This window comes from Callithrix jacchus, chromosome 1 (assembly GCF_049354715.1).
Source record: "Callithrix jacchus isolate 240 chromosome 1, calJac240_pri, whole genome shotgun sequence".
In the NCBI taxonomy this organism is placed as follows: Eukaryota; Metazoa; Chordata; class Mammalia; order Primates; family Cebidae; genus Callithrix; species Callithrix jacchus.
This window is the reverse complement of record NC_133502.1, coordinates 121,585,455-121,829,247: the sequence shown is the minus strand read 5'-3', so window position 1 is coordinate 121,829,247 and position 243,793 is coordinate 121,585,455. Positions and strand designations below refer to the sequence as shown.

General features: G+C 40.3%; 1 protein-coding gene and 1 pseudogene across 1 annotated transcript; one reads left to right on the top strand and one right to left on the bottom strand.

Annotated features, from left to right (window-relative positions):
• The first annotated feature begins 5,229 nt into the window (after window positions 1–5,229).
• TTC39B (tetratricopeptide repeat domain 39B) lies at window positions 5,230–151,688 on the top strand. The gene is given in 22 exon segments (XM_017973671.4): window positions 5,230–5,352; window positions 5,354–5,390; window positions 5,392–5,535; window positions 46,908–46,942; window positions 88,203–88,295; window positions 100,342–100,452; window positions 103,198–103,329; window positions 104,427–104,503; window positions 109,947–110,014; window positions 113,657–113,721; window positions 120,917–121,022; window positions 122,988–123,053; window positions 125,187–125,295; window positions 126,043–126,110; window positions 126,202–126,261; window positions 128,006–128,167; window positions 129,088–129,179; window positions 130,691–130,817; window positions 133,330–133,438; window positions 137,835–137,952; window positions 140,510–140,626; window positions 144,035–151,688. Coding segments are annotated over 22 exon segments (2,043 nt in total). The 5' UTR covers window positions 5,230–5,296; the 3' UTR covers window positions 144,126–151,688.
• Window positions 7,126–7,676, bottom strand: LOC100400330 (large ribosomal subunit protein uL23 pseudogene; annotated as a pseudogene).
• Window positions 151,689–243,793: the final 92,105 nt, after the last annotated feature.

Here is a 243,793-nt window from a genome sequence, read left to right as displayed (position 1 = left end):
GCCCGGGCTGGACTTGAATGCTTGGGCTCAAGTGATCCTCCTCATGCCTTAGCCTCCAGAGTAGCTGGGACTACTGGCGTACCTTCATGTCTGCTTGGTCTTGTTTTTAAATCTTTGACTCTCTGCCCTGAGATTGTGTATTGCCAAAGTTACTCTTCCTGTTGTTGCTCTCTTCTTTGGGTTTTACTTTCTTTGTCTGAAGAAATGATATTAATTAAGTTTAAAGAGATGAAAATCAACAGGAAGGCAATTGGAAAGATTATATATATATATATATATATATACACACACATATATATTTTTTTGGTGTGTGTGTGTATATAAAAAAAGTGAACAAACAATAAGTAGGGCAAAATAAATGTTTGCCTAGCTTCGAGTGCCTGGAAAAAGGATATTCTGAAGGGAAGATTTCAGCTTCCATTAAGTGATGAGGTTTTTCCCCTTAGCATAGAAACCTCTCCCAGGGAGGTGACTTATTCCTCTTTAGGTCACTGAGGGACCTCTAAGTGCTTAACTCTTATGTAATTTTGAAAAACTGAGTATGTGTTAAAGATAATCCTCAAGCCTGTACATTACCCTAGGAAACAATTTATATTTTAGACTACACATGATTTTCATTCTTTAAGTCTCCCTCATTATTACTGGACTATGCTAAAACATTGGCTGCTAGGTCTAAACAATAATGCTTAATGTACTATGAACTTTTTATACTTTCATTCATTCACTCCATAGCCATTTATTAAGTAGTCATTATGTGTTGGGCATTGGGGTTTTTGCTTTAGACATAAAATACAAGATCCCTTTCCTCATGGAGCTTATATTATAGTGTGCTGTTGTTAAGGGACATAGACATAAACAAGCAAACAAACGAACAAGAGAGTTCCCGGTAGTGAACAGTGGTATACATACAGCAGGAGGATGTGGTAGAGTGTGACTGAGAGGGAGGGCTGTTTTAGAAGGGGAAGTTTTCCTTGAGGAGCTAAGACATGAATATGAGACATAGCCATTGACAAACACATGATTTACGACCAGCACTTATTTCATAGATTTGAGCTTCTCCTATGGCACAAATCATAAAGATTCAATTTTCTTTTTCTTTTATCTTTTTTTTTTTTTTTGAGATGGAGTTCTGCTCTTCTTTCCCAGGCTGGAGTACAATGATATAATCTTGGCTTACCTCAACCTCCGCCTCCTGGGTTCAAGTGATTCTCCTGCCTCAGCCTCCTGAGTAGCAGGGATTACAAGCATGTGCCACCACACCTGGCTAATTTTGTATTTTTAGTAGTCACAGGGTTTCTCCATGTTGGTCAGGCTGGTCTTGAACTCCCAACCTCAGGTGATCTGGCCCCCTCAGCCTCCCAAAGTGCTGGGATTACAGGCATAAGCTACCATGCCCAGCCGAAGATTCAATTTTTTATTAAAATCAAATACCAGCACAAAAAACTTTCAGTTAAAGGTAACATGTTCAGGAATACTAAAGATCAGATTGTCTGGGCCAGGTGTGTTGGCTCACGCTTGTAATCACAGCACTTTGGGAGGCTGAGGCTGGTGGATCACAAGGTCAGGAGTTTGAGACCAGCCTGACCAACATGGTGAAACCCTATCTCTATTAAAAATACAAAAATTAGCCTGGTGTGGTGGTGCATACCTGTAATCCCAGCTACATGGGAGGCTGAGGCAGGAGAATCGCTTGAACCCAGGAGGCGGAGGTTGTAGTGAGCTAAGATCGAGCCACTGCACTCCAGCTTGGGTGACAGAGTGAGACTCTTATCTCAAAAGAAAAAAAAAAAAAAAAGAAAAAATTTTAAAAGAAGATCAGATTGTCTGCAATATTAGATTTATTTTGAAGCCCAAACAGCTTCCAGTAGGTGTGGCTTCCAAATGAAATGATTCAGATACCCTCTTGCTTAATCTCTACGCTAATTACTTCTGGGATGTGGATTATCTGAGCAATCTTACTTCACTGCTACAGTGTAACTTTACCAGCAACCTGGCGAGGGGGATTCTGTGGAAAAACAAATCCATTCTAATTGTTCTTTGAAGAAAAAGTGTTTTATATTTGTGATTCATGATAAAATCACACATGCTAAAATCACATGTATGGGCAAAGAAAGTTGACAGTTGCCCTGAGCAAAGCAAATTTAATTAGAGGTTCCAGTGGCTAGAATACATTTCTTCATTCAGTGTTTATAATTGAAACATGAATGTTGCTTATCTTCTGATGTGAATTTAAAACATACAGGACTTCAGATTTGCTCCCTGATATCTAAAAAAATCAACAACAAAAACACCAGTCAAGCTTCATTTATAAGTATAGATTTTTAAATAATACACTTGATTCTCATTATAACATAATTCTGTCACTAATTAGAGCCAGGTTTGTTCGTATCTCTTCAAAATTTGAAGAGTTGATATTCCTAAGGCAGAATAACAGCATATGGGAGAGGAAGCTACCAACGAGATGGCTTCATGTCAGAAAGATGTGCTATCAATTTAGGAACCAATGAACTTTAAAAAACAGAATCATGCATGAGTAATACAGAGTAGAATCTGGACCTGGACAGGAATTCTAGCCTCAGAAAGTGAAACATAGGAGGAGGTCGGAGTGGGTTGGGGATCTGGGAAGGAATGGAAATTTTCAGGGGTATTGGAATTAAACAAACTCTAGGTCTCTTCTAGTCCATCTGACTCCATCTGTTCAGAAAGTGTATTCTAAATAATAAAATATTATTATTAGTGACGGAGTTTCACTCTTGTTGCCTAGGCTGGAGTGCAATGGTGTGATCTCGGCTCACTGCAACCTCTGCCTCATGGGTTAAAGAGATTCTCCTGTCTAAGCCTCCTTAGTAGCTGGGATTACAGGTGCCTGCCACCACGCCTGGCTAATTTTTTGCATTTTTAGTAGAGACAGGGTGTCACTGTGTTGGCCAGGCTGGTCTGGAACTCCTGACCTCAGGTAATCCACCTGCCTCGGCCTCCCAAAATGCTGGGATTACAGGCGTGAACCACTGTGCCTGGCCTTAAAAGTATTGTTATTTAGAAATGGGGTCTTGCTATGTTTCTCAGGCTAATTGTAGTTATTAGCCTCAGGCTAGTCTTGAACTCCTAAACTCAAGCTAGATTCCTGCCTCAGTCTCCCAGTGCTGTAATCCCATACAGGCGTGAGCCACCACACCTAGCCTGTGTCAACTAGTTTTTTTAAACCAGCTTTACTAAGATATAATTTATATGATCACAAATTTCACCCAGTGTAAGTATACAATTCAAGGATTTTTAGACAATTCAGAGAGGTGAGCAACCATCATGATCTAACCCATTTTTTCAATATTTCTGGTGCAGAAACCATTTTACTCTTCTAGTGTAAAAGTACTTACCAAACCATTAAGATCATACAGCAAGTATTAAGGATGCAAAGTGACTCAGCTGGATGTGGTAGCATATGCTTGTAGTCCCAGCTACTCAGGAAGCTGAGGCAAGAGAATCGCTTGAAATCGGGAGGCAGAGTTTGCAGTGAACCAAGATAACGCCATTGCACTCCAGCCTGAGTAACAGAGTGAGACTCTATCTCAAAAAAATAGAAGAAAGAAGAAAGAAAAATAGCTAATAGTTATTGAGTCCTTACTATGTGTCAGGACTCTACTGAAGCTCTTGCATATAGCATTTCATTTATTCTTCATAACCCCATAAAGCGGGGTGCTGTTCTCTTACGGATGAGTAAACTGATGAGGCTCAGAGAGTTCAAGTAATATGCCTGAGACCAGACAGCAGTTAAGTAAGTAGGAATGCCAGAATCTGAACCCCAGCAGGTTATCTAGGGCCTACCTGATAACCATTGCTTTGTACTGGCCCTAGCCACCCTTCCCTCTTTCTTTCTGTGTCAGTAAAGCAGTTGCCAGTACCACATCCAGCTAATTTTTGTATTTTTAGTAGAGACAGAGTTTCACCATGTTGGCTAGGATGGTCTCAATCATTTAACCTTGTGATCCGCCTACCTCGGCCTCCCAAAATGCTGGGATTACAGGCATGAGCCACCATGATTGGCCTAGCTGTTTTTACAATTATCACTGGATGACTATTAAATAGTCTTTCACGAGTCAAACATGAAAGACCACATGCTCTGATTAAATTTATATGAAATTCTAGAAAAGGCAAATCGGGCCGGGCGCGGTGGTTTATGCCTGTAATCTCAGCACTTTGGGAGGCCGAGGCTGGTGGATCACCTGAGGTCAGCAGTTCAAGACCAGCCTGGCCAACATGGTGAAACCCCGTCTTAAAAAAAAAAAAAAAAGGCAAATCGATGTTGATGGTAGATCAGTGATTGACAGAGGTCAGGGAGTGGAGGTAGGAAATTGACAGCAATGGGTCACAGAAAACTTTTCAGGATGTTCTATCTATATTATGACTGGGATGTTTTGTAAACACTTGTCATTGAATTACACATTTAATTTGGTGTATTTTTCTATATGTAAAGCTGACCTCTCTCCCCCAAACTCGTAAAGATCTAGCTTTTAATTTTCTATTTACATATGAGAAGTAAGTTTGAATTTTCAAATTCAGCCAACAAATATCTGTTGAGCACCTACTATATGCAAGACAGTGTTCTATCTAGGTGCTGGGGATACAGTCTTGAAGAAGACAGCAACCTACCCTCATGGAGTTTATAGTTCAAGCACGAATTACATACCTACGTTTGGAGTTACAAAAGGGGTCAATACAGGATGCTATGGGGAGATACACGGTCCGGGTAGGAGGCAGTAGAGGAGTTCCAAGATGTATAATTCTCTGTCCCGTATTTTTTCTATTTTTTGAACACAGAGGCAAACAGAGTCCTCCCACCTAGTGTCCAGGCGGGTGGTGTGTCAAAGACCTCTCGGGGACCAGTGACCATGACCCAGGGGTGCCCTCGGGCCACACCATCTGCGAGATGCAGTGCCCATCTGTCGAGGGAAAATGGCACCAGACCAAGGGCTAGGCGGATGCTTCCACGGGCCCCAGGTGGGGCGCTGCTTTGACCTTGGTTTTGTCATCCCCGCGCTCTCTAGCTTCTTTACAGGTGTACCCAGCCTCCGCAGAGCACATGCAGCAGGTAACCTTAGGGAACCCTCCGGAGGGGGCGTGCCAGACCAGGAAACTTTATCTGGGAGGTGACTTCGCCCACGTGGGCGGGGCGGCCGCCCGCTAGGGGCGGAGACGCACTGTGGGAGCCTGGTTGGCTGCTCCCCCGCGGCCACAGGCGGGGCGAGCCTACTGGGGGCCGGGCAAGTCGCTGGCCTCTAGCGCGGCGTTCGCGGAGAAAATGGAAGCTTTAGGGGTTTGCCGGCTCCAGGGGCGGGGAAACCGCGTAGCTGCATTGCCCCGCCCCGAGACCTGGAGGGTGCGCCGGGCAGTCCTCCTTTCTCTGTCTCTTGCGCTGGGCTGAGCCCGGAGCTGAGAGCGGGAGTCGGCTCCGAGTCCCCTGCTTGGTTTTTGGGTGGCAGCAGCCGGAGGAAGAACATGGCGCTCGTAGGCAGCCGAGCGGAGCTGGAAGCGGACGAGGTACGAGCCGATGGCGAGTGCGGGCACGACCCCTGGATCCCGGGACGGGAGTCCTGGACAGCAGAGCCAGCCGGGCAGGCTCGGCCGAGGCCCCGCCCCCTTGGTCCCCTCTCGGGGGTGGGCGGGCGCCGGGTGGGGGCGCCCGGCCTCAGCAGGTCTGTCCCCGCTGGAGCTAGGAGGGTGCCTGCGGCGCGCTGAGCGGACACGCTGCCGAGGTTCGGGCCGCCGGCCCCGTGGGTCGTGGGGATGGAGGACCCGTGTTCGGCAGGCACTTAGATGGGCGTGAGGGCGCGGGAGCGGAGGACCCGCAGCTCTGACCTGTTCGAGCGGGCCCAGCGACGCCTGGGCTTTATGAAGTCAGACCCTGACGTCCCAACACTGGCCCTGTGGGTTTTCTTGGAATCATCTCTCGACCTGGGAATCTGACCTTCTATGGAAGTTTCCTGGTGGCAGAACCGAAAGGTTTAAGATTGATGAAAAGAGGGGACTGCCGGAGGAAGTACGAGTCGAGGGGTACCTGCCGCGATAGTAGGGCAGGGCTGCCAGGGGTCGGGGTCGGAGGGCGGAAGCCGGAGCTCAGGCTGTGGCGCTTCCCCCTCCCTCCACGGGGCCCGGACACTTCCCCTAGCGGGTCCTCAGAGTCGGCGGTGGCTGGAGGGAAAGCACTTTGAGAACTGACTCCGGCCTCCTTTGGTCTCAGCTGTGTTTGACTAATCGGCCACTTCCTACAGTCGTGGCGCGCCCGGGCCTGAGCACGCAGGAGCGGGCGCGCCGGACCTGTTGATTTATTGACTGTTCTTTCAGCACCTGGCAGCTCCAGAGACAGCGCTCTCCCTGCGCTTGAAGTTGAGACCGAGGCTCCAGCAGCAGCCAGCACCCACAGTTGCTGTTGCTGCCATCTTACCTGACTTGAATTGTAGGAGTCGCTTCCTTTAGAAGGCTTTGGTTTCAAATGATGCAATAGTGGATGAGCTGGAGGAGGCGGTTGATTTCCGTCTATCTCTTTAATGCCAGGAATCCCCTGACACGGAATACAATAAATGTGGGCCGTAAAATAAACAAAAACAAAACAAGAACTGAACTGCCCCTCCTTCCATGACTGAGAGACATAGGGCAAACCGGCTGTCCAGACCCTTGGTTACAGCCTTTCCCTTGCGTTGAGGGTCCCAAGACTGTAGGGTGAAATATTTGAATCTTGGTGTGTTTGTGGGGAAAGATTTGCTGTACTTAGGGCTATATAATTCTCTAGATTAGGGCATTGTTGAGGCAGTGCTATTATTAATTAGCACTGGGATAATAGGTGTAAACTGGTACTGTTTCCAACATACTTTTTGACAAATGGTCACCCCAGCTATGCTCACTGCTTACAAGGTGAACGCTAGAGGTGCATTAGCTGATGAGAGGAGTTAGGTTTCTGTGGGTGAAACTGTGTGTGGGAAGTTATGTTTCAGAGTAGCAGAGAGCCTGGCACCTAGTACTTGGTAAATAAATATTTGTTGAATGAATGAAAGACTGCAGAAAAGATGTTGCTTAAAAGCTCTCAGTTTTTTGCTGTATCATTCATTTTTCTTCATTCATTAACTATTACGCTTCTTTTTTTTTTTTTTTTTTTAATGGTGAAAAGATATACATATATTTAGAATTAGCCAGCTGGACTGTTTAGATGATCCCAATTTTGTTTGCAACATCCAAAGCATCGTAATCAGGAGCCAGTCGAACATATGCCTTCTTCTCTCCATCAGGCCGAATCAGGGTGTTGACCTTGGCCACATCAATGTCATAGGGCTTCTTCACAGCCTGTTTGATCTGGTGCTTGTTGGCTTTAACATCCACAATGAACACAAGTGTGTTGTTGTCTTCTATCTTCTTCATGGCAGACTTAGTGGTCAGTGGAAACTTGATGATCGCATAGTGGTCAAGTTTGTTTCTCCTGGGGCGCTCTTCTGAGGATATTTGGGCTGCCTCTGGAGTCGCAGTGTCTTGGGCCGCCGGAAGGTGGGTGACGTGCGGATCTTCTTTTTTTTGTGGCTGTGGACACCTTTCAACACTGCCTTCTTGGCCTTTAAAGCCTTCGCTTTGGCTTCGGCTTTAGGAGGGGCAGGAGCTTCCTTCTTCGCTTTCGGCGCCATCTTGTGAAAAGCAACTATTACGCTTCTGTTACGTGCTACTATACTAGTCCTAGTTGATGAGCTAAATACAGACAATTCTTTGTTCATGCCAAATTTACTTTTGTCCCTCACAGCCTACCACTTCCATTGCTATAAACTAAGCAAGCATTTACTGAGCATTTACTTTGGGTTCCAACTTAGTAGGTGCCTTAGAGAAGACACAGTTTTGCCTTTTTAGGGTTCTCAGTCTGATGAGGGAGTTATGACCTGTGTACCAGAACTCTAGAAAGGAGATCAAGTAAGTGTGAGCAGATAAAGAAGTTGTGTGTTGTAGACTGGATACCCTTGACTTATTTGTAGAAAGTCCCATACTGTAAATGGGCTTGAAGAACTCTAACCTTGAGTTCATAAGACCCAGTTCTTCAATTTTACTAGGTGTGCAAATAGCTTGTTTTAGGTCACCTGGTTCTTACCTCTCTTTGCCCCATAGTTGTTAATCACTTATGTGTGTAAACAGCTATTTAGGTGCCAAGCCCTGTACTAGCCTGGAGGTACAACAGTGAACAAGACAGGCAAGGTCCTGCCCATGATGGTTGACCTTTATTGATCAAGTCTCTTAACCCCAGAGGGCTCTTTCAGCTTCCTTATCTGAAGAAAGAGGGGCTGGATGAGCCCTGAGTGTTCTTCTAGCTCAAAAGATTTAGGCTGTTTTTGAGGGGCCGTGGGGTGGGGGAAGGGAGTTTCTTTTGGGAGAAGCGCTAATGGTATGGAAATCTTTTTCTTTAAAAGTAGCCAAGGAATGATAATGGTAGAAAAGCTCTCATGATAGCTGTGGGATAGAGGTTTTCTTGGGTAAACTGATTTTTTAATTTGTGTTTTGTAGGTGCTGGTATGATAAATTTGGGAGCATTGAAGTTAGGCCTTGCATCCTCGTTGGAGGCAAAAATTGGTTATTGGGGAGCACAGCATCTTAGATATTATAATAGTTTGTGGCTCTTTAAAGCTCAGTCAACAAAAGTTTGTTTCTTAATATTTGAATTTCTCTCACTGGGTTTTCTTGGGTATTACACTAGCTGTGATTGGAAGACTGTCTCTCTTGTCAGTTGCCTGATCTTGAAGTCATCTTGGTTGGTTACCTTCACATACTTCTGAGGCACTTTTGGGTGCCTTGTGGCTTGCTTATATTTGGCCCTCAAATATAAGGATTTGAGAATTGAATGAAAATTGTTTATATTTTTTTATTTAATTCTATTAAAGTTATTCAGTTCACCAATAATTATCTCAAGTGCCAAAAAGGAAAACATCGACAGTATTTGGATCAATCTCTAACAGTTAAGTTAGAAATTCTCTCATATGAAACAGAAGTTAAGTTCACTAAAAATCACTTTTCAGCCTGTGTAACACAGTGAAACCCTGTCTCTGCAAAAATAAAAATGTAAATAGTTAGCTGGGCATGGTGGTGCCTGCCTGTAGTCTCAAGTTATTCTGGAGGCTGAGGTGGGAGGATTACTTGAGCCCAGGAGGTTGAGGCTGCAGTGAGCTGCGATCAGGCCACTGTGCTCTAGCCTGGGTGACAGTGAAACCCTGTTTCAAAAAAAAATCACTTTCAGAAAATAATTTTTTCAATAGTTTTACTTTTGCTATTGAAAATAATTTTTGCAATGGTTTTACTGTTACTGGAAAAATAACAGTTTTGAATGTTTTTTAAAAATTTGATTGCATTGCTATTATGTAGTTATATAAATTGATAATTTGCATATATTATTTGATGCATTATGTTTAATATTATATTAAAAGTCACTCAGCAAATACAGTTATAAGGTTAAATGTTCATAGCTGTTTAAAATGTTTATTTATTTATTTTTTTGGTGGGAGGATGGAGTTTTGTTCTTGTCGTCCAGGCTGGAGTGCAGTGGCATGATCTCGGCTCACTGCAACCTCTGCCTCTCAGGTTCAAGTGATTCTCCTGCTTCAGCCTCCTGAGTAGCTGGGATTATAGGTGCCTACCACCACGCCCAGCTAATTTTTTTTTTTTTTTAGACGAAGTTTCGCTGTTGTTACCCACACTGGAGTGCAATGGTACTATCTTAGCTGACCGCAACCTCCACCTTCTGGGTTCAAGCAATTCTCCTGCCTCAGCCTCCCGAGTAGCTGGGACTACAGGTGCGCACCACCATGCCCAGCTAATTTTTGTATTTTTAGTAGAGACGGGGTTTCACCATGTTGACCAGGATGGTCTTGATCTCTTGACCTTGTGATCCACCCGCCTCGGCCTCCCAAAGTGCTGGGATTATAGACGTGAGCCACTGCACCCGGCCAATTTTTGTATTTTTAATAGCGATAGGGTTTCTCCATGTTGGCTGGAATGGTCTCGATCTCTTGACCTGGTGATTGGCCCACTTCAGCTTCCCAAAGTGCTGGGATTACAGGTGTGAGCCACTGTGCCTGGCCCTGCCTTTTTTTTTTTTTTTAAAGACAGAATTTCACTTGGTCACCCAAACTGGAGTGCAGTGGCATGATCTCGGCTCACTGCAACCTCTGCCTCCCGGGCTCAAGTAACTCTCTTGCCTCAGCCTCCAGAGTAGCTGGAATTACAGGCGCCCACTGCCACACTCAGCTAATTTTTGTATTTTTTTCAGTAGAGGCGGGGTTTTACCATGTTGGCTAGGCTGGTCTCGAACTCCTGACCCCAAGTGATCCACCTACCTTAGCCTCACAAAGTGCTGGGATTACAGGTGTAAGCCACCATGCCCAACCTAACTTTAAAAATATTTATTGAGTCATTCTGAACCTATTATTGAATTTAAAAAGTAAGCTTTCTACTTAGGCTCCCTTGGGGGTTGACAGTGAAAAAAACTGAGACTCACTGACTAGGAAATAAATGGCTTATGTGACATGGTTTCACATCCTACTTTTTGGCCCAGGAATTGTTAGATCTAATTCTGATTTGGCAGATTTCTTCTTTGAAGTTTAGATAAAATTCATTACCACAATTTTCTTAGAATTGAGATTTATTCGTTTTTTTAAAATTTCTTTCTTTTTTTTTTTTTTTGAGACGTAGTTTCGCTGTTGTTACCCAGACTGGAGTGCATTGGTACGATCTCAGCTCACCGCAACATCCGCCTCCTGGGTTCAGGCAATTCTCCCACCTCAGCCTCCCGAGTAGCTGGGACTATAGGCGCGCACCACCATGCCCAGCTAATTTCTGTATTTTTAGTAGAGACGAGGTTTCACCTTGTTGACCAGGATGGTCTCAATCTCTTGACCTAGTGATCCACCTGCCTCAGCCTCCCAAAGTGCTGGGATTATAGGCTTGAGCCACCGCGCCCGGCTTTTTTTTGTTTTACATTTCTTTGTTGAAAATTTTATTTTTTGTTTGTTTGTTTTTTGAGATGGAGTTTTACTCTTGTTGTCCAGGCTGGAGTGCAATGGTGGGATCACGGCTCACTGCAACCTCTGCCTCATGGGTTCACGTGATTCTCCTGTCTCAGCCTCCTGAGTAGCTGGGATTATAGGCGCCTGCCAACACACCCAGCTAAATTTTGTATTTTTAATAGAAATGGAGTTTCACCATGTTGGCCAGGCTGGTCTTGAACTCCTGACCTCAGGTGATCCCTCCCAAAGTGCTAGGATTACAGGCATGAGCCACTGCAACTGGCCGAGATTTATTCTTTCATTTCACCCCTTTCAGGTGCTAACAGTCTTTAGATGCTGGAACAAGAACACACTAAAAGAAGACAGTTACTACCCTTGAGGAGCAGGCAAAACACTTGAGGTCAAGCAAAACATTTACACAAGTCACTCTAATATTTCTGTCTTTGGGTCAGGGTAGAAAGGAGGGCCATATAAAGTATCATTCAAAGCAGGGCACTCTGAGTAAATGAGTGCTTTCAGGAATTGCACTGAGACAACAGGTACAAACAGGGATGATTGGCTTCCCTAGTTTAGGGGCTGGCAAGGACTTGAAAGGAGAGATAGTACTTGAACCAGGTTTCAAAGGGCAAGCAGGATTGTGTTGGGCCCCCCTTGGGGAAGGGCTTGGGGGGAGTTGAGATGGGCAGAAGTAAGAGAGCACTTGGCACAGTGGGAAGGAGGGTGTCCAGGGCTGAAACCATAAAGGCTGCCTTGGATCATGAGTCATTGTGTCCTGAATGTCACGCTAAGGAATTTGGGTTGTATCTCCTAAAAAATGGGAACCTGGAAGGTTTTTTTGTTTTTGTTTTTGTTTTTTTGAGACAGAGTTTTAACTCTTTCGCCCAAGCTGGAGTGAAGTGGTGTAATCTCGGCTCATTGCAACCTCCGCCCCTACTGCCCAGGTTCAACTGATTCTCCTGCCTCAGCCTCCCAAGTAGCTGCGATTACAGGCACCCACTACCATGCCTGGCTAATTTTTGTATTTTTAGTAGAGACGGGGTTTTGCCATGTTGGCCAGGCTGGTCTTAAACTCCTGACCTCAGGTGATCCACCTGCCTCAGCCTCCCAAAGTGCTAGGATTATAGGTGTGTGTCACTGTGCGCAGCCACCTGAAGGTTTTTGACAAGGCAGTTGTGGTAAGATTGCTGATTTTAGGAAGATACATCTGGTGAAGTGGATGCAGCCAGGATGTGGAGGTGGTGGAAAGAAGGACAAAAGGCTGTTGCAACAGTTAGTGTGGAAAATGATTAGTAATGAAGTAGAGCAGAGGCTGTGGGATTGGAGAGAAGAGGCCAGAGTTGAAGGATTTCTCAGAACGTGAAAGAGGACTTGACTTGGTGTCCTGTCCCCCCGTTTGAGGATCAGTGGTATAGTGAGGGAGGAACCATTGAATAATAATTCTGGGTTCCTGGGTGGGTGTGCTGTCACCTAAGAAGGAGGAGGAGGAGGAGAGCTCATTGCTGTCTCCTTTCAGGTGGGTAGAGGATGGGGAAGGACAACAAGCAGATGAAACTAACCCCTGTGGCCCACTGAATTTTCTGATCGTGGAGCGTGGGCCAGGGTTTGTTCCTGAGGGTATGCATTTGGGTAGAGTTAAGAAAGGGTGTTTGTAAATTGGTAATGCAAGTTAGTGGAAGGAAGCAGCATCACCACTTTACCGTCAGTCCCAACTCCAACTGAAATTAACAAAAAGGCATTTTCCTGAAATGTTTCTGAAGTGTTCAGTCTTGAGTCTCTTTTGAAATCCTATCTGTTTTTTGGCAGCTGTTTTTCTAGTGAAAGTTTTCCTCATTTTCTCCCCTCCTCCCCCTGTACCTTGATACCCACTTCCTTCCCTTCAAGTCTGGGTAACACATATGCTTCTGAAGGCAAGTATAAGTTTTTCCTGTGCTAGCTGCTTGCTTTCTTATCTCAGTTCCCTGCCCATGGGTCCGGTTACTAATCACCCAGTGTGAATCCAATACTGTGAGTTCAGTGAGGCTCAGGGTTTCCATCTAGCCATCTGTTGACAGCCCACCAATCCCCAGTCTTGTGTGGGGCATCTCAGGTGGGGTCTCCTGAAGTTACTTTGTATTCACTTCCCAAAGATGAGTACCTGGGGACTCCTGTGGGTGCTTTTGAGGCTTCTTTGGGTGAGGGATTTTCCTTTTTTGAGCCTCCTGTTGGCCATCACCTTAGTCAGCACTCTCCTCTTCTCTCCCTGTGCTTTGTGGATCTATGCTCCCTCCTGATGCACCAAGTCTGCTTATACCCAGAGCTACCATGGCCAGCTGCCATATTGGTGAGGTAATCACACCTCTCTAAAGGGACTAAAGTGGGGAGTGCCTGGCAGTTCCTAATGCCATCATGCATCTTAAGCTCTTTATTTAAAGACTGTGTATGTAGTAAATGCTTTTTGCTGTGATCTGTGGACATGTCCCTTTGCTGTTGCTGATCTTATGCTGTCATATACATAGGGCCTACATATTTTAAAATATTTTGGTGAAATGATACACTGTAAGTTTGTTGGATCTGAAGGTAACTAGTGAGTGACGATTTTTCAGTCTGACTTAATGTGTTGAGTATTGTGTTAGGTGCTGGAGAAGCAAATGCAGCTCCTGCCTCAGGTTATGGTCTAGTGGAGAGCGGGGACATGTGTGCTGAGAACCACTTGGTGGAGGAGGGATGCCAGGGTGCTTTGGGAGCACAGAGGAGGGCACCTCACCTGGGAGAGAGGGTAGTCAGGAATGGTTTCCTGGAGGAGGTCATTTCTTAAAATTCGGAGTCTTGAAGAATGGGTAGGGGTTAGCCATGGAGAAGTGATGTGGGGAGGGGAGCTTTTCAAGTATGTTCCAGGAGAAGGAATAGCAGGATAAGGTCAGAGGTGAGGAAGAGCCTGTGGTGCTCTGGACAGGTGGAGTGTCAGGAAACAAGGCGGGAGGGTTACTTTGTTAGAGTTCTCCAGACATAAATATATAGATAGATGAGAGGGATTTATTAGGGAGTTGTCTCACATGATTGTTGATATGGTTTGGCTGTGTCCCCACCCACATCTCATCTTGAATTGTAGCTCACATAATCCCCATGTGTCATGTGTGGGACCCAGTGGGAGGTAATTGAGTCATGGGGGCAGGTTTTTTTTTTTTTTTTCCATGCTCTTCTTGTGACAGTGAGTAAGTCTCATGACATCTGATGGTTTTATAAAGGGCAGTTCCTCTGCACATGCTCTCTTGTCTGCTGCCATGTAAGATGTGCCTTTGCTACTACTTTACCTTCCACCATGATTGTTAGGCCTCCCCAGCCACGTGGAACTGTGAGTCCATTAAACCTCTTTTTCTTTATAAATTACCCAGCCCTGGGGATTTCTTCATAGCAATGTGAAAATGGACGAATACAATTATTGGAACCTGAAAAGCCGTACCATATTCTGTCTGAAAGCTGGAGGGCCGCAGAAGCTGGTAGTATGGCTCAGTCCAAGTCCAGAGGCCTCAAAGCCATGGAAGCTGATGTTGTAACTTAGTCTGAGGATGAAGGCTTGAGAACCTGAGGGTCTGCAGGTGCAAGTTCTGGAGACCAGGGGCTGGTGAACCTCAAGTTCTGATGTCCAAGAGAATGAGAAAAAGGACTTCTCAGCTGTGAAAGAGAGAGCAAGCAGATTTGGCTTTCCTCTCTCTTCTTGTTCTATCTGGGTGCTCGGCTGAGTGGATGGTGCCCAACACTTTGGGTGAGGGTGGGTCTTCCTTACTCTGTTCATGGATTCAAATGCCAGTCTCTTCTGGAAACACTCTCCCAGACATACCCAGAAATAAAATCTTTACCTGTTCTATCTGGGTATTCCTTAATCCGGTCATCTTGACACCTACAATTAACCATCACAGGTAGGAAGGGCCATTCAGAGACTTGTATCAGATTGTGGAGATCATGGTGTATGTCTGCAGGTTTCAGTGAGGAGTGGTGGGGAGCGAGCAGTACTTTAGGTGGCTCCTGGCAAGGCATGGAAGCTGATTGGAGGTAGACATACCCAGAGTGGCAGAGGCTGGTGTTTTGTTTTGTTTGTTGAATGACTACTGGGACTCACTGAAGGCCCAAGGGAACCGAAGCATTGAGGTAACATGAGGGTAAGATACGGTTTGGACATCTGAAAAAGACAAGTCAGAAATGTGGACACAAACAGGAAGCTGTAACCTGGAGTGCAGGGCAGAGTCTAGAGAGAGTTCAAGTGGCCTGTGCTCCAAGGAGAAGAGAAGAGGGCTCTCATAGGGCGGTCAACCTGGACATTCTCCTGCCTGCTGCCCATCCCACCTGCTGACTTGGTTTCCAGATGAAGTCTTTACTGACTAGCTGTGTGACTTACAGCAAGTCCCATAATGTTTTTGAGCCTTGTTTTCCTCCCAGGCAATATGAGGGAGTTGAAACTGATGATCTGTCTGTAAAAGTTCAGAGAGAAGTTGAGCTTTTGACATGTGTCTTCTAGAATGTGACATTTGATCTGGGCTTTACGAGGTGGAATTTCAGCAGGCAGCAAGGGAGCAGATCACCCCTGATTCCTCCAAGCAGAGGGAACAGCAGGGGAACTGTGCTCCTCAGGCATGGTGAAGTGGAATGGAGGCCATGTAGTTGGAGCACTGTGTATGCCCACTTTAAGTGATTAAGGCAGGAGACCTGATGTGAGTTTGTTGCTGCTACATTGATCAGAATTGGGCCTTGAATGCTTAGCTATGTCTTTTCCTTTTTCTTTCTTTCTTTTTTTTCTTAAAGAGACAGAGTCTTGCTGTGTCATGCAGGCAAGATTAGAGTGGTGTGATCATGGCTTACTGCAGACTTGAACCCCTGGGCTCAAGGGATCCTCTTGTCTTAACATCGCCTGCCCCTGCTCCCCTCTACCTCAGGAGCTGGTACTACAGCACGTAACACCATGCCTAACCAGTTTTTTTCTATAGAGATGAGATCTCGCTGTGTTGCCCAGGTTGTAACATCTCCTGGGCTCAAGTGATCCCCCAGAGTTGGCCTCCCAAACTGCTGAGACTACAGGCATGAGCCACCATGCCTGGCCCTGCCTTTTAAAAAAATTAGCTTTTGGCTGGGCGCAGTGGCAATTATCATGCCTATAATCCCAGCACTTTGAGAGGCTGAGTTGCGGGGGATCATCTGAGGTCAGGAGTTCGAGACCAGCCTGGCCAACATGGTGAAACCCCATCTCTACTAAAAATATAAAAATTAGCTAGGTGTGGTGGCATATGCCTGTAATCCCAGCTACTCAGGAGGCTGAGGCAGGAGAATTGCTTGAACCTGGGAGGCGGAGGTTGCAGTGTGCTGAGATTGAGCCGTCACACTCCAGCCTGAGCAAAAAGAGTGAAATTCTGTCCCAAAAAAGAAAAAAATTTCCTTTTTTGACAGTGGAGACACACACGCACCCTTCTGTATTTGGGGAACATTTTTGCTTTTCTTCTTTTTGGGTAAAGGAAGCAACAATGATGATCCCCATCTGTTTGGTTTCACTTTCCCTTTCCCAACCCCATTTGTAAGGTACAGTTTTAAATGGATGCCTATAAACTGAAATGCAGTGGTTAGTTAAGGAGACAGACAAGGTCAGGCACACTTGGGTAATTTCACAGGTTTATGTTTCATCACATAGACTTTTACCTTCGGACTAAGTTCTGAGATACAAAACCGACTTGCCCTATGGTGCTGGTGTGGGCAGCAGGACCAGTCACAGCTTCTTTGGGGGAGTGCTTGGTCCTCCTGTTCTCCCTCCCTGCTTTCTCAGACCACTTTGTCCTGGCATTCTGGACAACCATGAGTCACAGTCCTTCCACCCAGAACCAAAGGAAACAAATCTCAGATTCTCACGTTGTTATTCAGGCCAAATGGAGTATGATCCTTTTGAGAGGAGGTGGACAAGACAGATGAGGACAGAGAGAAAGAGTCCTGAAGAGGGGGAGGTGAGGCCCGACTCCCAAATCCTCCCCCAGAAGTCCTCATATGTCATCCTCGGTGCAGAATCATCGATCAAGGGCTCGTTGACCCAGACTGGCTCCCCCTGTGCAGAGCAGCCCTGAGCTTCTGAGGGAGCGGCCAGCTGGGCTTAGATCCTGCTTCCCATTTGCTGTCTGACCTTGAACATGTGATTTCACTTCTCTGACATTCTTCATTTATGAAGGATGAAGTCAGATTATATTTTACAAAGCACCTGACACATAGAGGTACTATTAAAATGTGAATTTACTTTTTCTTTATGCTTTTACTTTAAAGTATTGCTGCTACTGGTTCATTATCCTTGGATTTGATGAAGAATCTGCAGCTAACATTTTGGTGTGTTAAAATATATTTTTACCTTATTTTTGCAGTCAGTTGAGAAGAGAATTCTATACAAGTGCACATCTTAGAAACAGAAGGGAAGTGATTGGCCCAAGGTCGCTCAGCTGGCTTAGGCACAGAATCAGGGTTAGAGGCTTGGTCCCCTAACTCTAAACTCATTGTCCTTTCCAGTAGGTCAGGCGGCCACAAACTTCTCAAACTTCACTAAGAGGTCAAATGCAACCTGCCCATCTCCTGCCTATTTTTGTAAATAAAGTTTTATTAAAACCCAGCCATGCCCATTTGTTTAGGTGTTGCCTGTGGCTGCTTTTGTGTGGCTTTTATGTGTGGCTCACACAGTCTAAATATTTATATGCCTTTTATAGAGGAAGTTTGCTGACCTCTGTACTAGGTGATTTCTAGGGGTGTTGTACGTTTGTTTGGAATATGTTGTAAGCCTTATGAATTAAGTGTGCTTATTTACTTCATGTACATGTAAGCATCAAAACATATGAAAAATAGAAAATTACTTGATACATCCCATTAATTGGTTTGGTTGTAAGTTCTCGAGTCAGTTGGACGTGGGTTTGAATCCCTGCTCCTCCATGTGTATAACCTGAGCTAAGTTACTCAATCTCTGTGTTCCATATTCACCAGAAAAATTGCGGAGAACCTGTCGTGAGGGTTAAAGGCCTATGTAGCGCTTAGTGTGGGGCTCAGAAGTTGGCTTGTAGCACTGTTGTCCAGGCTGCACTCTGTGGCTGCTCACAGGCATTGTGTCAAGATTGGCCCAGCCAGTCTTGCACAAAAACCTTCCTCTGTGATGGAGTCCTGTAGAATAAATAAGTCACCTTTCAGGCTCCAGCTGGAACACCCAGGACTCCAGCTGGTAAATTCTTCAAGTTTACATCCTCCCACCTTTCCTTTCCTGAGTGGGAGAGGAAACCACTTCACACAAAATAAAGTAGTAAACAGGGGCTCAAAGGGCCATCTGTTCCAGCTCTGTCTAAAACTGAAAAGTGTTAATATTTGTCAGCAAGGGAGGTGACAATGCCAGTAATATTTTGGAAACAGCATTTGGTCACTGACATATAAATGGTGTTGTAATTTTTGTTTTCTCCAAACGTTCTGATGAATGTCATAAAGTTCTTACAGCGTTTTTATGTAGCACCTAGATGTTAGTAGGAGACTATGGCCTGTAAAAGGTATGTTTGTGTTCAGTTATTGAATGTAAGAGGCTAAAGGTAAAGGAAGTAAGAATGTGCGAGCATTCCTGAGCCCTGGAGGGACTCTAGGGTTCTTACTCTGCCCTAAAGCAGTGTTCTGTGCTAGACTGCCCTTTTTTTTTTGAGCTGCTGGCAGCTGACAATACACTACGCTTTCTAAAATGCAAGCCCATTTTCATCTTGCCTTTTAAAACCTGTCCACAGCTTCTCATTGCCTTTAAGGTAACATGCAAACACCTTAGCGTGACATACGATAACACAGAAACTTCAGCAGATTTAAATTTAAAGGAGTTTAATTGAGCCATGAAAGATTCGTGCATCAGTCAGTCTCCAGAGCCAGAGTAGGCTCAGAGACTGCAGTGCAGCCATGTGGTAGAAGATAATTTATGGACAGAAAAAGGAAAGTGACGTGTAGAAAATGGGAAGTGAGGTATAGACAGACTGCAGGATTGGTTACGGCTCAGAGTTTGCCTTACTTGAATGCAGTTCCAACCGTTGGCTACGTTTGATGGGCCAAAACTCGGTGATTGGCACAAGTGTCGCTAAGGTCTGTGTATACCTCCATTGTAGCTCAGGATGTGCAGAGAAACTTTTAGGCCAAACTTAAAATATGTAAGGAGGCAGCTTTAGGCTAAACTTGATTGAACACATGTGAGGCCTTCCTTAGCATCTTGCTAAGTGGGTCTCATATTTTAGTGTGCATAGAAATCACCTGGCTGGGGTACAGGGAGCCTGTGACGATGCACATCCCTTTGTCTCACCGACAGCAATTCTTGCTCAGTATGTCTGGGGTGGGGCCTAGGATCTCGCATTTCTAACATGGACTTTTAATGTCAGCCGTTCTGATGTGCTTGTGGTTTCTTTTCTCATGACCAATTTCCCAAAAGGTGGTCATTTCTCCCCACCTTTATACACTGTTCCCTCACCTGTTTCTTTTTTAATCATTTCAGACCTCTCTCAGGCACCCCTCCTCCTCCAGGCTCAGTAACTACAGTCATGCATCATTAAATGAGGATATGTTCTCTGAGAAATGTGTTGTGAGGCAATGTCATCATGTGCCAGCATCGTAGAGTGCCCTTACACAACCTAGGTGATACAGCCTGCTATACACCTAGGCTCTCTGGCACAGCCTGTTGCTCCCAGGTTATAAGCCTGTACAACATGTTACTGTACTGAATACTGTAGGCCATTATAACACAGTGGTATTTGTGTATCTAAACATAGAAAAGGTATAGTAAAATATGGCACGCAATATAATAAACTGTATACCTGTATAGGGCACTTACCGTGGATGGAGCTTGCAGGACTGGAGGTTGCTCTGGGTGAGTCAGGGAGTGAGTGATGAGTGAATGTGAACACCTAGAACATCACTACACACTAGTATAGACTTTTTGAACACCGTACACTTAGGCTGTACACATTTATATTTTTTTCCTTAATAATAAACCTTTGCTTAATGTAACTTTCTTACTTAATAAACTTTTTAATTTTTTAAAACTTTCTGGTACTTTTACAGTAACACCTAGCTTAAAACACAAACTGCACAGCTGTACAAAATATTTTCTTAGTGTCCTTATTCAAGCTTTTTTTCTATTTTAAAAGTTTTTGACTTTTACTTTGTAAATTTTTTTTTAAGAACTAAGGTATAAACACACACATTAGCCTAGGCCTACATAGGGTAAGGATCACCATTGTCCCTGTCTTCAGGGCAGTAACTTGCCTGGAGCTGTCATCTCCTGTGATAACAATGCCTTCTTCTGGAATACCTCCTGAAGGACCTGCCTGAGGCTATTTTACAGTTAACTGTTCTTTTTTTAATAAGTAGAAGGAGAAGTATACACTCTAAAATCACGAATAAAAATATAGTATAATAAATACATCAACCAGTAACAGTCGCTTTTATTATTCTGTACTATACTTTATTATTCTGAACTATATGTAATTGTATGTGCTATACTTTTATATGACTGGCAGTGCAGTAGGTTTGGTTATACCTGCAGCACCACTGATGTGTAGGTAACTCATTGCACTATGTGTTATAATGGCTATGAATAGGCGATAAGAACTTTTCAGCTCCACTATAATTTTATGGGACCACCGTGGTGTATGTGGTCCATCACTGACTGTGTTGTAGTCACACAGCTCTTGTCTGTATTTAGCATTCCTAGATGCCTTGAGAAGAACAATTCCTTCTTTGGCATACATGCTGTTGCATCCAACGGGAATGGGATGTGGTCATTAACTATGAATCTTTCCTGCTCTGTAAAATTCTAGCCTTATGAATGTACTTAAAAAAGGTAAACTTTATACATAATTGCTAATTAACAGCTACAAATAAGTATTTAAAGTGTGCCAGTTACTGAGGCACCAGGCTGCACATGGCAACTCTGAAGTAGGCATTAGAATCTCCATCAGATTGATCAGGAGACTGATGGTCACAGAGAGAAGTTACTTGATCAAAGGCACATTGCCAGCAAGTGGCAGAACTCCACTGTGTCTGCTGCCTTGCAAGCCTGCTCATGTTCTTTCCTCTCTCCCACATGCCTTGCTAGGAACAGATACTACAAATCTGAAATTCAGGTGTGTCAGGAAAGAAGCTGATTTAAAAAAAAATTATTTGTCCTACTTGAGATTGGTCTCTTTTGTTCCACTGGTAATGGCTTAGAAATGCAACTGTTTGTGCATCCTTCCAGCAGGAACCTAACTAAACATGTTACATAAATAGCAGCTGCCTTAAGGAATGAATAGAAAATCAGGAGAAGTCATAATCCATGTGAACGCTGCATATCATCTGCTTTCCTGCAAATTGTATTAGTCTGTTCTCATGCTGCTGATACAGACATAACTGAAACTGGGCAGTTTACAAAAGAAAGAGGTTTAATGAACTTACAATTCCCCGTGGCTGGGGAGGCCTCACAATCATGGCAGAAGGCAAGGAGGAGCAAGTCACATCTTACATGTATGGCAGCAGGCAAAGAAAGGCAGCTTGTGCAGGGAAACTCCCCTTTTAAAAGCATGAGATCTTATGAGACTTACTCACCATCCTGAGAATAACACAGGAAAGACTTGCCCCTGTGATTCAATTACCTCCCACTGGGTCTCTCCCACAATATGTAGGAATTGTAGGAGGTACAATTCAAGATGAGATTTGGGTGGGGACACAGCCAAACCATAATCATGAATGGAACAAATTATTCCTGTGGACAGTGTATTCCCATAAGAGATGGTGGCTCTTTTCCATAAAAAGCAGCAAAGAAATTCCTTTAATGCTGTCTATCAATGTGAGAGTTCTATCCTCTCAGTCAGGAGGGAGACCGTACCTCCATAATCCATTAGCATTATCTCAATACACTTTAACTCACCCTGCTTTATTGAGGTGTGCTTTGCAGTACTCCTTTTAAGTTTAACCCAAAAAATGTCTGAGACAGATTTCTGTTTAGAGGATTATGTTGCCAGGGTTGAGGATGTGCCTGGGAAGGAGACAGTTACAGTAGGATCTGTGCCCTGTGCATTTTCCAAAGATGATTTTGAGGAGTTCAACATTTAAAGGAGAGAGTGGCAGAAGGGGAAAGGAGGAAAGAAAAAGGTAGGCAGGTAGTGAGGTAAGGGGTCACATTCTTATGTTATGCATTGTGAGCCTTTTGTTGTATCGGACAGAGCATAGAAAGTCAACACCAAGACAAAAGTATGCCAAATTGCAGGGTTTATTGCCGGCGACCACGGAGGACTCACGTCTCTCCAACCCGTGGCAGAGAAAGAAGGATGACAAGACTTTTTTATATCCGCAAAACCACCTTGGGAGTGGGGGTGAGGAGTGGAGATGGGAACGAAAGCTGTCAATCACCTCCTAGGCTGAGAGGAGGGTGAGGGGGCTCCGGACATTCCAAGGGCCAGGGGACTTTTGTCATTTTGATTGCCACTTAAGAGGTTTACAGAAGTTAAGATAAACATTAGTTTATACATTATTTGGACAGGTGTGGGGTCCACAGATTTTTTTAGTTGCTTGGCGCCAGGATGGAATTATCTGGGGGTGCTTACTCTGGTCAGTACCAGTAAACAGGCCAGCAATTCTGGCAGTTACAGATAAGAGAAGGTATGCAGCTTTACCTCTCTTTGCATTTTGCAAAGTAAACTTAGCAGTTTACAGAGGCCATGGCTAGCAGTCATTGTGAGGAGAATGGAAACAGTTTTCTCATTTTATAAAATGGCATTGTACCGGTTCTAACTCTAGGCCAGCTATATCACACTTTGATTAGCACTCACTGAATCTACCTCTTTGACGTGAAAGGAGGGAGTAGAGGAGCAGTCAGTTATGCATTCTGCATTTTAAATCTGCATTTTACCTAAGATAAAGTAATCGCAGAGTAGAGGAAGAGATGAAACATGCATTTGTCTCTGGGTGGGTGATAGGACGATTTCTAGTCTCATCTTTGTCCCAAACCTGTGAAGATAAGCTGTTAAGTTATATTTTCAGGGTGAGATTCAACAGAACTCTGTTTTTTGGTAAGGATTTTGGGGCCCACAAAGCCCCAAATTCCTTGTGAGCGATTTGTGAGGGAGACTGCCTTAGGAGATAGGTGAGCGTCTATCATTGCAGCTATCTGTTTAGGAACAGAAGAAAGGCGGTTTTTGCATGGCTCAGTTCCCAAGCTTAACTTTTCCCTTTGGCATACTGAGTTTAGGTCCCGAGATTTTATCTTCCTTTAACATAATGTTCAAGTCAGTGGATTTTTAGTAAATTTACAAAGTTGCATAGCCGTCCCCACAATCCAATTTAAGTTCACCCCATAAAGATTTCTCTAACCATTTCCTCTCACCTTAGTATACTTGTAATACTTAAAATTATTAAAAAATTAAAAATCATCAGGAGAAAGTAAAATTTCCCAGGTAGAAATAAAAGTGAGCAGTTGTTATATATGATGAGGCAAAAGCACAGGGGTTAGGCCTCACAAATCAACACTGGGAGAGCATGGGTGCTTTTGGGTCAGTTTTGGCTTTGGCTCTCACACTGGACATCATCAGGGGGTCAAGCGCTGTGTGAATTACGCCTGCCCACATGAATAATTTGTTCTGTTTGCAAGAGGGCAGATGATATGTAGATCATATAGATGATGACTTTTACTAATTTTCTATTCATTCCTTAAGGCAGCTGCTATTTATCCAAGGTGATTAGGTTCCTGCTGGAAGGATACACAAACAGTTGCATTTCTAAGCCATTACCAATTGAACCAAAAGGAATGTCACTGGATGGAAAGTCTCAAGTAGGACAAATAATTAAAAAAAAAATCTGCCTCTTTCCTGGCATACGTGAATTTCAGATTTGTGGTATCTGTTCCTAGCAAGGCATATGGGAGATAGGAAAGAACATGGGTAGGCTTGCAAGGCCTCAGACATGGTGGAGTTCTGCCACTTGCTGGCATTATGTCTTTGAGCAAGCAACTTAACTTCTCTGTAAGCTTCAGTCTCCAGATCAATCAAATGGGGATTCTAATGTCTGCCTCGTAGTGGCTGTGTGCAGCTCTGGTGCCTCAGTGCCTGGCACACTTTAAATACTTATTTGCAGCCATTAATTTAATTAGCATTTGTGTATAGTTTACTTTTTGTAAGTACATTCAAGTGACCAGAGTTTTACAGAGCAGGAAAGAATCATAAGATTATTTAAAATACTGCAACTAGCCATATTGAATATTTTGGTATTATATATTCATTTGCTGATAGTAATTTTATTTTTGGGAAGAAAGGTTTTGTTTTTATTTATTTTTTAAATGCAAAGAGTGGTAAATGTCCTCTTGGAGAACTGGCTCAAGCCAGGTAACCAAGGGCAAGGCACTTTGAGCCACAGTTTTCTCACTCATACAGTGGGGCTAGATCATATAATGTATGCAACTTGCTACCTGGGGTAGATAAGGAACATTCACAAAAATAAGGATAATTATAATTTAAAAGCCTGCAATTAAGTGCTCCTATAGGTCTGGGTTTTTCACATTTCTAACAACTTGCTTATTTAGTAATAATAGCCTATGAGAGTTCCCTGACTCCTCTCACAGGATGTGTGACTGGGTGTGGCTTGTCTGTTTGGCTGCCTAACATACTCAAACACTCAGATGGGAGCACACAGACGGGCAGGTGCAGAAGCTGGGGCAAGCACCCCTGGGCTCCAGCCCCACAGCAGTATCCAGGGGTGGTTGTCTGTGATTCCCAAAGCCCAAGTGGCATATGTTACATATTTTAACCTTGCCGTCCATGGATGGCTTAAGTGTTAACCAGCTCAATGCCCTCTTGGTACCCAAGTTCTTGTCCAATGTCCAGGAAGGATCAGGTCACACATGGACTTGAAGAATGAATGCAGGGGTTTTATTGTGTGGTGGAGATGGCTCTCAGTGGGATGAATGGGGAGCTGGAAGTGGGATGGAGTGGGAAGATGATCTTCCCCTGGAGTTTGGTTGTCCAGCAGTGGATTTCCTCTCTGACAATCCCCAGCTGAACTCCTCTCAATGTTCAGATGCTCCTTCTCTTCTCTTTGCTGTGCCATTATGCCATTTTTCTGTTCTGTTCATTTCCTTGTGGAGCTGGAGTTTTGGGGTTTATATGGTTATAGGATAGGAGAGATGTGGTGGGCCAAAAGGCAACTTTTGGGTGCAGAAACAGGAATGCTCATTCTCATTTAGGCCTGCGGGTTACCAGGCCTGAGGATGGGGCCTTTGCCAGGGAACCGCCCTCTTCTTCCCAGTATTTCCTTGTTTCCTGTTCGTATCATATGGATGTATTGGTATTTCTCCCAACTTTGATAGAAAACATTGAGATTCTTGGTATCCTTTTTCATCAGACATAACTCAAATGTAGTTTGATTTCATAAATGGTAGAAATGACTTTATTAAGGTGTGGGGCTCTATAAGCCTCACTGTATAATTAATTATATTTAAAATTTAAAAAGTAAAGCTGCTAGCTTAGAAAGAAACTTTTTCTAAAGGTTTTCTTGCTTTTATCTCTCTAGTTTATGGTGGAGGAGTTTACATTTTAACTTAAATGAGGGTGCCCCTGTTTGATAATTACAAGCCCAGTCCAAGAGGGTACTTTAGGTCTGTAAGCTTGGGGAAGCAGGTACCACATGACAATAGATTAGACTCTGACATTTTAAGACTGAGGGACATGTGACATGCTTAATGAACTCTTATCTCTTTTGTTAAAGACCACAAAGCATCCCATTTCAACTGTGGCAATTGTAGACAATCATCTCTTCCTTACGATTGACCTGTTCTGTTGTCTGTAGCCATTTCTCAGCTTTCTTAATTTTCACAGTTCTTTATTTTCAGATTGATCTCGCAGGTTTGTCAGATGTCACTATAGATTTCTCTCCCTCTCTCTTAATAAGAAATGTTTTTAAGAGATTGTGTTTTAGTGATCTACACTATTATTCTCATGTGAATACAGATGGACCTTTGGGCTCCCCTCCAAGCATTTACAGCAGAGTAAACAGAGCAGTTAAGATTTAGTAATGAAACTCAGCTTCAGACAATGGCAAATCAAGCAGACCCCCAATATCCTTATTTTAATAAAGTTCATTTTATAATGAACATTGGTGTGTCAAATATGTATGTCCATGGCGACATAACTCAGCTTTCCTTAGGAGAATTAGAAAAATAATTTAGTCTTATTGCTGAAGTTTAGCTATTTCTTAGCCTTGTAAGATTCCTTGACAAAACAGAATTCTCATAATCAGCTAGTTCTAGGTATTAGAATTTTCTGAGAGGGGATACATTTTGAGAAATTGAAAAGTTGCCCAGGCCAAATTTGGGACAATTTGGGTGACAAAATAATTAAGAACAGTAGAGTATTATGGACCATAGAAAGTAATAGGAATCCTTGAGTGCATATGGATGATAAAGAAATAACTAGATAGATAAATGAGGGAGACAGAAGGCTTTTGCTTTAGTAGAATGCTAGAGGCAGATTGACAGAAGTGGCGGGAGTGCTGACTTTGGGAGCTCAGTTCCAGCTGTCATTCATTGTAAAGATGCAGTCAAGTAGCACCACCCTAGGAGCTAAATCTAGGAGTACTTTGGGTGAGGAGCATGATGTTTACCCGATCTTACACTATCTCACCAGAGACTCCTTATTAATTGCAAGACAAATACAGTAACTATGCAGTGGAGAAATAGGACAACACCTTGACCAGGTGGCCAAAATTAACAACACAGGTGGAAGCAGATGAACATCTGTGCCTCTGGATATAAATGCCCTTAGAAGGACACTGTTTATTCCGCAGTAGTCTAACCTGACTCTAATCACAAGGAAACATCAGAGAAACTTTAAATGAGGAAGAGGAAGATACTACTGTTTAAAAGAGAGGAGGGCTGTAGTCTCCAAGACTGTTGATATTGTAAAATATAAGGGCTGTGAAAATGTTTCAGATTAAAGGAGGCTAAAGAATTGTGACAGCCAGAGGCGAAAGCTGAGCCTAGACTGATTCCCGTTCTGCAGGGGAGAAAATGCTGTGAGGGACATTGCTGCGTCTGTTGACAAAATTGGACTGTGGACAATAGTGTAGAATAGTTTAATTTGTGTAAGTAGATAACTCTGCTGTGGCGATGTAAGAGAATATCCTTATTTTTAGGAAACATGCACTGCACATCTGGCTTTTATTAAGTAAATGCAAATCCAGCTTTTAATAATATAATAAAATAAATGGGATTTTGGATTTTGTACCATACACCTTTCCCAGGATTACATTTTTCACTTAATATATCTTGAAGATATATTTACACTGTTTGCTTTATTCTTTATATAACATCTGAACAGAGTTGGGTAATTGTACCATAATTTATTTAATTACTTGTCTATTGAAGATCATTTGGGTCTAATTCTAATTTCTAATTTTTTTCACAACATATTGTGTATCATAATCTTGGTACATGAAACTGTAGTACATGAAAATTTTAATAATGCAGCATCCTGGACGTAGTATTCTGTGTCAATGTATGCCTGTTTACATTTTTTAATGGATCCTGCAAAACTGACTTCCAAACAGACTGTAACAATAGAATATGCTCATTTTCTAGCATTTCTGCCAACTGTGGTTATTATCAACCTTGTAAATTTTTGCCAATCACAGGGACAAAAATAATATGTCTTTTTAAGTACACATTTCCACATTTATTGGCTAATGGGTTTCTTTTTCAGCGCACTGTGAAGAGTGCACATCACAGCCTTTATCTGTTGTTCCTTTTGGTTGTCTATTTCTTATGACCTGTAGGAGTTCTTTATTTATTCCAAATAGTGATTTTTTTACCTGTTAAAGTGCCATAATTATTTTTTCTTGCCAGTTGCTTGTCTTAGAAGTTTTAAATTGTTATGTAGCCAGATCTTTTACTCTTTAAGCCTTCTTCTGGTCTTTGTGTTTTGCTTAGAAAGACTGGCCTGTCCCTGTTTCAAGGTTATTAGAAAATATACTCATACATTTTTTATTTTTATATTTATCTTTTTATATTGAAACTTGTATATGGGTTTAATTTTACTTTTGTCTCAATAATCAATATCCTTAGCATCAATTATTAAATATTTTCTCTCTAATATAAAATTTTTTTTTTTTGAACTGGAGTCTCGCTCTGTTGTCCAGGCTGGAGTGTACTGGTGCAGTCTCAGCTCACTGCAACCTCCACCTCCTGGGTTCAAGCAATTCTCCCTGCCTCAGCCTCCCGCGTAGTTGGGATTACAGGTGCCCACTACCACACCTGGCTACTTTTTGTATTTTTAGTAGAGACAGGTTTCGCCATGTTGGCCTGGCTGGTCTTGAACTCCCAACCTCAGGTATCCATCTGCCTCTGCCTCCCAAAGTACTGGGATTACAGGTGTGAGCCACCAGGCCCTAATGTAAAATTCCTGTACACAATTAACCGAATAGTAAAATTCAGTTAATTGTGTACGGGAATGCCTGTCTGTATTTTTTATTATGTTCTGTTGATCTCTCTATATATGTTCCTATGCCAATTTCATAGTTTTGATTTGTCAGGGCAAATCCTACACATTTTCTTCCTTCTCAATAACTTTAGAACTACTTGTCAGGTTCCATTGAGAGTTCTGCTGCGAATTTTATTGGCTGAGTTCTCGCTATGTAAAAAAGTTTTCATGGCATGAAAAGGAGCTCAGGCTATGATGTCAAATAGGCCTGTGTATACACCAGTTGTTAGTTGTGGGATTATAATTGCACCTATTTTAGAGAAATGTCAGGTTTAAATGAGACAGTGCATAAAAGTGCAAAAGCTAATGCTTTGTGTAGATGTGCTGAAAAATATCCCGATAGTGACAGAGAAATGATATGTTTTGTGACAGTGTTACAGCTTCTTAATCAGAATAGCCTTGTATTTAAGAAATACCATATTTATACACACATGTGAGTAAAGTTTCTGTCTTTAGTGATGTTACACTTAATATGTAAATAAATACATTAGTGTATTCCTGTACCTACTCATTTGTTTCTTTATTCTTTCCAGTAGTATCTTGGTGCAGCTGCTGTGGGTAGGCACTGTCCTTGCTGCTTGTGGATAGAGCTTGTAGATAGGCCTTATGGTACTTGCCACCTGGAGGGAGGACAGGCTTGGGAGGGTGCAAGTGTCCAGGAATTTATCCATTTCTTCCAGGTTTACAGGTTTATGTGCATAGAGTTGTTTGTAGTAATCTCTGATGATAGTTTGTATTTCTGTGGAATCAGTGGTGATATCCCCTTTATCGTTTTTTATTGCATCTATTTGATTATTCTCTCTTTTCTTTTTTATTAATCTGGCTAGTGGTCTATCTGTTTTGTTGATCTTTTCAAAAAACCAGCTCCTGGATTTATTGATTTTTTTTGAAGAGTTTTTTTGTGTCTATGTCTCCTTCAATTCTGCTCTTATCTTAGTTATTTGTCTCTGGCTAGCTTTTGAGTTTTTTGATCTTGCTCCTCTAGCTCTTTCAATTTTGACAATAGGGTGTCGAATTTAGATCTTTCCTTGCTTCTCATGTGGGCACTTATTCCTATAAATTTTTCTGTAAGGACTGCTTTAAATAGATCCTACGGATTCTGGTACGTTGTGTCTTCGTTCTTGTTGGTTTTGAAGAACATCTTTATTTCTGCCTTCATTACATTGTTTATCCAGTCAACATTCAAGAGCCAGTTGTTCAATTTCCATGAAGTTATGTGGTTCTGAGTTAGTTTGTGAATTCTCAGTTCTAATTTGATTGCACTGTGGTCTGAGAGACTGTTTATTGTGATTTCCATTCTTTTGCGTTTGCTGAGGAGTGATTTACTTCCAATTATGTGTTCAATTTTAGAGTAGGTGTGATGTGGTGCTGAGACGAATGTATATTCTGTGGATTTGGGGTGGAGAGTTCTGTAGAGGTCTGTTAGGTTTGTTTTGTCCAGATCTGAGTTCAGGTCCTGGATATCCTTATTAATTTTCTGTCTGGTTGATCTGTCTAATATTGACAGTGGAGTGTTAAAGCCTCCCACTATTATTGAGTGGGAGTCTAAGTCTCTTTGTAAGTCATTAAGAACTTGCTTTATATATCTGGGTGCTCCTGTATTGGGTGCGTATATATTTAGGATCGTTAGCGCTTCTTCTTGCATTGATCCTTTTACCATTATGTAATGCCCTTTGTCTCTTTTGATCTTTGTTGGTTTAATGTCTATTTTATTAGAGACTAGGATTGCAACTCCTGCTTTTTTTCCCATTTGCTTGGTAAATCTTCCTCCATCCCTTTATTTTGAGCCTATGTGTGTCCTTGCATGTGAGATGGGTTTCCTGGATACAGCGCACTGATGATTTTTGACTTTTTATCCAATTTGCCAGTCTGTGTCTTTTGATTGACACATTTAGCCCATTTACATTTAAGGTTAATATTGTTATGTGTGAATTTGATCCTGACATTTTGATACTAGCTGGCTGTTTTGCCCATTAGTTGATGCAGTTTTTTCATAGCATTTATTGTCATTACGGATTGGTATGTTTTTGCAGTGTCTGGTACTGGTTGTTTCTTTCCATGTTTAGTTCTTCCTCTAGGAGCTCTTGTAAGGCAGACCTGGTGGTGACAAAATCTCTCACCGAGCGATTGCTTGTTCGTAAAGGATTTTGTTTTTCCTTCACTTGGGAAGCTTAGTTTGGCTGGATGTGAAATTCTAGGTTGAAAGTTATTTTCTTTAAGGATGTTGAATATTGGCCACCACTCTCTTCTGGCTTGTAGGGTTTCTGCTGAGAGGATCCACTGTGAGTCTGATGGGCTTCCCTTTGTGAGTAACCTGACCTTTCTCTCTGGCTGCCCTTAGCATTTTTTCCTTCATTTCCACCACGGTGAATCTGATGATTATGTGCCTTGGGGTTGCTCTTCTTGAGGAATATCTTTGTCATGTTTTCTGTATTTCCTGGACTTGAATATTGGCCGGCCTTGCTAGGTTGGGGAAGTTCTCCTGGATAATATCCTGGATAGTGTTTTCCAGCTTGGATTCATTCTCTCCATCATATTCAGGCACACCTATCAAATGTAGGTTAGGTCTTTTCACATAATCCAATATTTCTTGTAGGCTTTGTTCATTTCTTTTCACTCTTTTTTCTCTAATCTTGCCTTCTTGTTTTATTTTATTGAGTTGATCTTCAATCTCTGATATCCTTTCTTCTGCTTGGTCGATTCGGCTATTGAAACTTGTGTATGCTTTGTGAAGTTATCATGTTGTGTTTTTCAGCTCCATCAAGTCATTTATATTCTTCTCTAAGCTGTTTATTCTCATTAGCATTTTGTCAAACCTTGTTTTTCAAGGTTCTTAGTTTCTTTGCATTGGGTTATAGCATGTTCTTTTAGCTCAGAGAAATTTCTTATTACCCACCTTCTGAAGCCTGTTCCTGTCAATTCATCAGACTCATTCTCCATCCAGCTTTGTTCTCTTGCTGGTGAGGAGTTGTGATCCCTTGGAGGAGAGGCATTCTGGTTTTGGGTATTTTCATCCTTTTTCACTGGTTTCTTACCATCTTTGTGGATTTATCTACCTGTGGTCTTTTTAGTTGGTGACTTTCAGATGGGGTCTCTGAGTGGACATCCTTTTTGTTGATGATGAAATTATTTCTTTCTGTTTTTTAGTTTTCCTTCTAATAGTCAGGCCACTCTGCTTTAGGACTGCTGGAGGTCCACTCCAGACTCAGCTTGCCTGGGGATCACCCACAGGGGCTGCAGAACAGTAAGGGTTGCTGCCAGTTTCTTATTTTGTTATCTTAGTCCCAGAAGGATACCGGCCAGATATCAGCCTGAGCTCTCCTTTATGAGGTGTCTCTTTGGATATACAGGGGTCTGGGAGCTGCCTGAGGAGACAGTCTGACCCTTATAGGAGCTCAAGTGCTGAGCTGTGAGCTCCATTGTTCCGTTCAGAGCTGCTGGGCAAGTACATTTAAGTCTGCTGCAGCAGAACTCATAACTGTCTTTTTTCCCAGGTACTCTGTCCTGGGAAGGTAGGGCTTTATTTATAAGTTCCTGATGTACTGCTATCTTTTTTCAGAGATGCCTTGCCCAGCGAGGAGGCAGCCTAGTCACAGTCTGCCAGCAGAGGCATTGCTGAGCTGCCGTGGGCTCTGCCCAGCTGATGTTTGAACTTCCTTGCAGTTTTGTTTATAGAGGTATAGTTAGAACTGCCTCGGTAGTGGTGGTCTCCCTCAATAATGGTGGACTGCCTCTGTAATGGCGGACTACCTCTGTAATGGCAGACTGTCTGTAATGGCGGACTGCCTTGGTAATGGCAGACTGCCTTGGTAATGGTAGACTGCCTCTGTAATGATAGACTGCCTCGGTAGTGGTAGACTGCCTTGGTAGTGGCAAACTCCCTTCCCCTCACAGAGCTGGACCATCCCAGGTCCAGCTGTGCTTGCTGTGAAACTCTCAATCCAGAGTGTTTCAGATTGATGGTCTTTGTGGATGTGAGACCCACTGAACCCGATCACCTGGCTCCTTGTTTCAGCCCTCTTTTTTTTTTCAGTTAAACGGGCGGCTCTATATCCTAGGCATTCCAGGCACCAGTTGAAACGGCCGCCCAGATTTGTGTGAGTTTTTGTGCAGAGACCTGTGCTGGCTGAAACAGCCGTGCTGGAAACTTGTGGCGCTTTTCAGCCTGGAATCTCCTGGTCTGTGGGCAGTAATAACTTGTTTGGAAATGCAGTGATTACTCTCCCTCTGTGTTTTTCTCACTGGGAACTGCAGTACAGAGCTGTTCCAATTTGGCCATCTTGGATCCCTATCCTTTTTTTTTTTGAGATGGAGTCTCGTTCTCTTGCCAGGCTGGGGTGCAGTGGTGCGATCTCAGCTTACTGCAACTGCCGACTTGCTGGTTCAAGTGATTCTCTTGCCTCAGCCTCCCAAGTAGCTGGGATTACTGGCACGTGCCAGCATGCCCAGCTAATTTTTGTATTTTTAGTAGAGACAAGGTTTCATCATGTTGGTCAGGCTGGTCCTAATCTTCTAACCTCGTGATCCACCCTCCTCTGCCTCCCAAAGTGCTAGGATTACAGGCAGGAGCCACTGAACCCAGCCATTTAATTGCTTCTTGTTTGAAACCAAAATGTCAGCATTTTACTTAGAATAGTATTGGTTCACCAAGCAATTTGGTGAACAAATTAATTTACAATCAAATTTATTTGGAATGTAAAACAAGTTAATTTGTTTTACAGTATAATTTAAAGTTCAAACATAATAAAATGTGTAGGTAAGTCTGGGTGTGGTGGCTTATGCCTGTAATTCTAGCACTTTGGGATGCTGAGGTAGTAGATCACTTGAGGTCAGGAGTTTGAGAACAGCCTGGCCAACATAGTCAAGCCCCGTCTCTATGAAAAAGTACAAAAAATTAGCCAGCCTTGTTGGTGTGTGCCCATAGGTCCAGCTACTCAGGGAAGCTGAAGTGGGAGAATTCCTTCAACCTGGGAGCAGAGGTTGCAGTGAGCCAAGATCATGCCACTGCACTCCAGCCTGAGTAACAGAGTAAGACCCTTTCTCAAAAAGGAAAAAAAAAATATGTAGAGAGGCATTTAGCTTCTTGCTAATTTTTTTTTTCCCCCTCTTGCAGGGGGAATGTTGGTAGGCGTGGAGGAAAATTTAATCTTAGCAGAAGTGAATATGTGGAAATCTTAAGTTTTTCTCCCTTAGATTGCCCCAAAAGAACAGATTTAAGTTCTCAGTATCTCTGCTTTGTTAATACAAAATTACCTATGAGGATAGATACTGAGAGAGAGGGCACTGTATGAGTGGTCCAGTATTTGGACACACAACTTTTCCCTGCAGCAACCACAATGAAAGTAATAATTTAATGGGAACTGACATTATTGCATACTTACTATGGATGGGCGTCATGTTAAACCCTGCATACATCTCATTTGATCCTTCAACCACATGATGAATATGAATCTTAGAGAAGTTAACTATCTTGCCCAAGACCATACATAGCGGATTTGTTTTGTTTTGTTTTTTTTAGATTTTTGTTCTTTTTAGTTCAGAGAGAGAGAGAGAAAAGGAAGAAAATTAAAAAAAATATTTGTTAAAATAACTATTGCAGAAAAGGACATCTGGGCTAAATGCTGGGATGTACCTCTTCCAGAATAGTGACCAATGATTTAAACCAAAAAGAAGAAAAAGAAAGAAAAAAGGAATAAATTATTCTACTCAATACTGTTTGGCATAATTGCATTGTTTTTCATCCTTTCAACACTCAAAACAGCCTCTTTGGGAAGCACTGTGATGAGACTGGCAAGAATGGATAGTGCCTCGACTCTAAAGGCTGCTAAAGGACCAGACTCAAGCTAAGTTCTCCATATATGAACTTTTAGGGATGCCCACTGCCCATCCTGATCCTCTTCTAGCAAACTCCCTTGCTGGCCCCTGTTCCACCAGCTAGCTGCAGCAACCATACCAAGGGCCAAGAGGCCGCTTGGTGGTGTCAGCTAAGCAGAAAGGGGGTATTTGTCATCCCTGTTGAGGCCACACATAGTTGATAAGTCATAAAGCTGATGGTGGGACTCTGCAACCTGTGTTCTTAGTGTTGCTTCTCCCTTGAATTTAAATCTTGAAGGCAGTGAGTGTTTTGGGCTAAATAAATTCTCATATTTACCAACCTTTAAACTTTATATATAGATTTTTCACATTTGTTTCTCACTCTGTCCTCAAAGCATCCACTGCGGTAGGGAAGGAAACAAAGTTTAATCCATTATGCAAAGGTTGGCAAACTTTCTGTAAAGGGACAGAGTAAATATTTTCGGCTTTGAGGACCCTGTGATCTCAGTTGCAGCTATTCAGCTTGCGATTGTTACGGGAAAGCAGCCTTTTACAATATGTCAGTTGATTGAGTTGTGGCTGTTCGATAGAACTTTACAGGCTGGGCGTGGTGGCTCATGCCTGTAATCTCAGCACTTTGGGAGGCTGAGGCGGCTGATTACTTGAGGCCAGGAGTTTGAGATCAGCCTGGCCAATGTGACAAAACCTTGTCTCTATTTAAAATAGAAAAAAATTAGCCTGTGTGGTGGCACACATCTGTAGTCCCAGCTACTCCGGAGGCTGAGACAGGAGAATCACTTGAACTCGGGAGACGGAAGTTGCAGAGAGCCAAGATCGCATCACTGAACTCCAGCCTGGGTGACAGAGTGAGACTATGTCTCAAAGCAAAAAAGGAACTTTATTTAAAAAAAAAAAAGAAAAGGCGGCAGGTGGGATTTGGCCCTGTTTGTAGATTCCTGACACCAACAGTAATAGACTGATCTATCTGGGGACATCAGGACATGTCAGCTGCAGAGAAGGTGACTTAGGATTCTTAGTGCCAAGCATTGTGCCTGGTCCACTTCCTAATCTTTTCCAAGCTGCAACACATAATGCCACTCAACAGTACCTTTAGGAGATTCGAGGCACAGTAATAGTGCTTATAACTAATCTTCCTACTAGATGCCTTTTTCTAAGTGCTTTTCACATCTGACATTAATCTGTGGACAGCTGAGTGAGATGGGAAATTGAGGCCCTAAGGAAAAGGGCTTGCTCAAGGTCACAGAGCTAGTGGGTGGTGAAACTAGGATTTGAACCCAGACAGAGTGGTTCGAAGCATTTGAGCTCACGTCCCTTTACCTTCTCTCTCCCACATTACAGGATTTCTCAGTTTGAGATCACCTTTGAAGGCTTACTCTTTGGGAACTGCCTCTTCCGAATACTCATATTCAGTGACAAGGTTCTGTGTTCTCTTTTTGAGACATTTACTTTGGAGCAGAGCTACAAGTAAGGGACTGCTAACTCTGCCAATTTTCTGTTATAGCTGGATAGTTCAAGGGTGGAGCAAGATCATGCAAGAGGTTTCTTTTTGTTCATCCCTGGGCTACACCAGAGACTTTCAACTGTAGAAACACTTTAATAACAGTAGCGATGATTTACTGAGTGTCTGTTTTGTCGATACTGTGCTAGGTGCATTAAATATATTATGTTGGTTAAAATCTCACAATGCTGGAAATTAAGCAGTATTATTCCCATTGCACAGATGATGAAAAATTGAGGTTCAGTTATGGATAAGTTAATGAAATCTCCGAGTCTCAGTTTCCTCATTTGGACATTATGATTGTCCTATCTTATAGGGTCATTATGAAGATTAGATGAGTTAACACATGTTAAGGATTTAGAGCAATGTGTGATCAACTCTATAATCAAGTGTTGCTGTTATTACCAGAATATAGTAGCAATTATAGAGGTGAAATCCTCACTTTTTATGAGTATTTGTGAATTAGTAATAAGCATATAAGAAGTATTCAGCATAGTGCCTAGGTGTTAATAGATAGAACTTATGATTATTTATAGGAAGAAGCTATGTATGATCCTTTTAATTTAAAAATATCTCCACTAGTGATGGTTTCAAAATTAAACATTAAAATGTTAAAACTCAGTCTTTTGGTTTTGTTTGTTGTTGTTTGTTTTGTATAAAATTGCTCCCTGCAAAAACAGCTCTAGATATTCCTTTGTTTACTGTAAATTAGGTAGATTACATTGGCATTAGAGGATAGGCATTAGGTATGCTTGACACAGTAAATGATTTCTAAGGTGCATTTTACAGCCATAAAAGCAGTAACTTAGAAATATGTACATGGGAGTAAAATCATTTGTCATTTATGTTAAATTTCAATGGTAACATAATTGTAAAAAATTATATTTTACATATGCATTCTATTATATACCATACATCACTGTGTATATTTTTTGTTATTGCATACTTATTTCTCTGTGGGGTTATGTCCAGAACTACGAGGATTCTATGATAATGGCAATTTAAAGTATTTGTTCAGTGTTAACATTGACTATATATACATGACTTTTCTTTAAGTACTGACCTTAGGCCTTAACCCCTGCCTTAAGCTGCAACTCAACTCTGTAATGAAATGCAGAAAAGGAATATTCCCCCCACAAATTAAATAACTAATAATTAACCTTTTTATTTTATTTTTAGCTCACTAATCTATGTGTTAGTAGAAACTAAACCAGTGTTATCCAATTCAAATTTTTTTTGTGACAGTGACATCTGGTGGTTCCTTTTTAATTTTCATGATTTCCCTGTGCTTAGCGGGTTGTTAGAAATTCCAAAGAATCAGTGTGTGAACTGCTTTGCTTGGCATTTAACACTACTAGCTATTGAGGATCAAGTTAGTCTCTGATGTGGCTTGAACTTTGAAAAGCTCAGGGTTCTATTTGGATGCAGCCCTTCTCTGAAGGGAACAACAGCCTTCCATGGATGAATGAACATTTTAGTATGTGTGATGGGCAAACAGCTGTCTTGGAAAGGATTTTTCTTTAATTCAGAGAACTTAGGATTTTGAATAAGGGATGGTATCTATGCCAACCTCTTTGCTTTACTCCTGAGGAGGCTGGAGCACTGAGAAGCAGAGTATGTCGGCCAAGGTCTCACCGTGTTGGCCAAGGTCTCCCCATATTGGCCAAAGTCTCCCCGAGTTGGCCAAGGTCTCCCTGTGTTGGCCAAGGTCTCCCCGTGTTGGCCGGGGTCTCACCATGTTAGGCAAGGTCTCCCATGTTAGGCAAGGTCTCCCCATGTTAGGCAAGGTCTCCCCAAGCTGGGCAAGGTCTCTCTGTATTGGCCAAGGTCTCCCTGTGTTGGCCAAGGTCTCACTGTATTGGCCAAGGTCTTACCATGTTAGCAAAGGTCTTACCATGTTAGCCAAGGTCTCACCATGTTGGCCAGGGTCTCACTGTATTGGCCAAGTCTTACTATGTTAGCCAGGATCTCACCATGTTGGCCAAGTTCTCACTGTGTTGGCCAAGGTCGCCTGCTCCTTGGTGAGAAGAACTCCATGATTTATGGGTTTTGTGCCACCGGGGAGAAGTGTGACATTGGGCTCTGTGCTCAGAAATTATGTTTTTTATGCTGGGCAGCCCACTGAGTAAGAAACGCCTGAGAGTGAAAGGCTAGAGGGCAAAGGCAGTTAACATTTTTCACTACCTATTTGCTATACATATTTCCACACCTGGCTTTTCTCTCATTCAAAAGAAGCTCAGCATCTTTGATGTGAAAAAAATTGTTGAGGAATTACAGTTAGGGATCTCAGCCCCGTCTCCCGAGTCTACTGATTGGTCCGGTATCTGAGAATTTAATATCCTATGAAGTTCTATTTATTGAGTCTGTTTTAAGCTGGATCTGTTCTATGCGTCATCTCACATCCTTTCAATCCCAGGGGGTGGTTGGAATCTTTATTGTACACAACAGGAGGTAGAGGATTGAAAGGGCTAGACTCACCTAGGGTCAGAAGTGGAGCCAGAATTTAGTCCCAGATAGGTCTAACCTCCAAACCTAAATTGATGCTTTCCACACCACTACACAGGCTGTTAATTAAAATCACACGTGTATTTATTTATAGTGGGTAGTACTTAGGGAGTAGAGGCAAACTTGCTTCCTAGACACTTGAGCACATGACATGGACTTTATATAGTGACTATGTGGACACATCCAGGAGTGTTTTGTGCTTGTGAGAGGAGGGAGGGCTCATGTCGTCAAGTCGTGACTACCTTGATGGGCGCTGGCTCTGTGCCAGGCACATTCCCCTCTGATCTCCTTCGGTCCTCCCAGCAGCTTCCTAGGGTAGGTACTATGGGCATCTCCAGTTTACAGAAGATGACACCAGAATGGAAGGGAAAAAGGGTTTTCTATAGGGATACTAGGGAAGAAAAAGGAGGAGACAGTGGATGAACAGCAGGTCTGAAGCACACTTGTGTTGTATCTGGCCCTCCTGTGCTGAACTTGATAAACTGAATAGTGAGCCAGGCAGGTGCACTTTACCCCTTCCTTTCTTCCAGTTCATTATAACTCTGCTGCCAAATCCAAAGGACCTTTGTAGACAAAGTGAGATGTCCTACTAATAACTTCTTAAATTTCTTAAACTTTTCCACATAGTAACAGTTGAAGTCAAGTCACAGGTCCCCTGATACCAGCAAACTACCTGCTTCGGAGGGCACCTTGCTGAGTCAGTCATGGTTTCATGGTATTTATATAACAGCATTTGTTTCTTACAAATGTGACATTAAACACTCTTCTTTATTCCTGAGATCTTTTAAAATTTTTTTAAAAAAAGATCTTCAAAGCATTGCGTGTAGATCACTTTTAGGCTGCTTTATTACTAGCACTTTATAAACACGGCGAAGATGGACCATCTTCCATTTCTCCTCTGCTCCCTTAATCCATAATAGTGAGCTCTGTGGGCATTATTGTTCTTACAACTGTAGACAACATGACTGTAGTAAACTCTTTTTCTGCTTTGGGGCCTTACCTTACACATTTCCCCCTGCCTAATTCCTTCCCCACCAAGCTCCTCATGTCCTCCCTGCCTCTATCTCCTGATAAAGTAAGGTCCCTTTACTTGGTGGTTTCATCATTATTCTCCTTCTCCCAGGAGACTGTAAGTTCCTTAAAGTAAGGACTCTTTTGTTGCAGTTTCACTAGCGCTTGGCATATTGATGCTGGTAGTTCCCAAATGTGTAGAAAGTGATCTTTCCCTTCAAGTTCCTTTACTTCACATTCCCAGTTTCTACTATTAGATCTGTGATTTTTGGTAAAAATGAAGCTTTAAAAAACAGAACCTTACTTGATCAGTTCTAAAGGTCTAGAGAAGCAAAGCAAAACAAAAGGACACAGAACCGGCCAGGCGCGGTGGGTCATACCTGTAATCCACCACTTTGGGAGGCCGAGGCAGGCAGATCTCCTGAGGTCAGGAGTTCGAGACCAGCCTGACCAACATGGAAAAACCCTGACTGTACTCAAAATACAAAATTAGCTGGCATGGTGGTGCATCCCTGTAATCGCAGCTACTCGGGAGGCTGAGGCAGGAGAATCACTTGAACCCGGGAGGTGGAGGTTGCAGTGAGCCAAGATTATGCCATTGCACTCCAGCCTGGGCAACAAGAGTGAAACTCTGTTTTGGAAAAAAATAATAAATGCACACAGAACTTACTTGGAATTATATGAGACCACTTACCTGGCACAAGAGCAGCTAGACAGCTATATTAATCCTACAGCTGGAGAAATGGAAAATCATTTTTAATCTCAAGTGATGAGTGTTTCAAAATTTCTAAAGCATGAACTTTTTATGTTTTGGCAGATGATTTTACTGCTATATTATTTTTTAAAAAATCCCTATTTCTGAAAAAATATTTGAAAACCTCCAGTTTTTTCTAAGTCTGTACAAAAAAAAAAAAAATCTAAAAAAATTTCTTGCCTGGAATTTAACAAACCTGGACAAATTAAGAAGATAAATTTGGGATTAGTTTTGTTTTCCTGTTTTGTGTTGGTCTGCCATATTTCAGAATTGCCTTAGTGTGATATTTGAAATTTGAGAAGGTCATGTTTTGTTTCCTGCAAGGACCAACAACAGTTGTTACAGGCAGGGACTTGGAATGTGAGTGTGTCTGTTGTGTGGGCCCCTCTTGCTTTCTTTCCCTTTGATTGCGGTAGGTCAGTTAAGGTTTCACAAAGGACTTGCTCTGAGGCTAATCCTTTAAGGAGGGCGTGAGGGGTGCTTATCCCTGCAAACCCAGTTATGAGGGAGCTGAAGCTGATTTTTACATTTGCCTTCAAAGAATATTGATGCTTTCTCATGCAATACGCAATTTTTAAAAAATGTGCCACTGCAGATAAGATGCAGCTGGTTGGTAGCCTTTGGGATTTAGTTGGAGAGTTTAAATGCTGTAGAAGCCTACTTTTTGAGCTTGACAAATAGATTACAGAGAATTGAATGATAGATGTAAGCAGAATGAAAAATTATTCCTGACAGATGAGCTCAGGGTACATATATATTTTTTAAAATGATTTTTGCACAGTAATAAAGGTATATTTTAAATTAATTTTGACTTAGAAAAACCAATACTTTATTGAGGTTTTAATAAGGAATAATGTGACGTAGGTTTATGCATTTCTCATGATTCCTTTAACTAGCAATGTGCTGTTTATGAGAGAAATTCAGTATCTGAGGAATCCTTCCAGGTGTGTTAGTCACCGTGATAATGCTTCTGATGTCAGTCTAGTTTCATTTTGGACATCTTGATTTACAGGGGTAGATGCCACAGACATGTGTTTGTATTCCTTAGAACCCCAATACCCGTGGCTCTAATCCCTGCCTCAGTCCTGGGGCAAGTTGGGGCATCTTCTTCATGTCTCATCTCCATGGGAATCGTCCAGATGTGCCCCAAAATAATTCTTGACTTGCCAGAGTTCTCAACAGTTCTAGCACTGAGTCTGTGATATCAAACACACAACTTCATTGGTCAGTGGAATGGAATGTTGGGTGGGAAATCTCCAGTCAGGAGGGCCTGGTTCCGTGAGGGTGGGCAGGTGGTCTTCATTGAGGAGGAAGGAATCTGCAAGCCCTCTCAAACCTTGTCATCTTTGCTAAAGTGCAGTGGTTAAACGAGAGCATGGTAGCATCTGTTCTTAGGCCTGTGAAGTCATCCCGATTAGAAAGAGGGTAAAATAGAGGACAGGGCTGAGGGTGAGGAGGAGGCATGGGGAGGAGGGAAGGGGAGAGAGGAACAGGGAGTTCTAGAGAAGCGATTCAACTTCGTGGATTTACAGTAGCTGGTGTTAATTTTTGTCATGTTGCTTCCTACTTTCCTTTACTTCTTGGAGTAATATTTGCCACATATTCCTTTTCAGACCACAAAGTGAATTAAAAATCAGATGGGGAGGCCTGAAGAATTTGTAAATCTCTTTGGTCTCTTTGGAAATTAATACAGAGTATTGAAACTACTACTGTTAATAGCATATTTGTCTTCTTTACTCTTTGCTCTTTAGAGATAAAAATAATATAAACGCTTTTGTCATAATATCTCATTAAGATCCTTAAATGAACTTCAAGAACCTGCCCTGTCACTCACATGTACTTTGATGCATTTTTTCTACTCAGAATATGTCAAAGTTAACGGGTTAAGATGGAAACTGTTTGGAAAAGCCTTAGTAGGTGATGTAGCACCCATCAACTTTCCTCACTCTGTGTCAGTTCTGTGCTCAGAGTGGCAGTTTCTATGATCTGGAGGCAGAGGTAGGTTTCAGGCTGATCTCCCAGCAGGGAGCAGGCCCTGGGTGCTGGCCTTACATCTGTCGGCTCACCTAGGAAATCCTTCACCTAACAGATGAGCCCGTTTTCTAATGTGCAAAATGGAACTGCTCAAGGTAAGAACCTTCCACCTCAAGACAAGGGTGCTCAGCCAGCCAGTTAGCTAACCATGATTTGCCAAGAGTCCATGAAGTACAGAGTACTGTGCTGGGCTAGAAAATAGATTCATAAAGAGTGGAATGGCCCTTGACTCCAACTAGAGTCAAGATAGGCTTTTGGGAAACTTAGATACTGTTTTGAGGCAGTGTATGATTAGGAGCCAGGTGTGGTTCAAGGAAAACATTTGTCACACCAGACCCTAGAGTTGTAGCACTTCAAGGCTACCCCTGGCATGGGAGTGGGGCAGGCAAATGCAGCTGCCTTCAAGGAGGGAACTAAACAGCAGGACGTTCCTGTGAACACGTTATATTTGTCAGCAGTGTGAGCTCTCCTGTCTTACTTTCCTTACATCAGAAGGAGTCTGGATGCTCCTCTGACTGTGCCTGTTGTAACTGGAGAGCACATGGTGAGCCTGCCAGTTCTGGGAGCTAAGGGAAGTACCGAGGAGCACTGGGAAATTGATGGTGAGTATGAAGAAGCAAAGAGGCTTTGGTGGAAATACCTAGTCATGCTGCATGGAGAATATATGTATGTGTCTACCGAGGGCCAGGTGGGAGACTGTGGAATAGCAGCCAGTGCCAAACCTGAGGGCCCTGATAGAAATCTTACACAAGGAAAAGGAGCTCCCTGAGGCAGCAGCAGAAAAGGGATAGAATTTGAGCGGAGTGTGGGGACCTAGACAGACAGGAGGAAAAAGAAGCACGGTCTATAGGGATATGGAACAGAGGCATGAGCAGTCTCGGCCTTTTGGTGTTTTTGTCCTCCACGTGGACCCCACATCACTTTTCCCAAGGAGGCAGGAAATTGTATTTGCAGGCCCTGTATTTACAGGGAGGGAGTGGTTAGTGATATCCATTGTCCAAGTATAATTTCCCAGAATTGGAAATATGACTCTCATAAAGATATAAAATGAACATCTCAAAAATTTTATGTCATTCACCAAGTAGGAAACCAGTGAAAGGGTAAATTGATCCAAACAGTATTTGAGGAACTAGTATTTATAGGTTTAAGGAACAACGTTAAATTAAGATTGCTAGGTTATGCATAAAGGTGGGTAATACCTTAAAGCAGGGGTCCCCCGTGCCTGGGCTGTGGACTGGTGCTAGTCTGTAGCCTGTGAGGAACCGGGCTGTACAGCAGGAGGTGAGTGGCTGGTGGGTGGGCGAACATTACCACCTCAGCTCCACCTCCTGTCAGATCAGCGGTGGCATTAGACTCTCACAGGAGTGCGAACCCTACTGGGAACTGCTCATGTGAAGGATCTAGTTTGCACACTCCTTATGATAATCTAATGCCTGATGATCTGAGGTGGAACAGTTTCATCCTGAAACCATTTCCCCACTGCCCTCTCCCATCTGTGGAAAAACTGTCTTCCACGAAACCAGTCCCTGGTACCAAAAAGGTTGGGAACGCTCTCTCACAGAGCAACAAAATCATCATCTTTGAGGTAATTTTTTTCACCACTAAGAAACCTGTAAGTTTTTTAGTGGTGAAAAAGTTAACATGTAACATGTTAGTTATGTATAAGTTAACATGTAACTTCACAGTGTGCAGACTCCAGACAGCAGATGGCAAAATTAAACACAAGTATACCCTTCTAGAGGGTTCAATCATTCTTGGGAGGCTTGTAAAGCAATGCTATCACATGACATTGAGAGGATATGCCCCCTGCTTCATCTCCCACCCCCTCCCCATCCTGCCCAACTGTCTGAATTTCCAAGTTTTGGATAGTTATTATTAACATTAATGAAATGCTTTGGAATTAAACCTGAGACTGAAGCCCAGTTTCTTCAGTTACCAGCTGTGTGATAATGGGCAGGTGATTAAACTACAACTGGATTAACTTGCTGTGTGTTGGGAGGAACAAATGAGGTGGATTTTGTAAGGTTATAAGGTGCCTGGCATGTGATAGATACTCAGCAAATCTTAGTTTTTCTCTTCACCTTTCCTCTTTTTAAAATTAAGAAACTTCCACCTTTTGTCTGGCCCTTGTAGACCAAGTATGCTTTATTTAGAGAACTCTCTCCATGTGATTACTGTTTCAACAAAATGGAGAGTTTTGATATTGTTGATGTTTTTTAAAATAAAAAAGTTATTAGATACAGGGTTTCACTATATTGTCCAGGCTGAACTCCTGGGCTCAAGCCATCTCTCTACCTCAGCCTCCCGAGTAGCTGGGACTATGGGTGTACACCACCATACCTGGCTTGATATTCTTTTATTTCTTTTTCTTTTTTTTGATGGAGGGGTGGGACTACTTTTTGTTGAGATGAAAATATTAGTCTTGTCTCCTTTACATGGAGGGTTGGTTTCCCAGGTTATCCTTTGTGGAGCTCACTCAGTAAGTATTTTAGTGTCCACGTTGAGGTTTGTGAGGAGAAGAAGGCGCAGAAGGCTTTTGGGAGTGGACTGTCCATGTACCCCTTTATTGTTAAAGGTAAGTGCAGAGGGCATCAGCAGAGCTGCCAGAGGGACTGTCAGCTGGGCTTATTCATAGTGAGATTTGGGTTACTGGAGAACACATTTTCCTCCCTTCTCTGTAACTACTCACGTGATAACCTGTGCGCCAGCCCTTGATTTTACCTTCCTTACAGCGTGTGATATTAATGTAGATTAATATAGGTCAGGGTCCCAAATTCAAACTCAGTTCTGCCACTGTTTACAGTGTCGGTTCTTTGTCTTTGACATGGAGTCTCACTCTGTCGTCCAGGTTGGAGTGCAGTGGCATGATCTTGACTCACTGCAACCTCCGCCTCTTGGGTTCAAGTGATTCTTGTGCCTTAGCGTCCCCAAGTAGCTGGGGTTACAGGCATGCACCACCACACCTGGCTAATTTTTGTATTTTTAGTAGGAACAGGGTTTCACCATATTGGCCAGGCTGGTCTTGAACTTCTGACCTCAGGTGATCCACCAGCCTTGGCCTCCCAAAGTGCTGGGATTACAGGCATGAGCCACCTTGCCCAGCCTTCTTTTAATGTTTATACTTCTGTTTTTTCGGCCTCAATGCAAAATCCAGTATGGTCTAAACACCGTTCAGTCTTAATGGCCACACAAAGGAAAAGATCTCTAGCCCCCTTTCTTTATTTCTGTGCATAACTTTAAAAGAGGTGTGATATGGCAAGTCCCTTGGCAATCCAGTTTCCATTCATACATTCCATTCATACATATTCATTCATTCATGAGGTAACAACTATTTACTGAGCAAACCTTGATGTCAAGCCCTGTTTGTTGTGTGTGTGTGTGTGTGTGTGTGTGTGTAAGAGCCTGCTCTGATGAAGACAGAGGGTAACCAAGTAAACAAGGAAGATCGTTAGAGATTATGATAAGTGCTATGAATGAAACAAAGAGATGATAAGGAACTGTAAGCTGCTATTCTTAGTAATTTTAATTAGGGTGATCAGAGATGGTCTTCTTGAGGAGGTAGATTTCTAAGCTGAAAACCAAAGGATGATAAGGAGTCAGCCATGGGAATAATTGAGCAAAGGACATTGTAAGAAAGGGGACAGTGCAGAGAGCTGTGGGATGTTTGACTTGTCCAAGGAACAGAAAGACAGATCTGTGGCTGGAGTGGAGTGAGTAAGGGGAAGATGGGCGAGGATGTGGTCAGAGGCTGGCGGGGCTGTTTTAGGGCTCTCTAGACAGGGAGAATGAGTTTGGGATTTTTCTAAGGGCAATGGAAAGCTCTCAAAGAGGTCTAGAAAACTGGAATGGTGTATGCTTATTTGAAGACAAGAAGTAAAAGAATGATATGGTTGCCATGTAAAGAATTGAATGGAGGGAGTCAAGCACAGGAGTAGGGACAACAGTGAGGTGACCCTTGTGGAGTCCCCAGGGTTCGGGCTATGGCGAGAGTGGTAGGGATATTGGAGAAGGATGCTTGGAAGAGTAGGCTGGGTTATGGTGGCCCCCAGATACTGGGATGAGGCGCTTAGGGTTGATTTTTGCAGCTATGAGGAAGCTGTTGTGTATGTGTGAGTTTTTGAGTGAGTGCATGTGTGTTTGTGCATGTGACTGTGAGATTGTGTGTGAGACACTGTGTCTGAATGTGGAGTGCGTGTGTGGACTTCTGAGTGCGTACAAGTGTGTGTGTGTGTGTTTCTCTCCTGTTGCAGCTGTGATCAGGCCAGTGTGGCATGAAGCAAAGGGCTGTTCTGTGTGGCACTGAGTAAACTGGGGAAAGGCTGGTGACAGAGAGACAAGCTGAGAGGGTGGTGCAATGAGATGTGAAATGAAGGCCCAGAGGATGCTCACTTGGCTAGCCATGGAGAAAGAAACGTCTGCATTGGGCAAGTCCTGTTATTTATTGTACTCTATGATTGGGATGAATGAGCTCTAGGAAATGAAAGGTAACTTTGTAAAAGATGTCATATTCTCTGTAAATTAGCCCAGTTTCATCACTTGCTGAGTAGTTTACCGGTATTACTTAAAAAAAAATTAAACCTCATTGAAATTCATGTGCTTGATTTCTGTAAACAGAATTCCATGAACATTATGTTGATTGATTCTACTGTCTGCTGTACCTTCCCATCAGGACCACCCTTCCCGTTGTGTGTATTCACTTTCTCTTCTCCATTTAGAATTCTTGAGAAACTCATTGTATTTTTTGTTTCCCCCAGGACATTTTTGAAGATGCCTTGGAAACCATCTCAATGTAAGTAATAACATAATAATAACATAATAGAAAGTATGTAGTAAAGAAAAATGATAGTTGTCTTACATGAAAAGTACATATTTCATTCTCATTTTTTTTCTTTGAGATGGAGTTTTGCTCTTGTTGCCTAGGCTGGAGTGCATGGCACAATCTCAGCTCACTGCAACCTCCGCCTCCCTGCTTCAAGTGATTCTTCTGCCTCAGCTTCCCAAGTAGCTGGGATTACAGGCACCTGCCATACCCGGCTAATTTATGTATTTTTAGTAGAGACAGAGTTTCGCCATGTTGGCCAGGCTGGTCTCAAACTCCTGACCTCAGGTGATCCACCTGCCTCAGCCTCCCAGTGTGCTGGGATTATAAGTGTGAGCTACTGCACCTGGCTCATTCTCATTTTTTGGAGAGTACTGCAGTGGCTACTTTCAGAAAAAAAATCACTTTTCTATAATTAAAGAGGGCTGTGATTACGTTTAAGAAAACATCTTATCTAATAATACTCTCAAATAGGTTTCTGAGTATGATTTCTTGTAACAAAATTTCCCAACAAATTATTTGTTTATAGCTAACTCTCTTAATACTTGTTCATATTTATATCATTAGTCTCATTTTGTAGACTTTCGTGTTTAGTTTGCACTTAATTTTATTAAAAGCATTCACTGTAAGCCTATATAGTTTTTGCAATAATTGTAAATGACTAAATCATATTAGATGAAATGGAATATTACAATTTACTTACCTGCTTCTCCATTGTTAGACATTTAGCATGTCACTGGCTTAAAAACATAAAACTAAGTTTTTACATGTGTATAGCTTTGTCACATTTTGAATTATTTCCAAAGGTTATCATTACAAATGTAGGATTACTGAATTAAAAGAGATAAATATGTTTATTGTTCTGTATATGCCTCTAATTGCCTTTCTTTATTAATAAACTTCAGTGAGTATAACAAAAGACAACAGCCTGGGTGGTCTAACCAACAACAATTTATTTTCTCACCATTTTGGAGGCTAGAAGTCTGAGATAAGGGTTCCAGCATGGTTGGGGTTCTGGGGGGAGCTCTCCTCTTGGCTTATAGACTGCCTCCTTCTTGAGATGTCTTTACATGGTCGAGAGAGTGAGAGCGAAAGCTCTCTGATGTCCTTTCTTATAAGGGTGTTAATCCCATCCTGAGGACCCCACTCTCCTGAACTCATTTAAATCTGATTGTCTCGCAAAGGCCCCATCTTTAAACTCCATCACATTGGGAGTTTGAGCTTTAACATGTGCATGTACAGGTGGGAGCTGGGAGTACAGTTTGTTTTACAGTACTTCCACAAGAGTATTATCAATTTACTTGGCTACCAATGCTGTGTTAAGTAAAGTGGTTTGAACTATCGCATTATCATCACTGGGTATTATTTGAAAAACAGTTTTGTATCCAGGCATGGTGGCTCACACGTTAATCCCAGTGCTTTGGGAGACTGAGGCGGGTGGATCATGAGGTCAAGAGATCGAGACCATCCTGACCAACATGTTGAAACCCGTCTCTACTAAAAATACAAAAATTAGCTGGGAATGGTTGCGCACGCCTGTAGTCCCACCTATTTGGGAAGTTGAGGCAGGAGAATCACTTGAATCCAGGAGGCAGAGGTTGCAGTGGGCTGAGATCGCGCCACTGCATTCCAGCCTGGCAACAGAGTGAGACCCTGTCTCAAAAAAAAAGTACTTTAAAAAAAGAAAAGAAAAAGAAAAACAGTTTTGCAACTTAAATGATACCTGTTTTAGTATTTTAAAAAATTATTTAAAAAGTGCATTGCATCTTTTGTATGACTTCTAGTTTTCGTCTCATAGCTTTTCTCTGAATGTTTCTCTTGGCATACTTATGGACTTTAAATTATATATACACTAATCTTTTGTTATGTTTCATATAGATACTTTCCCCAGACCACAATTTTTCTTTATGTTAGAGTTATACATTTTTATTTTGTCCAAAAGTTTAATGTTTATATGATTTTTTAAAAAAAAGTAATTGTGATTGGGATTAACCGATTAGTCAGGAGCAGTTTCAGTCCTACAGAATTATTGAGGAGGTAGTAGAGAGTGTTCCTGGGTACTGCACACCTGGTTTTCCCTATTATTAATATTCTAAGTTAGCATGGCACATTTGTCACAATTCATGATCCAATATGGCTACATTATTGTTAACTACAGTTCATACGTTATCCAGATTTATTTAGTTTTTCTGTCTCCGTAGAGTCCTCTTGGCTGTGACAGTCTCTCAGACCCTCCTTGTTTTTGGTGACCTTGATAGTTTTGATGAGTACTATCTGTTACTTTGTAGAATGGCCCTCGGTTGAGATTGGTCTGTTTTTCCCCCCTCATGATTTGACTGTGGTCATGTGTTTTTGGGTGGAAGACCTCAGATGGAAAGGGCCATGCTTGTCACATCATAGCAAAGGTCTACTATATCAGTGTGACTTAGCACTACCGATGTTGAACGTGGTCACGTGGCACAAGGTAGCATTTGTTGGGTTTTTCCACTGTAAAGTTACCCTTCTCCCCCTCCCTTTTCGTACAGTACTCGTTGGAAGATAGCTGTTTATGTGATTTTTTAAAAAAATCACTTTTATGTTGGGCAAGTTATTGCCATTATTATTCAACCCTCCTCCTCCCTGGGTGTTAGCAGGAACTGAGCTTGGGCTGTAGTAGGAGACCATAGTCCAGGGGATGGAAAAGGACTGGGCCATGGGGCTGGAGATTGGAGTTGACCAGAGGAGACACTGCTTTTCCCATTGAGAGCTAGCATGCCACACACACCACAGAGGGGTGCAGGCCTCACAGAGGAGGACAGGTCTCACTGACCAATGGGACTAGTATGACCCATGAAGAGTGCACACTGACGCCTGTGCTTCTCTGAGCTCTCAATGGCTTTAGTAGGCTGGTAGTGGCTTTACCTTTGGGATGTCATGAAGGCATTGCAAATAGTTTTTAACATCTATTAGTTTTTTAAAAATCAAATCACAGAAATAAACAAAAGCCCTGAATTCAACCCAGATGAAGTTAATTTAGATTCCTATCTCACACCAGCCCTAAAATTGCTAGCCCATTATTCCAACTCCATTTGCTAGGTCCATGCGGGAAGGAATTTATATATGATACCTCCTTTATCAAATAAGTTCATTAAAATAACAACACTGTTTTTGGACTTTCCATTCAGTTCCTTTGATCTAGGATGCCTGTGTTTGCACGAAAACAACTCTTTCGTTCAACCGCATTAGATGGTTTAATATTAACATTATCTGGTTCTCAGAACATCATCCAAAAATGACTCCTGTAATGGAGATGCTTTTGATTAGTGACTATCAGAAACTCCTTTGTGTACTTTTGTTTTTGTTTTAAAGTATTTTATTGTGTATATATAACGTATACAACATGATGTTATAAGATAGTAAAATTGTTACTAGAGAAGAACAAATGAAGATATGTATCATCTCACATAGTTATCCATTTTTTTTTCTTATATGGCAACAAGTAGCTATAACTTATCAAAAATCTTGAATACAGTGTACTATTTATTAACTATAGTCCTCTTGTTGTACATTAGATTTTTTTAGCTTGTTCATCCTACATATTTGCTAGAGAACCTCCTTCATGTACTTTTAAAGTGGGGAATTCGAGAAGCATTGTGTGTGTTGGTGTCTTTTGTTTTACTGTCAGCTGTGTTATAGTTTTTCTCATCCTGAAGACTGTGGCCCATTAACACTGCCTCAGTTTCTAACAATCACACATTCTCCCTTCATTGTCTCTGGAACTTTTCTGTGGCTGTGTTTACCTGCCAGCAGTTTCTTTCTCTTTTCTAATTTTAACTTCCCTGTCTCGCTCAGTGTAAGAAATCCAGAGGTTTACCCATTTTATAATTCATCTTGCTCTTTTCGGTTCCTGCTGTGGAGTATTTCTCGTGTCCTTTAGACTATCACTCCAATGTCTGTGTTTCCTTTTCAGTGCTGCTGAAATGTTCCACTCCTCTCGTCTTGGTCACAGCAACACATTATGGGAACCCTTCTCCCATAGAGAGAAATGGAGCCCAAAGCCAGAAGGGGTAGCCAGATTAGATGCTGGAGTCTATACTCGAAGAATCTTGTAGCAGAGGCCTCCATTCAGAGTCTACAGTTGATTTTGATCTGATTTTATTTTATTTGCTTAATTAATATTATTTTTGAGATGGAGTCTCGCTCTGTTGCCCAGGCTGGAGTACAATGGCATGATGCTGGCTCACTGCAACCTCTACTTCCCGGGTTCAAGCGATTCTCCTGCCTCAGTCTCCCAAGTAGCTGGGATTACAGGTGTCCGCCACCATGCCTAATTTTTGTATTTTTAGTAGAGATGGGATTTTGCCATATTGGCCAGGCTGGTCTTGAACTCCTGACCTCATGATCCGCCTGCCATGGACTCCCAAAATGCTAGGATTATAGGCGTGAGCCACTGCACTCGGCCGTATTTATTTTTTAAGACTCAGTCTCACAGTTATCCACCAGGCTGGAATGCAGTGGCACAATCTTGGCTCACTGCAACCTCTGCCTCTGGGGTTCAAGCGATTCTCCTGCCTCAGCCTCCCAAGTAGCTGGGATTATAGGTATCTGCCACCACACCCAGCTAATTTTTGTGTTTTTAGTAGAGATGGAGTTATACTATGTTGGCCAGGCTGGTCTAGAACTCCTGACCTTAGGTGGTCCACCCACCTTGGCCTCCCAAAGTGCTGGGATTACACGCATGAGCCAGTGCACCTGGCTGATTTTGATCAGATTTTAATAAACTTTGCCTTTTGGTCTTGTGCATACTTTTGCCTTACAGTGTTCTGAGAGGTATTGTGAGGGGTAGTTTTGTTGGAGTTCTGGGGCTCAGGGGAGCCCTCAGCATCCCTGAGAGGATGTTTCTTCAGGTTCTTGGTCTAGCACTCTCTCAAGAATGGGAGAGGAGACCACGGGCACTCGTAAAGTAAATACTGGAACCTAAACAGTTTGCAGAAAGTGATTTATTTAGATAGAGAAAGAGAAAAAGGAGAGGAAGAGAGAAAGCTTCCACACTGGGTGGAAGAGGACCCCAGAGGGGAAATCCAGGAGAGAGAAAGACAACTTCCACGAGAGACTTTGTGGAAGGGGATCCAAACATGGAGTTCAAAGGGGTGACGAAGAAGGGGACTTTTAACCTGGGAGGAACCCAGGAACCTTCTCTAAGTCCCCAGGCCAATGAAAGGAGTTCCTTAGAACTTCCTCTGGAGTGATTGACTTTTGACCCTTGCCCCTGCCCGCAAAAATGAAAACAGAGGCCATTAAATCTCCTGGTTGGAGAGGCATGGCAGAGGGACATGGCGCTGGGAAGTTCTTATCCTTAAAACTACGCCCCCTTGTGGATGCAGAAAGAGAACACATTCCCTCATTTTCTGAAGTGGAGCTTGTTGGTGATGACAAAAATGGCAGTGAGAGAACAAAGAAAATATTACACACAACCATAATACCCCAAAGCACAGCAGTGTGGTTTCATTTTGCCTTCGTGCACACAACTACATGTACCTTCTTGGGGAGTTGGGACCACAGACATCACAGTCAGAGTTGAACTCTAGTCCCAGTTTGCCATTTACTGGCCGGGAGGCCTGGGACCAATTTCTCTGAGCTTGTTTTTTCCTCATAGATTTATTAAGAGGATTAAATGAAATTTAAGTTAAATATGGTAGTGGGAGCAAAGCACGTAGTAGGTACTCAGTGAATCTCGGTACTTTTCTGCTCTCCCTTGTAAGAGTCTGGGTTCCCCAGAAAAGTAGAACTAATAGGAGAGATTTATGTCTATATGTGAAGAGATTTGCTGTAAGGAATTGGCTCCTGTGATTATGGAGGCTGAGAAGTCCCCAGTTCCGCCTCAGCAAGCTGGAGACACAGGAGTCCAATTCGGAGGCCTCTGATTATAAATACACGTTCATTGTAAAAAATTTCTTCAGTTGTTTTTATGTGAACTTTTTGTTTGTCCTAATTTCAGAGTTTGTCAATATTTCTCTCATTTCCTCTTAAATTTGTGATGCAGTAACATTCCCCTTGTGAATTCTGCAAAATTTACTAGAGCTCTTTTTCCTTACACTTATTGAACTACATTTTAATCTTATGTTTCTAGTGCAGAGAGCAAATGCTTCAATCTCTCTGTATCAAGATGCAGTCCTCTTGCCAACCTGATGATTAATTTCTTGTAGGTAAAATTTTCTCTTGAATGCCTAATGAAAGGATTCACACTGAAAGATGAAGGAGGCCTTAAATTGTTTCCACAAAGGCAATTGTTTCTTATTTTTCTTCTTCTGCCTAATGGATTTACCACTCCCAACAAAGATTTTTCCTACCTCTGGATCTTTGTGGTAACAATTGTGTTATTTTAACTATTTTGAGAAATTGCTAGTTTTGTAAACTGGTAGGTCATATAAGAATCTCCACAATTGGCCGAGCATGGCCGCTTATGCCTGTAATCCCAGCGCTTTGGGAGGTCGAGTCAGGTGGATCACGAGGTCAGTATCCATTTGACCAATATGGTGAAACCCTGTCTCTACTAAAAATATAAAAATTAGCTGGGCGTGGTAGCATGTACCTGTAATCCCAGCTACTCAGGAAGCTGAGGCAGGAGAATTACTTGAACCTGGGAGGTAGAGTAGAGGTTATAATGAGCTGAGATTGAGCCACTGCATTCCAGCCTGGGTGACAGAGTGAGACTCCATCTCAAAAAAAAAAAAAAAAAAAAAAAAATCTCCATTTAGAATTGAAGGAAAAATTAGAGATATATATAAAAAAAAAAGTTAGTGGTACATTGAACATGTTCTTTTTAAAAATTAAAATAGGCCAGGCGTGGTAGTTCACACCTGTGATCCCAGCACTTTGGGAGGCTGAGGTGGGCGGATCACCTGAGGTCAGGAGTTCAAGACCAACCTGGCCAACATGGCAAAACTCCATCTCAACTAAAAATACAAAAATTAGCTTGGCTTTATGGTGCACACCTGTAATCAATCCCAGCTACTTGGGAGGCTAAGGCAGAAGAATCGCTTAAACCCAGGAGACAGAGGTTGCAGTGAGCTGAGTTCTTGCCACTGCACTCCACCCTGGGTGACAGAGTGAGACTCTGTCTCAAAAAAACAAAAGAAGATTAAAAAAAAATTAAAACAGTTTGTGAACTTTATGACCTGTTTGGCATAAATAGGAGAACTCTTAAGGAGGAATTGTAAATTAGACCCATCACATGATATAGAGAAATTTGTCACAAATAATATGCAGTTCCAGATTAGCGGTGGTCTCTTGCTTCCTGATTAACAGGTCCATGCTGGTTTGCACTTCTAGTGCTCTGATGATCGAGTGTCCTCTTTTCTCAGTGTTAGTGTCCAGTTGCCATCTTTGACAATGTAATGGTGGGTGTAATAAATATGTTGATAATTTAACTGTGACATGGCATGTGAAGAGTAAATATAGTGTTTTGGGAACTCCAAAAGTAAGCTGTCTTTTGGTTGGGAGATGGGGCTGCTAGCATTTGCTTTGGATTTTGAGGGGTGGGTGGCATTTCAGTTGGTGAAGCCAATGCAGAGGCTCAGAGGTAGGGACATGCCAGGTGAACAGCTCTGAGGACAGTGGCCAGAGCACAGAGCAGTTGGTTTGAAACACCATTGGGGCCCTGGACAAATGAAGTTGGGTCATGGAGGACTCCTGGCTTTGTCTAGTGGGGAGAGTGGACTAACACAGTCATAGTGATTTGGTGTTTTTTGGTTTTATTTCATTTTTGTTTTTTTGACAGGATCTCACTCTCTCTCTCAGGCTAGAGTGCAGTGGAGCATTCTCAACTCACTGCCACCCCAAATTCCTGGGTTCAAGCGCTCCTCCAACCTCAGCCTCCCAAATAGCTGGGACTACAGGCAGGTGCCATCACACCTGGCTAATTTTATTTTTTGTAGAGATAGGGTCTCCCTATGTTGCCCAGGCTGGTCCTTAACTCTTGGACTCAATTGATCCTCCCATCTTGGCCCTCCCAAAGTGTTGGGATTACAGATGTGAGTCACTATACCTGGCTGGGGGTGTTTTTGATTAACCTCTTTCTTATAAAAACCGCAGGGGGCAATGGGGCAAATATCTAACCAGGAGGCCTGGTCAGGCACTGATAAATTAAGGTTTTCTTTTCATGGTAGTTTAGAGAAGTCAGGGAAGACAGATCAAACATGTGCAAAGACTGTTAGAACAGATGCAGGTTTGACATATTCTCAGCAGTGGTCTTTCATATTCCAGAGTATCTTATGAAAATTTTGAATTTATCCTTACATAGAAATCCATATATGTTCAATGGAGTCCCAAGGTGGTGTGAATACAATGGGAATGAACATGTTTATTTTCAAGAACTGCTCTGAATTTGTACTTACCTGTAGAAGGTGAAATAGGCAGGTATTTTTAGCCAGGTAATTAGAAGCTTACAATGGAAATAAAAAAATTTTGATCACTTCTTGGCCTTTTGTCTAAGATCAAGTGTGATATAAAAATATTTTGATTGTAACATTTCTAACAAAGTTTTTCCTTCTCCACATCGTCTCTTTTGAACTATAAATTGTAGATTAGAGTGAGGTAAGGCTTTTAGAGCCATTTTTTTCTCCTCATTAGGTTAGATCAATTGGTGATACAATAGTTTTGTCTGTTTTAATTAAGGGTGAATACTGGTGAATGATAGTGGAAAACATCTGATATTTTTCTTCAGAGTGGTTAAATTGTAAATAGTAACTACAGGCAGAGTTAGATTTGTTTTCATTTTTCTCTGCTTTTTTTTGGCCCCTGTTTTCCCCTGTAGGTAATGTTAAGTGTTACTCAGGTCTGGAAAGGGAGTTTTTGTCCTCTCTTAATTTGATTTTCTTAACCAAGTTGATGGTTATTTTATTGGCCTTAAGATACTGTAGGTATTGTTATCTTATATATTCCTAAGAAAGGAAGAAAACACAATGAGGAGTTTTCTAGGAGACCTTGCATAAAGAAAAGGAAAAATAAAATCCTCATGCAGAAAGGTACAGTAAGGAAATGTGTGTGTTTCAACCTTGGTATTAGGTAGGGAGGGAAAAAAAAAACCCTTTAATGAGATTCTTCACCCAGATAATTTTTTAAAACAGCACTATTACAATATTAATTTATATCTCCTATATATTCCAATTTAAATGTACAATTTAATGCATTTTAATATATTTACAGAATTATACAACCATCACCACAATCTAACTTCAAAACATTTTTATCATCTGAAAAAGAGATCTGTGCCCTTTTATAGCATTCTCTATTCCCGCCCTTAGCTGGGGCATCCACTAATCTAATTTCTGTCACCTTTAGATAGTGCAACCACTAATTTAATTTTTGTAGATATTTTATGTAAATATAATAATCTAATAATATTTATATAAATAGAATAATCGTAATCTAATGTGTAGACACAAAAGTATTATTTTATTAATAATCTAATGTGTAGACACAAAATGTAGAATGTGTTAGTACAGATAGATACTCCTCGACTCCTGTTGCGGTTACATCCTGATAACTTCATCATAAATGAAAAATATAGCAAGTGTGGCCGGGTGTGGTGGCTCACGCCTGTAATCCCAGCACTTTGGGAGGCCGAGGCGGGTGGATCACGAGGTCAAGAGATCGAGACCATCCTGGTCAAGAAGGTGAAACCCCGTCTCTACTAAAAATACAAAAACAATTAGCTGGGCATGGTGGTGAGTGCCTGTAATCCCAGCTACTCAGGAGGCTGAGGCAGGAGAATTGCTTGAACCCAGAAGGCGGAGGTTGCGGTGAGCCGAGATTGCGCCATTGCACTCCAGTCTGGGTAACAAGAGCGAAACTCCGTCTTAAAAAAAAAAAAAAAATATATATATATATATATATATATATGTAGTATATGTGTATCCATATATATTATATTATATGTAATATAATAGGATGTACTATATATATGCTGTGTATATATATATACACTGTATAGTATATATATAGTATATATATACACTGTATAGTATATATATAGTATGTATATATACTGTATAGTATATATATAGTATATATATATTTATATAGTAAGTGAAAATGCATTTGATACCCTCACAAACCCATCATAATGTTGAAAAATTCTAAGTTGAACCATCCTAAGTCGGGGACCATCTGCACTTCATTCCTTTTTATGGCTGAATAATATTCATTTGTATAAATAATCACATTTTATATATATCTGTTCATCAGTTGATGGGCATTTGAATCATTTCCAATTTTTGGCTATTGTGAATAATGCTGCTATAACAATTGTGTACAGTCTTTGTATGAACGTGTTTTAAATTATCTGTCATACAGACATAGAAGAGGAATTGGTGGGTTGTATGGTGAACCTGTGTTCAATGTTTTAATGCTCTTTAGAATTTGAATCCTAAGCTAGTTTAGAGTCTGGATATATATAAATGGTGTGACCCCCAACAACTTCAAGCAGGTTATTTAAGTTTAAGTGGATCAGGTTGGTGGTGTCCTCGGGTAATTGGCAGAGGCAAATGCAGATCCTCTTCCTAAGAACTTAACTTTGATTTAGGGTAGTCAAAGCTGCTGTCAGTTTTAAGATGTATCTTGGGCTTAAGGATATTTCATGATGAAAAATCGTATGTCATAGATCAATGATATAGTAAATGGAAATAAAAGTTCTTTAAAAAGCTCAAGGTAAACAGCATTCCTGGTATTTTTTCCTTGTTTTTGTTACTATTTGGTTTGTTTCTCTTTGTATTTTCTTTTGTGCTATCAGATCTACCGTTACGACCTGCTGTTGTGTCTAGACCTGTCACTGTGAAGTTCTTCATGTAAGTTCATAGCGGGACGGAGAATGTGTGGTGTACATGTTCTAAGATATAGCTCCTATAAATGCTTCTTTTCACTACAAAGAGTGACAAGATTTCATAACTCTAAGGAAAGCCTCTGAAGAATAGCTCCTCAGGAAGACATGGGTCCAATTATCTCATCTTACCAAGGAAGGGCCAGCAGAGATGAAAGGCTGAGTTGTGGTCGGGGTGTTACTGGTGGCAAAGTGAATGACCTTTGAACCCCTGTAGTGATTGTGGTTGCCTTTCTGCAGGCTCAGTATCCTCTCTGACCCTCTCAGCCCTGGTAGCGATGCTCAGCTTTGTCTGAAAGCCAGGACTTTGCTCTTACACTGAGTTTCTTGCCTCTTCCGTAAGGAACAGTCTTGACATGGCTGCTGCTCTGTGCTGCTGTCTTGGGCTATTTTGGTAGTTGTAATGGGAAAGAGGTCCAATCATTGCTTCTTTGATCACTCACTAGGATGTTTCACAAACACATTAATTTTTATGTCCCAAACTGAACTCTTGGTATTCACCCGCTTTGTTTATCTGAAATCTTTTCCTTTTCTGTAAATGTCCCCACCCACCATCCACCCATTTGTTCAAGTGAGAAACTTGGGAGACATCCTTGATTCCTTTCTTTTCTTTTAATTTCCACATTACCAAGTCTGATGATTTCTACCTCCAAAATATATTTCCCATCTGTTCACTTTTCTCTCTCTCCACTCTGTTACATTAGCTTAAGTGACTATATGATTTTACTTGGACTACTTTAAGAGCGAGCTAATGGCTAATGTGTGTTCCTGCTTCTTTTGTTCTCTCCCTCCACTTTTCCAACTGTACCCCACTTATTCTCCATACAGCAGCCCAAGTTATCTTATTTTTAAAAAGAATTTTAGGCTGGGCACAGTGGTTCATGCCTGTAATCCCGGCACTTTGGGAGGCAGATGCAAGTAGATTGCTTGAGCCCAGAAGTTTGAGACCAGCCTGAGCAACATGGCAAAACCCTTTCTCTACAAAAAATACAAAAAATTATCCAGGTGTGATGACACATGCCTATAGTTCCAGCTACTTGGGAGGCTGAGATGAGAGGATCATCTGAGACTCAGAAGTCAAGGCTGTGGTGAGCTGTGATCACTCCACTGCACTCCAGCCTGGGTGATAGAATAAAACCCTGTCTTAAAAAAAAAAGGAATTTTAACATGAACAATTTTGAACATCTACAGAAAGTAAAGAGGATTGTAAACCAAACCTTATATACCAATTGCTTAGTTCTATAGTTGTCAGCTCAAGGCCAATCTTATTTTATCCATATCCCACCTCCAGATTATTGGTAATCAAATCCTAGATATGGTAATTTATTTCTACCTCTAAATATATTAAAATATATTTCCTGCAAACAAAGACAGTCTCTTTCATAACTACCATTCAGATACCAAGATCAGGAAATTAGCATTGATATAGAGCTATAATTTAATTTAATCTATATGCTTTATGTGACATTATTTTATCTGTATTTTAGCTTGCAAAGGTCACTTTTTAAAGGTATCACAAGACTGTTATTGCACCTAAAACGTAGTACTATTCCTCCGATAACTTGTCAGTGTTCAAGTTTCTCCGGCTGTCTCATTTATTTTTTGACAGTATGTTCGTGTGAATCAGGGTAAGAGTGACCCTTTTAGATATTAAATGGGATGACATCACTTCCTTGCTTAAAAATCCATCCGTGAGTTTACATGTCTGTAAAGTTGAAGGCCCAGTCTACCTTTGTTCATAAGGCTTCAGGTATGGTTGGGCTCCCATATACTGCTTCAGCCTCATCAAGGGCAGCTCTTGCCGTCATTTGTGACCCTCCAGCCACAAGCCTTATCCATTGTTTTGTCTGAGTAAACCCTCTGCTCCTCCGGGTTTCAGCATATTTGCTCTCTCTTTTGTGGACTTCTTGCTGGCCATCCTCCACTCTCGGCTGGTGTATCCTCCCACTTTCTCAATGACTCCACCAAAATAATTACCCTTCCCCCATTTCTCTGTCTTGGCATCTTGTTTGTGTGTGTCACTCCATTTCTCATTTTGCAGTTAATTGCTACTTGTTTTTTGATCATCTGTTTTTTTGAGCTCTAAGTTCTATAACGATGGGTCTGATCTACTTTGCTTGTCATGGTGTACTGGGCACCTAGGCACCATGCTTGTCACATAGTAGATGCTCAGTATATATTTGTTGAAAAAGAATGTGTGAAATTAATATACTATCTTAGTCCATTTGGGCTGCTGTAACAAAATCCATTAGACTGGGTAATTTATAAAAGATGGAAATTTATTTCCTCACAATTCCGTAGGCAGATTAATCTTTAATCTTCCGTCCAAGATTAAAATGGCAGCAGATTCAGTGTCTGGTGAGGACCTACTCCTCATAGATGGTGACTTCTTTGTTTTCTTACATGACAAAAGGAGGCAAAAAAGAGTGGAGAGAGTTAAAAAAAAAAAAAGGAAGAAGGAAAAAGGGGCAAAGAGACTCCCTCAAACCTTTCTCAGGTCTTTTTGTTAGGGCACTAATCCCATTTACAAGGGTGAAACCCTTATGACCTAATCACCTCCCAAAGTCCCCACCTCTTAATACCATCACCTTGGAGTTAGGTTTTGACATAAACTTTGGAAGGACACAAACATTAGACCCTAGCATGTACTGTTAAGACGATATAGATGGATCCTGAGAGTAGACTGCTAGGATTTGCAGTACATTAAAGAAAAAAAAAATCTAGCCATCACTGAGTTCTGAATGAGGATAGGGCACAATGATAATTGCTGTGATTATTCAAATGGTTAATTAATGGATCTTTTGGAATGAGCATTTAAAAAAAGGATTGTGGCTGATTGTGTTCATAAACTCAAATGCATGCATGAATGAAGTCCAAATGTTTGGGCATAGTAAACACTATCCATAATTGTTGGTGTCTGTATTGCTATTTTTCTGTGATGGGCCGACCCACTTTTCACTTGAAGTTTGTATAAATGAGCCATCAGAATCTTAAAGGATACAATGAGCTCATCGCCTTTTGTTAACTTTTTACTCTCTTTTATCTGACATCTTTTTTTTTTCTGATTCCTTCATCCATTCCCTTTTCATCTGCCTCATGATAAAAACAGGAATCTAAGGTGACTAATAAAACACCCAAAAGCAGGCACTTGGGAGCTTTGTCTTTTGAAATGTGCCAAACTTCTTCATTGTTTGTGTTCTGAAAATTCATCAGTCTCTCTGGTTCCCTTTCTTTTTCCTTCTTTCCTCTTTCCCCCTTTTGTCTCTGGTCGTAGAACATTATTCTAAGACCAGAGAATAGAACTCCTCAGAGGCATAGTGATATTTGGTTTAGTTGCATTTTTGTACCTAAACCAATCATGCATGATATACATTTAATAAACAGTCTGAAGACTTTGTGGCCACCAACAAATTGGAAGAAACCTGAAATTGCCTAAAACTGAAGAGATATTTGGGGATTTACATATAACTTCTGTTATTATATAAAGTAATTTCTATATTACTTTATTAATTTATATTGTCTAGAATGAAAATATTCATACCAGCAGGGGTCTTTTAAAATTGCCTATAAGCAGAATGTTATAGTTAGAATGAAAAATGTTAAAACACCATGTAGCTCTGATGAATTAGCCTTTTCAAAGGTGCAGGCATAGTTTTTAGTCTCCCCAGTAGGCAATACAGCTATAAGCTTTTGTTTCTTACTTATTTTAGTAGTTAAGAAAGTTTTCTGCAAGGGTAACTTGACTTTTATGCAAAAAAAAAAAAAAAAAAAAGGTCAGTGTGTATATGTGTGTGTGTGTGTATAAAGTTCTGTGTGTCAGATCTATCATTGGTTTAAGGGATTCTTTGCCATTTAAAAATTTCAGCCTAATTTAAAAGAAGTTATACCCATAACATGTAGTTTGCTTTGATTCTGAGGATGTTTAATTTAGGTTGGAGATACTAAGAAACCTGCGGTAACCGACCATTTAAGGAATATCTACATCATGTGGGCGGCCCACCTTTTGTAATTTCTTAAAGGCTATTTTGTAATTGATTAAATACTTAAGATCTGCACACATTAGATCAGTTATTCTCTTGCATATAACATATTATTCACAAAAATGTAGTTGGAAACTGGACTTAAAATTAATTTTGAAAGAGAAAAAAGAAAAATGAGATGAGAGATTTTTATACTAAAGGGAAGTTAGGGTGTGAGATGCACTATACTAATAATTTTGCAGTTGGGCTTACAGTTCTCTTTTCCTTCCTCGAAAAAGCCTCACCTTCACAACACCAGGTCTTTTCATGTTTCTAAAGAATCTATAGTTTTCTTTTATAGTATAGCACACGTGATATTTGCTGTCGTTTGGTGAATATCTGGCTTCCCAACTGGACCAGAGCTCCAGGGGAGCAGGGACATGTGTGCTGTGCTCACTGCTATCTATATCCCCTGTGCCTGGCACATAGTAGGCATGCAGATATAAATGGACTGTCATTGCATATGATAACTCTTTTGAACAGTTTTAGAAATATGGGTGGTTAACTATAGGTTACCTTTTTGGGTAAATAATTGTAACATAATTATGTGTGAAAAGGGTAATTTAAAACAATAGTATCAAAAATACATTTAGCTGTCTTGTCCCCTCTGTATGAGGTGTATGTTTGCATGTGGAGGGGTGTGTGTGCATGTGTATGTGTGCATGTGTATATATAGAGAAGAAGAAGACTAGAAGTATATTATTGCAAACATTAAGAATGATTATCTCTGGATTATGAGATTATGGCTGGCTTTCATTTTCTTCTTTGTTTTTAAGCTCTTTCCAAGGAGTTTATTGTTGAGAAAATGCGTGCTTTGAATGAAGAGACCTTCCAAACAGGCTTTGTGTGAGCAACATGGCTGTTTATTCACCTGGGTGCAGGTGGGCTAAGGCTGAGAAGGGCATTAGCAAAGGGCAGTGGGATAGGAGTTGGTTTTATAGGTTTGGGTAGTTTTTTGGGGGGCGGGGGTGTTACAGAGTAAGTTCAGTTACAGTGGTGGGGGGTAGGGGGCAAGGAGTATACCTGACTGACAAGTTCAGTTACAATGGCAGGGTTGGGTGAGAGGCATTTACATTATCATAAGGATAGTTAAGATGGCAGGATTGGGTGAGGGGCTTGCCGGGAAGGCGATCAGAGGCAATGGCAAATGCAGGCAGCGGGTGGGAGATATCAGTCAAGGCAAGCAGCACTTGAGACTTTCAGGCTCCAGGCTCGCATATTGGAGACCTGACATTTACTATTTTATAATTTGTAGATACCAGAATATTTTTCCTGGTATTACTTTTTTTTTTGAGACAAAGTCTCGCTCTGTCACCCAGGCTGGAGTGCAGTGGCACAATCTTGGCTCACTGCAACCTCTGCCTCCTGGGTTCAAGCAATTCTCTTGCCTCAGCCTCCCAAGTAGCTGGGATTACAGGCATGCACCACCATGCCTGGCTAGTTTTTATATTTTTAGTAGAGACATTGGCCAGGCTGGTCTCGAGCTCCTGAACTCATGATCCACCTGCCTTGGCCTCCCAAAGTGTTGGGATTATAGGCATGAGCCACTGTGCCTGGCCCTGGTATTACTTTTATAATCAGAAAAATTAGTGAATCCTATACTAAAAACGTTTCAATTTTAGCATGTGCAAGAGCCCTTGAGGCAAGATAAGAAATTTGCGAAGTCAGGCCGGGCGCGGTGGCTCAAGCCTGTAATCCCAGCACTTTGGAAGGCCGAGGCGGGTGGATCACGAGGTCAAGAGATCGAGACCATCCTGGTCAACGTGGTGAAACCCCGTCTCTACTAAAAAAATACAAAAAATTAGCTGGGCATGGTGGCGCACGCCTATAATCCCAGCTACTCGGGAGGCTGAGGCAGGACAATTGCCTGAACCCAGGAGGCAGAGGTTGCGGTGAGCCGAGATCACGCCATTGCACTCCAGCATGGGTAACAGCAGCAAAACTCTGTCTCAAAAAAAAAAAAAAAAGAAAAGAAATTTGTGAAGTCACTGACCACCTTGTTCCCCAGGAGAGCTTTTATTTATTTAAACCAAAAAAGTACAGCTGAACTTAAGCACTGTGTTCTTAGACTCTTTGAACTAATATTTCCTATGCCTCCTATCTTCTAGTTTCATCAGAACCACTTCAAATACTGTTGATCAATTATTAATTTAAAAGTAGAGTTTTCCAACTATGTTGGTATGACTGTCATGTCATATGTGTGTTTAATTCCCTTTGCTAATTTAACTTTTGGGGAAAATTTGATTTTCTCTTATTTAGTATTTTATAAAATCTAAGTTGTGAATAACAGCCTACATTTTCCTTAAAACCAGAGATCATTCATTTTCTTTTTTCTCAATTGGCCCTTTTTAGATAGGAGACGAATCCCTGGATTAGATGCAAAATCATTAAAAGATTCTGTGGTTTTTATAAATCTAGGCCATTTGTATTTTCCTTGCCTGTTTCTCTAGGTAATCAAACAGTGATGGATTAGAATTCGGCTGCAGCAGAGATTGGGGGAAAAAAATCTCCCGGCATCCCTTCCTGCTGAAGCACCGCTACAGCAGTGAGTGTAGCTGCCACTTTAACTGACATGTCTTAAAATCTGCCCTGGAAAACCCTGGGATGCTGTCAGCTGCCTCGGCAACTACTTTGCTTGTGCCTGAGAATTGAGAGTCTCATTGGAGACCAAGGAATAAAATAGAAATTGAGGATTTTTGTTGGCTTTAAAATTAAGGATTGTCTCTTCTTTTTCTTGGCTTTAAAAAAAAAATCTGGTAGAAGAGAGGGAAAGACATCTTCATAGTGGGACTGTATTCATTCCTTCAAAGTTACAGCTGCTCTAAATCTGTGAGTATGTTGTATTTATTTAGCAGTTCCTGGGGGTATGATTCGAATGTTCTCTTTAAATCTATGAGGATTTAATTTAAGGAAGGCTATGTAAATTTTTAAATCACAGTTAAATTTCACCGGAGCCTGCAGTTTTTGTTAGATAACATTGTCTTCATTAAGAGCTTCATGTCAAGCCTGCTTGGCTTCCCCTCTAAGCCTCCCCTGCACCTTTTTAAAAGTTCCTAAGGTGAGTGCTGAAATTGGAGAAAATAGTGTGACTGGCTGCTGCCGAGGATCTGGGCTTCCCGGATGCCATGGCTGGTTTATTGCTGCTGCTAGGTGTGTGCGCGTCCGTCCGGGTGGCTGAGCCTCCTGCTGCAGAACAATGGCAGGATGATGCTGCCTCTCTTACTATTTACTGTTTGTCTTGTGTCCTCTGCTGTCTTCATTATAGGATTTTGTTGTGTTTTGTTAGGATAATTAGAACCTTAAAGATTAGTAAAGTGTCTTGTCCTCAGAAACAGCATGTGTTGATTGTCCTAGACCCTCACCTCTGACCTTGTTGTGCTGGCTTCAGTGATCTCTTTGTAGCAGATTACAGTAAATGTGAGCCACCAAAAAGTGACCTTTGTACGGCCACCTTTTAAAATTGTGCCCTCAGAATCAATGCTGGTTTTTTTTTTGTGACGCAGAACCTGAAGTCTTAACATCTGTCCTTAGTCATCGTGTCCCACTTTCCCCCTTTGGAATTTCCTGGACACTAGAATTGTATCCTTGCTGAATTAGTGAGTGAGTTTTAAGCATTCTCTAAAGATAGGTTAATTTTTCATTCTCACCATAACCCCCATATATTCCTGATTTGTCTTTGTTAAATAAAAGTAGTATTATTTTAGTGAATTGATTCATATAATTTGGTTTCTGATCTTGTTCCTTCATCTTAAAATTACACTAGCTGAAATGATTTTTAAAAGTTGATATGTTCAGAGATCAGTAGTCAAAATACTTTTAAACACCAACTGGTAACAGTCATCTTTGTAGATGCAGAATCTGTTTGACTTAGGCTGACATATTATATGAGCTTTTTGGGTGCCAGTATTTTGGTTGACTTCCTGCAGGGTAAAATAAATCAAGGATTTAAAAAAAGAATTTTTCTCCACCACCCAGAGTTCAAACATCTGCTGTTTTTATTTTTAGACATTTTGTCATACCTAAATGCAGCAACTTTGAATTTAATTAGGAAGGATTGCTAACATTAGGAAATTCTGCCTTACTTAGACTTGCAAAGATCTTATATTCATTCAGTTATTTCATTCATCCATCCATCCATCCATCCATCCATCCATCCATTCATTCATTCAACAAATGTTTACATCTGTTACAAAGCTCTTCCTGGGCTCCGGGGATATGATGCCCTCATGGAGCAGATATTTTTAGCAGATGAAGAAGGCATTCAAAAACTGATTACCTAATTTCGTTAAAATTGTGGTAATTTTTCACCTATAGAAGTATAAGTATTTTGCGGCCAAACATGTAAGACACATAAATACTTGCAATTAATTCTGCCCCAGATCTGAAGCCACAGATCCCTAGAATGCTTAAGCTGGAAAGAGATGTTGGAAATAAGTTAATTGGTTCAAGAAGCATGTGGTCAGCACTATAGTAAGTGCTGGGTTTAGGTCAGTAAGTAAGAAATGGTTCTGCTCTGGAGGAGCTCATAGTCTTAGTGGAAGAGGAAGGGAAATTGGCTGTGTTAGAATGTTCTGTCATCAATTTCCTGTTTTACTGGAGAAGAAACAAACTAGATTCTTTTTTAATTCTCTTCTGTGTCAGGCCCAGTACCTATGATAAATCTATTTTTGTCTTTAAAGAAAAATCTTCAACTTGACCTTGATAGTCCCACTTTACAAAATGAGGAAAATGAGGTTCACAAAGGCTAACTCAGTTGCCCAGGGTCACTCAAAATGCTGATTGTAACTCCGTCGTGCTAAAAGTTGGCAAGTCTGTGCTTCTTGAAGCTGTTGGATTATGTCTCTTCATCCCAGGTTGGTTGGGGGAACCCTCTCCTTTTTTCTTTTTTTAACTTTTTCTCCTAAAGCCACAGTGTACTCCTAAGTATCATGCTATTATGAAACATAAAAAATGCTTAGTTTTTTGCCTCATGCCCAGAGGTCTTCTAACATTTTTCACTCGCTTTCTACTTGTTAACAGCACATTTACACTTATGTCTTTGGTTCACTTTCAAAAGGACAGGACTGCACATATGGGCAGATTTTGCTTCAGTGGCAGGCCCGTTAAGGAACATGGAAAACATACATCTTAGAAGAGGAATATTAATGGAAAAATCAAGGGTTTCTTGAATTTTAGGTCCAGAATACTGTCCGCCAACATCAGCAATTCCCTATAGGGCTGGAATGTTCAGAGTTGTACACAGGACTTGTCTCCCATAATGAGTTGGAATTCTTGCAAATTTGAAAATTGAGGGTAGGGAGTAACTTCAGGAGAGATATTCTAGCACATGTTGATTCTGAAGGCCATTTGTCCATTTCCTTTCTGAAAGACTGTTAGAATGTTCTTCCTTAGAATGAAGTCTTCCTTATCGAAGATGAACTTTTCCTCTCTACAGCCTCCCACCCACTGATCTTAAGATAAAACCACTCTAGTGTTTTTACAAACTAGTCTTTCAAATATGTAAAATGTTCTCCCTGCTTCCCTGGTGCCTCTTTGTATACCCAAGCTACACGTTCTTAGTTGTCACTTCTTCCTCCTGCAACGTATTCCAGGCTTCTCTCCATTCTGATCTCTACATTTGACTGGTCATAGTTTCTAGATGGTTAAAATCCAAACTGGACACTATTTCTAGTTTAGCCTGGTCAGCCAAGAGTGCAAATGGGTCATTTTTTTCTCATGATGCAGTAATGTTCTTCTTCTGTTAATGTTTCCTGTGTTACATATAAATAGCTGTGTAACAACTCACCACAGAGCTTAGTAGACTTAAAACAAAAACAATCATTTATTTCCTTATGAATCTGCCGCTTAGGCAGGTCTCAGAGGAAATGGCCCATCTCTGCCCACTTGGAATCACCTGGGGTGGCTCAACTGGAGCTGGAGGAGCCATTGCTGTGATGGCTCACTTACCTGGCTGGCCAGTTAGTATTGGTTGTCAGCTGGGAATTTAGCTAGAACTGTTGGTCAGGGGCTTTGCTCTTCTCCGTGTTGTTGCTTGAGCTTCCTCACAGCATGGCAATGTAGTTCTAAGCTTTAGTATTTCAAATGACAAGAAGTGGAAACTGCTAGTCTTTAAGGCTTAGACTCCAAACTAACACAGTGTTGTATTGGTCAAGTAGTCACAGAGACCACCTCAATTCAAGGAGCAGGGCCATAGACCTCACTTCTGGACAGGAAGGATGACAAAGAATTTGTGGCCATTTGTAATCTACCATACTTGCCAAATTATTGGTCTCTGTCCCGCTCTCTATTTCCAGCTAAGTCACACACCTTAAACTCCTCAACTAAAATCCCAAGTGTTAGATTTGAATTTTTGTTAAGGCAAATCTCCTCATCTTGTACTTGTATAGTTGTTATTTTGCTTGTGACAATTTTGTTAAAATGTGCGCTTTGAATGGTGGGGGTGGGGGTGGAGTGGGGAGTTGGGGTGAGGGCGTCGGGGGCGGGGGAATCAGCAGAGGCAGGCAGGACTTTAGACTTTCTGGGTATGAGCTTGCACATGGAGGCCTGACAAATTTTATTCTCCTTGAGTTCTTCCTAGAATTACAGTCAGCCTCTGTATTGTGGGTTCCATATCTGAGAATTCAACTGACTGTGGATGGAGAATGTTTGAAAAAAATAACAGTACAACAATTAAAAATAATACATATAAAAACAATATAGTACAACAACTATTTACCTAGCATTTACATTGTGTTAGATAATTGTAAGTAATCTAGAGATGATTTAAAGAATATGGGAAGATGTGCATAGGTTACATGCAAATACTATGCCATTTTATATCAAGGATTGCGCATCTGTGGAATTTGGCATCCTCTGGGGTCTTGGAACCAATCTCTTGTTCCAAGTATATCAAGGGATGACTGTATTCTTTTCAAAATTATTTGAATCTCGACTCTGGTGTCCATCAGATGAATTATTCATTCCGTGGCTGTGTTGTCAACATATATAGTTAGAATATTGAGGATATCCTCACTGAAGGCATGATAAACATGTTAGATAAGACAGGGCTGTGGGTATTAGAGAGCCCTCTGCAGACTAACAGCAAGACATTAATCAAAATGGTATGTGAACCTGGTGATTCATTTGGGTAAGAAATGACTTAATAGTGCCATTCTTCCCAAGTTCACTGCCTTAGCCAGAGAGACTTAGGTGGTAATTGCAGAAGAGCAAACAGAACTTGGGTTTGATGTGAATTTCATGCATGGTTTACTTTTCTTTTGATGTTTCATGAGTCTACAGGTATGGAAAGTCTTTAGTGACCAAGTGGTATGAATGGATTTCTTTGGTGATCATTTTAGATTAATGGGTTATATAATATTTTATTTCAAGCCATTATAGGTGGCTGTAATTTAGAAAGCAAGGAAGCATGAAACCAAGACTTGAATTTCTCTTATGGTTTCGGACTGTAGTCATTGTTTTCTTAGTTATTAGTTGGGACAGAATTTGAGCCCTTCCATGTTCCAGCAAACCAGGACCCAATATATAGCATTTATTTGCTATCATCCCTCCTTAATATTAGCTTGGGTGGTTTTGTTTTTATTTTTTAAAGTAATAGCATCCCTGTATAGCAAAACCATTTAATATGCCTGCTCGATACCACAGGTTGAATAAATACAGCACATCAACTATGGAAACAGCCACATATTGAAGAGCTAAAGAAAAATTCTAGGGTTTAATTAGTTGAGTATTTATATGCTCCTTCTTCAGTTTTATTTGTTTTTCCTACTAATAGATGTTTGTCGGAGAGCCCTTATATTTACTGAAAGCTGCTTGTTTGTGAGTGAAGGTTTCTGTGATAAAATATTCATGGGTACTTTTCATGATCTACATATGCGACATGAAATGCAAAGTAGGAAGTCCGTATGTGATTCGGGGGGCTAACTGTGTCAGGAAGAATGTCATTGATTGATCAAGCAGTCTTTGGACATCTCTGGGCTAAGAAGACAGTTCCTATTTTTAAGACACCTCTAGACTACTCATTGTAACTGAAAAGTAGACCAATAATTATACTATGAGTTACAAACTCCATCCAAAGAACCCAGAGAAGAAACATACTAGTCTGAGAAAATGACTTTTCAAAAGCCTTTTTCTCCTCCCCCTCCTCCTCCCCCTCCCCTTCCCCCCCTCTCCCCCTCCTCCCCCTCCTCCCCCTCCTCCATGGTAAATAAAAGGAAAACTTGTTGTTAGAACTTTGTTGTCAGAACTGTCTTTAGAAAAACTTTGTTACTCTTTGTTTTAGGTGGTGATCTTTTTTTTTTTTTTTTTTTTTTTGAGACGGAGTTTCGTTACCCAGGCTGGAGTGCAATGGCACGATCTCGGCTCACCGCAACCTCCGCCCCCTGGGTTCAGGCAATTCTCCTGCCTCAGCCTCCTGAGTAGCAGGGATTACAGACACACGCCACTGTGCCCAGCTAATTTTTTGTAATTTTAAGTAGAGACGGGGTTTCACCATGTTGACCAGGTTGGTCTCGATCTGCCGACCTCGTGATCCACCCGCCTCGGCCTCCCAAAGTGCTGGGATTACAGGCTTGAGCCACCGCGCCCGGCCAGGTCGTGATCTTTTAAAAGAAAAGACTAACAACTTCCCTGCCATTCAGTTTCTCACTGAAAACCTGCATTTGCTCTACATCTGAAAGCATCTAAATGGCAAAGGCTGCCTCCTGGGCCTCTGCCCCATGACTGCAGGAAGCATTAAGCAGAACTGCTGAATAGCCAGAATGTAATGGTCCGTCTAATGGGAAGTTATTGGCTCCCATAACTCCACCAATAACACCAGCACCACTTAATTCCCTTACGTTTATGTTATGTTTCAGTTTAAAAAGTGGTTTTACCAATAACACCAGCACCACTTAATTCCCTTACGTTTATGTTATGTTTCAGTTTAAAAAGTGGTTTTACAAAATGGAGCATGCCCCTTCCTTGTGGTATCCCTGGGAGGGTGATAGGGCAGGTTGTTACTGCTGCTTTGCTTTTGTAGATGGGGACACTAAGGCCCACTGAGGTGAGGGAATTTCCCAAAGCCACACTGCCTGCCAGTGACTGGCATACCTGGACAGGACTGCAGTGGCCTGCTGCGTGTCCCAGCATGCTTTCTCCTAAGTCACCCGTGGTCAGAAAGGATAATGCATAGATTAGGTAAGAAGTTTTCTGTTAGAAATAAGAGAACCCTCCAACAGGGAAAGGATTTTTGTTTGTTTGTTTGTTTTTAATCAAAATATCAGCAAAGAAAACTAGCAAAATGAAACAGGAGCTGTACCTATCTCTTGCCAATCCAACATTCCACTGTTGTTTGTTTTAAATAGTGTGAAGGAGTATGATTTGCTTGCCTATGGCAAGAATTTGAAAAGACACAGGTTCTGGTTCTAAGTTTCCAATTTGGTCAGTAATTAGCTGTGACTATGGGCAAGGAAAACAGTATCTGTTGGGTAGTTTCTTTTGCTGGAAGAGATAGCAAGCACTACCTTCCATTTTCTTTCTAAGTGAAAAAACAATTTTTTTTTAGAGACTCCAGCATGGGCGACAGCCCGTGTTGCCCAGGCTGGAGTTTAGTGGTACTATTAAAGCTCACTGCAGCTTTGAACTCCTGGGCTTAGGCTGTTCTCTCACCTCAGCCCCCCAAGTAGCTAGGACTGTAGGTGTATGCCACTACATACGTCTAATTTTTTATTTTTTATTGTAGCCATGGGGTATTGCTGTGTTGCCCAGGCTGATCTGGAAATCTTGGGCACAAGTGATCCTCCTGCCTCAGCCTCCCGAAACACTGGGATTACAGATGTGAGGCACTGCACCCAGCCTGCTTCTGTTTTTCTTAGTGAGCAGTGTCTACGATATGAAGTTAGAGCCAGGAAACATGACTGCTCACCTGATTTTTGGTTCTTAGAAAGGTGCTTTTCTTCTGTAGACAGTTGTTAAATTGGTCTCTTTGCAGGGACGATGATCAGTGGAGCCTGATATTCTGCCATCTTGCTCTGCCCCTCAATGAGTAGGGTCTGAATCATACTTTGTATTTTATGAACTTTTATTCTTTTCAACTGTTCTCCTTTGCTCTGGATTTTTCATCTCCATTAAGGACAGAAAAGCATATTAAGTTGTCAATTAAAAGTTACATCATCTGTTCATATTTCTAGCAGTCTCTTTTGGAGTGACTCACATTTTCTGGGAGATGTGGGAGGGGTAAATGCCCAGTTAAGTCAAAACTTAAACTCTGTGTCAGGCCTATATCTTCCTTCTTTAAAGTTTTTCCTCTCCCTCCTCCTTCTGAGATGATGTTGGGTGCAGGAAAAGGTGGTGTAGGGATGGCCCCTGTCTAGGGACTGCTGCCTGGTAGAGGGTCTCATCCTGTTGTCCTTGCATTGGCCTCTCTTCTTGCTGCTTCTGTCACCAAAGGACTGCTGGACTGTTGGTGTGCCCATGGCCCAAGGGCTTGACATTCTCCACTGGCGCTGGTTGGCCCACAGGTTCCTGAGATCCAGTGGCCACTCACACTTGACCCCCGTCTCTGCCCTTTGCTACAGGATCCTCCATGCCAGTAAGCTGTCTTTTAAAAAAAAATTTAATTTTGTGGTAATTTCAAACTTACAGAAAAAGTGCAAGAATAATACAGATAATTTTTGAATGCCCTTAATTCAATTTTAACATTTTGCCATATTTGTTTTATTGCTCTACATATACACATTATTATGTATTTTTCAGAGTCATTTGAGAGTAGGATTTTGCTCCAGAGAAGGTGGTCTAGAAGGATGAACCAAAATATTTCCAGTGAAAAAAGGAGCCTCCTTATTCCGTTTTCTTGGTTTTCTTCCAATTCTTCTTTCTCTCTCTCCCCTCTTTCTTTCTCTCTCTCTTTCTTTTCTTTGCCTTTTCTTTCTTCTTTCATCTGTATTGCTCTGTCACCCAGGTTGGAGTGTAGTGACGGGATCACAGCTCACTACAACCTTCACTTCCTGGGCTCAAGTCATCTTCCCGCTTCAGCCACCCGAGTAGTGGAGACTACAGGCATATACTACCATGCCTACTAATTTGGGTTTGTTTTTTTTTTTTTTGTAGAGATGGGGGTCTCCCTATGTTGCCCAGGCTGGTCTCGAACTCCTGTACTCAAGTGATCCACCTGCCTTGGCCTCCCAATGTGCTGGGATTACAGGAATGAGCCACCGTGCCCGTCCTGCATTTCCCATTGTTGATATTCTTAAAAGAATATGTCTAGAACATCAGGTAAGCCAGGTGTGACTGGTCTGAGTAGAGGAGAATGATGTTATCCTTCATTTGCTCCTTTATTTATTTAATCAACCAGCAACAGTGTAATTAAAGATCATTACCTGGAAGACACGACTAGGTGCTGTGATACAATCCTGCCTTTATGAAGTTTGTACTCTGATTAAGAGATAACAATATTTTAAAGCCAGAGTTAATTAGGCTGGGCTCGGTGGCTCACGCCTGTAATCCCGGCATTTTGGGAGACTGAGGCAGGTGGATCACTTGAGGTCAGGAGTGGCATGTGTCTGTAGTCCCAGCTACTTGGGAGGTGGAGGCAGAAGAATCACTTGAATCTGGGAGTCAGAGATTACAGTGAGCCGAGATTGTGCCACTGCACTCCAGCCTGTGTGACAGAGTGAGACTCCATCTCAAAAAAAAAAAAAGTTAATTAAAAGAAACTTAGGAAAGATTATTGTTTTCCTCATTCTAGATGCTATACTTTTCTTAATACAGTTTAAGTTGTATCAGGGTTCACATTCTGTTGTGTTCATATGTTCATTTAAAATAATTCACAACTTTTTACCATGTTGTTAAGTCACGTTTTTTTTTTTTTTTGAGACAGAGTTTCGCTGTTGTTACCCAGACTGGAGTGCAATGGCACGAGCTCAGCTTACCGCAACCTCCGCCTCCTGGGTTCAGGCAATTCTCCTGCCTCAGCTTCCCGAGTAGCTGGGACTACAGGAGCGCACCACCATGCCCAGCTAATTTTTGTATTTTAGTAGAGACAGGGTTTCACCTTGTTGACCAGGATGGTCTCGATCTGTTGACCTTGTGATCCACCTGCCTCAGCCTCCCAAAGTGCTGGGATTATAGGTGTGAGCCACCACACCCGGCTAAGTCATATCTCTTTTATCCTGCTTTCATTGAGTTAGATTTTTTTGGATTCAGATTCAAAAATTTATAATTTATTCTCACTCAGGTATCATCTTTGAGAGTGGGCACTCTATTATTTTGTGTGTTTTAACATCTGATACCGTGTCTGGAATATGACATTCCTAAATGTTTATGGATAAAAATTAAATTTTCATTTACTAAATATAAGTCATCCACTTAGAGCATTATCTTTTTAAATTATGATCCATTCACTGCTATCTTTCCCAGTTTCAATTTTTTGCAGTGTTTTTTTACCTTGCATTCTCTATTTTAATCTGTTTCTTATACAAATGTAAAACACATGATAAAGGGACGTGCCTTTTGAGAGAAGCTGTTCAAACAGTTATGAATCCAACTATTTGAATGAACTTGCCATTCCCCATTTTCCATATAGAGCTAAGGGACACATGGCAAATATCACATTCACACGGCCTTCATGTGCTGCATTTTTCTCATCTGCCAAAGATGGGAAACAAGGCCGGTGTTAGAGGACTCGTGAAAGCGTCTCTTAGCTTCCTATGAGGGCCAGTTCTTTCAATAAGACATGAATCATCTTCCTTTGTTTTTAGCAAAGGTAGATGCATTAAGGGCCAGATTGAGATGGTAAATCTGCATGAAGTACGAAGTTTGAAAGCAATTCAGGAATATAATAGTAGACCTATTGAAGCATGTTATCAATGCAGGAAACAGAAGAGATGAAGTTAGAAAAACCACATTCAAGAACTGACTTTTTTAAAGGAGTGAAAGTTTGGAAGACTTCTAAAAGGTCTAAAATAACATGAGAAACACATTTAGTAGTGATGCATTTTGACTTCTTCATGTGGAGAGCGCTAAAAAGAATAAATTATACCGTTTTTGCATATTTCTTAGGAGAACTATTTTGAGTTACGTGTGATATAAAAGGGATGATCAGAGGGTGTTTCCATAAATGAATATTTGAATATTTCCTTCATGAATATAAACTTAAATTACTCAAAATATATGCTTAACATTTTTTCCTGACTGTTAAAATAGTGCATGAACGTTTTTGAAAAAAATTTTAAAAATACATGGAAAAGTGCAAAGAATCTAAAGATTGCCCAAACCCTGCAGATAATACTAAGGGTTACAGTTTTGATTGAGGAAGGCTTTGTAAGAAGTCTAAGCATAGATTATTTAGGGAGCAGATTATCTAGTTTATCAATTCACCAGTTTCTCATTTAATAGAACAGTTAAATCCTTTGTTGGTACTTGCCCTTTGGCCTTTTTCAGCTTAGTTTTTTCTAAAGGAACAGGGCCAGAGTGGAGAGAAAGAGTTGAAAGTATATTCCTTTGATTCTGAAAGCACTGGCGACAGGCCTGGCACAATGGGATTGGAGTTGGCAGTAAAATGATACTTGGGGAGTTTCTTTTATTTCTGGGTTCTTCTTGCTTTCTCATTGTCAGCAGCAGGACCTCCTCCTTCCTCTGATCACTGGCCATGAGAACAGCTCTTTGAAGAATCATCCTTGGGCAGAATTTGGTCTGGCAAGCAGTTTTCTTTAGTAAGAAAGACAAAGGCTGTTTATGTACTCAATAATATTAAGCAACAGATTTCCAGTGGCATGTCAGAGTCCTGCATTTCATGATGCTATTGGATGCCATTTTTTATTTTTAAAGTTTTAGATTTGAGGGTATATGTGCATGTCTGTTACATGAGTATATTGGGTAATGGTGGGGATTGAGCTTCTAGCGTACCCACCACCCAAATATTGAACATTGTATCTAAAAGGTAATTTTTCAACCTTCACCTCCTTTCTCCCACTCCTTTTGGAGTGCCAAAGACCTGTTATTTCCATCTTTATTTGCATATGTACCTATTGTTTAGCTCTCACAAGTGAGAACGTGTGATATTTGATTTTCCACTTCTGACTTAGTTCACCTAGAATAATGGCTTCTAGCTCCGTTCAAGTTGCTGCAAAGATGATTTCATTCCATTTTATGGCTACATACTATTCCATTGTGTATATATACCACATTTTCTTTATCCAGTCCACCATTGGTGGACACCTAGGTTGGTTCCATGACTTTGCTATTGTGAATAGTGCTGTGATAAACATATGAGTGAAGTTGTCTTTTTGATATAATGATGTCTTTTCCTTTGGGTAGATACCAGGTAGTGGGATTGCTGGGTTGAATGATAGTGCTATTTTTAGCTCCTTGAGATATCTTCATACCGTTTTCCCTAGAGGTTGACACAATGTCTGTTCCCACCAACAGTGTAAAAGTGTTCCCTTTTCTCCATAGCTAATCCAACATCTGTTGTTTTTGGTTTTTTAGTAACCCTTCTGACTGTGTAAGATGATATCTCATTGTGGTTTTAATTTGCATTTCTCTGATGATTAGTAATGTTGAGCATTTTTTCATGTGTTTGTTGGCCTTTTGTATTATTTTATTTGAGAAATATCTGTTCAGGCCTTTTGTCCAGTTTTTTTTTGTTTTGTTTTGTTTTGTTTTTGAGACAGAGTCTTGTTCTGTTGCCAGCCACCAGGCTGGAGTGCAGTGGCGCAATTTCCACTCACTGCAACCTCCGCCTCCAGGGTTCAAGCAATTCTCCTGCCTCAGCCTCCCAAGCAGCTGGGATTACAGACATGCGCCACCATGCCCAGCTAATTTTTTTTTTTTTTATATTTTAGTAGAGACGGGGTTTCACTATGTTGGCTAGGATGGTCTTGATCTCTTGACCTCATGATCCACCCGCCTTGGCCTCCCAAAGTGCTGGGATTACAGGTGTGAGCCACTGCGCCCGGCCTTGCCCAGTTTTTAATGGGGTTGTTTCTTTCTTGTTGAGTTGCTTGAGTTCCTTGTAAATTCTGGATGTTAGTTCTTTATTGGAGGCATAGTCTGCAAATACTTTCTTTTTTTTGAGACAGGGTCTCACTCTATCACCTGGGCTGGAGTGCAGTGGTGTGATCTTGACTCACTGCATCCTGTGCCTCCCAGACTCAAGTGATCCTTCCGCTTAAGCCTCCTCAGTTGCTAGGACTACAGGCGTATGCCACCATGCCTGGCTAATTTTCGTATTTTTTGTAGAGACAGGGTTTTGCCGTGGTGCCCAGGCTAGTCTTAAACTCCTGAGCTCAAGCGATCTGCCTGCCTCAGCCTCCCAAAGTGCTGGGATTATAGGCATGAGCCACTATACCCAGCCAATATCGTCATTTTAATGATACTGATTCTTCTAACTCTTGTGCATGGGATGTTTTTCGATTTGTTTGGGTGATCTACGTTACTTTCATCAGTGTTTTGTAGTTCTCCTTGTAGAGATTTTTCACCTCCTTGGTTAAATGTATTCCTAGGATTTTTGTTGTGGCTGTCATTAATGGGATTCAGTTCTTGATTGGGTTCTCAGCTTGAACATAATTGGTATATAGAAATGCTACTGATATTTGTACATTGATTTTGTATATTGACTTTACTGAAGTTATTTATCAAGTCTAGGAGTCTTTGGAGGAGTCTTGGGTTTTCTGTCTATTGGGAGGAGTCTTTGGGGGCTTTCTAGGTATACGATTATGTCTTCAGAGAACAGAGATAATGTGACTTTCTCTTTTCCAATTTGGATGCCTTTTATATCTTTCTCTTGCCCTATTTTTTTTGGCTAGAACTTCCAGTATATGTTGAATAGAAGTGGTGAAAGTGGGTGTCCTCATTTGTTTCAGTCCTTGGGAAATGCTTTCAAGTTTTCCCAATTCAATATGATATTGGCTGAGGATTTGTCACATACGGCTCTTACTATTTTGAGGTATGTCCCTTGGTTTGTTGAGGGTTTTTATCAGGAAGGAATGTTGAGTTTTATCAATTGTTTTTTCTGTATCTATTGAGATGATCATACGGTTTTCGTTTTTAGTTTATTGATTTGCATATGTTGAACCATTTTTGCATCCCTGGAATAAAGCTCACTTGATTGCGATGAACTGTATTTTTGATGTGTGTTGGATTCACTTTGCTAGTATTTTGTTGAGGATTTTTGCATCTGCAGATCATCAGGGATATTGGTTGGCTGTTTTCTCTTTTTGTGGTGTCCTTGTGTGATTTTAGTATCAGAGTGATACTGGATTCATAGAAGGTGTTACGGAGTGATTGCACGTTCTCAACTTTTATAATAGTTTCAGTAGGATTGGCAGTAGCTTGTGTTTATATATGTGGTAAAATTTGGCTATGAATGCATCTGGTCATGAGCTTTTTTCTTTGTCGGAAGATTTTTTATTTACTAGTTTAATTTCATTACTTATTATTGGTGTGCTTGGGATTTCTTTTTCTTTCTGTTTCAATCTTGGGAGGTTGTTTTCAGGAATTCATCCATTTCCTCTAGTTTTTCTAGTTTGCGTGCATAAAGGAAATCATAAGAGTCTCTTATGATTATTTCTATTTCTATGGTATTGGTTGTAATATCACCGTTATCATTTCTGATTGTGCTTATTTGAATCTTCTCTTTTTTTTCTTGATTAGTCTAGCTAATAGTCTGCCAATTAGTTTATCCTTTTGAAGAACCAACTTCTCAGATCATTGATTCTTTTTTTTTTCTTTTTTTATTTGAGATGGAGTTGTGCTTTGTCACCCAGGCTAGAGTACAGTGGCATGATCTTGGCTCTCTGCAACCTCTGCCTCCAGGGTTCAAATGATTCTCCTGCCTCAGCCTCCCAAGTAGCTGGGACTACACATATGCACCACCATGCCTTGCTAATTTTTGTGTTTTTGGTGGAGATAGGGTTTTGCCATGTTGGCCATGCGGGTCTCAAACTTCTGATATCACATGATCCACCCACCTGGGCCTCCCAAAGTGCTGGGATTACAGGCAGGAGCCACCATGCTCGGCCAGTTTGTTGATCCTTTTTTTTTTTTGGTCTCAATCTCATTTATTTCTGCTCTGATCTTTGTTATTTTTTTTTCTTCTGCTAGCTTTGGGTTGGTTTGTTCTTGTTTTTCTAGTTTCTTGATTTGTTATGTTAAGTTGTTAATTTGAGGTCTTTCTATCTTTTTGATGTAGGCATTTAATGCTATAAACTTCTTAGCATTGCTTTTGTTGTGTCCCAGAGGTTTTAGTATGTTGTATCTTTGTTTAGATTCATTTCAAAGAATTTTTAAATTTCTGCCTTAATTTCATTGTTTACCCAAGAGTTGTTCAGGAGCAAGTTGTTTAGGTTCCATGTACTTGTATAGTTTTGAGAGTTCTTCTTGGAATTAATTTCTAATTTTATCCCACTCTGGTCTGAGAAGATAGTTGATATGATTTTGATTGATTTGATTTTATTGAGACTTGCTTTATGGCTGAGTATATATGGTTGATTTTTGAGAATATTCCATGCACAAATGAGAAAAATGTGTATTCTGCGGTTGTTCAGTAGAATGTTCTATAAATGTCTATTAGGTCCATTTGGTCGGTGGTCCAGTTTAAGTCTCAAATTTCTTTGTTGATTTTCTGCCTCAATGATCTGTCTAGTGATGTCAGTGGAGGTGTTGAAGTCCCTCATTGTTGTATTGATATCATTCTGTTCTCTTAGGTCTAGTAAAATTTGTTTGATAAATCTGGGTACCCTAGTGTTGATTGTATGTATATTTAGATTAGTTAAATTTTCTTGTTGTATTGAATCCTTTATCATTATATATCATGTCCTTTGTCTTTTTTTTTTAACTGTTGTCGAAGTCTGTTTTACTTGATATGAGAATGGTGACTTCTGCTCACTTTTGTTTTCCATTCTCATTATATGTCTTTTTTCTCCCTTTTACTTTGAGTCTAAAGCTGTCTTTAGCCAGTAGGTGGGTCACTTGTAGGCAGCAGATGGTTGGGTTTTGTATTTTTTTAAAAACACTAGTTTGCTACTCTATATCTTTTAAGTGGGACATTTAGGTCATTTACATATAAGGTTAGTGTTGATTAATTAGTGAGGTTTTATTCCTGCATTGTGTTGTTAGCTAGTCGTTTTCAGTTTCTATTGTGTAATTGTTTTATAAGGTCTGTGAGCTTTGCACTTACATGTTCTTTTATGATGGTGAGTATTGTCCTTTCATTTCCATGTTTAGAATTCCCTTCAGCATTTCTTGTAGGACAGGTTTAGTGGTGACAGACGCTCTTAGTATTTGCTTGTCTAGAATTTTTTTTTTTTTTTTAATTTCTCCTTCATTGATGAAGCTTAGTTTGGCAGGATGTGAAATTCTTGGCTGGCATTTTTTTTTTCTTTAAGAAGGCTAAAAATAGGTCCCAATCTCTTCTGGTTTGTATGGTTTCTGCTGAGAAGTTTGCTGTTAGTCTGATGGGTTTTCCTTTATAGGTGATTTGACCCTTCTCTCTAGTTGCCTCTAAAATTGTTTTAATTTAGTGTTGACGTTGGATAGCCTTGGTGAAGTTCATCTTGCATAGCGTCTTGCAGGTGTTCTCTGAATGTCTTGTATCTGGATGTTCATATGTCTAGAAAGATTAGAGAGGTTCCTGAATTATTCCCTTAAATATATTTTCCAGGTTGCTAACTTTTTCTTCTTCCCTCTCAGAAATACCTGTTAAGTCATAGGTTTGGCAGCTTTACACAATCCTGTACATCTGAAATGCTTTGTTCATTTTTAAAAATTATTTTTTCTTTATTTTTGTCTAGGTTAATTTGAAAGATTGTTTTCAAGCTATTTTTTAAAAAAATTATTAGTTAGCAATATGGATTGGAGGTCTTTAAGCTCTGAAATTCTTTCTTCTGCCTGGTCCAGTCTATTGCTAAAACTTTCAACTATATTTTGAAATTTTCTAAGTGAATTTTTCATTTCTAGAAGTGGTGGGCTTTTTTCTCCCCATTTTTGTTTTTTTAAAGGAGATTAGTCTCTTTCTTTATTTCTTGGATTACATTCATGGTTTCAGCCTTCTCTTGGATCTCATTGAGCTTACTTGCAATCCATACTCTGAATTATTTATCTGCCATGTCTGAGTTTTCATTTGGTTAAGGTCTGTTGCTAGAGAGCTAGTGTAATCCTCTGGTGGTGTCACAACATTTAGATTTTTCATGGTGTCAGAATTTTTATGTTGGTTCCTTCTCATCTAGAGAGGCTACCACTTTTTTTTAAAAAAAATTATTTTCGGCTGGGAGTGGCGGCTCACGCCTGTAATCCAAGCAGTTTAAAGGCCAAGGTGGGTGGATCACCTGAGGTTGGGAGTTCAAGACCAGCCTGACCAACATAGTGAAACCCCATCTTTAAAAAAATTAATAAATAAAAATAAAATTATTTTCATTTAGATGGGGTTTTCTCCCCCCTTTCTGTTTCCACCTCTTCTAGTGGTGTAACTATAGAGTAAGTATGTTGTGTTGGGTCTTTTGGCTTCACTTTTATAGCCCTGCATACTTCTGTTTCCAGGTTTTATATTGGGCTGTACAGTGTGACCTTTAGGCCAGTAGGTGGCACTATGGGTCAGAGCCAGTGGCTGCACAAGCAAATGGGTATGTACTTGACTTTTATTTACTGTGACTTGCCCTATGTTGTTTCAGGTGATGAGCTGGACAGAGGAGTGCCTGATGCCTTGGGGTTCCTGTTCAGGTTGGGGAGGGGAGGCACAGCTGGGCAGAACTGGATTCCCTAGCCTGCCCATGAATATGAGCTCAAGCACCAGCCCTGGTGGGGGTGGCTGGGGGGAGCCCCTGGTGAGAGGTCTCTGCAGGAGTTAAGAGGTATGCATTGGCTTGGTGGATACCATTTGACTCTGGATTATAAATATGGTGACTTCCAGAGCACATCGGCTGGCCTATCAACACTCATTCCTTTTCTCTCCTAAGGAGAGATTTTAACATTGATGGAAAAGCTTGAAGGATATTATATTTTTATTCATTTTTGAAATTTTGTTTATTTTATTTCTAAATATGGACTAGCTTTGATCTCATTGTACAGGAACATAGCATATCGTGTTGGATTTATTGGGGAAGTTAAATTTAAATTGGCTCTGCTAAGATTTGATTGAGAGAAAAAGTGTAAACAAAGATAGCTGTAAACTTTTCACTTGAAAATAGTTCTACTTAGTGATTAAAAATTAGAGCAGTATTCAAATGAACAATAAAAAGATAAGTAACTCAATTAAAAATGGGAAAAGAATCTGAATAGATATTACTCCAAAGAAGATATACAATTTAAGTACCTAAAAAGATTTTCAGCATTATTATTAAGCAAATGCACACCGAAGACTACAGTGAGATACCACCATACCCACTAAAATAGACCAGAACAAGTATTGACTATGCTGTTGAGAAATTGGAACTCTCATACATTGTTGGTCACATAGCCGGCCAGGCATGGTGGTTCATGCTGGTAATCCCAAGTACTCTGGGAGGCTGGGGTGGGAGGATTGCTTGAGCCTAGGAGTTCAAGACTAGCCTGGGCAAGATGGCAAGACATCATTTCTATAAAAAATAAAAATGAAAAAAAAAAAAGAGAAAAATCACACAGCCACCTTGGAAAACAGTCTAGTAGTTCTTCAAAGTGTCAGACATAGAGTTACCAATAGCAATTCCACATACCATATATTTGGCACTCCATAGCAATGCTAGATATATAATTAAGAGAAATGAAAATCAATGTCCACACAAGAACTTGTTTTTTTTTTTTGGGTGGGGGGGATGGGGTCTTGTTCTGTTTCCCAGGCTAGAGTGTGGTGGTACAATCTTGGCTCACTGCAACCTCCGCCTTCTGTGTTAAAGCAATTCTCTTGCCTTGGCCTCCCAAGTAGCTGGGACTACAGGTGTGTGCCACCATGCCTAGCTAATTTTTGTATTTTTAGTAGAGATGGAGTTTTGCCATGTTGACCAGGCTGGTCTTGAACTCCTCACCTCAGGTGATCCACCTGCCTCGGCCTCCCAAAGTGCTGGGATTACAGGTGTGAGCCGCCATGCCCAACCAAGAACTTGTACATGGATGTTCATAACAGCATTATTTGTAATGACCACAAAATGCAAATAGCCCATATATTATCAACAAATGATTAACAATGTGGTATATTTATACAATGGAATAATATTAGGCAATAAAAAGGAATGAAGTATTGTTATATGCTACCATGTTAATGAATTTTGAAAACATGCTAACTGAAAAAGCCAAGCATAAAGACTATGTATTTTATGATTCCATTGATATGAAATGTCCAGAATAGGTAAATCCGTAGACACAGAAAGTAGATTAGTTGTTGTTTGGGACCAGAGGAGGAAGAGTGGGGAATGAGGAGTGACTGCTAATAGATGGATACATTTGGGTGACAAAATATTATAAAATTAGATTGTGGCAATAGTTGCACATCTCTGTGAATATACTAAAAATCATTGATTGTAAACATTAATTGGATTAATTTTATGGTTTGTGAATTATGTCTCAATAAAGCTGTTTAAAAACTTAAAAGTTGGCCGGGTGCAATGGCTCACACGTGTAATTCCAGCAGTTTGGGAGTCCGAGGTGGGTGGATCACGAGGTCAAAAGATCGAGACCATCCTGGCCAACATGGTGAAACCCCATCTCTACTAAAAGTACAAAAATTAGTTGGGCATGGTGGCGCATCCCTGTAATCCCAGCTACTCAGTAGCCTGAGGCAGGAGAATTGCTTGAACCCGGGAGGCAGAGGTTGCAGTGAGCCAAGATCGAGCCACTACACTCCAGCCTGGCGACAGAGCAGGACTCCATCTCAAAAAAAACCCAAAAGTTAGAGCAGTAAAAACAGGGCAAAATAAGGGCACATATTCCAATGTACTAGCTGTAATTGAAGTTCGGTGTGGTATTTTTCATAGCCTCCATCAACCAAATAACAATATTTTTCACTAGTTAAAAACACATTTCTTCTAACATCTGAGTATAACATTTAGGCTCTACTCAGGAGTGGAAGAAACACATCCTTTTATTCAGTGAGAGTTTTAATAACAATGCTTTCTTTGATGGTACGGGTTCTAAACTTGGAACAGTATGAAGATTTAGCATGACTCTTGCAAAGGTACATGTACATCAGTGCAGTGTTCATATATTAAAAAACCTTTATTGAAGGAAATAAGAGAAGACTTGAATAAATGTGATGTGACCATACAATAGTATAAAGACAACAATTCTCTGTAGATTTCCCTAATAATGTAATGAATTCACAGTCAAAACTCCAGCAGGACTTGCTTGTAATGTTATAATGACTAACTGAGATTCATAAACAAGAATGAAGATGTAATAACAGCAACCCCACAGAAAGAGTATTTAATAAAGTAGAGAACTTGCCTCCAGAAAGGCATGATAATAAAAACAGTGTGACTAGTGCAGAGAGGCAAATGTGTGCCCAGAAACAGACCTGTGCATGTGTGGAAAACCGCTATGTGTAAGAGATTGCAGGATCATCCAGTAAGTCAAACTATCATAATTGTGGAATCAACACATGTCAGTGAGGAAATCAGCAGGATGGTAAAGCTGGTAAGAGCATTTGGAGAACTGAGGAAAAAGTGTTGGGGAATAAGTTTTGTTATGCACAAAACTGGTGACCCTTTGAGAAATTATGCTAAAAAATCTATAAGTTAACATAATTTTACAGAGTATAGGTTTTACTGGTAAATAGGAAGCCAAATAAAGGTATATACTTCCTAGAGAAGTAAATGTTCCTTGGATGGGCCTGACAGAAAGTGCTCCAAGGTCTTCGATTTGCCTTGTTTCCAGGCTATTATAACAGGTAGTAGATGAGTTATTCCTTGCCGATCCATGCAGGAAAGAATTAAATTTAGCTCAGACTATACAGAAAGTGGATTCTAGATTATACTTGTGTGTTTGCAATATTATTTTCTCTACTTTATAAATCTGAAGCACTTCTTACTAAAAAAATGAGAAAATGGGTTCTTAAACACTAGACAGTACTTTCAATAAATGAGTTGGGTCTATATCTAAAAAAATCCTGTTGAATAAAAAAATCAGTTTGTAGCATGATGTGCTTATTGTGATATTAACATAAATCTAGACATACTATAGAATTTCTGTGACTTCATGTACATGTGTATACAAACATAAAGGACTAGAAGAATCTAAATCTAAACTTTTATACCTTAGAGAAGATGAATAAAATATTATTTTATTAATAATCCTTATATTCTGCTAAATTCAAGTATGTTGTACCAGGTAAAGATACAATAATTTTAGCTTTTATTAACAGATTAATTTAGTCACAGTAATATTTTAACTAGTTTGAGCATTGAGTGATTCCTGAATCGAATATTATTAGAACACGAGCAGTTCAGTGTTCTACCTAAGGAGTGGGAGGGGGAAACTTATGAAGTATTTGAAGAAGCAAGACAAAGAAAATATCTGAGTGGAACAAGTGGAAGTTCCTAGTTAGAGGTGAGTTGGCGGTTTCTGACGGGCTAAGTTTAAGTTTCATTTCCACTGTTTACATTGAGTTGAGTTTCCATTTGCTTATATAGGAACCATCTTTGCTGAATGGCCTCCCAATTCATCATCATTATTATTGTTGTTATTATTATTATTATTGTTGATATTTGAGATGGAGTTTCACTCTTGTGAAACATTGCTGGAATGCAGTGGGGTGATCTTGGCTCACTGCAACCTCTGCCTCCTGGGTTGAAGCGATTCTCCCGTCTTAGCCTCTCGAGTAACCGGGATTACAGGCAGCACTGCCACGTCTGGCTAGTTTTTGTATTTTTAGTAGAGACGGGGTTTCACCATGTTGGCCAGGGTGGTCTCAATCCTCTGGCCTCAAGTGAGCCTTCTGCCTCAGCCTCCCAAAGTGCTGGTATTACAGGCATGAGCCACTTCTCCCAGCCCCAATTATTTTAGCACTTTGAAACATATAATATTTACCTGGCACAGCAAATCTATGCTTATAGCTAATGTGTTATATATCTGACATTTCAAATCATTGGGGGAAAAGATGTGACATGGCAAAAGATTAGGGAAAAAATTACACAGCACTATCTTGTACCATCTATTCAAATTATAAATGAATAAACCAATTACATATTAAAAAGTAAAACACAGGTAAAACTGTTATATAATTTTTGTAGAGGGAAGGTTTTTCTAAGTATGCCCTCAAAATCAGAAATGTTAAAGAAAAAAATGATAGTTAGGACTAAGTAAAAATTTCAATATTGGGGAGACTTTTATTAAAGCTAAAGGCAAATGTGAAAAGGGGGATATTTTAACAGTGTATTTCAGAGACTGTGTGTTTCTAGTCCTTGAAAATGAGTCTGTAAGTGAACAGATGGGCAAGAATGGTCCAAATGGGTAGATAGCCTTTTCAGTCACTTCCTCTTTCCCTGCTTGTAGACAGAGCTGATGGTCACTGCCCAGAGTCTTATTTATGGAATTGGGACCTATATTCTCCAAATAAAAAGTTTTTTTGTGATGGAAATAACCTGCCTTCAAATGACATTTCCCCTTGCCTGTGGAGTTTTCTTCCCTCCTACCACCCACACCTAACCACCCTTGTAAGAACAACTTTAGTTTTACCCAATACAAATGTAAAATTTAGGAAACTTGATATGTCCAAGATAAAAATGAATGTCTAATGTCAAATATTACAGTGCATTGGAAAGTTTGAACTTTCAATGGGATAAAAACAAACTCTACTTAATTGAGGGCATTGTACATCTTTGCTTTTTTTTGTTTTTGTTGTTGTTTTGTTTTTTTTGAGACAGAGTTTTGCTCTTGTTGCCCAGGCTGGAGTACAGTGGCACGATCCTGCCTCACTGCAATCTCTGCCTTCCGGATTCAAGTGATTCTCCTGCTCAGCCTCTTGAGTATCTGGGATTGCAGGCATGAGCCACCACACCTGGCTAACTTTTGTATTTTTGGTAGAGATGGTGTTTGACCATGTTGGCCAGGCTGGTCTTGAACTCCTGACCTCAGGTGATCCACCCACCTCGGCCTCCCAAAGTGCTGAGATTACAGGAGTGAGCCACTGCACCCATTGTGTATCTTAGAAATAAAAGACAAAACAAACAAACAAAAAACTTCTCCAATTGGATAGTCAATAATCTTTCTTCTACCTCTTTTGTTAATGACTCAAGCTCTTCTTTGTTAGATGTGTACTGTTAAGGTGAGTGGAAGTGGAAGGAGATTGGCAATTGTATTATAATACAGGGCAGGACTTACTCTTTTTTTTTTTTGAGATGGAGTTTCGCTCTTGTTACCCGGGCTGGAGGGCAATGGAGCGATCTAGGCTCACCGCAACCTCCGCCTCCTGGGTTCAGGCAATTCTCCCGCCTCAGCCTCCTGAGTAGCTGGGATTACAGGCACGCGCCACCATGCCCAGCTAATTTTTTGTATTTTTAGTAGAGACGGGGTTTCACCATGTTGACCAGGATGGTCTCGATCTCTTGAGACCGCGTGATCCACCCGCCTCGGCCTCCCAAAGTGCTGGGAATACAGGCGTGAGCCACCACGCCCGGCAGGACTTACTCTTAAACTCTTTCTCGAAGTTTCCTTCTCTGAATGGACCTGCCCTTATGGTATGTCTGTTGAGATATCTTTGGCTCAATAAACTGGCCTAAGATTCTGCAAGGCAGATTGGTCTTCTCCTTCTTTATGTTACTTCAACTTTCTGTGGTGTATATTTAATGGGAAATTGCAAAATATGTACCCTTGCCTTCAGGTATGTATTTTTAGGAAATAATTAGGCAAGTGAGTAAAGGGGCTTATTATAGTAGTTTGTAATGCCAAAACTCTGGGAGCAACCTACATGCCTGAAAATGAAGGGCAGGTAACAAATTATGGTATTTCCTGTCAGTAGAATGCTGCAGATGCCATGATAAAGCAGCTCTGGATTTATTGAGAAGAAAAGATTCTGGATAATTCCTGTATATAATTAATTATACTGTATATCATAACCCATTATAATAAATATCTTTAATAAAGTTTCATTAAAATATGTATAGATTTACTTGGGGAAAAAACCTGGAAGGATATATACAAGGTACAATCCTATCTTTGGGTGGAGAGCTGTGTAGTAATTTCAGTTAACTTATTTGTTGTGTACTAGAATGAAAAAAAGGTTATTAGGGCTATATTTCAGGAATGTTTGACACATAACAGTAGATTTTTGTTGCTTAATTTTTTAAATTGATAAGAAATGGAGGTAAGATGTATAAAAATAATTGGAAGGCTTGTATTGTGTAATGGCACCGGTGTAGACTTTTCTCACAGGACAAAGAAATAAAAAACCTCACTCTGCCTTTTTAATTAACAGATCTTCTCACTCAGATATGGCGACAAGCAGCCTTCACTTTGCGTCATGTGATAAGCAGGCACCCAGACAGCGCGGAGCATCTACTGTGAGCAGGTCAGGAAGGGTTGGGGCATTCCTGGGGAAAGAGGGGAGAACAGTCCAACCCTTGAAGGAATATAATACTGATTTTTGCATAGTGCTTTGCATTTGACAAACCAGTGAGGTCAGGAGAGGCCTAGACAAGTAGAGTGCTCACTTTATAAATCAGGGAAGGAGACAAGGTGGTTGCTAAGGCACTCAGTGAACAGGTGGCACTGTTACATGAAAGCAAAACAAAATTCAGCCTTTGGGGCACAACTCCCTTTCAAGTCGTTTTTATCTTTAAATATTTTTAGCAGTTATTTTTATTATAAAATAATAAATCACATTGCCTAACATTGGGGAAGATGGAGAAAAGGAGAACCGTCAGCCATAATGATGACCACTTGAACACAAAATTTTGGTGTCTTTCCTTCCAGTCTTTTCCTAGGCATGTGCTTCCTGACACAGTTGTAGCCATAATAGAATTTTTCATCAAATATTATGTTATGATTCTTTCTCTTTCTTACATTTTTCTCATAATCTTGGCCTAAAAATACATTTTAAGAAGTATTCATTGTAGAAAATTCAGGAGCTATAGAAAGCACAAAGAGAATGAAATATGTATTACTATAATTCTAATTATTTTTATGTGTATTCTTTTTCTCTCATATTAAATATTATTCTTAATTGGAATCATATTAAATATACTGTTCAGTAATCTTTTTATAACTTAATATAGCATGATATTTCCCCCTTCCATTAGTTATTTTTCTGTGATATCATACTTGGTTAATGCTTGTTCCTTTCCAGATTATTTTAGAATTAATAGATTCTCTCTTTGAATATGAGAGTTGTTTTTTATGAGTTATTAAGGCAGCTCTGTTAAAGCTGTTTTAGTACATGAGAAAGCACTTTTCATCCATCCTTACAAGTTTATTAAACTTTTAAAATTATACAGCAGATCGTTAGCAATTCGGATTTTGCATTTGAAATTTCAGCTGTGCATATGTTCTTTATACTCATGGGTTTAACATTTTGTCTTAGGATTCTACCCTCACAATATACAGAAAAAGTTATAGAATGAAGATAAAGTTGAAAATAACTTCTAAGGATCTTAAGGCATTTGTTTTCCTATCCTTTTTTACTGTGTATGTCCCTGCTCATGGAATTTTGTGTTTTCTTCAAAAAGAAGTGCTCTTCCTTCACAGTTAGCCCCTAACTCATCCAATAGTTTCCTAAGTAACTATTGTATCAACATTTATAATGCTGAGTTTGAAAGCTGTAATAAAATAAATGAAGAGTACTGAAAGCAATTATAAATAAGGGTATGACATGCACAGACAGCAACGAGCTGCATCTGTAGACTGGAAGTCTTTCGCGTGCACGTAGTTGTTGAAGTGATGAACCACGCCTGTGTTTCCCAGATAGCCATAACAGAAGAGGATGGAGGAGGGAACCTTCGGGAACACAGAACACTGAAGGATGGCTGAGGCCATTATCAGTTCAAGCAAGAGCTACGTAGATGTGTGAGAGAGGAAGACTCTACGAGTTGGTAGCCACAGGACAGGCAAGGGACTTGGGGGAGGGGTGAGTTCTGGAATGCAGTCAGCAGAGCCAGATGTGGCAAAGGGGTCTTCAAGGATACAGGTGGAAAAGTATCCTTTGCATTTCATAGTTAGGTCATTAGAGACCTTTAGCTCATAAGGTTTCAGGGAAGTTGGGGAAGGAGTCAGGCTGCGTGGCTACAGGTGAATGGGAGCTGGGGAAGTAGGGAGAGTGAGCATCAGTTTCTTTTCTGAAGCTCTTGCCTATGAAGAGAAGGAGTGGGAGAAGGGTGTGTTGGCAGAGAAAGCAAGATTGAGGGAGTTATCTTTCTTGGTAGTTTTACTTTAAATAGAAATGAATGAGATTTGTGTATATTTCTGAATTGGGAAGGAGTCAAAGAGTGGAAGAGGTTATAGATATATAAAGGAGGAAATGGAGGTGAAATATAAGAAATAATTGAAGTGTTTTCATGGTAGCACAGGGTGAGCATTCCTAATCCAAAAATCCGAAATACTCCAGTGAGCAGATTTGTGTGTGTGTGTGTGTGTGTGTGTGTGTGTGTGTGTGTCTGTGTCTGTGTGTATGTATGTCGTGGGTGCTCAAAAAGTTTCAGATTTTGGAGCATTTCAGTTTTGGACTTTCAGTTTAGGGGTGCTCAACCTGTATTCACATATGCAATTTTCATAGTCTTTTTCTTTTTAAAAACTAAATAATAGACATTCTCACTCTGCCTTTTAATTAATAAGTCTTCTAATGCATGTGTCAAAGCAAGCCCTTAGAAATGTAATGTGGAGCAGCCTAAAAGAACAGTTGCAAAGTGGAGGAAGCTTGGATGTGGACAAGAAGTGTGGCTCTGACACGGTTAGTCTGAACAGAAAGTGATAGTGCCATACCTCATACGTTACTCCTCCTGGGACTCCTCACTCCACACATAGCCATTTGCTTCTCAACACAAGGTTGTGAGGCAGCCAGGGAGGGAATTTAGGTCACCATTTAACAAGTGAGACATGCTGGATGTCAAGTGACATAGCCGCTGCCACAGCCAGGCCGTGGTGGAATTGCAACTTGATGCTCCACCTTCTCATTTCCAGGCTAGTCACCTTTCATAAACCCATTTGCCTTCTTGCTTATAATTCCTTTCACTTGTTTAGCCTTACAAAGTGTTTTGAAAACCACAGTTTCTTTTGATTCTCCCTCCAACCTTGAAAGAGCCAAGAGAGAATCTTCACACAAAAGGATACTCATCCAGAGAAGTACATGATCCGCTAAAATGCCTTGTCACTCTGAAATTCTTGGAGTTAGAATTTCCTGCCAGTGTCCTTAAAGGGCACCAGTGATAAACCTGAAGACATTTGACAGTTTTGTGTTCATCACTTCACATCTGTTTACCATCTAGTTTTTGAAACAAATGTGTTAAGGTCACTTTGGAAAAATGAGGAAAGACTCTCCACCCTGGCCAGAGCTTTGTCATCACTTACTTTCTCCTCTTACCACATCTCTTCATTAGAGGTGGGAGAAATGGGCTGAACACAAGGTTGCTCAATTTACCATCTCTAAGATAAAATGTGTCTTTTTTATTTACTTGAGAAAGTCATCCAAGCAGAACAGGGGTCTAGGGCCTCAGAATGAAAGGAGCAGGGAGAAAACCGGGAGAAAACCTTTGATAGACTTCTTCATACTTCATTTACCAAGCCTAGCTATGTTAGCGCCGTGTAGGTACAGAGCATTGGTGGCTTTGGTTGGCATTAGGAAATCCCAGAATTATGCAGGGAGTTCAGGCTGCTCAGGAGACTGAGTTCCGGAGACTGTTAAGTGGGATGAGGTGTCCAAATGGCTCAGTCATGAAGGTTATGGCAAAATGTTGGCCAAGGGCTTGTGAGAGAAGAGGGTGACTCTACCTTGGATTGGTTAGTAAAGAATGCAGGATAGAGGGAGTTGTTTCATTAGTACAGGGTTTCAGTTTTGCAAGATGAAAACGTTCTAAAGATTGAAGTGATGAGCCACACCTGTGTGGTTCACACAGCGTGACTATACTTAACACTACTGAACTGTATGCTTGAAAATAGTTACGATGATAACTTTATGTAATGCGTATTTTACCACAATTTTTTTAAAAAAAAGAATGCAGGACAGATCACCCAGCTGTTATTACATAGAGTTAAGTCTGGCTTTTACCTCCTTTGTGTTAGAAGGGTGCCAGGTGTATTTTGCATGCCGTTACCATGTCTGTGCCGTACCCTCTTGGAATGATCCCTCTTGGTTTAACAGCTACAGCAACAGAAACCCTGACTGGGCTCAGGCATGCTGAGGCCGGTTCCTGGGAACACATCCACCTTCTCACTGTACTTATGTTACTCTTTCTTGCTTCTTGCTAATTCATTGAGCCTTCGCCTAATGAGCTGGCTTAGTTGCTTAACCAAAGTAGTTAACCAGTGTTTGCCAAGAAGCCATTTCACAATAAGTTATTTTTATTAGAGACATATTAGGCAATGTAAAAGCATTACCTTATATAACAACGAAAAGCAGCCTATTATAATAGTAACAAATTGGTGTAGGAAGAAGTGGCATTAAGGTACAATAAGTGAATTTATATATCATGTTTTGGTTATGGAGACTAAGTGCTTTTGTTTAAAAAAAAATGAACAAAACCCAACTCTTTCTGTTAATGAACAGATCTATTTAAGTAGACATAACTTGAGCACTGTGGTACCACAGCAGTGGCTCTGGATCAGAACTCTGCTCTCCTAGGGGCTAGATGCAGAGACCTGGTACCCAAGGCCTCTGTTCTGATGCCATTCTCTAACAAAGGAAACCAAGGCTCCTGGCTGATTGCCAGGGCAGGTAAAGTACACGATGAACCTAGAAGATCTTGTGCTAGAAAGTAAAGAATTGTGGAAAAAATGACAGGGCTTGTCGAAAGAACACGGGAGCAACATAAAGGGGCTTCCGGTTGCCAAATCCAGGTCAATTTGAGAAAGAAATAACGACTGTAATGCGTTATATAGCCCACAGAATCAATTAATATCTATGTGTTCATAGGATGTGAATAATTGGGTAAACATGTCAGTGGTGGGAGGGAGAGCTCTTCCCTACTCATTCTGACTAATGTAGAAGAAATGATGGGAACAGGAAATTGCTGTTTGACAAACCACAATGGTAATGGGTACAGACAAGAACCCTCAGTGGACACTGAAGTTAGGGACCGATGTGTGTTGTGAAGTGGGGTGTCTGCAGAGTCTTGAGAACCTCCCCTGAAGATGCTTAGTGACTCCCAAGGGAACAATAGTAACCTCACAGTAGACACCACCCTAGCTATGCCGTCATCACCAGAAACAAGCAGTGCACAAAGCTCATAGCCCTGGTATCACGCACTGAGCACACGGCATCACTGCTGTGGTTTTCTTGCTCCAAATGTCTCTCATCCAGGTACTAACCCGGCTTGAGCCTGCTTAGCTTCTGAGATCGGACAGCACAGGATGTGTTTAGGGTGATATGGCCGTAGACTCTTGCCCAAAATGTGTAACTTGAATCTGATTTTGAGGAAACAGCAGACAGACCCAAGGGACATGCTATAAAATAAATGCTAGCACCCTACAAAAATGTTATGTAAGAGGCTATCTGGGGGAACTGGGCATATAAACTCTGTCCTCTTTTTGCAACCTTTTGGAAGCCTGAAATTATTTGGAAATAAAAAAAAAAGAACTCTGCTTCTCCATTTGAGTCTGAAGGATGAACACACTATTCACACGAGGAGAGACCAGGCACTTTTATTCTTTCAAAGATCATAATGTTTACATCTTTCCTTTTAGTGCATAACATAGTTGCATTTTTACCTTTTACATGTACATTTTTATCTTTTCTGATGCTCACAGTGGCAATGTTAATAATACCCATGGGATGGATATTGTCATATCCTCATATCCCTTTCATAGCTGAGGAAACAGACTTGAGAGGTTAATGACTTGCCTGGAAATCTTACCATCTAACACAGCCCGCTACAGACTATGAGCTTACAGGGTCCCTGTTTTCCCTTGGATAATGAATGAGAAATGGCAACTGGAGTTTCTGTAGTCTGACTGTCTAGCCACAGTTGCTTCTGAGCTTCTGGACTCCACACGGTTGAATCAATAGACCTGAAGCTTCTTGCCCTGGAGCTCTTGAGGGCAGGGAGATCTGGAATCCACAGATGCAGGGGCTTGATTTGGATTTGCTTGCAAAAGAACCCTGGATACTTCCACACACATTAGTAAAAGTCTCTGAAGAGTAAACTTGTCCCCCCATCATTCTGTGCATACAGATTCTAAGGGTTTAGTTCTTGCTTTGGAAAAATGGTTCCTTTGTGGCCTAAGTTGAAATATTGATGCAAGAGTCAGACCTATGGAGATCAAATCTCAGCTTCATTGTTCACAAAGACTGTATTGGAGGATATATTACAGCTTAGTTGTGTGGAAAAATGGCTTCTTTTTGACATAGCCCTGAATAGAATTTCAGCCCCAAATTGCAGGCCTCCCTTGTGAGGGTCGTGGTTAAGGGGTAAGGGGTGGTAGAGCCTGCCCTACTAGCTCACTGCATCGCAGAGAAAGGGGCTGGGCCATTTATGCCCTGTGTTTCTTTCCAATTTACCAATTCATTCCTTTCCCAGAGGAGGAACAACGAGGGGAGGGGGGAGGGGGGAGGGGGGAGTCCAGGAGCATTCATCTAGTGAATATATACTTCCCTATTCAGGGAAGTCTGAGGCCTTGGAAATAAGGATGTTCCTTTCCTCAAGGTATAGAGAGGACACCTCTTGGATGAGGGTCTTGTGACCTGTTTCAGGGGAGAAGGGTGAGGGGATATGATTATTATACATTGGTTTTGTAGACTTTTATTTATTGTTACACAAGTAACAAAATCCCTTCTTTACCTTTAAATCAATAGATCTCAGTAATCAGATATGTTAATAGTAGGAAGTCATCAGATTATAAGCAAAGTGCAGAGAAACTCTGCCAGGTCACCACATATGTGCATCGTATGTGGTTCTTAGCAGAGGAGGCGGGGCAGTTTGATACTCCTGGAGCATTGTAGTAATGCCTCAATATATGTAAATGCTTATACTTTTAATCCAGAAGCTTCCTCCATCTTTGCAACTACCTTGTACAGCAGTAACTGCAGGCTTAATGATCCCCATCTTACAGATGAGGAAACTGAGACTTACAGAGGTAAAGTGAGTGGTTCAAGGTTACAGAACTGGGAAGTGGTGGAGAAGAGACTTTTTCCTTTGTTCTTATTTAAAATGTTACTTTTATGCTTTAAAATTTTTGTAAATCAGTTTTCATTATAAAAGTAATGTGAGCAGAGTTCAGATAATTTGGAAAGAGGAGAAAAAAGTCACCAGTTATCTCCCTGCCCAACATAAGTGAGTAAAAATTGTGATTTCTAGATGAAAGAGACAAACCTCCAGATCAACAATAGAAAATGGCCTTGGGAGGATGCAGCCTAGTTCCCTAGGGTCACAGTTTCAGTGGAATCAGTATATTGTGGGAAACCTTTGACTTCTCTTGAGGTAAAAGGGAGTTAGGAAATGAATAAAAGGTTCTGATTCCAGAGCCCACATGCTCATTTATTGTGTAGTTTTTTTTGTAACCAAGGGTATTAAGTAACTAATAAAGGAAGAATTGGAATGTAAGTGATAATGATACTAGCATAGTTCCAAATTTTTGTAAGTTATGTATTCATTTTGAATGTATATATTTTAAAATAGACAAAAAAACTCATCCTGCCTTAAATTAATCTTTTAGAGACACGAGGAGTTGTCACCTCACTGATGATATATATTATGGAAGGTACCCGGGCATGTCCCCAGCAGATCAGGAAGGTGACTCTGTGGGCTGAGCACCAGTTTTTTGAGAATTAGACATGGTTGCTAACTTGAATAGGGCTTGAAAGTTCATAAAACACACTCATAGTAACCATTCCTTGGCTTGTCTTGCAGACATTGTGAAATGAGAGCACTTTGAAGGTGAGGCTAGGGACTCAGGGACGTTAAGGGGCATGGTGAAGGTCACAAGGCTAGAGAATGACTTGGCTGACTTCTGATTTCCAGTCTAGGACTGTTTTCTTTTTCTTTTTCTTTTTTTTTTTTTTTGAGATGGAGTTTCGCTCTTGTTACCCTGGCTGGAGTGCAATGGCGCGATCTCGGCTCACCGCAACCTCTGCCCCCTGGGTTCAGGCAATTCTCCTGCCTCAGCCTCCTAAGTAGCTGGGATTACAGGCACGCGCCACCGTGCCCAGCTAATTTTTTGTAATTTTTAGTAGAGACGGGGTTTCACCATGTTGACCAGGATGGTCTTGATCTGTTGACCTTGTGATCCACCCGCCTCGGCCTCCCAAAGTGCTGTGATTACAGGCTTGAGCCACCTTGCCCGGCCGACTGTTTTCATTAATTACATCATGCCATACTTGAGGGGGATGCTGTGCTGATGAGCCTCTTGCAAAATACTAGACCATTTTAAAACAGCCTTGCTCATCATTCCAGCCTGGTTGGACAGGTCTGGGGAGCCGATTTCCACTTCACGGGGTAGGTGTGAGTAGCTACTTTAGGTTTTTAATCTAGGGAGGTAGAATGATGAGCATCTGTTTTAGGAAGAGAGCAGCCTGAGAGGGGAATCCCAGGGTGTCTGATGTGTGCTGGAGTTGGAGAACCGTGGAATCAAAGCAGTAATAGGAAGGCATTCTTGGAGAGTATTTCGGAATTCAGAACTGAAGTGATGAGTCTCAATTAATGTGATGGCAGTGGAAATGAAGAGGAACAACTGTGTCCTAGAGACACCTGACGGAAGTCTTGGCCCTGGTGAAAGCTGTGCTCCTGGTCATTCCTTACAGAACACATAGTAGCCCTTGTGTTCCGGAGAGGAGTGTTAATTCCAGGTGAACATCATGGTAAACCACTCAGAAGAGTTGAGTTTACCGTGTTCGCAGGTGCTGAGCTCCCACTTTTGTGTATGTAAGTGGGTGTGTGTATAGTGCATCCTCCCGGGTGACAGTGTGGCCAGCTGAGAAGCAGAGGTGGATGTTTGGCAAGAGGACTGGTATCTGTTCACAGTCTGTTTCCTGGTAATGAAGGATGAGCTGTAACCTTAGAGATAATTGGCAGGAGGTAAAATGGGAAAACCTAATATTTGACGGGAAGGGATGTTTAGAAAAAGAGTGACGGGCCGGGCGCGGTGTCTGACGCCTGTAATCCCAGCACTTTGGGAGGCCAAGGCAGGCAGATTGCTTGAGTTCAGGAGTTTGAGACCAGCCTGGCCAACATGGCAAAACCTTGTCTCTATTAAAATATATAAAAATTAGCTGGGCGTGGTGGCTCAAGCCTGTAATCCCAGCTACTCAGGAAGCCGAGGCAAGAGAATCACTTGAACCCAGGATACAGAGGTTGCAGTGAGCCAAGATTGCAGCATTGCACTGCAGCCTGGGTGACAGAGCGAGACTCCTCAAAAAAAAAAAAAAGAGTGAGAATTTCAGAGCTGATGTATTGCCTTTTGTTCAAAGAATAAAATTCATCCTCTCTGCCTCTTTGGTTTCTGGCTTTTGCCTGTTTTCTGTCCTCATTTTCTCCCATTCTCTGCCTTGCTCATCACATTCCCAATTTAGAATCCTCCCTCTGCCCTCAACCTAGACATTCCCATGGCTGGCTACATTGTACAGCAATTGGACGTCACATTTTTGGAGAGCTTTTCCTGACCGTCCTCATTAATGTTCTCCCCATCCCTGCCTCCTGGAAAAACTAGGTTCTGTCCCAGACCGCTTATCTCAATCAGGGAAGACCCTAGTCAGTTCTTGGTCTGCTGTGCAAATCTGCCCCCGCCTTCCCCAGTAGAATGAAAGCTCCTAGAGAGCCTGGAATCCTGTGTGTCTTGTTCATTGCGGTATTGCCAGCACCTAGAAGAGTACCTGGCACATATTTAGCATAAATATTGGTTGAATGGATTCTAGGCGAAGATTTGATGAGCGGGAGGAGAGGTAGGTGATGGGGAAAGAAATGGGTCTATAGACCCCAGGCAACACAAGATGACTAACCTGGACTGGCTGGTAGACATGAGACAGGATAAATTCAAGAGACGTTCAGGAGGTTACACTGGCAAAATTTGGTGATAAAATTTGGTGAATTAGGAGATATCAGGCAACTTTCTTGTGAAAAATTTTGCTGTGAGAGGTTAGTGACCTCCTAGCATACTTATTGGATCTCTTCACTGGACATTTAAGGACAAAACAATTCTTAGCCCTCCGTCAAGAGCTTGCCTCAGTTCTACTACTCCACCTAGAGGAGGTGCCTCAAACCCTAGGCATGAAGAAGTGTCTGTTTCTACCCAGAGCGGTTGTACCCACCCATCCACCCATTTACCACTCAACAGTATTTTTGAGCATGTAACGTTCTAGGTATTGTCGAAGGCACTGCTGCACAGGAATGACTAAAACAACCTCCTTTCATTTATGTCCTAGAGAGGGAAGACAGACAAGCATGTCTACAAATGCTACATGCACAAGATACTTTTGGATGGTAATAATGGAGAAAAAACACTAAGATAGGATGAAGTGGGGTCAGCCAGGCTGCTCTGCATTAGCTGAGATCTGGATAAGAAGAAGGAGCCGTGAGAAGACCTGAAGGAGAGTGGGCATTGCCTTTAGAACCCTTTCCCGCTAGAGAAGTCACTGAAGGGGCACTTTGCTTTCATGTTTTAAAGAGTGAATTTGAAGAGGTTGGTGGGTTGGAAACTCAACTTTAAATACTTATCAAGTACGTTTATTTATTTATATTTTATTTATTTATTTTTTGAGACGGCATCTTGCTCTGTAGCCCAGGCTGGAATGCAGCAGCATGGTCTTGGCTCAGTGCAACCTCTGCTTTCCAGGTTCAAGCAAGTCTCCTGCCTCAGCCTCCTGAGTAGCTGGGATTGTAGGAGTACACCACCACACCCAGATATTTTTTGTATTTGAGTAGAGATGGGGTTTTACCATGTTGGCAAGGCTAGTCTCAAACTCCTGACCTCAAATGATCCACCTGCCTTGACCTCCCAAAGTGCTGGGATTACAGGCCTGAGCCACTACGCCTGGCCCATTTTATTTATTTTTTTGAGATGGAGTTTTGCTCTTGTTGCCCAGGCTGGAGTTCAGTGGTGCAATCTCAGCTCGTTGCAACCTCTGGCTCCTGGGTTCAAGCGATTCTCCCACCCCAGCCTCCTGAATAGCTGGGATTACAGGCATGCAGCACTACGCCTGGCTAATTTTGTATTTTTAGTAGAGATGGGGTTTCACCATATTGGTCAGACTGGTCTCGAACTCCTGATCTCAAGTGATCCACCTGCCTTGACCCCCCAAAGTGCTGGGATTATAGGTGTGAGCCACCACGCCCAGCCCCATTTTATTTTTTTGAGACAAGGTCTCACTCTGTTGCTCAGACTGGAGTACTGTGGCATGATCATGGCTCACTACAGCCACAAACTCCTGAACTCAAGTGATCCTTTTACCCCAATGCCTGTGGCTGGCTATTTTTAAAAACTTTTTTATAGAAACGAGTGCCCACTCTGTTTCCTAGGCTGGTCTTGAACTCGTGGCCTCAAGCATTCCTCCTGTCTCAGTCTCCTAAAGTGCTGGGGTTACAGGCATCAGCCAACCATGCCTGCTGTTTATTTCTTATCAGCATTTTTGTTTGCCAAATCATTCTATTGCTCATTTACTTTCTGAAGTCATTAAAAGTCATTAAACAAAACATTTTAGAGATGGCTTTAAGGAACAAAATTTCTGTCAATCATAAGTGATTAATAGATAATTTTCAAAAAAGGATAAAATCATGACTCATAGATGCAAAAATGAACATGGTAAGTATTTTATTTAATCACCGATTAATTATTTATTATAGAAGAGGACATTGTAACAAATTTCTGTGAAGTAAAGTACTGTTGAAATTAATGTGCAAATTCAAGAAAACTAGCTTATTCCACAGTGGGGGAGGGAAGTTAGTTGCACCTCTAGCGGCCAGGATAAAATTAACATGTCTGTAGACAACAGTTGTTTTGCATTGCTGTTAGTTATCTACAATTTACAGACCTGGAAGCTCCCTGAGAATCAGAATCTAATCACCTGCGGAGGTTTCCTCTAGAGTCTCGATAGTGCTTGCTTCTTCAATGAAGTATGTTTTTTTCCTGTGTATAACCAAACTAAAACAAAGTAATCTCCCCTCCTCCATGTACTGAAGTATGGAATTCCTACACTTACGGTCTTTGAAGTAATGGGGAAGGGAACTATCATCTACATAGCACCTGCTATGAGCACTATTTGTCTGTTTACCTCATCCTCACAGCAGACTCACGAAGTAGGTGTTGGTCTTCCCATTTTACAGATAAGAAAATTTAGACTCGGGGATCTTATAGACAGTAAGTAGCAAAGTTAGAATTCCACCCTGTCCTGTCTCCAGAATTTACACACACACCCCCGCTAGGGACAACATGCTGATGGTAAAAGCTATAGAAATTCTCTGTGTTTTTTTCTTGATCTTTAGTTCATCATCAACCAAGGTGGATCTCAAAAGTGGCCTTGAAGAATGTGCTGTGGCATTGAACTTATTTCTAAGTAACAAATTTACAGATGCCTTAGAATTGCTTCGCCCCTGGTAATTTATTTTGTGTCTTTTAGATAAAATATTTTTCAGATGTTTCTGATGATGGCTTGATATCATGCTTGTAAATTAATTTATCTGTTCCATTTGAATATTTATTAGCTAAGTTAGTTGAGACCTCCTTACTTTAGTTGCTTTTAATAATCAGTTTAGAAATCTGAGTTTTCAAATATAATTAGTAGAAAATTTCTGATTGTTTCACATATTTTAATCTCCTTGTTCAGATTGTGTCGTCTTATGTAGTTTTATAAGGCTTCAATTTCGCTTTCTTCAGTAAAATATTTTTATGATTGTCCTTTTAAGTATTATTGAAAAAATTTTCCTTTGAAATGGGGAGGGGAAGAACCAGAATATACTGATCTCAATGCTAAAAATAAATTTAAGATAATAAGAGTATTATTGAGGTTCTCTATTTGTTCGACAAATAAGCAATTTTATCTCAGTAATACCTATTAAGTTTTCAAATGTGGCACCAAAACCTGTGCTTGCCTGTTTACTTGGCCTTTGTTTTGACGAGAATAATCTTGTATGCCCTCCAACACTTTCTTAAATGAAGCTTAGACCTCATATAATAATTTTCTAGAAGATTACTTGGGCACAAAAGTGGGCAATCTCATTCCTTACTTGGAGTGGTCACCAGGGTGGCTGGACTCTGGTCATTTGAATCTTAGAGATTAATTGACCTGCTGAGGAGCTGCTATGGTAATTCTGTTAAGATTTAAAATAGCTGTAATCAAGATGGGTCAGCTGTCATTTCACAGGTTAAGAACAAATGATGAAACCAATGGTGAAGCCCTGTAGTCTGAAGAGATTTTCTGGTGTGATCTTCAACGTTTGTCTCACAGTCTCCACCTTGCCTGTCCCCTGCCTTTCTCCCTGTCCTTCTCAGTCCCTCAGATTTCTCTGTCTTCTGTGTCTACCTACCTTTGTCTTCTCTGTCTGCTGGTCTTTCCCTCTCTCATCTCTCCTTCGGTCTCTTTTCTCCGGCTACCTGCCTGTCTTCTTTGGGTTTTTAATGTTTTTATTGATGAGTCATAGCCGTACCTGTTTTTGGGGTACATTTGATAATTCGATACCTGTATATAATGTGCAATGATCAATCAGGGTAACGGGGTTATCTATCACCTCAAACATTTATCTTTTCTTAGTGTCAGGAACATTTATAATTTTTCTCTTCTTGCTATTTTGAAATATACAATAAATTATTAACTAATTTCTCTATTATTAAATACTAAAAGTTATTTCTTCTATTTAACTGTATTTTTGTACCCATTATCTTCTTTGATTTTTATTCAAACAAGTCCTTCTCTGCCACTGACACCCAGCTGGTCATAATATGGAATGAAAATAAATGATTTAGTACTGTATTCAGTCAGTACTGAATGATTCTAGTCTCCGATTTTTGTACATGTTTTGCTGTTAAAATGGCTCATGCCTGTAATCCCAGCACTTTGGGAGGTCAAGGTGGGCAGATCACCTAAGGTTGAGAGTTTGAGACCCTGACCAACATGGAGAAATCCCATCTCTACTAAAAATACAAAATTAGCCGGGCATGGTGGCACATGCCTGTAATCCCAGCTACTCAGGAGGCTGAGGCAGGAGAATTGCTTGAATCCAGGAGGAGGAGGTTGCGGTGAGCTGAGGTTGTGTCATTGCACTCCAGCCTGGGCAATAAGAGTGAAACTCCATCTCAAAAAAAGCAAAACACCCAAAAACTTTTTCCTCACTTGAATCATTTTTTGGCTTCTTGAACAGGCTTTCAGTTAAAAATGTGAGGTTTGAAACCACAATTAATGATTAACTTTGGGCTGCTCTGATTCCTTGTGGTTCTTTTGAACAGATAGTGCCCTCAATATTCAGGACAAGCTGCAATTTACCAAAGGATGTTTAGACTATTTCCATGGGGGCAAAGAATAATGTGGCTTGCATTTGTTCTGCATGGTAGCAGGCTATTATGCATTAATATTGAAATTAAAAACAAAACCATGCATTACTATTTTAAACCTTATAAATAATGAATGCAGCTTAAGAAGGTTTGGAAAATAAATGATGATGTTCTCACAGCCAGAGAATCTGGATGTCTGCCGTCCTTTAGGGCTAATTAACATCCTTAAGTATCCTGAAGCAGTTCTCACTGTAACTTGATGATTTGAAGTATCAAGAACTTGATCAGGAATCTCAGATAATGGAGTTGGAGTTAGATACAAGGTCTGATATCTACTTTGGTCAGAGGCCTTGTGACCAGTCTAACTTATTCCAAAATCTTGTTTCATCTTGGCCTTTGGCTGGACAGGAGAGGGATGATTTTAAATTAGCCTTTATTTTTGATAAAATGTATCAGAATCTCTGTCAAAAAATTACATTTCCCAGCAGACTTTATTGTAGCCCTTATTTCAGAGCCGAAGGTGGTATGCTGCCCCTTTTTCAACAGAAAACAGTTGGTTTGTTTGCAATCTGCCTGCAGGCTGCCCTCTTGTGTTGAAATAGGGAAATGCATATTGTCCACTTCAATCTGAACATTTTGTTCTGCCTGAGTGGGTTTACATTGGAAAGTCCTTGGTACGTGAATTCTTTAGAGGTTTTCACTGCCCATATAATTTCTATGATTATGGCGAAGGAATAACAGTTACTGTGCAAGTCAGGACATGCATTTACTAGAATTTCTTATGATCAGTATCAGATAAAACGGGGTGTTTTTCCATTGAATTAAAATGTCTGAATTTCCTCTGTTCTCCCCAGGGCTAAGGAGAGTATGTACCATGCCTTGGGCTACAGTACCATTGTGGTGTTGCAGGCTGTCCTGACCTTCGAGCAACAGGACATCCAAAATGGCATTTCTGCCATGAAGGACGCTTTACAAACCTGCCAAAAGTATGATGAGTCATCAACTGCTTGAGATGGGACTGCAGACCTTTATGCCTGTGTGACAAAAATAATGTCATTTGCCTGACCAAGAGCTCTGTGTTTGAAATTGGCCATAGTTACAGAAAAGGACTTCAGCCTCGGAGCTGAAGGATTCCCGTTTGGCATCTATATTATTCCACTTTTCTTTTTGGTAGCCTGGGGTCTGAACTACAGAGCCCTGGGGTGGAGAGGGTGGAATTTCAGTGGGATTAGAAGCAAGCATCTGTCAAGGTGGATGACATTAGGTATTACTGCATGCCAAACCAAGCCACGCAAGGAGCATTCTTTTTTTAAGTGAGAGATGCAAATTCATGAGGGGATGTTTTATATGTTTAAGAAGAACCTCTTTTTGAACACTTCTGTTTGGGGAAAATGAGATAGGTTTTTAGTTTTATTTTAAGCTTTACTCTGTGTGTATAGGAAGACCCTATCAAAATTTTTTTTCAAGGTGGAAGTAATTTTGATATTTTTAAAAAATGATAAATGTATCACAGTATAGAAGATGCTTGGTTTGTGGACATTTAGGAATATTTGAGAATCCAGAAATGGCCAGCTGTGGCACCCTGATCAGATGGATGGGAGGAAATGACCCCACTTGCTATCAATTACTTGATGTGCCCCCTGGGATTGGGGCAGAAGGTTCATGATCAGAAGGTTAACATGGGTGAAATTACATCCTGATGTAATTGTGTTGTAAGCTCCTCAAATGAAGAGAGCTTCCAAATATTGCACTTTAACTTCATATTTAACCTGTGGAGAATTTTGCCACTAATACTGATTTAGTTACAGGGATAAGGGAAAGTACTTTGCAGGTTAGTTTTCACTGGTGTGTGAGGGTTTCCCCATGTGTGGTGTTTAGTAACAGACTGAGTTCCCACAAGTGGCTAGCCAGTGCTGAGAGGAGAGTGTTGGAAAAAGATGGTCTGTGTCCTACAGACTTCAGGGTTTAGGGTTTCAGCTTTTTGACTCTCTGGTCAAAAAGAAATGAATGTTAAATGAAAATGAGCTCAGCCTGATACTTTCTTTTTCCATTTTCTATCTCTCTTTCTGTTTATTCAATGTAGATACAGGAAAAAATACACAGTTGTAGACTCTTTCTCAAGTCTTCTTTCTAGAGGATCACTGGAGCAACTGAGTGAAGGTAAGAGTCATTTAAAAGATCACTTTTTCCCTTGATTTTAAAAATTAAAAAATGTTTATCTCATAGAATTCCATACTGAAGCGTATAAAGTAAATGGAATGCCTTGTTTTCTTCCTTATCATACTCACCCTCCAGAAGTATAAGCCTTGCAGACTTTTCTGTGTACATACTCAAATACATAAATAAGGTACACCTAGGGTTTTGGTTGTTGCTGATGGATTGTTTTTGTTTTTTGCAAGCATAGAATCACATAATAGGTGTTGCCCTACAGTGTGAATTTGACACTGACATTTTCTCAGGTCATTATGTTTGTGTGTTTAACAGCTGTGTGGTATTCCATAGGATTGGTGTATTGTACTTGGATTTTCTCTTTTGTTTTTATTTTTTCACTGTTATAAATAATGCTGTCCTAGAATCCTTTTGCATCTTAAAAAGTATTTCGTAAGCTGGATTCCTAAAAGTAGAATTACCAGGACTGACAGTTTGAAAATTTACAATATTTATAGATATTGTCACTTTTTTTTTCTCCAAAGATATAGGACAGTTTATATTCTTACCATTCATCTTTGAGAATTAATTTTCCACAAGCTATTACAATTTTTTTCAAGGTGAAAGTAATTTTGATATCTTTTTTAAAAAAGATAATGTTTCACAGTATAGAAGGCGTTTGGTTTGTGGACATTTAGGAATACTCGAGAATCCAGGAATGGCCAGCTGCAGCACCCTGATCAGATGGATGGCAGGAAATGACCACTGTTGTTGTCAATTGCTCGATGTGCCCCCTGGGACTAGGGCAGAAGGTTCAAGATTGCCTCTGTCTTTTCAGTGTTACACTCTAGTCAGAATAGTTAGAAAGAAAGGAACATCTAGATATTCCTGTAGAAGAAAAAAAAATGTCCTTCAAATGTGACCATTGTAGAATAAAGCTTTTGCCATCCCAGGAGAATCTGTGCCTGCATTATCATTGTCAAACGTGTTCTCTGAAGAGGTAACACAAAATACTAGAAGTAGCTTTGGCTGATGAGAGCAAGAGCAATTCTGGATACTGCTGTCAGAGTTGTTTCTAATTGTCAGGTGTATGGCAGACACATTTTTCAGTGTGTTTTATTAGGAAGTTTTGTTTATTTTGTTAGATGAGTATTATCAAAGTGTTATGTTGGGAACATTTGCATGATGTGAAGCTAGAGTACTGATTATAGGAGAGGAATTATGAGACAAATCACATCTTTGGGACTTGTTTCAAAGGGGCATGATGTTGACCCCAAAACCACGGTCAAACAGAATGGCATTTCATTGGTCACTCTAGGCAGCTGAAACCCATAATCTTTTTCTCTAGAAACTGACCTCCCACTATTTTTAAGAATTCGTTTATCCCTTTGACTTTGGATAGAATATGTCTACATATTTTACATCTTTGGGCCGCTTATGTAAATTGGTTCCATTAGACCTAATGTTCACCAATGTGGGTTAATGAGAAATCAAATAGGCCCAAAAGAAATTGAACTTTTTTGTTGTATTCTCCTTTCTGTTACCCTCCCTATGGCTTCCCTCCAGTGGGAAGCCTCCCTTTTTCCTTATAGTATGAAGGCAGATATTTGAGATTATTTTTACCTGAGTTTTGGCATGAGTGGCATGGTATTTTTTGTATGAGTATAAATAATAATAATTTGAAAAATAAGATGAGAATGCTCCATTATAAAAAAGCACCCTGTATGTGCCATATACTGTCCTTGATGCTTTTCTTAACATTAACTAATCTAACCTCCTCTTCATAGACTAGGAACTGATTGGAGATGTAAACAAATGGTCAGGGTTCCCCACCCAGCAAAGTAGGGTTAACTGATCATCTGCCTTTCCCTAAGCCACAACTCTTTCCACTGTAACCCACACTTTCTCCTGTAGGCGAGTAGAGAAGAGCACAAAATGTGTTATATATGGATGAAGGAAATACTGAATTATTTCTATGTTAGTCATCTTGAAAATAGATGATACTGTATTGTTATGTTTTTATAATGTCTTTGAACAATGACACTTTAGGAAATCTGGAATACAGTAGAAAATTACTTTTTACTAATTATAAAAAATAGGCTGGGCATGGTGGCTTGTGCCTGTAATTGCAGCTACTTGGGAGGCTGAGGTGGGAAGATCCCTTGAGCCCAGGAGGTGGAGTGTATTAATCCGTTTTCATACTGCTATAAAGAATTGCCCAGGACTTGGTAATTTATAAAGGAAAGAGGTTTAATTGACTCAACAGTTCTGCATGGCTGGGGAGACCTCAGGAAACTTATAATCATGCCAGAAGGCAAAGAGGAAGCAAGGCACCTTCTTTATGAGGCAGCAGGAGGAGAAGTGCATGTAGGAGGAACTGTCAGACACGTAAAACCATCAGATCTTTTGAGAACTCACTCACTGTCACACGAACAGCATGGGAGAAATCACCCCATGATCCAGTCATCTCGCACCAGGTCCCACCCTTGACATGCAGACATGGTGGGGATTAAAATTCAAGGTGAGATTTGGGTGGGGACACAAAGCCTAACCATATCACAGAGGTTGCAGTGAGCTGAGATCATGCCCCTGTACTCCACCCTGGGTGAGAGAGCAAGACCCTTTCTCTACATAAATAAAAATAAAATAAACTAGCTTGGGACTATAGCCTATTCTGAAATACAGGTTTATTTAGATTTTTATATCTAAAGGCTGTGCTTAGCTAACATTATTTCAGTGCATCATGAAGATATTTACTCCTGTGGACTAAGGAATTTATAATTAAGAGATATTCCTGGTAGTTACCTACTTATAAGTGCCTAATGGCTAATTTTGAGAACTAAAGAACTATGCGATGTAAATCAGCCACAGTGAAAGAATAAGACTTTTATAAATCAAGCTGTATTTTATTCTTAGGAGTTTGGCTGTCAACTGCAACCCAAACAGACTTTGTGTTCGAGGGAGCATGTCAAAACATTGTAGCTTTAGTGTGTGATTTGTTTTTCCTCTTTAATTTTAATGTAATTTTCATTTACATCCTTGAGTGTCTGGTTGTCTACAGGAGTGAGTATATTTCATTAAACTTTTCATGGGTTTAACATGGAACATACTAGTTCTTTTCTCTTGTGGCTGGTGGATTGCCCCAAATGGGTTTCAAATTGCCTTTACTAACAGATATTTAAGTGCAGTGAGTACCTAGCATGTGAAAGGGATTTAATATGAAGGGTGCTTATTTTCTGCCTTTTCTGTCTGCCTTCTCGTCACATCCCTTTTGCCACTCTTAGATTTGTTCATCTTTCACTTAACCCTGATCTGCCCACCTGTCTGCTCGGATCGCTGTAAGGACTGACTCACTGTTGCCTCCTGATCAAGTGTAGACTCTAACATTCAAGGCCATTTATAATTGAGCCTCAACTTACCCTTCCAGCCTCATTGCCCTCTGCTCCCTTGACTGGCTTTTTCTGAAGGTGCTCTGGGCTTTCCTTGCTTCTGTTACTGACACACTTCCCTCCACCGCCCCCTCCACTACCCCTCTCTCCCCGACTCTCCCTTCGCCATCAGCACCATGGACTTCATCCCCTCTGCATGTACCCCGAGCCAGCAGTCTGTATTCCTAAGCAGACTTTCAGAGCTAATAATTCCTGATTCTCACGCCGTTACAGAATTACCTAGGAAGAGGATATTCAGGTGACTGTGTAAAAGTAAATTACCGGTTGGTATCCCACTGATCACAGCTGGAAAATCAATGGGCACACTTTGAGGAGAGGTGTTCTGAAGGTGACTGTGGATGCTGCCAGAATGTGTAGGCTATAACTCCTCAAGTTTGGCCTGTCCTGGGTTTGGCCCCATCTCTCTGTGTGCTGTTGAAGACCTTAGCTGCAGAGGTGCTTTTTTTGTAAATTAAACATTTGGAATATGAGCATGGCAGGAACTTGAACCACTTTGTGAGAACCAGTGGGTTGTATGTGTGTAGGGTGAGGGTGGGATCTGTGTGTGTGAGTGCAAGAAAGCACTAGTCGTCATCTAAGTCTATTTAGCAGTAATCCCAATAATACAGAAATAACCTATTTTCAGTCACATTCCACATAAAAATGCTTTCTGCTTTCTGAGCTTTTACGTAAGAGCAGTGGTAGATCAAGGACAGTGATCTCAGTGATACAGTTACACTCTGTATCGTGAGCTCTACATGCAGCAACTCATTTGATCCTTCAGCTGTGAACTAGAGGTGGTATTAGTGGCCTTATAAATGTGTAAACCAATAGAGAGGGGACGAGGTCCTATAGCCAGTACATGGCAGAGCCTTTTTAGCAGCCCAGGCTATTGAATACCCCAGGCTCATTTGCTTAACTATCATGCCAATTTGCATCCTGTGGATAGAGCAAGAATCTGCTGACTTGTTTATGGAAAAAAGGAAAGACTTGTCTCTCCATTCTCTGCAAGTATAGTGGATTGTTGGGAAGCTAGGATGTGTGTTTTGGGGTACTCCACAGGTCCCTAGGATGCGCAGAGCTTCACCTAGCCCCTTTTTGTGAGTACCTTGTTTTTGTGCTAGACTTCTACATGATCAAAGTAGCCCAAAACTGGGATCGTGCTACCTCTTCTGATACCAGGTCTTCATGTGTGAGGAGACTTAACTTGGGCAGTCAGGGCATTTCTTCTTCATAGAAAGAACTCTAGAGAATTCCTGCTGTCTCTTCAGGTAGCTAATGTGTATGGTTAGCGTCATGGTTACCAAACCTTCATATTTTAGAAGCTAGCATTCATAATTCAGTTTGTTTTTCAATTTTTTTTTTAAGACAGAGTCTCACACTGTCACCTGGGCTGGAGTGCAGTGGTGTGATCTTGGCTCACTGCAACCTCCACATCCTGGGTTCAAGGGATTCTCCTGCCTTAGCCTCCCAAGTAGCTGGGACTACTGGCATGTACCACCATGCCTGGCTAATTTTTGTATTTTTAGTAGAGACAGGGTTTCACCATGTTGGCCAAGATGGTCTCTATCTCTTGACCTCGTGATCCGCCTGCCTCAGTCTCCCAAAGTGCTGGGATTACAGGAGTGAGCCACTGTGCCTGGCCAGTTTTTTTTTTATTTTTAAAACCATGTTAAAGTTTTATGTTACTATTAATTTAAACAATACATGGTTTCCCATTTTAAGAAAGTGCTTTTAAATGTTCATTTCCTCTTGTGAGCTGAGTTTGGGTCTCCAACACCAAGTGACTGACTCTTTGCAGTTATGTTTAAATGGGATGACTTCCCTGAACATTTCACACATTCCAGGAAAATCTTGCTGACAAGTGAAAACTGGGGTCATCATTCCACTTTTATGGATGTACAAGGTTGATCTAAGTTTTGGGGTCTCCCTTGGGTTCATTTATCTGCCAGTCTTTCCTGAACATCATAGAGCAATCACTTTGGATGTGGGATTTTACTTAATATAACTGTATTTGTTTTTAATAGAGGAAATGCATGCTGAAATCTGTTATGCCGAGTGTCTCCTACAGAAAGCAGCACTCACGTTTGTGCAGGTAATGAATATTTGGCTTAGAATACATATTGGCTGGGAAGACTGCCAGTGCTGCATAGAAATATGTGGCGCATTCTATGTCCAAGCTTCAATTTTTTTGACTTAGAATTGTAAAGAAAAATATTGTTATTCTGGTAAGCTTTGGCTGAAGAAAGATGCTAGAGAGCTTTGTTCCCCCTCTACTGCACTTAAGAATCTATTTCAAATCACTACACTGGGAATCATTGCCCTTTAAAGACTGTGTCTTTAAAGAAAGTTTAGGCTGAGCGTGGTGGCTCATGCCTTTAATCCCAGCACTTTGGGAGGCTGAGGCAGGAGGATGACCTGAGGTCAGGAGTTTGAGACCAGCCTGGCCAACATAATGAAACCCTATCACTACTAAAAATTAAAAAAATAAATAAAGTTAGCCAGGCATGGCGGTGCATGCCTGTGATCCCAGCTACTCAGGAGGCTGAGGCAGGAAAATCACTTGAACCTGGGAGGCAGAGATTGCAGTGAGCTGAGGTTGCACCACTGCCCTCCTGCTTGAGTGACAGATCAAGACTCGGTCTCAAAAAGAAACTTTAAAGAAATTGCTTTGCAGCTGACACATTTAATTTCAAGATGCATCTGTGTGAAAATAGAGAATATTCCCCTTTGCACTTTCTGCTGGGAGAGGCTGTGCCTGGGAGTGGCCCAGGCAGAGGAGGTGTCCCCTCTACACCACATGCCTCAGTCAAGTTCACTTGTACATGCATAGAAAGTTAATGTATACTTCAAATTTTATTTTTCCCCTTCTTTCTATTCTCATTCTCCTTTCTTTTATTTCTTCCTTTGGAAGAGTGGTTTTAAAAAGTCACTAAACAGTTAATCCTTTTCTTATGCGACATTTTAATTGCACCTCTGGGAACTGGTACAGTCAGTACTTCGCCTATTTCTGTATCTTCCAATGCTTCTGTAAAACATACCTTTTCACATTATGGCCTCATGGGTGATAGTGATAGCTACAGTAAGGGTGAAGTGGGGTAGAGAGTGTAAGAAATCAGAAAGAAATTCAACTGTAAAATGGAAAATCTTCCTCAATCACAATTGTCTCTTTTTGAGATGGAACCTCACTCTTTCCCCTAGCCTGGAGTGCAGTGGCGCGATCTTGACTCACTACAATGTCCACCTACCAGGTTCAAGTGGTTCTTCTGTCTCAGCCTCCCAAGTAGCTGGGATTACAGGCATGTGCCACTGTGCCGGCTAATTTTTGTATTTTCAGTAGAGACAGGGGTTCACCATATTAGTCAGGCTGTTCTCAAACTCCTGACCTCAGGTTCCACTTGCCTCAGCTTCCCAAAGTGCTGGGATTATAGGTGCGGGTCACTGCACCCAGCCACAGTTATTTGACAGTTGCTTCTTTCTTTTCCTGGAGGTTTACCTCTTAGGTTGGATTCTGGTTTAGTAAAACTAAATCAGTGTAGCCCATGACCCTGTTTTCTAAAGCCCACCCATTACAAAGGCTGGTTGATAGCAGCATTGCCTCAGTAAGCATCATAATGATAGTCATGGAGGCCCAAGTTTTTTTGTTTTCCAAACTGGGATTTGGCGATCAAATCTGGGATTTGAAGGCTTATTTTATATTTGGGGACTTGAAATTAAAGAGATAGCCATGATTGTCCCCTCTTCCTCATGCCTCCCACCCAATCATTTTTATATTCTTGCTGCTTTAGCCTTTTAAAGATTGTGCAGTTCCATCTCTTCCTATCATTGGTCTAGTAGAGGTGCTTATCCACTCTTTGCTTGACTGACATCAACCTAGTGAATCTCCCTTTCTAATTTCTTTTGCCTTCAGCTCATTCCCTATTCTGCAGTTGAGGGTTGAGTACCCTCTTAAAAAGGAAACTCTGACCTGGTCACTTGTCTGCTTCAGCATTCAGTAGCTCTTACTGACTATGGCAGTATTCTGTGTCAGAATATCACAAATGAGGGAGGTACTTTTTCAAACAAAACTAGTACCTCCTCTCCATATTCCCTACCCCACTACCTTACAGGTGTCCTTGGATGCCACTGATGGGGTTGCATACTTGAGTAGCATGGGTGGAGGTAACCGTCTTAACTCCGCGGTTGTTCTCTTTGCAATAGATTCTTCAGCAGTGCGGAATTGCATATGCACACATGGCCAAACCCAACATGATCCTTAATTGCACCCTGTCTTTCCACTTGAGTTTTACTTTGCTTACAAAGTTCATGTCTGCTTTGCCTTTCTACACCTGGTCAGTTTCTAATTATTTTTGTGTTTAAAGCACCAATGCTTCCAGGAGACATTTCTGGCCCCCTCCATGCCACTACTTTGTGTTCTCATGACGTCCTTTGCGTGACCCCGCCCCTGTGCATGACTCAGTCCCTGTGTGTGACCCGCCCCTGTGCATGACTCAGTCCCTGTGTGTGACCCCGCCCCTGTGCATGACCCCATCCCTGTGTGTGACCCCGCCCCTGTGCATGACCCTGCCCCTGTGCGTGACTCAGTCCCTGTGTGTGACCCTGCCCCTGTGCATGACGCTCTCCCTTAACATATTACATTACTTTCGTCTGTTTTTGCATGTGGGTGCCTGGTATAAAATAGGCATTAAGTTTACGTTTGATGAATCCTGAAATATGGGGGTTTTCTGAGGCATATTTAAAGCTAATTTAAGAAATTCTTTTCTGGTTGGTATTGGATCTTATGTAACCATAAGATTCTTTAAATTAAGATAAATGTTGAATTTTATATCTATTGATTCTTATAATAATTGGAACATTGCATATTTAAGTGATTAATGACATTAGTAAAATAAATTCAGTTTTTCTTTTGCTACATAAGGATGCTTAAGTACATGAGAAATACATATAAGAGCATCTTTCTGATCTCAATAGATTAAAAAAACTTTCTGGAAATGCAAAACGTAGGACTGTCTTCACTAGTACCATCTATTAGGGTAACTTCCTTCAAGTGGTTATTTGATGTAATTTATTGAGAGATTGTCTTAGGATCCTAGAATGCTGACCCAGAAAATGCCATTCATCGAGAACAGCTGCCTCAGTTTTGTGGTCGATGACCATCAGATAAAGAGAGCTGAAGTGGTTTTGTTTTCCTAAAGCAAAATTGCATAGTAGTGACAGCCACTTCAGAAGCCAGACCAGTTATTTTGGGCCTGGAAATGTGTATGAGTAAAATTCGCAACATTAAATAGACTCTGCTAAGGTACTGTGTGAAAGAAGAACCGTTGTTCTATTTACTGGGTATGATATACTGGAAGGGTTGACCTTAGAGCAGATTTTTAAAGTCATCCATTCTGGATTCTATTAAACCCAGAAGAAAATTGCTCAGTAGGTGTCAATGTTTATTAAAATAATTTGGACCACATATGGCCCCAATTGGTGAGGATTACCTCCTTAGTAATATAAAATAATCAAATAAATAAAATAATCAAATATTTTATGAATATTTTCTTTTTGTTGTCCTCTAACATGGAAGAAAAATTACCCTAAAACCTTTTAAATGTAAAACAAGCGTATGTGTTAATTTCAAAATTATGTTATCAAGATACTTTTTTTTTCCTAATCACACAAACACGCAACTGTGGGGGCAATTTAAAATTTTTTGCAAAATAATCTAATTTTTTAACTGAATTATTTTTAGGATGAAAATATGATCAACTTCATCAAAGGTGGACTCAAAATTAGAACAAGTTACCAAATATATAAGTAAGTCAAAAAGTAAGATGTGGCTTTTTAAATAATTTGGTGCTGTATACTCCTTTGTTCTTCACAGTTCTCATACATTAAGTTTGACTAGGATTTTTTATTTGGTGTTGGTAAAAATGAACTTGATTTTTTGCTAAGTGTATATTTAGTGTTGCAGGACAACAGAATTTAAGTTTAAATACAATTTTAAGAGCAAATTAGCTGAAAATAAAGCTACTGACATAATTTCTGATTAAATAATTTTAGTTTCTCTCTCCTTAGAACAATTTATAAATTTAAAATTACAGTAATATCTTTGATTCAGAGTCCAGAGCAGCACTACCCAGTAGACCTTTCTGCAGTGGATGGAAATGCTGGACTGATATGGCCATAGTGTTCTTCATATCCTTATTAATTTTTTTTTTTTTTTTTTTTTTGAGACGGAGTCTCAGCATTGTTGCCCAGGCTGGAATGCAATGGTGCAATCTCGGCTCACTGCAACCTACGCCTCCTGGGTTTACATGATTCTCCTACCTCAGCCTCCCGAGTACCTGAGATTACAGGTGCACACTATTAGACCTGGCTCATTTTTTGTATTTTTAGTAGAGATGGGGTTTCACTATGTTGGCCAGACTTGTCTTGAACTCCTGACCTCATGATCCGCCTGCCTCAGCCTCCCAAAGTGCTGTGGTTACAGGTGTGAGTCACCTTGCCTGGCCCCTTATTGATTTTTATCTAGTTGTCTGTTATTTACTCAGAGTGTTCAAGTCTCCAAGTTTGAATCTGGAGTCATCCTTTTTTTCCTTTAGTTCTGTCAGTGTTTGCCTCATATATTTAGGAGCTGTGTTGTTAGGCACATATCCTATGTATTTATAATTGTTCTGTCTTCCTAATTAATTAACCTTTTTATCGTCTTGAAATGTCTCTGCTTAACTCTGGTAATATTCCTTGTCTTGAAATCTATTTTGTCTGGTATTCATATAAGCCCTCATGCTTTTTATAATCAGTCTTTGTATGGTGTGTGTTCTTTTACTTTAAACCTTTCTTTGTTTTCATATTTAAATTGTGTCTTTAAATATTTAGATTGTATTTCCTGTAGATGCACGTAGTTGGACAATTGATGTGTTTGCACTTGTGACTACCATTTTGCTTTTTCTCTTTGCCTTATCTGTTGCCTCCCCCTTTCTTCCTGTCGTCTTTTGCTTTCATAACATTTGTAAAACTGTTGTTCTCTTAGTTGTACTCTCTAATTTTTTTGGGTTGCTCTAGTGTTTATAATATTCCTTTTAACTTACTATAGTCAACTTAGAGTTAATATTGTAGCACTGGACATAAATTGTAAACACTTTGAAAAAGTATTGCTTCATTTACCACATTTTGTCCTTTATGCTGTTTTTATGATGTTTAGCACACTTACAGATGTTATAAACCCTACAATACAGGGTCAGCAACAATACTGTTGCTGAAGGTTCATCAGGAAATGTTGTCGTCATCTCTCTCTTTATTCACGTTCTTACCATTTCTGGTTTTCCTATTCAAAATGGTAAATGTATTTCCTGTTTACTTTCAGACTGAAGAACTTCCTTCAGCATTTCTTATAGCGTGTCAGTTTTCAACAAATTCTGTTTCATTTATCTGAAAATATATTTACTTTTTACTTTTTCTTTTCAAGTTTATTTTTGCTAACTGTAGTATTCTGAGTCGATGGGTTTTTTTCCTTCTTTCAGCCCTTTAAAACTGCCTTCCTATTGTATTCAGTCCTCTGTTATTCATGATTAGAAGTCAGTTTTCATTTGTATTATTGTTCTCCTATATGTAATGTGTCTTTTCTTCTGGCCTTTTTGAAGACTGACTAGTTTGCACCTTTGGGTGTCAGCAGTTTGACTATGTTGTGCCTAAGTGTGATTTTGAGAAATTTCTGGTTGTAATTTTTCAAACTTTTTTTCTGCCCCTTTCTTACTTTCTTCTCTCCTGAGACTTGCCCCCTTTGTTTATAAACTTTGTAAAAATATATTTTAAATGTGTATTTTATATTTTTCCAGAATTTATAACATTTATTTGTGGGAAAGTTAATCTGACATAAGCGCTACCCTGCTGTTACTGGTAGTAGAACCAAAATTTAGTATTTTAAGAGGTACTTTCACTGAAAATCCTTTCACAAAATTGTGTTTTACTCAAAATCCTGGAAGCGGGTGGTAGATTTGGGATACCTGACATGCTGTTTATAGATTTCTTTGTGAAATATTTTTAGAAGATATAAGCAAATGTTAAATTCAATGTTAATTGCTGTTTTAGTCATCAAAACTTAAAAATACTAAAGGAATTAAAACAGGCCTATAGAGGCAAAGACATACAGGTATACCTCAGAGATAGTGTGGGTTCCAGACCACTACAATAAAGTGAATATTGCAATAAAGTGAGTCACACAAAGCGTTTGGTTTCCTAGTGCACATAAAAGTTACATTGCTACTGTACTGTATTCTATTAAGTCTGCCAATACCATAATATCTAAAAAATATACATACCTTAATTGAAAAATACTGTTTTGCTAAAAAAAAATGCTAACAATTATCCAAGCCTTCAGCAAGTCATAATCTTTTTGTTGGTAGAGGTCTTACCTCCTTGTTGATGGCTTCTGACATTCAGGGTAGTGGTTGCTGAAGGCTGGGGTGGCTATGGCAATTTTTTAAAAAAGGACAATGATGAAGTTTGCCATACCTATTGACTCTTCCTTTCATAAAAGATTTTTTTGTAGCATGAAATACTGCTTGATGGCATTTTACCCACAGGAGAATGTCTTTCAAAATTAGAGTCCATGCTCTTAAATCTTGCTGCTGCTTTATCAACTAAGTTTATCTAATATTCCAAGTCCTTTGTTGTCATTTCAACAATGTTTATGGCATCTTTACCAGGTGTAGATTTCATCTCAAGAATCTACTTTCTTGCTCATCCATAAATGGAAACTCCTCATCCATTAAAGTTTTATCATGAGATTGCAGCAGTCCGTCACATCTTCAGGCTCCACTTGTAATTCTAGTTCTCTTGCTGTTTCTAACACCTCTGAAGTTACTTTCTCCACCAAAGTTGAACCTCTCAAAATGTTCTGTGAGGGTTGAAATCAACTTCCAAACTCCTGTTAATGTGGACATTTTGATCTTCTTCCATGAATCATGAATGTTCTCCATGACATCTAGAATGATGAATTCTTTCCAGAAGGTTTTCAATTTCCTTTCCCTGGATCCATCAGAGGAATCACCATGGCAGCAATAGCCTTATAAAATATACTAATTAAATAAGACATGGAAGTCAGAATTACTCCTTGATCCCTGGGCTGCAAATGGATGTTGTGTTAGCAAGTGTGAAAACAACGTAATCCTCTCATACATCTCCTTCAGAACCCTTGGGATACTAGACACATTGTTAATGAGCAATAAGACTTTGAAATAAATCTTTTTTTTCTGAGCAGTGGATTTCAACAGTAGGCTTAAAGTATTTAGTAAACCATGCTGTAAACAGATGTGCTATCATCAGGATTTGTTGTTTTAGTTATGGAACACAGGCAGAGTAGATTTAGCACAATTATTAAGGGCCTTAGGCTATTTGGAATGATAAATGAACATTGACTTCTATTTAAGGTCACCAGTTCCATTTGCCCCTCACAAGAGTCACCCTGACCTTTGATGATTTGAAGCCAGGCTTTGACTTCTCCCTAGATATGAAAGTTCTTGATAGCATCTTCTTCCAGTGGAAGGCCATTTTGTCTGCATTGGACATTTGTTGTTTAGTGCAGCCACCTTCATCGGTGATCTTAGCTAGATACTCTAGGTGACTTGCTGCAACTTCTTCATAAGCACTTGCTGCTTCACTTTGTACCTTTTTGTTGTTGTTGCGGGGAGGGAGATTGAGTCTTGCTCTGTCTCCAAGGCTGGAGTGCCGTGGCGCAATCTCGGCTCACTACAACCTCTGCCTCCCGGGTTCAAGCGATTCTCCTGCCTCAGCCTCCCGAGTAGCAGGGACTACAGGTATGCGCCACTATGCCCAGCTAATTTTTTGTATTTTTAGTAGAGACGGGGTTTCACCATGCTTGGTCCAAGCTGGTCTCCATCTCCTGACCTTGTGATCCACCTGCCTCAGCCACCCAAAGTGCGAGGATTACAGGCGTGGGCCTCTGTGCAGTTTTATTTTATAGAGATGGTGTCTTTCCTTAAATTCATGAACCAACCTCTGTTCGCTTCCAACTTTTTTTTTCTTCAGCTTCCTCCCCTCTGTCAGCCTTTATAGAGTTGAAGAGTTAGGGCCTTGTTCTGGATTAGGCTTTGGCTTAATGGAGTGTTGTGGGTGGTTTGTTCTATCCAGACCACTCCAGCTTTCTCCATCCACATCAGCAGTCGGGCTGTTTTGTTTTCTTACCATTTGTGCCTTCACCGAAATAGAACTTTTAATTTTTTTTCAAGAACTTTTCTTTTGCACTTACAAGTTAACTGTTTGAAACAAGAGGCTTAGCTTTCGGCCTGTCTTGGCTTTTGACATGTCTTCCTCGCTAAGCTTAATTATTTCTAGTTTTTGATTTCAGGTGAGAGAGGTGCAACTTTTCATTTCACTTGAACACTTAGAGGCCACAGTAGGGTTACCAGTTGGCCTAATTTCAATATTGCTTTGTCTCAGGGGATAGGGAGGCCTGCGGAGGAGAGATATGGGGGAATAGCCAGTCAGTAGAGCCGTCAGAACACACACAACATTTATTCATAACTTTCGCTGTCTTATATGTGTGCGGTTCATGGCACCCTGAAACAATTACAGTGGTAGTAACATTAAAGATCTTCCATCACGGATCACCACTAACAGATACAATAATAATGAAAAATTTGGAAATTTTGTGAGAAATACTAATATGTGACGTTGAAACACAGAGTGAGCACATATTGTTGGAAAAATGGCATCAATAGACTTGCTCAACACAGGGTTGCCACAAATCTTCAATTTGTAAAAAATACAATGCCTGCAATGTGCATTACAGTGAAGGACATAAAACAAGGTATGCCTTTACATATCAGTGAAGTGGATTTCAGGGTTTTAAAAGAGACAGTATGTGTGTGTGTGCGTGCACATGGATTTACGTATGTACATGCACACACACGCATACACACATTTACCTGGGAATTCAAAATATACTAAATTTCTTTATATAGATCGGCCCTTCAAAACAGTGAAGAAAGATACATACTTCAGTAAATGTTTTTGGGAAAATTGTTCATTTTGGGGAAAAATCATTAAGATGAAAAAATTGCATATAGGTTTAATAAAATATTTAAAAATTCTAGCAGGAAACATAAAGTATTTTAATAATTCTTAAATATAAAGGCTTTAAAATTTTTTATTTTTTTCACTTTGAAATAATTTGAAAATTATTACAAAAAATTTCCGTATAGCCTTCACTCAGATTGCCAAATGTTAATATTCTGTGGCAACACAGTACAGTTATTAAAATCAGGACGCTGACATGGGCACAGTGTTAACATTTATTCCACGGTCTTTACTCACATTTCTCTTGTTGTCTCATCAGTTCCCTTTTTCTGGCTCAGGATCTGACACAGGATCCTGGATGTTGTGTTTAGTCATTGTGTTTCCTTAGTCTCTTTTAATCTGGAATAGTTTCTCAGTCTTTGTCGTTAATGATGTTGACATTTTAAAGAATAAACTGGCCAGTTATTTAGTAGAACATCTTTCAATATGGACTTTTCTAGTGTTTCTTCATGATTAAATTCAGAATATGAACCTATGGCAAAAATACCATAGAAATGATATCATTAGGTACATGATGTCAGTTTCAAAGGTCTTTTAACCATGGCATAAAATCAGAAATCAGAAGAAATTGATTGACCTGACCAAATAAACATTCATCATTTTATCTTGGCAAAATATACCATAGTAAAAAGTACAAATGGAAATGGGATCTAAATGACTCAGGGGAAATGACAGCAGGGATGCTCCTAGGCTGGTAGACATTTGAATTGACTCTCTAAACCCTTACTTTTTTTTTTTTTTTTTTTTTTTTTTGAGACGGAGTTTGGCTCTTGTTGCCCAGGCTGGAGTGCAATGGTGCGATCTCGGCTCACTGCAAGCTCCGCCTCCTGGGTTCAAGTGATTCTCTTGCCTCAGTCTTCCAAGTGGCTGGGATTACAGGTGTGCACCACTACACCCAGCTAATTTTGTATTTTTAGTAGAGATGGTGTTTCTCCATGTTGGTCAGGTTGGTCTTGAACTCCCGACCTCAGGTGATCGACCTGCCTCAGCCTTCCAAAGTGCTGGGATTACAGGCATGAGCCACCATGCCCAACATTAAACTCTTACATTTTTTTGTAAACTGGAAGTTAGGTCTATAGGCTTGCTAGATTTAGATTTAAAAATGTTTGGCTAGACTGTATCACAGGTGTAGTTGCACATTTTATAATTGCATCATACCAAGTGATATATGATATCTCATTGTTCCTTATTATTTAAAAAAATTGTTAATTTGATAAGCAATTCCCAGGTATTATCAATTTTTATATTTTTGTCATTGTTCTAATTTGTATTATTCTGATTAAATATTTGCCTTTTGAAGGTGATGTGAACAGGCAAGAGAGAAATACATAGAAAATAAATTAAAGTGAGAAGTTGGACAGATTTGTATGGATGAGCAGGAAGAAAGCAGAGGACAGGTGGAGCCATTGTGATAGCCTTTGCTTTCTTGTTTCAATCTTTCCTGGTCCCAAGCCCTAATTTATTTGGTCTGTTTTAGATGATGGCAGTCACACTGAAATTCAGATCTTCTTGCCAGTAGCATTTCCTTTCCTCAGATTGCTGCAATGTTTGCAGTGGTTGAGGAGCCCCACCCTCCCTGAGAGTTCACTGTCAGATGCTACCGGAAGCTGTGGGATGGCAACCTGTGGCCCTGTGGCTCCTGGCTGGTGCTTGCTAATGGATGAGCCCTCTCCTTAAGCACAGAAACACTGGTCCTGTTAGACACTGTAAAAATGAGTGTCTCCTTTCTCCTTGATGATTATTACCTGGTATCCTTAAGAGTAAACTCAGCACAGCATCATCCATTTAAAATTTCAATGGTATTTTAATTAATGACATTTATTTTATCATGTATAACTGTAAAATTTGATTTAATATTTATTTTCAGAATCATGGTCAACTTACTCCATCACTTTTTTTTTCTTTAATCCAGAGAATGTCTTTCTATCCTGCACGAAATTCAGAAGAACAAACTTCAGCAGGAATTCTTCTATGAGTTTGAAGGGGGTGTCAAGCTTGGCACTGGGGCCTTTAATTTGGTAAGGATATAACTATGTAGAAACCAGAACTTTTGCAGAAGAACCTAAGGTTTTCTGTGTCTTCTCCACTGCATTTGAACCTCAGCCTGAACCTCTTCCTGGGATGGTTGACAAAGTGCTAGAATGGGATCAGCTTTCCTGCATTGTGACCCAATGTGTTATTAAGTTACGCGCATGCTCAGAGTAGCTTTGGGTTGTGCCATATAAGGGAAGTGTGTGGTACTCTGAATGGACTAGTAAGGTTTTTGGTAACAAGGAACAGTGGAATTCATTTCCATTTCCACATCAGAAATGTTGCAATGGCAATGATGGCTCTGGAATTGAAAATGTGTGAGGGACCTGTATAACTTAAGGAATGATTTTTTATGATTCCTAAGGAGACGAAGTCTGAGTAGTAATCTGTCAAATTCCAATATGTTATTTAGGATTTTAAAATTTTATTAATGGTATAGTGGAATTAGTGAGAAAATAAAGTGGTCAAGAGAATCATTCATATGAGTGTATGTGCCACTGTGGCCACTTTACTCATGAGCCTATTGGGGGATGACTGGGAAAGAGGTTGATTGGTACCCACAGAATGGACCATCCTATCCAATTGGTTGTTAAAATCCTCTTCTGCTCAGGTCATCTTTTGGTGTGTGTTCACATGGGACACAAATATCTTTACATTTTCTGCCCATTCAAAAAGATCTATCCACATACTTCTTCCCCAGATCTCCTTGTCACCAAATTTCCAATCATGTTCCTTTCAAGCCCCTGTCCATCCAACCAAACCATTGTCTACAGCCCCTGAATCAGCATATAATTGCATATCTGGCCATTTCTCCTTCCAAGCAAAATACATAACTAGGTGCACTGCTCAAGGTTCTGCCCATGGAAGAATATTCCCTCCCCACTGTCCTTCGGGAACATCCCAGAGAAAAGTGGTAGTGCTGCAGCTGTCCAGTTCTGGGTGGTGTCTGCACATTGCACAGAATATGACTGATTTTTGCTTCTGGGAAAGGAAACTAAGAAACCTTGCCTAGACATGGGCTCTGAGAGGTTGTCTTCTTGTCACTGCCTCACACTACATCAAAGGTCCCAGTATTCTTTAGAGAATCTTAGAAAGACCAGGCTTTAAAAAAAACCCTTTTATTATGCCTGTAATCCTAGCATTTTGGGAGGCTGAGGTGGGTGGATCACGAGGTCAAGAGATAGAGACCATTCTGGTCAACATGGTGAAACCCCCGTCTCTACTAAAAATACAAAAATTAGCTGGAGGTGGTGGTGCTTGCCTGTAGTATCAGCTACTTGGGAGGCTAAGGCAGGAGAATCACTTGAACCCAAGAGGTGGAGGTTGCAGTGAGCCAAGATTGTGCCACTGCACTCCAGCCTGGCAGCAGAGTAAGACTCCGTCTCAAAAAAAAAAAAAAAAAAATCCCAAAAACGACAACAACAAAAACTTTTTAAAGGTTCATTGTCTTAACTAAATGAAATTAATTCATAAATGATTATTATAGTATGTGGTCACAGAAATATCTGGTGGTTAAAACTTGTTTCTAGCTGGGTGCGATGACTCACACCTGTAATACCAGCACTTTGGGAGGCCAAGGCAGGTGAATCACCCAAGGTCAAGAGTTCGAGACCAGCCTACCCAACATAGAGAAACCCCATTTCTACTAAAAATAGAAAATTAGCTGGGCCTGGTGGTGCATGCCTGTAATCCCAGCTACTTGGGAGGCTGAGGCAGGAGAATTGCTTGAACCTGGAAGGCAGAGGTCGTGGTGAGCTGAGATTGTGCCATTGTACTCCTGCCTGGGCAAAAATAGTGAAATTCCATCTCAAAAAAACAAAAAACAAACAAACAAAAAAAAGTTGTATCTAATTTCTCATGTTACTGAAGCATTAAAACTGTAAGTTGTTTGGAGTTTAAATTTGTTTGCAGTTAGAAACACATGTAAGAACACTGTATATTTCTTCTTACAGATGCTGTCCCTTTTACCAGCAAGGATTATCAGACTCCTGGAATTTATTGGATTTTCTGGAAACAGGGTACACATTTAATATTATCTTAATTTTGACAGGGAAGATAAAACATTTGTTATTGAATATGAGGGCAGTGCAGCATGTCCTCATAACTAGCTTAATAATTATTGGCAACTTGTTTGCAGGACAGAAAATAAGCCTTTGATTCTTGATCATATTTTTCGAGAGTTAGACAGTTTTTCTGTTGAAAGTTAAAAATGTTCACCCTTGTTACCCAAATTCTGGGATAAAAAATTACGTGTTGCTGATATTGTTGCTTGCCAGATCTTATTACTCTCACGTGGCTTCCTATGCCTTCTTAATAGTTGAGCAGCCCCAGAGTTGTCCTCCTTAAGATGAAGAAATTAGGCTGGATTTCCCTAATATTTTATGATGTTCATGGATCAAACACCATGGACCCAACATAATTGCACTATTTTGGATTTCCGTGTATTTCTACAAGTTTCCTTATAAAACCAAGTGTGGACATTTGTTTTCCATGAGTTTTATTTATTAAATTTCTGTGTGTTTGTGGTTTTGTAGTGAGTATATCACATTTATTAACCATAACATTCAATATGGTATTAGAAGAGTTGCCTCACTGCAAAAAGTGTTGATTAAAAAAGCAGGTTTTGAGAAATGTATGAGAGCAAGTATAAACAGCTCTCACTGTTTTCCTGTTTATTGTACGGTCCGTGTTCTGTGTGAGTCATTGTGTACTTACCTGCTTCCTTTATGACGTAGTCTATTCTGACGCTGTGTTTCATGGTCACCCTTCTCCTTAAGCATTCACCTTCTCCCAATTCCTTCAGAGGCTTTAAATTGTTTCTCGAATAAGGTTCAAACTTGTATGGCTTCAAGGACCCCATGGTCTGATTCTAGCCAGCGTTTCCAGCCGTACACACATTCCCAGTACTATTCCACACATTCCCAGTACTCTTGTTAAACTGGGCAATTGGTTGTTCCCCAGCAAGGCCTATGCTTTTGTTTCCATGCTTTTGCTTTTCTCTGCTTTGGATATCTTCCCCAACTGACTTCCTCCCTAATAATTGTCTCTCAAGAGCCCCTCAATCCACTAGGGTTGAGATAAATGCCATCTATCTCGCAAAGCTGTCTTCATACCCCTTCAGTGAGGCCAAAGCATTCCTGACTTTCAGAATTAGCTATTTATCCTTCTTACGTCTCTCACCATATTCTAATAAGGTCATGTATTCACATACTCTATTCTCTATTTGATGGAAAGATCTTTGAATACATAGCCCATGTTTGTTCACACCCACCATGATGCCTTACACTTAGATCCTCATATGTTTTAATGAGTATTTCTACAGAGTATCTCCATGAAATGAACACTGCCCTTTTCTCTCTTTAGAATCACATGACATAAAAGGATTTATGAGAGTGTCTTATGCCAGTTTAATATGTAAGGTTCATTTCTAGTTAGGCATTACTGCCATTCTAATTTCTTGAAGAAATTCTGCCTTCATGGAGGATAAGGATATATGAACTAGCATTTTAAAGTTTCTGACTAGGCCAGGCATGGTAGCCCACGTCTGTAATCCCAGAACTTTGGGAAGCTGAGGTGGATGGATTCCTTGAGCCCAGGAGTTTGAGAGCAGCCTGGGTAACATGTTAGAATCCTGTCTCTACAAAAAATATAAAAATTAGCTGGGCATGGTGGTACACACCTGTAGTCACAGGTACTCGGGGGGCTGAGGTGGGAGGATCACCTGAGTCTGGAGAGGTAGGGGATGCAGTGAACCATGATTCTCCCACTATACTCCAGCCTGGACAACAAGCGAGACTCTGTCTCAAAAAAAAGTTAAAGAGTTTTTAAATAGAAAGTCAAATACCATGTTTTCACTTATAAATGGGAGCTAAACAATGATACACATGGACATAAAGAGTGGAATAATAGACATTGGAGGTGACCAAAGGTGGGAGGGGTGGGGGAAGAGAGGGTTGAAAAATTACCTTTTGGGAATAATGTTCACCCTTGGGGTGAGGGGTACACTAAAAGCCCAGACTTCACCACCGTGTAGTATATGCTGGTAAGAAATCTGCACTTGTAACCCTTGAAATATATAAAAATGTTTAAAAAGTTTCTGAATATGATTTTCTAGTCATATTCTCTTTCTAAAATGTACTTGATTCCCATAGGAGCTGGGCCTCCTGCACTTAAGGGAAGGTGCTTCAGGAAGAAGCATGAGGTCTGTACTGTGCTGCTTAACCATCCTCGCTTTTCATACTTACATCTCCCTAATACTCGGTAAGATCTGGATGAGATTGTTTCATTGAACGTTGATTATCTTGGCCAGGCATGGAGGGTTACACCTGTAATCCCAGCTACTTGGGAGGCTGAGGTGGAAGGATCACTTGAACCCAGGAGTTTGAGGCTGCAGTGAGCTATGGTCACATCACTGCACTCCAGCCTGGGCGACAGAGCGATCTCCTATCTCCAGCTTTAAAAACGAAACAAAACAAAAAGTTGATTAATCTGAGTATGTAAAAATTTAGAAAGATCAGCAAGAGCTAGTAGTTTATATCTGTTTACTTTTTTTTTTTAATAAAGGCAGAAAATAGTGTCCTTTGTCTTTGTGACATTTAGCAGAGGGAGTAGGTAGTTTCTTTCATTAAATAATTTTCATCTGTTCTCAGCTAAAATTTCTGTGTTAAGGTGATCTATTTTGTCATATATTAGATTTATTTTCTTTGCAAAAAATGAAATTTTTGCTAAATAAGTTATTATTGCTATTAGAACCAGAAATTCCAGTTAGGAATCTGAGACAGCCACCTGCATTCTTAAGAATTAGTGTGTCCTAGAGCTTTCTGAAACTAAAGTTATAGGTAAGACTGGTCTTTATTTTATTCCCTAGACGTAAACATGATGAAATAATAGTTTTCATCTTTTCCATGAGTAGGTCTTTATTTACTATATGGTAATGAAACTTGGAGAGTTGCTTATAAATATCCCCATGTCTTATGAAGACTGAGGCTTTTCCTGTTAAATTTCTAGGTACAGGAGAAGTGAATATTGCCGAAGCAGAGCGTCTCCTGGCACCCTTCCTCCAGGAGTTTCCAAATGTATGCTTAGTATTTCAAAGTGTATGTTTCATCCATAATTAAGCAGCCAGTGTTGACTGTTGAACGGTGTGTTTTCTTCTTTGCTCTGCAGGGCTCACTCATGTTGTTTTATCATGCTCGAATAGAGTTGCTGAAAGGGAATCTTGAAGAGGTAATTTATTAGGTGGGGGTTGTGTAGGGGAGTTGTCTGTATGGTGGAATTGCATCCTACTCATTCAACAAAAGTAAATTTAGCTGTATGGATTAGACAAAAATAAAGAAAAAAATATATAAGTAAAAAGCCAAAACTTTAAAGTGTATATACATTCTGTTATATAAAATCTGTGCAGTGGATTACTGAATATAGCCTACATTTATACACAGAGTATATTAAGTACTTTAGGGTAGTATATACCAAATAAATAAGCTCAGAGATTTTCAAGAAACTGTGACTGTTATCCATTTCTGTATTATACACTGACTTTGGAATCTAGCCCCTGCATGAGATGCAAGTCTGCTTACTACATATGGGCTCCTTATCAAAGGAAATATTTTCCAATTCTCTCAAAAAAAGAAAGCATCAGAGTCAGAAGTAGAACAGTAAGGAGACATTTATATATATACCTTCACAAACAATTTTTTCCACATAAATGGGATCAAACATGTATTTTTCTGTGATTTGTGTTTTTCTATTTGCAATACATCTTGGATCTCTTTCCAGGTCAGTATACCTAAATGTCTCCCATTCTTTTTGGTGGCTGGGTTTCATTTCATGGGATGGATACACTATACCTATTGAAGTGGTCTGTTGTTCATAGACATTTGGCCACTACAAACTGTTGTAAACATCGTTGTATGTATATTTCTGTGCATAGGTCTGTTTATAGATGACAGATTATGATTCGTAGAATTCCTGGACCAAAAGGTGCTTGTATTTTTATAAATCCAGCCAAATTGCCCTCCTCACTTAAGATCGTTCCAATGTAAACTCCAGTGAAGGTATAAAAATATTTGTTTCCAGGGCTCTTTGCCAGCTCGGGACATTATGTGATGACTTAAAAATGAGAATCAAATTTTTAAGTTTATATTGCCTAGTTTACAAATTTCTCCACATGTATATCTGTCATTTGTGTATATATTTTTTCTGATTTGCCTATTTACATCTTTGCCAATTTTCTTCTGCATTTTCTTTTTCTTACAGAATTTTATTAAGTTGTTGAATGATAAAAGGGTTAATCTTTTTTTTTTTTTTTTGAGACAGAGTTTCGCTCGATACCCAGGCTGGAGTGCAATGGCGCGATCCTCCACTGCAACCTCCACCTCCTGGGTTCAGGCAATTCCCCTGCCTCAGCCTCCTGTATAGCTGGGACTACAGGCACGCGCCACCATGCCCAGCTAATTTTTTGTATATTTAGTAGAGACGTGGGTTTCACCATGTTGACCAGGATGGTCTCGATCTCTTGACCTCGTGATCCACCCGCCTTGGCCTCCCAAAGTGCTGGGATTACAGGCGTGAGCCACCGTGCCCCGCCCCAAGGGTTAATCTTTTCCACTTATGTAGATAGTGACATCTTCTTCCTGTCTGTTGCCTGTAACTTTGCTCACGATGTTTTGTTGTGTGGAAGTTGTAACTTTATTGTCAGTCTTTTCTTTAATGACATTTACATTTGATATCTTCCTTGGAATGGAACTTCCCCACTCCTACATTATAAAGTGTCAAGCCCTCCTCATAAAATTAAAGAAAGAGGCAGAACTTAACTGAACCATTGCCTGTAAGGAAAAAACATATCGTTATTGAGAGGTTTAATGAGTGATAATTTTGTCCTTTTTGTACTGAGAGTTTTATGCATTTTTCATTAGGCTATTATCTCCTTGTCTAACATCTGGATGATCAACTTTATGCAATTGATTTACAGGCACAAGAAGTATTTAAAAAATGTGTTTCAGTTCAAGAAGAATGGAAACAGTTTCACCATCTCTGCTACTGGGAGCTAATGTGGATTAATGTTTTCCAACAAGACTGGATGCAGGCATATTACTATTCAGATCTGCTTTGCAAAGAGAGTAAATGGTCCAAGGTAAAGGGCAGTACTTTGATTAATGTCTTCGTTTGCTAATATGTGGCCAGGATGATTTTCTTTTAGGACTATTTGTTCAATAGTATGATACCACAGTGGTTTCTCAATTTAGAGATACATGAAAGGAGGAAATTTGCCTTAAGTACCTACTGTTTATAGGTACTGTCCTCAGCATTACATGCTTTAAAAGCCATCCACAGTTCTTTTTAGGGCCAAACACAATGGCTCACACCTGTAATCCCAGCCCTTTGGGAGGCTAAGGCAGGAAGATTGTTTTCTACTAGCCAGGGCAACACAGGGTGATTTTATCTCTACAAAAAGTAAAAACATTAGCTAGGCATGGTGGTGTGTGTCTATAGTCCCATCTATGTGGGAAGCTGTGGCAGGAGGATAGCTGGAGTCTAAGCATTTGAGGCTGCAGTGAGCTATGATCACACCACTGCACTGCAGCCTGGTGACAGAGGGAGACCTTGTCTCAAACAAAAGCAAAAAGTTATTTTAAATTTGAGGTTTTATCTTTAAAAATTAATCGTACTTATAAAGTTATGAAATCTTAATCATCTTGATAATTTTGTTTGGGCTTCCCAGTGCCCTGATGCCCAGGCTTTTCATGATAATGAAAATTATTTCTGATCCACTTATGAGAAGTTGGGGACAGTGAGATAATTTTTTCTTGTCCATTTTGCCCACTTTCTCACCTATGAATGCCGTAGTTATATAATAGGGAAATGGTCTAAATTACTGATAATCAAAAAGAGTTGTTCTCATTTTGAACAGGAAATATAAGATTTCATTTCCTCTGATTTCTTTAATGCCTCTTAATACTGTATCTGGAAGAGTTGTAGGTTATTCCTGATTTGAGAGGTAGAAATGTCATGTACCTAGGGATGTTTTGTAATAAGCTCCTTCTTTTTCCCAAGGCAACTTATGTGTTCTTGAAAGCTGCAATTTTGAGCATGCTTCCAGAGGAGGATGTGGCAGCAACGAATGAGAACGTGGTAACTTTATTCAGGTATGTGAGACACTATTTCTATAATAAAGGCCCTGAGGGTATAAAGGAGTGAAACTTCATCTTTACAAAAAATACAAAAAAATTAGCTGGGCGCCTGGTGGCATGTGCTTGTAGTCCCAGCTACTTGGGAGGCTTAGGTGGGAGGATTGGTTGAGCCTGAAAGATGAAGGTTGCATTGAGCTCAAATAACACCACTGCACTGCAGCCTGGGCGACAGACAGAGTGAGACCTTATCTCCAAAAAAAAGACCATGTATACTAACTGTAGCATCAGCATCAACATTAGTAGAAGCCATGGTATGATAAATGTCACCTTTTATTGTAAAGTTCATTTTCTCATTTCACAGAAATAATTAATGGGAGTATTAAGATACACTAAAATCTTTTCAATCTCCTTCTCTTTCTTCCACTGCAGATTAAGTTTTCTCCATATCAAAACAGTTTTTGTGAAAGATGTAATCATTTTATTTTCAGGAGAAAGCTTTGAGGTGCTCTTTCACAGCTTCTAGGTTGTTGGGATAATGAGAGTTCTAAAATGAATGGTCTCTTCATAAAGATGCTGTTACCTTTAAACTACAAGGGTTCCTGTCTGAGACATGAACCCTTTCTCCTGACCCCCACCTCACATTTCCACCACCTTTTCCACTGATGGTAGTGAACATAAATGATTGATGGGACACTCTAGGTTAAAACCCATAACTCTATATTATGCCCAGAAGTAACCTAACAGAAGCTTGCCTCATATTGGAGGTATATTATTTCATGTTACTTTTTCTTTCAGTCATGTAATTGACTATTTCCTTGAATTCTTTCTCAACAACTTGTTTGATGCATTCATAAAATTTTGTATAAGAAGGTATTCCCAGGAACATGTAGTCTCCCCATCCTACTCTCATTTTTACCTGCTTGTGAATTTCATAATTGGAATTCTTTAGAATTTTGAAAAGAAATTTGTAAACATGGTACATGTTCTAAGCTGATTATTTCCCAAACCACCTGTGTTTAGGAAACATTTTCTTAAATTATACATTAATTAATGGCTATCTTTTGAGCCATATTATTGTTGTAATACTTGCAAATAGGAATAGGAGATATACCAGTGTACCCTTTTCGCTCTCCCTGAGCATCCACAACATAAGTAAATATTTTGGACTCTTTCCTGCTTACTTGTAGAAATCGCCAATTTCATACCTAGATTTCCTGGAGTGTGTTTGATTTAAGCCATTAGCTAAGTTGACTGGAAAGAAATATGTGTCAATCAGTGGTTCCCAATCTTGAGTGTGCCTCAGAATCACCTGGAGGGCTTATCAAAATCCAGATTTCTTGGCCCCAGCCCTGGAGTTGCTGATTCAGTGGGTCTAGAGTAGAGCCTGAAAAATGGCATTTCAAATAGCTTCCCAAGTGCTGCTGCTGGTGGTGGTGGTCTGTGATGTTCATTGTGAAAATCACAGGTGTAAATAATGTATGTGTTGCCATGATCTTTCTCTGGGGCTGGGCTGGGGCTCTTCACAGACAGGTGGAGAGCTTGAAGCAGAGAATTGCCGGAAAATCTCTCCCTACTGAGAAGTTTGCTGTGAGGAAGGCTCGCCGTTACTCTGCCTCCTTGCCTGCACCTGTGAAGCTCGTCTTACCTGCCCTGGTATCTGCTTTTATTTTATTTACTTTTTCATGTACTAGAAATAAATTATCTATTCACAGCAGCAGGGAGCATAGGAGCGTGTCTAAATTTGGTTATGAAGTTTAGCTCAATTAAAAACCATTGTAAGGCTGGGTGCGGTGGATCACAAGGTCAAGAGTTCAAGACCAGCCTGACCAACATGGTGAAATCCCGTCTCTACAAAAAATAAAAAAAATTAGCTGTGTGTGGTGGCGGGTGCCAGTAATCCCTACTCGGGAGGCTGAGGTAGGAGAATAGCTTGAATCCAGGAGGTGGAGGTTACAGTGAGCCAAGATCACACCACTGCACTCTAGCCTGGGCGACAAGAGCAAAACTCCATCTCAAAAAAGAGAAATACTGAATATATCAAGTTACTATGACTCTTCTGGTACGTTAGTTTTTGTATAGATAGCACAGGAAAGCTGTTCGTTGTAAGCTGATGCTGCAGTCCTCCCCTCTGGTGTTTCCTGAGGGTTTTTTGTTTTTATTTTTAAAAATTCAGAGTTTATTTCATTATTCCTCTTTGACAGTTATTTAGGTTTTTCTGGTTTTTAAAATTGAAAACTAAAATGATTATCCTCTTTTTGTACATGTGCATATAATTCTCTGGGAAGGATTTTTTTTAATGGAATTCCTAGTTGAAGGGAATATATACATTTACTATTTTGGTAGATATTGTCAAATTTCCCTCCAAAAAAGCTCTGCCACTTTAAATAAGTACTGACAGTGTTTTACCATTTTAATTTGCATTTCCCTGTTGATGTGGTGGAGCATCTCTTTATGTGTTTCTTCATTTTTATTTATTCTTGTGTGAATTGTTGTTTATATTCTTCCTTAATTTTTCATTGGATTGTTTATTGTTTTCTTAATGACTTGTGAGAGCCCTTTATATATAGAAATAAAGAACAATGCAGCCCCTCCCTTTCAGGGGTCAGACAGGAGTTAGCCTGAGCCTAGCACCTAGGTCCATGTGTTTCCCACCTACTATAACCTCAGAGAACTTCAGCATCAGACAGCGTCCTTTTGTGACTGTGATGGAGCAAGATAAAAATATGACCGCTCTGTAATCGTGTCTGAGCACAAATAAAAATTACACAAGATTTGTGTAAATCACACAAATAACCAAACATCCCCCTCTCCCAGCTCACATGAAAGCCTGCTGCTGCTTTACCAATGATCGATGTAGCTCCATGCCTGATTCATTTTTATTAAGTGGTTTGTACTGGGAAGGTTTTCTGTCTCACAGAAGTCTACTGAAAATTTTCTAGACTATCATTGTCTTTCTTTGCCTAGTACTTAGATACCAGTATGTACATAACTGTGTCCTGCTTTGACTATTAAGAATTTTAGGGAAGGTTAATTCACTGCACTTCTTTCTCCATGTCTATGGATGTAGAATATATAGGAAATTGGCTTGAAATGTTGGTACTGGGATTTTTTTTTTGTACCTAGGAATTTTGCCAAAAGCCTTTTTTTTCATAAAGTCTCAGATATGGACTTGCCTCCTTCTGATAAAAAGATTCTATCAATAAAAATAATTTTTAAAAGGTCATCATTATCATTTAAAAAATATTCTGTTATTGAATTGAACTCTTATTCTTTTAGCAAGAAGAAATTGTTACATGTAAAATTGAAGGTAGAGTGTCCTGATCTTAGTTGTCAGTGTAAGGTAAAGATACCTTTGTTTCCATTCTCCCTGAGTGTTTCATCCTCATTTCCACTACTTCCTGGTAATAGGCTTTTCAAGTGATATTTTATCATCTTAAAATTTATCTCCATGAAGATACTAATTACTCTACTTATTTTATACCCTTCAAAATATGAACTATGCTATCAGGAACATTAGAAAAATATTTTCAAGTGAAAGCACACTTGCTTTTGATCCAAAAAAAAAAAAATTCTCATCTGGTAGCCCATTAAATATAATCTGCAATGAGAAATCATTAGTTTACATTTTAGGAGCTGTCATTCAGCCATATGGCTTTTAAATGAATACGTTTTCTGCATATTGGATTGCATTACTGGACCGTCACATGTTTCTAATGGTATAAAAGATCCTAAGCCCAGTAAAATATTCCAGTGTTTATATCCAGTAATATTCTTGGAAACATTTTATGTAAACAACTGGCAGACATTTAAAAATATTTTTCTTTACTTAAAAGTAACAAAAGTTTACATTAAACAGAATTATTCGTAGTATCGGTTTAATATATTTATTTCTGTATCTGTATCCTGTTACCTTCCAAAAGAATTCAATGCTTGTAGATATTTAATAAATATTTGTTATATGTATGAATAAATTAAAATTTCAGTGAAAACATTATATACTGAATTACTTCACAGTATAAAAGGCAAAAGCAAAGGAAAATAGTCTGTAAATATTGTCTTGAGATTCCTAGAAACCAAGACAAAACGCGTGAACATCGTTTGGGGATCATAAAGGACATTGAATAACCTCATATAACTGCAAATCGTTTCCATTTTTTCTCATTAGGAAATGATGTATGTCTGGAATGGTTTTTCAATAGTGAACAAAAGGAAAGACCTTTCTGAAAATCTGTTGGTAACTGTTGAAAAAGCTGAGGCAGCTTTACAAAATCAAAGTAAGTATGCAAAGTAAGGACCAAGGAGTCTTTGTCTCTGCTCCATGACCACTCTCCTGTCTTTTCCCTGTGCTCATCTGCCTGTGTTAATTTGTGTACATCATAAGGACAAAGAACTTGAGCTGCAGGGGTCTGGGTGATTGCAGTCCAGATGCAGGGAGGAATCATACACGCTGCAACTACATGAGCCTTGGAAACATCTTGCTAAGGGAGAAAAGCCAGCCTTAAAAGAGCATACATTGTATGATTCCATTGATGTGATACTCAGAATAGGTAAATCTATAAAGACAGACAGTAGATGAGTGGTTGCCTAGGGATGGAGGTTGAAAGTTAGGGGTTATGATAGGGAGGGAGGTGATGAAAATGTTCCACAGTTGACTGTGGTGATGGCTGTACAACTCTGTAAACTTGCTACAAACCATTGAATGGTACATTCCCAATGGGTGGATTGTATGCTATGTGAACTATATCTTAAAACTGTGACAAAAAGATGAAGGGAGGAAGCCCAGCATTGGAGTTTTGGAGCAGCACAAGGAAATGTCCACTTCCCTCTGGGTTAAGTTGACTTTTTTTTTTTCTTCCTCTTTTCTGTTTTTTCTTTTTTTTTTTAGATAGAGTCTTACTCTTTCACCCAGGCTGGAGTACAGTGGCATGATCTCAGCTCATCGTTACCTCCGCCTCCTGGGTTCAAGCAATTCTCTTGCCTTAGCCTCCTGAGTAGCTGGGATTACAGGCACACACCACCATGCCTGGCTAATTTTTGTATTTTCAGTAGTGGCAGGGTTTCACCATGTTGGTCAGGCTGGTCTCGCACTCCTGACCTCAAATAATCCACCTGCCTCAGCCTCCCAAAGTGCTAGGATTATAGGCATGAGCCACCACACGCCTGGCCTACTGTGACGCTGTGCCTCCTTATTGCTCTCTAACAGTTAGTGTGTTTCTGCAGACCCAGGGAACAGTTTTTAAGGTAAAATGTTATCACAGTTTATTCTACCCATTATGTTTGGCTGTGCTAGAGGCCACTCTTCAGTTGACTGGGAGCAGCTGATGTGGTAAGAGGAGAATCATGCGGTCTGGGCTTATAGTCCCAGCTCTGCAGCCATCAGACTTCTGTTTTCTTGTGAAGTGGGAGGAATGTTGGACCAGATGCTATCCAACGTTGTTACCTTGCCCTGACATTTTTCAATTCTGTATTTTTAATGGGGGTAGACAATGACATAAGTGATAACCTTTGTTGTATTTATTTTCAGTGCCAAGTCACTTAGGTATTATCCCAAGATAAATGGTCTTATTTTTTGTAATATTCTAACCACAGAAATAAAATGAAAACTTCTGTGATGATAAACATGGTAAAGGGCATAGAAATTCAGGAATGGTGGGGGGAAATTATAACAGTTAACTAATTTTTCTTAACTGGGAAAAGACAGGCACTCCAGGAGCCCAGCCACTGTCTATTTGAGCAAGCTCTTCACTACCCCCAACCCCCTGTTTATTCCCTCCACTGGTTGAGGGCAAAATTAGAGGGGAAGTATATTTTATCAGATTATGCAAGTAAAATACAGTGGAAATTTAGAAAACCAAGTTGCTCTCCTCCACCCATTCCTTTTTCTCTTTATGACATGCTGAGATGAAAGGCTTTCGAGATATTTAAGCAGGCAGTGGGGAGCTGACACAGAGAGACAGTCATGTCATACTCATAGTTTTGGCTTTGTGTGTCTTCTCTCTGGATGAAAGAATTAGTTTATTTTCTGAAGATCACCTTTGCCAGATATTGCATGTGACACTTATGATGACCTCTTCTAGGACTCATTTTCTGCAAGAAGATTGTCTCCTGCTCTCCTCCCCACCTCGAACTGTTAGGACAGTTTAGTAATTAAGCGCATATCCTTCAGAGCAGGGAAGAAAAATCCATAATTGGAAAATGGAGAGAAGTTGTAAACCTGAGGTTACATCATCTTCTACCCCATCCCTGCCCCATTATTGGAAACTGGATGTGCATTTGCCTCTCCAGATTTGCAGGTGTGTCTGAAGTAAAAGATGGTAGAGGGTACTACTGATCTGCTACTCTGCAGTGCTCTGGCCACAGTTATTAAATGCTGGTCACTGATACAAAAGATAGAACTTTGAAGACAGCACAGAAGTTGGTGACATCCCTGGAGTCAGCATTTGGTATTAATTCCAATAGTGTTTCATTTGAAATCTAACTAAATTCAACATGTAGCCAGAAGTTCCACTTTGACTAATTCGTTTAATAAAATTATATAGCAAACATTATGAGAATTATGTAAAAGGGAAAGTGATGCTGACTTTATGACTTTTTACTTTCTATATGTATTTTCCGATTTTTCTCTTGGGGGCGTTTTAGCTAGCTTCTAAAAATTTCAACATAGATACTTTTTGTAGTTTGGGCTTCAGACTTCCCTGTTTCTCAGCCTATCCACCATAAAAGTTCAGCAGATCTTTTGTTATGAAATTGTACTCTGGCAGCTTTATCATGTAATTTTCTTTGAATGTAAAATGGAAACATGTTACATGTGTGTTGTGTGTTATGTTCATTTATGAACACGTTCATGAGGTTGAAAATCATGACAAAGCATTTATACTTTAAGGGAAAACAATCATCTGATAGATAATGGTCTGAAATTTGAGGAAATAATGATTTTGCTATCTGAGGTTTTTGGAGAAATATAGCATTTTTGAACCCACTTGCCATATGCCTAAGTCAAGTTTGACATAGAAGTTACATGTGGCTTTACTGGTATTTTAACTTCCCATGATGTTGTCTGTTCAACAAAATCATCATTCATTGAGCACCAGAATGTTGTGATAACACAAACTGTCGATACAATGCTACGGGAAACTCAGTACAATGTACAAAAGTGATACTAAAAGGTAGCATCCGATATGGACCCTTGGTTTTGGTTCTAGGTCCTAAAAGATATTACTTCTTTAGTGTCTATTTTAACATCCATGATTAAAAGCAATGGATAGAATTTTATTTTGGTAGAAAGATGATTCTAAATAAATTATAGAAAAGGTAATGGGTTATTGATACCTGTGATTTTTCTCAGTGAGTGACCTATCAGAGCTTGAAAGTTAGAGGTGAATATTCAGTTTTTAACACCTAGAAGTAAAGTGAGTTAATCCCCATAGACAAGTGGTTTACCATCTCAGCTGCCAGCACGTGTTAATGATGATTTTTGAGGTCTGTGCTGAAAGCAGGAGGATTTCAATAGGAGGGACTCCCAGGGCCTCGTGTGTTCCCTTTACTGCCATCTTCTCTACTGTCACAGCCTGAAATGTGAAATTACCAGTCTGTCTTGGAATGACTTTGTACTTGCCTATAACTTGCAAAAAAAATTTCAGAAGTGTAAATGCGGAATGGCTACCTTTGTCAGATAGATGTCACACATAATATGGTTCCTTCTGTTTAACACACATTTGCCTTGGGCTGTAGAAAGCAGAGAGCATTTTCAACAGTGAAAAAGTGAAAGAAAATCCTTGACATTTTCCTCAAGCAGTTAGAAGTTTGTGGAGATTTGAGATGCCTTTCATGCACTTCAGAACCGTTTTGTTTAATCTTATGGCATAATTTCCCCCAAAAAGAACACAACCTGGGAGAATTGATAAGTTGTAAACATAATGATCTGGAGAGGGTATTCTACTTCCTGAATTTTTAATGGGGATAAGACCATCTGCTTCTCCATATGGAAGCGTTATCCTCTCCTGTAGTGAAGCCAACACCGAAGCCAGACAACAGGAGGAAGCAGCCTTCTTGTTCACCATGGCTTTACCTTTTATAGAATTATTAAAGTTCTTACTTTATTTAGAGTTCAGATTTCGGGTTGTTGTATCTAAGGTCACAAAGCTCAGAGTGTGGCCACCTGAAGAATATTTTAAGGTGGATAGAGTGAACTCCTTAATCAAATTATGTTCTTATATAGTAAATTCAGCATGTAGGAATGTATGTATGTATCTTTCGCCCAGGCTGCAGTGCAGTGGTGCCATCATATAGCTCACTGCAGCCTCAAACTGATGGGTTCAAGTGATCTTCCTGCCTCAATCTCTGAGCAGCTGGGACTACAGGCATGTGCCATCATGCCCAGTAATTAAAAAAAATTTTTTGTGTAGAGACAGGGTTTCACTGTATTGTCCAGGCTGGTCCTGAACTCCTGGGCTCAAGTGATCCTCCCACCTTGACCTCCCAAAGCACTGGGATTATAGGTGTGAGCCACTGTGCTCAGCTCTGTTCATTTAAAATAATTTCATTGTATTTTATTTAGTAAGGCATAACATGCTAAAAACATTTTCCTTATTTTTAAATGATCCTCTGAAACTTTGTTCTTTCTCTTAAGATCTTAAACAGTATTTTTCTTTGTATGTTTTTTGTTTTAAGATTTTAACAGCTTCTCTGTGGATGATGAGTGCTTAGTGAAGTTACTGAAAGGATGTTGTCTCAAGAACTTACAGCGGCCCTTACAAGCTGAACTATGTTACAATCACGTTTTGGAAAGGTAAGACCAAACGATAAAACCAACCTGAGAGCAAATTGTGGTTTCTGGGGGATTGCTGTGAGAAAGTGATGCAAAATGCTTTTATCTCTTACTGCTGAACTCTTACAAGAAAGAGAATCCAGTAGTGTTTTTTGTTGTTGTTCCTCATGAACAAAATTATAGTCTAGGTGTAACATGGCTTTATGCATTTCCAGTTGGTATTTAAAGATGACTCACAAAACTCTATTTGTAGCTGAGCTAACAGATGTCTGGCCAAACTCCGGCAGCAGCATAGTGAACCTCGGCTACTCATTAATTTTTAAAAATGTTTTAATATATTTCTTTAGTTTTTGTTTTCTTTCTTTTTTTTTTTTTTTAAAGAGATGGGGGACTTTTCTTGTTGCCCAAACTGGAATGCAGTAGTACAGTCATGGCTCACTGCAGCCTGGAACTCCTGGGCTCAAGAGATACTCACACCTCAGCCTCTTGAGTCGCTGGGACTACAGGTGTGTGCTACTATGCCTGGCTTCTGATACTAATTTAATTCATGCATTTGTTTGTTCATTCATTTATTCCATGGATCTTTGACTACCCACTGTATGCCAGAGACTGTACTGGATTCTAGGGATTCAGAGCTGAGTAAACAGACTTGCCATCACCGTGATAGTAATTTGACAGGAAAGAGAGGCATGTAACTATCTCTCTTTTGGCAAAGGCAGTTCTTTTGTATATAATTGAGTTTTGTTTTGGTTTTATTTTCCCCCAGTGGCATTGATGATGATGTCCTGCTCTATTACTAACCACAGAGTTGAATCAAGGTTCTGATGCCTGGCCCTTTTCTCTGTATCACAAATGCAGTATCTACAGGGGCCAGACAAGTAACCTTACTTGTTCAGGCTGGCTGAGTGGTGGCAGGAATAGGATTGGAAGGCTCTGTAGGTTAGGGTGTTTTCTCTGAAGCGTACAGCCACTCCTCAGCTCTATTTGATTATTGCTCTACACGGTGTGGCCCCAATAGCAATAATTCCTACCATTTTTCATGAAAAGCCTAGAATATGGATTTTATATAAAACCTGATTTTAAAATATTGGCTCAAATTTTTTGAAAATATTGTGCAAGCCAAAATGATCACAGCTGTAGACTGCTGGTGGACATCCTGTGCTATGTATCATGTGCCCTTCCATCCATGGCCACCTGATCCCTGTCTTCCTGACAGTACTGATGGGAATGTAGGAGGAGTGGTGCCCCTATAAGAATAAAGAGAAAATATCTATTTCCTAAATGTCCTGTCTTTAGTAATACTCTGTAATTAGTTAATGAACTATCCATGGAGTTCTATTTTATTAGTGTTTCTATAAGGATTAAAAGGATGATCAAAAGGATGACCCATTGTGCTGTTTTTTGTGTGTGAATCTCATAGTGAATTGTTTGCTCATGGGCTTTATAATTTTGGATTGTGAACTCACCGTCAGTGGAATTTTATCTTGAGATTTCCTATGAGGCTGTGTTGAAGAAGAGTTGCTCTACAGTGATTTTGCATTTTATTTCTGCCATGGGCTACTTTCATGTTAATTTCATTGCTTACTTCTTGGATCATTTAGACAATGTAAATTTGAATTGCACATTCAATGTTGGCAGGCCTATTGGTTATTAATTTCCTAAGGAATTCTTTTTTCTTCTCATCGAAAATGCTGGCTAAGGAGACAACTGTCTTTGTCTTCCTCCTTTGCCTGTGAGTGGGTTTGTTCTAATCTGCCTTTCTCTTAAAGAATAGTCCTGTAAGGATCCCAGCTTTAAATAGAGGTCTTACTTTCAACTCCATGCTTTCTGTGTACCCAAGACCCCCTCTCCTGAATGGACATTAGGATACAAAGCCCTTACTCAGATGGAGGCAGACCACAGGGCTCATTCAGCATCATCCCACATATGTAGAGTTTTGCTTTTTCAATTCTAGCTGTTTTTGGCACTTGAGGGTTTTTTCTTACATTCTGGTGAGCCAAGCTATGCATTTGGAATGGTGTTAGTTTTATATATATATATATATATTATATATATATATATATATATATTTTTTTTTTTTTTTTTTTTTTGGTGCTTCTAGATGTTTTGTAACCAGACAGTTCTCATAATGGTGCTGAAAACAGAGGTGTTGACCATTTCTTTATTGGCCTTTTAAATATTACAAGACTTCAAAATACAAAGGGAGTTGAACCTTAGTTTAAAAATAATGCAACTCTGTTATTTCTAAATGGAGTCATTTTCTGAACATATCCATGTTCTGAAAGATGATCTTGCCATTTCTAGGGTTAATCTTTAAAGATCTGTATGCACTGATTTACTTAAGGGGCAGCAGTCAACCATCAATGCTGGGTTTATATTACGAAATAAAAGATTAACATATGAAAGGCACATTATTTATTGCCATAGTTTAATGAGTTCCATAACTATACAATGGCCACTTTTCTATGATAGACTTGGTGCTGCACATATTTTCTGAGGAATGGGAATAATATATATTTAGAAAAATATATATTTCTTTTTCTGTTAAGATTTACTTGCTTTTCCTTTGCCCTTTCAGTGAAAAGCTACTGAAGTATGACCACTACCTAGTGCCGTTCACTCTGTTTGAATTGGCGTTTTTATATAAAAGCCAAGGGGAAATGGACAAGGCCATAAAGTTCCTAGAAACTGCAAGGTAAGTGTTGAAGGCAGCTTTTCCTTGATTGTTACAGAGTCAGAAATGTCCATACTGCTATAACAACAGCAGTAATATTATATACTTAAAAATTAATAAATTAATGTCAAATTAGTAATCATGCTACTTCTGCTAACTTCTGATTGATTTTTGCTCATGGCTTTTGCTGTAATTGTGCTGTTTCCAAAACCCTCTTACTGCCTCATTCTGTGACTATTTACAGATGTGATTATGGGCATCTATCTGAGAGATTTCTAACTTATCCTATTCTATATCAGGGGTTGGCCAGCTTTTTGTGGAAATGGCTAGACAGTAAGTATTTTTAGCTTTATAGTGTAAGATCTCCATTCCAACTACTCCATTATATCAAAAGAAGACATAGAAGGTAATATGTAAATAAATGGGTGTGTTTTTTTTTTGGCCCTTGGAGCCTGGGTTGCCAGCCTTCGAGGTATTCAGCCATATCTATTATTTCCTTGAAGAGCCATTGATCTTGTGAAGGTTGCAGATCTTACCCAGACTCCTTTTTTTTTCCTGTTTATTTTGGCAGTTTCAAAATTTTTTTTTTTTTTTGAGACGGAGTTTTGCTCTTGTTACCCAGGCTGGAGTGCAATGGCGAGATCTTGGCTCACCGCAACCTCTGCCTCCTGCGTTCAAGCAATTCTCCTGCCTCAGCCTCCCGAGTAGCTGGGACTACAGGCACACGCCACCATGCCCAGCTAATTTTTGTATTTTTAGTAGAGACGGGGTTTCACCATGTTGACCAGGATGGTCTCGATCTCTTGACCTCATGATCCACCTGCCTTGGTCTCCCAAAGTGCTGGGATTACAGGCGTGAACCACCGCACCTGGCCCCAAAATATTTTTATCATTCTGATAGACAATAGCTTTTAGACCCATGATCATGGATCACTTAGGTAAGGCAAAAACCCTATGGCCTGTTTGCCTCCAACACTTACTTCCTGTAGTAGAGAAAGAATGCTGGCATTCTTTAGCTCTAGGTCGTGAATCACTGTTTATGAGTGATTTAGAGTAGCTCTAGGTCATAAATAGTGATTTGTTCATTTATTCAAATTCTGCAATTATTCACTGAGCACTTATTATGTGTCAGAAACTAATAAAGGCTTTAGAGAGACAACTATAAGCAGGCAATGTTTCTGCTCTCTTAGCCAGAGGGAGATATTAAATAGGCAAGAAAAATATCAGTGGTATGTGTTTTGCTGAGATTTATAATATGATACATGGTGCCTGGATGTTACTTCACGTTAGATTGAAATATATCCTTGAGGAAGTGATATCGTAGCTGAGATTTGCATAAGTAAAGCCAGTCTTGAGATGAATCATCAGAAGTTGACCAACTAACTAGGTGGGGAACATTCCTAGCAGAAGTCATAATGAACATCTACATTGAGGAGGTTGAGCCACTGGGTCAGTGATGATGCTTTTTGCTGTGCTGGGGAATACTTAGAAGAGCATGTTTGGGGAGAGAAGGAAACATACTTCTGTTGAGACTGATTCTTTGAGATGGCTATTAGGTACTCATATTAGGTAGATGGCAAGTTGGCATTCATACGTGGCACGGAGTTCAGTGGTAGGGTCAGGGCTGAATGTAGAGATTTCAGTCAACAGCACAGAGATAGTGATATTTAAAGCAATGGCACATGATGAAGTCATTTTGTGAATGTGCTATAGCTAGAGAAAGAGGTCTAGTACAGTGTCTGGTATATGGCATCTTCTTAGGCATTCAATGATAAGATTAAGAAGATTAAGAGTATTAGGAAGACATCTAGGAAAGCCAACCAAATAGAGTTTCAAAAAGAAAAGTGTGGTTAGTTATGAGGGCAGCAGCTAAGAGGTCACACAAGGTAAGACCAGAGAAGTGGCTGCTGAATTGGGCAGCATGAGGATCACTAGTGAACCTTGACAAGTGAGGTGACAAGTGAAATGGAGCGACACTTTAGGCAACACTTTTAGGATGTTTGCTGTAAATAGAATATTGTAATGGGGCAAAAGCTTTAGGGGCCTGGTAGAGCCAAGAAGGGCTTCCTTAAAATATTTGTATATAGGTGATATGACAGCAAGTTGCTTTTAAAGTCAATTTGTTGGGAGTATGACTGATATTTTATGTGTTACATATAGATATCTTCAAATCCAGCTGTTGGAGCATTATGGATTATAAATACGGCTGTTCCAAATATTCATTATTTGAATACACAATGTGCAATAAGGCAACTTTATAATGACAAAAATAAAAGACCTGTAACTCACTACTAAAAAGCAATGAAAAGCCTCCACTTATTCAAGACAATACTGATGATTCAAACATAAAGATACTTCCCAGTAATTCCAAGACTGTACTCTACACTTTCCCTTTATCTATTAGGAGCTTTGCAAAGGTCCCCAGATTGGTGGCCAGACATTTAGGAAAATACTCAATTCCATCCTTTGGTAAACTCTAGTAAGGTGTTGATTTTAGTTTATGAATAATACATTTTACTAACCCTTATATCATCATTACCAGTGAGTAGCCCTTAAACCTGTTCAAAAGGAAGGGCTGTAGAAGTAAGTGTCACTGTAAAGAAAGCGATTCTAGGCCAGGCGCGGTGGCTCATGCCTGTAATCCTAGCACTTTGGGAGGCTGAGGTGGGTGGATCACCTGAGGTCAGGAGTTCAAGACCAGCCTGGCCATCATGGTGAAACCCCATCTTTAAAAAAAAAAAAAAGAAAGTGATTCTAGCTCACTCATGGACCAAGGAAGTATGTAAAAGTATTTCATTTTTCTGATTCTTAACAATTCTAGTAAAGGAAGGTCAACATAAATGCTCTTACTCAGGTTTTAAATAATCTTTGGATTTCTGTGTCCCCTTTTAAAGACATCGGCCTAATTATTATGCAATTATTGGCCAAACCATTGATATTTGCATGTGAGAATTGGAATAAATAATTTTGATGTCATTAGGTAATTCTGCTGTCTTTGTTGCAGTTGTTTCATTTGGGTTTCTTGAGTGATTTATCTATGTGATCATGCTCACCATGTTTATACGCACCTACCTTATAATTTTTCAGTTTAAAAAAGGAAGTCTAATTATTTAGGACTAGTTCACAAAATTTGTACAGCCCTCTTCACAACCTTCTTGCTGTGCTTATGAATGGTTTGGTAATTAAGCAGAACCTTGCTACTCAAAATATGACCTTTAGATGACCACCAGGAAGCTTCTAGAAATGCAGATTATTGCAGTTCCCCCAAAGATTCCCCCAACAGAACCAGAATCTGCTTTTTACTAAGATCTCTTACGCATATTAAAGTTTGAAAGCAAATACGCAGATCAGAGAGAGGAATGGGAGGGTGGTGGTACCCTGGTATATAAAGACATTTTGACTGTACAATTTTATTGTTATTGTTTTCAGGAACAACTACAAAGATTACTCCTTGGAATCCAGACTACACTTCAGAATTCAGGCAGCTCTTCACCTCTGGAGAAAACCTTCCTCAGATTGATCAGAACTTGAAGGATAGAATTTTCCCTCAATTAGCATCAACATCTGCTATATAGATTAAACCTTATATTAAAGTTGAAAAGTGATCTTGTGAATAAGAGACAAAAAAACAATGTTATTGTTAATATTTTCTATCATCTGAGAGGTTTACTGTTGGTCTACACAATTTTTTTTCCTATGGAATGGCATTCTGTATTATCTAGAAAATTCTTATATTTTGCCTCCCCCAAAATAATTTCATATTAGATTTGAATTGGGGGTAAATAAGTCATTTAAAAGACTTGCAAATGCAATAGTCTAATTAGATTATTTATTTTTTTAATGTGGAAATTAATATTGTTTAGCAACTAGCTTATAAGTTGAGCCAATTTTAGATTTGTTGGGTAGTTAAACTTCAGAGATATTTTGTTGCCTAGTACTTAAACTTCAGAAGGTGGATAAGTATCACTTACATTTAAAATAGTTTAACAATGACCTTCAAAAGACTTCTGAAAAAGACAGTCTGAGAACATGAACACAGATGGGCCATAATGTACTTCATAGGTTGAAAAGACCTGTATCTATAAAGGATGATGCAGTATTCAGTTACTGGTTTTTTACTCTTCATTTGAATAAAGGTGGTGACATTTTGGAGAGACTGAGTTTAAATGTACTTAAGTCTATTATAGTAACAAAATTCAAAACCTCCTGTGTATTTAAAGGGAAGAAAGTGTCATATTTTAGGAATTTTTCTTAACCTTAGCAGTGAGAGCCTAAAATACATATATGGGTTATTTTTCTTATAGGAAGTAAAGTTCCTGCTACTTTAAATGATATGTAAAGTATCAGTAATTTTTACACTTAAGATGTTGGTAAGACCTAATTTTCTAATCTCTCTAGCACTGTGATGTCTCCTTGTAGATACCTGGACCTCACTTAGTCCTTGGGAAACAGATTCAGGGCATGGAGCAGAAGACAGCTTGACACCCCAGATAGTCCTTGTTCTGCTCCCCTATTAGCAGTTAGTGAGGTGACCTTTAGCGAGTCCACTGTGCCCTGTGTGTCACCATGTTTTCTTCTGTGAAATCTAAATTAAAAAACAGATGACTTTCAAGATCTCTTTCAGTTTTATAACTGTGAGTCTATGTAATAGGTATTTATTTTCAACAAACAACTTTAAAATGTTGAATGTAAACCATTCTTACTTGGAGTGGTTTATTTTTCAGTCATCACCATTGCCCCTCATCCCCCACATGTATGTGTTGTGGATGAGGACCAGGTTGCATCCAGAGTGAGGAAAGGCAATTTATGAGTTGATGAATCTGGGCCTTGTCTTATTTCTGTTTCCGTTTTGAAGAATAACTTGTCACAGAAGCCTCTGCAGTTTAACAGAAGGAGCCACCTATTGGGAGTCAGGAGTTCATTTCTGTGGGTTAATAGTTCTATGACACAGAGTTAGTAGCTCAGCTTTTCGGGGGCTCAGTTGCCCCAGTGTGGATAGCAGTGTAGTGTTTGGTACTTGTGAGGGTTCAATTAGATAAAGCATATGATAGCTTTTTGTAAACTGAAAAAGGCTATACAAAAGTATGAGTTATTGGAATAATTATGGTTTTTACGCATGGATTACAGTATCAACACATAAGTAGTGGCTGATACTGTGGTCTGTGTTGTAAAATGAAAGAAGCATAGAAATTCAAATACGTTTCAGTGTATTCATGTGTTTGATGTTGACAGTAGTCCAGGTTATATGAACTTGCTCCTGTTGTTCCCTGCCACATGGACCTGTATCAAGCAGTGTGTGGCTTCTTTTCCTTAGAGTACTGATTATTGACCAACACTGAGGATGTATATCCAATGAAAGATGATTAATAGAACTCAAGTCGGAGTACCACCCGTTCAGATACTATGGCAGTAGATACCAATGTATTGTTAACAGTATAACTTTAGGTACAGACAAAATAGAAAATAAAATTAACTGTCATTATAATTAGTAGTGGAAAACATTAAATATTATTTGTGTATAGCTTTGGAAAAAAGTTTATGAAGTTCTTAGAAGAGCTTTGGTGACATTATTTTTGGAAGCATACACCCGTATTGTGACTGTGGGTACACTGAGCATTCTCACTGTGTTACTGTGAGAAGCTGCAAGCCAGTAAAAAAAATTCTCATTTGGGTATAAAATGAAATAATTTTAAGCTTAGAGTGGCCATTTTTATTTTAACTCCACATTACTAAACAAATATAAAAGAAATTCATCTTCTCCATATAAAAATCTTTTGTTATTTATATTTTATTTTATTGTTATTTCCTATTCTTTGTATAGTTGCCTGATACCATGGACAGTATATCCAGTGGATCTTTTAGTACTCCTATAATATCAAAATGCTACAAATATTTATGCTTCCTGCTATGTCCAAAATATTGTAGTGGCCCCAGCTTCTTATGGCATCAGCTAATATTGCATTTTGGAGTTATTAGGGTGCTCTGTGAAGAATGAATACTGAAGTGACAGTTTGATCTAGTTTTTGAGGGACATTTATGATGGGGTTGGGTTGCCAATGTGTCTTGACAGTGCAATTCATGTAGTTCCTGGCATAATTGGCTTTTTTTTTTTTCCTAATGGAGAGTCAGGGTTCTGAATGGTGCTATATAAAATTAAGTAAGTGTATAAATTTAAGTGCTTTGTATATTAAGTGCTGTATATATTTAAGTAACTATATAAATTTAAGTGCTTTGTAGGGATGGTGACAAGGAAGGCATGATTTCCCCTTGACAATGAATGAAAGGTGAACTGCCTCTGCTCTTATCTGAACATATATTTTAATGTTTTCTATGCTCCTTGATATAAGAAGTTTCCAAGTTATGTAGGAAAATTAAGTCCACTGATCCTGCCTTCATCCTCAGAGAGCAGAGATGAGGCAAGTGGATAAAAGCTGTAGGAAGCTGAATTCCAGATTAATCAGCACCCTAGAAGATTTTTCATTATTGGAAAATCCAACAGTCTACAATCGATAACCAGTTTTTCTGCAAAGGGGTGAGTTTAGCAGGGCTAATGTGACTGCCATTTCTGCCTGTCCTAGCAGCTTAGACTAATTGAACTTTGAGGTTACTCTACGATGCTATTATTAGGGCTTCAAATCAGTGGGGAATGTGTGAAGAAAAAATTCTCCCCCCGACCATTTCAAATAAAAGTGAATGTTTTCTCCTTCAAAGCTACTATTAGAGGTAGTTGTGACAGACGCTAACAATCCCTGCTGTTAATACTTATGATTCCACTCCTTTTTAAAGTGAGTCTGTTGATCTTCATAAATAGATGGGTTTTCCCCCAGCTTGGACATTAAAAATAATTTTTAAAAAGTTCTTTGTGACCAATTGGAAAATCTTTTGGAATTATCTAATTCTTCATTCATTTCCCCCCCTGTATTTCTGTTTTTTCCCCCCTGCTGTTTATAATCTCTGTATTTAGAAATCTTAAATTCAAATACATTTAGTTAAAATGAGTTAATGAAGGCTCCAGTGATGTTTTAATACCCTAAGATATTGTGATTTCTTGGGCCTGGAATGGATCTTAGAAAATTACCTCATCCTCATGAGTCTGTAAGCAGAGCCTGTAAGCAGTGTTGTTTCCCCTCAGTCCTGCTCTGTCCAGTCCCAGTAGCCCCTCGCCACACATGGCTGCGGAGCACTGGAATGACTTACAGTACATATGGGAATGGGGCTGAATGCTAAGGGAGCATTCACTCATATGCACTGCACTTCTGCTTAAAGGCCTCCCAATGGCCTGCTTTCCAGAGTTCTGGCTTTTACTTGCTGTCTGCTATGATAACCTGATTTGTGCTTCACATACATATCTGTGAAGTTTGCTTTTTCTGTTTAAGTGCCCTTAAACTTTCATTTCATCATGTTTATTCTGCAGACAGTCAATGTCATTGGCATATTTGAACATTATTCTGCCCTCCTTATGGACTAGATGGAGAGATTTGATTTTTGAGATTATGATTTTAATTTGATTTTACAGACATTCTTTGCTTTTTTACAAAGTACAGTTGTTAAGAGTCATGGTAGAGTGATTCTCATCTTTGAGAAGATAAATTTCATGATTAATATTTTCTAAGATAAAATTATTCTGAGAAATCTAGTGAAACCTTTTCAATTGCTTTGTTACTAATGTTTTAATACTGACTCTCTCAACTAGGCCAATATTACTATTTAAAGGTTTTTAGAAGCTGGGCATGGTGGCTGACGCCCGTAATCCCAACACTTTGGGAAGCCAAAGTGGGAGGATCACTTGGGGCCAGGGGTGTGAGGCCAGCCAGGGCAATATTCTTTATAAAAACAAGAAAATTAGCTGTGCATGGTGGAGTGTACATGTAGTCCTAGCTACTGGGGAGACTTAGGTGGGATAATCCCTTTAGCCCAGGAGTTTGAGGCTACTGTGAACTAAGATCATGCTATATATAAAATCTATATATAAAATAAAGATTTAAAGACATATGTTACCACTTAGAGAATAATTTTGCAGATGGTTTATTTAAAATATATATTCAAAGCCGGGCACGGTGGCTCACGCCTGTAATCCCAGCACTTTGGGAGGCCCAGGAGAGTAGATCACCTGAGGTCAGGAGTTCAAGACTAGCCTGACCAACTTGGAGAAACCTCATCTCTACTAAAAATACAAAATTAGCTGGGTGTGATGGCACATGTCTGTAATCCTAGCTACTTGGGAGGCTGAGGCAGGAGGATTGCTTGAACCCAGGAGGCGGAGGTTGCAGTGAGCCGAGATTGCGCCATTGCACTCCAGCCTGGGCAATAAGAGTGAAATGTCATCTCAAAAACAAACACACAAATAACATGACATATTTATGCCTTTTGCTGCCTATTAATATTTTTGAATGTATGATACCTAAGTGATATGCATATATATGACATTTTTATCTCTAGTTATTTCTTCATAACATACATGTATCTATAGATAGCTATATACAGAACAACATACAAATAATAAATAGACAATGTTTTTATACAGTTCTTTCCAAAGAAACGCAGGATTTTTTTCAAATTCTCCCTCCCCCAGTTCAGTTATTTACATATTTTTGTCTTTAAGTGTTAGATTGCTTGTTTCTACTGCCTGTTGTTGATAGTTTTGTCTTTTATACATTTGCTATTAGATTTAGTTACTTTGAAATGTTGAACTTGAAATGTAATGAAAAGGACACATCAGAATTTATCGTCAGGGAAGATATCTTTTATGTTGAGCAGTTGCTATCTGATCTTGACAGACTCTCCTCTTAGAAGTCCATTCTAGTCATTTTGTAACTTCATAGCTGCTGAAAGAAATGATGCAAGGACTGTTTAGTGGACTGAGATGGCTGAGCAGGTTCTTGGCCTGAATTATCCAGAGGAAATAGTGGGATCTAGCTTCAGAGGAAGTCTACGCCTCATTCCCTTCTGGTTACAGTGTACCCAGGACATGTGTTTAGCACAGTAACACTGTAACAGGACATTGCATGGAAAAATCAAAGCAGCTGCCTCACTGTATTTACCTGAAAAGAATGCGGACAGATTGGATATTTAATAGGGAAAATCAGGGTACTTTAGTAACAAACTTCATTATGTAAAGCTTGTTGAATATTAACATACAGTACGCCTTGCATATTAATCTCATAGTTTTCAGAAAGACCAATTTAAACACTGAATGTAAGGGATGCTGGCATATCCCAGTGACAGCTTCAGTTTTATTGTTGCTTAATATTTTCTAGCAAACTTAGTTTTAATTATTGGTAGTCTGTTGGGCACCATTTGGGGAAGAAACAGATTTGTCTCAGTGTAGCAGACTGATAGTCAAAAAATTTGAATAAAGAATGAGCATAATAAAGAATATTATTATTTCATTTTTAAAGGAATTATATTATTTTGAAGTGCTGCATGGTTGATATTGTTTGGCTGTGTCCCCATCCAGATCTCATCTTGAATTGTAGTTCCCATAATCCCCACATGTCGTGGGAGGGATCCTGTGGGGGGTAATTGAATCATGGGGGCAGTTTACCCCATGCTGTTCTCATCATAGCGAGTGAGTTCTTAGGAGATTTGACAGTTTTATAAGGGGCTTCTCCCCCTTTGCTCAGTACTTCTCCTTCCTGCAGCCCTGTAAAGAAGGTGCCTTTCTTTCCCTTCCCGTTCCACCATTGTAAGTTTCCTGAGGCCTTCCAAGTCATGCAGAATTGTGAGTCAGTTATACCTCTTTTTTTTTTAATAAAGTATCCAGTCTCAGATATTTCTTCATGGCAGCACGAGAATGGAGTAATACAATGGTCTCACTAATTTGAAGGTATGACACTCTGCTTTGGAGATAATGTAGACATTTTTAAGTCATTCCTATTTTTAATGTAGACAAATGTCCAGGTAGCAATTTCAGGAATAACAAATGAGTTCAGCTTTTATTCACATTTTTTTCCCCAAAGTGATTTATTCTTCAACGTAGACGGTTACTTTCTATAGAGTGATTTGTTTTTTCTTTAAGAAAATAATTCACAGAGAGATTATGGTAAATATTTTAAATCTTAGACTGTTGGTTAAATTTAATAGCTTAAGCACTGTTGAGTTCCATTTAATATTTGCAGAAGGAGAACATATGTGTTTCACTGATATGTATGGTCCAGAAAAATTACTTCATTCTCAAGAATATGTTGCATTCTCATATTATGTTAAGGAAAATTCTATAAGTAGTCTGGTTTTTTTTTTCTCTTGCTGACTGTTGACATCCAAACACCTGAATGAAAACTGACTCATTTATGTATTGGTGTTTAAAAATATTGAATTGCAAATGTTCTTAGAACACTTGCATTTTTTGATTCAAGTTGCTAAATCAGATGTAAAGGCAAATATGTATATTTAATAAGTGAGAAGTATTTTTTTATTACTGAAATTTATTCTCAAAGCAAATGTATTTTGTAGATGTTTCATTTGGGAGATTTTGCTTTGCCTTAAAACATATAAAATAAACCTGTCTTGTGGTCTGGCCACCTAAAAACCTCTGTTAACTTGACATGTAGAAGGATTTCAGAATTCTTTGATAATGTGTGGTTTCACTTTTGTTTGTATTAAACAAAAATAAAATGAGAGGCCATAGCACTTTGTAAACCAATGTGAAGTTTCCTGTTGAATCATCAAAGCTACCTGTATGTAGTTTATGATTCAATGTTCTGTTAGTAAAAATTGTCAGCATTTTATCTTTCTCTCTTCTCATTACATTTTAGTCTTCTGTCTTTCCCACTCAGCGGTCACAGTTCTGCAGAGCAAAACATTTTTAGAAACTGAAGATGTGTGAGTTCTATATAAAATGAATGTGTTAGTAACATCCATCTGCTGATCAAGTAGGCCTTGGATCTGGTACTAAGTGAAATCGATTGTAGCTATCAAAGCATTTTATCAATGTAAGTCAAGAAAAAAGAAGAAAACTGTGAACTTCTGATATTTTTAACATAAAAACTGTTCCCAATGAGTATTCTCTTGCTGATTTTGTGTTAATGTTATCATCTACGATTTGTAAGCTAATGCTAATATAAAATCTAAAATTTCAACATGACAACAGTTCCTGTAGCCTATTTTTACCATTAAGACGTTTTTGAAAACAGATGTCATCTTAGAAATTGTATTTTTAAATGCAAATATATCATCCCAACTTGAAAGTCAACACATTTTATTTTTCATTCCTTAGTATCACAGAATAAGCTGTGTTTAGATACAGGTTTAATTTGCCAGGTTTTCTCAGAATTCTATATTTTCATATTGCTACAACTGGTTTACTTAACATGCAATTTAATTGTTATTTAAATAAATTACACTTGATGGAATTGTAGCCTTATTCTAGTTGGTCTACATGTGGAAGCAGCACATGACATCTGTTTTGCTGGTCTTTAATTGTCAATATGGTATAAACTTGAATTTTTGTTTCTTGGTTTTTTTTTTTTAAATTGTAATATACAGGTATGAAGACCCTTCTCTCTACCATGTTCTTGGCGAAGCCCCGGACGTGAAGAGATAAATGGGATGGTACACTTGTCTCAAGGAAGGATTGCCTTTTCTATCATTGTTTTGTAATTTATTTAATAGCTCAGAGAGTTAGATTAGCTGCTGACATGTTCGGTTTAAGGAGCAATCTTTAGCATTCAGGGTACAGCGCAGTGGAATAAGTGATAGGCTCTGGGAAGCAGGACTTCTGTATTTGGGGCTAGTTCTGGCTAGATTATGGCATGTGCTCCCCCTCCCTAGACATTAACTTCTCTGAACTTTGCCTACCCAGCTGTAAAGTCGGGACAATTCCACTACTTTATTCAGCTCTAAGGAGGATCAGAGGAGGGGGTATGCAAGACCACAAAGGGCGAATCCAACATGAAATCCTTCCCCTCCTCCCCTGTGTGAGTTAGGGCAAACATGTCCGTCACAAACTAGTTGTTTCTGTCAGTGGGTGGCTTTTCACGATGTGATTCAGTAATCGAGGTTCCTTCAATCTTGCAGCTCTGCTTTCATCACACATCTGCTGAGGCCACTGTGGTCTTTTGCATCAAGCTATTGAAGGGGACAAAGCATGGAGGGATGTGTGAGGGAGATGGTACATATCTGTTAAGTTCCGTTAGCTAGAATTCAGTCACTGCTTTACTTCATGACAAAAGAGGCAGAGAAATGGTCTAGCCATGGGCTCAGGAAAAAAGAGGCAATGGGTATGGTGAACAGTTGGCTTGTCTCTGCCACATCTCCACTTGGGCTGGGTCCACTATGACTCTCCCAATGTGTTCCATGCTTTCCTGTTTGTCTTTTCTTTGTTCTTTGGCATGAGGAGCTTTATAGATTTACAAAGGCATCAATTACAACTCGGTGTAAGCAACTCAAGCTAGTTTAAAAACAAAAACTTGAGCAGCTGTCTAGTAAATGGATAAAGGGTGTCTGTGGAATTCAGGGGCAAGAATGTGGGAGGTACTCAGGAAGTATGTCAATTCAGAATAGAAAAGCCTTAGAGACTTGGAGAGTATTTATTCTGTCTCTCCTGTGCTTCCTTAAGAGACTTGATGGGAGGAATATGTCCACACAGCAAAGGCTAATTTTCCTCTCATGATCCGTCTCTATTTCAGGCCAGTGAGGGATGAACTCCATCTTAGCCTTACACAGGGCCCTGGATTGCCAGAGACTCCGTTATCCGGAATGAGAAGAGGAAAGAGGCATGGTGTATGTAAAATGGTCTTGTGGGACTTCCTCCTCAGTTCTGTTAACAGCTGGGTTCTTGTTACATGATCATGAAAGATTAGGCTCGCAGACAGTTTGGAGGGTAACAAGGGCAGGGATTATTGGGTGAAAAAGAAAAAAAGTGGGAAACAGGGATTCTCAGCAAAGTGAGAGTCCTGCTAGTAGGCTTCCCACCTCACAGATTGAGTCCCGTGTACCACCCCAGAACAGGAGAGTCCAGGCTCCTCCCCACCGCAAACGGTGTGAACTTCCGAGGCTCCACCCCAGCGCACACTCCTCCCAGTGCTCAGGCCAGTCGGAGGTTCTCCAGGGATCCCTTTTTACTGGCTGTCTCAGTCATACAGCTTCCACCTGGAAGTGACACGTATTTCACATCCAAAGCAAATCACACAGCTTTACCTAACTTCAACTGAGCAGGAAAGTACAACCCTAATGTATCTGGAAGAAGCACCAGAAGTAGATGATGAACAGCACAAATGACTCTCTTTCTGGTTGAACAGAAGTGGGATAAACACAATGAACTCTCCCACTTAGAAGGAGAGAAGTGAAGCATGGGATACCACAGTGAACACTGGTCTGCTGTAATGATTCTGAAATCTCATGTTTTGAGCTTCCATATCTTGAGAATAGAAAATGTTCTTTGATTGGGCCTTGAGTCCATTTCCTGGAGTAGTGCTCTTGTTCACTGGTCTCTGTGACACCTGGGTTCACTTTCTGAGATGTTTTATTTTCTGTAATTTTTCTTGGCCATATCTGAAGAGACTGTCAAAGAAATTGCCCTCTCCAGGAACAGAGCAACTTTCTCAACTGTTCCTGCCTCACACTGGAGCCAAAGGATCATTTTAAGTCTCAAAAAGTCACAGTCTTTTTCAGTGCAGGTGGTTCTTCAGTACAATTCTCTAAAAAATTTAGTCTATTTGATACAGTATCAAATCCCAAATAACTACACCACAGTATGTCTAAGACATTACTCATTCCTGTTGCCTTAATTAATGAAACTTAATATTAACTTGAGCTAATACCATCTCGAACTGATTTCTGTATTAATTAGAATGGGCTAGGATTTGCCACAGTAACAAACAGCCCCGCGCGTCTCACCAGCTTAAAGTAACAGTTTCTTTCTTGCTCACTCTACGTGTGCATTTTTGGTCAGTAGCGAACTCTGTTCTGCACTGTGGAGGCCACTGGACCCTCACCATCTGCGGTGATACTCATTGCCATGGCAAAGAGAAAGAAGTTCGGCAAATTGCATAGTGGCTTAAAAAATGATAATGCTTTTATTGAGGTGTAATTTAAATACCATTAAATTTACTCCTTTTAAAACACAGGTCTACATTTAGTGACTGTATACTTTTGTGCAGCCATCACCACCATCCAGTTTTCTAACACATCTGTCACTTCAGAAAGTTCCCTCTTGTCCTTTTGCTGTCAATCTCTGAACTGAACCTCCAAGGCCCAGGCAAACACTGACCTATTTATAGCTATAATTTTGCCTTTAATACAAAATTTACTTCGTATTAAAATACAAAATAATGAATGGTATCCCGTCATGGTTGATTTGTATTTTTCTTTTCCTTTCTTGCTTTTACTTTTTTTGAGGTGAAATCTCGTTCTGTCACCCAGACTACAGTGCTGCAGTGTGATCTCGGCTCACTGCAACCCCCCCCTCCCAGGTTTAAGCGATTCTCCTGCCTCAGCCTCCCGAGTAGTGGGATTACAGGCATATACCACTGCGCCCAGCTAATTTTTGTATTTTTAGTAGAGACAAGGTTTCACCATGTTGGCCAGGCTGGTATCAAACTCCTGACCTCGGGTGATGCCACTGCCTCGGCCTCCCAAAGTGCTGGGATTACAGGTGTGAGCCATCATACCTGGCCTGATTTGTATTTTTCTAATGGCTAATGGTGTTGAGCATTTTTTCATATACTTATTGACCATTTATATATGTTCTTTGGAGAGAAAAAGCTATTCAAATCTGTTGTGAACCAGCCCAACCCGTTTGTGGGTGCCCTTAGTCCCAGCGGTGACAAGGGTTTGAGAAAGGGAAATAGAGACAGAGACTCCAGAATGGAAGTTACAGCATGGGTCCTGGGGACCAACGCAAGTGTGGAAAATGTGTTGGCCTCAAGCTCTGGGCTCCAAACACTTTTATTACCTGCACAATCTCATTGATCTTATGGGTGTGGAAGGGGAGAGTAAAGGTGTAGGTAAGATAGCCGGGTGGAAAGCACTAGGGACCCTTCTAAAACATGCTAAACTAGTACTCTGAGCATCCAACAGCACTTTAGATCCTTCTAAGATATGCTAAACTAGTACTCTGAGTTTATCACTGATTGTTATCAGGGTGTTGCTGCATCAGAAGTATAGCAGATGAGGAGCCACCTGGTCTGGCCACTCCCAATGCATCAAGGGGCTTTTATCTCCCAAGCATTGAGGACGTAGAGCTATTAAAATCACTCCATATTCTGAGAACCTAGGCAGAGCCTGAGATGTTCCGTGATTTCTGCCCTGCAAGGCTTTTCTCCTCCTTGCCAGTTCCCATCTGCAAAGACCCTCCCAGATTTTGTGAGCAGAGGTTGCCTCCCTTCTCAGAGATCCTTGCGTAAGCCCTCTTTACGAGGCCCTCTTGCAGACTCCATGTTGAGAAGGCATTTGTGGGACCAGAGCAGTATTCTCTGCTCTGCAGCCACCCCAAGGTGTTCCCTGGTGTTACTGTGCTCTCAGATGGTCTTTACCTTAGACTTCCTGTTGCCACTTGATTTCTAATTAACTGCACCAACAATATAGTTTAGTTCAGTGTATAAACTTCAGTGTACTGTGAGCCAATCAAGCTGGTAATTATTTAGCTAGAACTAACATTGGTCTCCCCCTGGCCATCTTGACCCACACAAAGCTTTTGCTCATTTTAAAATTTGGTTTTCTTACTAGATCTTTATCAGATATGTGATTTGCAAATATTTTGTTCTGTGATTTGTCTTTTCATTTTTTGGATAGTGTTCTTCTACACAGAAGTTCTGAATTTTTGTGAAGTCCAGTTTATGTGGTTTTTTGGTTTTTTTGGTTGCTTGTGATTTTAGTATCATATCTAAAAATCCATCGCCTAATCCAAGCTCATACAGATTTATACCTATGTATTCTTCTAAGAGTTTTATAGTTTAACTCTTAAATTTGGGTCTTTTATCCAGTTTGAGGTAATTTGAGTATATGATGTGAGGTAGAGGCTCAACTTCATTCTTGATACTGTTGTCCCATCACCATTTGTTGAAAAGCACATTGACTTTTAAAGCTTCCACCCAGAATTTTCACATGGATCATTTCCATTCATATTTCACGGGACTAAGCAAGTCTTGTGGTTATGCCCAGATTCAAGGGGACAGGTAAGTACAATTCTACCACATCTATCCATGGTTTTGAGTTCACATATTAAAATTCTGTGACTCTTTTTCTCAATACAGTTTCCAAGCCCTCATAGGGGGAGTTTTTACTGGCCTAGCTTGGGAGAGGTGTGGTGACTCTCCCTTCAAATAATTGTGACTAAGGGAACAGGGTCATTTGGAACAAATGTGGCTGCCGGCAGTTTACCCTATGGACTGGTGGGTGAGATAGTTAAGGGGAAGTGTCATTATAACCCAGGTAAGTTACCCCCAAAACATCATCTATGATTTGGAATCTAACTCTGGTTTAGGTTACTTGAAAAGTGATCCACAACTGTATGTTCCCTGATTACACTTTTGTTTAGCACGTATTTATTGAGTTGCTGCTATTTCCTGTCAGAGAGTTCCAGGCACTTGGAATATACTAGTGAATAAACTGATTGTGTCCTTCCTGGAGCTAATATTGATGGGATGGGCCAGGCATTACACAATAAATGGTATAAGTAAATTATATAATGCAGGGGCTGGCAATTTAAGGCCCTCAGGCAGACTGCCTACTTTATAAGTAGTATTCTAGAACACAGCCATGTCCATTCATTTATAGATTATCTACAGCTGCTTTCTCAATGGAGTAGCAGAGTTGGAGGGTTGCAACAGAGACCTAAGGCATACAAACTTAAAATGTTTACTATCTGGCTTATTAAGAAAACCTTCACTGACCCCTGAATAATCTGTAAAGGTGGTAGGTGCATTTGTATAGAAAAAGTATTCAAGTAAGGGGACCTGGGGATGCTGAGTTAGGGAAGGATGTCACTCGTAGTTTTAAAAAGGATGGTTACAGTTGGCTTCATCAAGAAGGTGAAGTTAAAGCAAAGACTTAACAGAGGGGAGGGAGCTAAATTGGTATTTGGGGGAAGAGCATTTCAGGCAGAAAAGAAAAGCCCATACAAAGGCTTTAAGAAAAGGTGTGTCGGGCCAGGCGCGGTGGCTCACGCCTGTAATCCCAGCACTTTGGGAGGCCCAGGCAGGTGGATCACGAGGTCAAGAGATCGAGACCATCCTGGTCAACATGGTGAAACCCCGTCTCTACTAAAAATACAAAAAAAAATTAGCTGGGCATGGTGGTGCATGCCTGTAATCCCAGCTACTCAGGAGGCTGAGGCAGGAGAATTGCCTGAACCCAGGAGGCAGAGGTTGCGGTGAACTGAGATCACACCATTGCACTCCAGCCTGGGTAACGATCGAAACTCCATCTCAAAAAAAAAAAAAAAAAAAAGAAAGAAAGAAAAGAAAAGAATGTGTCAGATAAGTCCTGAGGACAACGAGGAGATCATGTGGCTGGCCTAAGGGACTAAGGGAACAGTAGCAGGAGATGAGTCTCATAGGTGGTAAGTACTAACTAGAGTCAGATTTTACCGTCCTTGCTAGCTAGCAAGGTTAGCCTGCACAGTTTTGTGGATTCTGGCAGAAGACATGAGACTCCTGGGTCAGAGACAAAAATGCTTTATTACTCATGGCATAACAAAGCAGCATGAACTGGCATATTTGTGTCAGTACCCCTTGCCAACCAAGTCCACAGGGTGATGTGGAGGGGCTCAGGGGGCTGCTGCACCCTCAGTGGGTTTGTGTCATAGCAGAGGAACCCCAAGCTTAGGGAACCTGAATCTTTTATAGCAGTCTGCAAGCAAACTTTCTTGCCCTTTGCTCAGAAGAGAGACATTTTCTTTGCTGCACACTGAACAGTAATCAAACCTGCCTTCTCTAGAGGGAGATACATCTTCCAAAGCCACTCACTCCAAACAGTTTTAAAAAGCTAATCTGAAACGAAGCCACTTAGTGCCTTTTCCTTTGAGGAAATGCAGAAAAGCAAGAGACCTTGTCCCCTAATGGCAGGTTTATAAGTTACCTTTAGAAGGTAATGGGGCCATTTTTAAAACTTTGACTTTTACTCTGACTGAAACAAGGAACCATTGCAGTTTTTAGCAAAGGAGGGGCATGGGCTAACATGTTTTGAAAAGACTGCATATTGAGGGTAGGATGAGATGGATGAGGTAAAAGCAGGAGATGAGGCCATCACAGTGACCCAGACCAGAGGATGTGATGTCTGGGGTTTGGGCCTGAATAATCAGAAGGGTGGAGTTGCATCAGCTGAGATGGGCAAAGTGGCAGACTGAGCATGTTTTGGAGGAATGCTCAGAAGTCATTTTGGATTTTAATGAGCGTAAAATCCTTATTAAGGATCTTATAAGACATCTTGATGTTGAGAGGGCAATTACATAAATGACACTGGAATTTGGGAGAGAGGCTTGGGTTGAGATAAAATGTTGTGAGTCTTTGGTATACAGATGGCATCAAAAGCCATGTGACTGAAGACTTATGAGAAAACCTCAGGAAATGCCTCTGATATTTCATCAGTAATTATGATTTTGGGTGAAATACATGTTCTGTTCCCCCTCAAAGCTGAATTAAGCCTGCTAAGATTCAGATCGGATAAAATATATTATAGATGAAAAATACCAAGCACAAACTTAAAAATGAGGTCTTCTGGGGCTGGGTGCAGTGGCTCAAGCCTGTAATCCCAGCACTTTGGGAGGCCGAGGCGGGTGGATCACAAGGTCAAGAGATCCAGACCATCCTGGTCAACATGGTGAAACCCCATCTCTACTAAAAATACAAATCTCAAAAAAAAAAAAAAAAAAAAAATGAGGTCTTCTGATAAAACAATTAGGGCCTTTGTCTGGCTTTTTAAAGACTTCCATATAGCTAAAAAAGGCGAAGTGTCATCTGAGCTTTAGAGGAAGGGAAGAGGAAGTCAAGCATAAAATCTCAAATTTTAATTAAGAAAATTTGACAATGTTAAACAAGAAGCAGCTGCGAGGGGGGAGATGTGTGTGCATTTTTAGCCCTGCTTTGAAAGCCTCAGATTGATTGTCTTTGGAGCAAAATGGAGCAAATTGTCACAAATCTTGTTTTCTGAGAAACCAGTTATGTCAACATTACAGCATGCCACAGCCAGCATGCCAAAAATAACATGAAAAGGAACGGCTGCAAATCTATTTAGGATTAAGCCAGTAATTATTGCGTTTGTGATCATTTCCAAGAATTGTTCCTACCCAAATATTAAATGGAAAATAAGAGCTCGTTCCAGCCTTGAAAGTTTTCCATCTCATTTTTTTCTTCTCTTAGTAAAGATTTATGTTAATAAACTATTAATAGTTTTAAACAGAGCACTTCCATGCTGAAATTAAAAGCAAAGTCATTTTAATAATATGTTGGAGCCTTTATATTTTTCTTTATTAAAAGAGAAAAACATTTCTCTTTTTGCTTTTTATTTCTGTGTCTGAAGTTACGTTTAATACAAAAACTTCTTAAAACCCAGATTGAAGGCATATGTTCATTTAAAGTCTTAAGACACCAACTATTTCCTGATTTCTTCTACATTATTAAATAAACAAATCTCAATTTGTCCAAAATTCTATTTGGCAAACTCTAGGGGACCATGGCGATTAGTGGTGATAATGAACCACTATAGTGACGGAACTAAACTCTCTTTAATTTGTCTTTTAAATGGCTTCTCCAAAAAGAGACAGAATCCTTTATTTCAGAAAAACAGATTTTTAAAAAATGATTACAGCATAATTATTTAAGAATACCTTTTAATATTTATCTGTCTTTTTTTCCCCCCGTTCCCATATTCCCCCTACAAGTTAGGTGTATCAGCAGATTGTGTAAATATTTATGGTGCTCATTAATCAATTAGGAAATGTATATTCTGACATTTTAGTGCTGTGAGGATTCTTTTTTCTCTAATTTTTGTCTGAGATTTATGCATAGCTTTTATTCAGTAGGACGAAGAACACATTCTTCTACCCTTTCTCACCCAGGTGATCTTCCTAAGGCCAAGTCATGCAAAATTTGACCATAAAAAGTGATTTGCTGACTAGCTGTCAGAAAGATGGATGCTTCTTTTAAAAATAGCAGCATGGTGTTCCTTGTCAACAAAATTATGGCTCTCAGAAAAGATGCCATAGGCCTTACAGTCAGGACCATCTGGGTAGGTTCAGCTCACTTGTAGAACAAAGATTTCTGTTGCGATGCTCTTTTAGCCATCCAGCTTCATTCATTTTAAGGGCCAGACCTTGGTCTTCAGCCATTTGGCAATCTGTGTATGGAGTACTGGATTCAATGTGGTTTAGTGCAGTGGTTTCCGACTTTTCACATCTTAAATTCTACAAATCTTTATTCAGGGAATGGGGAGGATGGGGTGGAGAGGCAGCATCAAAGCTATTTTTACCTATTATTGCTGTTTAAGCAGAAACTGAGATGATGTGGGGGTGTGGGGAGAGAGTTTCAGAATGGAGTACAGCCCTGTACCTTTATGATGCCCTCTTCCTCATCTTCCTAGATGAGCTCTGTGTCCCTAGACTTAGGTTACACAAACACATAAAACATAGTAGGTATCTGCGATTTTGATTATCAAAATAATCCTTGGCTGTATGATCACTGTTGGGTAGCATGGGGTGACTGAGGGAGCACAAAATCTCAATAACTGATGCTAAAACCCTGTGTCCCCCATCAGGTCATGGAGCAACAGGTCAATGCCAGGTCAACAGAATCTTCTAGATTTGGAATCCATTTCTGTGGCTCTTACACAAGCCACTGGGAAGCCCACACACTCAGCATTTTTCCATTTTTCCTTCCAGATTAACTTTCTTTTTCCACATCCCCCACAGTGATTTTTCCATTAACATTTGATGCTCAGTTTGCATTTTCCCCAACATTGGTCCTTGGAAGTCTACCAAAATCTTAGGAAGCATAATAGATTTAATTTCATCTTGTTCCTTTCTCACCTGTTTTTTCATAAAGTTGGTTTCTTTATTATTTGAGCCATCTTCTGCCCTCCAAAGGAAGACTCTTTAAAGCTTAGCCCAAAGGAAAAGACTCCTATTCCAAGGCCAGCAAATTTCTTCCTCCACGTGGCCTCTAGCAGCCAGCCAGCCACCAACTGGCCTCTTGTTATAGCCTTTTGTTAATGACAGCCATCACAATCATCAATCATTAACATTACACACAAATTGAGGTCTAAACCCAGGGACTTCGGGTTGGGATAAAATGCCTAGGAAGTTCCCAGCTTTCCTTTTCCTGCTGCTAACAGTCTCTAGCCTTCCAGCCACTTTTAGCTTTTCTGACAGTAGCCCCCCTTTTTTGGGAATGACCTGGAGATGATGCTAAGACTGCTTTGTTACATATCTTTGTTGGATGTGTTGCAATAAAACAACACAGGTACTTCACATTTGAGCTGGTGATTACACCCAGGTTGGGCTTCCAAGCTGTCACCTGGGACAGTCATTCAGGCTGTGATTCTTTTTTTTTTTTTTTTTTTTTGAGAGAAAGTCTTGCTCTATTGCCAGGCTGGAGTGCAGTGGCATGATCTCAGCTCACTGCAACCTCTACCTCCCAGGTTCAAGTGATCCTCCTGCCTTGGCCCCCCAGTAGCTGGGATTACAGGCACGTGCCACCATGCCTGGCTACTTTTGTATTTTTTTAGTAGAGATGACGTTTCACCATGTTGGCCAGGCCAGTCTCAAACTTCTGACCTCAGGTGATCCACCTGCCTTGGTCTCCCAAAGTGCTGGGATTACAGACGTGAGTCGCCATGCCCAGACGAGGTTGTGCTTCTTTATCCTGGGTTGTAGCTTGGACATTTGTTTAGCCTTAAAACAGGATTTAAAATGACCAAAGGAGATTCTGTTAGACTTTGCCTTGGCACACTTAGGAAGGTAAGTCATGCTTTCAGTCTTCACTGGCAGAGAGTGATAGACAGAAGGAAAGCTGGGAACTTCCTAGGCGTTTCATCCCATCCTGAAGTCCCTGGGTTTAGAGCTCAATTCGTGTGTAATGTGGACGATTGATGATTGTGATGGCTGTGCTTTTTGTTGTGTTATTCCAAGCAAATGTACACTTTTTTCTTCTCTATGGTATATTTTATTTGTTATACCAAATTGTTCAAATATTGTTGAGTATGAATAACCAGATACTTACTGAAACAGGAAGGGTTTTAAATGGTAGGCAATTATACAAAATTAAAAGGATGAAAATGGCAATTAACAGAAGAAAACACAGATACTAAAAATGAACTATTAATAAAAGAGTAGAAAGTCTGTTAATAGGGCATTCCTTTCTTTAGTTTGAGAAAAGGCCCTCATGCAGCCTTTTCTGTACATTTCCAGTGGGCATAGGTGTTTAAGTTCTACAACTTCTTTTCTGAGTAGACCTAATTCAGAGAACTCAGCTTATTAGATGTTAGTTCAATAAAACAAGCTTTATAGCCATTTACCATCACCCCTTGACTGAATGAGGAAAGGGAAAAAGGAAGGAATTAAGGTCCCAGCACTCATGCATCAAGGCCAAGAACTGCATTGTGGAGATCTGTCTGGAGAGGGCGGCTGCCATGCTGCAAACCTCAGAGGTATGCACTCATCTGCTCAGGAGGGACAAAAATTCTGCCCGTGGGACTTTGGGCCAGTCATATAACAGCAGACCAGAGCCTGTTATTTCTAGATGCCCCAGAAGGGCTTCTCTGCCCCAGAGGGCCAGAGAAGGGCTCTTTCTGAGTGGGGCTGACTGGAGGTAGTCAGCCTGGGCTTTATTGGAGCAGACCAATACAAAAAGAAGTATCAAAAAACCCAGTTTTGGGCCGGGCACGGTGGCTCCCAGCACTTTGGGAGGCCAAGGCGGGTAGATCGCGAGGTCAAGAGATCGAGACCATCCTGGTCTCTAAAATACAAAAATTAGCTGGGCATGGTGGTGCGCGCCTGTATTCCCAGCTACTCGGGAGGCTGAGGCAGGAGAATTGCTTGAACACAGGAGGCAGAGTTGCGGTGAGCCGAGATCGTGCCATTGCACTCCAGCCTGGGTAACAAGAGCGAAACTCTGTCTCAAAACAAAAAAACAAACAAAACCCAGTTTCACTAATAATTCAGTAAAACTCCACTCATTGCTCTTTAACCAATAAAATATCTTTGATATGTTTTTTGTATACTAAAGCCTACGTAGACTTGAACCAATTCCGACTATAGTCTGTTGGCCAAAGGGTGAAAACCACAGCACCAGGTAGTATTTGCTTGACGTTCCAAGGTACCACGAGAGATTGCTTTCCCCTAAGATCACTACCAATGCAGTAGTGAATACGTGCCTGTGTTCTTGTATGAACACACAGCACACAAAGGACAAGTCTTTTTGCCTTGTGCAGAAATATTCTGATTGTTACAAGATTGAATGAGCCTTCCCACTTTCTCACCTTGTCTTCCACCTGCGTGAAGTTCATCCGTGGGAGGGGGCTGCCCCACTGAAAGTCTCCCGTTGGGTTTTGGAGCTGCAGGAGCTGCAGACTCAGACAGTTGCCTCAGTCCACTTTGCCAAGCTTGCTGTTTACTCCAGACAACTTGGCATGCTGCAGTGGGGGCAAAACACTGACGCCCTCTTTTCCTTTTTCAAATGTCAGGGGAAAGTTGATTGGAAAGGGCAGTTTGGCCGCCTTTTGGTACCCTGCAGGATTACCTTTATAGCAATCATTTGCTGATGCAGGGACTTTAAGAACTTTTGTGGTCTCTTGCAAATAGCCTTGGCAAAACGTGGACCATCAGTATGTGTTAAATAAACCCATGGATTGCTGGTGTCAGAAATCCTTTTCTGGACTTGCCTTTGCTGGGGGACCTCAGGTTGTGTCGCCTTCTGGGACGGCCACATAAAATAGACAGAAAAGAGAAACCTAAAAGGTTCTTACAGGTTTGACACAGGACTAAGCCTTAGTGTAGAGAGGGGAAAGTTGTAAGTGGAGGCAGTTTTCTCACCAGGACGGTGGCTGGGTGGAATGGTTTCATGGAGCGAGGTGAATAGGCTGAGTAGAAGGTGTTGGAGATTGCTGAGGACGGGAACTCATGATGCATCTCTTATGGCAGTGTTGGTGCTGCTATTTGAATATTAGTTGGGGTTCAACAGAAATCACTCTAGGTACTTTAAGAAGAAAAGAATTTGGCCAGGTGCGGTGGCTCACGCCTATAATCCCAGCACTTTGGGAGGCCGAGGCAGGTGGATCACAAGGTCAAGAGATCGAGACCATCCTGGTCAACAAGGTGAAACCCCGTCTCTACTAAAAATACAAAAATTAGCTGGGCATGGTGGTGCGCGCCTGTAGTCCCAACTACTCAGGAGACTGAGGCAGGAGAATTGCCTGAACCCAGGAGGCGGAGGTTGCGGTGAGCCGAGATTTCGCCATTGCACTCCAGCCTGGGTAACAAGAGCGAAACTCCATCTCAAAAAAAGAAGAAGAATAAGAAAAGAATTTAACACGAGAAATTAGGTGTTTACAAAATAATTAGAAGTGTTGGTCAAGTAGGTTCCAGGCGTGACCTCCAGAACTGTTCCTGGGCAGGGGTGCCCAAAGTAGTCCACCCGGGCAGATGTATTCAGGCAACCTGAACATCTGGCACAATAGCAGGGGTGGAGGGGGAGGCAATTCCTGCCGGGAAGATAGCAGCTTCCAGCTGGGTGACTAAGAGGCCAGGACAATCCCCTTAAGATTTCTGGGTGGTTCGGTGACTCCTGGCACGTTCCTTGGTATTGGAAGTCCCAGCCCACACTTTCTGGTAGCAGCTTTGTGGGAGAAGAGTGGGAAGGTTGGAGGGAGGAGGGTGTTTACCTGCCTGCTTCACTCCAGAAGTGTCATGGCTACAGTCATCACGCTGGATTTTTTTGTAGGCGTGTGAAGGTAGATGTCGAATTGAGGATTTTCTTTCCCTGGGACCTCCAGTTTCCTTTGGTGGTGCTGGTGACTTCAGGACCAGCCTCTAGCACAATAATTGTGTGGCTTGTGGGGGTCGCAATCCTGATGATACACTCAGAGGTTTTTGTGGACTCACTTCTCCTAGCTCTCTGAAGTTGCTGTCTGTCTGTTAGGTCTTGGCACTGGCCACAGGTCAGAAGCCATATGATCACACTGAGAGGGCAACTTCCTCGCTGGACCAGAGGTAGTTGCCCTCATGCAAGACCATGTCAGTACCTGCTTTAAAATCTCCTGTGGCTTTCGATTTGCATAGGGCAAAAGTCTAAGCTCCTTATGTGGCCTCTACGGCTCTATTTGATCTGGGCCTGCCTAAGTCCAACTTCAACTTCTTCTACTCTTCCTTTATCACTTTGACCCAGCCACACTCGCCTTCTCCCTGTTCCTGCTGCCTGGGCTTACCTCGTGGCCTTCGCACTCATCCTTTGCTGTGTCTGCAGTTGATTTCCCTCAAGTCTTTGCTTGGTTAACTTTTCATCTGGTGTGAGTCCAGCTCTCACCCCCTCAGGGGTTAGAGTGTCTAGTTATTCCTTAACAAAAAGTGGGTGAGTCCTGTGTGAGGAAAGTCACAAAATGTAGTGGGAGGTATAGCAGAAGATTTGCATAAAAGAGGAGAGACCGTATCTGGATGGAAAGATAAAATATTGCAAATATATCCATTTTTCCCAAATCAATTTCCCATCTCCAATCAAAATACCATGACAAGTAGAATCTAAAGTTTGAGAGTGAAGAATAAGCAGCAGTAAGAAAATTTAAGAAAGGAAAGTTAAAGGTGTCTTGCCTTATGAATGAATAAAACATACATCTACTAAAACTGAAAAGGGCTTGTATTTGCAAAAGAAGTGACAGGACAGCAGAACAGATTAGAAAGCCCTGAAACCAGAAATTTAATTTACGATAAGCAAGGCTCATAAATCACTGGAAAAGGGATTACTAAACAAAAAGTATTGGAGTTTCACTCCTAGTAGATACACAAGAGAGTTAAAGATGTACATCCACACAGAAACTTGTACATGAATGTTTAAATGTCCATCAACTGATATATGGATAATGCATATAGTAATTGATATATTGAGATATATAATGGGATATTATATTGGGATATATTGGAATGTTAGCCAAAAAAAAAAAAAGTCAAGAGGTACTGATTCATGCTGCTACATGGATGAATTTTGAAAACATTATGCTAAGAGACAGAAGCCAGACATGAAAAATCCCATAAATGATTCCATTAATAGGAAATTCCCAGAATAGATGGAAGTAGCTTAGTGGTTGCCAGGATATGAGGGGAGAGTGGAATGGGAAGTGACTCCTAATAGGCATGAGGTTTCTTTTGGGGATGATGAAAATATTTTGGAATTTGATAGTGGTGATAGTTGCACAACTTTGTGTGGATCTACTAAAAAGCATTAAATTGTACACTTCAACATTTTATGGGCTGGGCAGTGGCTCATGCCTGTAACCTCAGCACTTTTGGAGACCAAGGCAGGTGGATCACTTGAGGTCAGGAGTTCAAGACCAGCCTGGCCAACATGGTGAAACACTGTCTCTATTAAAAATACAAAAAATTTGCCAAGTGTGGTGGTGGGCACCTATAATCCCAGCTACTCAGGAGGCCAAGACAGGAGAATCGTTTGAACTGGGAAGCGGAGGTTGCAGTGAGCCAAGATTGTGTCATTGCACTCCAGCCTGGGGGACTTTGTCTCAGAAAAAAAATATATGGTATATTTTATGTTGCACACATTATAGCTCAGTAAAAATGTATTGAGCCTGGTGTGGTGGCTCACGCCTATAATCCTAGCACTTTGGAAGGCCAAGGCAGGCAGATCAAGAGGTCAGGAGTTAGAGACCATCCTGGCCAAAGTGGTGAAACACCATCTCTACTAAAAATACAAAAATTAGCTGGGTGTGGTGGCATGCGCCTGTAATCCCAGATACTTAGGAGGCTGAGGGAGGAGAATTGCTTGAACCCAGGAGGCAGAGATTGCAGTGAGCCAAGATTATACCACTGCATTCTAGCCTGGCAACAAAGTGAGATTCTGTCTCAAAAAAAAAATGTATTGGAAAAATTGATTATGCAGATAATTATATCAAGTTAGAGCCATAAATCTTTACATTAAATGTGCATGAATGTTGAACTGCTCTGAGGATTGTGCAGTTTCTTTCTTTTTTTTTTTGAAACGGGGTCTGACTCTTTTGCCCAGGCTGGAGTGTAATGGCAAGATCTCAGCTCACTGCAACCTCTGCCTTAAGTGATTCTCTCATCTCAGCCTCTTGAATAGCTGGGACTATAGGTATGCACCACCATGCCTGGTTAACTTATTTTGTTGTTGTTGTTTTGCTGCTGTTGTTGTTATCGTTGTAGAGACGGGGTTTCACCATGTTGCTCAGGCTGGTCTCCAACTCCTGGTGCCAGTGATCCACCCATGTAGGCCTCCCAAAATGTTGGGATTACAGGTGTGAGCCACTGCACCTGGCAGGACTGTGAAGTTTCTGTGCATAAAAATAATAGGTAAAACCTCAAAGGAAAATATTAGCAGATTTCACTACAAAAAAAAGAAAACTTTTGTATACTAAAACATCGTAAAATTAAAAAGTAGGCCGGGCGCGGTGGCTCACGCCTGTAATCCCAGCACTTTGGGAGGCCGAGGTGGGTGGATCAGGAGGTCAAGAGATCAAGATCATCCTGGTCAACAAGGTGAAACCCCGTCTCTACTAAAAATACAAAAATTAGCTGGACATGGTGGTGCGCGCCTGTAATCCCAGCTACTCAGGAGGCTGAGGCAGGAGAATTGCTTGAACCCAGAAGGCTGAGGTTGCGGTGAGCCGAGATCGTGCCATTGCACTCCAGTCTGGGTAACAACAGCAAACCTCCATCTAAAAATAAATAAATAAATAAAATAAAAATAAAAAGTAACAATCTAGGGTAATATTTTTCATAAATATGGCAAGAATAATGTTAAGAGTTTTACTGTTTTAAAATCTCAGTAGTATAAGAAAAATTCTAAAACTCTAGCAGAAAAAGTGTCCATAGGCAATTCATGAGGAAGAAATATACATCATCACTAACTTTTTTTATTTTTAGTTTTTTTGAGATGGAATCTCGCTGTGTTGCTCAGGTTGGAGTGCAGTGGCGCAATCTCGGCTCAGTGCAACCTCTGCCTCCTGGGTTCAAGTGATTCTCATGCCTCAGATTCATGAGTAGCTGGGATTACAGGTTCTCACCACCACACCTAGGTAATTTTTGTATTTTTTTTTTTTTTAGACGAAGTTTTGCTGTTGTTACCCAGACTGGAGTGCAATGGCACGATCTTGGCTCACCACAACCTCTGCCTCCTGGGTTCAAGCAATTTTTCTGCCTCAGCCTCCCGAGTAGCTGGGACTACAGGCGTGCACCACCATGCCCAGCTAATTTTTTGTATTTTTAGTAGAGACAGGGTTTCACCTTGTTGACCAGGATGGTCTCGATCTCTTGACCTAGAGATCCACCCGCCTCAGCCTCCCAAAGTGCTGGGATTATAGGCGTGAGCCACCGTTCCCGGCCCAATTTTTGTATTTTTATTAGAGGTGGGGTTTCACCATGTTGGCCAGCCTGGTCTCAAACTCCTGACCTCAAGTGATTCGCCAGCCTTGGCCTCCCAAAGTGCTAGGATTACAGGTTTGAGCCACTACACCCAGCCCATCATCACTAGCATTTGAAAAGGAAAAGATAACATTTAAACTGAGGTACTCTTCTGTCAGACTGTTAGTGCTTCTATTTATGGACGAACTGATTTTTTTTTCATATCCAGCATTGGAGGCAAAATGTGAGTCAAAATTTACAACAACATTGTGAAACAGGAGATATTCCTGTGTAGATGTGTATGGCTATTTATTTAAAAAAAAATGTATTTTTAAAATGCATATTTTTGCCTTTTAGATTTAATTATTAAAATTTAGCTTGACAGAAACTTGTTTTATTTTTTACAACCCTAATGTATTATTAGTTTTTTATAAAATTTAATATATGTTAACAAGGGTTCATTGTAAATTAATTTCTCCTTATAATACTTTTTTTCTAATAAAACCAGCAAGAAAAACCTATACAAAATGCTAAAATTGACAATGCTCTTGATATTGTTAGGGTTTTTATTTTTTCCTTCTCATTTGTGTTGATAGTAGAATATCAATAACTAGATATATTTTTATCAGAAACGATCAAGAGGCAATCCAACAAAAGTCTCCATTTCCTACCACCTTCAGGCTCTGTAGGTGATGGAGCAGTGTTGGAATTGGGACTGGATTACATGCTAAGAAAGATGAACCTCTCTGATGTTTCTCCCACCTCTTTTCTGTTAGATTTACTTTACTCATGCCCACTGCAAACCAGACGAACCCACCTCAGACCCAGGAAAATATGAAGAGAGTTTTCCACTGACTTAAGAGTGACTCTGGAAAATCCAATTCCTTTCATTACATGGAGGACATTAAATTGTGCATAAATAAACATTTTTTTATTATACTTTAAGTATACATGTGCAGAATGTGCAAGTTTATTACATAGGTATACATGTCCTATAGTGGTTTGTGTGATGTTCTCCTCCCTGTGTCCATGTGTTCTCATTGTTCAACTCCCACTTATGAGTGAGAACATGTAGTGTTCGGTTTTCTGTTTTTGTGTTAGTTTGCTGAGAATGATGGTTTCCAGCTTCATCCATGTCCCTTCAAAGGACATTAACTCATCCATTTTTATGGCTGCATAGTATTCCACGGTGTATATGTGCCACATTTTCTTTACCCAGTCTATCATTGATGGGCATTTGGGTTGGTTCCAAGTCTTTGCTATTGTGAACAGTGCCGCCAATAAACTACGTGTGCATGTGTCTTTATAGTAGAATGATTTATATTCCTTTGGGTATACACTCAGTAATGGGATTGCTGGGTCAAATGGTATTTCTAGTTCTAAATCCTTGAGGAATTGCCACACTGGCTTCCACAGTGGTTGAACTAACTTACAGCAACAGTGTAAAAGCTTTCCTATTTCTCCACATCCTCTCCAGCATCTGTTATTTCCTGTCTTTTTAATGATCGCCATTCTAACTGGCCTGATTCTGGTATCGCATCGTGGTTTTGATTTGCATTTCTCTAATGGCCAGTGATGATGAGCATTTTTTCATATGTTTATTGGCTGCATAAATGTCTCCTTTTGAGAAGTATCTGTTCATATCCTTCACCCACTTTTTGATGAGGTGGTTTTTTTTTCTGGTAAATTTGTTTAAGTTCTTTGTAGATTCTGGATATTAGCCCTTTGTCGGATGGATAGATTGCAAAAATGTTCTCCCATTCTGTAGGTTGCCTGTTCACTCTGACAATAGTTTCTTTTGCTGTGCAGAAGCTCTTTAGTTTAATTAGATCCCATTTGTCAATTTTGGCTTTTGTTGCAGTTGCTTTTGTGTTTTAATCATGAAGTCTTTGCCCATTACTATGTCCTGAATGGTGTTGCCTAATTTTTCTTCCAGGGTTTTTCTGGTTTTAGGTCTTATGTTTAAGTCTCTAATCTCTTGTGTTAATTTTTGTATAAGGTGTAAGGAAGGGATCCAGTTTCGGCTTTCTGCATATGGCTAGCCAGTTTTCCCAAAACCATAAATAAACTTTTTGTTATTTGATTTTAACGTTGTTTTATCGTGAATGGCCTGGGTGTTTCATTCTAAAAACAACTATTCTCTGTTAAAACATAAGGCAGAATCCAGCCTGCCCTGCCTAATTCTCAGAAAGGAGCTCCTGGAAGATGTTGGGAACTAGGTGTGTGTGAACAGCAACACTAAGTTTGGAAAAAGCAAGAGGGAGCCTTTTGTCTCTTGCTTGTCCATGCTGTTTAGTTAAGGCTCAATCAGGATAATAAGGCTGTTCTGTCAGAAAACCGTGCTAATGAGTTGCAATTTCTCAACATCTTTGGGCTGCTTCTGAAAACTAATTACTGGGAACTGGAGAGTGTAGGAGGATACACACCCTGCGGGTATGTAGTTAATATGTGCTCCTCTCCCAGGCACTGAGGGGACAGCCTACTTCACTCCCCCAAGGAAGATGGGCTGGCTTTTCCCCTCCCCATCTTTCAAGTTTTTCTTTTTTAACAGCTTTGTTAATTGAGGTTAAGTGGTTTGGTTGTCATAGAAACCAGTATTCCTCGCAGGCTGATTGTGTCAAAGGCATCATTAATCTGTTTTCTCAACTGCCTCTTCCTCATCCATCTAATTGCAGTCCCCCTCCCTGCCTTTTTAATGACATCATTTTGGACACTTTTAGGACATCATACGTGAGATTCAGCACAATTTATTTTCTATTCAAATTCCATATTACCATGTGAATCACCATATTCCCACTCCAAAGGAGTAAGATCTCCAAAGGTGGGAGAGAAAGTCACAATTTAGTAGGCCTCAGGTGCAACTTCGTATTCCAAATAAAGGAGGCTTTTAAGGCCTTGCTTCTCCTCACCTCCTGAGTTTTCTTTTTAGAAAGAAAACAGATTTTAAATCACTGCTTTTGATGTTGTTCTGAGAACCGTGATTTTGAACAGGTGAAGAACCTGCCATGTTGGGCCTGTTGGAAGAAGGAGGAGGACACCACCCTCCTATCGAGGTGGCCTTGAACCTGGCGAGAGAATGTGGAGGTCAGTAAGTTGTCTGTTCCTCTCAGAAAACACTCCAGTACAAAATACTGTGTTCTTTGTGTCCTTTTGCTTGGTGTCCATTTTCACACAAAACTGCCCAACAATTATATTCCTTACATTTTCTTCTTTTTTTTTTTGCTATAAAAATGTTTTAAAATGCTTTAAAATGCAGCAGGAGGAGATGTAAAGACTTGAAGAAGTGCTTAGTGACAATGGCTATCAGAACACACTAAAGAATCCACACTGCTTCCCCCTTTACCTAGAAAAGGAAGCTTCTAGGCTACCTCCTCCTCAGCACAATATGGCTTGGCAGTGGTAATTTGTCCCCTGTGGTTCTAATTCATGAGAAGAGTCTCAAGTGATTTGTTCTTTCTTGGTCAGTGGGCAAGATTTTCTTGTAGACCTCCAGCCTTATGTAAGGTTGCTAAAATCTCTGCCCGTTATTATGATGGGCATATGACCAACCGAGACATCTTGGCATGGGCCCAGGCTCGGGGGTGGTGAGGATGTAGCACCTGAGGCCAGCTTAGCACATGCTCCATCCATTCTGCCTTTTGGCCTGGTGATGGAAGAATGTGGAGAATTTCTGTCTTTACTGGCCTTACCACCTTCGTCCTGGGAAAGCCAAATCTCATCTTGCCCCTGTTTTGCTCCTGTTTTTATAAGGTGGCAGTAAAAAAGCTTGGAAGTAATGTTTACTTGAATGTAGTCACATATTATTTGTACATAAATTGTGTATTAGAATGAATTTTTCTGTATTTTGCAACAGTTGGCACAATTATATTCCTTACATTTTGTTTTGTGATATTTACTTGACTTGAAGGTTCATATCATTTTCACATCTCCATTCCTTGGGTAAGACTCCTCGTTTCTTCCTCTGTTACCTGATATTTTTCATCTGTGTATTACAGTATGCATATCATTTAGTTACAGTTAATTTGAAAGTAAATATGATTAACTTAAAAAACATGAGTTATTTAAATTAATCACATTTCTAGCCTGTCCAGCAGAGTGCCCAACACATATTATTTAGTTAAAGTATTTGTTGGATAAGTAAGTGTTGACTCAGGACTAAAACAATTTTGATTTATAGCCAAACCAGTTTACAACAGGAAAAAACACCCATTGGTGTTGACAGTCAACAATGGTGAGAGACTTGATTAGATTTAATGTGTTAACTCTTTAAGAAGCATTTCTCCTTTAGAGCAAAGGAATGAAGCAATGCATAAGGAAATTACACAAAGCAAGTTGATGGCTAAGATTATGCTTCTGCAATTTTAAGTTAAACAAATTTAGTGACACCAAATTTGATCTGGGGTGTGAGAGAGGGCCTAGAATGATTTCTACTTTTCTGGCACAGATTCTTGGGAGAAAGTTGGTGGTATAAGGGGTGAGTGGGTTGGCAGGATGAGTGGGGATGATGGGTAAGCTGAGTTGAACGTGTGAGGTTTGACTCTAAGTTAGCACCTGTGCAGAACTGAAGAGTAAAAGACAAAGGAGTCCATGTTTTTTTACGGGGGACCAGCCTTTAATGCAAAAATGTGGAAGCAGCATGTCTAATATAGTTTCAGGCAAGAAGCCCTCTCTACCAGGGCTGTGGAGCATTGACAAGAAATAGGGAAAACAGGAAATGAGTATTTCAGAATTAGTGCAGGATGAGAAGCAAAATTCAGATTTGTGAAAAAACTTGATATTTTAATTAGGAGTAGTCAAGCCTCTGTCTATGTCTAGGAAATCCCTCAAGTGTCCTCTGGGACATTTTTTTTTTTAAGTAAAGTACAATTAAGCCCAAGGAAGGGCAGCAACCAAGGTAGCCCCAGGATCAAGCCCCACCGTCTCACGGTCTGCCTCCCTCTCCATTGATTTCCCTATCTTTCCTTCAGATTTTGTGGCCTGTCTGCACATTTATTCTATTCTTCTCTTGTCTGGTCAACCTTGTGTCTTCATAGATTCTGCTTCTTCAAAACTTTATCTTGTACAGGGTCCATTTTTGTTAATCTACTACCTCATAGGATACTTCCACTTTCAATTCCCTAGATAAATGACAATATTTTAACTCTCCCAATTTCAGAATTCTTTTTTTTTAATTGCATTTTAGGTTTTGGGGTACATGTGAAGAACATGCAAGATAGTTGCATATGTACACATGTGGCAGTGTGATTTGCTGCCTTCCTCCCCTTCACCTATATCTGTCATTTCTCCCCATGCTGTCTCTCCCCAACTCCCCACCCGCCTCAGAATTCTTAAAAGAGAATGTTTATTGTTCACTTTATTTGTAAAATCATGGTGCAGGGGGTACAGGGTGGGGTTACCTGGCTCATCACCCATTTATCAGGTATGGATGAGGGACATCACAGAGCAGACATGAAACACTAACTCAAAACCCCACTTGGAAACCCTTTGTGATCAAAATAGCTGACTATTTCTCTAGCTGCTTCTCCTTTAGAAACAAGGATTCATATCATAATAGTTCTTTCATTATAATTTTTTCTTATTTTTGGTAAAAATAATTACATAAGCCAGGTGTGGTGGTTCACACCTGTAATCCCAGCATTTTGGGAGGCCAAGGCAGGTGGATCACTTGAGCCCAGGAGTTTGAGATAAGCCTGAGCAGCACAGTGGAGCCCTGTCTCTACCAAAAAATACAAAAATCAGCCAGGCGTGATGGTGCACAGCTGTAGTCCCTGTTACTTGGGAGGCTGAGGCATGAGAATCGCTTGAACCTGGAAGTCAAAGCTGCAATGAGCCATGATGGTGCCACTACACTCCAGCCTGGGTGACAGAAGCAAGACCCTGTCTCAAAAAAAATGTACACATATAAATTTTAAAATAGGGAACACTTCACCAATTTGCATGTCATCCTTGCACATATTAATCACTGTAGTTTTCAAAATTTTAGTATGTGTGCTGCTGAAACAAGCACCATAGCTTTTAATATAGTGAGCAACATAAGCATTCAAGTGGAGACTGTTAAATGATACCATTTCTGAGGTCCTTTTCCAGAACTCATGTAATTATGTTTTCACAAATACTGCTTAAAAGCCAGGCTTGCTTTCCTGCCTTAAGGAGGTGCAACAGTACTTAGAAGCCACCAGATGTCACTATTGCAGATAGCATTCCAAATATCCCAGCTTGCCTCTGATTCTGTCAGTCCAAATATTTGAGTAAGAGTTGACAGGCTCCAAGAAATCATCTAAACTGTCCCTCTGGATAGGAAGCCACAATGAACAGGTGACTTGAATGGTTTACCTTTAAGGAACTTCAGATAAAGAAAGCAAGGTTTATAAAAACATGCGTCTCTGTGGGCTGCTTAAAAGACAGTCACCGAAACAACCTTGCCTCTAACGTCTCTTAATCTCTGAACATCTGTGAATCTGCGATTCTAAGCCAAATAGAGATGGTCTCTGCCCACCAGTCAACATTTGTGTGCTGTTGTTTTTGTTAAGATTGAAGCATTTTAGTAGACAGTACATTATGCATTCAACATAGCAGAAAGCCTAATGGTGAGAAACATTAAGAGTACATCAGAGTGATGGGAAAGATTTGCAGTGTGCTTGGATAACTTCCCTTGGCTAAGGACTGGGGACCTAGAGAAAGGCTGCTTTTCAGGTCACTGGTCCTCTGCTCCTGCAGGAATACTACCTCCTTGATGGCTGGAATTTGACTCATCTCTGAGGTTTTTGTGTTAAGGTGGAAGGTGGCGTGTTAATTGTGGTTTTGCATTCCTTCTGACCATGTATTTCGTCTTGTGTTGTCTTTTAATTTTTTTCTCTGCCCTCCTCTTCTCTGTATCCCCCACCTTCTATTTTCTTTGCCTTAATTATCCTTTCACCTTTACCCATAGTTCCAAGTAGATTTGAAGGCATTTCTTAGGTTCATCAGTAGCAATTGGTGCTCTAGAAGTTATCATTCTGGAACCTGGTTTCTTGCCTCTTCTCTTAATGTTCTAGACCACAAACAGAAGAAGAATCTCACCTACTAAAAATTATGACAGGGAGGAAAAGCAGAACCAAAAGAACACCACTGAAGACATGGGTAGGCAGGAGAGTTCAGTAAATGGTTACTCCTGAAGACGTATCATGAAGAAGCAGTTCCATGCAGAAGTGGACTTGAGAAATGCCACAGTCCATATGCTCTTTGAGGGAGGTTTACAAGGTACATAGTGCAGTCGGGGTTCTAATATGTGTTCCCGCAAAGAAACTGGTTTACCCTTTCTTAGCCCAGCATTCACCACTCTGATTTGACCAAAGATCCCCTTTGATGCTGTTGCGGATTATGCACATGACCTAGTCTTCTGCAGAAATGATGCCCGAAGAATATGCTTTGGGGACTGTTCCTGCTCCAGGAGAGTTTCGTGAATCCACTCTCAGCAAGGAAGTAAATTTTAATGCCTCTTCTGGAACAGGCCCAGGCTTTGGTTTTTGTATTCTGAAACGTCATACTTAAAGAAAACAGTACTATATAGGGGACATAACTTTTGGGGGGTATAATTTACATTACTAAAAATCAATGCTGAATTACTGAAACAATGGAAAGATTTTCGTCTCTTTGGAAGATTTCTCACTGCTTGAAATAGTTATAGCTTTGGATTATTTAATATTTGTGGAGTGCCCACTGTGTGCCCAGTACTCTCCCAAGATGCAAAGACAAAGAAGACATTGTTCTTGTTGAAAAGGAAATGTAAGCCAGGCATGGTGGCTCACACCTGTAATCCCAGCACTTTGGGAGGCTGAGGCGAGCAGATCATGAGGTCAGGGGTTCAAGACCAGCCTGACCAACATGGTGAAACCTGGTCTCTACTTAAAAATACAAAAAAATAGCTGGGTGTGGTGGTGCACACCTGTAATCCCTTGGCTACTGGGAGGCTGAGGCAGGAGAATTACTTGAACCCAGGAGGCAGAGGTTGCTGTGAGCCAAGAGTGCACCATTGCACTTCAGCCTGGGCAAACAGAGCGAGACTCCATCTCAAAAAGAAAAGAAAAGGAAATCTAGATGCAAACCCTGCAGTCTTATGCTACTTCATTCTTTTTTTTTTTTTTTTTTTGAGATGAAGTCTTGCTCTGTCACCCAGGCTGTAGTGCAATGGTGCCGTCTCGGCTCACTGCAACCTCTTCCTCCCAGGTTCAAGCAATTCTCTTGCCTCAGCCTCCTGAGTAGTTGGGATTATAGCCAGGCACCACCATGCCTGGCTAATTTTTGTATTTTTAGTAGAAATAGGGTTTCACCATTTTGGTCAGGCTGGTCTTGAACTCCCGACCTCATGATCCACGTGCCTTGGCCTCCCAAAGTGCTGGGATTACAGGTGTGAGCCACTGTGCCCAGCTTATACTACTAATTCTTATACTCTGTTAGATCTAATATTTAATAAGTGAGTGTTACTTGTGATATGCTTAGCACTGAGGTAGTCCTTAAGTAATAGCAGGCACTATTAGCTATTTGGTTAAATGCTTTGAATTAAAGAGAACATTGTTGATAATTTAGACCCTTCAAACTTCTTTTCCATGTCTCCTAAGAAAACTAAAAACAAACCTTAAGTAGATGGTTTTCAATCTCGTGGTCAAGGTTCACTGTAGAATGTACAGCTTAGTACCCTAGAGCTATGGGAAGCACCCTATCACGCCCACCTCTTTTCTAAACTGGGCAACTCATCTGCTTTTAAGGGGAGATCATTATGGTCATTACCATGATCTTTGGCATCAAGGCCAATTGGTGATTTGGTTTGATTGTTGGAGATACGGACAATGGAGTGACTTGAGCAGGTCACAGACTTTCCTTCACTCTCTCACTTGGACCCAGCACCTCTCCAAGGTCATCAGCGCAGTTTTCTTAGGGTTTGCCTGAGTTCAGTCTCTGGGTTATGCTATTTCAGAAGCATCCTGCCTTTTTACATTCACAGGGGGTATGGGGTTCCTCTCATTTTGACTTATTAATACAAAGGACATTAAAAATAATCCCCTCCCATTGCCTCTCTCTTGGTTGTGCCCTCAAGTCTCAGATGCAGTGGAGTATGGGAGTGAGGGCCCTCAAAATCTCTCTCTAGATACTTACCTGAATGAAAAGCGCTCACCCTGCCCTGCTCTAATAATTAACCACAGCATACATCTTGGTAGCTCTGGCTCAGGATTCCCAGTCTTCCCAGGAGATAGCCCTCCATATTAGTCTTGTTGGGATCCAACAAAGGCAACCATTATTTTTTTTTTAATTTAATTTAATTTTTTAAAGACGGGGTTTCACCATGTTGGTCAGGCTGGTCTTGAACTCCCGACCCCAGGTGATCTGCCCATCTTGGCCTCCAAAGTACTTAGATTACAGGCGTGAGCCACCACTCCTGGCCCATAATTTCCTTATTACTATCAGGCCTAAAGTCAGAGAATGCCTACCAAATGCCTGTTGAATTGACCTATCCAAATTGCCCTTTGAGATATTATAAGTAACTCCCTAGAAATGGTCACTTCTTTGAAATGAAATTTTGTAGGACATTAGCAACTTCTTTGTAGATAGATCTATGATTCTAAAATGACATATATCAATGAGATGAAAGCTGATTTTCAAAATTACTTAAAGTTTATCTCATGGACAAGATAAGCAAATTCTGAATAGACTTTAAGAAAACTTCTTTTTGAAGCTTCTCATTGATTTATGGGCCTTACAAGTGTAACCCCTGGAAATAACAGATAGTATTATGGGATTTATTTTGTGTATTTGCTATGAGGATGAAATAGAGTTTTGGAATTATTGAGGCCAGATGCAAAGGGAAATTAAATATGCTCTGTGGATGAAAAGAAATGTTTAAAAAGTGCCCTACAAGACATATCAGGTAATAAAGCACAAGGGCCAGATGGATACACAGCTGTATTGCACAGAACATTTACTCATAAATTACTTCTAATTTTAGAAGAGGTTTATAAACATGCTTCAGGAACTGAGGAAACTTCTCCTTGTCTCCATTTCACTGTCAAGAAAAAAGAAATGTATAGGCTATAAACTCATTTTATTCTTTAACCAAAAAATCCATGACTGTTAGATTGTTAGATTTATAAATCAGTATACTTACCATTATCAAGTAGATTTATTTTATGGAAAATTTCTGAAAAATAATATTTGCTACTTAGTTTGTATTACAAAAAAGAGATCATTGAAAAATAGATATGGATAAGGTTTTCACCTAGTGAATTGAAGAGCTGAAAAAAGCATGCATCTCAGAGAAATAGTCGGATTTTGTAGAAATTTTAAAATTAGCCTGAACTCAAGCAGAATATATATTACTTTTTCAGTTCTGCAAACATATCCTTGAAATAATCATAGATATATTAAATTATTTGACACACATATTTCTTCTTGTCTTTCTTTCTTTTTTTTCTCTTAAGATAAGGTCTCGCTCTGTCACTCAGGCAGGAGTGCAGTGGCACCATCATAGCTCACTGCTGCCTTAACTGCCTTCACAAAAATTGTAATGTTGAGAAAATTATGGCAGTGAAGGAGATCTGATTTCAGCAATCTTCATCTTGCCGTTGTCCTTCAAGCTGCCCTTAATTAATCCTGGGCTTTGGCCAAGCTAACTTTGGGAGACATTTAGTTTGTAATTTAAATAATAACTTTCCCCCAAAACTCAACTGCCTTTGTAAAGCTAATAAAAGAACACCAGGCTAGGAGGATAGAGGAGCCTGAATTCTGCTAAGAGGTAGACATAAATAATTACCAGCTATTATTCTGGAGGTCACAAGATATGCAACTTCCCCAATTACTCCCGCAGATAATATCACTATAGTAGAACCTCAGGTTGGCCTTTGGAGATATCTTTCCAGGATTTTTGCATGTCTGGCACTGATGGCTCCACCTGGATCTGCCAACCACTCCTGTGGCCCCACCCAGAAGCAACTCAGCATGCAGGAGGATAACTTTCCATACCCCTAGGATTGCATCCTCAACCAGTCAGCAGCAGACACCTATTGCCTAGTGTTATATGAGAGCTTTAGGTGCCGAAAAAGAAGTAGCACTCTAATATAAACTTAATTTTCTCAGCAAGGCAACTTTACTTTCTCCAGAAAGAGTGCTCCTGTTAGCCATCTTGCCACGAGAGGACCCTGAACAAAGGAAGCAGGGCCATTTATGTCTAATGCATCTGCCCTACTGCTGTGTCCTGATTCCATTGGCTGGAACTGGACTTCACAGTCTAGTCTGCACCCAATTGGCTAACAACTTAAAACTTTCCTAGAGATGTAAAGGCAGAGAACAAAGAAAAAGAGGAAGTAACTTGAGGAATGCTTTGAGAAGCAATAACATTTCCAAATAAGGAAGGGGAATAAGCTATGATCTAAGACTCACCTGGGCTTGTCTAAGCATGTCAGGGCAAGTATCTAGGCTAATGTGTATGAACTAAGAACACTGGACACACTTGTTTCTTCATATGACTAACAGCTACTTTAAGATTATTAGCAGAAACTTTAAAATTAATTAACATTTGAAGATACTATTATTCATTCGTAATGAACTAAGAGGAAAGCTTTGAAGAGGAACCTTTTATTTATTCTTATTTCCTACACCTAGCCACCCCACTGCTTCCCCCAAACTACCTTGGAAAATGTTCCTAGACCCCAAATGCTCAGGGAAATTGATTTGAGTAATGACACCATTTCCCACATGGTGTGGCTGACCCTGTGTCAGCAGTGCCATAGTCTCTGTGAATTGATTTGGTTTCTGCAGTGAACAGGAAGAACCTGATGGGTGTTTATACCATCTTGAACTCCTGGGCTCAAGGAATCCTCCAGCCTCAGCCTCCTGAGTAGCTAGGACTACAGGTGTATGCCATCATGCCCAGCTAATTTTTAATATTTTTGTACGGACAGGATCTTGCTCTGTTGCCAAGGCTGGTCTCAAACTCAAGTGATCAATCTTTTTGCCTTGGCTTCCCAAAGTGCTGGAATGATAGGCATGAGCCACAGCACTCAGTTGTATTTCTTTCTTTCCTTTTTTTAAAATAGAGATGGCATCTTGCTATGTCACCCAGGTTGGTTTCAAACTCCTGAGCTCAAACTCTCCTCTCACCTTGGCCTTCCAAAGTGCTAGAATTATGGGCATGAGCCACCACACCCAGCCCATATTTCTTAAAGTATGATTTGTAATTAAAAGCAAAAAGGAAAAAAAGAAGAAAAAGCCTTTATGTTCAATACCAGGTTTAGTAAATTATATGTTCATAATAGATATTATGCAATTATTAGAAATAATATAGATGTAGAATATTTAACAACAGAAAGATGACCATGATATTTTAAGTGATAAAAGTGGCTCCGAATCAGACTTTATGGGATGATTAACTTTCTATAAAGATAGATAAATATGTGTTTATGTAGCTGCAATACCCATAAGGGGCTTGTTAGAATCAATTAAACACTGAGACTCAAAACTATCAGAGGATGCGTTTGGCTCAGGCTGCTGTGGAAGGTGTCAGACAGGAACCACAGTGCCTCTACAGGGCAGCATCAGGCATTCCTTTTCAGTGTGAGTTCTTATGCCAGTCCAGATGTGGTACCAGGAGAGGCAAAGCACATTAGATAGGCAACTGCCATGGCTTGGAGGCCTCAAACTTCACAGTGGCTAAACATTTCTTTTAACAACTTAATAGTGTAACTGCTCTGTGGGTTCACCTTGCCAGCTGCCTAGACAGAGCCAATTTATGAATACAGGGGAATTGCAATAGAGAAAGAGTAATTCACACAGAGGCGGCTATGCGGAAGATAGGACTTATGTTATTACTTAAATGAATCTCCCCAAGCATTTGGGGATTAGAGTTTTTAAGGACAACTTGGTGGGTGGGGGAAAGCCAGTGAGCTGGGAGTGCTGATTGGTCAGGTCAGAGATTAAATCATGGGGAGTCAAGTTGTCTTCTTGTGCTGAGTCAGTTCCTGGGTAGGGACCACAAGATCAGATGAGCCAGTTTATTGATCCAGGTGGTGCCAGCTGATCCTTCAAGTGCAGGGTCTGCAAAATATCTCAAGTACTGATCTTTGGAGCAGCTTCGGTAGGGTCAGAATCTTGTAGCTTCCAGCTGCATGACTCCTAAACCGTAACTTCTAATCTTGTGGCTAATTTGTTATTCCCGGAAAGGCAGTCTAGTCCCCAGGCAAGAAGGAGATTTTCCTTGGGAAAGGCCTGTTATCATCTTTGTTTTAAACTATAAACTATAAACTAAGTTCCTCTCAAAGTCAGTTCGGCCTGTGTCCAGGAATGAACAAGGACAGCTTGGAGGTTAGAAGCAAAATGGAGTTGGTTAGGTCAGATCTCTTTTGCTGTCTCAGTTGCAATTTTGCAATGGCAGTTTCAATAGGCTCCCTGAGTTCCCAAGGAACATTCCAGTTATTGAGTCACACTATCAGGGAAACCCACAGCTATGTTGTCTGATCAGGTATTTAGAGTTCATTTATATCTATCCTAGTCCAGATGCAATTTACCAACCAACAGTCATCTTTATCATTAATGCTGTTTAGTATCATAGTTGATATTTTACTTGTTAAGCAATGAAGTATTGAGGTGGTACATTTAAGATAACAAGCCAATCTGAGCATCACATTTAGCTTTTATTTACTTACTATGGGCTTGTAAGCAAGAGGCCCAAAGAGAGGTACCTGCTCTCTGGTTTTATTTCCCATGGGACCAGACTTCTCACCACTTTTATCAGGTCTCCAGAAGAATAGAGCTAGAATGTTAACTGAAGGGCCAATTTTCAGAAAGTGACTTTTAACTTTTTAGCTGTAGTGTTTGCTGTATGATCCTTCTTTATTTACTTGTTCTGGTTCTTTTCATTGTTTCTGGGAATTCAAATTACTTTCTCGTGCCATTTCCTTTTAATTTATTTGTTTAGTGTGTCAACCCTGAATATCTGAGACAGGTCTCAGTTAATTTAGAAATGTTATCTTGCCAAGGTTGAGGACCCATGCCCATGACAGCCTCAGGAGGTTCTGATGACATGTGCCCAAGGTGGTCAGAGCACAGCTTCCTTTTATACCTTTTAGGGAGACATGAGACATCAATCAACAAACATATGTTAAGACGCACATTGATTCCCTCTGGAAAGCGGGAAAGCTGGGACAACTAGAAGCAGGGAGGGGGCTTCCAGGTCACAGTAGGTGAGAGACAAATGGTCATTCTTTTGAGTTTCCGATTAGCCTTTCCAAGGAACCATCAGATATGTCTTTATCTCAGTGAGCAGAGGAATGACTTTGAAATAGAATAGGAGGCAAGTTTTCCCTAAGCAATTCCCAGTCTGACTTTTCCCTTTAGCTTAGTGATTTTGGGGCCCTAAGATTTTCCTTTCACAAGTGATTTGGCTGGTAGTCTATTTTCCCCCAGTATAATGCCTCTGGTATTGCTCCTCAGACGTGGTAGCCTTGGGCATGCACACAGTCCCGCCAGTCATAATGGGGTGGTTGTAGCAAGCCTTGCTCTGACTCTCTCCCTAGTCTCTGTTGGCCTCTCCACCTCTGTTGGTATCACTTCTAGCTGCTAGACTCCACTCATTGCCAGATGATTGGTCTATTTTTCTGACAAACAATATGGACATAAATTGCTCCACAATATTTTATAATTAAATTTGAGCCTCTCTGCAGGGGTAGTCTTTGAGGCAGATTTTGATCCCAGGAGGGCTGTTGTTATCTTTCTTTTTTTTCCCTTAGTCCTCTCTGTTAACTTCTACTGGTCTACAATTTAGCTTATTTTTCTTACAAAGCTACCAGCATCAGACTCATTGCTTACTGCTAAAATCTTCACTGTTCTCACTAGTGCCCTTAGGCTTGAACTTCCTCACACTGTGTTTCAAATAAAACCATTTATTTGAGCAGAAATTCAAAGCTTTCTGTTCTTATGGTCTGTTCAATCCCCTGGGCAAAACCTCTCTGCCACAGCTCCAGAGCTTGGGGTGGGGACATTGGCTACCTTTCTCAGAGTGACACCTCTGATTGGTGGGCAAGGTGCTGAGTAGGAGAGTTACCTGTGGACTTCTCAGCTTGCCTTTCCTGGCACAGAATCTCTGCCTACAAGCGAGCTGTGATGAGGGTGATTTGGGCCTCATTACTCTTAGCCTGTAATTCTTGGGGTAAAACTTTTGCCCTGTGAGTTGAGAGAAGACCTCTCAGATGTTCTTACCTGGAATAGAATTTTGGCAGCACAAAGTTGGGGAGGAGGTGGGGGGATGGGAAATGCCAGCGGCCCCACCTTCCTGGAGTATTGCTGCAGCCCCAGACTGAGAGCTGGAGAAGTAAGAGCCCTGCATCCTTGGCTGCACTAGCCTGGATTTGTGCTTCCATCATTCTAGGCTGTGCAGGGAGTGGGCGGGTATGTGTGTGGGTATGGAGTATCACCAATTCTTGTTCTTACTGGGAGGTTTCCTTGAATAAATATTTCTCCATTTGCTGAACGTCCTGAGGAGAATTTCATTCAGTATTTAACAATTTTAAAAATAATTTTTACCAGTTACGGTTATTTTTCAGGGGAATAGGTTTGCAGAGCTCCTCATGCTGCAGGACTTTCCCTTGGTTCAGCTAAAGACAGTGTTCTTTGTCCCACAGCCACAGAGATTCAGGCTCTGAGACAGTTTGAATGGTGACTAAGACAGGGTTTTATTGGGTGAAATGGAAGAAAAGAGGGAAACAGGGACTATCGCTAGAACGGAGTCGCTGCTAGAGCACTTCTCACCTGGCAGTTTGAATCCCAGGTTCCACCCCAGAAGAGGAGGCGCCAGTCTCCTCCCTGCTGTGAAAGTGGTGACTGCCTATGTCTCCACCCCAGTTCACATTCCTCCCATTGTGCAGGTTGGTTGGAGATTCTCTGGGTACCCCCTCCTACCTGGCTGTCTCACTCACACTGCCATTCCAGAAATCTATTCTCTTTCTTTTCTGTAATTCGCATGTGTCTCAAGGACCATCATTCCGTCGTCACTTCAATAATACTGTGAATTTATGTTGACTTCAATATTCTTATTTTGCTTATCTGTATTTTTTGACACACACATATATATTTAAATGAAAATAAAAGAAACAAATGAAAACAAATAATTTTCCTCTTGGTGGCTAGGCAGGAAGAGGATAGCACTAAAACTGCAATCCATTCTCTCCTTTTTACTGAGAGACCCCCTGGTAAGAAAGATGGGTTGGTCAAGTCTCCTTATAAACATGTTAATGACAGACTTCTCAAATACACTAATGTTCTAATGACATTCAGCAATGGGAGAATCCTTATCCTGTATACAGCAGAATATACCTGGTCTGTCTGGAATTGATCATGGTAAACAGGCAAGGAATCTATGGATTTATGGGGAGTGGCTCCCTGGGAAAAGTCACATAAGCCTGTAACTATAGGAATATGAAAAGGGGATGTTTTATGACAGAAATAGCTTTCTTTTGTGAAAGTGATTACTGCATGTGTTAAATATTGTCTGATGAGGCAAGCAAGCACCTGGGAAGCTGTGTCGGAGGTCTCGGACCTCTTCCTGCCTATTCCAAAAAGCCTAATGTGGGATAAGATCTCAGATTCTGATGAGGTGGATCTGAGAATCCAGTCCTTTGTATGGTCTCAGCAACAAAATAGAGAAAAGAACTACTTCCTTAGGGGCCCTTGAGAATGTAAATACTTTACTGAAATGGCATTAGAAACCACTGAACTCTTTTCAGGTAAATGATAAGCATCCAAATTCAGAAGAATCATGGAGAGGAATGTTGTGTCGACTCATTGACAGCACTACTGTTTATGACATAAATTAGATATATTTTTATTATTTTATCAAGTAATTGAACAATACAGCTATAGGTCTTTTTTTTTTTTCTGAAAACCAATTTTCCCTAAGTCCATTTGGCAAGTCATTGAAATAGTTTTCTGGGAATTGGACTGCTTCCAGGCAATACAATTAAAAAATTAAAATATTTACATAATTTCTGTGCTATTTCCATGGTACCTGAGTATAAAGAGGAATTACTGAGATTTGTGGGAAATAAGTACCCTTTCTCAAACTGTGGGAAGTTTCATCTTTGGTCTGTTATATGCCTTCCCCACCACCATGCAGAAAAAGTTTTTCCTTTTTACATGTTTTTTTTTTTTTTTGAGATGGAGTTTTGCCCTTGTCACCCAGGCTTTGCCTCCAGAGTTCAAGGAATTCTCCTGCCTCAGCCTCCCAAGAAGCTGGAATTACAGGTGCCTGCCACCAAGCCTGCCACCAAGCCCACCTAAGTTTTGTGTTTTTAGTAGAGACTACGGTTCAACATGTTGGCCAGGCTGGTCTTGAACTCCTGACCTCAGGTGATCCTCCCTCCTTCACCTCCCAAAGTGCTCAGATTACAGGTGTGAGCCACTGAGCCCGGCCTCCTTTGTATGTTAAACTTATACTCTGAAGAAAATTTGAAAATAGAGGAAATATGAAAAATAGGAGACCCACCAATATGTAGTGTGTATACATTTTTAATACACTTTCCTCCAGTCTTTTCTTTAGATGCATAGGGTTTTTTGTGTTTGTAAATAGTTTTGGACAGAGTTAAAACATTTCAATATCCCAGACCTCATTTTAGATAGAATATTCACTTCGGTTTATTTTAAAAATTGAACCATGCATCTGCCTGAAATGGCCAATTATTCAAATAAGCCGAGTCATCAGAAACTGTGCAAATTGCTCATTTTGTTTTCTTTACATAGATTGGTCCTATGAACGTAACAAAAGACACAGAGGAGAGAAAACATCCCATCTTATTGGGGCAGTACTTTAATGAAATTTAAGAAAGGAAACTGCGATTAAGAGGCTTTGGCCCCCCAGGTGCATTTACCCATCACTGTTAAGGTTCCATGGCTGTTTCCCAGGTTGCGATGAGGAGTACTATCTTACCTACAGTATCTTCCCTATAGAATTCTTCCAGTGAAATAAGTGAAAGTCCTCAATTTTCAAATGTGTTGTGTTCAAAAAATTTTTGTGGTTAATTTTATTTGGATTGGAACATATTTTTCCCGTATAAAAAGTGCTACAATTAATGGCTCAATTTCCAGCACGATAGAGTTCTGATAGTATTTTAGTTTTTATTTGCTTCTATATCTCAATGGATCCTATGATGTATGAGGAATCCAAACATTGAAAAGCATATAACATATAAATAGTGTGTAGCAATTCCAGCCTTTAGATGCAAGTCTTCTCTTTTCTCTCTCCTTCCTCACTGACCGCACTTCAACAGAAAGGCAGGATAGATAATATCAAAAACTACATCCGCCAACATTTATTTTAGGTACACGATGTTGTTATTACCGTGCCAAGCACTCTGTGAATTTTATCATTTATTCCCACGACTTTCCTCATTTTGCAAACAAGCAAAATGAGACTAGGAATTAAAGTGACTTGCTCAAAGAAATACCCCTGTTAGTTACTAGGTGGAACCAGACCTGAGGTCTCCAAACTCATGCTCGTCTTCTGTGAAAGTCAATGTGAACTGGCCAAATCCTGTTTCCTTAGTAAGAATGTCCATCCATGCCTCCCACCGCCCTCAGACTAGCTCAGTTATTCTTCTGTAGGCTCTCACAAGCCTGATTTTTTGAGACTTTGTTACTCTTATACTAGCATTTGTGTGGTTATTTAATTCGTGTCTTCCTGCTCTGCTAGATCTTAGCTGATCATATGTGTCTTTCCACCTTTTGCCTAATTCTAATGCCAGGAACGTGGGTGGGGCTTTGTTAATACATTTAAAACAAATGAATGGGGTAGAAATGTGGGTGCATTGCTTGTATGGGAGCAGAGAAAGAGGTGCATGTGCAGGCAGAATGGGGGCTTTGGTGCCTTGGGGGGCAGGGTTGGGGCTCCAATACTGACAGATCTTGGGGTAGCCACGGCTGCAGTAGCTCTGAATGCTGGGGGGAGGATGGTTGCCCAGGGTGCAGGTTACTTGTAAAATCCTCATTTCAATCTTTAAAGTTTCCTTTGAGGCAATTTCCAAGGAGTCAAGAGGTTTGCAGTCCATGGGGTGATTTCTAATTGAGCTCTGTTTCCCTATTCCGTTGATTCTGAATTGAAGGTCATTTGCCGACCTTAACAGAAGTCCTAATTAATCAATCGAAGGTCCTCAGTATCTAATCGCGTTTCCCATAAATTCCAGTGCAGACGATCTTCTACAGCCAGTGACATCTGCTCTCTGGACCCTGTCGTTTCGGTGCCTTTTCTCTCTGCTGTGTCTGCGCCCTAACTGCTTCCATTTTGAATACAACCCTCACTGCTTTGGCAAACCCTAAGATTCCTTAAGGCACAGTTAAGAACCTGCTCAACACAAAGCCTTCCAGATTCACCTATCCCATAGCTGTGCCCTGCCAGGTCAGTCACATGCCCGCTTCTGACTTCCTTTGGCATGGAAACTCTCCGTGCTCCCAGGATCACCAAGTGCTTTTCCCTTACTACCCCAGCATCCTTTCCCCTTAAATCCAGCTGTAGTACTGCATGTTCTTCAGTAGGTGGCAACCTTCACAAACAGAATTCAGGCGATTTTCCTTTGTCAACAGGATAGAGCTCCTAAGGAGAGGTGCTGATACCCTGAGCAGCTACCGCCGCTGATGTTGTCACTAATTAGAAACATTTGCTTTCGTGGAGTCACAGAAATGTTCCCACTATTATTCTGTTTTGTGAGGGAAAGCGGTCTGAGTTGTTATTTAAGTGACTTCGTTCCCCAGTCCCCATATGTGTGTGGGGGGTCAGAAGACGTCAAAGCCATGCTCCTCTTTGTATTTTTCCCCTCTAAGACAGGGAGAAATAAAAATTAAAAAAATTTTTGAGTATGAGATTTTTCTTTTTACAGGATGACAATAATGTAAACTTTTTGTATGGAGTTTGTTATTGTTGTTGTTGTTTTGCGACAGGGTCTCGCTCTATTGCCCAGGCTAGAGTGTAGTGGCACCATCTCAGCTCACTGCAACCTCTGCCTCCCAGGCTCAGCCATCTTCCCATCTCAGCCTCCCAAGTACAGGGGATTACAGGCGGCGCCACCACACCTGGCTAATTTTTGTATTTTTAGTAGAGACGGGGTTTCACCATGTTGCCTAGGCTGGTCCCAAACTCCTGGCCTCAAGTGATCGGCCCACCTTGGTCTCCCGAAATGCTGGGATTACAGGCGTGAGCCACCGCGCCCAGCCTTGTATGGGATCTTTATCATTAACAATAGTGGGAAGGGGATAATTTAAAAAAACAAAAAATCCCATAAGGCTAGACTGCTAGTTGAAAACAAAGATATTTTAAAAATTGGGTATATTATTCAGAATTCTGTCTCTCTAACAAGAATATTTGAGAATTGGCTGTGTTCTGACATGGAGAAGTTGGTACATAACATGGGTACATTTGGTGCATGAACATTTCTGGAATACATTTTCTGGAATGATGACGCGGGCATTATTGTACTTGAGGTCACTCTTTCACCAAGTTCACATCTTGACTATTTGTTGCCACTTCCCAAGCCATGGAAAATTAGGGCATTTCCTTTTTTTGTTGTGTCCTTATAGAACTTTGGGTCACGAGTGTAAATTTTACTTGTCATGGGAAATTTTCCTTGGATCATGCAACCCTTAATAAATACCACGTTTCCCTCTAATCATCATCAAGTATAATATAAAAAGGTGAGACTGAATTTTAGCAAGCAAATAGAAATATCTACTTCTAAATAGACATTGTGCTCTTCAAAGAAATCTCTATGGGGGACCAGCCATTTTTTTCAATAATGATTTGCCAGGCATTTCTTTCAATAGTGATTTGGTGACTTAAAACATTTCCAAATTCCTCTTTTGGTTTTATTTCAGCACTTGTTGCAATGGGACAAGGTCCGTTCTGGGGCCAGTCCATGAATCCTCAGTTCTGTGTATGCTTTTTGTGTTCCTGTGCTCTTCAGGTGGCTTTTATCATGTAAGCTTTGTATCATCCCAGGAGTAACAAATGCCTAATACCCTTTTGTTTACCCACTCTCAGGATGAGTTTTCTAGTATGCTCTCATTTGTACATTCTATACAGAAGAATTTATTCCCTAAAGCATTGGTGTCTTACCTGAAAATGAATAATTCCTGCTGGACTTACCTACCTCCAAGGCCAGACATCTTCAGAACTAGAAACATGGTTTCTAATTTACATAATAAAAATGTTTTTCATCACTGTAATCTTTCCCTATTGTTAATTTTGCCATCCTTCCCAATGGAAATGTCATATTTTATTAGAGTTTTTATTAGAGAGTATTTTGACTCAAATCTCATTTATTGTATAATTTTTAGGTTAATTCTAATCTTTTCACAATATCCCCTGTCTGGAGACTGTTATAGTTATTTTAGTCACCCCCCCCAACACCACTTCAATTAAATTTCTTTCATACCTATTGCTTAGGGCAGATCAATTCAGTTAAATGTTCTGTTTGAACATCAGTTTATAAGGAATGGTGTGACCTCAGAGAAATATATCCTTTGCAAGTACAGTCACTAATTTATTAATCAACAGTTGGTTAATAGGTGTATTCATGTATTCATACAACCACTATTGAGTGAGCACATACTCAGTGCAGTCACTTATTTACTGCACTAGTGATACCCATGCTCTGATTCAGTCTCAGTGGAGCATATTGAACAGTAGGTTGACACTTTAAGGGCATGGCAAGTAAAATGCTGCTCAGGAAGCACCAGCTACGTGTTAGCTACTAAGTGAAATATTGATAGTACTCACTTAGCCCTCATGATTTTTCAGGTTGAGTGTAACTCAAGTAATTTCTATTCTCAACAATTTAAGAATTGCTCCCAATGCAAAGATGGAGGAGTTGGGATTTGAACCTAGAGCTGCAGTTTACTTGGCCAGCCTAACACAGACACAGCTTTCTTGGCCTCAGAGTTTCACTGCATCCACCAGATTCAGTTCCCTTTCATTGAGAATCCTTCTGAGGGTTCTTTAACTTAGACTTTATGATAACAAATGCATAAATAATATTTATGCATTAATAAATTAATAAATAAACAAATGCAGGAATAATAGCAATAGCCAGTCCTTAACATAGCACTTCTTTTGTCTCAGGCATTGTTCTGTGTTGTATGTTTATTCACTCATTTAATCTTCACAAAACTCTATGAATGAGATATCATCATTGTCATTCTATAGAGGAGGAAACAGAAGCAGGTTGACTAAGTGCCAGGGCAGGTCGCTTGAACCATAATTCCATGCTCTCACTAAAGAGTTGAACCCATGTTATGAAACCAACTGCATAATAGCCACCTCGTTCCACAGTAACTAGCCAGATACGGTTGAGCATGTGTGTGTGAAGACGTACATGGGCATACCCACGAAGCAGACACTCCTGAGTCACAGGCTTCACCAGGTTGCTCTGGTGTTACCCATCAATAACTCTGCACAGGTTACTGGCCAGGAATGACTGAAATGGTATTTCAGGGCCACAGCAATGTTGAAGTTGCCTGGGAGTTACACCTATTGCAAAATGCTTCTCATGCAACTGTGAAATGAAAAGTTTTAGAAACCTCCCAGATTTTAGGTTAAAAAGAAACCATCTTGGAAACTTCTTAGAAGTCTCCTCTTTTATTTAGAAGTACCTCCATCTGTGTTTAGTAGTTTACCACCCATTAACTTCCTAGCTAGGGTTTTTTTGATATTTGGTGTAAGCGCAGAGGCCGGATTTGGCATTTAATTGTTTAGTCCCCACTACCTCTGGGTTACATAGACAATTCTTTGAACGTAATTCGAGTTTTTAAAAAAGTACTTGTGCATTGTTTTGAAACAAAGGGGTTTTATTTGTTTTGGTCAAAGGTTATTTGTGGACTATAGACAACCCTCAAGCCTGGCAGCCTTATATAAATGAAAATATGTTTATAAAGATGTAGCTATGTATCAATAAACTACACAGCCTTAGCACTAATGACTCAATTAATGTTAGCTTTCTGTCAGAGGACCTTTCATTGAACTTGCCCTTGATTCTGGCCAGTGCAGACTTTTTTTTTTTTGAGACCGAGTCTTGCTCCATTACCTACACTGGAGTGCAGTGGCATGATCTTGACTCACTGCAACCTCTGCCTCCTGGGTTCAAGTGATTCTCCTACCTCAGCCTCCTAAGTAGGTGGAATTACAGGTGTCTGCTACCATTCCTGGCTAATTTTTGTATTTTTAGTAGAGACGGGGTTTCACAATGTTGGCCAGGCTGATCTCGAACTCCTGGCCTCAAGTGATCTGCCCGCCTCAGCCTCCCAAAGTGCTGGAATTACAGGTGTGAGGCATCACGGCCTGGCCAGTGCAGATTTCTAAGTATGACATACCTGAAGGGCTGCAGACCTCAGGTCTTGCTGAGGGGGATAAGGATATTTGCTGAGAATGATTGAACCTAGTGTTTATTAGAACCATAAGCACATTTCTCCATGGTAAAACTTCATGTGCAAAATCTAAAAACAACAAAGCAACGTATGGTGTTATTAGTTTCCCATGCCCTGCTCACCAGAGGAGTAATGAGCTCTCATAGCCAGGTGTTGCTAGAAAGTGGTCTCTCTTTGACCCCACTGGCTCCTTTCCCTGGTTTTCTCACTCTGCTGGTCCCGTGCAGCACAGGGTACTGAGAAATGACACTCTTTCTTGTGCCATGGCCCTTATCATTTGTGGAAAATTCTCTTCCTCTGTATCGATACTTGCCTTTATGTGGCCCTTCCATAATTTATTTTATGTGTGCTCATGAGTTCTTTCAACATGAAGACCTATGTCCTTCAGCTTTGAAAATTCTTTTTTTTTGATGTGGAGTCTCGCTCTGTCACCCAGGCTGGAGTGCAAAGGTGTGCTCTCAGCTCACCACAACCTCCGCCTCTCGGGTTCAAGCGATTCTCCTGCCTCAGCCTCCAAGTAGCTGGGATTACAGGTGTGCACCACCATGCCTGGCTAATTTTTGTATTTTTAAGTAGAGACGGAGTTTCACCATGTTGATCAGGCTGGTCTCGAACCCCTGATCTCCTGATCCGCCCACCTCAGCCTCCCAAAGTGCTGGGATTACAGGTGTGAGCCACCTCGCCCAGATGAAAATTCTTTTATTTCTTTAGTAATTTCTTTTCTTCCCCCTTTCACTGTTTTCACTGTCTGGAATGTCTGCTAATTGGATCATGGGCCTTGATTGTAATTTTGGATTAAAATTAGAAGTCAATCCTAATTTTTTGGTCTTCTATAGTATTACCTTTAGCTTTTCATCCTACTTTTCCAACCTTTATGTTGCATTTTAAAAAACATTAGCAAAGATATTTTTAATTTCAAAGACCTCTTTGTATTATTTTTTTTATTTTAAATACTACATTATTTCATTCTTGTTTCATGGATGCAAAAGTAGATATTAAGGATAGTTTTATATTGATCTTCTGTTTTCTGCACTCATTTAATTATTTGTTCAACAAATGATTGTTGAATCCCTACTTGGGCATTTTATGCTTAGAGATACAGCAATGCATAAAACAAAGTCCCTTTCCTTGTGGAATGTGTATCTAGAAGTTTTTTGGCCTGAGCCATCTACTGAGAATGAGAGTGGTATGGGGATTTGGAGGCAAGAGACTGGAGTTCACTTCAGGACATAGTATTAAGTTTCCTACTGCTACTTACTAGACAGCACATTACCACAAACTTAGTGGCTTAAAACAATCATATTCCTTACAATTCTAGAGGTCAGAATTCTGAGGTCAGTTTTATTGGCCAAAATCCGGTGTCAGCAGGGCCACACTCCCTCTAGAGACTCTAAGGAAGAATCTGTAACCTTGCCTTCTCCAGCTTTTGGAACTGCGTTCTTTGTGTTTATTTTTTGGCTTGTGATCCTTTCCTCCATCTTCAAAGTCAACTTTTTACGTTAGAGAACTTTAGTGAGTATGTCATTGTCTTCTTCTCTAGTCCTTTTCCTTTGATAAGGATGCTTGAGATGATAATTAGGGTCAATTTGGTTAATCCAGGATAATTTCCCCATCTCAAGAACCTCAACTTAATCACATCTGCAGTTTGTTTTGCCACAGAAGGTAACCTTTCCAAGTGCCAGGGATTACGACCTGGATAACTGTGCAGGCCATTATTCAGCATACCAGAGATGCTTTGAGTTTGACATACCTCTTAGACATTCAAGGGGAATATCAAGTGGCAGCTGGTATGTGAGTCTAGAGTTCAGGAAGAGGTCTGAGAGAAAGATACAGCTTTGGGAGCATTCTTTTAGACATAATTTTTAAAGCCAGAGGCTGCATGGGATCACCTAGCAAGTGAGTGTAGAGGAAGAATACAGGATTGCTAAGCACGGAGAAACTCCAAGCAGAGTTTGGAATGACGACAAGAAACCAATAAAGCAGACAAGGAATAGGCAGTGAGGTAGGAGGTGAACCAAAAGGGATAGTTAGGTGTGTTTCTAAGCAGGTCAAGAAGAAGGAGTGAGAAACAGTATACAATTGATACTTGGGTTAGGAAAGTTGAAGTCATTCGTGATTCTAACAAGAACAGTTTTGGTGCATGGTGTGGTTGGTTATAAGCCTGACTTAGAGAGGACTCCTAAGAGGAGAAAAAATAGAGCTGGCAGTTGTAGACAAATATTTTGGAGAGTATACCTGTAACGGGAGCAGAGAAATACAGCAGAAGTTGGAGGAAGAGGTAGTATCAATAGATTTTAAAAACATCAACTACTTATATATTGAGGTATAATTTCCATACAATAAAATATACCTATTATAATTTGACAGGTTGATGAGTTTTGGTAAATGTTTACACCAGAGCAACCATAATTATAATCCACATTTAGAACATTTCTGTCACCCCCCAAATTACTTCATATCCCTTTGTAATGGATCCCTTCACCCCTGTCCCCAGTGCCAGACAACCACTGATTTGTTGTTACGGATTTGATTTGTGTGCTCTAGAACTTCATATAAATGGAATCGTACACTTAGAGTCTTTTATATCTGACTCGTTGTTCAGAATGTTTTTGAGGTTCATCCATGTTACGGTGTCTCTTCTTCTTCTCCTTCTCTTCACCTCTCTCCCTCCCTTCCTTCCTTCTTTTCTTTCTTCTTCCCTCCCTCCCTCCCCTCCCCTCTTGTCCCCTCCCCTCTTCCCTTTCCCTCCTCCTCCTCTCCCCTTCCTCCTCCTCTCCTCCTTCTCCTCCTCCTCTACCTTCTTCTCCTTTCTTTTAGACAGGATCTTTGAATTAGTCTGTTTTCACACTGCTGTAAATAATGACTGACACTGGGTAATTTATAAAGAAAAGAAGTTATGGCTGGCTGCAGTGGCTCACACCTGTAATCCCAGCACTGTGGGAGGCCAAGCTAGGTGGATCACCTGAGGTCAGGAGTTCGAGACCAGCCTGGCCGACATGGTGAAACCCTATCTCTACTAAAAATACAAAAATTAGCTGAGCATGGCATGTGCCTGTAATCCCAGCTACTCTGGAGGCTGAAGCAGGACAATTGCTTGAACCGAGGATCAAGAGGTTGCAGTGAGCTGAGATCACCCCACTACACTCCAGCCTGGGCCACAGAGCAAGACTCTGTTAAAAAAAAACAAGGAAAGAGGTTTAATTGACTCACAGGTTTAATTGAATTAAAGAGGTTGAATTCCTGAGGCTGGGGAGGCCTCAGGAAACTTACAATCATGGCATAAGGTGAAGGGGAGGCTGGCACATCTTATGTGGTCACAGGAGAAGGACAGAGAGAGTGAAGGGGGAAGTGCCACACTTTTAAACCTTCAGATCTCTTGATAACTCACTATCACAAGAATAGTAAAGGGGAAATCTGCACCCATGATCCAGTCACCTCTAACCAGGGGAGGTGGGGAAATCTCCAACCCATGATCCAGTAACCTCCTTCAACACGTGGGAATTACAATTCAAGATGAGATATGAGTGGGGACACAGAGCCGAACCATATATGTCTTGCTGTCACCCAGGCTGGAGTGCAGTTGTGATCATAGTTCACTATAGCCTTGAACTCCTGGGTTCAAATGATCCTCCAACTTCAACCTCCTGCGTAGATGGAACTGCAGACACATGCTACCTTGCCTGCCTAATTAAAAACAATTTTTTTTGGTAGAGATGGGCCCTCACTTTGTTGTCTGACTGGTTCCACCTCAGCCTCTTAAGCAGCTGAAACTAGAGGTGTTTCATCATACCTGGCTATTTTTTTTTTAAACCTTTTTGAAGAGATGGGGTCTTGCTTTGTTGCCTAGCTGGTCTCCAACTCTGGCCTCAAGTAACTCTTTCATCTCAGCCTCACAAAGCTCTGAAATTACAGGGGTGAGTCACCTCAGTCAGAGTGTCTATTCTTACTTCTTCTTACTGTTGAGTAGTAGTATATTGTATAGATATATTACCTTGTTTATCCGTTACTTATCAATGGGCATTTTATAAAGAAAAAGTTAAAAAATTTTTAACAAAATACATTATTAATATTCTTTATGTGTCAAAGAACAAAATTTCAACAAATTGAGTTTAAAGATTGATTAGCAATTAATTTAAAAACATTTTTTAGCAATATATGAACTGGCAGCATTCAGTCTATAAATAAGAACTCCAGTTGTGGCGAAACAGTTGGTTTTTAAAGGTGGCTTAAGCAGGAACAAGGAAACAGCATAGTCTAAAAAGTGGATTGACACCGTTACTTCAAGTTACTTCCCTTCTATGAATTACAGCTGAGGGGGCTTCCTTATCATGCCAGCTCAGTTGCACTGGGCCCCTTTTGATTGATTACGGTGACTCTTCTGTTTCGTCTTTGTTTTCAGACAGGGTCTCACCCTATTGTCCAGGCTGGAGTGTAGTGGTGTGATCACAGTGAGCTGCAACCTTTAACTCCTGGGCCCAAGCAAAATGTCAGCCTTCCAAAATGTCAGGTTTACAGGTGTGAGCCACTGTGCCTAAATAATCTCCTGTTGTTTTTGAAAACAGGCCTGTTTTAAAGTTTGGAATGATTACGTGGCGCCTAGCAGATGTGATTTCATTCTGGTTTGCTGTGATCTGTGGGGGCCCAGTGCAGGGGCTCATTCCAAAACAACCACCTCCCATAAACTTATTTAACACCTCCTAATAGTTGGTATTTTTTATGTCTTTATAAGAAAATCATCGTCTGTTTCAAAATGGTAGATACTTTTTTGTTTTTTTTTTCTAGAAGTTTTATTGCTTTTGCTTTTATGTGTTAATTTTGTGCATAGTGTGAGGTTAGTTTTTTTTCATATAAATATCCTGTTGTTCCAGCACTATTTACTGATGAGACAGTTATTTCCTCAGAGAATTAACTGGTCATGTTTGTTAAAAATCAACTGACCATACATGTATAGTTCTATTTCCATTTCACTGCTCCATATGTCTACCTTTATAGCAACATGACCACAGCTTATCAAAAGTCTTGAAGTCAGGTAGCGTAAGGCTACCAACTTGGTCAGATATTTGGGGATATTGGCTGTCTTCTCATTAAAACAATAATACTTAAGGCATATTGGTAGCTGATAGGGAAGTATGTAGGCTTGGGTTTGTGATTTGACTTTTTCATTAAGAGATCCTCTAATATCAATATCTTTAGAGTTTCTTCCCCTCTCATGCTGTTCACTTTCTTTAGACAAGAATACTTTAACATACTTCCTAGAGAGAATATACTTTCCAGCGGTAGGGTAAGAAGATGTAGTCCCAACATTTACCATTGAAGGTGTTTTTAATCCCACTCTTTTGAGCTCCATGCTTCAGACAGCTCTGTACTGCTAGTGACTTTTGAGTCTCTCTGGCCCATATTTTTCCAGAGACCACATTTCCATTCTCCTAAGCAATGGGGAGAAAGCCAGTAGCCTGGCTGCAAGGAAGTGCGGAAAGGAAAAGGGTCCATAGTATTTGATTACTCTCTGCTTTGTATACAGATTTTCCTTCCTACTCTCATCCTGCCTTCCGGTTCCTGGTACTTCCATTCCTGAACCTTTCCTGGTGCTGCAGGTGCTACGGCTCCATTTGTTGCTCGTTTTCTTTGTGCTCAGATGCTAGATCCCCTTTGCTAGAGTTGCTTATACTCCCTTGTCTCTTTTCCGTCTTTGAACCTCATTGCCAGGTGTCTCCTCTCCCTTGTTTTTCCTTTGTCTTTGTGGGTTCGTGCATTTTAAAGTCCTTTAATTTATTTTAGTATCGTTTCAAAAGGTGATGAACAATCACACATCTTCATTCCACCCTGGTATGCCAGATGTACTCTTTTACAGTGCTTTAAACAATAATATTTCAAAAATGCTATTTCTAAAGAGGTTTGCTATCCAAAATATGTTTTGTAAAATGCCTATCCCTGATTAATTACACAAATTTAGTTATAGATTCAATTGGCTTTTGTTTATGATTCATGAATTGCGACAACCTCCATTCTGTAAAATAGAATGAGAGCTCTGACTGGGCAATGGCAGAACAGTGCATTTTTAAAGGTGGGAGCAAGGAAACAATAATATTTAAGAAACTGATTTCTTCACATCAGATTACTTTATTTTGGTAAGGATTACAGCAGATGGGACTTATTTATTTATTACTAGGTGGAGTCTTGCTCTGTCACCCTGGCTGCAGTGCAGTGGCTGGATCTCAGCTCACTATAACCTTCGCCTGCTGGGTTCAAGCAATTCTTCTGCCTTAGCCTCCCGAGTAGCTCGGATTACAGGCGTGCGCCATCATGCCTGGCTAATTTTTGTATTTTTAGTAGGGACAGCGTTTCAGCATGTTGTCCAGGCTGGTCTGGAATTCCTGACCTCAGGCGATCCACCCGCCTCAGCCTCCCAAAGTGCTCAGATTACAGGCATGAACCACCACAGCTGGCCCAATGGGACTTATTTATTATGCTGACTAAGGTAGACTGGAATCTCCCATTTTCAGGAAAAACTGGTCTGTTAGGGGACCTATCTGCTTCCTTAAAGTTTCAGTTTGATGGTGAGGTGCAGTGGCTCACGCCTGTAATCCCAGCACTTTGGGAGGCTGAGGCGGGTGGATCGCCCGAGGTCAGGAGTTCCAGACCAGCCTGGCCAACATGGTGAAACCCCATCTCTACTAAAAATACAAAATTAGTCAGGTGTAGTGGTGTGTGTTTATAATCCCAGCTACTCAGGAGGCCGAGGCAGGAGAATAGCTTGAACCCAGGAGGTGGAGGTTGCAGTGAGCTAAGATCTCACCACCGCACTCCAGCCTAGGCGACAGAGTAAGATTCTGTCTGAAAAAAAAGAAAAAAAGAAAAGTTTGATGATGGGGCATTTAGCATGTTTGACTCCATTTTGTTTTGTTTTGGCTTATTGGGGTCTGGTGCAGGAGCTGAGTTCAAAACAATGGCTTCCTGTGGTTTTTGTTTAACACTTGCTACCTGAAATAGGGAGAACAACTTTTTAAAACTTGTTTAAATCATTAAAACAAAACTTGCTGTTGGCTCTAACATTTTTGCCTGCCCATGTCTGTTGAATTGCCGGTCTGCCTTGAAATAAAATCCACTTAAAAACAATTTTCTCTTCAAGAGGAGCAGGCTTGTGAAACTTATTGCATTCAGCTGGTGAAGTCCCAGAGCTGGTGCTAGTGCCCTCAAAGATCATCTTCAATGATTCCCGCAGAGTGTGGAGACCTCTCCTGCTTGCTGTTGTAACAGAAGGATTGAACGTGTTTCAGACATAACTGCTCACTGAAAGAGCAGACCCTCAGGATACAGGCAGGTTTGCGTTTGGCGTTAGAACCTCTGTTACAACCTCTCCTGCTCGCTGTTGTAACAGAAGGATTGAACGTGTTTCAGACATAACTGCTCACTGAAAGAGCAGACCCTCAGGATACAGGCAGGTTTGTGTTTGGCGTCTGCCTAGTTCTTCCTGTTCTTTCCAGACCCTCTTTCATTCTCCAAAATTCCCATTTCTCCTTGCCGTAAAACCCTTCCCTAGTCGAATACAGATACCTCCTTGCCTCCCAGCTCCCTAACCATCTTCCTTTTCTTTTTTTCTCTTTTTTTGAGATGGAGTATTGCTCTGTTGCCCAGGCTGGAGTACAGTGGCACAATCTCAGCTCACTGCAACCTCCACCTTCCAGGTTCAAGTGATTCTCCTGCCTCAGCCTCCCGAGTAGCTGGGACTACAGCTGCGCATCACCATGCCCAGCTAATTTTTGTATTATTATTAGTAGTATTTTTTAGTAGAGACGGAGTTTTGCCATGTTGGCCAGGCTGGTTTCCAACTCCTGTCCTCAAGTGATTTGTCTGCCTCAGCCTCCCAAAGTGCTGGGATTACAGGTGTGAGTTATCACACCCAGCTGCATCTTCCTTTTCATTTCTTTCTCTCTTTTAGTCTTACCTATTAGGAGTTTGCCTGGGCTGGAAATCAATTCTGATTTAGATGGTGGGTAAAGCAAAGCGACCCCTTCCAAACAACAACCACAGCAAGAACAACGACAAAACCAAACTACTTCCGTTGACTGATTTACCTGAAGACTAAGGAAGAGGTAGAAATGATTAAATCCTTATTGGATACTTCATGGTATTAGAGATTAGTCACAGTATTTTAGATGTGATCATACTACTGTATGTAGGTTGAAAAAGGCTTTCTTTTCTACTTGCTCATTGCCATAATTCTGCTCTTTAACCCATGCATTTCTGGGCTAAAATCCTTCAGTCCAGAAAAAATTTTCCTACTTTCATTTATCTACATATGCATATTCAAAGCTTTAGACGTCTGTTAACTTACATCAGCTGGGAGCCTTTGATCTGATATCTAAAGTTTAAGATAAAGTGGCTTGAAACCACAGCCTGTAGAAATATCTGTAAGGTTTCTGCAAATTCCCAGGAAACTCATTCCGATGATGGTACTCTGACACTGCATTCATGTTTTTCTTCAGTCTGTGCTGCTAAAGCCTAGATGTAAGATGCAGACTTCTTCAAATTCTTCCAAAAACTACACCCACACAAGGCATCTTTAAACACAGTGAAATTTAGTTTAGGGAACTCAGTTGAACAGGGTTTAGTTTACTTAAGTAGAGTTTGAATTAGGTTGGGTTGGAGCTGATTCAAGTATTGAGAAGGGTTTTTTGTTTTGTTTTGTTTTTTTGAGACAGAGTTTCGATCTTGTTACCCAGGCTGGAGTGCAATGGCGCGATCTCGGCTCACTGCAACCTCCGCCTCCTGGGTTCAGGCAATTCTCCTGCCTCAGCCTCCCTAGTAGCTGGGATTACAGGCAGCGCCACCGTGCCCAGCTAATTTTTTGTATTTTTAGTAGAGACGGGGTTTCACCATGTTGACCAGGATGGTCTCCATCTCTTGACCTCGTGATCCACCCGTCTCGGCCTCCCAGAATGCTGGGATTACAGGTGTGCGTTATCACACCCAGCTGCATCTTCCTTTTCATTTCTTCTCTTTCAGTCTCTTTCATGCTGGGTATAAAAGATTAGGAGTTTTCCTGGGCTGGAAATCAATTCCGATTTAGATGGTGGGTAAAGTGACCCCTTCAAAACAGCAACCACAGCAACAACAACAAAACCAAACTACTTCGGTTGACTGATTTACCTGAAGACTAAGAAAGAGGTAAAAATTAGATTACATCCTTGTTGGATACTTTGTGGTATTAGAATTTATTAATCACAGTATTTTAGGTGTAATCATACTATTGTATATAGGTTGAAAAAGGTTTTAAAGATTTTTGATATATTTAAGCATATATATGAAATATTTATGGATGAAATGATATACCTGGAATTTGCTGGAGGTAAAGGAGGTATGGATTGGCCACGAGTTCATAAACATTGTGGCTGGGTCTTGGGTGCTACATACGATTGACAGTATTCTTCTCTGTGTAGTCAAATATTTCCATAACAATTTTTTTCCGAAGAAACGAAGAGTACCTGTAATCGAGCTGCAGTCTTTTTAGGCAGACCTGGCAGAGTTAGGAGGCTGAAGATGGTCAGAGGAAGTAGGCTGCAGGGAGGAACAGCCTGTTTTGACTACAGAGGCTCTCAGGGCTCTTTCTTTTGGAGACACCATCCCATATCATTCTAACAAATGAAAATGCACCCATGTTATGGTAAATGTCTTTAATAAGGAAATAGTATCTGAGTTGATGTAACGTTACATTTGATAAACATTTTAGATAAAGATTTATTTATTTCAATATTTCAAAAAATATTTTGGAATAAATACTTTTTATAGGTTTCACCATTTTTGTATGCTGTTGACTGAATAGCTGGAAGGCCTCGGGCACTGTGTCCAGAGCACCTAGTGGATAAAACAACCCTGAGGCAAGACCCCTAGAAAGTTTCCTGTCTGGGAAAGAAGGGGGGGGGGTCCCACCCCAATTCAGACTCAGCAGGAGGACTTAAGGGTTCTGATACTTGCCCCCACTCTAACTCTGCTTCTCTGGATGCCCACAGGCACCCAGTGAAGAAGGAGAGAAATGGCAGCTGTGTGTTACCTGATAATCCTGTTTCAGCGATCTGATGATTTAGCCTGCTCCCACCCTCAGCTGCAATCCATTTCCTGAGTTTTGTGGTGGAGGGAGCGTGCCCCTTGCCTTTCTACTTTCTCATGGGACACTCCAGCTGTTGACACACAGCCAGAAAACAGAGGCTGTACTGCAGGGATCGGCCTGGCAGAGGTGCTGCTTCCAATCCCACGGTACAGCTGCTGAGGCAGAGGTGTCATGAGGGAACGTGTGGGCTCAGTTCCCAAGGAAAATGAGAAGTGGTAGGCAGAACTGACTTCTGAGCACCTGAAAACACTTTCTGGAGAATCTCAGAAAAAACTCAGGGGAATTTTGGAAAGGATTGGGTTCCAGAGTGAGTAATATGAGTAGGTTTGTTGCCCTTACACTGAGGTTTAATGTTAATGAGACCTCATGTGTATCTGGAGATCGGTGAGGTTGGGGCATATCCACTGGTCTGTTTTCCTGCCTCCTCCTAGCACTGAGTGCTCATTCATTCTTCAAGCATGTTTCAAAGTAGATATTAGATACAAACATAAATAGTTTTGTGTCTAACTTTTGTTCTTTCTGAATCTCTAGGGAGACTGTGTATATAAGACTGCGCATTGGGAGCCCTGACAAAGGGGCTCCTGACACTGCCTGGGGAGGGGAGCTGCGGCCAAGGAAAGCTTCAGAGAGGAGTTTTGAATTGAGTCTTAAAGGAAGGACAGAAGTTCAGCAGGTTCATGGAGGTGCAGCACACCCTGGGGTGCAGTTTTGTCTTAAGGGCAACTGCAGCAGTGAGTATTTGTTGAAAGTTTAGTAGGTGCTTGGCATTTTCCTGAACAATTTACAGGTGTTCTCATTTGATCTATCGGAATCCATAGACTAGAAGGTGCTTTGCAAGTAAATGTTGAGTGGAATTAGATTTTGGAATTTGCCCTAATTTTATTTTTCTGGCCCTTTGCACGGCGTAACTGTGGCATTGCTTTTCTGTCACCTGTCTATGCTCTGGCATTTTATACCTTGTGGCCCTGACATACTTACACAACTGTGTTTTGTGAATTATCACCTAGCCCACTTTTTTGGCAATTAACCACACTCTCTTGATACATCTCTTAGATAATGGAATTTTTCAAGTATGTGTTTTTTTTCCTCTAGTAAGACTATAGGCTCCTTTCTTCCTTTTCTCTCTCTCTCTCTTTTTTTTAGAATGTCTTACCATTTTGTAAAACGTTTTCTAAAAACTGTGGAGCAAAAGAGTGTGATTTTCTGAGGCTCAGAACAAAAACTTTGCATGCCTTACACAGCAGCCATGTGGTGTACATCAAGTGCCCAGTTTACAAACTCCAATATAGAACATATTTGAAAAGACTCCCAGCTAATCCACACTGAGAATATCTATGCACTTTTGGGGGGATTTTGGCATGGGTGTTTCTTTTCCGGAACAGGTGGTGAAGCTAAATTTGTTTGGTGTGCTTGACATACTTGGAGCCTTATATTAAGACTTCAGTGGCTGTAATAAACAGTTCCTCCCGTCTTTGTTTACAGGGAATTGGGACTTTCTCTAGGGTGTTGGATTTCTGTTTCTGCCACTGGGCAGGCTGGAAAGCATTCCTGGACTACATTCTTCCACAGTCACAAAAAGCTGGGGCTGTTTTGGTTTGGAAGCCTTGTTGCTTGGCTGTGAGATGTGGCCCCTAGCTCTGTCATTTGGGTCAGAATGGATTTTAGTAATGTCTTCAGAAACAAAAGAAATAGGCACAGTTTCTTCACAATCCTCCTATTTCTATTAAAGTGCCTCCTCACAGTGTTTGTGTCATAAGATGGCAGGGAGGTGGTGGCGAGGGTGTGGGCAGGGGCGTAGATAGAAAAACACACAAAGAGTGCTTAATTGCTGGGATTGAAAATCTTTCAGGCCTAAAAACAGATGATTTAGGTTTTGTTTGTTCATTTCAACTAAGTCAAATGAATGTTCCCAGAGCAGCTTTGGGATGGAAAGGGAAGCTTTCCTGCTGAGGGGGAAATGCCTGCTTAGGTTCTCCAAGTGGCCTATCTGGTAGGACCGGACCTGATTCTTTCAGTGTAGATCTCGAAGTGACTGCTCTCCAACTTCAGGTTCCAGGGTGCTACTGGGATCTGCGCTTTCAAAACGCAGAGAACCTTGGTGCTGCCACATTAGACATCAGCTGCAAAGCGTCACTCATGTAGTGTCATCACCGTGGGCTGTTTACAACTGTTGCTTCCCACAGTAAACCTGAGTCCAGCCCTTATCTGCCACTATCAGAATCGTACTTGGGTAGTTCAGTTTCTCAGTATGCTCCTCATTCTTCCTGGTGTTTATTAGTGTTTTTATTCACAATTGGGACACTGGAGATTTTAATGTGAGTGGCACAGGCTTGTTTCAGACCTTGAAGAACTCAAGTTATTTTGCATTTAGCACTTTCTCTAGGTGTCAGCTTGACCTCCTTTTGGTATACTTTCACCTTTTGTTTTTTGTAGGCAGCACTGTTTAGTCAGTAAGAGACTGGGCTTTAGATTTACACAGGGTAGAGTTCAAATAACAGGCTCTATTATTTATCAGGGATGTGAACTGGATAATGAATTAGTTATGATGCGGATTCAGCTGTTGCAGCAAAGGCCACAGTAAAGAGGCTCCAGTAGGTTAGAAGTTTGTATCACTCTATACATGTTAGGGCTGAGGTGACAACTTCACCGTATCTAGTTTCTTATTGCTCTCCCACCTTCAACCCATAGAATCTGTTTTGTGACCCACAATTGTTGCTCCAGCTCCCACCACCAAATCTGCATCTCAGCCACTGGGAAGGGAAGAAGAGAAGTAGAGGGCATGCCCCTTTACAGGAGAAGTCAGTGGGTCACTTTGAGTTGCAGCCCATTGCCTAAGACTTAAGTGCATGAGTGTTAATGAACTGAATGTTTGTGTTCGCCATCCAAATTCATATTTTGAAGCCCTAACCCCCAAAGTGATGGTATTACGAGGTGGAAACTTGGGAGGTACTTAGGTTTACCTGAGGCCATTAGCATGGGGTCCTCATGATGGGATTAGCTTCTTTCCAGGAAGAAACTAGAGTTTGCTGTCTGTCAGTCTCTCTCTGCCTTGTGAGAGGACTGCTGTTTGCAACCAGGAACAGTGCCCTCACCAGAAACCAAATTGGCCAACATCTTGATCTTGGACTTACCAGCTTCCAGAACTGTGAGAGATACATTTCTGCTGTTGAAGCCACTCAGTCTATGGTATTTTGTTATGGCAACTCAAGCGGACTAAGACAGTGATCTTACCGAGGAGCTGAGAAATGTTGTCTTTAGTCTGGTGGCTGTGTGCCCAACTAAAACTCAGAGGTTCGTTATTAAAATAAGAGGATAAGAGATGTTGGGAGACAACTGCGTTCTTGTACACAGATGAATTATTTACATCTCTTGTGTCTCATCTCCTTAATCTGGAAAATGAGATTGATCTGATAGAATCGTAAGACTTAAATGAGATAATTCTTGTAAGACTTAATATGGTAGTTGGGACATAACTATTCAATTAACTATGAACAAAACGGTAGATTTACTTGGATGCTTATCTTTTGTTAGGGTAGTTTTTATTAAATAATTGTTTTTAGCTAGTATATTTGTTTTATAGCTCTATCCCCAGGAGATGATTCACTGTATCACAATGACAAAGTAATTCACATTTTCCATCAGCCTAGAGTTTTCTCTGCTGGCATGGAGAGCTGGACTTGGTGTTTGTGAGGGTGTTGGTGACCTTGCACACCGTCATGGCTGTTTCCCCCTTCGTCTTACCAATAATTGTCTCATTTGTAGCCTTCATCAGAAATGCCATGATTTGGGACTCGAGTTTCTGGGAATTAGTAGAGCTGTTGATTGCTTGTGAATCTCAGAGTCAGAAAATGGTTGTGAGAGCATCTCAGCAGGAAAAAGGCAGCTTCTTCAACCCTGTGAAAAGTATTGCGGCCTTCAGCAACCTGTGATGAAAACTGACATTTGGAATTTGAAAAAGCTGGAGTCATACTTCTGAGTTGCTCTGATTTCTGGAGAAAATCAGTTGAATCCGAGGACTAAGTGTGAAATCTATTCCTTCTTCCTAAGTGTTTTCATCCATTTAAATTGATTATAATATTGCCATCTGTTTTCACTATGCAAGTTCTCCTTTCAACAATTAAAGATTTATTCGCACTGAACTTCCTTGAGACACAGGCCAGTCTGTAACACTAGTATAGGTTTACCAACTGTTGCCTGGAGATGGAGTCTAAGAAAACAAGAGCACATAGGTGGGACCTTATGGGGTTAGGGTTGCCTCTGTAGACTTGCTGGTGTAAGAAAGAGCAAGTGAAAGCCTAGGGAGGTCTCCCCAGCCTCTGATAGGTATGAAGCAGCTGGCCTATAAGGCTGCCATGGGACTGGTGGCCAATTATGATCTTGCTCAAATGAGTTATTTTCCAAACCATCTATTGTGAAATAATTTGGTTATTCACATAATCTGTGAATAGTCTTACAAAGGAGTTAGGAAATGGTGTCTTTAGTCCTTAAAAATTCCTTAAAAATGGAACATTCCTTAAACATTGAAATAGGAAAAGAAACACTAGACTATATCATAGGTAGTATAGAGAAGAATAAGCTATTTGTTTTAATTATAGATCTCTATGTGTGTGCTGAGTCACGATGTAAATGTTGTTCTTATTCTGGGTCAGGGGCAAAAATTTGCAAGATACTGATCTAATGTAAGGTTTGTCAGTGTTGTCACTGCCAAGATGGTTTTCTGTGGTGGTTTGTTTTTATTCTTCCCTGATCTTAACAAAACTAGGGTGACGAGAGAGAGGCATCTGTCTATTGAAATCTGTATCTCTCCCTTTCCCAAGATTGACCAAAATAATCCCAAAGGCTAGATAGCATAATCAGTTCCAATCCACAAATAATTGTTGAACATGAACTGTGTATAAGACACTGTGCTAGGTGGTGTGGGAGGTGCATAATATCCTTTGCTGCTTTCCAGAGGCTAATAAACCAGTGGTGGTGGCAACAGGTGAAGGAATACACAATCAGTTCAACCACAAGATTGACCATCATAGAGATTAGGTAACAGTTAACTTTGAATTATAAATTAATTTTCAAATTTTAACCAATAGTAGACAAAATAACCTTCTTGTCAAGATATCAGTTATTTTGTATGAAGTATACTTTTCCATTATGAAAGTTATGAAATTTGGTGCTGGCAAAGGTTCAATGTATTCATGCATTGCTGATATAAATGTAAGTTGATATCATCTTACATTTTGCATCATCTTACATCTTTTTGGAAAGCAATTGTTTGACATTAATTGGCTTAAAATAGAGTCTTTGTAATAATACCACTTCTAGGAACCTATTCTTAAAAAAGCAAAGATTTGGAGAAAGATTAATGAGCAAAGATGTTTACTGCAGCTTTATGTTTTAGAGTAAAAATTAAAAATGACTAATGATTCATAGAAGAAATTATGTAAGAGGATGTTACACATTGCTAAAAATCACATTTTCAAAAACGATGACACTGGAAAGTGTTTATTGTAAGCAGTAAATCTTAAATGAAAAGAACAGGGTCAAATATTGAACATATAGTATGATCATAATTCTGAAAAAGCAAAAAAGCAAACCAACCTGTTTGTGCATAGGAAAAACCAGAAGGAAATCTATTAATATTATGTGTTTAATCTCTGAATTATGGAATTTGGGTGATTTTTTTTATCTTCAGAAGTTTAACGTAGTTTCTAACCTTTCTACAATACACAATTTTCTGTTTTATAAACAGAAATAAATACTATTTTATAAACCTATACAAATTACATTAATTATAGCATGCTAAATTGAATGCATTATTTTTAGTAGAGTCTTTCAAGAATTACAACTATGTTCTTTTGGATTTAATGTGTAGTCCTAATATTTACCTTTTTCCTTCACTTTACCAGTGGGAGAGATGTTTGCTATGGCAAGAGAAATGATTAGAACAGCCATTTATTTCCTTTTCTAAATTTAACTTTTGAGAAGAATTAAAATGTGAAATGTTTCTAAGTAGTTAACCCATCTGTGTCTTTATTTAAATTTCTTGGAGTCCATTGGACCTAGCTTGCTAGGCCAGGGCTAACTCCAAGAACTTCACAGTCCGTCGTGGAACAGAAATGAACACTTCGACTGAACCATGGTTGTATTTAATTAACTCATCCATATTATCTTTAGTTACTCTCTGTGTGGGACAATTGTGACCCAAGAGAGACTAAATTGCCTTTGAAAGAATAATCTATTTTTTGGGACATAACTGTGACTGTTTATTGAGTGCTTTAGTGTCATGCCTAACAGTTCAGTGTAATTTCCTTCTATTATCTCATTTAATTGTCACAGTACCCTCATTATATGGTTCTTATTATCTCTGTTTTGTATACAAAGTACCTGATATCTAAAGAGGTTAGGTAACCTGTCCAGTGTCATATCAAACATAAGTGCCAGGCGTGAGCTCTAACGCCATGGGAGAGAGAGACCAAGTTCTTAAACTCTAAGCTACTTAGCATTCCTGTGTGTTCCCTCTTGTGCCCACTGAGACCCACTGTGACATTTGAGTACAGGCGAGGTAATCATTTTTAAGAATTCCAGTGTCAGAAGAGACTTTCTATCATGAGACTATTGCTGTAATGACTAAATTATTCTGAATTGATTAGGAATGCCAGATGCCTGCAGGTTCGTTCTATTAAAATTCACTTTGCATATTTCTGCCCTAAACTCAGTGAAAATCATGTTTTAATCTCCTTGCAATTGGGCGGGGGTGGAGAAGCAAAATCATTTTATTGCCAGTAAAAATCTTCTAGGTTTAGTCAAAGCAAATTATAATTTCTGGTGCTCCTTGACTCATTAGTTCTTCCAGATGGCGCATGTAAACATGGCAGGAGCTGCAAATTGTGTGAAGGCCGAAATGTAAATCAAGAAATAAGTATTCATTATAATCTGTGTGACAAATGGAAAGGCTATAAAGCGAAACAGTGCATTGCTCGATCAATTTCCTCCCATTACACTTGGGATCCCCCAGAGACTATTTTCAGAAATAGACTCCCCAATTTTGTCAAGGTCAATTGTCATTACAGTGTTTAGAAGAGTCCTCAGTCCCACGCAGATAAGCTTCAGGCGTCGTAGCTGCATTCTTTCTCCTCTCGATAATCTATGGGTTGACCTTAGTTCTTTAGGAAGTATGAAAGAAGGAGAGGAAAATGACTTTAAAATGTTGAGGTTATTTGAAAAGGAAGAGACTTGTTTGTTGCAAGTGTTCCCACACCCCCTGTATTGGAAGTAATGCTGCCTTGCCCAAATTCCCTCTCCCCAGGATCCAGGTATTCGTTTCATTGTCCTGCTGGGAGTACTGATAGCTGATGGCTCTCTCAGCTGAGGTCCTGAAGAGCTTTTCTGGCCAAAGGTCACGTGCCTTCTGAGCAGCTGCATCTGTTGACTGGTTAATGGGGAGGAACGAGGCACCAGGGTCCCGATCCCACTCTCTGGACCCTCTCCAACTTCAGACAACTAAGATTGGCCTTCTCAGCTCCAGATCTCCTCATAGGGTCAGCTGAGTCCATGTTGCAACTGAATTGCAGTTCCACTTTCTGCCCAGTTTTAATGGTTATATAGCCCCCAATGTAAGAAGCAACATGCAGTGGGAGAAAAGGCATGGATACCCAGGATCTAAAGCTAGCTTTGTCACTCTTGTCCTCTGACATCTCAGAGCAAATAATTTGCCTTCTCTCTTCGTTGTTTTTCTTATCTTACAAGTATGAAACTTAGCCTAGCTCAGCAGTTTTTATCTGTGCATCTCTCCCAGTGGATGTCCTTTGACTACCTGAAATGGTATACAATGTTTGTGTGTTTTTCTGGCAAGGTTGGGGGCAGAACCTTCATCAGGTTCTTGAAGGTCTCCACAGAAATTTTTTCTACTGTGGTAAAAGAAAAAACATACATAACATATACGTTACCATCTTCATCATTTTAAAAATGTTCGGTTCAGTAGTGTTAAAAATATTCATGTTATTGTGAAACAGATCTCTGGAACTTTTTTCTCTTACAAATCTGAACTCTACTTATTAAACAATGATTCTCTTTTTCCTCCTCTCAGCTTCTGAGAATCACCATCCTACTTTCTGCTTCTGTAAATGAGTTACCTTATGTAAGTATAGTCATCTACTATTTGTCTTTTTGTTGTTGGATTATTTCACTTAGCATAATGTCCTCAAGGTTCATTCATGTTGTAGCATGTGGCAGCATGTCCCTTTTTAAAGGCTGAATGATACTTCATTGTAGGTGTATACTTTGTTTTGTTTATTCCTTGACCAGTTGATGGACATTTGGGTTGCTTGTACTTCTTGGCTGTTATGAATGGTGCTGTTGTGGATATGGGCATCCAGATATCTCATTGAGACTCTTTCCTTCCTTTGCTTCTCTTCCCTTGCCCTCCCCCCCCTTCCTCCCTCCCTCCCTCCCTTTCTTCCTTCCTTCCTTTTTTTGATATAACGTCTTACCCAGGCTGGAGTGCAGTGGCATGATTATATTTCATTGCAACCTCAACCTCCCAGGCTCAAGGAGTTTTCCAGCCTCAGTCTTCTGCGTAGTTGACGTTACAGGCATGTGCCATTATACCTGGCTAATGTTAAAATTTTTGTAGAGATGAGGCCTCACTATATTGCCCAGGCTGGTCTTGAACTCCTGAGCTCAAGTGATCCTCCTGTCTCAGCCTTCCAAAGTGCTAGGATTAAGTATGAGCCATTTGCACCTGGCCAAATTTGCTTTTAATTCTTTTGCCTATAAACCCAGAAGTGGGACCGCTGGCTCATATTGTAGTTCTATTTTAACATTTTTTTAGGAATCTCCATGTGGTTTTCTATCGTGGTTGCATCATTTTACAATTCCATCGGCAATGTGCAAGGGTTCCAATTTCTCCATGTTTTGCTCTCTTGGATTTCTGTTGTTTATAACAATACCTAAAATGCATGAGAAAAGAAATTTTTTTCCTTTTTGTTCTTCTGGAGGCAGGGTCTTGCTCCCTCACCCAGGCTGGAAGGAATGTGTTTCTTACAGTTATGCAGGCTGAGAAGTCCAAGGTCAAAAAGCTGCATGTTGTGGGAACCTTCTTGCTGATGGGGATTCTCTGCAGTCTCAAGATGGCACAGGGCATCACATGGCAAGGAAGCTGAGTATGTTAGCTCAAGTGTCTCTTCTTTTTATAAAGCCACTAGTCTCATTCCCATGTTAACCCATTAATCCATTAGCCTGTTAATCCACTAATCCCTGAGTAGATTAATCCACGAATGAAGGCAGAGTCTTCATGACCCAATAACCTCTTAAAGGCTCTACCTCTCAATACTGCCACATGGGGGATTAAATTACACCATGAGTTTTGGAGGTCAAATATTCAAACTGTAGCACTTGCCGGCACTTATTATTTTTTAATAGTAGTCATTCTAATGGGTGTGAGGTGATCTTACTGAAGTTTTGATTCGCATTTCCCTGATGCTGAGCATCTTTTCACATGGGTGTTGATCATTTGTATGTCATCTTATAAGAAATGTCTATCCAAATCCTTTACCGCCTCCCCTTTTTTTTTTTCAGACAGGGTCCCACTCTGTTGCCCAGGCTAGAGTGCAGTGGTGCGATCTCGGCCCACAGCAGGTCAACCTCCTGTGTTCAAGTGATTCTCCCACCTCAGCCTCCTGAGTACTTGGGACTACAGGTGTGCACTGTCACACCCAGCTAATTTTTATATTTTTTATAGAGACGAGGTTTTGCCGTGTCCCAGGGGCTTGTCTCAAACTCTTAAGCTCAAGCAATCCACCTGCCTCAGCCTCGCAAAGTGCTGAGATTATAGGCATGAGCCACTGCACCTGGCCTACCCATTTTTAAATTGGGTTGTTTGTATTTTTGTTGTTGTTGCTGAGTTGTAGGAATTCTTTATACATTCTGGATATTAACCTCTTATTAGAGCTATGATTTGCAAAAATTTTCTCCCATTCTCTGGGTTGCCTTTTCACTCTGTTGATTGTATCCTTTGATAAACAAAATTTTTAAACTTTGGTGTATTCCAGTTTGCCTATTTTGCTCTTGTTGGCTATGCTTTTGGTGTCATATCTAAGAAATTATTGCCAAGTCCTAGTCATGAAGATTTTCCCTATTTCTTTTCTGAGAATTGTATAATTTTTGCTCTTACGTTTAGGTCTTTAATCTATTTTAAGTATTGTATATGGTGTAAGATAAGGGCCCATTTTCATTCTTTTGCATGTGGATGTTCAATTTTTCCAATACCATTTGTTGAGGAGACTGTCCTTCCTCCATCGAGTGGTCTTGGCATCCTTGTTGAACATTATTTGACAATATGTACTAGCATTTATTTCTGGGTTCTCTAACCTATTCCGTTGGTCTATTGTCCATCTTTATGCCAGTGTAACACTGTTTATATTACTGTAGCTTTGTAATATGTTTTGAAATCAAGAAGTATGAGTCCTCCAAATATCTTCTTCTTTTTCAAAATTGTGTTGGCTTTTTGGGATCTCCTGAGATTTCTTACAAATTTTAGGATAAATTTTTCTGTTGCTGCAAAAAATACTGTTGGGTTTTTAATAAGAATTGCTTGGAATCTGTAGATTGCTTTGGGTAGTATGTCCATCTTAACAATATTAAATCTTCCAATCCCTCAACACTGGGTGACTTTCCATTTATTTGTGTCAACTTTAATTTCATTAAGTAATACTTTCTAGTTTCCAGTGTATAAGCTTCTAACTTCCTTGGTTAGGTTATTCCTAAGCATTTTTCTTTTTGATGTTATTGTAAATGGAATTATTTTCTTAATTTCCTTTTCAGATTGTTCATTGTTAGTATGTAGCTATATGATGGTTTTTTTTGGTGTTGATTTTGTATCCTCCAACTTATGCTGAATTTATTAATTTTAACAAGGTTTCTTTTGGTGTGAAACTTTTAGTTTTCTTACATATAAAATCATGTCATCTGTGAATAGTGATAATTTTAATACCTTTCCAATTTGTATATTTTTATCTTTCCTAATTTTTCTGTTCTTGCTTAATTGTTCTGGCAAGGACTTCCAATATTATGTTGAATAGGAGTGGTGAGAGCAGGTATTATGCCCTTTTCCTTATCTTAGAAGAAGAGCTTTCAGTCTTTCACCACAGAGTATAATCTTAGCTGTAGGCTTTTCATAAATGGGTTTTATTATTATTATTATTATTTTATTTTTGAGACAGAGTCGTGCTTTGTTGTCCAGGCTGGAGTGCAGTGGCAGGATCTCAGCTCAGCTCAACCTCTACTTCCTGGGTTTAAGCAATTCTCCTGCTTTAGCCCCCCAAGTAGCTGGGACTACAGGTGTGCACCAGCATGCCTGCTAATTTTTGCATTTTTAGTAGAGATGGGGTTTCATCATGTTGGCCAGGCTGGTCTTGAACTCCTGACCTCAAGTGATCCACATGCCTTGGCTTCCCAAAGTGTTGGGATTAGAGGCATGAGCCGTTGTGCCTGGCCTCATAAATGGCTTTTCTTATTTTGAGGTAGTTTCCTTCTGGTCCGGGTTTGTTGAGTGATTTTATCATGAAAGGATGTTGAATCTTATCAAATGCTTTTTCTTTATCAATTCAGATGATCATGTCATTTTTGTCTTTAATTTTGTTATGGTGTTATATTACATTGATTGAAGTTTGTATGTAAAAGTATTCTTGCTTTTCATGAATAAGTCCCACTTGGTTATGGTGTATAATCCTTTTAATATGCTGTTGAATAGTTTGCTAGTATCTTATAGAGGACGTTTGCATCAATATTTATTAGGGATATCGATTTGTAGTTTTCTTTTCTCATAATTTCTTTGTCTCGTTTTGGTATCAGGGCTTAATAGAATGAGCTTGGAAGTATTCCTTTTTAGTGTTTTGGAAGAGTTTCAGAATTGATGTTAACGCTCTTGAAATTGATTTGACTTCTTCTTTAATTGTTGGTTAGAATTCTCCAGTGAAGTCATCTGGTCCTGGGTTTTTCTTTATGGAGAGGTTTTAGATTACTGTTTCAATGATTTACAGAAAGGTTTTCTATATCTTCATGATTTAGTCTAGGTAGGTGTGTGTTTCTAGGAATTTATCAATTTCTTTTAGTTTATCCAATTTATTCACATACAACTGCAGAATCTTTGTTTTGTTCTTTGCATAGCTTCTGCCTCTGTTTGATATTCTCATTTTGTTCATATGTTGTTTTCCTGATTTCATCTAGTTGTGTATCTGTTGTTTATTGAGTATCTTTGTGACAGTTATTTTAAATTGTCAAATAACTAATAAATCTGCATTTCTTTAGGGTTGTTTTATGTAGTTTTAGTTTGCTCCCTTGATTGGGTTTTGTTTCCCTATTCCTTTGTACATCTTGTAACTTTCTATTTTGTCTGGTATTTGGGCATTGGAAAAAGCACCCACCCCTAACAGTTTGCATACTGGATTTGTGCAGGTGGAACCCGTCACCAGTCTAGCTATCTAAGAACCTTTCAAACTTTTTCCAATCTCTTGCTCCCCCTGGCATCTGCCTGTAGAACTACACATCTAATGTGCTGCTAGACTGTTTTCAGCGGCTTCTGATCCTGCCTCTGCTCTTAGTCCAGGCAAAAGCAGACTCTCAGACAGCGCCCCCGACAAGGCAGAACTTTGGGTGCAATGCCTGCTCTTTTGTTTCTGTCCTGAAGGAGGACCTTTAGTATGAAGATTTCCTCCCAGTTTCTCCACAGTATACCATGAAGGTGCAGAAGCATGCACAGGTACACCAACTGCCACAATGCTTTCTACCCCTTTCTGGAATCCTTTCTCTGTTTTACAATGGCCTGGGTGCTGTAGCATCTCAGCTGGTCTCCAAAGTTCTCACAGGGGTATTCTGGTCCATATACCCCTTCCAGATAGAACAAGGTCTATCTTTTTAGGTATTAGCAGTATATTCTGGTCCATATACTGCTGTTAACATGGTGTCTCTGTAGGGGAGAGAAGGGCCTGTAGCTTCCTAGTTCATCATCTTGCCAGCATCACTCTGACACCTAGTTCTTCTGCAGACGTTTAGGAACCAAAGCACTAGATGATTATCAAGTCATCCTGACTACAGCTTAAAAACGATGCCTCTGTTACTACTACATGAATAAAGCTAAAAAATGTTAAGCATCAGTGTTTCTCCATGGACTCTATAGTGAAGAGGCTTTGGTTCCTAGAGAATAGAACCAAGTAGGTAGAAAAGAATTTTCAATCAAGGGAGAATGAGAACAGCTAGAGAAGTAGGCAATTTTTCCAGCAGTCTTAGTGGGAGTTTCTAGAAAATGCTGCAAAGAACTCTGGTTCATTTGATATCCAGGAAGTGGAGATTTTGAAGGATCTGCTTCAATGGATCTGATAATATATGAGGCTGCATATAGCTCTGCCCAGGTGATCACAAATATCACCTGTGACTAGATCAAGGTGACATCTGTGCTAAGGGAGATTTGAAGAGCACCTCTTTAGTCAGTAGCTTATTGGAGGAAATGAATGTTTCCTAAAAGGAAATACCTAAAAAGATAGACCTTGTTCTATCAAAAAGCAGAAAGTCAAAGTTATCAGAATATAGCATAGGTTGGAGAGAGTCCCATCTTTGGAAGTATTTAAGCTGAGACAGATAAATCAGTTGATAGAGATGGGGAAGAATTCATACTCTAGATGGAAGTACACCTATTAAGCTGTCTTAAAATTATCTGGGTCTTAATTTTTATGAATTTGGTGAAGGATTCTGATTCACAGTCATTTTATGTGGAAGCTAAAATCAGTGGAATGGCTACAACATTTTGAACACCGTGCAATGTTGAAAAAGAGGTAATGAAACACATCAAGAAAAACTACTCAATTTCCTCAGGTAGAAATAACTATGTGCATGGCACAATCCTGATGAATTCAGATAAAATTTGAAGGTTTCATTTTTTGGTTTTTGTTTTTTCTTTTTGTGTATGTGCGTATATAACACCTCAATGCACTGTGGACAAATTTTCACAGATTATAAAGGCTTTCTGTCCACATCCAGGAAGTGGCTGACAATATCTTACTAAATAATGGAGGATATGTGGGGCTAAATGGATGCAAAGGATAACTTCTCTTGTATTACCCTACGCAGATTACATTTAAGACTTTGCAGATCATCAAGCCGTGTGATGGAGATGGCTTGGCATACATTAAAGCAAACGTTTTCTGCCAATATGTACCATGCTGCAGTGTATCATTATTGCTGTCAGTCTCAGAATAATTTTACTTATCTAGAACGATGCATAGTTTATTAAACTTGTAGAAACTTGTTATTTAAAACTGGAGACTTGGTTTTTGGAACTCCATCACTGATGTTATGTCCTTGGTGCATAATCTTAGTTCTCTTGGGGTCTCTTTTACTCGTTTTATTAGGCTTTCTAGTCTATCTATCATATATAATTGCCTGTGTTTCACTGAAATAGACTTTTTTGAATTACCTCAAAATTTTAATAGCCTATACCCATATCAAGTTTGCCTTTTTATTTTGACAAATTTCTTATATTTCTGTTCATTAATTTTCTGTTAGTAAATTAATCTAAGGATACGCCTGAATGTTCTTTCCCTTCATATTTTAAAAATGAGGGCTGGGCGTGGTGGCTCAAAACTGTAAGCCTAGCATTTTGGGAGGCCGAGGTGGGTGGATTACGAGGTCAGGAGTTCAAGACCAACCTGGCCAAGATGATGGAACACCCATCTCTACTAAAAATACAAAAATTAGCCAGGTGTGGTGTCAGGTGCTTGTAATCCCAGCTACTTGGGAGGCTGAGGCAGAGAATTGCTTGATCCTGGGAGGCAGAGGTTGTAGTGAGCCACGATTGTGCCACTGCCCTCCAGCGTAGGTGACAGAGTGAGACTCTGTCTCAAACAAACAAACAAAAAGATCTCCAAGAATCACTAGAAATGTATAATTTGTGCTGAGCTTGGTAGTTTTAACCTGGGGTGTTACTTTATAGTAGCATAGTTAATAAAACTATGTTTTAAGATGTATTAATATAAGCTTTCCTCCACATTATAAAATCATTGTTAATATCTTACTGGCAATGTATAATGATGTGATCATGTTGACAGATTTGGAATAGAAAATGACTGGAAATGTAGACTCAAAGGTACCAACAAAGTATCTTTGAATAGCAAGCTGTCTTTTGTAGTCACCCTGATGTTCAGTGTCTACCAAGGCATGCTCTTAATATGCACTGAGTCTTTAAATCCTCACAACTTCCTCCTGAAATGTTATTTCTGTTTTACACAGTAAGCATTAACTAAACACATATCAAATGAATGCATACCTCTATCATTTTGTTGTTGTTTATTTGCCTTTTTTTTTTTTTAAACAGAGTCCTGCTCTGTTTCCCAGGCTGGAGTGCAGTGGTGTGATCTTGGCTCACTGCAACCTTTGCCTCCCGGGTTCAAGTGATCCTCCTGCCTTAGCCTCACAAGTAGCTGGGACTCCAGGCACCTGCCACCAAGCCTGGCTAGTTTTTGTATTTTTAGTAGAGACAGGGTTTTGCCACATTGGCTAGGCTGGTGTCAAACTCCTGACCTCAAGTGATCCACCTGCCTTCGCCTTCCAAAGTGCTGGGATTTCAGGTACGAGACACTGCACCTGGCCACATCTATCATTTCTTTTTTTGATTATTATGTATCATCTTCCAAACATCATGGTCAGGCAGTTTCTCTCTCACTTTCTTTCCCTCTCTCTCCACTTCCTCACCACCCCCATTGCTCATGCCTGGGTCAGGCCTGCATTTCTTCTCCCCTCCATTACTGCAGTCACCTTTGAAATGGTATGCCATTCTCTTCCTTCCAGTGGACATAGCTCTTTTAAAATAAAATAGTGCTTCTGTATTAGCCAGGCTTTTTTGTTTACAAGTGAGTGAAATCCAGTTCAAACTATATTAAGCAAATCAGGGGTTTATTTGACCCACAACTCTGAGAAATCCAGGAGACGGGTTTGACTTCAGGCCCAGCTTGACATAGAGTTTCAAACACGGGCATTGCCGGATGTGGTGGCCACTAACAGGTCAGGACTGAGACCCTACCAATTGCACGATCCAGCAAAAAAAGAACCTCTTCCTCTGTGATTTTGGCAGAAAGGTCCCACTGAGGCTCACTGGTCTCTTCCTGAATCATTTGCTAATGCTTTAAGCCTTCTCTTTGGCCAGGCCAGGTTATACACCCATCCTCTGTAGCTTGGAAGACAGAATCAGCCCCACTGAAACACCATGAATCGGGTCTGTTATCAGCCCAAGGGGGAAGGGAGCCTTGGCAGGGAAACACAGCAGATGTACATGACATTCCATGTACAAAGTCTTGCAACAGTGCCTCGACATCTTTGGATAATTGCCAGACTCCTTAGCGTGCTATAGCTACGTTGCTTATTTATTCGGTTTTATCTTTGCTTCTCTTTTCTTTGTCCAATGATTTATTCCTTAAGGTTCTGTTTTAGCAGCACATCACAGTTTCCTTCCAGTCTGTCACATGGGGATAGGGGGTTCCTTGTCTGTGATTCCACAACACCCCGAACCCCTGGTCTCCTGGCCTTGAACATACTTTGTGTGACCAGTGTTTGTGACCCCTAACTTTCCTAGAGAATGCTCCCCCTGGGAGCTTAAAAATATACTTCTACCCTAGCCCTAGAATAGCTCAAATCCATCAGAGTCTGGAGGTGAGTGAGTGGGTGACTATCTTATTTATCTATTTCATCCTTTCCTGAGTTCCCCAGCTGATTCTGAGGTACAGTGGGCTTGAAAACCACTGAGTAACATCATAAAGTTCTATCCAGCTCTAAAATTCTGTGATTCAACCCAATATTTGCTAGGATTATCTCCTCATCATTCCCTCTTTCCTTTCTTCTTCTTTCCTCCATTCTCCCTCCTTCCTCCTATTTCTGGCCATTCTGTTTACAGATGTCAAAGCCATAGATCTATTTAAAAATAGATGCAAAATATTTTCTCTTCCTTTTTATGTTTATTGTCCTTAGGTGCTTTGAAACTATCTCAGTGGCACTGAGATTATCTGAGTCATTCAAGAATGAGTTGCTTTGTCTGTTACTTCCTTGGAGGTTTTCTGCGCAGTCTCTCATTGCGTGGGGCTGCTCCGTACCTATGCCTGTGGACCCTTTATAATGATGTCTCAGCAGCACGGCTAGTTAGCTCTACATTGAAAAGAGTCATTTGAAGCACTTCCTGTCATGCTTCATACTGTGTTGTTGACATTCAGTGCATGTGTTTGTCATTGACACACAGGCTCCCATTCCAGCTGGAAAGCCTTTCCTTTCATCTAGAAGCTGTTTTAAAAAAAGTTCCTACTTATCTCGAAGCCAGAGAGAGTGGATGGGAAGGATTAGTTTGTTTGCCCACATCTTCAAATGCACTGTGTTTTGGGGAACACCAACAGGGCTGTTTTAATTTGCTTTCTACAAAGGCAGACTTCTGCTGCTTTTCCTGAGATCCTGATGGAGGAGTGTTTGTCATTAATGTCATGAGACGAGATAGTGCAGCTGTGTTTATGGTGGGAGTTACCTGTCATTTATGTTGTAACTTAAACATTTAGGAAGATTAGCTGTTTCCTCTTAGTTAGAGAGCTGAATTCTCTCTCTCTCTCTCTTTCTTTTTAAAAGTTCAATTTCTATAAATTTTTTAAGCACCAGGGAGGCAGTTGGGAAATCAAGACTTCTGTTCTCTGGCACAGAGATGGAATTATTGAAATGATAGCATTTTAGAAATGTAAACATACACTTAACTTCAGTCTAAAACAGCACAAGCAAATGAGGGAAAACTAATCAAGCTGGTTATCTACATGAGGAAAGGACATGTCTTAGAAGAGTTGTGAGACTCAATCTGATTATATCATGCTCCTTCCTTCTCTCTACTCAGCTCTCTTACTGTTTTGGTATAGTTCAGGTCATGCTAAATTTTATTATTTTGAAAAAATTAACTTCCAAGGACATTGGAGAAAATGAATTGGGTTAGTGGCCATTCAGATTTTGGGACTGAAAATAAGGGTTCATGGGTAGTAGTTGAGGACAAATGGAATTTAATGGAACTTCAAGTGTTTGTTTTATGAGCACCAACAAATGAATTTCCTCCTATCATCTGGGAATTTGAGAGGGAAAATCTATCTACCTTTCTTCTGCTAAAGGAAACCAGAGCCCCTTGTTCTATTTATCTTTAGGATCTTTTCTTGAAATGCTAACCTTTCATTGAAAATTTTACTGGAATCTCCAAAGAAAATTAAAGTACAGCGTCATTTAAAAATCAATTCAGCAAACATTTTTGAGTACCTACTATACATGGGCATTGTGCAAGGGATATAAAGAAAATAATAATGAGTACCACATTTATACAAATATGTTTAATAAGATATGATAAGTGCTTTAGTGGGTCAATGGACAGAATTGCTACTGGTCACAGATATATATTTTTTAAAGACCCTCTATGTCTCTATGGTATTTTCTTATTCTATGAATCTTGGAGCTCTTTGACAAAAGTCAAAGACAGCAACCTAGTCTGACTAATTTTTGTGAGCCTACATTGTCTCATGATGCTGTTTTTTTCTTTTCTTTTTTTTTTTTTTCGAGTTGGAGTCTCACTCTGTCACCCAGGCTGGAGCGCAGTGGTGTGATCTCAGCTCACTGCAACCTCTGCCTCCCAGGTTCAAATGATTCTCCTGCCTCAGCCTCCTGAGTAGCTGGGACTACAGGTGCCTGCCAGCACACCTGGCCAATTTTTTGTATTTTTAGTAGAGACAGTGTTTCACCATGTTGGCCAGGCTGGTCTCAAACTCCTGACCTTGTGATCCGCCCGCCTCAGTCTCCCAAAGTGCTGGGATTACAGGGTGAGCCACTGTGCCTAGCCGATGCTTTTTTTTAATTACCTTTTCCCGAATTATGAGTAGTGGTCGATTCTAGAATTTTCCTGGGAATTGATCATCAATTTCACTGATTTATGCTTTTCAACATTTCTATCTGGGGCTGGGTGCAGTGGCTGTAATCCCAGCACTTTGGGAGGCCAAAGTGGGGCAGATTGTTTTAGGTCAGGAGTTTGAGACCAGCCTGGCCACCTTTCGGTAGAGATAGCAAAATCTCATCTCTACTGAAAATACAAAATTTAGCTGTGCATGGTAGTACCCACCTGTAATCTCAGCTACTCAGGAGGCCGAGGCAAGAGCTTGGAAGGCAGAGGTTGCAGTGAGCCGAGATAGCGCCACAGAATGCTAGCTTAGGCAACAGAGTAAGACTCTGTCTCAAAAAAAAAAAAAAAAAAAAAAAAAAAAAAAAAAATTCTCTCTGAACATTGTTAGATTGTCTGTATTTCTCTAGGTTTCCTCTGCAGACAGGAGATGGAGACTCAATATTCTGTTATAATCACGCCATCAGCAATGTGGGGCTCACAGTCCTACATTAGCCTGGTCAAAGTCGAGGTGCCCATTGGGTTTCTAAGCTTGTACAAAGGGCACCTTACTCATATCCTTCCCACAAAAAAGCTCCAGAATTGGTGAAGCGATTCCCCTTGGTCACCTAGAAAGCATGTACTAAAATGTTCTGTGGGCTTAATCTAAATTTGTTCCAAAGTTATTTTAGAATTATTTAGTGATAATAAAGGAGTATTTTTTTCCTTGGACTATAATTTTCTAAAATGTTTTTCTGCTTCCACAGAAAAGCACAGGCTTCTTCAAGTTGGGGGAGGGCAGTGGTGGTGGTGTGTGAGCCATATCTAGACTGTAGGAAGGGTTTGGTTTGCCTGTGTCCCTACTCCATATTAAAGTAGAACTATATTTCACTTTTCTTTCCTATGAGGTCATGGTCCTCCCTCCATCTGTACTGTGGGCATATTTTGCTTTAGAATAATCTTCAGTATTCAAAAGGTGGGGATGTGTGCGACTGTATCTGATGCAAAATTTTAAGGTAAATCTTTGCTTCTCTTCTTCTTTTCAGTAGAATCATATAAACACAAGCCTATCCAGTCTCTTACTATTAGAAAGTGAGTGCACAGAATTATGCTATTTATGTGGAATTTCCCTGAAGGGTTGATCAGTGATTCCAATGGAGATTCTGGGTATTACTGTTAATATTTTATATCTCTCTGATGCCTTTAGATGTAATACCTGAAAACCATCAGCTTAGACTGAAGTGATCCACATGTTTAATGGCTCAGTAAAACATCCAAAGCCAGCTGAAAAGTCAGAACAAAGACTGTGAGGTACAGTCAGTTTTCTGATGGTATGAAATAAGTTGAAATTATAACTAATGATTCAGAAATAAATGGGGAGGATAAAGTGATGGTTGAAGGTTAACAGATGTGGAATAGCTGCCAAAACAGGAATTGTGGATCAACCTGTGCATAACTAATCACTGTGGTGGGAACTTCACTGGAATGCAGAACTTCCCTCTAATCTGCTGAGGAAGTCAGTCTGGGTAGATAGGCGGGAGGCCCAGTTCCCAGTAGAAATGGAAGAGAGTGGAGGGTTGGCTGGGGGAAGGGGAAGGAGGATTACCTGGAAGGGTTAGAGATCAGGAATCAAATTAGAAGACCACAATGGAGTGCTGTGCTAGGAAGTTCTGGGAATAATTTGGCAATGTACCTAAAAATGGTAATAGTAATTTTCCTCTGACCCAGTAACTGCATTTCCAAGAAAATGTATTAAGAAAATAACCAGAAGGGTATATATGGATTTATATACAAAAATTTAAATTGTGTTTCTACTTATATTAGTGAAAAATTAGAAATAACCTGAATATTCAAGAGCAGAAGATTAGTAAAATGATATAGCCATTTAATGAAATATTATACAAGTAATTAAAATCATGATTTTTGAAGAAAAATGACTTTTAATGCTCATTGGGTAATGTTAATAACTTGCTTTTTAAACATGATAATGTTTTAGGAGTATATTATTTGTTCATCAGTATTCATCTACAGGATTTTACCTGGCTGTATAGTATCCCCTCTAATGATGTGTTACTGTTGGGAATACGTAATGGTTCAATCGTTATGAAAAACAGTTTGCCAATTTCTTATGCAGTTAAATATAGACTTGACTTATGACCCAGCAGTCCCACTCTTAGATATTTACCGAAAAGAAATGAAAACTTATTTTCACACAAAGACCTGTATGCAAATTGCAAATGTTTATAGTAACTTTATTTATTCATTTTTCTGAGACAGGCTCTTGCTCTGTTGCCCAGGCTGGAGTACAGTGGCATGATTATAGCTCACTGCAGCCTTCACTTCCTGGGCTCAGGCAATCCTCCTGCCTCAACCCCCAGAGTAGCTGGGACTACAGGCATGCACCACCAGGCTCAGCTAATTTTTGTATTTTTTGTGGAGTCTCGCCATGTTGCCCAGGCTGGTTTCAATCTCTTAGGCTCAAGCAGTCTATTCACCTTGGCTTCCCAAAGTGCTGGGATTACAGGTATGAGCTATCATGCCCAACCTGTAGCATTATTTATACTTGACAAAAATAGGCAAGAACCCAGATGCCCTTCAACTGATAAGTGGGTAAACTGTGAAACATCATACAAAGAAATACTGCTTGGCAATAAAGAATAAATTATTGTTTCACAAGGCAATATGGATAAATCTTAAATGCATTTTACTAATTGATAGAAGCCATACCCAAAAGGCTACCTATTGTATAATTCCATTCATATGACATTTTGGAAAAGGCAAAATTGGAAGGAAGAAAAGTAAAAGTGGTTGCCAAGAGTAGGGAATGGGTGAGGATTGACTAGAGAGGCAGCATGAAGGAAGTGTTAGAGTGATGGAAGTTCCCTATAGCAGGACTATGATGGTGGATGGATGCAGGACTATGCATTTGTCAAAACCCATAGGACTGTACATTGCAGAAACAGGTTTTCTTTAGGTAAAATATTTTTAAAAATCAGAACATGGGGGGAATACAAACAGTAATAAATGAACCTAACTGTATTACAAATAACACTGAAGGCAGCAGGGAAGAAAAGAACCAACTGAAGTTATTTAATAGTATTCTGGCTAGACACTGTGTGGCTAAAGACAAAAAGAACTGTATATAAATACTGTACTCTATTTTTTTAGAGGGTTATGGATTAGTAATTCTGAGATGACTTTGATGTATACTAGAATTGAACAAATAAATACACAGTAGAAAGCAAAAACCAGATTTCTCACTGTCAAAGAAAGACAAAGAGAGTTACATAAAAAGGTAAGAGAAAGTATAGAATAAACCATTGATGTAGAATTAGAAATCAGAATTATCAGTTTAAATCTACACACACACACACACACACACACACACACACGAGGAAAAATTACAAAAAGTGTATAAGAATGGGTTAATATACGTCTATATTGGTATTCCAAATTCTGTCTATCGAGAATGCCTAGAAGTAATGATTTCTCAAGAACAATAAACTCATATAACACCCAGATCTTAGCATCTAAGTATATTTTGCTGTAACAGGAATGAGAGCTCTGTGAAGTGATTATTCCAGAGCTGGTGTGGAGAAAACACAAGATGAGCCTGGAGCATCTTGTTGTAGCAGAGAGTAGAGAAGTGCTTTAAGAAAGAAAGAAAATGGCTGGGCATGGTGGCTCACACCTGTAATCCCAGCACTTTGGGAGGCTGAGGCAGGTGGATCACCTGAGGTTGGGAGTTTGAGACCAGCCTGACCAAAATGGAGAAACCCCATCTCTACTAAAAATACAAAATTAGCTGGGCATGGTGGCACATGCCTGTAATCCCAGTTAATTGGGAGGTTGAGGAAGGAAATTCGCTTGAACCCAGGAGGTGGAGGTTGCGGTAAGCTGAGATTGCACCATTGCGCTCCAGCCTGGGCAACAAGAGTGCAAACTCTGTCTCAAAAAAAAAAAAAAAAAAAAAAAAGATGGGAGGCTTTCAACAAGACACAGGAGCCAACTTGAAAAATAAATACCCATGAGTTCATACTGATGTAAATAAGTAATAGAGTAAATAAAATGCAGAAGGGACAGGTATTCTTTACAGAACAATTCCAATTAATAAATTCAGAAGAAATGAGGATCTAGGAAATGAGCAGCAGAATGCAGTGACAGTTGCTTCAAACAAGATCCTTCAAGGGATGCTAAAATTAGTAGGTGTAAATTTGAAAAGAAAGAGGATATTTGCTTGGTTTTGAAGTATCTCCCATAAGATATTTATTAGATATTAATATTTATTAGGTATTTTCCCTACAAAGGGAAAAATAGTAACTTTGCAGCAGGACAACCCAACAGACACCACTGTAACCAAATAATGAAAGTTAACATCTCTAGTAATAAAGCATGTCAACATCATATATTCCCTAGTGTGACACTCTGTGAATGGCATATCACTTCTGTGGGATTGTTGCCCAAAATGGATAATTTTAGACCTCAGTTTAATCATGCCAAGACATCAGATTCAAGCGATCCTTTTGCCTTAGCCTCCCAAGTAGCTGGAACTATAGGCATACACTATCACGCCCAGCTAATTTTTGTATTTTGTAGAGACGGAGTTTCACTATGTTGCCCAAATTAAGGACATTCTACAAAATAGCTGACCAGCACTTTTCATAAATGTCAGTGTCATTAACAACAAAGAAATGATGAATTGTCACAGATTGGAGGAGACCAAGGAGATGGGACAATCAGTGCAGGGTGGGATCCTGGATTGGATTTTCTGTAAAGGGTCATTTCTGGTAAAACTGGTAAAATCTGAATAAAACTGGTACTTTAATTACTAGTATTATACTAAGGTTAGTTTGTTACCTTTAATAATTACATTTTGCAAGACGTTTTCATTAGCAGAAGCTGAGTGAATGGTTGTAGTAGGCATAGTGACCCTCCCTGCTCCTCCAGAGATGTCTGTGTCCTAATCCCTGGAACCTATGGAATGTTACATTTCATGCCAAAAGGAACACTGCAGATGGAATTAAGGTCCTAGACCTTAAATTGAAAAGAGATTATCTGGATTATCCAGTGTAATTACATGGGCCCTTAAATGTGGAAGAGGAAGGCAGAAGAGTTGGTCAGAGAGATGTCATGGAAAAAGAGGCAGCTGTGTCACCCAGGCTGTACTGCAGTAGCACGATCTTGGCTCACTGCAACCTCCACCTCCCTGGTTCGAGCAATTCTCCTGCCTCAGCCTCCTGAGCAGTTGGGGTTACAGGTACATGCCACTGCACCCAGCTAATTTTTGTATTTTTAGTAGAGATGGGGTTTCACCATGTTGGCCAGACTGGTCTCGAACTGCTGACCTCAGGCAATCTGCCTACATCGGACTCCCAAAGTGTTGAGATTACAGGCATGAGCCACCATGCCTGGCCAGTTTTCTGTACTATTAAACAACTTTTTGGTAAGTCTAACATTATTTCAAAATAAAAAGTTAAAAATGACATAATTAATCACTGACTGTTGAACATTTTGATTGTTTGTAAATCGTTTTTGAACAACTTTAATTAATTTATTAACTAATTAATTTTGAGGCAGAGTCTTGCTCTGTTGCCTGGACTGTAGTGCAAATGGACCCATCTCAGCTCTGCATCCCCTGTCCAGTTTCCAGTGATCCTCTTGCCTTAGCCTCACAAGTAGCTGGGACTATAGGTGTGTGCTACCATGCTCAGATAATTTTTGTATTTTTTTGTAGAGATGGAGTTTCACCATGTTGCCCAGGCTGGTCTTGAACTCCTGGGCTCAAGTGATCCACCTGCCTTGGCCTCCCAAAGTGAGACAAGGAATCCATATTCTACAGGCTCATGTCTCCATCAGTGCAAAATCCAATGCAACCTCCCCACTCTCTTACGAAGTCTTCCTTTCTCTCACTGTGGTTTTCTGGAAATTTGAGTCAGCCCTGTCACCTGGCTCCCTACTAGTTTTCCTCCCGCAAGGGATGAGCGTCTCCTTTTCCCTCCAAACCTTTCCTCTAACAACTCCCTGCCATCGCTTCCACCCTAACTTTGTCAGAAAAGTCTCCTCTGCTTTTGATTCACTTATCCCCTTGGAGATTTCCTACTCATTCTCAGGACTTAGGACTCATTCTCATTCTCAGGACTCAGGACATTAGACTTACCTGTGAGCATGATGGGAGGTGACCTGGTTGCTGGGGAGCACACAGATTCTTTAGATGTGGTACTGGTAAATTTTAGTTTCATGTAAACAGAAATGTGGCTTCTGGCTCACAGTTTATGCAGCTGATTTTGTTACTCCTGACATTTCTAACATATTATAGTAATAATTGGGTTTTTTTCCCTGAGAAGTTGGAGGACACATCTCTTGTTGCCATGAGGATTCATACTCCCTTCCCCTTGAGTGCAAAGCCTCCTTTTGCTCCTGGACAGCTTTCCAGCCTCTTCTGGGCTTATGTAACATAGTACACATATCTCTCTAGAAATATTACCTTGCTGTCTTGAGAGCGCTCCCTTTATGTGTCATGTTTGCCTGCTTTACTGCAAATTGTCAGAGCTTATTCCATGTCTTATTGATTTTTGTGTTTTTTAAACCCAAAATGATACCTGATACACAGTATGTGCTTGGTAAAAGTTCAGCATTGTGACTCCTCTCTCTAAAGATACTATTTTATTGGTAGCATGTGGCAATTAAGAAATGTGAATCTTTATATCTAGTAGTTTTGTTAATCACACAACATATATTTATTATGAAGTAGGCTAGGTATGGTGGCTCACACCTGGAATCGCAGCACTTTGTGGGACTGAGACAGGCGAATCGCTGAGCCGAGGAGTTCAAGAACAGCCTGGCCAACAAGGCAAAATCCTGCCTTTACTAAAAATATAAAAATTAGCTAGGCATGGTCGCACGACCTACAGTCCCAGCTACTCAGGAGGCTTAGCTGGGGGAATCTCTTGAGCCCGGGAGGTGGAGTTTGCAGTGACTTGAGATTGTGCCATTGCACTCTGGTCTAGGCAATAGAGTGACACCATGTCTCAAAGAAATGAAAAAGTAGAACACACTGTTAATGCAAAATAAGAAAAGGAAAGTTTTCTATAATTATATTTTCTAGAGATTACCACTGTTAATAGTTGGGCATATGGACATGGGTTGCTTAACAACAGGGATACATTCTGATGCATGTAAGGACACCCATTTGGTAAAAACAAAATAAAAATGCTGTAGTGAAAGCAAAGATGCATAGCTGTGTTTAAAAGAATAACTTTAAAAAGTCTCCTTCATGAAATTCTTTTCAAAGAGTTTTTTACCATGTGAGTCGTTTTTAATAAAAATTGCTCAAATTAACTCCAAGTACAATGACATGCATAATGTTTTGGTTACACATATGAAATTCATTTAGTCAAAAGAGACTTTGAGTAGAAAAAATGCAATTTTGTGAGGGGAAAAAAATCCATTACTATAATGATAGAGTAGTTCCCCAAGATTTAATCACATGCACATTTAGAAGAAAGCATTTCATGTGCCCTGTAACCGCAACATCTGGTGACTTTCTGACTATTCCAAACAGCTTCACTCTGCTTTCAAAATTCCGTTTTGTGTTATACAAATCTGTAAAGTTGTCTGTGGAGACTTAGGGAACTTGGAAAATTTTCAACTTAACTTAAAAATGTGCTACTATTCCTGATTTCTTGAGCTAGGGTAGAACATAGTAATGAATGGAAAGCCAAGATGAATGAAGATGAATGAGGCTGGAGGAGCCACTACATGCATTGTTATGAAACAGGAAACACCTCAGAGAATTTCTTTGAGGAGATGACAAGACTGGCCGACAGAACTTACAGACTAGAAGGAAGATTCATTGGCTAGCTTGAGGAATAGATGTAGCAAGGGATTTCTCCACAGAGAGGAAATCTAGAGTCCTACCAAGAATAGACTTCTTCCATTGAGAACGCCTCATAATATTATGCTTCTAGCTAGATTTTATTTTATTTTTTGGCATTGAACTGAGATGTAAATCATGTAGTTCCAATCAGTTTCCTTAAAGAGTATTAAATTGACTTCTGACTTAAGGATCAATTTCCTTTTCATTTTGATTTTGCTCAGTGTGAAAGCAACACTTCCTGGCTATCTGCAGGGTGGCCTGGATGGTAATTTTTCCCAATAGCTGCTGGTATTACACCAGTTCATGCTGAGAGTTTGAAAACTTGATGAGACATTGAAAACCTGTGAACAATGGTTAAACAATTAACTATAGCCATTGTAAAAGGAAAGAACTGTTAAAGACAACTAAATATGGCCTGAAAAGGACTCCATACTTCTGTATTTGACTCCTTGTGGACAAACAGTAACCTCGCTAAAGAGGCAGACAAGACCGAAAGCCTAACTTAGTAGTATGCAGCTGTAACAATAGCTGAGTGCTGGCCAGTCCCAGCAGCCGTACCTCAACCACTCATTCCCTAATGAGTGTTCAAACTGTGTACAATTAAGGCAAACCCCCAGCTGTAACCAATCGCACTGTTCCCGTACCTCACTTCTGATTCCTATATGTCACTTTACTTTTTGTCTATAAATTTGTTCTGTCCACAAGGCATCCCTGGGGTCTCTCTGAATCTGTTGTGATTCTGGAGGCTGCTTGATTTGCAAGCATTTTTTTCCCTCAATTAAACTCCATCAGATTTAACTTGTCTGAAGTTTTCTGTTAGCAGAACTCATTGATAGTTTGGTCTAAAGTCCACTTATGACCTCAATGAATAGCAGAGTGTGCAAAAATAATCTTATGAAACTTTTCTCTCCTTTAGCTGTTCCGCTTTGTATCTTTATCTTTCAGTTTCTCTCCTGTCCTTTCCTTCTGATTCTTTCTCTTCTCCCCATTCCCCACCTTTAAATGCGTTTCCCTCGTATTCTCTTTACTTTCTCCTCACTGCTACCCACCTTTGCCTTCCTTTTATTTTCTTTTTTTTCCTCTCCTATATCCCCTTGCTATTTTTTTTTTTTTACTGCCCTTGAAGCTGAAGTATTATTTTGATGGTAGTTGTGAAATGGAGATTTGTTGTTTGTAATTTTAAAAATACTTTGAAGAGAGTTTAGTTTTCAAAGGAAGAAACTGTTTTACTTTTTCTGATCTCAGTTCCATTACCTAATATAAAGCACTTGGATAGAGTCTGACACAGAAAAAGTACCACATTAAATCTTAATAATGAGAATTTCTTTGATTAAAATTTCCCCTTCGAGTTACTCAACCCTGAAAAAAAAAAGTTTCTTATGTTTCCCTAACCACCCAAGACAGGCAATTACTGTTGCTCTTATAGGCACTTTCAAGGATGGCGCTTCTATTCCTTCCCCGAGCTTTCTGTTTCAGGGGATCATGGCCAACTTGTCAAACCAACTCCTCTCTCCATGTAACTTAAGTTCTTGTTCTTTTGTTTGAGCCTTAGCAAAGTGAACAAGTGAACAATGATTTCCTTGCAGTAACACTCTAAGTTCTACAAATGGTTCTTAGGCTATCAGAGGCATTTGAACCAGAATGAGTCCATCTCGAATAGAAACTGAGTAAAATGAGGCTGAGACTTACTGGGCTGAATTCCCACATGGTTAAGGCATTCTAAGTCACAGGATGAGATAGGAGGTCAGCACAAGATACAGGACATAAAGACCTTGCTGATAAAACAGGTTGCAGGAAAGAAGCTGGATAAAACCCACCAAAACCAAGATGGTGGTGAGACTGACCACTGGTTGTCCTCATTGCTGACTCCCATCAATGCCATGACAGTTTACAAATGCGGTGGCAAGTCAGGAAGTTTACTCTATATTGTCTACAAAGGGAAGGCATGAGTAATCCATCCTTTGTTTAGCATATAATCAGCATGTTATCCATCCTTCTTTAACCATAAAAGTGGGCAACCAGCAGCCCTCGGGGCTGGCCTGCCTGTGGAGTAACCATTCTTTTATTCCTTTACTTGCTTAATAAACTTGCTTCTCCTTATGGATTCACCCCAAATTCATTCTTGTGTGATATCCAGGAACCCTCTCTTGGGTTCTGGATTGGGACCCCTTTCCAGTAAGAAGGCTATCTTCTTTTACAGCATTATAGACAGAGCATGGGCTCTGGAGCCTGACACTGGGGTCTCTGGGCAAGACATTTATACCCATCAGTATCCATTTCCTCATCTATTAGGAAACTCAGAGGACTACTGTGATAGTTAAATGGAACCAAGCAGATAGAGCTCGTAGTACAGTGCCCACGCAAGGTAAGAGCTGATAAATGCAGCATAAAGCCGTGGTTCCCCACTATAGAGAAATTTTTTCATGGAAATGCTATGATTAAATATGAAGGGAAAAGACTTTTCCTTCTCACCTCTACCTAGCCCATGAATGATGAGTATGGCTGGGGAACATCAAAATCAGAGAGATTGAAGAACATTAGATATTAAGATAGATGAAGAAAGAGAGACAGAGAGCATATCATCTCTTTGATAGCTGAGTGACTAAACTTGGAAGCTTCCCAGTAGAGAACTAGGAGAAATAGTGGGCCTATTATTTGCTGAATTAACTCTTTTCTGAATATTTTGTAAGAAGGCCTGACTCTGGGATTGTTCCTACTCTGCTCCCCTCAGGTATTATACAAGTAACTGGTTGGTGGTGAAGCCAAGTAAATGCCATAAACTGTTTCTTTCAAGTGTAAAGTCACATAAGATAATATTTTTTTTGTGTGTGTGTGTGTGTGTGTGTGTGTGTGTGTGAGAGAGAGAGACAGAGAGAGAGAGAGAGAGAGATAAGCCAATAGAATGAAACCCTTCTCTGAACAAAAACTGAAAAACTGAAGTGCCCCATGACTTTAGAAAGCTCAGTTACATTTTCTTAGTAATTATTTAGGTTAATTTCTCCAAATTAACTTAAAAATGTTGAGGCCAAAACAGATTCAGTCAGGAAATACTTTTTACTTTTTTTGGAGACAAAGTCTTGCTCTGTCGCCCAGGCTGGAGTGCAGTCGTGCAATCTTGGCTCACTGCAACCTCTACGTCCTGGGTTCAAGTAATTCTCCTGCTTCAGCCTCCTGAGTAGCTGGGATTACAGTCATGTGCCACCACACCTAGCTAATTTTTATATTTTTAGTAGAAACAGGGTTTCATCATGTTGGTAAGGCTGTTCTTGAACTCCTGACCTTGTGATCTGCCCGTCTTGGCCTCCCAAAGTGCTGGGATTACAGGCATGAGCCACCATGCCTGGCAGGAAATATGTTTATGAAAATTTGTATTAGCTACACTCTGAAGATTTCAATAGTTCTGAATTGATTATGAGTGTTCACCACAGTGCTGTGAGCTGGATTGTCAGCTGTGAGTTGGGTCACCAACGGTTTAATAGTAACACCAGGGTAAAGTAGTCAAGCTTGCAAATGGTTTGCTTTCTAACCAAATTGGTGAGGATGTATTCTAAACTTTCTCTATAATTCTATCACTTTACTTGCTGTCATTATGACTTTTTGGGTGTAGAAAAGAAAGGTGGCCTTATAGCGGGCAGGTGAGAATTTTACCTGATCCAGGAAGTGAATGTCAGTGGTCATGGCTGTTGGGAATTGTTTCTGTAAAGTGAAACCTGGAAGAAAATGGGTTGTATTGAGCCAGTGTTGACTCGAAGGTAGAGCCAGAATTACCTATTCCCCTAGGCAGAGAGAGATTAGTAAAATAAAATACCCGTGTACTTCCAAATCTCCTGTTATTAAAGAACTGCAGTTTTTAAAGCATACTTTTTAAGACCCTAATTTAGGGTGAAACATAGACAAACAAGAAGGTCCTTGCATCCTTGCCTTCTTCTGAGAAGTGAATGTCTTCCACTGGTTCCTTGTTCAATTGAGGAGGAAGGTAGTAGAAGCAGAGAGAGGTGTGCAGGTGTTTGGTACCTTCCTTTGCACCCTTTATCAGGCAGTCCAGAAAGGAATGAGACAGGTGACTAGTAGCTATTAAAAACTTCTGGTAAGTTAGACACTGTCAGAAGGTTCCAATGCATTAACTCATTGTGTCCCTCCACAATCTGAGGTGAGTATCGATATGGTTTGGTTGTGTCCCCACCCAGATCTTATCTTGAGTTTAAGCTCCCACAATTCCCGCATGTCATGGGAGGGACCTGATGGGAGGTAACTGAATCATGGGGGCAAGTCTTTCCCATACTGTTATCGTGATTGTGAATAAGTTTCATGAGAGCTGACGGTTTTGTGAGGGGGAGTTTCCCTGCACAAATTCTATCTTGTCTGCCACCATGTAAGACGTGCCTTTTGCCTTCTGCCATGATTGTGAGGCCTTCCTAGTCACATGCAATAGTAAGTGTATGAAATCTCTTTTTCTTTATAAATTACCCAATCTTGGGTATATGTTTTTTAGCAGAATCAAAACAGACTAATACAGTTATCCTCCAGGAAACTGAGGTTCAGAGAAATTTATTGTTGATAAATAAATGTTGATTAAGTACCTAATATATACTTGGCATTTGTGAGTACAGATGTAGTCTATGTCCTTACGGGGCTTACATGCAAGATAGAGTGCATTATTTGCTCAAGGTCATAGAACAGGTCTAGGCTTTAAAATCTATTGATTTAAAAAATCTGTGTACTTTCTATTATATCCCTAAGAAGGTACCAACAATGAAGGAACTAAGACAGAAGCTGGGTAAGAGTTGGTCAGCAAACTTAAGGCTTGTAGGGAGCTCTGAACTTTTCTGCCTTAGTTCAGCAAAGCTTCCAGATGATCCTCAGGCTGCTTTGTTCATGGATTACTCCTGACCATAAAACTGTTATAAGCTCTAGGGACACTTGGCTTTCTTTCTGGACTGAATGCTGCAGGTAGCTTCGTGATGATCAATCCAGATGCCTGACCTTGTTCTCGTTTTGTTTTTATTGTTTAACTTCTTGTGATTCAGACCAGAGGCCTTGGAAACCACATACCCCTAGGGCCCCTAGGTGACTCCACAGCCACCTCTCATTGTCACATAGCAGAGAGCACATAGCATAGATGAGAAAAAAAGAGCAAATCCTTAATAGACGTGTAATTATTTTGGATACAAAATTCTGATTCAAGAGGCGTGTGTGTGTGTGTGTGTGTGTATGTGTGTGTAGTAAGAAGGCAAAATCTCTTCCTTTGTGCAAATGGTCAGTTTGCCTTGGCATTCATATATCATAACACAGCTCAGACCAATGAGGAATACTTCAAGTCACTTGTGTGACTTGTGGAAGCCCTTTGGTCTGGTTGAGTAAATGTGCTGTAGTATAGGAGGCCGCATGGATCTCTGTTTACCTGGTGCTGACTTTCCCCAACAGCTCTGGTGTTGGTAGGATAACTGCTTCACCGACTCTATTTTCTTACGTGAAAAAAACAATAATTCCTACCTTATGGATTGTGAATACTAAGTGAGATACCATAGGATAAATTGCCTTGTATAGTATTGGGTCATACCTAGTAGGTATTCAGTAAATGTTAATTCTTTTCTTCTTACCTTACATTTGCTTCAGTGTTTTCTCAGAAATGCCCATGAATACAGTGCCTCAATAAGGGACAGAATTAAGAAACTGAGCTTTTTTCTGGATAACACAGTAAAACCCTATTTCTACAAAAAATACAAAAAATTAGCCAGGCATGGTGGCGCATGCCTCTAATCCTAAGTACTCTGGAGGCTGAGACAGGAGAATTGTTTGAACCGGGAGGTGGAGTTTGCAGTGAGCAGAGATCATGCCACTGCACTCCAGCCTGGGTGGCAGAGTGAGACTCTGTCTCAAAAAACAAAAACAAAAAACAAACCCTGAACTTTTGTGGATCTGTATATGGAGTATGGTCAGATGTTTTAAGTGTTGTTGAGACAACAGAGATGAAAGTTAGACACTGGGGCCGGGAGGAGATGAAAACTGTGGTCAGCGAGGCATAAAGGAAGCCAAGAGGAGCAGGAACAGCCCACTTACCTCCTGGGCACGCACAGAAGAGATTATGGAGATAACATTTATTTCTGAGAATCTGGAATGGGGTAAGAATTCCTGAGTTTAGGGGGTTCTTTCTCAGACCACAGACCTCAAAGGTGTGATGAGCTAGACTATGGAAAGGGTCTGAGCCCACACAATAGAGTTTCCTTTCCCCCATAGCTTCAGGAAAGGAAGGAGGGTTAGGCAAGACAATGAGATAATGAGAGAAAACAACGGGAGGAACATTTTCACTGGGTATCTCGCACTTGTACACAGCTTGCCGAGTATGCCGAGAATGCAGGGCTAACATGCTTTGCACCAGGCTGTTTCTCCAAGCTTGCATTTGCAGTGTGCAGCCTTGAGGGATGAAGTAATAACTTCCTCTGGGACAAAGAGTCACCTTGCCTATTGCTTGCTATGAAATGTTGAGTCCCCCAAGCTCAGTGTTTCTTTCCCATAGAGCATCCTACTATGTGCAGGAGCTGTGGGAATTGGAGAAGTAGAACTGACACAAACATCTTGATGCATGCTTGCTGTATCATGAGCAACAAAGTCCTTTGCCTCTAAACTAGAGGTCTTGTGTCTCCTGCCAGCATCCATGAAGCAATATCAGGCTACCTTGTTACCTTGTAGATAGGTTAAAATCAAACTGAAGGGGAAATGAATACAAAAATGTACAGAACTGTTTTGAAAAACTTGAGTTTTCATCAAAGCATTTTCTTTTTCTCTCTCCTTCTTGTAGTTGCTCACTCAACCTTAAAAATCCTTAATAAACTCTGAGTTTCTTGGCAATGCTGCAGAATTCTTGGACTGCTTAACTTTGACCTCCATAGTCAATGAACTTCCTGGATTCCCTAGGCATATGAAACACTGGAGAGGACTGAGGCAGTGCATTTGATACCACAGTACTGGGGTCTTCAAGGGGTCATGCAACCATTGTTGCCTTTGGGCTATGCTTAACTCCTTATTTTCCTCATTCATAATTGAAATTATCCTGTGCTCCTTTTCTTTTCTTTTCTTTTTTGAGACAGAGTCTCATTCTGTCATCCAGACTAGAGTGCAGTAGTGTGATCTTGGCTCACTGCAACCTCTACTTCCTGGGTTCAAGCAATTCTCATGCCTCAGCTGCCTGAGTAGCTTGGATTACAGGTATGCACCACCATACCTGGCTAATTTTTGTATTTTTAGTAGAGACGGGTTTTACCATGTTGCCCAGGCTGGTCTCGAACTCCTGACCTCAAGTGATCTGACCTCAGCCTCCCAAAGTGCTGGAATTGCAGGCGGGAGCCACCATACCCAGCCCTGGGCTACACTTAAATCAATCCAGTTTTCAAACATCTCCAAAGAATGAGTTTAGCCACAGGAGTCTGCTGTGGCACTTAGCTTTTCCTTTTCAGGACTTCTCTCTGCTTTATGTTTAAATAGAATGAGAAAGAGAATCAAATGGCTTATGATTTAAGATGTTTCCTTTTGTAGCCCTCTTGGATATTTAGAAAACTGGTCATACCCTGAGAGAAAAACATTATCCCGAAGTTCACCGTCATTGTGTTTTCTCAAGGCTAACTGATTTTCTAATTTTCTTTAAAATCTTTCACCAATCTCATTCTTATAAACTTTCTCTGTTGGTTTCCTCAGGGAAAATGGGGGAAAAGCTTTACTGTAGTGCCCTTGACATTCTTTCCGCTCTGCTAACTCTTTCATACATTTTTTTTCGGCCAGAGACTTCTATGAATGCCAACTCCTAGGCATTGTATTGAAGTGGGTGTGTGGGGCGGGGAGTCCCTCAGCTGGATAGATTGAAAAGATTAAATTCTGAGACCACTTCCAAACATAAGGTTCATGAGTTTGTGTTATTTGAGGATCATGTATGTCCAGCTTATGGATACTTGTGCAGAGTATCATGACCCTCCTTCCCCTCCACCCAAGATTGCTGTAAATCGCATGGGGCGCTTGCTGTATATTGTGCAAGAGAGCATGTACTTCCAAGATGCACATGTATAAGAGACACTACCATTGCCTTAAGTTTCCCTAGTAGATATACCTTATCTTGCCCTTCAATTCTTAGAAAATTTATTACTCTTGATACTAATTATTTTCTTGCAATTCAGAAAAACCAATATTTATTTTAAAGATAAAAAAGGAGTACATACATATAGCTTCCCATGTACGGACTTTCTACTGTGGTCTGAAAGAGAAATACTGAAACAGTGATCTTTTTTCTCCTTTTCTCTTGAATTTTTCAAGCTGTACAGCAAAAGAAGGTCACAGTTTTCCTTCTTGACTTGTTCAGCTATTCACTTATCAGTCAATATGTTTGTTTGGGACTAAGCTTGTATAAGCAATTGAGATGTAATTATCTGATTGCGTATACTAACGACATGCAGTTGTTTGCCATAAATTTAAAAAAATTTTTCCATTAATTCCTTAGTGACACTTCTCTGATATAGGACTTCCTGTGTTGGGGGTAGAGTCAATGGGAGTAGGAGAAATTGTGCAAATGTGGCCTTTGTGGAGACCTTAGAGAAGATCATTCAAACTGCTTAATTTGGTACTGCACAGTAAAGTGATTCCTGTGAATTTTATTGTTGCTTTTAAAAGCATCTACTTTGGCAGATACTATAATCAACAATCTATAGTGTTGTAGCTGTCATTCCACTGACCTTTAAAACATTATATTCTACCTATAAATCATATTTAGGCAAAACTTAATGACTTAAATGGAGACCAGAAAATGTTGCAGAATAACTTTTATTGTTATAAAAATATATTTACAGGGTTGATTTTCATTTTCTTCCTTTTGCTCATATGCATCTTCTAATTTTTTCCATTGTTAATACCTATAAAACTAATTTGAGACCTACTGCCTTAAGTGATGGGATTTAATTGCCCAGAGGGCCAACAAAACCAAATAGGGCCTACTGTAGTCATGCCGTATTTTTACAAAACTCCGTATCATTGATATTTCTGCACCAATTTCTCCCATGAAATATAATTTTAAATTTTTCTTAGTTTTCCATGATACAATTATAATTTAACTGCTTTACTATTGCTGGACAATTGCATTATATCTTGACTTACCTATTATTATTAACACTGTGAGAAGGATGTCCTTCTGCTTCTGACCATGAAGGAGTAAGTCCTACCAGACTTTTCCTCCCATCATAAACAACTGTAAAGCTGGACAGACATACAGGGCATCATCTATTTGTAGACTCTGAACAACAGTACAGGACTGTGATGCTTGAGAGAAGGGAAATACAAGGGGTATGATATGATTTGGTTCTGTGTCCCCACCCAAATCTCATATTGAATTGTAATTCCCAATGTTAGGGGAAGGACCTGGTGGGAGGTGATTGAATCATGTGTGCAGATTTCCCCCTTGCTGTTCTCATGGTAGTGTGTGAGTTCTCACAAGATCTGATGGTTTGAAAGTGTGTGGCACTCTCCTTTGCTCGCTCTTTCCTGTTGCCACATGAAGATGTGCTTGCTTCCCCTTTACCTTCTGTCATAACTATAAGTGTCCTGAGGCCTCCCCAGCCATGCCTCCTCTGTAGCTTGCAGAACTGTGAGTCAATTAAACCTCTTTTGTTCACAAACTACTCAGCCTCAGATAGTTCTTTATAGCAATGGTAGAATGGACTAATACAGGGTGGGAACCATGTTTGCCCTCATCTTTCTGCCTGACTCCAGTGTAGGCTGATGGGCTTAAGCACATTATGATGATTTTTTCTGAGCTGAGCAGGCAGAGGTGAGAGTTCAAGACTGTTCAAGTGGCTGGAATTTATGCAGCAGGGTACTGGACTACAGGGAGATTATGGAGTGCTATTTGGGGATTCCTTCATTGGGGAGGAAAAGAGAGAGAAAGAGAGAGAGAGAGACTGGAATAGAAAAATATTTGAAGAAAAAAATGGTTGAAATTTTTCAAAATTAGTGACAGAGGTAAGTTTTACACACCTAAGTTCAGCAAACTCAAACAAGATACTTCAAAAAACCTCACTACCTAAGCACATTGCAATCAAATTGCTGAAAACCAAAGATAAACAGAAAAATCTTAAAAGTAGGTAAAGAAAAATATACATTGCATGGTGGGGGACCAATGATACAAATTATGGCAATTTCTAAATGGAAATGATGGAGGTCAGAAGCCAATGGAACTATATTGGTAAAGTGCTAAACAAATAAACAAACCTCCTCAAAATACATATCCACCCAGCATTCTATATTTACAGAAAATGCCCTTCAAAAGTGAAAGTAGAATAGGATGCATTAGCATAAATGAAAGTTGAGAGCATTCATCACCAGTAAGCCTTAACTGTGAGAAATCCTTTAGGATTTAGTTGAAGTTAAAGAGATATAATACCAGATGGAAAACTGAATCCATAAAAAAGAATAAAGAGCACTTTCAATGGTAATTAATGTGAATAAATACAAAATACTAGAATTTATTTTTCTCTTAAATTTTTTTTTTTTTTTTTGAGACGGAGTTTCGCTGTTGTTACCCAGACTGGAGTGCAATGGCACAATCTCGGCTAACTGCAACCTCCGCCTTCTGGGTTCAAGCAATTCTCCTACCTCAGCCTCCCGAGTAGCTGGGACTACAGGTGCACACCAGCAGGCCCAGCTAATTTTTGTATTTTTAGTAGAGGTGGGGTTTCACCTCGTTGACCAGGATGGTCTCGATCTTTTGACCTCATGATCCACCCGCCTCGGCCTCCCAAAGTGCTGGGATTATAGGCATGAGCCACCGCGCCTGGCCTTTTCTCTTAATTTTATTAAGACAGTTGTTTAAAACAAATGGCAAGATGGCAGACTTACCCACAATCATATTGTTTAAATATAAATAGACTGAATACTCCACTTGAAAAGCAGTAATTGTGAAACTTTATAAAAAAGCAAGGTCCAACTATATGCTCTCTAAGGAGTTACATTTTAAGTATAGTGATACATATATTGAAAAAGAGATGGGAAAAGATAAACGATACAAATAATAAGGATAAGAAAGCTTGAGTGGCTAGATTAAGGTCAAAGTAGCGCTAATTATCAGGATTCACCAGAGATAGAGACTTTTTGTGGTATTTAATAAAAGGGTCAATATGTCATAAAGACAAAACTATTATAATGTGTATGCACCTAATAATAGAGAGTCAAAATACATGAAGCAAAGATGGACAGAACTAGAGGGAGAAACAAGCAAATCTACAGTCATCTTAGAGATTTTAACATCCCTTTCTTGGTAGTTGATAGAACAAGTAGGCAAAAAGACAAGGCTTAGATGATCTAAATAACACTATCACATTCCTTGACAAAATTGTCACTTATAGAACACTCCACCCAACAACTTCAGAACACGTTCTTTGCAAATGCATGGGGGACCATTCCCAACCAGTGTGATAAAATGCTTTGATAAATTTCAAAAGATTGGAATATTAAAGGATATGTTCTCTGACCACCACAGAATTAAACGAGAACGCAGGAGAGAATTTCTCTGTTACCATTCCCATCGGAAAACTTTGTGATCAAGTTCTTGTTCTTTAGCAAAAAGGAAATGCCCTAAGCCTTACTAAATGGAGCTGTGAAGCCATTCCATTAATCAGAAGGACTGGCTTAAAAGTCACATTGGAATGTGTACATCCAAATGCATTCTCTCTCTCTCTCTCTCTCTCTCTCTCTCTCTCTCTCTCTCTCACTCTCTCACTCTAGGTCTGGTTAGATAATTAGATAAGATAAATAGTGATAGAGATCAACAGCTGCATACATAAACATATATCATGTTAATATGTATCAATTTTTTTTTTTTTTGAGACGAAGTTTCACTCTTGTTACCCAGGCTGGAGTGCAATGGCATGATCTTGGCTCACCACAACCTCTGCCTCCTGGGTTCAAGCAATTCTCCTGCCTCAGCCTCCTGAGTAGCTGGGACTACAGGCGTGTACCACATGCCTAGCTAATTTTTGTATTTTTAGTAGAGATGGGGTTTCACCATGTTGACCAGGATGGTCTCGATCTCTTGACCTCGTGATCCACCCGCCTCGGCCTCCCAAAGTGCTGGGATTATAGGCGTGAGCCACCGCACCCGGCCAATATATATCAAATTTAAACCTCCAGTTTGAAATAACTTTAGATTTACAGAAGAGTTGTAAAGACAATACAGAGTTCCTACATACCCTTTATTCAGTTTCTCTTAATTTGAATGTTTTACATAACCATGATAAAGTTACTAAACCTAAGAAATTAACTTTGGTGCGATGCTATTACACTTGATTTGAATATCACCATTCATTCTACGATCGATGCCCTTTTTCTCTCCCAGGAATGAGTCCAGGATACTACATTGTCTTTAGTTGTATGTCTCCTTTCTCTCCTGTAATCTATGAAGTTTCATGGCTTTACCTTTTTTAAATGACTTTGACATTTTTGAAGAGTATTGTTCGGATATTTTGCACTATTTCTCAATTTGGGTTTGCTGATTATTTCTCATGATTAGCTTGGAGTTACAGGTTTTGGGGAAAGATACCACAAAGGTAAAATATTGTTTTTATCACATTATATCAAAGGCTATCTGACATCAAAGCGACTTTTTACTGGTGCTGTTAAATGTGATCGTTTGAATAAGGCGGTGTCTTCCAGGTTTCTCCATCATGTAGTTATTACATTACCTTTTCTTTTTTTTTTTTTTTTGAGATGGAGTCTTGCACTGTCATCAGGCTGGAGTGCAGTGGTGTGATCTCAGCTCACTGCAACCTCTGCCTCCTGGGTTCAAGCGATTCTCCTGACTCAGCCTCCAGAGTAGCTGGGACTACAGGTGTGCACCACCGTGCACAGCTAATTTTTGCATTTTTAATAGAGACGGGGTTTCACCATGTTGGCCAGGATGGTCTCGATCTCTTGACCTCATGATATGCCTGCATTGGCCTCCCAAAGTGCTGCAATTACAGGTGTGAGCCACCCCTCCCGGCCTACATTACCTTTTCTATAGTTTGTTCCTTGCAGGCAAGTCACTAAGCATGGTCCATTCTCAAAGGGAGGAGAATTAAGCTCTGTCTCCTGGAGGGTTGATTATCAAAGAATTAGTGTACTTATGTTAAAAATAATAAATATTTGGGCAAGATACTTTAGGCTATGTAAATATCCTGTTTCTTTGTAATGTTTTCCCCATAATTTTAGCATTCACCCATGAAATCTTTCTACAGTTATTATTTTGGTGTCCTAAGGGTTATTTTCAATGACCTTCATTCATTTATTTTTTCTATCCTTGATTTGCATCAGCATGGGCTCATAGATGCTTATTTCATACTTAGAGTTTCTAGTGGAAGCTTCTTACTGACAATGTGGCTTTGAGGGGCATCTGCCCATGTTGGTGAATGCTGCCATCCTATTTCTCCTTCTCAGATTGCAGATGACTTGTCTGCCCTGTGATCTCAGTTGCAGGATGAGTTCAAGAAAAGTTACTTTCCACTTTGTGCAGCTTTTTTGTTGTTGTTTTAAAGGTGCGACTGATGCTTTTTTTCAGCTCTCTACATCTCTGAGCTGAAACCAGAAGTCTATTGAATGTATTTTAATGTAATGTGTACTCTATTATGACATAATATAATACAATATACTGTAATAAACCAATTGTAAGAAGATATTTTGGGGATAAGGAGGAGATACATTAATATTAACTGGTATTGGATGATATTAATTTGTTAATTTTGTTAGATATGGTAGTGGTGTTATAAGATAATGACCTTTGTTTTTAGGGTGGCACGATAAAATATTTAGGGGTGAAAAATGATCTTTTTGTCTTCCTTAGTTTTGTTATTGCTGGGGTAATGACATGGGACTGTTTGATCATGGAGTCCTAAAGACTGAAATTGAAAAGGAGTTCACCCAGTTGCTAGTATATATGAAAAAATTTGGGCCTGATTGACTTCAAGCTTTTGCCTGAATTTAGTCAATATGTTAAGAATTGTGACTGCTCCTCCAGTCTTCAGCCTGAGTCACTTCATAGACCCAGAGTCCTTTGAAAAGGACGCAGGTCGTCTTGAGAAAGAAAATTTCAAAGCATCACAACACATATGGAGACTATTTCGCTTAACCTTCCCCAAAGGGACCTGCAGGCATTTGCCATGGTCACTACACACAGAACAGGTAAATACCTCAAACCTATAAGACTTACAGAGCATTCCATCTGGAAGAAATATCTAAAAGCATAAGGAAGAAAATAATTTCTCATAATTATACCACCAAGAGCTTTTTAATTTTTTTTAATTATTAATTTTATGATTGTAAGTTCTTCTATTTCCTTTTTTTCA